Below are 288358 nucleotides of genomic sequence, written 5' to 3' on the forward strand. Positions count from 1 at the left end.
CGTGAAAATACTGCCCCCTATCCCAAATAATTAATATTAGACATCACACCCCTCGTCTTACTGGACAAAACTGTTCTGTCCTCCTGATTCACGGAAAACCCAGCCAACTGTATATTATCAGTGTTGACGTTCAGCTACGACTCTGTGAAACATAAGATATTACAGTTTTTAATGTCCCGTTGGTAAGGTAAACTCGTACGGAGCTCATCCAGTTTATTCTCCGGTGATTGCACGTTGGTTGCACGAATGGAGAGTAGAGGCGGGTTACCCACTCGCTGACGAATTCTCACAAGGTACCCTGATCTGCGCCCCTCGTCTTTCCTTAATTTCTTCATGTGATTGGGGATTTGGGCCTTGTCTGAAAGCAGCATTATATCCTTCACGTCCGACTCATTAAATGAAACATCCTTGTCCAATTCGAGGTGAGTAATCGCTGTTCTGATGTCCAGAAGCACTTTTCAGTCATAAGAGACAGTAGCATCAAAATGATGTACAAAATAAGTTACAAACAATCATAAAAAAACACATAAAATAGCAGAATTCAGGAGTCAGTAAAACGGCAGCCATCCCCTCCGGCACCATTCTTCTAATATTACATAATACACACACATTAAATACACCATAATACACACACTAATACAACACAATCCACACACATTAAATACAACCTAATACACACACTAATACAACATATTACACATATTAATACAACATAATACACACATATTAATACAACATAATACACACATATTAATACAACATAATACACACACATTAAATACAACCTAATACACACACTAATACAACATATTACACATATTAATACAACATAATACACATATTAATACAACATATTACACATATTAATACAACATAATACACACATTAAATACACCATAATACACACATTAAATACACCATAATACACACACTAATACAACATAATACACACATATTAATACAACATAATACACACATATTAATACAACATAATACACACATATTAATACAACATAATACACACATATTAATACAACATAATACACACATATTAATACAACATAATACACACATATTAATACAACATAATACACACATATTAAATACAACCTAATACACACACTAATACAACATATTACACATATTAATACAACATAATACACACATATTAATACAACATAATACACACATATTAAATACAACCTAATACACACACTAATACAACATATTACACATATTAATACAACATAATACACACATATTAATACAACATAATACACACGTATTAAATACAACCTAATACACACACTAATACAACATATTACACATATTAATACAACATAATACACACATATTAATACAACATAATACACAGATATTAATACAACATAATACACACACATTAAATACAACCTAATACACACACTAATACAACATATTACACACATTAAATACAACCTAATACACACACTAATACAACATATTACACATATTAATACAACATAATACACACATATTAATACAACATAATACACACATATTAAATACAACCTAATACACACACTAATACAACATATTACACATATTAATACAACATAATACACACATATTAATACAACATAATACACAGATATTAATACAACATAATACACACACATTAAATACAACCTAATACACACACTAATACAACATATTACACATATTAATACATATTAATACACAGATATTAATACAACATAATACACATATTAATACAACCTAATACACACACTAATACAACATATTACACATATTAATACATATTAATACACAGATATTAATACAACATAATACACATATTAATACAACCTAATACACACACTAATACAACATATTACACATATTAATACATATTAATACACAGATATTAATACAACATAATACACATATTAATACAACCTAATACACACCCTAATACAACATATTACACATATTAATACATATTAATACACAGATATTAATACAACATAATACACATATTAATACAACCTAATACACACACTAATACAACATATTACACATATTAATACATATTAATACACAGATATTAATACAACATAATACACATATTAATACAACCTAATACACACACTAATACAACATATTACACATATTAATACATATTAATACACAGATATTAATACAACATAATACACATATTAATACAACCTAATACACACACTAATACAACATATTACACATATTAATACATATTAATACACAGATATTAATACAACATAATACACATATTAATACAACCTAATACACACACTAATACAACATATTACACATATTAATACATATTAATACACAGATATTAATACAACATAATACACATATTAATACAACCTAATACACACACTAATACAACATATTACACATATTAATACATATTAATACACAGATATTAATACAACATAATACACATATTAATACAACCTAATACACACACTAATACAACATATTACACATATTAATACATATTAATACACAGATATTAATACAACATAATACACATATTAATACAACCTAATACACACACTAATACAACATATTACACATATTAATACATATTAATACACAGATATTAATACAACATAATACACATATTAATACAACCTAATACACACACTAATACAACATATTACACATATTAATACATATTAATACACAGATATTAATACAACATAATACACATATTAATACAACCTAATACACACACTAATACAACATATTACACATATTAATACATATTAATACACAGATATTAATACAACATAATACACATATTAATACAACCTAATACACACACTAATACAACATATTACACATATTAATACATATTAATACACAGATATTAATACAACATAATACATCTTATTGACGGGAAAACAACAGAGCAAACAGTTGGCTTAGGTTTTGGATTGGCTTTTATTAGAGCCTTGTGTAAAAAACGATTGGGAGGCACCTACACCCTTAACAGGAGAATGTCCCACTCCTGTCAATCAAACATGTCAATATTACCAATACTGTCAGTAGTAGCAACTACACAGTACGATCACCATTCCAGACTCCTCCCTATATATTCCAGACTCCTCCCCATATATTCCTGACTCCTCCCTACACATTCCATTTGAATAGCAAAAGACAGAAATTAAGAAAGCAAAAGGTATTTACAAAAAAACAGATCAGAAAGAGAGGTGTTTATTCAGCCCCTTTGGCTCAAATCAATTCAACTCAAGCACCTCCTCCCAGCTGCCCACTGCACTGAGGCTAGGAAACACTGTCACCACCAGCAATCGAGAATTTCAATAAGCATTTCTCTACGGCTGGCCAAGCTTTCCACCTGGCTACCCCAACCCTGGCCGAAAGCTCCGCACCCCCCGCAGCTACTCGCCCAATCCTCCCCAGCTTCTCCTTCACCCAAATCCAGATAGCAGATGTTCTGAAACAACTGCCAAAACCCGTACAAATCAGCTGGCTAGACAATCTGGACCCTCTCTTTCTAAAATTATCAGCCGCCATTTTTGCAACTCCTGTTACCAGTCTGTTCAACCTCTCTTTCATATCGTCCGAGATCCCTAAAGATTGGAAAGCTGCCGCGGTCATCCCCCTCTTCAAAGGGGGAGACACTCTAGACCCAAACTGTTACAGACCTATATCCATCCTGCCCTGCCTTTCTAAAGTCTTTGAAAGCCAAGTTAAGAAACAGATCACTGACCATTTCGAATCCCACCGTACCTTCTCCAAATTGCAATCCGATTTCCGAGCTGGTCACGGGTGCTCCTCTGCCATGCTCAAGGTCCTAAACGATATCATAACTGCCATCGATAAAAGACAGTACTGTGCAGCCGTCTTCATTGACCTGGCCAAGGATTTTGACTCTGTCAATCACTGCATTCTTATTGGCAGACTCAACAGCCTTGGTTTCTCAAATGACTGCCTAGCTTGGTTCAGCAAGTACTTCTCAGAGTTCAGTGTGTTAAATCGGAGGGCCTGTTGTCCGGACCTCTGGCAGTCTATATGGGGGTGGCACAGGGTTCAATTCTCGGGCCGACTCTTTTCTCTGTATATAACAACGATGTCACTCTTGCTGGTGGTGATTCAGAGATGACATCGCAGATGACATCATTCTGTATACATCTGGCCCTTCTTATGACACTGTGTTAACAAATCTCCAAACAAGCTTCAATGCCATACAACACTCCTTCTGTGGCCTCCAACTGCTCTTAAACGCAAGTAAAACTAAATGCTGCCCACACCTGCCCGCCCGACTAGCATCACTACTCTGGACGGTTCTGACTTAGAATATGTGGACAACTACAAATACCTGGGTGTCTGGCTAGACTGTAAACTCTCCTTCCAGACTCATATTGAACATCTCCAATCCAAAATTAAATCTAGAATCGGCTTCCTACTTCGCAACAAAGCCTCCTTCACTCACGCTGCCAAACATACCCTCGTAAAACTGACTTTCCTACCGATCCTCGACTTCGGCGATGTCCTTTACCAGATAGCCTCCAACACTCTACTCAGCAAACTGGATGCAGTCTATCACAATGCCATCCGTTTTGTCACCAAAGCCCCATATACCACCTACCACTGCGACCTGTATGCTCTCGCTACATATTCGTCGCCAAACCCACTGTCTCCAGGTCATCTATAAGTCTTTGCTAGGTAAAGCCCCGCCTTATCTCAGCTCACTGGTCACCATAACAACACCCACCCGTAGCACGCGCTCAACAGGTATATCTCACTGATCATCCTAAAAGCCAGCACCTACATTGGCTTCCTTTCCTTTCAGTTCTCTGCTGCCAATGACTGGAACGAAATGCAAAAATCACTGAAGTTGGAGACTTATATCTCCCTCACTAACTTTAAGCATCAGCTATCTGAGCAGCTTACACAGTCCATCTGTAAATAGCCCATCCAGTCTATCTACCTCATCCCCATATTGTTTGTATTTACTTTTTTGCTCTTTTGCACACCAGTATTTCCACTTGCACATCATCATCTGCACATCTATCACTCCAGTGTTAATTTGCTAAATTATAATTACTTCGCCACTATGGTCTATTTATGGCCTTACCTCCTTACTCCATTTGCACACACTGTATATAGATTTTTCTATTGTATTATTGACTGTACGTTTGTTTATCCCATGTGCAACTCTGTGCTGTTGTTTTTTGTCGCACTGCTTTGCTTTATCTTGGCCAGGTCGCAGTTGTAAATGAGAACTTGTTCTCAACTAGCCTACCTGGTTAAATAAAGGTGTTCTCAACTAGCGTACCTGGTTAAATAAAGGTGTTCTCAACTAGCCTACCTGGTTAAATAAAGATGTTCTCAACTAGCCTACCTGGTTAAATAAAGATGTTCTCAACTGGCCTACCTGGTTAAATAAAGGTGTTCTCAACTAGCCTACCTGGTTAAATAAAGATGTTCTCAACTGGCCTACCTGGTTAAATAAAGGTGTTCTCAACTAGCCTACCTGGTTAAATAAAGGTGTTCTCAACTAGCCTACCTGGTTAAATAAAGATGTTCTCAACTGGCCTACCTGGTTAAATAAAGGTGTTCTCAACTAGCCTACCTGGTTAAATAAAGGTGTTCTCAACTAGCCTACCTGGTTAAATAAAGGTGTTCTCAACTAGCCTACCTGGTTAAATAAAGATGTTCTCAACTGGCCTACCTGGTTAAATAAAGGTGTTCTCAACTAGCCTACCTGGTTAAATAAAGGTGTTCTCAACTAGCCTACCTGGTTAAATAAAGATGTTCTCTACTAGCCTACCTGGTTAAATAAAGGTGTTCTCAACTAGCCTACCTGGTTAAATAAAGATGTTCTCTACTAGCCTACCTGGTTAAATAAAGGTGTTCTCAACTGGCCTACCTGGTTAAATAAAGGTGTTCTCAACTAGCCTACCTGGTTAAATAAAGGTGTTCTCAACTAGCCTACCTGGTTAAATAAAGGTGTTCTCAACTAGCCTACCTGGTTAAATAAAGGTGTTCTCAACTAACCTACCTGGTTAAATAAAGGTGTTCTCAACTAGCCTACCTGGTTAAATAAAGGTGTTCTCAACTAGCCTACCTGGTTAAATAAAGGTGTTCTCAACTTGCCTACCTGGTTAAATAAAGGTGTTCTCAACTAGCCTACCTGGTTAAATAAAGGTGTTCTCAACTAGCCTACCTGGTTAAATAAAGGTGTTCTCAACTAGCCTACCTGGTTAAATAAAGGTGTTCTCAACTAGCCTACCTGGTTAAATAAAGGTGTTCTCAACTAGCCTACCTGGTTAAATAAAGGTGTTCTCAACTAGCCTACCTGGTTAAATAAAGGTGTTCTCAACTAGCCTACCTGGTTAAATAAAGATGTTCTCTACTAGCCTACCTGGTTAAATAAAGGTGTTCTCAACTGGCCTACCTGGTTAAATAAAGGTGTTCTCAACTGGCCTACCTGGTTAAATAAAGGTGTTCTCAACTAGCCTACCTGGTTAAATAAAGGTGTTCTCAACTAGCCTACCTGGTTAAATAAAGGTGTTCTCAACTAACCTACCTGGTTAAATAAAGGTGTTCTCAACTAGCCTACCTGGTTAAATAAAGGTGTTCTCAACTAGCCTACCTGGTTAAATAAAGGTGTTCTCAACTAGCCTACCTGGTTAAATAAAGGTGTTCTCAACTGGCCTACCTGGTTAAATAAAGGTGTTCTCAACTGGCCTACCTGGTTAAATAAAGGTGTTCTCTACTAGCCTCCCTGGTTAAATAAAGGTGTTCTCAACTAGCCTACCTGGTTAAATAAAGGTGTTCTCAACTAGCCTACCTGGTTAAATAAAGGTGTTCTCTACTAGCCTACCTGGTTAAATAAAGGTGTTCTCAACTAGCCTACCTGGTTAAATAAAGGTGTTCTCAACTAGCCTACCTGGTTAAATAAAGGTGTTCTCAACTAGCCTACCTGGTTAAATAAAGGTGTTCTCAACTAGCCTACCTGGTTAAATAAAGATGTTCTCTACTAGCCTACCTGGTTAAATAAAGGTGTTCTCAACTGGCCTACCTGGTTAAATAAAGGTGTTCTCAACTGGCCTACCTGGTTAAATAAAGGTGTTCTCAACTAGCCTACCTGGTTAAATAAAGGTGTTCTCAACTAGCCTACCTGGTTAAATAAAGGTGTTCTCAACTAACCTACCTGGTTAAATAAAGGTGTTCTCAACTAGCCTACCTGGTTAAATAAAGGTGTTCTCAACTAGCCTACCTGGTTAAATAAAGGTGTTCTCAACTAGCCTACCTGGTTAAATAAAGGTGTTCTCAACTGGCCTACCTGGTTAAATAAAGGTGTTCTCAACTGGCCTACCTGGTTAAATAAAGGTGTTCTCTACTAGCCTCCCTGGTTAAATAAAGGTGTTCTCAACTAGCCTACCTGGTTAAATAAAGGTGTTCTCAACTAGCCTACCTGGTTAAATAAAGGTGTTCTCTACTAGCCTACCTGGTTAAATAAAGGTGTTCTCAACTAGCCTACCTGGTTAAATAAAGGTGTTCTCAACTAGCCTACCTGGTTAAATAAAGGTGTTCTCAACTAGCCTACCTGGTTAAATAAAGGTGTTCTCAACTAGCCTACCTGGTTAAATAAAGGTGTTCTCAACTAGCCTACCTGGTTAAATAAAGGTGTTCTCAACTAGCCTACCTGGTTAAATAAAGGTGTTCTCAACTAGCCTACCTGGTTAAATAAAGGTGTTCTCAACTAGCCTACCTGGTTAAATAAAGGTGTTCTCAACTGGCCTACCTGGTTAAATAAAGGTGTTCTCAACTAGCCTACCTGGTTAAATAAAGGTGTTCTCAACTAGCCTACCTGGTTAAATAAAGGTGTTCTCAACTAGCCTACCTGGTTAAATAAAGGTGTTCTCAACTAGCCTACCTGGTTAAATAAAGGTGTTCTCAACTGGCCTACCTGGTTAAATAAAGGTGATCTAGCCTACCTGGTTAAATAAAGGTGTTCTCAACTAGCCTACCTGGTTAAATAAAGGTGTTCTCAACTAGCCTACCTGGTTAAATAAAGGTGTTCTCAACTAGCCTACCTGGTTAAATAAAGGTGTTCTCAACTAGCCTACCTGGTTAAATAAAGGTGTTCTCAACTAGCCTACCTGGTTAAATAAAGGTGTTCTCAACTAGCCTACCTGGTTAAATAAAGGTGTTCTCAACTAGCCTACCTGGTTAAATAAAGGTGTTCTCAACTAGCCTACCTGGTTAAATAAAGGTGTTCTCAACTAGCCTACCTGGTTAAATAAAGGTGTTCTCAACTAGCCTACCTGGTTAAATAAAGGTGTTCTCAACTAGCCTACCTGGTTAAATAAAGGTGTTCTCAACTGGCCTACCTGGTTAAATAAAGGTGTTCTCAACTAGCCTACCTGGTTAAATAAAGGTGTTCTCAACTGGCCTACCTGGTTAAATAAAGGTGTTCTCAACTAGCCTACCTGGTTAAATAAAGGTGTTCTCAACTAGCCTACCTGGTTAAATAAAGATGTTCTCAACTGGCCTACCTGGTTAAATAAAGGTGTTCTCAACTAGCCTACCTGGTTAAATAAAGGTGTTCTCAACTAGCCTACCTGGTTAAATAAAGGTGTTCTCAACTGGCCTACCTGGTTAAATAAAGGTGTTCTCAACTAGCCTACCTGGTTAAATAAAGGTGTTCTCAACTGGCCTACCTGGTTAAATAAAGGTGTTCTCAACTAGCCTACCTGGTTAAATAAAGGTGTTCTCAACTAGCCTACCTGGTTAAATAAAGATGTTCTCAACTGGCCTACCTGGTTAAATAAAGGTGTTCTCAACTAGCCTACCTGGTTAAATAAAGGTGTTCTCAACTAGCCTACCTGGTTAAATAAAGGTGTTCTCAACTGGCCTACCTGGTTAAATAAAGGTGTTCTCAACTAGCCTACCTGGTTAAATAAAGATGTTCTCAACTAGCCTACCTGGTTAAATAAAGGTGTTCTCAACTAGCCTACCTGGTTAAATAAAGGTGTTCTCAACTGGCCTACCTGGTTAAATAAAGGTGTTCTCAACTAGCCTACCTGGTTAAATAAAGGTGTTCTCAACTGGCCTACCTGGTTAAATAAAGGTGTTCTCAACTAGCCTACCTGGTTAAATAAAGGTGTTCTCAACTAGCCTACCTGGTTAAATAAAGGTGTTCTCAACTGGCCTACCTGGTTAAATAAAGGTGTTCTCAACTAGCCTACCTGGTTAAATAAAGGTGTTCTCAACTAGCCTACCTGGTTAAATAAAGATGTTCTCAACTGGCCTACCTGGTTAAATAAAGGTGTTCTCAACTGGCCTACCTGGTTAAATAAAGGTGTTCTCAACTGGCCTACCTGGTTAAATAAAGGTGTTCTCAACTGGCCTACCTGGTTAAATAAAGGTGTTCTCAACTAGCCTACCTGGTTAAATAAAGGTGTTCTCAACTGGCCTACCTGGTTAAATAAAGGTGTTCTCAACTAGCCTACCTGGTTAAATAAAGGTGTTCTCAACTAGCCTACCTGGTTAAATAAAGGTGTTCTCTACTAGCCTACCTGGTTAAATAAAGGTGTTCTCAACTAGCCTACCTGGTTAAATAAAGGTGTTCTCAACTGGCCTACCTGGTTAAATAAAGGTGTTCTCAACTAGCCTACCTGGTTAAATAAAGGTGTTCTCAACTGACCTACCTGGTTAAATAAAGGTGTTCTCAACTGGCCTACCTGGTTAAATAAAGGTGTTCTCAACTAGCCTACCTGGTTAAATAAAGGTGTTCTCAACTGGCCTACCTGGTTAAATAAAGGTGTTCTCAACTAGCCTACCTGGTTAAATAAAGGTGTTCTCAACTGGCCTACCTGGTTAAATAAAGGTGTTCTCAACTAGCCTACCTGGTTAAATAAAGGTGTTCTCAACTAGCCTACCTGGTTAAATAAAGGTGTTCTCAACTAGCCTACCTGGTTAAATAAAGGTGTTCTCAACTAGCCTACCTGGTTAAATAAAGGTGTTCTCAACTAGCCTACCTGGTTAAATAAAGGTGTTCTCAACTAGCCTACCTGGTTAAATAAAGGTGTTCTCAACTAGCCTACCTGGTTAAATAAAGGTGTTCTCAACTAGCCTACCTGGTTAAATAAAGGTGTTCTCAACTAGCCTACCTGGTTAAATAAAGGTGTTCTCAACTGGCCTACCTGGTTAAATAAAGGTGTTCTCAACTAGCCTACCTGGTTAAATAAAGGTGTTCTCAACTGGCCTACCTGGTTAAATAAAGGTGTTCTCAACTAGCCTACCTGGTTAAATAAAGGTGTTCTCAACTAGCCTACCTGGTTAAATAAAGATGTTCTCAACTGGCCTACCTGGTTAAATAAAGGTGTTCTCAACTAGCCTACCTGGTTAAATAAAGGTGTTCTCAACTAGCCTACCTGGTTAAATAAAGGTGTTCTCAACTGGCCTACCTGGTTAAATAAAGGTGTTCTCAACTAGCCTACCTGGTTAAATAAAGGTGTTCTCAACTGGCCTACCTGGTTAAATAAAGGTGTTCTCAACTAGCCTACCTGGTTAAATAAAGGTGTTCTCAACTAGCCTACCTGGTTAAATAAAGATGTTCTCAACTGGCCTACCTGGTTAAATAAAGGTGTTCTCAACTAGCCTACCTGGTTAAATAAAGGTGTTCTCAACTAGCCTACCTGGTTAAATAAAGGTGTTCTCAACTGGCCTACCTGGTTAAATAAAGGTGTTCTCAACTAGCCTACCTGGTTAAATAAAGATGTTCTCAACTAGCCTACCTGGTTAAATAAAGGTGTTCTCAACTAGCCTACCTGGTTAAATAAAGGTGTTCTCAACTGGCCTACCTGGTTAAATAAAGGTGTTCTCAACTAGCCTACCTGGTTAAATAAAGGTGTTCTCAACTGGCCTACCTGGTTAAATAAAGGTGTTCTCAACTAGCCTACCTGGTTAAATAAAGGTGTTCTCAACTAGCCTACCTGGTTAAATAAAGGTGTTCTCAACTGGCCTACCTGGTTAAATAAAGGTGTTCTCAACTAGCCTACCTGGTTAAATAAAGGTGTTCTCAACTAGCCTACCTGGTTAAATAAAGATGTTCTCAACTGGCCTACCTGGTTAAATAAAGGTGTTCTCAACTAGCCTACCTGGTTAAATAAAGGTGTTCTCAACTAGCCTACCTGGTTAAATAAAGGTGTTCTCTACTAGCCTACCTGGTTAAATAAAGGTGTTCTCAACTAGCCTACCTGGTTAAATAAAGGTGTTCTCAACTGGCCTACCTGGTTAAATAAAGGTGTTCTCAACTAGCCTACCTGGTTAAATAAAGGTGTTCTCAACTAGCCTACCTGGTTAAATAAAGGTGTTCTCAACTAGCCTACCTGGTTAAATAAAGGTGTTCTCAACTAGCCTACCTGGTTAAATAAAGGTGTTCTCAACTAGCCTACCTGGTTAAATAAAGGTGTTCTCAACTAGCCTACCTGGTTAAATAAAGGTGTTCTCAACTAGCCTACCTGGTTAAATAAAGGTGTTCTCAACTAGCCTACCTGGTTAAATAAAGGTGTTCTCAACTAGCCTACCTGGTTAAATAAAGGTGTTCTCAACTAGCCTCCCTGGTTAAATAAAGGTGTTCTCAACTAGCCTACCTGGTTAAATAAAGGTGTTCTCAACTAGCCTACCTGGTTAAATAAAGGTGTTCTCAACTAGCCTACCTGGTTAAATAAAGGTGTTCTCAACTAGCCTACCTGGTTAAATAAAGGTGTTCTCAACTAGCCTCCCTGGTTAAATAAAGGTGTTCTCAACTAGCCTACCTGGTTAAATAAAGGTGTTCTCAACTAGCCTACCTGGTTAAATAAAGGTGTTCTCAACTAGCCTACCTGGTTAAATAAAGGTGTTCTCAACTAGCCTACCTGGTTAAATAAAGGTGTTCTCAACTAGCCTCCCTGGTTAAATAAAGGTGTTCTCAACTAGCCTACCTGGTTAAATAAAGGTGTTCTCAACTAGCCTACCTGGTTAAATAAAGGTGTTCTCAACTAGCCTACCTGGTTAAATAAAGGTGTTCTCAACTAGCCTACCTGGTTAAATAAAGGTGTTCTCAACTAGCCTCCCTGGTTAAATAAAGGTGTTCTCAACTAGCCTACCTGGTTAAATAAAGGTGTTCTCAACTAGCCTACCTGGTTAAATAAAGGTGTTCTCAACTAGCCTACCTGGTTAAATAAAGGTGTTCTCAACTAGCCTACCTGGTTAAATAAAGGTGTTCTCAACTAGCCTACCTGGTTAAATAAAGGTGTTCTCAACTAGCCTACCTGGTTAAATAAAGGTGAAGTAAAAAATAAAACATTTATAACAATCTAAGCAGTCGATCCAAAGTGCTTCTCTGTAACAATTTCCTCACTATATGACCACTACATGTCCCCATCTGGAGGAAATATAACACTATATGTCCCCCTCTGGAGGAAATATAACACTATATGTCCCCCTCTGGAGGAAAGAGAACACTACATGTCCCCCTCTGGAGGAAAGAGAACACTACATGTCCCCCTCTGGAGGAAAGAGAACACTACATGTCCCCCTCTGGAGGAAAGAGAGCACTATATGGCCCCTCTGGAGGAAAGAGAACACTACATGGCCTCTCTGGAGGAAAGAGAACACTATATGTCCCCTCTGGAGGAAAGAGAACACTATATGGCCCCTCTGGAGGAAAGAGAACACTACATGTCCCCTCTGGAGGAAAGATAACATTATATGGCCCCTCTGGAGGAAAGAGAACACTATATGTCCCCCTCTGGAGGAAAGAGAACACTATATGTCACCCTCTGGAGGAAAGAGAACATTACATGGCCCCTCTGGAGGAAAGAGAACACTATATGTCCCCCTCTGGAGGAAAGAGAACACTATATGGCCCCTCTGGAGGAAAGAGAACACTATATGTCCCCTCTGGAGGAAAGAGAGCACTATATGGCCCCCTCTGGAGGAAAGAGAACACTATATGTCCCCTCTGGAGGAAAGAGAACACTATATGGACCCCTCTGGAGGAAAGAGAACACTATATGTCCCCTCTGGAGGAAATAGAACACTATATGGCCCCTCTGGAGGAAAGAGAACACTACATGGCCCCTCTGGAGGAAAGAGAAACGTTCTCTACTGCCCAGAATTTCGAGACATCAGTTTACAGTATCTCTGCTGTAAAGTAAAAATACATTCTTAAGCTGGCAACTGTGTTGCCTGTATAATGCTGTAAATTTACAGGGAAAATTTCTACAGTGTAGAAGAGCAGTAGAAAGAATGACAGACAGACAGACAGACAGACAGACAGACAGACAGACAGACAGACAGACAGACAGAGCTCAACCCAACATCTCCAGGAGAGTCTCCTTGTTGATCTCCAGCCTCCTGAAGGGATGCTTCTCCTTGATGAGCTTCTTACACAGGTTATTCAAGCAGGGGAAGTCATTACTGGACAATCCCCTGGAAGGAGGAAGTGGGAGGGAGGGAGGGAGGGAGGGAGGGAGGGAGGGAGGGAGGGAGGGAGGGAGGGAGGGAGGGAGGGAGGGAGGGAGGGAGGGAGAAGGTCATGTGAAAAAGGAAGAAATATGATAAACTGAAATGATCTTTGAGTGCTGGCTGGCAGAGCTGGAGTTTGTAATAGTAATTTCCTCCAACCTAATATCCTTCCAGCTGGGTTTAGTCATTAATATAATATTCATGTTATATTATCGTCTCTATGGTAATGCCATCGTCTGAAAGTCATACCGCCAGCCAGGAGAATGGATGCAATGCCAAACCAAGAAACGAATCAATTCCCACAGTAATATGAGGGGGGATAGGAGGAGAGGAATAGGGGATAGGAGGAGTGGAGGAGGAGGATAGGTGGAGGGCATAGGAGGAGAGGGGGATAGGAAGAGAGTAGGAGGGGATAGGAGTAGAGGAGGAGAGGATAGGAGGAGAGGAGGAGGGGATAGGAGGAGAGGAGGAGAGGAGAAGGGGGGATGAGGAGGGAATAGGGGGATGGGAAAGGAGGATGGGAGGTGAGGAGGAAGGGAGGAGGGGATTGGAGGAAACAAGGAGGAGAGGAGGAAGGGATAGGAGGAGGGGAGGAGAGGAGTAGGGGATAGGAGGAGATGTGTAGGGGATAAGAGGAGGGGAGGAGGAGGGGAGGAAGGGAGTAGGGGATAGGAGTAGGGGAGGATGGGAGTAGGGGATAGGAGGAGGGGAGGAGAGGAGAGAAGGAGGGGAGGAAGGGAGTAGGGGATAGGAGGAGATGTGTAGGGGATAAGAGGAGGGGAGGAGGGGAGGAAGGGAGTAGGGGATAGGAGTAGGGGAGGATGGGAGTAGGGGATAGGAGGAGGGGAGGAAGGGAGGAAGGGAGTAGGGGATAGGAGGAGGGGATAGGAGGAGAGGAGGAGGAGATGGTAGGAGGGGATAGGAGGAGGGGAGGAGATGGTAGGATGGATAGGAGGAGAGGAGGAGGGGATAGGAGGAGAGGAGGAGGGGATAGGAGGAGATGGTAGGAGGGGATAGGAGGAGGGGAGGAGAGGAGTAGGGGATAGGAGGAGATGTGTAGGGGATAGGAGGAGGGGAGGAAGGGAGTAGGGGATAGGAGTAGGGGAGGATGGGAGTAGGGGATAGGAGGAGGGGAGGAGAGGAGGGGAGGAAGGGAGGAAGGGAGTAGGGGATAGGAGGAGGGGATAGGAGGAGAGGAGGAGGGGATAGGAGGAGAGGAGGAGGAGATGGTAGGAGGGGATAGGAGGAGGGGAGGAGATGGTAGGATGGATAGGAGGAGTGGATGAGGGGATAGGAGGGGAGGAGGAGGGGATAGGAGGAGATGGTAGGAGGGGAGGAGAGGAGTAGGGGATAGGAGGAGATGTGTAGGGGATAAGAGGAGGGGAGGAGGAGGGGAGGAAGGGAGTAGGGGATAGGAGTAGGGGAGGATGGGAGTAGGGGATAGGAGGAGGGGAGGAGAGGAGGGGAGGAAGGGAGGAAGGGAGTAGGGGATAGGAGGAGGGGATAGGAGGAGAGGAGGAGGGGATAGGAGGAGAGGAGGAGGAGATGGTAGGAGGGGATAGGAGGAGGGGAGGAGATGGTAGAATGGATAGGAGGAGAGGAGGAGGGGATAGGAGGAGATGGTAGGAGGGGATAGGAGGAGGGGAGGAGAGGAGTAGGGGATAGGAGGAGATGTGTAGGGGATAAGAGGAGGGGAGGAGGAGGGGAGGAAGGGAGTAGGGGATAGGAGTAGGGGAGGATGGGAGTAGGGGATAGGAGGAGGGGAGGAGAGGAGGGGAGGAAGGGAGGAGGGAGTAGGGGATAGGAGGAGGGGATAGGAGGAGAGGAGGAGGGGATAGGAGGAGAGGAGGAGGAGATGGTAGGAGGGGATAGGAGGAGGGGAGGAGATGGTAGGATGGATAGGAGGAGAGGAGGAGGGGATAGGAGGAGATGGTAGGAGGGGATAGGAGGAGGGGAGGAGAGGAGAGGAGTAGGGGATAGGAGGAGATGTGTAGGGGATAAGAGGAGGGGAGGAGGAGGGGAGGAAGGGAGTAGGGGATAGGAGTAGGGGAGGAGGGGATAGGAGGAGATGGTAGGAGGGCAGGGGAGGAGGGGAGGAGGGGATAGGAGGGGAGGAGGGGATAGGAGGGGAGGAGGGGAGGGGAGGAGGGGATAGGAGGAGATGGTAGGAGGGGTTGCAACAGCAGAGACCTCATGGTGTACAGTCTGCTTCTGAATCCTGCACCCTCTACCTGCCTCCCAGGTCCCCCTGTTCTGTTCACCCTCTACCTGGCTCCCAGGTCCCCCTGTTCTGTTCACCCTCTACCTGGCTCTCAGGTCCCACTGTTCTGTTCACCCTCTACCTGGCTCCCAGGTCCCACTGTTCTGTTCACCCTCTACCTGGCTCCCAGGTCCCACTGTTCTGTTCACCCTCTACCTGGCTCCCAGGTCCCCCTGTTCTGTTCACCCTCTACCTGGCTCCCAGGTCCCCCTGTTCTGTTCACCCTCTACCTGCCTCCCAGGTCCCCCAGTTCTGTTCACCCTCTACCTGGCTCCCAGGTCCCCCTGTCCTGTTCACCCTCTACCTGGCTCCCAGGTCCCCCTGTTCTGTTCACCCTCTACCTGGCTCCCAGGTCCCCCTGTTCTGTTCACCCTCTACCTGGCTCCCAGGTCCTCCTGTTCTGTTCACCCTCTACCTGGCTCCCAGGTCCCCCTGTTCTGTTCACCCTCTACCTGGCTCCCAGGTCCCCCTGTTCTGTTCACCCTCTACCTGGCTCCCAGGTCCCACTGTTCTGTTCACCCTCTACCTGGCTCCCAGGTCCCCATGTCCTGTTCACCCTCTACCTGGCTCCCAGGTCCCCCTGTTCTGTTCACCCTCTACCTGGCTCCCAGGTCCCCCTGTTCTGTTCACCCTCTACCTGCCTCCCAGGTCCCCCTGTTCTGTTCATCCTCTACCTGGCTCCCAGGTCACCTGACAGCGTGACGCTGGTTTAGTCACATCGGTTGTGCAGCCAGACTTACTTGACATTCCGTTTGCTTCATCCCTCTCAAACATAACATTTTTCAATTCCTCATCAAACAAAGGGGATTTAATCGTTTTTACAGTCATGTTTTTAATGGGTGCTTATTAGTAACTGGGATAAACAATTTTGTAAATGTGTCAAGTGCAACACATATTCTACACATCAACAACAAAACTTTGGTCTCTTATACACTATATTAGGCCCAGTCTTTGGAACTCTGGTTTTGGTAGATATGGCTACCATATTGTGATGACTTGTGAGTTGTGAGGCGTCTGCCCCTGTAAGCCTATGGAGCTATGTGTTACCTTACTTTCCAGCTCACACTCTCAAACACATGGATCCCCTGAACGTAGTTCACTCTCCAGATCCCAATCACCTGAATTATAATCACCTGTTCACATACCTGTATGTCATTATCACAATCTATTTAGTTCAGTTCTTTGCACCCCATCATTGTGAGGTATTGTTTGTTTTGTGACACACTTCTATTCGTAGCTGTCGGTTCCCGTAATCTAAATCCTACAGTGTTTGATAGTTTTCGCTTGCCTCACTAACAACACCTTTTACCTATTCCCTGCCTGTACTTTAGCCTATTGGATTTCCTGTTATCAACCTATTGCCTGATCTCCCGGACGACGTTACTAGCCTTTTCCCTGCCTGTACTGTTGCCTTTTTGGACCCCCTGTGTATGACCTTCTGCCTGCCCCTGGACCCAGCTACCTGCCTCCTCCTGTGTATGAGCTTCTGCCTGCCCCTGGACCCAGCTACCTGCCTCCTCCTGTGTATGACCTTCTGCCTGCCCCTGGACCCAGCTACCTGCCCCCTCCTGTGTATGACCTTCTGCCTGCCCCTGGACCCAGCTACCTGCCTCCTCCTGTGTAGGACCTTCTGCCTGCCCCTGGACCCAGCTACCTGCCTCCTCCTGTGGTCCTTCAGAAATAAACACCTGTTGCGCCTTGCGCTTGAAACCAGCTCTCTGTCTCCCATCGTGTTCATTAGAATATTCCATAAAAAATCTGCCATTTTCAGCTACAATAGTCATTTACAACATGAACAATGTCTACACTGTATTTCTGAGCAATTTGATGTTATGTTAATGGCTTTTTAAAATTGATTATAAAAAGCAAATTAATTACTTAAATCATAAAATGTGATTTTCTGGATTTTTGTTTTAGATACCGTCTTTCACAGTTGAAGTGTACCTATGATAAAAATACAGACCTTTACATGCTTTGTAAGTAGGAAAACCTGCAAAATTGGCAGTGTATCAAATACTTGTTCTCCCCACTGTATATAGATTTGCAACAATTTCTAAAAACCTGTTTTCGCTTTGTCATTATGGTGTATTGTGTGAAGATGTCACGCCCTGGTCTTAGTATTTTGTGTTTTCTTTATTATTTTGTTCAGGCCAGGGTGTGACATGGGTTTATTATGTGGTGTGTTTTGTCTTGGGGTTTTTGTAGGTTATGGGATTGTGGTATAGTAGAGTAGTCTAGGAGAGTCTATGGTTGTCTGGAGTGGTTCTCAATCAGAGGCAGGTGTTTATCATTGTCTCTGATTGGGAACCATATTTAGGCAGCCATATTCTTTGAGTGTTTCGTGGGTGATTGTTCCTGTCTCTGTGTTTGTTGCACCAGATAGGCTCAGTCACTTTGTTTTTTTCTTTTTTCCTTGTTTTGGAAGAGAAGAGAACGAGCGCCATTCTCCTTGCGGAGATGGTGCAAAATACATCAACACGGTCGGTCCCTGGGATTGGGCTGGCCAACACGATTCGGTTTGCTTGGAAGGAAAAGGAGATGGAGCCTTTAGGACGAGAATCTTTTGGAAGGATAATATTGATGGGGATTCTAAAGCTGACGGTGAAGGACGTGTTTTGTTTCCAAGGCAACTCGTTGGAGGGAGCATACGACGTGGCACTATATACAGAGGTAAAACACGATGATATCCTGAGAAGGGCAAGAGCAGTGGGAGGTGAGAGGCCGATGTGCCACTACGAAATAACAAGTCTGGCGAAGAATAATTTTAGGGTTGTAACTGTCAACATTTACAACCCTTACGTTAAGGACGAAGAGGTGAGGGCTTTTCTGGGGAGATATATGGATAACGTCTCCTCAGCAAGGCACCTCAAAGACTCCCTTGGGTTTTGGAATAGGAGGAGAGGTTTCCAGGCCCTCCTCAGAGAGGACCCAAAGGGACATGGTGGCTACCTCCATCCTCCTGCTATGTTCTCCCTAGGGGCTGACAGGGGGACGTTGTTTTATGCACGTCAGCCCCCATTTTGCAGACGCTGTATGGCCTACGGTCACATATTCGCCTCATGCAGTACAAGAAAATGCAGATTTTGTGCATCTGAGGATCACGAGGCGAGGGATTGTGACAAGCCTAAGACGTGCCATGGGTGTGGCTCGTCAGCACACCTGTGGCGGGGGTGCCCGGCCCGTCAGCGGTCATATGCGTCTGCGGCTGGGGGGGGAGCAGGGGCGGGGGATGGGGGAAGAAGAGGAGGGGAAGGAAGCACGCCTCATGATCAGAGTACAGGTCCAGAGGGGAAGGCCACAAGGAAGGAGGAGGAGCAAGAAGCGGCGGAAGGAAGAGAGAAGGAAACGGAAGGCACGGGAGTAGGAGAACCAGGAAAAGCGGCGGAAGAAGGCAATCGAGTGAAGGAGCATGAGAGAGAAGAAAGCGATGGAGGAGTGGTGGAGAAGGAGACGGTGGAAGAGCAAGTGGACTGGGGGGAATGTGCCCTGGTGGAAGAGATGAGGGTTATGGTGGAGGAGCTGGCGGGGGGGGGGGGTGGTATCTCTCCACTGCCGTCATTACCAAAGAAGAGAATGAAGAGGAGGGAGCGATTGGCCGACAGTGAGAGGGAGGGGATGGCCAAGAGAGTGATGGGGGTGGGAGAAACCTCTGGGTTGCTGCTGGTTTCCACAGGCTCTCAATATCTGTTGGGTGGGGACACACCTAACAAGACTCAGGACTGGGTACAGGAGGAGGTGGGGAGTTTTTTGTTTGGGGACTCAGCCTCCCCAAATTTTTTCCAATCCAGCTGCAGCACTGGGGAGGGGGAGGATTGTGGGGGTAGACTCAGGGTGCAGGGCACCCCGGAGCCAAACACTATTCCTGCATCCTGGGTTGGTGAGATGGAGGAAGAGGAGGGGATGTTGGGAGTACAGATGGTGTTATCACCGGTAAATATGGAGCAGGGGAGCATCGGGTGAGTCTCCTGTTTTTGTTTTTTTCTGTCTGGGTTTAGAATTTGAGTGTATTACATGTTTTTATTTTATTCTTTCATGGGGTCTAATTTTACTTTTGTTAGTTTAAATGTAAGGGGTTTAAGGGATTGTGTTAAGAGGAGGGCGGTTTTTAGTTATTTGGAGGGTGTGGGGTTTGATTTTTGTTTTTTACAGGAGGTTCACCTGAGGGATGGAGGGGATGTTAATAGGTTTAAGAGGGAGTGGGACAAGGGGGAGTCGGTTTGGGGTGTTGGGGGGGTGCACTCATCGGGGGTAGGGATTTTGTGTGGGCACAGGGAGGTTAAAGTGGAGGATTCTTTTGTGGTAATGCAGGGGAGGGTTATAGGGGTGGATGTCACGATAAGGGATTGTAATTTTAGATTAGTGGTGGTGTATGGACCACAGGTGGTGGCAGACAGGAGGGAGATGGTGGACTGTCTGACGCCCCTGTGTGTCACAAATAGGAAATTAGTGATAGGGGGGGATTTTAATACAGATTTAGGAAGAGGGGGGGATAGCAGTGCAGGCGCCATTGCCAGGCTAATGGCTTGCCATGGTCTGGTAGATGGTGGTCTGCACACTACTCCGAAAATGGACGGTCCTACATGGCGCAACTCCAGGGGGGTTGAGCGGAGGCTCGACTATATTTTTGTACCCAGGTCTTTGGGTAAGTTGTCTGGGCGGCTGTTGCCTGTTTCCTTTTCGGATCACGACGGGGTGCTCCTGCAGGTGGGGTCGCCAGTCTGCCTCTTTGGTAGGGGGTACTGGAAGCTAGATCGGGATGTGCTGGAGGAGCAGGCTTTTGTTGACAGGTTTTATGGTTTCTTTTGGAGGCTTGAGGGTCTCCGGTCCATGTGCGAGGGGGTGTTAGAGTGGTGGGAATTAGTTAAGGTGAGGATAAGGGCTTTTATAATAGGGTATTGTAAGAGGAAAAAAAGGGAGGAGAGGAGGGAGGTGGATCGTATCCAAAGGTTAATTGAACTCGAGTACGAGGCAGGCAACCTCGGCGGGTCGTTTGACTGGGAGAGATCCGCAACCCTAAAGGCGCAGCTCAGGGAGTTGCAGGAGCGGAAGGCTCGAGCTTTCCTGGAGCGTGCGCATAGTGGCTTTCTAGAACACAATGAGACTTGTTCTGCTATGTTCTTTAAGTCGGTTAGGGCCAGACAGAGTAGGAAGGTAATGCATGGCGTTAGGGAAGAAAATGGTAGTATAGTTAGAGAACCAGAGGATATGGTCAGGGTGACAACTGATCATTTCCAAGGTTTATTTAAGGAAAGGGAAATAGATGTAGAGCAGGGAAATGTGTTTTTAGAACACTTGTCCAGGCGGTTGCCGGAGGACATTAGAGAAGTGATGGAGGCCCAGATCTCACTAGAAGAGGTTGAGAGCGCTCTTAGGAGGATGGGAAAAGGGAAGGTGCCTGGGATAGATGGGCTGCCGGCTGAGTTTTATCTCATGTTTTGGGGTATACTTGGACCAGTGGTCCTCGAAGTCTTGAAGGCCATCCTTGAGACGGGGGTCCCGGGGGGATCAATGGCTGTTGGTGTGCTGTCACTTTTATATAAGAAGGGGGAAGTAACAGACCTTGGCAACTGGCGGCCGTTGACCATGCTGTGTGTAGATTACAAGCTACTTGCAAAGGTTTTAGCAGACCGGTTGCGCACAGCCCTTCCCTACGTCGTCCATGAGGATCAGACGTGCGGGGTAGAGGGCCGCTCTATTAGATGGAACCTACAGTTAATCAGGGACTCCATCGCTTGGGTTGAAGATAGAGGACTGCCTTTAATGGTAGCAGCGCTAGATCAGGCGAAAGCCTTTGATCGCGTGAATAGATCATTTTTATTCAGAGTGTTAGGTCGATTAGGATTTGGGGAGAAGTTCATAGGATGGATTCGTACATTATATGTCGGAGCGGGGTGCCGAGTTAGTGTAAATAGTCACTTGGGTGACGTTTTTGACCTCTCGTCTGGGGTCAGGCAGGGGTGCCCACTCTCGGCTCTCCTCTTTGTTCTGTACATGGAGCCTCTGGGGGCTGCCATTAGGGCAGACACAGGGGTGGAAGGCTTGTTGATCCCTGGAAGTGGTGGGCTGCGTGTTAAGATGACGCAGTACGCCGACGACACTCCCTTGCTGCTGTGCAAGGACTCGTGCCTGACAAGGTCCCTTGCCATCTTTGGGGATTTCACCCGAGCGTCGGGAGCAGTTCTGAACCATGCAAAGTCTTCCGTCAAGTTTTTCGGAAGATGGCGCGGTAGAACGGATGTGCCCGGGGGGTTATCTCTCTGTGAGGGGGCCCTGAGGATTCTCGGGGTCCATTTTGAGACCTCCGGCTCAGCGACGCTAAACTGGAACATTCGTATCGCAGTGGTACAGAGGAAGCTAGCAATGTGGAAGGCTAGGTATTTGTCTTTTATGGGCAAAGTCCTGGTTCTAAAGGTGGATGTGTTGCCGTCTCTTTTGTATTTGGCGTACATCTACCCATTGCCGGCTAGTCTGAGGAGGCCTCTAGTGAGGCTTGTGTTTCAGTTCATGTGGAGTGGCAGGTGCGAGTGGGTCGCCAGGGCACGCATGCTTTGTCCCATCGGGGAGGGAGGTAGGGGGGTACCACATTTCCCCCTCAAGCTGGACGCAATTTTTGTTTCTTTCTTGTTAACGGAGCTTGCTCATCCAGTGATACACCCGTCCGGTTACCTCCTGCGGGTGTTCTTCTCGTATCAGGCGAGAAGCGTAATGGTGTGGTCTAACACGGGTCCTCGGGCGGAACAGCTGCCGTGGCACTTTGGTCATGCGGCCAAGTGGCTGCGTGAGCACTCTGAGGTTGAAGTTGCCCGAGTAGGTTTAGATAACAGGCACCTGTACGAGGAGGTCAGAAAGGCAGGGAGTCCGGCGCCTGTAGTGGGCATCTCGGAAGTGGTCTGGGAGGGAGTGCAGGCTGGACAACAGGCTCAAGGACCTGAATTGGTTGAGCCTCCATAAGTGCTTGCCGGTACGTTCCATCATGTACCGGTATAGTTTGGTGCAATCCCCCACCTGTCCAAGATCTTCTTGTGGCAGGGAGGAGACTGTGCGCCATGTCTTTTGGGACTGTGCCTTTGCCGGAGTAGTATGGGCTAGGGCACGGGTGTTGTTAGGTTTGCTAAGGGGGGATTTTGTATTGACGTGGGCCAGGTTAGAGAGAGGTGTAGGGAGAGCGAGAGGGACGGATAGGGACAGGTTTCTGCTCTGGCTTCTCATGAGTCTCTTTAAACGGGGGCTGTGGGAAGCCAGGCAGAACATGGTGAAGACAGGGAGAGATTGGGGGGTGGAAGGGATAGTGAGGAGGGTGGAAGGAGATTTGAGGGGGAGGATGAAGAGGGAGGAGAGGAAGTGGGGGCAGCATGCTGCCCGGGAGAGGTGGAAGGGGGGTTTAGGGCTGGGTGTCATTTAGATTTGTAAGGGGATAGATTAGGGACGGGGAGATAGGGAAAGGTAGTTTGTAGGATGACGGGGAGGGAAGATGCTCCCCTGAGGTTTTGTTTGGGGTTTTTGTTTTGTACCACTATTTGAGTTTGTATGGAAATTATGAGTTGTACAGAATGAATGGTATTGATGATAATAAATTATTTTGATAAAAAAAAAATAGGCTCAGTCACTTTGTTTTTTTCTTTTTTCCTTGTTTTGGAAGAGAAGAGAACGAGCGCCATTCTCCTTGCGGAGATGGTGCAAAATACATCAACACGGTCGGTCCCTGGGATTGGGCTGGCCAACACGATTCGGTTTGCTTGGAAGGAAAAGGAGATGGAGCCTTTAGGACGAGAATCTTTTGGAAGGATAATATTGATGGGGATTCTAAAGCTGACGGTGAAGGACGTGTTTTGTTTCCAAGGCAACTCGTTGGAGGGAGCATACGACGTGGCACTATATACAGAGGTAAAACACGATGATATCCTGAGAAGGGCAAGAGCAGTGGGAGGTGAGAGGCCGATGTGCCACTACGAAATAACAAGTCTGGCGAAGAATAATTTTAGGGTTGTAACTGTCAACATTTACAACCCTTACGTTAAGGACGAAGAGGTGAGGGCTTTTCTGGGGAGATATATGGATAACGTCTCCTCAGCAAGGCACCTCAAAGACTCCCTTGGGTTTTGGAATGGGAGGAGAGGTTTCCAGGCCCTCCTCAGAGAGGACCCAAAGGGACATGGTGGCTACCTCCATCCTCCTGCTATGTTCTCCCTAGGGGCTGACAGGGGGACGTTGTTTTATGCACGTCAGCCCCCATTTTGCAGACGCTGTATGGCCTACGGTCACATATTCGCCTCATGCAGTACAAGAAAATGCAGATTTTGTGCATCTGAGGATCACGAGGCGAGGGATTGTGACAAGCCTAAGACGTGCCATGGGTGTGGCTCGTCAGCACACCTGTGGCGGGGGTGCCCGGCCCGTCAGCGGTCATATGCGTCTGCGGCTGGGGGGGGAGCAGGGGCGGGGGATGGGGGAAGAAGAGGAGGGGAAGGAAGCACGCCTGATGATCAGAGTACAGGTCCAGAGGGGAAGGCCACAAGGAAGGAGGAGGAGCAAGAAGCGGCGGAAGGAAGAGAGAAGGAAACGGAAGGCACGGGAGTAGGAGAACCAGGAAAAGCGGCGGAAGAAGGCAACCGAGTGGAGGAGCATGAGAGAGAAGAAAGCGATGGAGGAGTGGTGGAGAAGGAGACGGTGGAAGAGCAAGTGGACTGGGGGGAATGTGCCCTGGTGGAAGAGATGAGGGGTATGGTGGAGGAGCTGGCGGGGGGGTGGTATCTCTCCACTGCCGTCATTACCAAAGAAGAGAATGAAGAGGAGGGAGCGATTGGCCGACAGTGAGAGGGAGGGGATGGCCAAGAGAGTGATGGGGGTGGGAGAAACCTCTGGGTTGCTGCTGGTTTCCACAGGCTCTCAATATCTGTTGGGTGGGGACACACCTAACAAGACTCAGGACTGGGTACAGGAGGAGGTGGGGATTTTTTTGTTTGGGGACTCAGCCTCCCCAAATTTTTTCCAATCCAGCTGCAGCACTGGGGAGGGGGAGGATTGTGGGGGTAGACTCAGGGTGCAGGGCACCCCGGAGCCAAACACTATTCCTGCATCCTGGGTTGGTGAGATGGAGGAAGAGGAGGGGATGTTGGGAGTACAGATGGTGTTATCACCGGTAAATATGGAGCAGGGGAGCATCGGGTGAGTCTCCTGTTTTTGTTTTTTTCTGTCTGGGTTTAGAATTTGAGTGTATTACATGTTTTTATTTTATTCTTTCATGGGGTCTGATTTTACTTTTGTTAGTTTAAATGTAAGGGGTTTAAGGGATTGTGTTAAGAGGAGGGCGGTTTTTAGTTATTTGGAGGGTGTGGGGTTTGATTTTTGTTTTTTACAGGAGGTTCACCTGAGGGATGGAGGGGATGTTAATAGGTTTAAGAGGGAGTGGGACAAGGGGGAGTCGGTTTGGGGTGTTGGGGGGGTGCACTCATCGGGGGTAGGGATTTTGTGTGGGCACAGGGAGGTTAAAGTGGAGGATTCTTTTGTGGTAATGCAGGGGAGGGTTATAGGGGTGGATGTCACGATAAGGGATTGTAATTTTAGATTAGTGGTGGTGTATGGACCACAGGTGGTGGCAGACAGGAGGGAGATGGTGGACTGTCTGACGCCCCTGTGTGTCACAAATAGGAAATTAGTGATAGGGGGGGATTTTAATACAGATTTAGGAAGAGGGGGGGATAGCAGTGCAGGCGCCATTGCCAGGCTAATGGCTTGCCATGGTCTGGTAGATGGTGGTCTGCACACTACTCCGAAAATGGACGGTCCTACATGGCGCAACTCCAGGGGGGTTGAGCGGAGGCTCGACTATATTTTTGTACCCAGGTCTTTGGGTAAGTTGTCTGGGCGGCTGTTGCCTGTTTCCTTTTCGGATCACGACGGGGTGCTCCTGCAGGTGGGGTCGCCAGTCTGCCTCTTTGGTAGGGGGTACTGGAAGCTAGATCGGGATGTGCTGGAGGAGCAGGCTTTTGTTGACAGGTTTTATGGTTTCTTTTGGAGGCTTGAGGGTCTCCGGTCCATGTGCGAGGGGGTGTTAGAGTGGTGGGAATTAGTTAAGGTGAGGATTAGGGCTTTTATAATAGGGTATTGCAAGAGGAAAAAAAGGGAGAAGAGGAGGGAGGTGGATCGTATCCAAATGTTAATTGAACTCGAGTACGAGGCAGGCAACCTCGGCGGGTCATTTGACTGGGAGAGATCCGCAACCCTAAAGGCGCAGCTCAGGGAGTTGCAGGAGCGGAAGGCTCGAGCTTTCCTGGAGCGTGCGCATAGTGGCTTCTAGAACACAATGAGACTTGTTCTGCTATGTTCTTTAAGTCGGATAGGGCCAGACAGAGTAGGAAGGTAATGCATGGCGTTAGGGAAGAAAATGGTTGTATAGTTAGAGAACCAGAGGATATGGTCAGGGTGACAACTGATCATTTCCAAGGTTTATTTAAGGAAAGGGAAATAGATGTAGAGCAGGGAAATGTGTTTTTAGAACACTTGTCCAGGCGGTTGCCGGAGGACATTAGAGAAGTGATGGAGGCCCAGATCTCACTAGAAGAGGTTGAGAGCGCTCTTAGGAGGATGGGAAAAGGGAAGGTGCCTGGGATAGATGGGCTGCCGGCTGAGTTTTATCTCAAGTTTTGGGGTATACTTGGACCAGTGGTCCTCGAAGTCTTGAAGGCCATCCTTGAGACGGGGGTCCCGGGGGGATCAATGGCTGTTGGTGTGCTGTCACTTTTATATAAGAAGGGGGAAGTAACAGACCTTGGCAACTGGCGGCCGTTGACCATGCTGTGTGTAGATTACAAGCTACTTGCAAAGGTCTTAGCAGACCGGTTGCGCACAGCCCTTCCCTACGTCGTCCATGAGGATCAGACGTGCGGGGTAGAGGGCCGCTCTATTAGATGGAACCTACAGTTAATCAGGGACTCCATCGCTTGGGTTGAAGATAGAGGACTGCCTTTAATGGTAGCAGCGCTAGATCAGGCGAAAGCCTTTGATCGCGTGAATAGATCATTTTTATTCAGAGTGTTAGGTCGATTAGGATTTGGGGAGAAGTTCATAGGATGGATTCGTACATTATATGTCGGAGCGGGGTGCCGAGTTAGTGTAAATAGTCACTTGGGTGACGTTTTTGACCTCTCGTCTGGGGTCAGGCAGGGGTGCCCACTCTCGGCTCTCCTCTTCGTTCTGTACATGGAGCCTCTGGGGGCTGCCATTAGGGCAGACACAGGGGTGGAAGGCTTGTTGATCCCTGGAAGTGGTGGGCTGCGTGTTAAGATGACGCAGTACGCCGACGACACTTCCTTGCTGCTGTGCAAGGACTCGTGCCTGACAAGGTCCCTTGCCATCTTTGGGGATTTCATCCGAGCGTCGGGAGCAGTTCTGAACCATGCAAAGTCTTCCGTCAAGTTTTTCGGAAGATGGCGCGGTAGAACGGATGTGCCCGGGGGGTTATCTCTCTGTGAGGGGGCCCTGAGGATTCTCGGGGTCCATTTTGAGACCTCCGGCTCAGCGACGCTAAACTGGAACATGCGTATCGCAGTGGTACAGAGGAAGCTAGCAATGTGGAAGGCTAGGTATTTGTCTTTTATGGGCAAAGTCCTGGTTCTAAAGGTGGATGTGTTGCCGTCTCTTTTGTATTTGGCGTACATCTACCCATTGCCGGCTAGTCTGAGGAGGCCTCTAGTGAGGCTTGTGTTTCAGTTCATGTGGAGTGGCAGGTGCGAGTGGGTCGCCAGGGCACGCATGCTTTGTCCCATCGGGGAGGGAGGTAGGGGGGTACCACATTTCCCCCTCAAGCTGGACGCAATTTTTGTTTCTTTCTTGTTAACGGAGCTTGCTCATCCAGTGATACACCCGTCCGGTTACCTCCTGCGGGTGTTCTTCTCGTATCAGGCGAGAAGCGTAATGGTGTGGTCTAACACGGGTCCTCGGGCGGAACAGCTGCCGTGGCACTTTGGTCATGCGGCCAAGTGGCTGCGTGCGCACCCTGAGGTTGAAGTTGCCCGAGTAGGTTTAGATCACAGGCACCTGTACGAGGAGGTCAGAAAGGCCATCATGTACCGGTATAGTTTGGTGCAATCCCCCACCTGTCCAAGATCTTCTTGTGGCAGGGAGGAGACTGTGCGCCATGTCTTTTGGGACTGTGCCTTTGCCGGAGTAGTATGGGCTAGGGCACGGGTGTTGTTAGGTTTGGTAAGGGGGGATTTTGTATTGACGTGGGCCAGGTTAGAGAGAGGTGTAGGGAGAGCGAGAGGGACGGATAGGGACAGGTTTCTGCTCTGGCTTCTCATGAGTCTCTTTAAACGGGGGCTGTGGGAAGCCAGGCAGAACATGGTGAAGACAGGGAGAGATTGGGGGGTGGAAGGGATAGTGAGGAGGGTGGAAGGAGATTTGAGGGGGAGGATGAAGAGGGAGGAGAGGAAGTGGGGGCAGCATGCTGCCCGGGAGAGGTGGAAGGGGGGTTTAGGGCTGGGTGTCATTTAGATTTGTAAGGGGATAGATTAGGGACGGGGAGATAGGGAAAGGTAGTTTGTAGGATGACGGGGAGGGAAGATGCTCCCCTTAGGTTTTGTTTGGGGTTTTTGTTTAGTTTAAATTAAAATACCACTATTTGAGTTTGTATGGAAATTATGAGTTGTAAAGAATGAATGGTATTGATGATAATAAATTATTTTTTATAAAAAATAAAAAAAAAGGCTGTTTTAGGTTTTCACGTTACGTTTCTTGTTTTGTATTGTATCTTCATCTTTATTAAAGATGTATGGAAATAACCACGCTGCATTTTGGTCCGATCCCTGCTACACCTCTTCAGAGGAGGAAGAAATCCTTAACAGTAGAATGCTGAGGATATTTTTAGTTATTTAATCCATTTTCTAATAAGTCTGTAATGTAACAAAATATGGAAAAAGTCAAGTGGTCTGAATACTTTATGAATGTATATCAGTTATTCTGTTAGAGTTTTGTGCCGAATCTACTGCGATGTTTCAGATGCCACGTTTATCTTATTCCAAGATGTGGGAAGTGTGCCAGTGTGTAGTTTCGGTGGATAGAGTTGTGTGTGAACTCTAGGGGAGTGCTGAAAGCCTGTCAGTCCTGCTGAAAGCCTGTCAGTCCTGCTGAAAGCCTGTCAGTCCTGCTGAAAGCCTGTCAGTCCTGCCGAAAGCCTGTCAGTCCTGCTGAAAGCATATCAGTCCTGCTGAGGTTTGAGAAGGTTAAGTCTGGAAAAGTACAGAGAGGATTCCTTAGTTTTAAAGTCAGATAACGAGTCCCAACCCCACTGCAGTGTTTTAAATGCCAAAACAAAATGTGACATGTAGCTGTTCAGTGTAAAGAAAGGAGATGTGACACGTGTGGAGGGGAACATGATTACGTTGAATGTGGGAGCAATATGAAAGTTTAGTGTTTTAATCGTATGCAGAGAGCGTAAGACAGACTGGTGGAACTACAGTGAGGACTGAAGGAGTTTCCATGGCTGCTCCTGGACTAAGTGGACCTGCTGTCGGGGTTAGTGTTTCTGATGGTCCTGGCTTGGTTTGGAGGCGTGGTTTGGAGGCATGGTTTGTAGGCGTGATTTGGAGGTGTGGTTTGGAGGCTTGTTCAGAAATCTGGTGCTCATGAATGTAGGCTGTCAAAGGACACTTTGATAATGAATCAAGTTGACTTCATAGCTTTTATTGGTAAGGTTATCAATACGACTCGGTTGTGGAAAGCAGAAACGCCAGTTTGAAGGTTATTGTGGAGACGGCAAAAGAGATATTTGGTGTAACAGATGTTACTGTTGAAATGGTTGTTGATATGCTGAACAATCCTAAGGGTGGAGTGTTACAGAATAATATAGATAGAGGTTAATGGGGTTGGGGGAGTTGGCAGGGTGTGGTAGAAGTTAGTAGGGATTTATTTGGGTTTTATTTTATTTTCATGGCAGTACATGTACATTTTGGGCCGCCGAGTGGTGCAGATGTCTAAGGTACTGCATCTACAGACCCTGGTTCGATTCCAGGCTGTTTCACAGCGGTCTAAGGCACTGCATCTCAGTGCTAGAGGCATCACTACAGACCCTGGTTCGATTCCAGGCTGTATCACAGCGGTCTAAGGCACTGCATCTCAGTGCTAGATGTGTCTCTACAGACCCTGGTTCGATTCCAGGCTGTATCGCAACCGGCTGTGATTGGGAGTCCCATAGGGCGCGCACAATTGGCCAAGCCTCGTCCGGGTTAGGGTTTGGATGGGGTAGGCCGTCATTGTAATTAAGAATTTGTTCTTAACTGACTTGTTAAATAAAGGTAAAATAATAAAACATTTATAACTTTTTCACCTGAGATTCTTGAATCAAAGATGAGTCTATCAAGAGACTCTTCCTGTAATTCAAGCTTGAAGATTCAGGCAGAAGTCAATGGAAAATGATAAACAACAAACTAAATCGCTAAAGAAAATTTTTGGCCTGTTCAGCGTAAATTGATCAATAGTATGGCCAGTTTGATACATCTTGTATTGAAAACGTGATGATGTTAGGCATCTGTCTTATCTCTGTCTTAGGGCTGGCTAAGGCCTATCTCTGTCTTAGGGCTGGCTAAGGCCTATCTCTGTCTTAGGGCTGGCTAAGGTCTATCTCTGTCTTAGGGCTGGCTAAGGCCTATCTCTGTCTTAGGGCTGGCTAAGGCCTATCTCTGTCTTAGGGCTGGCTAAGGCCTATCTCTGTCTTAGGGCTGGCTAAGGTCTATCTCTGTCTTAGGGCTGGCTAAGGCCTATCTCTGTCTTAGGGCTGGCTAAGGCCTATCTCTGTCTTAGGGCTGGCTAAGGTCTATCTCTGTCTTAGGGCTGGCTAAGGTCTATCTCTGTCTTAGGGCTGGCTAAGGCCTATCTCTGTCTTAGGGCTGGCTAAGGTCTATCTCTGTCTTAGGGCTGGCTAAGGTCTATCTCTGTCTTAGGGCTGGCTAAGGCCTATCTCTGTCTTAGGGCTGGCTAAGGCCTATCTCTGTCTTAGGGCTGGCTAAGGTCTATCTCTGTCTTAGGGCTGGCTAAGGCCTATCTCTGTCTTAGGGCTGGCTAAGGCCTATCTCTGTCTTAGGGCTGGCTAAGGTCTATCTCTGTCTTAGGGCTGGCTAAGGCCTATCTCTGTCTTAGGGCTGGCTAAGGCCTATCTCTGTCTTAGGGCTGGCTAAGGTCTATCTCTGTCTTAGGGCTGGCTAAGGTCTATCTCTGTCTTAGGGCTGGCTAAGGCCTATCTCTGTCTTAGGGCTGGCTAAGGTCTATCTCTGTCTTAGGGCTGGCTAAGGCCTATCTCTGTCTTAGGGCTGGCTAAGGTCTATCTCTGTCTTAGGGCTGGCTAAGGTCTATCTCTGTCTTAGGGCTGGCTAAGGCCTATCTCTGTCTTAGGGCTGGCTAAGGCCTATCTCTGTCTTAGGGCTGGCTAAGGCCTATCTCTGTCTTAGGGCTGGCTAAGGTCTATCTCTGTCTTAGGGCTGGCTAAGGCCTACTACCTCTGTCTTATCTACCACACATTCATTGACGTTACCCTGCACATATTGTGCAGACCTGATTTATTGACTCATTTTTTATTTTGTAATAATTATTTTTGTATATTTTACTTCAGGAATGATGTTGAATCCCTGCTCGGGTGAAACCTCTCTCCTGGATGAAACAATTGATAAATCACTCTCCCCCATCCTCATCTACAGGTAATCCTGTCTGGCTGAGTTCGTGCTGGCTGAGTTTGTGCTGGCTGTTAGTGCTGGCTGAGTTACTGCTGGCTGAGTTCGTGCTGGCTGTTAGTGCTGGCTGAGTTACTGCTGGCTGAGTTACTGCTGGCTGTTAGTGCTGGCTGAGTTACTGCTGGCTGAGTTCGTGCTGGCTATTAGTGCTGGCTGAGTTCGTGCTGGCTGTTAGTGCTGGCTGAGTTACTGCTGGCTGAGTTACTGCTGGCTGTTAGTGCTGGCTGAGTTACTGCTGGCTGAGTTCGTGCTGGCTATTAGTGCTGGCTGATTTCGTGCTGGCTGTTAGTGCAGGCTGAGTTCGTGCTGGCTGTTAGTGCTGGCTGTTAGTGCTGAATGAGTTTGTGCTGGCTGTTAGTGCTTGCTGTTAGTGCTGGCTGAGATACTGCTGGCTGAGTTACTGCTGGCTGAGTTACTGCTGGCTGAGTTCGTGCTGGCTGAGTTACTGCTGGCTGAGTTCGTGCTGGCTGTTAGTGCTGGCTGAGTTACTGCTGGCTGAGTTTGTGCTGGCTGTTAGTGCTGGCTGTTAGTGCTGGCTAAATTACTGCTGGCTGAGTTCGTGCTGGCTGTTAGTGTTGGCTTAGTTACTGCTGGCTGAGTTACTGCTGGCTGTTAGTGCTGGCTGAGTTACTGCTGGCTGAGTTACTGCTGGCTGTTAGTGCTGGCTGAGTTACTGCTGGCTGAGTTCGTGCTGGCTGTTAGTGCTGGCTGAGTTACTGCTGGCTGAGTTACAGCTGTTTAACCAATTCAAACACACCACTTATTTCTCTCAAATGTTGTTTTTTTTACATCCCTGTTAGTGTAGAGATAATCCATCCGCTTGACAGGTGTGGCATATAAAGAAGCTGATCAACAGATCCATATCTGTATTCCCAGTTATGTTAAATGAATAGATTAGGGTCTATTTAATGTTTTTCAATTGACGGATTTCGTTATGATCTGTAACTCAGTCAAATCTTTCAAACTGATGCATATTGGGTTTTATATTTACTTTGCCTCTCTGCTCCTCTCAAATTCCTCTCTGCTCCTCTCGAATTCCTCTCTGCTCCTCTCTAATCCCTCTCTGCTCCTCTCTAATTCCTCTCTGCTCCTCTATGCTCCTCTCAAATTACTCTCTGCTCCTCTCTAATTCCTCTCTGCTCCTCTCTAATCCCTCTCTGCTCCTCTCTAATTCCTCTCTGTTCCTCTCTAATTCCTCTCTGCTCCCCTCTGCTCCTCACTAATTCCCCTCTGCTCCTCTCTGCTACCCTCTGCTCACCTCTAATTCCCCTCTGTTCCTCTCTAATTCCTCTCTAATTCCCCTCTGCTCCTCACTGCTCTTCTCTAATGCCCCTCTGCACCTCTCTAATTCCCCTCTGCTCCTCTCTAATTCCCCTCTGCTCCTCTCTAATTCCCCTCTGCTCTGTTCTAATTCCCCACTGCTCCACTCTAATGCCTCTCTGCTCCTCTCTAATTCCACTCTGCTCCTCTCTAATTATTCTCTGCTCCTCTCTAATTCCCCACTGTTCCTCTCTAATTACTCTCTGCTCCTGTCTAATTCCTCTCTTCTGCTCTCTAATTCCTCTATGGTCCTCTCTAATTCCTCTATTGTCCTCTCTAATTCCCCTCTGTTCCTCTCTATTTCCCCTCTGCTCCTCTCTAATCCCTCTCTGCTCCTCTCTAATGTCTCTCTGCTCCTCTAATTCCTCTCTGTTCGTCTCTAATTCCTCTCTGCTCCTTTCTTATTCCTCTCTAATTCCTCTCTGCTCCTCTCTAATTTCTCTCTGCTCCTCTGTAATGCCCCTCTGCTCCCCTCTAATTCCTCTCTGCTACTCTCTAATTCCTCTCTGCTCCTCTCTAATTCCTCTATGCTCCTCTCTAATTCCTCTCTGTTCATCTCTAATTCTTCTCTGCTCCACTCTAATTTCTCTCTGCTCCTCTCTAATCCCTCTCTGCTCCTCTCTGCTTCTCTCTAATCCCTCTCTGCTCCTCTCTGCTCCTCTCTAAATACTCCCTGCTCTTCTCTAATTCCCCTCTGCTCCTCTCTAATTCCCATCTGCTCCTTTCTAATTCCTCTCTGCTCCTCTCTAGCTCCTCTCTAATTCCTCTCTGTTCATCTCTAATTCCTCTCTGCTCCACTCTAATTACTCTATGCTCCTCTATAATTCCTCTCTGCTCCTCTCTAATTCCCCTCTGCTCCTTTCTGCTCCTCTCTAATTCCTCTCTGCTCCTCTCTAATTCCTATCTGTTCATCTCTAATTCCTCTCTGCTCCTCTCTAATTCCTCTCTGCTCCTCTCTAATTCCCCTCTGCTCCTCCATGCTCATCTCTAATCCCTCTCTGCTCCTCTCTAATGTATCTCTGCTCCGCTCTAATTCCTCTCTGCTCCTCTCTAATTCCCATCTGCTCCTCTCTAACTCCCCTCTGCTCTTCTCTAATTCCCCTCTGCTCCTCTCTAATCCATTTCTGCTCCCCTCTAATGACTCTCTGCTCTTCTCTAATTCCTCTCTGCTCCTCTCTAATTCCTCTCCGCTCATCTCTAATTCCTCTCTACTCATCTCTAATTCCCCTCTGCTCTCTAATTCTTCTCTGCTCCTCTCTAATTCCCCTCTGCTCTCTAATTCTTCTCTGCTCCTCTCTAATGCTCCACTCTAATTCCCCTCTGCTCCTCTCTAATTCCCCTCTGCTCCTCTCTAATTCCTCTCTGCTCCTCTCTAATTCCCATCTGCTCCTCTCTAATTCCCATCTGCTCCTTTCTAATTCCTCTCTGCTCCTTTCTAATTCCTCTCTAAAACCTCTCTTCTCCTCTCTAATTCCTCTCTGCTCCTCTCGAATTCCCCTCTGCTCCTCTCTAATTCCCCTCTGCTCCTCTCTAATTCCCCTCTGCTCCTCCCTGCTCCTCTCTAATTCCCCTATTCTCCTCTCTAATTCATCTCTTCTCCTCTCTAATTCCTCCCTGCTCCTCTCTAATTCCTCCCTGCTCCTCTCTAATTCCCATCTGCTCCTTTCTAATTCCTCTCTGCTCCTCTCTAATTCCTCTCTAAATCCTCTCTTCTCCTCTCTAATTCCTCTCTAATTCCTCTCTAATTCCCCTATTCTCCTCTCTAATTCCTCTCTTCTCCTCTCTAATTCCTCCCTGCTCCTCTCTAATTCCTCCCTGCTCCTCTCTAATTCCCATCTGCTCCTTTCTAATTCCTCTCTACTCCTCTCTAATTCCTCTCTAAATCCTCTCTTCTCCTCTCTAATTTCTCTCTAATTCCTCTCTAATTCCCCTCTGCTCCTCTCTAATTCCCCTCTGCTCCTCTCTAATTCCCCTCTGCTCCTCCCTGCTCCTCTCTAATTCCCCTATTCTCCTCTCTAATTCCTCTCTGCTCCTCTCTAATTCCCCTCTGCTCCTCCCTGCTCCTCTCCATCTAGCTACCAATTCGCGTCAACTTCCCCTTTGTCAGGTAAGACCATTTCTGAAAGCCTTCTGAAGTGTGGGTTTATCAACTGCCAGAAATGCAGACAGACAGTGCCACCGTGTGGTGCAACTAGAGAAGAGCGTCTTTAGGACTTATTTGTTCAAATTGGCTGAACATGGGAAACAAATATCTGACAGTTTAGGTTCAGGGCTTCCCTTCCAGCACCCCTCTTGTTGGTGGAGAGGATGTTGCAGGTTTAAAGTATAGTTCCTGTAATTGTATACATTTTCGCATGTCTAATGTATATTCATGTGATATTTGAGTGACAAAAAATTACAACAATATCTATGGGCTAAATCTTTTAAAACAACAAAATGTTTAGCTGACATGTTGATCTGGACATACAAGTGATAAACAGCTCTCTAAGGTGACTGACAAGAGGAACTGATGAAGCACGACCCAACACTGCACCTTGTGCATTCAACTATTACAACTTTCAAGAGTAAGTTCAAAACCGAGTTCCTCATAAAAATAATATCTTTCCTGTGGTGGTCCTCATGAGAGCCAGTTTCATCATAGCGCTTGATGGTTTTTGCAACTGCATATGAAGAAACTTTCAAAGTTCTTGAAATATATATATATATATATATATATATACACACTACCGTTCAAAAGTTTGGGGTCAGTTAAAAATGTCCTTGTTTTTGAAAGAAAAACTTTTTTTTTGTCCATTAAAATGACATCAAAGTGATCAGAAATACAGTGTAGACATTGTTAATGTTGTAAATGACTATTGTAGCTTGAAACGGCTGATTTTTAATGGAATATCTACATAGGCATACATAGGCCCATTATCAGCAACCATCACTCCTGTGTTCCAATGGCACGTTGTGTTAGCTAATCCAAGTTTATAATTTTTAAAGGCTAATTGATCATTAGAAAACCCTTTTGCAATTATGTTAGCACAGCTGAAAACTGTCCTGATTAAAGAAGCAATAAAACTGTCCTTCTTTAGACTAGTTGAGTATCTGGAGCGTCAGCATTTGTGGGTTCAATTATCAAATCAAATATATTTATATAGCCCTTCGTACATCAGCAGATGTCACTAAGTGCTGTACAGAAACCCAACCTAAAACCCCAAACAGCAAGCAATTCAGGTGTAGAAGCACGGGCTCAATTACAGGCTCAAAATGGCCAAAAGCACTTTCAAAAGAACTTTCTTCTGAAACTCGTCAGTCTATTCTTGTTCTGAGAAATGAAGGCTATTACATGCAATAAATTGCCAAGAAAGTAAAGATCTCGTACAACGCTGTGTACTACTCCCTTCACAGAACAGCGCAAACTGGCCCTAACCAGAATAGAAAGAGGAGTGGGAGGCCCCGGTGCACAACTGAGCATAAGTACATTCGTGTCTAGTTTGAGAAACAGACGCTTCACAAGTCCTCAACTGGCAGCTTCATTAAATAGTACCCACAAAACACCAGTCTCAACGTCAACAGTGAAGAGGCGACTCCGGGATGCTGGCCTTCTAGGTAGAGTTCCTCTGTCCACTCTCAACGTCAACAGTGAAGAGGCGACTCCGGGATGCTGGCCTTCTCCCGGATGCTGTCTGTGTTCTTTTGCCCATCTTAATCATTTATTTTTATTGGCCAGTCTGAGATATGGCTTTTTCTTTGCAACTCTGCCTAGAAGGCCAGCATCTATAATTTTGTCTTGTTTTAGTCAACTGAAATGGAAAACCATTTTTGCAAGTTATAGTTTCTTCTGGGTCTCTTTAGTCAGTTATAGTCTCGTCAATTGCCACTGAAAAATGTGTTTGACAAATACTTCAGTCACTGTTTTGTTGCCAAATTAACAAATCAAATGTATTTATACAGCCCTTCGTACATCAGCTGATATCTCAAAGTGCTGTACAGAAACCCAGCCTAAAACCCCAAACAGCAAGCAATGCAGGTGTAGAAGCACGGTGGCTAGGAAAAACTCCCTAGAAAGGCCTGAACCTAGGAAGAAACCTAGAGAGGAACCAGGAACCAGGGGGGAGAGAGGAACATTGCCCTCCCCCCCATGAGGAGACCGTGGTGAATGTGACACGAAGTTGATGATTGTATCGATTTTTTCCAACAGGCCTCTCATAGGCACATGCTAACCCGCCCGGCCGACACCTGAACCGCATCTCAAAGAGTTGAGGGTTGGGAGATACCAGAGATACCAGAGACACCAGAGACACCAGAGACACCAGAGATACCAGAGACACCAGAGGTACCAGAGGTACCAGAGATACCAGAGACACCAGAGACACCAGAGGTACCAGAGGTACCAGAGATACCAGAGACACCAGAGGTACCAGAGTCTGGCCTTGTCTTATGTGCTCCTGTGTCTCTATTTCTTCAACTGTATTTGTTCCCCCTTCTCTGAAATCACATCTTAATTCTGTTTACATCTTTTAGTAAAAGATGATACTATTGGTTAGATAACAATTATTGGCTGTCCTCCTGTCAATGGAACATATCACGTCCTCTCTGGTCAGAATGTGAAACGCATGATGATACTGTCGATTGTCTGTCGATTATCTGCATGTAGAAATGTTACAGGTGATGACCTCTGCTTATACCATGTTGCCTTTATCTCCTCATTGGTTTACAGTAGATAGGGCAACAGAAGAAAGGATTTAACATGATCAAATTGGAGCAGGTTGAATTCACTGCTAAACAGTTGGAGGCTGTTTTATTGACATTAAATAACTGTTAATAATATTAATAGCTTTCTAAATGTTAATAAAATATGAACTCTTACATTGTCTATTTTATGCATTGGATGTAAATAAAAAGAAATGCTGTGGTATTGATACCATACCACACTCTGGTCAATACAAAATATCACTGTCTGGCACGTGGTTAAGAACAGGTGATTTACAAGAACACATTATGTAAAATAGACTACCTTGGCTGCCCCCTCCGGTCACTAGATAGAAAACACAGTTGTCTTTTTCTAGAGCCAGTAAACGATACTTTCCTCGAAATAATGGTCCGTTATTGAATTGTGCTGTGCAGCACTGATATGGTTGGGAAGAATTGTCATTTAACAGAAACACATCCATTTATGTGCATGTGTGACTTTCTCTTGCCTTAGTGCCACTTTGTAGACAAGGTGCAGTTGTCAACACACAGACAGATCCAGTAGACTAATCAGCTGGCATTTACTTTTACTTTCATTTGTTGTCTCTTACTACAACAACAACGGAGCTATTTCGCACGAGCCGCACCCCTGTTGCTAACCTTTTTTTCGTTTGCAAAAGATGCGATTTTTGTTTATTCTCAAACAGTTTATTGCTTCGATAATGTGCCTCCGCGATTGAAAGAAAAGTGTTTAGAAGTCATCTGTTCGATGTTGATGTGTAATATCCCCGGTAATATCCCCGGTTCGAACGAGCTTCGTTCAATCAGGCAAGTGATTTGTTTTCTGCAACAATTAAATGTTATTGACTGATCTCGATTTGCCGTTCAGTTCTAACAATATATTTAGTATTGCGATTGCAAAAAAAAAAAAGCCCATTTAACAGTTATGTGCAATATTCTGTGCTATGCTATTAGCTAAAACAATAGCATAGTTTCGTTTTTGCAAATCGTTATCCGAAATGGTGCTGCTGTCATGTTATGTATCCCATTACTCTAATGTATGTGTTTTTTCCCGATTCCAGTCCCGCAATGGATTTTACCGATGAGGAGGAAGTGTGGTTGGAAAGAATATCTTCAGAGGTGGGTTTCTAAATCAAAGTCCAGCGTTCATTTATATTGAATTACAAGCTCAATAATTGTACATGAATGCAGTTTAGATTAAGATAATCCTATGCATACTTGGTAAAATGCTTGTTATCCTAATACTAGTAGTGTATTACAGTTTATGAACATAATGTATGTTATCCTAATACTAGTAGTGTATTACAGTTTATGAACATAATGTATGTTATCCTAATACTAGTAGTGTATTACAGTTTATGAACATAATGTATGTTATCCTAATACTAGTAGTGTATTACAGTTTATGAACATAATGTATGTTATCCTAATACTAGTAGTGTATTACAGTTTATGAACATAATGTATGTTATCCTAATACTAGTAGTGTATTACAGTTTATGAACATAATGTATGCAATCACAATCAGATTCCTCCACTTGTTAGATAAAACCAGATACTGTTACAAGGCATTATGGGTACTGCAGTAAAACCAGATACAGTTACAAGTCATTATGGGTACTGTAGTAAAACCAGATACGGTCACAAGGCATTATGGGTACTGTAGTAAAACCAGATACGGTTACAAGGCGACAGATTTTTACCTTGTCAGCTCTGGGATTTGATCTAGCAACCTTTCAGTTACTAGTCCAACGCTCTAACCACTAGGCTACCTACTGGTTACTAGTCCAACTCTCTAACCCCTAGGCTACCTGCTGGTTACTAGTCCAACACTCTAACCACTAGGCTACGTACTGGTTACTAGTCCAACTCTCTAATCCCTAGGCTACCTGCTGGTTACTAGTCCAACACTCTAACCACTAGGCTACCAGCTGGTTACTAGTCCAACACTAACCACTAGGCTACCTGCTGGTTACTAGTTCAACACTCTAACCCCTAGACTACCTGCTGGTTACTGGCCCAACACTCTAACCATTAGGCTACCTGCTGGTTACTAGTCCAACACTCTAACCACTAGGCTACCTGCTGGTCACTAGTCCAACACTCTAACCACTAGGCTACCTGCTGGTTACTAGTCCAACACTCCAACCACTAGACTACCTGCTGGTTACTGGCCCAACACTCTAACCACTAGGCTACCTGCTGGTTACTAGTCCAACACTCTAACCACTAGGCTACCTGCTGGTTACTAGTCCAACACGCTAACCACTAGGCTACCTGCTGGTTACTAGTCCAGCACTCTAACCACTAGGCTACCTGCTGGTTACTAGTCCAACACTCTAACCACTAGGCTACCTACTGGTTACTAGTCCAACACTCTAACCACTAGGCTACCAGCTGGTTACTAGTCCAACACTAACCACTAGGCTACCAGCTGGTTACTAGTCCAACACTAACCACTAGGCTACCTGCTGGTTACTAGTCCAACACTCTAACCACTAGACTACCTGCTGGTTACTGGCCCAACACTCTAACCATTAGGCTACCTGCTGGTTACTAGTCCAACACTCTAACCACTAGGCTACCTGCTGGTTACTAGTCCAACACTCTAACCACTAGGCTACCTGCTGGTTACTAGTCCAACACTCCAACCACTAGACTACCTGCTGGTTACTGGCCCAACACTCTAACCACTAGGCTACCTGCTGGTTACTAGTCCAACACTCTAACCACTAGGCTACCTGCTGGTTACTAGTCCAACACTCTAACCACTAGGCTACCTGCTGGTTACTAGTCCAACACGCTAACCACTAGGCTACCTGCTGGTTACTAGTCCAGCACTCTAACCACTAGGCTACCTGCTGGTTACTAGTCCAACACTCTAACCACTAGGCTACCTGCTGGTTACTAGTCCAACACACTAACCACTAGGCTACCTGCTGGTTACTAGTCCAACACTCTAACCACTAGGCTACCTGCTGGTTACTAGTCCAACGCTCTAACCACTAGGATACCTGCTGGTTATAGTCCAACGCTCTAACCACTAGGATATCTGCTGGTTACTGGCCCAACGCTCTAACCACTAGTCTACCTGCTGGTTACTAGTCCAACACGCTAACCACTAGGCTACCTGCTGGTTACTAGTCCAACACTCTAACCACTAGGCTACCTGCTGGTTACTAGTCCAACACTCTAACCACTAGGCTACCTGCTGGTTACTAGTCCAACTATCTAATCCCTAGGCTACCTGCTGGTTACTAGTCCAACTCTCTAACCACTAGGCTACCTACTGGTTACTAGTCCAACACTCTAACCACTAGGCTACCAGCTGGTTACTAGTCCAACACTAACCACTAGGCTACCTGCTGGTTACTAGTCCAACACTCTAACCACTAGGCTACCTGCTGGTTATTAGTCCAACACTCTAACCACTAGACTACCTGCTGGTTACTAGTCCAACTCTCTAATCCCTAGGCTACCTGCTGGTTACTAGTCCAACTCTCTAACCCTTAGGCTACCTACTGGTTACTAGTCCAACACTCTAACCACTAGGCTACCAGCTGGTTACTAGTCCAACACTCTAACCACTAGGCTACCTGCTGGTTACTAGTCCAACACTCCAACCACTAGACTACCTGCTGGTTACTGGCCCAACACTCTAACCACTAGGCTACCTGCTGGTTACTAGTCCAACACTCTAACCACTAGGCTACCTGCTGGTTACTAGTCCAACACGCTAACCACTAGGCTACCTGCTGGTTACTAGTCCAGCACTCTAACCACTAGGCTACCTGCTGGTTACTAGTCCAACACTCTAACCACTAGGCTACCTACTGGTTACTAGTCCAACACTCTAACCACTAGGCTACCAGCTGGTTACTAGTCCAACACTAACCACTAGGCTACCAGCTGGTTACTAGTCCAACACTAACCACTAGGCTACCTGCTGGTTACTAGTCCAACACTCTAACCACTAGACTACCTGCTGGTTACTGGCCCAACACTCTAACCATTAGGCTACCTGCTGGTTACTAGTCCAACACTCTAACCACTAGGCTACCTGCTGGTTACTAGTCCAACACTCTAACCACTAGGCTACCTGCTGGTTACTAGTCCAACACTCCAACCACTAGACTACCTGCTGGTTACTGGCCCAACACTCTAACCACTAGGCTACCTGCTGGTTACTAGTCCAACACTCTAACCACTAGGCTACCTGCTGGTTACTAGTCCAACACTCTAACCACTAGGCTACCTGCTGGTTACTAGTCCAACACGCTAACCACTAGGCTACCTGCTGGTTACTAGTCCAGCACTCTAACCACTAGGCTACCTGCTGGTTACTAGTCCAACACTCTAACCACTAGGCTACCTGCTGGTTACTAGTCCAACACACTAACCACTAGGCTACCTGCTGGTTACTAGTCCAACACTCTAACCACTAGGCTACCTGCTGGTTACTAGTCCAACGCTCTAACCACTAGGATACCTGCTGGTTATAGTCCAACGCTCTAACCACTAGGATATCTGCTGGTTACTGGCCCAACGCTCTAACCACTAGTCTACCTGCTGGTTACTAGTCCAACACGCTAACCACTAGGCTACCTGCTGGTTACTAGTCCAACACTCTAACCACTAGGCTACCTGCTGGTTACTAGTCCAACACTCTAACCACTAGGCTACCTGCTGGTTACTAGTCCAACTATCTAATCCCTAGGCTACCTGCTGGTTACTAGTCCAACTCTCTAACCACTAGGCTACCTACTGGTTACTAGTCCAACACTCTAACCACTAGGCTACCAGCTGGTTACTAGTCCAACACTAACCACTAGGCTACCTGCTGGTTACTAGTCCAACACTCTAACCACTAGGCTACCTGCTGGTTATTAGTCCAACACTCTAACCACTAGACTACCTGCTGGTTACTAGTCCAACTCTCTAATCCCTAGGCTACCTGCTGGTTACTAGTCCAACTCTCTAACCCTTAGGCTACCTACTGGTTACTAGTCCAACACTCTAACCACTAGGCTACCAGCTGGTTACTAGTCCAACACTCTAACCACTAGGCTACCTGCTGGTTACTAGTCCAACACTCTAACCACTAGGCTACCTGCTGGTTATTAGTCCAACACTCTAACCACTAGACTACCTGCTGGTTACTAGTCCAACACTCTAACCACTAGGCTACCTACTGGTTACTAGTCCAACTCTCTAATCCCTAGGCTACCTGCTGGTTACTAGTCCAACTCTCTAACCCCTAGGCTACCTACTGTTTACTAGTCCAACACTCTAACCACTAGGCTACGTACTGGTTACTAGTCCAACTCTCTAATCCCTAGGCTACCTGCTGGTTACTAGTCCAACACTCTAACCACTAGGCTACCAGCTGGTTACTAGTCCAACACTAACCACTAGGCTACCTGCTGGTTACTAGTTCAACACTCTAACCCCTAGACTACCTGCTGGTTACTGGCCCAACACTCTAACCACTAGGCTACCTGCTGGTTACTAGTCCAACACTCCAACCACTAGACTACCTGCTGGTTACTGGCCCAACACTCTAACCACTAGGCTACCTGCTGGTTACTAGTCCAACACTCTAACCACTAGGCTACCTGCTGATTACTAGTCCAACACGCTAACCACTAGGCTACCTGCTGGTTACTAGTCCAACACTCTAACCACTAGGCTACCTACTGGTTACTAGTCCAACACTCTAACCACTAGGCTACCAGCTGGTTACTAGTCCAACACTAACCACTAGGCTACCAGCTGGTTACTAGTCCAACACTAACCACTAGGCTACCTGCTGGTTACTAGTCCAACACTCTAACCACTAGACTACCTGCTGGTTACTGGCCCAACACTCTAACCATTAGGCTACCTGCTGGTTACTAGTCCAACACTCTAACCACTAGGCTACCTGCTGGTTACTAGTCCAACACTCTAACCACTAGGCTACCTGCTGGTTACTAGTCCAACACTCCAACCACTAGACTACCTGCTGGTTACTGGCCCAACACTCTAACCACTAGGCTACCTGCTGGTTACTAGTCCAACACTCTAACCACTAGGCTACCTGCTGGTTACTAGTCCAACACTCTAACCACTAGGCTACCTGCTGGTTACTAGTCCAACACGCTAACCACTAGGCTACCTGCTGGTTACTAGTCCAGCACTCTAACCACTAGGCTACCTGCTGGTTACTAGTCCAACACTCTAACCACTAGGCTACCTGCTGGTTACTAGTCCAACACACTAACCACTAGGCTACCTGCTGGTTACTAGTCCAACACTCTAACCACTAGGCTACCTGCTGGTTACTAGTCCAACGCTCTAACCACTAGGATACCTGCTGGTTATAGTCCAACGCTCTAACCACTAGGATATCTGCTGGTTACTGGCCCAACGCTCTAACCACTAGTCTACCTGCTGGTTACTAGTCCAACACGCTAACCACTAGGCTACCTGCTGGTTACTAGTCCAACACTCTAACCACTAGGCTACCTGCTGGTTACTAGTCCAACACTCTAACCACTAGGCTACCTGCTGGTTACTAGTCCAACTATCTAATCCCTAGGCTACCTGCTGGTTACTAGTCCAACTCTCTAACCACTAGGCTACCTACTGGTTACTAGTCCAACACTCTAACCACTAGGCTACCAGCTGGTTACTAGTCCAACACTAACCACTAGGCTACCTGCTGGTTACTAGTCCAACACTCTAACCACTAGGCTACCTGCTGGTTATTAGTCCAACACTCTAACCACTAGACTACCTGCTGGTTACTAGTCCAACTCTCTAATCCCTAGGCTACCTGCTGGTTACTAGTCCAACTCTCTAACCCTTAGGCTACCTACTGGTTACTAGTCCAACACTCTAACCACTAGGCTACCAGCTGGTTACTAGTCCAACACTCTAACCACTAGGCTACCTGCTGGTTACTAGTCCAACACTCCAACCACTAGACTACCTGCTGGTTACTGGCCCAACACTCTAACCACTAGGCTACCTGCTGGTTACTAGTCCAACACTCTAACCACTAGGCTACCTGCTGGTTACTAGTCCAACACGCTAACCACTAGGCTACCTGCTGGTTACTAGTCCAGCACTCTAACCACTAGGCTACCTGCTGGTTACTAGTCCAACACTCTAACCACTAGGCTACCTACTGGTTACTAGTCCAACACTCTAACCACTAGGCTACCAGCTGGTTACTAGTCCAACACTAACCACTAGGCTACCAGCTGGTTACTAGTCCAACACTAACCACTAGGCTACCTGCTGGTTACTAGTCCAACACTCTAACCACTAGACTACCTGCTGGTTACTGGCCCAACACTCTAACCATTAGGCTACCTGCTGGTTACTAGTCCAACACTCTAACCACTAGGCTACCTGCTGGTTACTAGTCCAACACTCTAACCACTAGGCTACCTGCTGGTTACTAGTCCAACACTCCAACCACTAGACTACCTGCTGGTTACTGGCCCAACACTCTAACCACTAGGCTACCTGCTGGTTACTAGTCCAACACTCTAACCACTAGGCTACCTGCTGGTTACTAGTCCAACACTCTAACCACTAGGCTACCTGCTGGTTACTAGTCCAACACGCTAACCACTAGGCTACCTGCTGGTTACTAGTCCAGCACTCTAACCACTAGGCTACCTGCTGGTTACTAGTCCAACACTCTAACCACTAGGCTACCTGCTGGTTACTAGTCCAACACACTAACCACTAGGCTACCTGCTGGTTACTAGTCCAACACTCTAACCACTAGGCTACCTGCTGGTTACTAGTCCAACGCTCTAACCACTAGGATACCTGCTGGTTATAGTCCAACGCTCTAACCACTAGGATATCTGCTGGTTACTGGCCCAACGCTCTAACCACTAGTCTACCTGCTGGTTACTAGTCCAACACGCTAACCACTAGGCTACCTGCTGGTTACTAGTCCAACACTCTAACCACTAGGCTACCTGCTGGTTACTAGTCCAACACTCTAACCACTAGGCTACCTGCTGGTTACTAGTCCAACTATCTAATCCCTAGGCTACCTGCTGGTTACTAGTCCAACTCTCTAACCACTAGGCTACCTACTGGTTACTAGTCCAACACTCTAACCACTAGGCTACCAGCTGGTTACTAGTCCAACACTAACCACTAGGCTACCTGCTGGTTACTAGTCCAACACTCTAACCACTAGGCTACCTGCTGGTTATTAGTCCAACACTCTAACCACTAGACTACCTGCTGGTTACTAGTCCAACTCTCTAATCCCTAGGCTACCTGCTGGTTACTAGTCCAACTCTCTAACCCTTAGGCTACCTACTGGTTACTAGTCCAACACTCTAACCACTAGGCTACCAGCTGGTTACTAGTCCAACACTCTAACCACTAGGCTACCTGCTGGTTACTAGTCCAACACTCTAACCACTAGGCTACCTGCTGGTTATTAGTCCAACACTCTAACCACTAGACTACCTGCTGGTTACTAGTCCAACACTCTAACCACTAGGCTACCTACTGGTTACTAGTCCAACTCTCTAATCCCTAGGCTACCTGCTGGTTACTAGTCCAACTCTCTAACCCCTAGGCTACCTACTGTTTACTAGTCCAACACTCTAACCACTAGGCTACGTACTGGTTACTAGTCCAACTCTCTAATCCCTAGGCTACCTGCTGGTTACTAGTCCAACACTCTAACCACTAGGCTACCAGCTGGTTACTAGTCCAACACTAACCACTAGGCTACCTGCTGGTTACTAGTTCAACACTCTAACCCCTAGACTACCTGCTGGTTACTGGCCCAACACTCTAACCACTAGGCTACCTGCTGGTTACTAGTCCAACACTCCAACCACTAGACTACCTGCTGGTTACTGGCCCAACACTCTAACCACTAGGCTACCTGCTGGTTACTAGTCCAACACTCTAACCACTAGGCTACCTGCTGATTACTAGTCCAACACGCTAACCACTAGGCTACCTGCTGGTTACTAGTCCAGCACTCTAACCACTAGGCTACCTGCTGGTTACTAGTCCAACACTCTAACCACTAGGCTACCTACTGGTTACTAGTCCAACACTCTAACCACTAGGCTACCAGCTGGTTACTTGTCCAACACTAACCACTAGGCTACCTGCTGGTTACTAGTCCAACACTCTAACCACTAGACTACCTGCTGGTTACTGGCCCAACACTCTAACCATTAGGCTACCTGCTGGTTACTAGTCCAACACTCTAACCACTAGGCTACCTGCTGGTTACTAGTCCAACACTCTAACCACTAGGCTACCTGCTGGTTACTAGTCCAACACTCCAACCACTAGACTACCTGCTGGTTACTGGCCCAACACTCTAACCACTAGGCTACCTGCTGGTTACTAGTCCAACACTCTAACCACTAGGCTACCTGCTGGTTACTAGTCCAACACTCTAACCACTAGGCTACCTGCTGGTTACTAGTCCAACACGCTAACCACTAGGCTACCTGCTGGTTACTAGTCCAGCACTCTAACCACTAGGCTACCTGCTGGTTACTAGTCCAACACTCTAACCACTAGGCTACCTGCTGGTTACTAGTCCAACACGCTAACCACTAGGCTACCTGCTGGTTACTAGTCCAACACTCTAACCACCAGGCTACCTGCTGGTTACTAGTCCAACGCTCTAACCACTAGGATACCTGCTGGTTATAGTCCAACGCTCTAACCACTAGGATATCTGCTGGTTACTGGCCCAACGCTCTAACCACTAGTCTACCTGCTGGTTACTAGTCCAACACGCTAACCACTAGGCTACCTGCTGGTTACTAGTCCAACACTCTAACCACTAGGCTACCTGCTGGTTACTAGTCCAACACTCTAACCACTAGGCTACCTGCTGGTTACTAGTCCAACTCTCTAATCCCTAGGCTACCTGCTGGTTACTAGTCCAACTCTCTAACCACTAGGCTACCTACTGGTTACTAGTCCAACACTCTAACCACTAGGCTACCAGCTGGTTACTAGTCCAACACTAACCACTAGGCTACCTGCTGGTTACTAGTCCAACACTCTAACCACTAGGCTACCTGCTGGTTATTAGTCCAACACTCTAACCACTAGACTACCTGCTGGTTACTAGTCCAACACTCTAACCACTAGGCTACCTACTGGTTACTAGTCCAACTCTCTAATCCCTAGGCTACCTGCTGGTTACTAGTCCAACTCTCTAACCCTTAGGCTACCTACTGGTTACTAGTCCAACACTCTAACCACTAGGCTACCAGCTGGTTACTAGTCCAACACTCTAACCACTAGGCTACCTGCTGGTTACTAGTCCAACACTCTAACCACTAGGCTACCTGCTGGTTATTAGTCCAACACTCTAACCACTAGACTACCTGCTGGTTACTAGTCCAACACTCTAACCACTAGGCTACCTACTGGTTACTAGTCCAACTCTCTAATCCCTAGGCTACCTGCTGGTTACTAGTCCAACTCTCTAACCCCTAGGCTACCTACTGTTTACTAGTCCAACACTCTAACCACTAGGCTACGTACTGGTTACTAGTCCAACTCTCTAATCCCTAGGCTACCTGCTGGTTACTAGTCCAACACTCTAACCACTAGGCTACCAGCTGGTTACTAGTCCATCACTAACCACTAGGCTACCTGCTGGTTACTAGTTCAACACTCTAACCCCTAGACTACCTGCTGGTTACTGGCCCAACACTCTAACCATTAGGCTACCTGCTGGTTACTAGTCCAACACTCTAACCACTAGGCTACCTGCTGGTTACTAGTCCAACACTCTAACCACTAGGCTACCTGCTGGTTACTAGTCCAACACTCTAACCACTAGGCTACCTGCTGGTTACTAGTCCAACACTCTAACCACTAGGCTACCTGCTGGTTACTAGTCCAACACGCTAACCACTAGGCTACCTGCTAGTTACTAGTCCAGCACTCTAACCACTAGGCTACCTGCTGGTTACTAGTCCAGCACTCTAACCACTAGGCTACCTGCTGGTTACTAGTCCAACACTCTAACCACTAGGCTACCTGCTGGTTACTAGTCCAACACTCTAACCACTAGGCTACCTGCTGGTTACTAGTCCAACACTCTAACCACTAGGCTACCTGCTGGTTACTAGTCCAACACTCCAACCACTAGACTACCTGCTGGTTACTGGCCCAACACTCTAACCACTAGGCTACCTGCTGGTTACTAGTCCAACACTCTAACCACTAGGCTACCTGCTGGTTACTAGTCCAACACTCTAACCACTAGGCTACCTGCTGGTTACTAGTCCAACACGCTAACCACTAGGCTACCTGCTAGTTACTAGTCCAGCACTCTAACCACTAGGCTACCTGCTGGTTACTAGTCCAACACTCTAACCACTAGGCTACCTGCTGGTTACTAGTCCAACACGCTAACCACTAGGCTACCTGCTGGTTACTAGTCCAACACTCTAACCACTAGGCTACCTGCTGGTTACTAGTCCAACGCTCTAACCACTAGGATACCTGCTGGTTATAGTCCAACGCTCTAACCACTAGGATATCTGCTGGTTACTGGCCCAACGCTCTGACCACTAGTCTACCTGCTGGTTACTAGTCCAACACGCTAACCACTAGGCTACCTGCTGGTTACTAGTCCAACACTCTAACCACTAGGCTACCTGCTGGTTACTAGTCCAACACTCTAACCACTAGGCTACCTGCTGGTTACTAGTCCAACTCTCTAATCCCTAGGCTACCTGCTGGTTACTAGTCCAACTCTCTAACCACTAGGCTACCTACTGGTTACTAGTCCAACACTCTAACCACTAGGCTACCAGCTGGTTACTAGTCCACCACTAACCACTAGGCTACCTGCTGGTTACTAGTCCAACACTCTAACCACTAGGCTACCTGCTGGTTATTAGTCCAACACTCTAACCACTAGACTACCTGCTGGTTACTAGTCCAACACTCTAACCACTAGGCAACCTACTGGTTACTAGTCCAACTCTCTAATCCCTAGGCTACCTGCTGGTTACTAATCCAACTCTCTAACCCTTAGGCTACCTACTGGTTACTAGTCCAACACTCTAACCACTAGGCTACCAGCTGGTTACTAGTCCAACACTCTAACCACTAGGCTACCTGCTGGTTACTAGTCCAACACTCTAACCACTAGGCTACCTGCTGGTTATTAGTCCAACACTCTAACCACTAGACTACCTGCTGGTTACTAGTCCAACACTCTAACCACTAGGCTACCTACTGGTTACTAGTCCAACTCTCTAATCCCTAGGCTACCTGCTGGTTACTAGTCCAACTCTCTAACCCCTAGGCTACCTACTGTTTACTAGTCCAACACTCTAACCACTAGGCTACCTGCTGGTTACTAGTCCAACACTAACCACTAGGCTACCTACTGGTTACTAGTCCAACACTCTAACCACTAGGCTACCTGCTGGTTACTAGTCCAACACTAACCACTAGGCTACCTGCTGGTTACTAGTCCAACACTCCAACCATTAGGCTACCTGCTGGTTACTAGTCCAACACTCTAACCACTAGGCTACCTGCTGGTTACTAGTCCAACAATAACCACTAGGCTACCTGCTGGTTACTAGTCCAACACTCCAACCACTAGGCTACCTGCTGGTTACTAGTCCAACACTCTAACCACTAGGCTACCTGCTGGTTACTAGTCCAACACTCTAACCACTAGGCTACCTGCTGGTTACTAGTCCAACACTCTAACCACTAGGCTACCTGCTGGTTACTAGTCCAACACTCTAACCACTAGGCTACCTGCTGGTTACTAGTCCAACACTCTAACCACTAGGCTACCTGCTGGTTACTAGTCCAACACTCTAACCACTAGGCTACCTGCTGGTTACTAGTCCAACACTAACCACTAGGCTACCTGCTGGTTACTAGTCCAACACTCTAACCACTAGGCTACCTGGTGGTTACTAGTCCAACAATAACCACTAGGCTACCTGCTGGTTACTAGTCCAACACTCCAACCACTAGGCTACCTGCTGGTTACTAGTCCAACACTCTAACCACTAGACTACCTGCTGGTTACTGGCCCAACACTCTAACCACTAGGCTACCTGCTGGTTACTAGTCCAACACTAACCACTAGGCTACCTGCTGGTTACTAGTCCAACACTCTAACCACTAGGCTACCTGCTGGTTACTAGTCCAACACGCTAACCACTAGGCTACCTGCTGGTTACTAGTCCAACACTCTAACCACTAGGCTACCTGCTGGTTACTAGTCCAACACTCTAACCACTAGGCTACCTGCTGGTTACTAGTCCAACACGCTAACCACTAGGCTACCTGCTGGTTACTAGTCCAACACTCTAACCACTAGGCTACCTGCTGGTTACTAGTCCAACAATAACCACTAGGCTACCTGCTGGTTACTAGTCCAACACTCCAACCACTAGGCTACCTGCTGGTTACTAGTCCAACACTAACCACTAGGCTACCTGCTGGTTACTAGTCCAACACTCTAACCACTAGGCTACCTGCTGGTTACTAGTCCAACACGCTAACCACTAGGCTACCTGCTGGTTACTAGTCCAACACTCTAACCACTAGGCTACCTGCTGGTTACTAGTCCAACACGCTAACCACTAGGCTACCTGCTGGTTACTAGTCCAACACTCTAACCACTAGGCTACCTGCTGGTTACTAGTCCAACGCTCTAACCACTAGGCTACCTACTGGTTACTAGTCCAACACTCTAACCACTAGGCTACCAGCTGGTTACTAGTCCAACACTAACCACTAGGCTACCTGCTGGTTACTAGTCCAACACTCTAACCACTAGGCTACCTGCTGGTTATTAGTCCAACACTCTAACCACTAGACTACCTGCTGGTTACTAGTCCAACACTCTAACCACTAGGCTACCTACTGGTTACTAGTCCAACTCTCTAATCCCTAGGCTACCTGCTGGTTACTAGTCCAACTCTCTAACCCTTAGGCTACCTACTGGTTACTAGTCCAACACTCTAACCACTAGGCTACCAGCTGGTTACTAGTCCAACACTCTAACCACTAGGCTACCTGCTGGTTACTAGTCCAACACTCGAACCACTAGGCTACCTGCTGGTTATTAGTCCAACACTCTAACCACTAGACTACCTGCTGGTTACTAGTCCAACACTCTAACCACTAGGCTACCTACTGGTTACTAGTCCAACTCTCTAATCCCTAGGCTACCTGCTGGTTACTAGTCCAACTCTCTAACCCCTAGGCTACCTACTGTTTACTAGTCCAACACTCTAACCACTAGGCTACCTGCCGGTTACTAGTCCAACACTAACCACTAGGCTACCTACTGGTTACTAGTCCAACACTCTAACCACTAGGCTACCTGCTGGTTACTAGTCCAACACTAACCACTAGGCTACCTGCTGGTTACTAGTCCAACACTCCAACCATTAGGCTACCTGCTGGTTACTAGTCCAACACTCTAACCACTAGGCTACCTGCTGGTTACTAGTCCAACAATAACCACTAGGCTACCTGCTGGTTACTAGTCCAACACTCCAACCACTAGACTACCTGCTGGTTACTAGTCCAACACTCTAACCACTAGGCTACCTACTAGTTACTAGTCCAACTCTCTAATCCCTAGGCTACCTGCTGGTTACTAGTCCAACTCTCTAACCCTTAGGCTACCTACTGGTTACTAGTCCAACACTCTAACCACTAGGCTACCAGCTGGTTACTAGTCCAACACTCTAACCACTAGGCTACCTGCTGGTTACTAGTCCAACACTCTAACCACTAGGCTACCTGCTGGTTATTAGTCCAACACTCTAACCACTAGACTACCTGCTGGTTACTAGTCCAACACTCTAACCACTAGGCTACCTACTGGTTACTAGTCCAACTCTCTAATCCCTAGGCTACCTGCTGGTTACTAGTCCAACTCTCTAACCCCTAGGCTACCTACTGTTTACTAGTCCAACACTCTAACCACTAGGCTACCTGCCGGTTACTAGTCCAACACTAACCACTAGGCTACCTACTGGTTACTAGTCCAACACTCTAACCACTAGGCTACCTGCTGGTTACTAGTCCAACACTAACCACTAGGCTACCTGCTGGTTACTAGTCCAACACTCCAACCATTAGGCTACCTGCTGGTTACTAGTCCAACACTCTAACCACTAGGCTACCTGCTGGTTACTAGTCCAACAATAACCACTAGGCTACCTGCTGGTTACTAGTCCAACACTCCAACCACTAGGCTACCTGCTGGTTACTAGTCCAACACTCTAACCACTAGACTACCTGCTGGTTACTGGCCCAACACTCTAACCACTAGGCTACCTGCTGGTTACTAGTCCAACACTAACCACTAGGCTACCTGCTGGTTACTAGTCCAACACTCTAACCACTAGGCTACCTGCTGGTTACTAGTCCAACACGCTAACCACTAGGCTACCTGCTGGTTACTAGTCCAACACTCTAACCACTAGGCTACCTGCTGGTTACTAGTCCAACACTCTAACCACTAGGCTACCTGCTGGTTACTAGTCCAACACGCTAACCACTAGGCTACCTGCTGGTTACTAGTCCAACACTCTAACCACTAGGCTACCTGCTGGTTACTAGTCCAACAATAACCACTAGGCTACCTGCTGGTTACTAGTCCAACACTCCAACCACTAGGCTACCTGCTGGTTACTAGTCCAACACTAACCACTAGGCTACCTGCTGGTTACTAGTCCAACACTCTAACCACTAGGCTACCTGCTGGTTACTAGTCCAACACGCTAACCACTAGGCTACCTGCTGGTTACTAGTCCAACACTCTAACCACTAGGCTACCTGCTGGTTACTAGTCCAACACGCTAACCACTAGGCTACCTGCTGGTTACTAGTCCAACACTCTAACCACTAGGCTACCTGCTGGTTACTAGTCCAACGCTCTAACCACTAGGCTACCTACTGGTTACTAGTCCAACACTCTAACCACTAGGCTACCAGCTGGTTACTAGTCCAACACTCTAACCACTAGGCTACCTGCCGGTTACTAGTCCAACACTAACCACTAGGCTACCTACTGGTTACTAGTCCAACACTCTAACCACTAGGCTACCTGCTGGTTACTAGTCCAACACTAACCACTAGGCTACCTGCTGGTTACTAGTCCAACACTCCAACCATTAGGCTACCTGCTGGTTACTAGTCCAACACTCTAACCACTAGACTACCTGCTGGTTACTAGTCCAACACTCCAACCACTAGGCTACCTGCTGGTTACTAGTCCAACACTCTAACCACTAGACTACCTGCTGGTTACTGGCCCAACACTCTAACCACTAGGCTACCTGCTGGTTACTAGTCCAACACTAACCACTAGGCTACCTGCTGGTTACTAGTCCAACACTCTAACCACTAGGCTACCTGCTGGTTACTAGTCCAACACGCTAACCACTAGGCTACCTGCTGGTTACTAGTCCAACACTCTAACCACTAGGCTACCTGCTGGTTACTAGTCCAACACTCTAACCACTAGGCTACCTGCTGGTTACTAGTCCAACACGCTAACCACTAGGCTACCTGCTGGTTACTAGTCCAACACTCTAACCACTAGGCTACCTGCTGGTTACTAGTCCAACGCTCTAACCACTAGGCTACCTGCTGGTTACTAGTCCAACGCTCTAACCACTAGGATACCTGCTGGTTACTGGCCCAACGCTCTAACCACTAGGCTACCTGCTGGTTACTAGTCCAACACTCTAACCACTAGGCTACCTGCTGGTTACTAGTCCAACACTCTAACCACTAGGCTACCTGCTGGTTACCAGTTCAACACTCTAACCACTAGGCTACCTTCTGGTTACTGGCCCAACACTCTAACCACTAGGCTACCTGCTGGTTACTAGTCCAACACTCTAACCACTAGGCTAACTGCTGGTTACAACGCTCTAACCACTAGGCTACCTGCTGCCGGCTACTGTAGTAAAACCAGATATGGTTACAGGGTATTATGGGTACTGTAGTAAAACCAGATATGGTCACAGGGCATTATGGGTACTGTAGTAAAACCAGATATGGTTACATGGCATTATGGGTACTGTAGTAAAACCAGATATGGTTACAGGGCATTATGGGTACTGTAGTAAAACCAGATATGGTTACAGGGCATTATGGGTACTGCAATGCATCATGCTACACTCCACCCTATCTGAGATACTGTATCACTGTCTGTGAGATTATGAAGATCCTGCCATCATATCATCAGTTTCCTCCACCACTTTCTCCACCCCCTCCATAGTTACTACAATAATACATGTGTCTGATGTTAATGAAGTGTTTCATAGCCGTCATACTCTTCCTTCATAGGTCCCAGACTGCAGTGAGCTGACAGCCCAGGAGGAACTACTGCGTCAGATGGCTGAACCAAGCAGCCTGTTTGAAGCCCTGATATTCCAGATTTCAGCTTCTGTCCAATTTGGACTGACCAGCCTGCACAGCACTGTACCTCTGGCCCCAGTCACCAAGCACAGCCACAAGAGGGCCTTTGTCTCCTCTCAGTGTAGATGAACCATTCATCGAGAAGGTCTGCCTCCAAAATTGGCACCCTATTTCCTATGGGCCCGTTTCATGATAGTGCACTATATAGGGAATAGGGTGCCCTATGGAACGCACCCGAGAAAATATGTAGAAAGAATGACATTGGTAAAGAGCTGGAACTGAACTGATTCATGAAGCTACTGATCAATCAACTGATTCATGAAGCTACTGATCAATCAATGGATTCATGAAGCTACTGATCAATCAACTGATTCATTAAGCTACTGATCAATCAACTGATTCATGAAGCTACTGATCAATCAAATGATTCATGAAGCTACTGATCAATCAACTGATTCATGAAGCTACTGATCAATCAACTGATTCTACAATGTCAAGATTAAACAAGAATAGGGCCTGATTCAGACTTAAGATAACCGGACTTAACATGGAACTGAAGTCCATGTTAAGTCTATGAATGTTAAGTTTGAATCAGTTCCACAAAGCACCACGGGGACTGTTCTGGATACACAAGGATAGCCTGGGTTAGGAGAATGGACAGCAACACAAAGACTGGAAAAACATTGGTAGCGAATAAAGACTCTATTCTAAACCAACACAATATGAGCCAACAGACATGGGCACAGATACACACACCTGGATACCTCTGTTCTAAAATACTGTAGAGGATTCATTATGTCTTGATGTCTTTTGTAAATTCTCAAGATCATTTGTCTACTTAATTTCTTTACAATTAGCATTTTTCTACATGTTAATCTATACATTTCATGGTGTTTGAAATACGTTTTCAGTTTGCCATCAGCCGTGCACAATAGCCTACGTAACAGCAAGCTCAGGTAACATATTATTAAAGCACTGTGTTGAAAATGTTCTCAGACAGTGTGGGATTAATCCTGAAGCTGATCGACAACTGCCAAAGCAAGATGAATTTTAAATAATGTTTACATTCTTTTTATGACGAAATAGAGCATAGATTATTTAGATATCTTAAACTACAGTGCCTAAACTTTCTAAACTACAGTGCCTAAACTTTCTAAACTACAGTGCCTAAACTTTCTAAACTACAGTGCCTAAACTTTCTAAACTACAGTGCCTAAACGTCTTCACATTTTGTTGTTTTTAAAATTCAATTAAAAAAAATGGATTACATTTGACTTTCTTCCTAACGAGGTACCCAGTAAACATTTTCAAAGTGAAAGAAACATTTTAGAAAATTGTGCTAATTAATACAAAATATGTCGTATTTGCGTGTGCATGTTGATTCTATCAACTTTGCACAGCTCAACTTTGCACAGCTAAACTTTGCACAGCTCAACTTTGCACAGCTCAACTTTGCACAGCTCAACTTTGCACAGCTAAACGTTGCACAGCTCAACTTTGCACAGCTCAACTTTGCACAGCTCAACTTTGCACAGCTCAACGTTGCACAGCTCAACTTTGCACAGCTCAACTTTGCACAGCTCAACTTTGCACAGCTAAACGTTGCGCAGCTCAACTTTGCGCAGCTCAACTTTGCGCAGCTCAACTTTGCGCAGCTCAACGTTGCACAGCTAAACGTTGCACAGCTAAACGTTGCACAGCTAAACGTTGCACAGCTCAACTTTGCACAGCTCAACTTTGCACAGCTCAACGTTGCACAGCTAAACGTTGCACAGCTAAACGTTGCACAGCTAAACGTTGCACAGCTAAACATTGCACAGCTAAACTTTGCACAGCTCAACGTTGCACAGCTAAACGTTGCACAGCTCAACGTTGCACAGCTCGTCTGGCAACATACTGTATCTCCATAGTTTTTGTCAAAATTGTCCCAGTAAATTTGTTTGGGAGTCACTGATGGAAAGCAATATTCAAACCGTGTCCTAAATCTGGCTTGCCTACTACTTGCTTACACTGCATACTGTGTATTATGTACTATTTAGTCAAAAGTATGCAGTATGCCATGACCTAAACGTTATACTTTTGGTGTTTTCAAACAACTGGGAATTTGGAAACAAAACAAAAATCGTGAAATCGGCGATCTTCAGGTCGGAGAAGTCAGAGCTCCAGGATGATGCCTGAGTTTCTGACTAGTAATTCCGAGTTGTTCCAAAATTATACAGAAAAAAAAATAAAAGCAACATGCAATACTTTCAAAGATTTTACTGAGTTACAGTTCAGGAAGGAAATCAGTCCGTTGAAATAAATTCCTGGGCTTGCGTGGTTACATGTGGTCTGCGCTTGTGAGGCCGGTTGGATGTACTGACAAATTGTCTAAAATGACATTGGAGGTGGCTTATGGTAGAGGAATTAACATTCAGTTCTCTGGCAACAGCTCTGGTGAACATTCCTGCAGTCAGCATGCCAATTGTTTGCTCACTCAAAACTTGATACATCTGTAGCATTGTGTTGTGTGACAAAACTGCACATTTTAGAGTGGCTTTTTATTGTCCCCAGTACAAGGTGCACCTGTGTAATGATCATGCTGTTTAATCAGCTTCTTGATATTCTACTCCAGGTGGATGGATTATCTTGGCAAAGGAAAAATATTTTTTTCCCCCGAGTTCCCTGTTGTCTTGAACAACAGTTCAACAGATCAGTTATGTCGCAAAGTTTCTAAACCTGGAGGCACAAAATGGCGCAACTTTCGGGAACGCTTGTGAAACAGTCTATGCAGACAGGCTGGGGTTTGGGCCAATGAGAGAAGTGAAAAATTCTTCCTCGGTTGTTAATTTTCTCAAAATCTAAAGGCACAATCTAGATTACAGACAATATCTTCAGTAGTTTAACATGTTATTACTACACTAGATTAGAGACAATGTCTTCAGTAGTGGAACATGTTATTACTCCACTAGATTAGAGACAATGTCTTCAGTAGTGGAACATGTTATTACTCCACTAGATTAGAGACAATGTCTTCAGTAGTGGAACATGTTATTACTACACTAGATTAGAGACAATGTCTTCAGTAGTGGAACATGTTATTACTACACTAGATTAGAGACAATGTCTTCAGTAGTGGAACATGTTATTACTCCACTAGATTAGAGACAATGTCTTCAGTAGTGGAACATGTTATTACTCCACTAGATTAGAGACAATGTCTTCAGTAGTGGAACATGTTATTACTCCACTAGATTAGAGACAATGTCTTCAGTAGTGGAACATGTTATTACTACACTAGATTAGAGACAATGTCTTCAGTAGTGGAACATGTTATTACTACACTAGATTAGAGCCAATATCTTCAGTAGTGGAACATGTTATTACTGCACTAGATTAGAGACAATGTCTTCAGTAGTGGAACATGTTATTACTCCACTAGATTAGAGACAATGTCTTCAGTAGTGGAACATGTTATTACTACACTAGATTAGAGACAATGTCTTCAGTAGTAGAACATGTTATTACTCCACTAGATTAGAGACAATGTCTTCAGTAGTGGAACATGTTATTACTCCACTAGATTAGAGACAATGTCTTCAGTAGTGGAACATGTTATTACTCCACTAGATTAGAGACAATGTCTTCAGTAGTAGAACATGTTATTACTCCACTAGATTAGAGACAATGTCTTCAGTAGTGGAACATGTTATTACTACACTAGATTAGAGACAATATCTTCAGTAGTTTAACATGTTATTACTACACTAGATTAGAGCCAATATCTTCAGTAGTGGAACATGTTATTACTACACTAGATTAGAGACAATGTCTTCAGTAGTGGAACATGTTATTACTCCACTAGATTAGAGACAATGTCTTCAGTAGTGGAACATGTTATTACTCCACTAGATTAGAGACAATGTCTTCAGTAGTGGAACATGTTATTACTACACTAGATTAGAGACAATGTCTTCAGTAGTGGAACATGTTATTACTACACTAGATTAGAGCCAATATCTTCAGTAGTGGAACATGTTATTACTCCACTAGATTAGAGACAATGTCTTCAGTAGTGGAACATGTTATTACTACACTAGATTAGAGACAATATCTTCAGTAGTTTAACATGTTATTACTACACTAGATTAGAGCCAATATCTTCAGTAGTGGAACATGTTATTACTACACTAGATTAGAGACAATGTCTTCAGTAGTGGAACATGTTATTACTCCACTAGATTAGAGACAATGTCTTCAGTAGTGGAACATGTTATTACTCCACTAGATTAGAGACAATGTCTTCAGTAGTGGAACATGTTATTACTACACTAGATTAGAGACAATGTCTTCAGTAGTGGAACATGTTATTACTACACTAGATTAGAGCCAATATCTTCAGTAGTGGAACATGTTATTACTGCACTAGATTAGAGACAATGTCTTCAGTAGTGGAACATGTTATTACTCCACTAGATTAGAGACAATGTCTTCAGTAGTGGAACATGTTATTACTACACTAGATTAGAGACAATGTCTTCAGTAGTAGAACATGTTATTACTCCACTAGATTAGAGACAATGTCTTCAGTAGTGGAACATGTTATTACTCCACTAGATTAGAGACAATGTCTTCAGTAGTGGAACATGTTATTACTCCACTAGATTAGAGACAATGTCTTCAGTAGTAGAACATGTTATTACTCCACTAGATTAGAGCCAATATCTTCAGTAGTGGAACATGTTATTACTCCACTAGATTAGAGCCAATATCTTCAGTAGTGGAACATGTTATTACTGCACTAGATTAGAGACAATGTCTTCAGTAGTGGAACATGTTATTACTCCACTAGATTAGAGACAATGTCTTCAGTAGTGGAACATGTTATTACTACACTAGATTAGAGACAATGTCTTCAGTAGTAGAACATGTTATTACTCCACTAGATTAGAGACAATGTCTTCAGTAGTGGAACATGTTATTACTCCACTAGATTAGAGACAATGTCTTCAGTAGTGGAACATGTTATTACTACACTAGATTAGAGACAATGTCTTCAGTAGTGGAACATGTTATTACTACACTAGATTAGAGCCAATATCTTCAGTAGTGGAACATGTTATTACTGCACTAGATTAGAGACAATGTCTTCAGTAGTGGAACATGTTATTACTCCACTAGATTAGAGACAATGTCTTCAGTAGTGGAACATGTTATTACTACACTAGATTAGAGACAATGTCTTCAGTAGTAGAACATGTTATTACTCCACTAGATTAGAGACAATGTCTTCAGTAGTGGAACATGTTATTACTCCACTAGATTAGAGACAATGTCTTCAGTAGTGGAACATGTTATTACTCCACTAGATTAGAGACAATGTCTTCAGTAGTAGAACATGTTATTACTCCACTAGATTAGAGCCAATATCTTCAGTAGTGGAACATGTTATTACTCCACTAGATTAGAGCCAATATCTTCAGTAGTGGAACATGTTATTACTGCACTAGATTAGAGACAATGTCTTCAGTAGTGGAACATGTTATTACTCCACTAGATTAGAGACAATGTCTTCAGTAGTGGAACATGTTATTACTACACTAGATTAGAGACAATGTCTTCAGTAGTAGAACATGTTATTACTCCACTAGATTAGAGACAATGTCTTCAGTAGTGGAACATGTTATTACTCCACTAGATTAGAGACAATGTCTTCAGTAGTGGAACATGTTATTACTCCACTAGATTAGAGACAATGTCTTCAGTAGTGGAACATGTTATTACTACACTAGATTAGAGACAATGTCTTCAGTAGTAGAACATGTTATTACTCCACTAGATTAGAGACAATGTCTTCAGTAGTGGAACATGTTATTACTCCACTAGATTAGAGACAATGTCTTCAGTAGTGGAACATGTTATTACTCCACTAGATTAGAGACAATGTCTTCAGTAGTGGAACATGTTATTACTCCACTAGATTAGAGACAATGTCTTCAGTAGTGGAACATGTTATTACTCCACTAGATTAGAGACAATGTCTTCAGTAGTTTAACATGGTATTACTCCACTAGATTAGAGACAATATCTTCAGTAGTGGAACATGTTATTACTCCACTAGATTAGAGACAATGTCTTCAGTAGTGGAACATGTTATTACTACACTAGATTAGAGACAATGTCTTCAGTAGTGGAACATGTTATTACTCCACTAGATTAGAGACAATGTCTTCAGTATTAGAACATGTTATTACTCCACTAGATTAGAGACAATGTCTTCAGTAGTGGAACATGTTATTACTCCACTAGATTAGAGACAATGTCTTCAGTAGTGGAACATGTTATTACTCCACTAGATTAGAGACAATGTCTTCAGTAGTTTAACATGGTATTACTCCAACCTTGTGAAAGTGACAAACTGACACATTTTCATTTTTGCCAAAAACAAATATTTTCGAAGGAGTTCGGCTTGAGACGACCGTTAAACATGAGCTTAGCTAGCCGACGTCACCATGTCCTCACCTACAAGTGTGATCATGTATTTTTATTGGAGAAGTTTCTGCCTATCTTCATAATGTACTGTCTTTGGTTCATATGAACCAGAAATGATAGTCTGTAACCCCCACCCAGTGACATTTTGTGTTGTTGATTTGAGCTAAGTAATGCCTGCTAAGTAGCATTTGGAGGCATTTGGATCAACGTATTTGGAGTAACCCTGCTTGTACTGTAGGCCTAAGCATGTATCAACTGAAGAGTCACCTGCAGCTTGAGTGTAACGGGAGATGCAGTAGAGGAATGCAGTGCTGAGGCAGAGGGCTCATATTGAGGACGACTGGCTACTACTCTGAACTCTGTGTGGTTAGATTTCTGGAGCCCAGAGCTGCAGAGGCATCACCCAAGTGGGTGCCAGACATTGTGAAGGAGGAGAGGTCCAGCAGCTACATGACTCAGGCTGGTTCCCAGAGTAGCCCTCTACATGACTCAGGCTGGTTCCCAGTGTAGCCCTCTACATGACTCAGGCTGGTTCCCAGAGTAGCCCTCTACATAACTCAAGCTGGTTCCCAGTGTAGCCCTCTACATGACTCAGGCTGGTTCCCAGAGTAGCCCTCTACATGACTCATGCTGGTTCCCAGTGTAGCCCTCTACATGACTCATGCGCTGGTTCCCAGATTAGCTCTCCACATGATCATTACCAGTCTCTTCATGAACAATCTCCCTGACCACCTTCCTCTGATCAAGCCATGAACTGTCCCTCTTCAATTCTCGAGAATACATACACTCAGACTTGGCCTCTATTGGTGGACCAACTATAACTAGGCTACTCATGATGTGTTGCTTAGCTACGCAACTCATGATGTGTTGCTTAGCTACGCAACTCATGATGTGTTGCTTAGCTACGCTACTCATGATGTGTTGCTTAGCTACGCTACTCATGATGTGTTGCTTAGCTACGCTACTCAGGATGTGTTGCTTAGCTGCGCTACTCACGATGTGTTGCTTAGCTACGCTACTCATGATGTGTTGCTTAGCTACGCTACTCATGATGTCTTGATTAGCTACGCTACTCATGATGTGTTGCTTAGTTATGCTACTCATGATGTGTTGCTTAGCTATGCTACTCATGATGTGTTGCAGTAGAATGTCCAGATAACATGCAGTAGGATGTCTAGATAACATGCAGTAGAATGTCTACTCATGATGTGTTGCTTAGCTACGCTACTCATGATGTGTTGCTTAGCTACGCTACTCATGATTTGTTGCTCATCACAAAGAGAGACCTAAGACAACAACATAGCAAGGCTGCAACACAACATGACAAGAGAGACAACACTACATGAAGAGAGACCTAAGACAACAACATAGCATGGCAGCAACACAACATGACAAGAGAGACAACACTACACAAAGAGAGACCCAAGACAACAACACAGCATGGCAGCAACACATCATGACAAGAGAGACAACACTACATAAAGAGAGACCCAAGACAACAACATAGCAAGGCTAAACCAGATTGCATACCACACGTCTTAAGGTGCATGGCTGTACGGAGATATTCAATTTTTTTGTGGCCGGTCCACAGGAATGGCTGTTCTGCTCCTTCCAGCCAGTGCCCCCACTCTTCCAGCTCCATCTTCACTGCCAGGTGTTCTCGGTTGCCAACATCGTAGTTCCTCTCGGCAGGATTGAGATGATGGGACAGAAAGGCACAGGGATGAAGCTTTTGGTCCTGGGCAGATCGCTGGGACAGGAAGCCACAGGGATGAGGCAGATCGCTGGGACAGAAAGGCACAGGGATGAAGCTTTTGGTCCTGGGCAGATCACTGGGACAGGAAGGCACAGGGATGAAGCTTTTGGTCCTGGGCAGATCACTGGGACAGGAAGGCACAGGGATGAAGCTTTTGGTCCTGGGCAGATCGCTGGGACAGGATGGCCCCAACTCCAACATCAGAAGCATCAACCTCTGCCACAAATTGACGGGCCAGATCCAGATGGAGGTGTGGTGAACCAATGCTTCAGTTCCACAAAGGTTCTGTAGACCGCTGGAGACCATGTGAACGGTACTTTGGGAGAGGTGAGTGCAGAGAGGGCGGCCGCCAGGGTGATGTAACCCCAACTGAAAGGCAGTAGAAGTTAGCAAAACCCAGGAAACGTTTCAACTGCACCTTGGACGTAGGTTGAGGGCCCACTCGTGTGAGGCAGCACCTCGTTCACTCGTGGGAGGCACCGCCTGGCCCACTCGTGGGAGGCACCGCCTGGCCCACTCGCGGGAGGCACCGCCTGGCCCACTCGCGGGAGGCACCGCCTGGCCCACTCGCGGGAGGCACCGCCTGGCCCACTCGCGGGAGACAGCGCCTGGCCCACTCGCGGGAGACAGCGCCTGGCCCACTCGCGGGAGGCAGCGCCTGGCCCACTCGCGGGAGGCAGCGCCTGGCCCACTCGCGGGAGGCAGCGCCTGACCCACTCGTCGGAGGCAGTGCCTGGCCCACTCGCGGGAGGCAGAGCCTGTCCCACTCGCCGGAGGCAGCGCCTGGCCCACTCGTGGGAGACAGCACCTGGCTCACTCGTGGGAGGCAGCACCTGGCCCACTCGTGGGAGACATCACCTGGCCCACTCGTGGGAGACAGCACCTGGCCCACTCGTAAGAGGCTTCACCTGGCCCACTTGAGGGAGACAGCACCTGGCCCATTTGTGGGACAAAGCACCTGGCTCACTCGTGGGAGACAGCACCTGGCTAACTCATGGGAGTCATCACCTGGCCCACTCGTGGGAGACAGCACCTGGCTCACTCGTGGGAGGCAGCACCTGGCCCATTCATGGGAGGCAGCACCTGGGCCACTCGTGGGAGACAGCACCTGGCTCACTCGTGGGAGGCATCACCTGGCCCATTCGTGGGAGGCAGCACCTGGGCCACTCGTGGGAGATAGCACCTGGCTCACTCGTGGGAGGCATCACCTGGCCCATTCGTGGGAGGCAGCACCTGGCCACTCGTGGGAGATAGCACCTGGCCTACTCGTGGGAGGCAGCACCTGGCTCACTCGTGGGAGGCAGCACCTGGCCCACTCGTGGGAGGCAGCACCCGGTTCCAAACCTAATGCACTCAACTTTCGCCAGGTGAAAAACACGACTACCCAGGCGCCCGGCCAGATTAATCTAACACGACTACCCAGGCGCCGGGCCAGATAAATCCAACACGACTACCTGGGCACCCGGCCAGATTCATCTAACACGACTACCCAGGCGCCAGGCCAGATTAATCTAACACGACTACCCAGGCGCCCTGCCAGATTAATCTAACACGACTACCCAGGCGCCGGGCCAGATTAATCCAACACGACTACCCAGGTGCCCGGCCAGATTAATCTAACACGACTACCCAGGCGCCAGGCCAGATTAATCCAACACGACTACCCAGGCACCCAGCCAGATTCATCTAACACGACTACCCAGGCGCCCGGCCAGATGAATCTAACACGACTACCCAGGCACCCTGCCAGATTAATCTAACACGACTACCCAGCCGCCCAGCCAGATTAATCTAACACGACTACCCAGGCACCCGGCGAGATTAATCTAACACGACTTCCCAGGCACCCGGCCAGATTAATCTAACACGACTACCCAGGCGCCCGGCCAGATTAATCTAACACGACTACCCGGGCACCCGGCCAGATTAATCTAACACGACCACCTGGGCGCCCGGCCAGATTAATCTAACACGACTACCCGGGCGCCGGGACAGATTAATCTAACACGACTACCCAGGCGCCCGGCCAGATTAATCTAACACGACTACCTAAGAGCCCGGACAGATTAATCTAACACGACTACCCAGAAGCCGGGCCAGATTAATCTAACACGACTACCTAAGCACCCGGACAGATTCATCTAACACGACGACCAAGGAACAGGGCCAGATTCATCTAACACGACTACCTGGGCGCCCGTTCAGATTAATCTAACACGACTATCCAGGCGCCCACCCAGATTAATCTAACACGACTACCTTGGTGCCCTTTCAGATTCATCTAACACGACTACCTGGGCGCCCGGCCAGATTCATCTAACACGACTACCCAGGCGCCAGGCCAGATTAATCTAACACGACTACCCAGGCGCCAGGCCAGATTAATCTAGCACGACTACCCAGGCACCCGGCCAGATTAATCTAACACGACTACCCAGGCACCCGGCCAGATTAATCTAACACGACTACCCAGGCGCCAGGCCAGATTAATCTAACACGACTACCCAGGTACCCGGCCAGATTAATCTAACACGACTACCCAGGTGCCCGGCCAGATAAATCTAACACGACTACCCAGGCGCCGGGCCAGATTAATCTAACATGACTACCTGGGCGCCGGGCCAGATTAATCTAACATGACTACCTGGGCGCCGGGACAGATTAATCTAACACGACTACCCAGGCACCGGGCCAGATTCATCTGACACGACTACCCAGGCACCGGGCCAGATTCATCTGACACGACTACCTGGGCGCCGGGCCAGATTTATCTAACACGACTACCTGGGTGCCCTTTCAGATTCATCTAACACGACTACCCAGGCGCCCGGCCAGATTAATCTAACACGACTACCCAGGCGCCGGGCCAGATTAATCCAACACGACTACCTGGGCACCCGGCCAGATTCATCTAACACGACTACCCAGGCGCCAGGCCAGATTAATCTAACACAACTACCCAGGCGCCCTGCCAGATTAATCTAACACGACTACCCAGGCGCCGAGCCAGATTAATCCAACACGACTACCCAGGCGCCCGGCCAGATTAATCTAACACGACTACCCAGGCGCCAGGCTAGATTAATCCAACACGACTACCCAGGCACCCAGCCAGATTCATCTAACACGACTACCCAGGCGCCCGGACAGATGAATCTAACACGACTACCCAGGCACCCTGCCAGATTAATCTAACACGACTACCCAGGCGCTCAGCCAGATAAATCTAACACGACTACCCAGGCACCCGTCGAGATTAATCTAAAACGACTTCCCAGGCACCCGGTCAGATTAATCTAACACGACTACCCAGGCGCCAGGCCAGATTAATCTAACACGACTACCCAGGTACCCGGCCAGATTCATCTAACACGACTACCTGGGCGCCCGTTCAGATTAATCTAACACGACTACCCAGTCGCCCACCCAGATTAATCTAACACGACTACCTGGGTGCCCTTTCAGATTCATCTAACACGACTACCCAGGCGCCCGGCCAGATTCATCTAACACGACTACCCAGGCGCCGGGCCAGATTAATCCAACACGACTACCCAGGCGCCCGGCCAGATTAATCTAACACGACTACCCAGGCGCCAGGCCAGATTAATCCAACACGACTACCCAGGCACCCAGCCAGATTCATCTAACACGACTACCCAGGCGCCCGGCCAGATGAATCTAACACGACTACCCAGGCACCCTGCCAGATTAATCTAACACGAATACCCAGGCGCCCAGCCAGATTAATCTAACACGACTACCCAGGCACCCGGCGAGATTAATCTAACACGACTTCCCAGGCACCCGGCCAGATTAATCTAACACGACTACCCAGGCGCCCGGCCAGATTAATCTAACACCACTACCCAGGCGCCCACCTAGATTAATCTAACACGACTACCTGGGTGCCCTTTCAGATTCATCTAACACGACTACCTGGGCGCCCGGCCAGATTCATCTAACACGACTACCCAGGCGCCAGGCCAGATTAATCTAACACGACTACCCAGGCGCCAGGCCAGATTAATCTAACACGACTACCCAGGCACCCGGCCAGATTAATCTAACACGACTACCCAGGCGCCAGGCCAGATTAATCTAACACGACTACCCAGGTACCCGGCCAGATTAATCTAACACGACTACCCAGGTGCCCGGCCAGATAAATCTAACACGACTACCCAGGCGCCGGGCCAGATTAATCTAACATGACTACCTGGGCGCCGGGCCAGATTAATCTAACATGACTACCTGGGCGCCGGGCCAGATTAATCTAACATGACTACCTGGGCGCCGGGACAGATTAATCTAACACGACTACCTGGGCGCCGGTTCAGATTCATCTAAGACGACTACCCAGGCGCCCGGCCAGATAAATCTAACACGACTACCCAGGCGCCCGTCCAGATTAATCTAACACGACTAGCCAGGCACCGGGCCAGATTCATCTGACACGACTACCTGGGCGCCGGGCCAGATTTATCTAACACGACTACCTGGGTGCCCTTTCAGATTCATCTAACACGACTACCCAGGCGCCCGGCCAGATTAATCTAACACGACTACCCAGGCGCCCTGCCAGATTAATCTAACACGACTACCTGGGTGCCCTTTCAGATTCATCTAACACGACTACCCAGGCGCCCGGCCAGATTAATCTAACACGACTACCCAGGCGCCGGGCCAGATTAATCCAACACGACTACCTGGGCACCCGGCCAGATTCATCTAACACGACTACCCAGGCGCCAGGCCAGATTAATCTAACACGACTACCCAGGCGCCCTGCCAGATTAATCTAACACGACTACCCAGGCGCCGGGCCAGATTAATCCAACACGACTACCCAGGCGCCCGGCCAGATTAATCTAACACGACTACCCAGGCGCCAGGCCAGATTAATCCAACACGACTACCCAGGCACCCAGCCAGATTCATCTAACACGACTACCCAGGCGCCCGGCCAGATGAATCTAACACGACTACCCAGGCACCCTGCCAGATTAATCTAACACGACTACCCAGGCGCCCGGCCAGATTAATCTAACACGACTACCCAGGCACCCGGCGAGATTAATCTAACACGACTTCCCAGGCACCCGGCCAGATTAATCTAACACGACTACCCAGGCACCCGGCCAGATTAATCTAACACGACTACCCAGGCGCCAGGCCAGATTAATCTAACACGACTACCCAGGTACCCGGCCAGATTCATCTAACACGACTACCTGGGCGCCCGTTCAGATTAATCTAACACGACTACCCAGTCGCCCACCCAGATTAATCTAACACGACTACCTGGGTGCCCTTTCAGATTCATCTAACACGACTACCCAGGCGCCGGGCCAGATTCATCTAACACGACTACCCAGGCGCCGGGCCAGATTAATCCAACACGACTACCCAGGCACCCAGCCAGATTCATCTAACACGACTACCCAGGCGCCCGGCCAGATGAATCTAACACGACTACCCAGGCACCCTGCCAGATTAATCTAACACGACTACCCAGGCACCCGGACAGATTAATCTAACACCACTACCCAGGCGCCCACCCAGATTAATCTAACACGACTACCTGGGCGCCCGGCCAGATTCATCTAACAGGACTACCCAGGCGCCAGGCCAGATTAATCTAACACGACTACCCAGGCGCCAGGCCAGATTAATCTAACACGACTACCTAGGCGCCAGGCCAGATTAATCTAACACGACTACCCAGGCGCCCACCCAGATTCATCTAACACGACTACCTGGGCGCCCGGCCAGATTCATCTAACACGACTACCCAGGCGCCAGGCCAGATTAATCTAACACGACTACCCAGGCGCCAGGCCAGATTAATCTAACACGACTACCCAGGCACCCGGCCAGATTAATCTAACACGACTACCCAGGCGCCAGGCCAGATTAATCTAACACGACTACCCAGGCGCCCGGCCAGATTAATCTAACACCACTACCCAGACGCCCACCCAGATTAATATAACACGACTACCTGGGTGCCCTTTCAGATTCATCTAACACGACTACCTGGGCTCCCGGCCAGATTCATCTAACACGACTACCCAGGCGCCAGGCCAGATTAATCTAACACGACTACCCAGGCACCCGGCCAGATTAATCTAACACGACTACCCAGGCGCCAGGCCAGATTAATCTAACACGACTACCCAGGCGCCCGGCCAGATTAATCTAACACCACTACCCAGACGCCCACCCAGATTAATATAACACGACTACCTGGGTGCCCTTTCAGATTCATCTAACACGACTACCTGGGCGCCCGGCCAGATTCATCTAACACGACTACCCAGGCGCCAGGCCAGATTAATCTAACACGACTACCCAGGCGCCGGGCCAGATTAATCTAACACGACTACCCAGGCACCCGGCCAGATTAATCTAACACGACTACCCAGGCGCCAGGCCAGATTAATCTAACACGACTACCGAGGTACCCGGCCAGATTAATCTAACACGACTACCCAGGTGCCCGGCCAGATAAATCTAACACGACTACCCAGGCGCCGGGCCAGATTAATCTAACATGACTACCTGCGCGCCGGGCCAGATTAATCTAACATGACTACCTGGGCGCCGGGACAGATTAATCTAACACGACTACCTGGGCGCCGGTTCAGATTCATCTAACACGACTACCCAGGCGCCCGTCCAGATTAATCTAACATGACTACCTGGGCGCCGGGACAGATTAATCTAACACGACTACCTGGACGCCGGTTCAGATTCATCTAACACGACTACTTAGGTACCTGGCCAGATTAATCTAACACGACTACCCAGGCGCCCGTCCAGATTAATCTAACACGACTACCCAGGCACCGGGCCAGATTCTTCTAACACGACTACCCAGGCGCCCGGCAAGATTAATCTAACACGACTACCCAGGCACCCGGCCAGATTATTCTAACACGACTGCCCAGTCGCCCGGCCAGATTAATCTAATACAACATCCCAGGCACCCGGCAAGATTAATCTAATACAACATCCCAGGGACCCGGACAGATTATTCTAACACGACTACCCAGGTGCCCGGCCAGATAAATCTAACACGACTACCCAGGCGCCGGGCCAGATTAATCTAACATGACTACCTGGGCGCCGGGCCAGATTAATCTAACATGACTACCTGGGCGCCGGGCCAGATTAATCTAACACGACTACCTGGGCGCCGGTTCAGATTCATCTAACACGACTACCCAGGCGCCCGGCCAGATTAATCTAACACGACTACCCAGGCGCCCGTCCAGATTAATCTAACACGACTACCCAGGCGCCGGGCCAGATTCATCTGACACGACTACCTGGGCGCCGGGCCAGATTTATCTAACACGACTACCGGGACGCCGGTTCAGATTCATCTAACACCACTACCCAGGCGCCCGGCAAGATTAATCTAACACGACTACCCAGGCACCCGGCCAGATTATTCTAACACGACTACCCAGTCGCCCGGCCAGATTAATCTAATACAACATCCCAGGCACCCGGCAAGATTATTCTAATACAACATCCCAGGGACCCGGACAGATTATTCTAACACGACTACCCAGTCGCCCGGCAAGATTAATCTAACACGACTACCCAGGTGCCCGGCCAGATAAATCTAACACGACTACCCAGGCGCCGGGCCAGATTAATCTAACATGACTACCTGGGCGCCGGGCCAGATTAATCTAACATGACTACCTGGGCGCCGTGCAAGATTAATCTAACACGACTACCCAGGCGCCCGGCCAGATGAATCTAACACGACTACCCAGGCGCCCGTCCAGATTAATCTAACACGACTACCCAGGCGCCGGGCCAGATTCATCTGACACGACTACCTGGGCGTCGGGCCAGATTTATCTAACACGACTACCTGGACGCCGGTTCAGATTCATCTAACAGGACTACTTAGGTACCTGGCCAGATTAATCTAACACGACTACCCAGGCACCCAGCCAGATTAATCTAACACGACTACCCAGGCGCCCAGCCAGATTTATTTATTAATGTCCTCTCAGAAGGGCCACACTGATGTGTACTTCCCTTTGATGCTAATAACACGTGCTGCCAACAGTATTCTATATAGTGCACTAAGATCAACCAGAGCTCTGTGGGCCTGTCCTCTATGGACTCTGCTCTCAGCTCCCAGATGTTGTCATGACGTGGCTCCCAGCTGGTGGAGCAGACCCAGTTACAGACCCCAGACAAGCCTTGTGTTGTTGACGTATGGGAAAGAACAACTTGTTGTTATAAGGAGTTATTGAAGAAGTCAAGAGTGATAGAGAGAACAGTAGAGAGAAAATAATGAAAGATATAATACAGGGAGAGAGAGAGAGAACAGGGGAGTGAATAGGGGGAGAGAGACAGAAAACAGGGAAGAGAGAGATACAGAAAACAGGGAATAGAGAGAGAGAGAGAGAACAGGGGAGTGAAAATAATGAAATATAGAATAGTGGGAGAGAGAGAGAACAGGGGAGTGAATAGAGAGAGGACAGATGAGGGAATAGGGAGAGAGAGAGAGAACAGGGGAGGGAATAGAGAGAGAGAACAGGGGAGGGAATAGAGAGAGAGAACAGGGGAGGGAATAGAGAAAGAACAGGGAGGGAATAGAGAGAAAGAACAGGGAGGGAATAGAGAGAGAGAACAGGGGAGGGAATAGAGAGAGAGAACAGGGGAGGGAATAGAGAGAGAGAACAGGGGAGGGAATAGAGAGAGAGAACAGGGGAGGGAATAGAGAGAACAGGGAGGGAATAGAGAGAGAGAGAGAACAGGGGAGGGAATAGAGAGAGAGAACAGGGGAGGGAATAGAGAGAGAGAACAGGGGAGGGAATAGAGATAGAACAGGGGAGGGAATAGAGAGAGAGAGAGAACAGGGGAGGGAATAGAGAGAGAGAGAGAACAGGGGAGGGAATAGAGAGAGAACAGGGGAGGGAGTAGAGAGAGAGTACAGGGGAGGTAATAGAGAGAGAGAACAGGGGAGGGAATAGAGAGAGAGAGAGAACAGGGGAGGGAATAGAGAGAGAACAGGGGAGGGAATAGAGAGAGAGAGAGAGAACAGGGGAGGGAATAGAGAGAGAGAGAGAACAGGGGAGGGAATAGAGAGAGAGAGAACAGGGGAGGGAATAGAGCGAGAGAACAGGGAGGGAATAGAGAGAGAGAACATCTAAACCTACCATCCTTATTCTAAACACCCCCCCCACACTAAACCTACCATCCTTACTCTAACCACCCCCCCCCCTCACACTAAACCTACCATCCTTACTCTAAACACCCCCCCCCCACACACTAAACCTACCATCCTTACTCTAAAATCCCCCCCCAAACACTAAACCTACCATCCTTACTCTAACCACCCCCCCTTCACACTAAACCTACCATCCTTACTCTAACCACCCCCCCCCCTCACACTAAACCTACCATCCTTACTCTAACCACCCCCCTCACACTAAACCTACCATCCTTATTCTAACCCCCCCCTCACACTAAACCTACCATCCTTACTCTAACCCCCCCCTCACACTAAACCTACCATCCTTACTCTAACCCCCCCTCACACTAAACCTACCATCCTTACTCTAACCACCCCCCCTTCACACTAAACCTACCATCCTTACTCTAACCACCCCTTCACACTAAACCTACCATCCTTACTCTAACCCCCCCCTCACACTAAACCTACCATCCTTACTCTAACCCCCCCTCACACTAAACCTACCATCCTTACTCTAACCACCCCCCCTTCACACTAAACCTACCATCCTTACTCTAACCACCCCCCTCACACTAAACCTACCATCCTTACTCTAACCACCCCCCTCACACTAAACCTACCATCCTTACTCTAACCACCCCCCCCTCACACTAAACCTACCATCCTTACTCTAACCCCCCCCCTTACACTAAACCTACCATCCTTACTCTACCCCCCCCTCACACTAAACCTACCATCCTTACTCTAACCACCCCCCTCACACTAAACCTACCATCCTTACTCTAACCCACCCCCTCACACTAAACCTACCATCCTTACTCTAACCCCCCCTCACACTAAACCTACCATCCTTACTCTAACCACCACCCCTTCACACTAAACCTACCATCCTTACTCTAACCCCCCCCCCTCACACTAAACCTACCATCCTTACTCTAACCACCCCCCCTCACACTAAACCTACCATCCTTACTCTAACCACCACCCCTTCACACTAAACCTACCATCCTTACTCTAACCACCCCCCCTCACACTAAACCTACCATCCTTACTCTAACCACCACCCCTTCACACTAGACCTACCATCCTTACTCCAACCACCCCCCCCCACACACTAAACCTACCATCCTTACTCTAACCACCCCCCCCTTCACACTAAACCTACAATCCTTACTCTAACCACCCCCCCTCACACTAAACCTACCATCCTTACTCTAAACACCCCCCCACACACTAAACCTACCATCCTTACTCTAACCACCCCCCTTCACACTAAACCTACCATCCTTACTCTAACCCCCCCTCACACTAAACCTACCATCCTTACTCTAACCCCCCCCCCCCCCCCCCCCCCATAGCCCCTCATGCTAAACCTACCAACCATTTTCTCCTCTACAGCTTTAGATCCACACGTACACACACACAACCACATGTACACACACACACACACACACACACAACCACACACACACACACAACCACACATACACAGACACAACCACACGCACACACACTCACACACACATATATACACACACACACACAAACACACACAACTGCAGCAGAACCCCAAATTATGGTTAGCCACTCATGAAGTTAGTTTTGCTTGTGGAAACCGAGCTGCCATCTTTAATGGCATAATGTTTGGTAAATTATATGTTTCTAATTATGAAGCGTTTGATCCCACTTCCATTCATCTGGAGACCGAACATGTGTGTGTAGCGCGGTAGTGTGTGTGTGTGTGACTTCAGGGGGTGAAAACCTTTTCTCGAGTGTCTCTGACACTGTATAAATTACACCAACTGTTATAAACAGAAGAAGGGTTGGCATCTCATCATAGACTGATTAATATGTAGTTGGCCTATGATGACGTAGTTTTGGGATCTTAACGGTTTTGTCTGTGATTTAGGTCTAAACCTTTCTGCAAATGCATAATAAAAAAATAAAAAAACATCTTTATTACCAGACCACATTATATTCTAAATGGCTTTGCAATATGTATCTGAAGGAGTTCTCTAAAAGCATACTGTGAGATGTACCATGAATCCATACTACACTGAGTGTACAAACCATTAAGTTTGAGTTTCACCCTATCATTTTGCCCTCAGAACAGCCTGAATTCGTCGGGGCTCTACAAGGGGTCGAAAGCGAAAGGGATGACCCATGTTGTATCAAGTTGGCTGGATGTCAGAAATGACAGGAAAAGATTCAGCTGGCTGGCCTCCCAAGTGGCTCAGCGGTCTAAGGCGTCACTACAGACCCGGGTTCGATCCCAGGCTGTATCACAAGCGGCCGTGACCCGGGAGTCTTAGGGTGGCGCACAATTGGCCCAGCGTCGTCCGGGTTAGGGGAGGGTTTGACCGAGGGGGCTTTACTTGGCTCATGGCGCTCTAGCGACTCCTTGTGGCGGGCCGGGTGCCTGCAGGCTGAACTCGGTCGTCAGTTGAGCAATGTTTCCTCCGACACATTGGTGCAGCTGGCTTCCGGGTTAGGCGGGCGGGTGTTAAGAAACACGGTATGGCGGGTCATGTTTTGGAGGACGCATAACTTGATCTTCTCCTCCCGAGCCCGTTGGGGAGTTGCAACGAAGAAACAAGATCGAAAAAGGGGGAGACATGCAAAACAAAAACAAAGAATAAAAGATTCAGCTTGCTGCTCCAATGGTGTGTATTGTACTATCACCCAGTGGATGTAAACGCTATTACATCACCTAATTACATATGTGTGCCTGCTACATTTTCATTGGCTGAGAGAGGCTTGTTAACAGGCTTTAAACTGACTTCCGTGTAAGCTAAAGGGAAACGCAACACGTCTTGACGAGTCTTTCCAGCCAGACAGCTTCCTTCTAAAGGGAAATGCAAAACGTCTTGACGAGTCTTTCCAGCCAGACAGCTTCCTTCTAAAGGGAAATGCAACACGTCTGGACGAGTCTTTCCAGCCAGACAGCTTCCTTCTAAAGGGAAATGCAACACGTCTTGACGAGTCTTTCCAGCCAGACAGCTTCCTTCTAAAGGGTAATGCAACACGTCTTGACCAGTCTTTACAGCCAGACAGATTCCTTCCTCAATCTTTGAATGCTACAGTCTGTACAAGTTCGGGTGTGGGGATGAGTCAGAAATAGGAAGCGCGTCACTGGTAACATCACTGCTGTATCCCCTTGCTACCCTAGCTAAACATGAGTACAATTCCCTCAAGCATTTTCAGCCCCGCCTACCCAAACTTGTTATTTGTTGAGGAGCTGACATTTTTCCCAGACCTTGTACCGTAGTCTACAGGCTTACGTTGCTCCAAGATCTAGGAGACTACGTCTTCACAAGGGCAAAACAACAACAGTCCACTGTATTCTACAGCTCTTCAGCCCTCTATATATTTCTTGTATGCAGGCATAGCAAATATAGGAGAAAATTGCTCCAAGGCTGTCAGCTCAAGCAATGTTAAAAATGTAAATCGTGCTACGAAGCGCAGTCAGATTGAATCCCAGCCAAAACTTCCTTATTTCCATTTTCTCCATGAAAAAATGCTTTTCATATTTGTTCTTGCTCATTTGCCTGTAGCTGTGAGGAATACCTCAGAATGGTAAAATCCAGTTAGCATTCAGAGAGGGAGAATGAGTGACTAGTGAGAACCAGCGACAGCACCTGGGTCCGAGAGTTCTGTCCCATGGGAGCATTCATATGCTTTTTGAGCCCATTACAGTCACATCCATTTCCATCATGATTCACACGGCCCTATACACATCTGGACAAGAGGAACACCTATCTGAGAATGCTGTTCATTGACTACAGTTCGACATTCAACACTATTGTTCCCTCCAAGCTCAACACCAAGCTCAGAGCCCTGGACACGAAGCTCAGAGCCCTGGGTCTGGACACCAAGCTCAGAGCCCTGGGTCTGGACACCAAGCTCAGAGCCCTGGGTCTGGACACCAAGCTCAGAGCCCTGGGTCTGGACACCAAGCTCAGAGCCCCGGGTCTGGACACCAAGCTCAGAGCCCCGGGTCTGGACACCAAGCTCAGAACCCCGGGTCTGGACACCAAGCTCAGAGCCCCGGGTCTGGACACCTAGCTCAGAGCCCCGGGTCTGGACACCAAGCTCAGAGTCCTGGGTCTGGACACCAAGCTCAGAGCCCCGGGTCTGGACACCAAGCTCAGAGCTCAACACCAAGCTCAGAGCCCTGGGTCTGGACACCAAGCTCAGAGCTCAACACCAAGCTCAGAGCCCCGGGTCTGGACACCAAGCTCAGAGCCCCGGGTCTGGACACCAAGCTCAGAGCCTCGGGTCTGGACACCAAGCTCAGAGCTCAACACCAAGCTCAGAGCCCCGGGTCTGGACACCAAGCGCAGAGCCCCGGGTCTGGAAACCAAGCTCAGAGCCCTGGGTCTGGACACCAAGCTCAGAGCCCCGGGTCTGAACACCAAGCTCAGAGCTCAACACCAAGCTTAGAGCCCTGGGTCTGGACACCAAGCGCAGAGCCCCGGGTCTGGAAACCAAGCTCAGAGCCCTGGGTCTGGACACCATCCTCTGCAACTGGATACAGGGCTTCCTGACGGGCAGAACACAGGCTGCGAGCATTGGAAACCGCACCTCCTCCACACTGATTCTTAACACAGGGGGCCCCCAGGGATGTGTCCTCAGTCCTCTGCTGTACTCTCTGTTCACCCACAACTGAGTGGCTTTGCACGACACCTACTCAGCAAAAACAAAGGAATTGATTGTTGACTTCAGAAAGCAGAGGAGGGAACATTCCCGAATCAACGTGACTGCAGTAGAGCGTCAGCAGTTTTAAGTTCCTCAGCATCCACATCACTGAGGACTTGACATGGACCAACAACGCCACCACTCTTGTCAAATAAAATAAAATTTTATTTGTCACATGCGCCGAATACAACCTTACAGTGAAATGCCTACTTACAAGCCCTTGACCAACAATGCAGTTTTAAGAAAATATCTAAACAAGTAAAAAATGTAAGTAACAAATCATTAGAGCAGCAGTAAAATAACAATAGCAAGGCTATATACAGGGGGGGGGGGGGGGGGGGGGGGGGGGGGGTGGTACCGGTACAGAGTCAATGTGCAGGGAGCATTGGTTAGTCGAGGTAACTGAGGTAATATGTACATGTAGGTAGAGTTATTAAAGTTACTATGCATAATAATAATAACAGAGAGTAGCAGCAGCGTAGAAGGGGGGGTGCAATGCTAATAGTCTGGGTAGCCATATGGCTTGGGGGTAGAAGTTGTTTAGAAGCCTCTTGGACCTAGACTTGGTGCTTTGGTCCCGCTTGCCGTGCAGTAGTTGAGAGAACAGTCCATGACTAGGGTAGCTGGAGTCTTTGACAAATTCCTCTGACACCGCCTGGTTTAGAGGTCCTGGATGGCAGGAAGCTTGGCCATGGTGATGCACGGGGCCATACGAACTACCCTCTGTAGTGGCTTGCGGTCGGGGGCCGAGCAGTTGCCATGCCAGGCAGTGATGCAACCCGTCAGGATGCTCTCGATGGTGCAGCTGTAGAACCTTTTGAGGATCTGAGGACCCATGTCAAAAATGTTCCGTCTCCTGAGGGGGAATAGGTTTTGTCTTGCCCTCTTCACGACAGTCTTGGTGTGCTTGGACCATGTTAGTTTGTTGGTGATGTGGACGCCAAAGCTCTCAACCTGCTCCACTACAGCCCCGTCGATGAGAATGGGGGCATGCTCGGTCTTCCATTTCCTGTAGTCCGCAATCATCTCCTTTGTCTTGATCACGTTGAGGGAGAGGTTGTTGGCCTCCCTGACCAAGGCCCTTCCCCCCCGATTTCTCAGTTTGCTCGGGCAGCCAGCTTTAGGAAAGGTCTTGGTGGTTCCAAACTTCCAATAAATCGTTTGGAGGCCATTGTGTTCTTGGGGACCTTCAATGCTGCAGAACTTTTTTGGTACCCTTCCCCAGGTCTGTGCCTCGACATAATCCTGTCCTGGAGCTCTACAGAGAATTCCTTCGGCATCATGGCTTCGTTTTGTTCTGACATGCACTGTCAACTGTGGCACCGTATATAGACAGGTGTGTGTCTTTCCAAATCATGTCCAATCAGTTGAATTTACCACAGATGGACTCCAATCAAGGATGATTATTCATCTAATCTACATTAGAATAAGGCTGTAACATAATTTTTTTGGGGGGGGAAAGTCAAAGGGTCTGAATACTTTCCAAATGCACTGTAAATGTCCCAAAGCAAAAAATATACATTAACTTATGAAATGAATTTAGAAAGGGGTACAAGCCCCCTTTCCCCCCCTCCTGTTTGACCTGGTAATTGAACCGCTTGCAGAAGGAATTAGACAGGGCCCAGGGCCCAGACAGGTATCATTATTGGTAAACTAAACTTATTTGCAGATGATCTCCTAATATACCTGACCAATATTGAAAACTCAAAATTGCCAATTTGCTTGTTAATTGCCAATTATTGTTATTCCATGGTATACATAGTGGTCTTAGCTCCCCAGTATGCATGTAGGAGTCAAACTGTTATGGTTGTGACGGTCACTCACCCTCTCCACTTTAGCATCTAAAACCTCTCCACTTTAGCATCTAAAATCTCTCCACTTTAACGTCTAAAATCTCTCCACTTTAACATCTAAAATCTCTCCACTTTTAACATCTAAAATCTCTCCACTTTAGCATCTAAAACCTCTCCACTTTAGCATCTAAAACCTCTCCACTTTAGCATCTAAAACCTCTCCACTTTAGCATCTAAAACCTCTCCACTTTAGCATCTAAAACCTCTCCACTTTAACATCTAAAACCTCTCCATTTTAACATCTAAAACCTCTCCATTTTATCATCTAAAACCTCTCCACTTTAGCATCTAAAACCTCTCCATTTTAACATCTAAAACCTCTCCATTTTAACATCTAAAACCTCTAAACTTTAACGTCTACAACCTCTCCACTTGAACATCTAAAATCTCTCCACTTTAACGTCCAAGGACCAGAGAAGATGAAGCTGAAATGAACTAACCAATCAGCAGGGAAACGCTTGACCCTCTGTGGCCCCTCTGTCCAATCTGAAACACATAAACTTTTACATAACAAGGAACACATACCACTCCATCTAGTGCAGAGGTATTATACACAGATCATATATATTGGGCTTATGCCACAAAACTTACTATTAAGCTGTTGGTAATACAGTATGTCAATAAAATATTGGAATAACCTTTACTCTCAAAAACAGATTTAATTTTGCTTAAACATACAACACACTACAAAAACTATCTACCTGTTCAAACATGAAAAGGACACAGATAATTCCCCAGTTCTCTCCTTTGACGAGGCCATGAAACCAAACTACACAATGCAGAATGTAGAATGTAGAATAGCATTCATTGAACACGGAGTTGGAATCACAATATTTCAGTTCAACCACATGACAACACACTGAAAAACAATAAAATACCACATATGTAATTAAAGTGCAGACATGTGGCTAAACTAGGATCACATATGTTACAACATCAACATAAATAAAAAGAACACACCCTTGTACACAAAAGTGAACATTGTGTGCTTCGCATGACACATACCTTAATAAATTGGGTTAAAAGCCTCTTAAAATAAGCCTATGTCTTTGAGATTAAGAATCAATAGGGATACAAGGAAATGAAGGTCAAGGCTCCAGCTAACTCACTGAACCTCCTTCCCAGCATCAGGTCAAGGCTCCAGCTAACTGAATGAACCTCCTTCTCAGCATCAGGTCAAGGCTCCAGCTAACTGAATGAACCTCCTTCCCAGCATCAGGTCAAGTCTCCAGTTAACTGAATGAGCCACACAACTACTGGACCACAACTACTGGACCACAACTACTGGACCACAACTACTGACCACCACTACTGACCACACAACCACTATTGTTTGTACAGATGAACGTGGTACCATCAGGCATTTGGAAATTCTCCCAAAGATGAACCAGACTTGTGGAGGTCTACAATTTTTTTTCTGAGGTCTTGGCTGATTTCTTTTGATTTTCCCATGATGTGAAGCAAAGAGGCACTGAGTTTGAAGGTAGGCCTTGAAATACATCCACAGGTACACCTCCTACTGACTCAAATTATGTCAATAAGCCTATCAGAAGCCATGACATAATTTTCTGGAATTTTCCAAGCTGTTTAAAGGCACAGTCAACTTAGTGTATGTTAACTTCTGACCCACTGGAATTGTGATACAGTGAATTATAAGTGAAATAATCTGTCTGTAAACAATTGTTGGAAAAATTACTTGTGTCATGCACAAAGTAGATGACTTAAACGACTTGCCAAAACTGTAGTTTGTTAACAAGAAATGTGTGGTTGAAAAACGAGTTTTAATGACTCCAACCTGAGTGTATGTAAACTTCCAACTTCAACTGTAAGGACTAATGTAACCTGTATAGTGCATAACCCTAATAGAAGAATAACAGTGTCCTCTTCTACGGTTCCTAACGCTAACCGTTTCCTCTTCCTTTCATCAAACAGCGAACCCTTTATTTGAGTGTATCTCAGTCTTCTCATCTCAGTTTATTTAGTCCCGTTATTACTGTAAAACCACCTCATCAACTATTATCACCTCTCAAAGCCCAGCGCTGATGGATCTACAAGTCAAACTCCTCAAACCACATTCTGATTTGATTTGTAGAAATGATTAAGGCACAGGGATAACCTCTCTTTGTTTTCTCATAACAGAGTGGGAGAAAGGATAACCTCTATTTGTTTTCTCATAACAGAGTGGGAGAAAGGATAACCTCTCTTTGTTTTCTCATAACAGAGTGGGAGAAAGGATAACCTCTTTGTTTTCTCATAACAGAGCTAGAGAAAGGATAACCTCTATTTGTTTTCTCATAACAGAGTGGGAGAAAGGATAACCTCTCTTTGTCTTCTCATAACAGAGCTAGAGAAAGGATAACCTCTCTTTGTCTTCTCATAACAGAGGTAGAGAAAGGATAACCTCTTTATTTTCTCATAACAGAGTGGGAGAAAGGATAACCTATCTTTGTTTTCTCATAACAGAGGTAGAGAAAGGATAACCTCTCTTTGTCTTCTCATAACAGAGGTAGAGAAAGGATAACCTCTTTATTTTCTCATAACAGAGCTAGAGAAAGGATAACCTATCTTTGTTTTCTCATAACAGAGCTAGAGAAAGGATAACCTCTCTTTGTCTTCTCATAACAGAGCTAGAGAAAGGATAACCTCTTTGTTTTCTCATAACAGAGCTAGAGAAAGGATAACCTCTCTTTGTCTTCTCATAACAGAGGTAGAGAAAGGATAGCCTCTCTTTGCTTTCTCATAACAGAGCTAGAGAAAGGATAACCTCTCTTTGTCTTCTCATAACAGAGGTAGAGAAAGGATAACCTCTTTATTTTCTCATAACAGAGCTAGAGAAAGGATAACCTATCTTTGTTTTCTCATAACAGAGCTAGAGAAAGGATAACCTCTCTTTGTCTTCTCATAACAGAGCTAGAGAAAGGATAACCTCTTTGTTTTCTCATAACAGAGCTAGAGAAAGGATAACCTCTCTTTGTCTTCTCATAACAGAGCTAGAGAAAGGATAACCTCTCTTTGTCTTCTCATAACAGAGCTAGAGAAAGGGCTCTTGAGAGGCAGGCAGGCAGAGAATGCCCTCTGTTTTCAACAGTCATTCACAAAACAAAGAGCAGCTGAAAGTTCAGCAAAGCAGAGAGGAATGGAGAAAGAGAGGAGTTTGACTGGATGAGTAGAGGAGACCAGGAGAAAAGTGGAGAAATAGAGGCGAGAAGGAGTGAGTGGAGGAGTTTGCTTTCCCTGCAGTTGATTCTTTGTCAAAGACCAAGAGAGACAGAGAGAGCTGCTTCAGTTTCTCTGTGAGAGACATAAGTCCAATCTCCTCTGTTTGCTGCTTTAAATAATTTAGCTGTTGGAGAGGGAAAAACACATACTAAAAATTGATCTCAAACTGGGAAACCTCTAGTTGTGATTGAGCTTAAACAGCTAGAGAAAAACTGGGATGACAGAGAGTGAGAGAGAGAATGAGAAATAAATAGACAGACGGATAGATCATCACATTTACTTAAGTTAGCTTTCCCGTGAGTTCACTTTTCCCCCAGCGACTGGACTGACGGGCTGATTGAGGGAGAGAAAGGAATGTTCTTTTCCCTACACTCCGTTCCGTCTCCTCGACCAGTCAGTCCCTCCTGCCAGGACGTGTCGCGAGCCGACGCTGCCTGACAGGTTAATATTTATGCTGTCAATTAGGAGACGATAACCTGGTCGTTAGGAGGTGAGGCTGACAGATGTGGGTGAGAGAGGAGAGAATGGTTGACTGGATTCAGTCACCTCAAGGCCGGTTCCAGGACTAAGGGACATAAACGGCCGCTAGGGGGCCCTCCATCCAAAACATTATAATATGCGGTCGGGGTCGGGGTCTCAGCAAGAATAGTAGAATACAACAGGAGACGTTTAAACAAGTGGTTGTGTATCAGCAGTTTCTCTTGTCATGTCACTGACAGTCCCTCAAAGAGACATGTCAACTAACACTTTTTAGATCGATAGTTAGTCTAGCCGGCTTTCTAAACTTGTAGTAATCATGGCTGACTACTGAGCGGGCATTCTTGGTACGTGCCCAGTGGCCCTGACCTCCAGGGGTCACCCATTGATTTGTGTTAGTCATTCTCACTCAGACGTCATATTAAAAGGCCTAGTACAGAAAAACAAATGTGATTTTCCTGTGTTTATTGTGGTCCACAATGAGGTTGGAGTAATACTGTGAAAATAAATGTGATTTTCCTGTGTTTATTGTGGTCCACTATGAGGTTGGAGTAATACTGTGAAAATAAATGTGATTTTCCTGTGTTTATTGTGGTCCACTATGAGGTTGGAGTAATACTGTGAAAATACATGTGATTTTCCTGTGTTTTATGTGGTCCACTATGAGGTTGGAGTAATACTGTGAAAATAAATGTGATTTTAGTGTAAGAGCTGTTTAAATAGACCTTCTGAAATTTCAGCTAGTTTTTGGTGGGATGGATTTTTGGCCTAACTGTTGACTTCACCAATAAGAAAGAGTTCCATAACTCTCTGCTATTAACAGCTCATTTTCAGTTTGCCCCTCCCAATTTAGGCCACTCCCAGAGATTCCTAGCAGAAATTGCTCTTTGCTAAGAAGCTAATTTTGTTAAGTGCTGACCATTTTAACTGAAAACAATCACAGTAAGGTACTTAATGGTTACCCAGAAATGATTTGATATTGAGATAAAAATGGACCTTTAACAAGGCATTAGCCATTACAAGATGTGTAGAATTGTTGGAAATTAACTTACATTTCACTGTCCATCGTCAAGAGGGGGGCCACTAAAATGTTTTGCCCGGGAGGTGGGGGGCCCCCCAAACCAAATCGTCCTTAGGGCCCCGTAAAGGCTAGAGCCGGCCCCGACTCTCCCATGACAGCATATGCACTAGCACAAACACACACACACACCTAAGGTAACCAACTGGCCGTCAGTTTGTCTCTGCTGTTCCTGAAATGATGTCATTCGGTAGATGAAGTCAAAAGAGTTGTTGATAAAAAGTCCTGTCGTAATTTATTAAGGAACAGGTTGGCAAAACAAACTGTAAGGACTGAAGAGTTTCGCAAATCTGGAGTGTTGAATGTCATGACACATCGTCTGTCAAAGTGTAGTTGACGCCAAAAATAAAGTTATTTTTTCCATGTTGTTTCAGACAAATCGTTGAAGTTTCTTAGGGCTCAATTCAATCCGTATACCTTCATTGCAGTGTGGTTAACATTTAAAGGGCATTTCCAATTGAGCCAACATGTGCAGCTTTTACAATGAATACAGTCTCTGTGACTATGGGAACATTGCCTTTAATTGTCAATCGCGTTATAAAGCTGATATGTAATGCTATGGATTGAATTGTGCAATAGGGGTATTTATTGGACAATAAATGCCAATCTAACTTCCACTGCTAACATTAGAGCCATACTATATCAGAAGAAGTGTAGCTGATACTACGCCAACACTGTTTGCTAAGAACACCATAAACAATTATAACTTCCGGTATATAATTAGATACTTTTTACAATCTTGCAACCTGGTTCATATAAAGAGTTGATTCTGGAATAATTTATTTCAGATAATGTCTCTTTTAAAATGGTACCAAGTATTCAAAGGTGAAGGAAAACTAATGAAATAATGAAAATACACAGAAAAACAGCAAGTACTTGTTGACGCTCCCATGGTGTGTAATGTAGTAATGTAATGTAGGCCAGTTGATGTACACTGGGAGTGGGGCGTGGCCAGAGTTCAGAGCTCTAGGAGATCAAATCAAATCAAATACAATTGTATCTGTCACATGAGTTGAATACAACCAGTGTATTTTTTATTGTGAAATGCTTACTTACAAGCTCAAAAAAAGGCTGGGTTTCTGTTTAGCACTTTGTGACATCTGCTGATGTAAAAAGGGCTTTATAAATACATTTGATTGATTGATTAACTGTTTAGCAGTATTATGTCTTGGTCGTAGAAGCTGTTAAGGAGCCTTTTGGACCTAGACTTGGTGCTCTGGTGCCGCTTGCCGTGCGGTAGCAGAGAGAACAGTCTATGACTAGGGTGGCTGGAGTCTATGACAATTTGTAGGGCCTTCCTCTGACACCACCTGGTATAGAGGTCCTGGATGGCAGGACGCTTGGCCCCTGTGATGTACTGGGCCGTTTGCACTACCCTCTGTAGTGATGCTCTCGATGGTGCAGCTGTAGAACTTCGAGGATCTGAGGACTCATTCAAAATCTTTTTTTCCTGAGCGGGAATAAGCGTTGTTGTACCCTCTTGAAGCTCTCGATCAGTAAAATCCACATAAGGACTGCAAGACTGATGTCAATAGGATGCCATACAGTCACAGCAAAACTCTAGTTTGTCTGGTCTAAATGTCTCCCTGCAACCCCCCAGCTCTACAACAATACAATAAACCAGCAACTCAACTACCCAGCTCTACAACAACACAGTAAACCAGCAACTCAACCCCCCAGCTCTACAACAACACAGTAAACCAGCAACTCAACCCCCCAGCTCTACAACAACACAGTAAACCAGCAACTCAACCCCCAGCTCTACAACAACACAGTAAACCAGCAACTCAACCCCCAGCTCTACAACAACACAGTAAACCAGCAGCTCAACCCCCAGCTCTACAACAACACAGTAAACCAGCAACTCAACGCCCAGCTCTACAACAACACAGTAAACCAGCAACTCAACCCCCAGCTCTACAACAACACAGTAAACCAGCAACTCAACCCACCAGCTCTACAACAACACAGTAAACCAGCAGCTCAACCCCCAGCTCTACAACAACACAGTAAATCTTGTGGTCTCATCCCCTCTTCACTTTACGTTGTTTAGGACAAGTTTAGGACAAGCCTCATTTATCAAAGGTGCATTAACACAAAGACTTCATCTCTCATGCTCCTCTTTTCACGGAAACGTTGACATTTATTCAATTTGAACTTGAGAGAATTGTGCATTACGCAAATATCAGACCATGCGTACGCAAAACTTCTAGTGGTTGAAGAATTCTATTTCAAGCAAACATTGTTATTTTGAGGGAAATGTAGGTGTCTGATCTATGGGAATTATAATATTGGTACGTTAATAAAAACACTGAAATGTAGGCTAATGATAAAACATATATATTTACCGTTGGAGATCGCATAGCAGCATGTTTCCTTGCCTTTTATGGTATGGGACTAAATCATAATAATATTTTATGACAAGACTGCTGTATTTCTGCTACACAACAAATATTACGCTACCATTTATCCATGGCTCATTCAATAGCCAACCGTGCTACCATTTATCCATGGCTCATTCAATAGCCAACCATGCTACCATTTATCCATCACTCACTCAATAGCCAACCATTCTACCATTAATCCATGTCTCATTCAATAGCCAACCACGTTACCATTTATCCATCACTCACTCAATAGCCAACAATCCTACCATTTTTCCATGGCTCATTCAATAGCCAACCATGCTACCATTAATCCATGACTCATGCAATAGTCAATAATCCTACCATTTATCCATGGCTCATTCAATAGCCAACCACGTTACCATTTATCCATGGCTCATTCAATAGCCAACCATGCTTGAAAGTAAATAGACCGGTAGCCTAGACAGTATGGGCAGGCTGCAGTATCGAGTGAAACATTATAGCTTGTCAACATCATAGTCTATCAACATCATAGCCCATACACATCATAGTCTATCAACATCATAGTCTATCAACATCATAGCCTATCAACATCATAGTCTATCAACATCATAGTCTATCAACATCATAGTCTATCAACATCATAGTCTATCAACATCATAGCCTATCAACATCATAGTCTATCAACATCATAGTCTATCAACATCATAGTCTATCAACATCATAGCCTATCAACATCACAGTCTATCAACATCATAGCCTATCAACATCATAGTCTATCAACATCATAGCCTATCAACATCATAGTCTATCAACATCATAGTCTATCAACATCATAGCCTATAAACATCATAGTCTATCAAACTCAGAGCCTATCAACATCATAGCCTATCAAACTCAGAGCCTATACCCGTATTGTCAGCAGTAATCATGTGCCTATGAACCAGAGTTATACTGTTAGCACTGAGACAGCTTGCCCTAGTACGACGACCACTGTAAGCAGTTCAGCCTATACTGTTAGCACTGAGACAGCTTGCCCTTGTACGACAACCACTGTAAGCAGTTCAGCACAATCAGCTCAGATATACATATCACTATCATGTCTACTTCTGAAAAGCCTCTCTTTAAAGAAATAAAACAATCAAGCAACCTGTAAAAGCACCAAAAAATTGCCCATATTAACATATGAAGCCTAAGAAACGAGGTTCAGGAAATCGATAACTTGATAGCAACACATAACATTCATATACTGGCTATCTCTGAAACTCATTTAAATAATGCCTTTCATGATAGTGGTAGCAATACATGGTTATAACATCTACAGAAGAGACGGGAATGCCAATGGGGGAAGTAATGCTGTTTATATTCAGAGTCATATTCCTGTGAAGAGCATCTCATGTCAAATTCTGTTGAATTAATATGGCTAAAGGTTCACCTGGCTCATGTAATGCCTATTCTTGTGGGAAGTTGCTATAGGCCACCAAGTGCTACCAGTCAGTGTCTGGATAATATGTGTGAAATGCTTGATAATCTATGTGATATCGGTAACCTGTCTAACAGAAAACAGAGGGTGTTCTTTAAACCTCTTGAAGCTAGGGAGCACTATTTTTATGTTTGGAAAAATAACGTTCCCAAAGTAAACAGCCTATTTCTCAGGACCAGATGCTAGAATATGCATATAATTGACAGATTAGGATAGAACACACTCTAAAGTTTCCAAAACTGTCAACATATTGTCTGTGAGTATAACAGAACTGATATTGCAGGCGAAACCCTGAGAAAAATCAAACCAGAAAGTGGCTTCTATTTTGAAAACTCAATGTTCCATAGCCTCCCATTGCTCCATTTAAAGGGATATCAACCAGATTCCTTTTCCTATCGCTTCCTGAAGGTGTCAGTCTTCAGACATAGTTTCAGGCTTTTTTTTTTAAGAATGATTGTGAACGACCACATTGCATAAGTGGATAAGTGTGGGCGCAAAAGAGAAAGGCGGCCATTATTACTCCCGGTCCTAGTGAAAAACCAACTGTCCAGGTTGATATATTATCGAATAGATATTTAAAAAACATCTAGAGGATTGATTATAAAAAACATTTGACATGTTTATGTGGACATTATGGATATAATTTGGAATTTTTGTCTGCGTTGTCGTGAACGCTCTTTCCGGTGGATTCCTGGGCATAACGCACCAAACTAACGGAGGTATTTGGATATTAAAAATATCTTTATGGAACAAAAGGAACTTTTGCTGTCTAATTGGGAGTCTCGTGAGTGAAAACATCCGAAGATCATCAAAGGTTAATTTGATTGCTTTTCTGATTTTCGTGACCAAGTTACCTGATGCTAAGTGTACTTATTGTTTTGTCGAGCGATCGATAAACTTACACAAACGCTTGTATTGCTTTCGCTGTAGAGCATCATTTCAAGATCTGAGATGACAGGTGGATTAACAAAAGGCTAAGCTGTATTTTGCAATATTGCACTTGTGATTTCATGAATATGAATATTTTCTAGTAATATTATTTGACTGTGGCGCTATGCTATTCAGTGTTGCTGATGACAATTATCCCGGATCCGGTATGGGTGGTTCAGAGAGGTTAAAGAACCCATGAGCACCAGCATATAAAGGACCCATGAACACCAACATGTAAAGGACTCATGAGCACCAACATGTAAAGGACCCATGAGCACCAACATGTAAAGGACCCATGAGCACCAACATGTTAAAAACCCATGAGCACCAACATGTAAAGGACCCATGAGCACCAACATGTAAAGGACCCATGAGCACCAACATGTAAAGGACCCATGAGCACCAACATGTTAAATAACCCATGAGCACCAGCATATAAAGGACCCATGAGCACCAACATGTAAAGGACCCATGAGCACCAACATGTTAAATAACCCATGAGCACCAGCATATAAAGGACCCATGAGCACCAACATGTAAAGGACCCATGAGCACCAACATGTTAAATAACCCATGAGCACCAGCATATAAAGGACCCATGAACACCAACATGTAAAGGACCCATGAGCACCAACATGTGAAGGACTCATGAGCACCAACATGTTAAATAACACATGAGCACCAACATGTAAAGGACCCATGAGCACCAACATGTTAAATAACCCATGAGCACCAACATGTAAAGGACCCATGAGCACCAACATGTAAAGGACTCATGAGCACCAACATGTAAAGGACCCATGAGCACCAACATGTAAAGGACCCATGAGCACCAACATGTAAAGGACCCATGAGCACCAACATGTGAAGGACTCATGAGCACCAACATGTTAAATAACCTATGAGCACCAACATGTAAAGGACCTATGAGCACCAACATGTAAAGGACCCATGAGCACCAACATGTAAAGGACCCATGAGCACCAACATGTAAAGGACCCATGAGCACCAACATGTAAAGGACTCATGAGCACCAACATGTGAAGGACCCATGAGCACCAACATGTTAAATAACCCATGAGCACCAACATGTAAAGGACCCATGAGCACCAACATGTAAAGGACCCATGAACACCAACATGTAAAGGACCCATGAGCACCAACATGTAAAGGACCCATGAGCACCAACATGTAAAGGATCCATGAGCACCAACATGTAAAGGACTCATGAGCACCAACATGTAAATAACCCATGAACACCAACATGTAAAGGACCCATGAGCACCAACATGTAAAGGACCCATGAGCACCAACATGTAAAGGACCCATGAGCACCAACATGTAAAGGACCCATGAGCACCAACATGTTAAATAACCCATGAGCACCAACATGTTAAATGACCCATGAGCACCAACATGTAAAGGACCCATGAGCACCAACATGTAAAGGACCCATGAGCACCAACATGTAAAGGACCCATGAGCACCAACATGTTAAATAACCCATGAGCACCAACATGTAAAGGACCCATGAGCACCAACATGTTAAATAACCCATGAGCACCAACATGTAAAGGACCCATGAGCACCAACATGTAAAGGACCCATGAGCACCAACATGTTAAATAACTCATGAGCACCAACATGTGAAGGACCCATGAGCACCAACATGTTAAATAACCCATGAGCACCAACATGTAAAGGACCCATGAGCACCAACATGTAAAGGACCCATGAGCACCAACATGTAAAGGACCCATGAGCACCAACATGTTAAATAACCCATGAGCACCAACATGTAAAGGACCCATGAGCACCAACATGTAAAGGACCCATGAGCACCAACATGTTAAATAACTCATGAGCACCAACATGTGAAGGACCCATGAGCACCAACATGTTAAATAACCCATGAGCACCAACATGTAAAGGACCCATGAGCACCAACATGTAAAGGACCCATGAGCACCAACATGTAAAGGACCCATGAACACCAACATGTAAAGGACCCATGAGCACCAACATGTAAAGGACCCATGAGCACCAACATGTAAAGGACCCATGAGCACCAACATGTAAAGGACTCATGAGCACCAACATGTAAATAACCCATGAACACCAACATGTAAAGGACCCATGAGCACCAACATGTAAAGGACCCATGAGCACCAACATGTAAAGGACCCATGAGCACCAACATGTAAAGGACCCATGAGCACCAACATGTTAAATAACCCATGAGCACCAACATGTAAAGGACCCATGAGCACCAACATGTAAAGGACCCATGAGCACCAACATGTGAAGGACTCATGAGCACCAACATGTTAAATAACCCATGAGCACCAACATGTAAAGAACCCATGAGCACCAACATGTAAAGGACCCATGAGCACCAACATGTAAATGACCCATGAGCACCAACATGTTAAATAACCCATGAGCACCAACATGTTAAATAACCCATGAACACCAACATGGTAAAGGACCCATGAACACCAACATGTAAAGGACCCATGAGCACCAACATGTAAAGGACTCATGAGCACCAACATGTAAATAACCCATGAACACCAAAATGTAAAGGACCCATGAGCACCAACATGTAAAGGACCCATGAGCACCAACATGTAAAGGACCCATGAGCACCAACATGTAAATGACCCATGAGCACCAACATGTTAAATAACCCATGAGCACCAGCATGTTAAATAACCCATGAACACCAACATGGTAAAGGACCCATGAACACCAACATGTAAAGGACCCATGAACACCAACATGTAAATAACCCATGAGCACCAACATGTAAAGGACCCATGAGCACCAACATGTAAAGGACCCATGAGCACCAACATGTAAAGGACCCATGAGCACCAACATGTTAAATAACCCATGAGCACCAACATGTAAAGGACCCATGAGCACCAACATGTAAAGGACCCATGAGCACCAACATGTAAAGGACCCATGAGCACCAACATGTAAAGGACCCATGAACACCAACATGTAAAGGACCCATGAGCACCAACATGTAAAGGACCCATGAGCACCAACATGTAAAGGACCCATGAGCACCAACATGTAAAGGACCCATGAGCACCAACATGTTAAATAACCCATGAGCACCAGCATATAAAGGACCCATGAACACCAACATGTAAAGGACTCATGAGCACCAACATGTAAAGGACCCATGAGCACCAACATGTTAAATAACCCATGAGCACCAACATGTAAAGGACCCATGAGCACCAACATGTAAAGGACCCATGAGCACCAACATGTGAAGGACTCATGAGCACCAACATGTTAAATAACCCATGAGCACCAACATGTTAAATAACCCATGAGCACCAACATGTTAAATAACCCATGAGCACCAACATGTAAAGGACCCATGAGCACCAACATGTAAAGGACCCATGAACACCAACATGTAAAGGACCCATGAGCACCAACATGTAAAGGAACCATGAGCACCAACATGTAAAGGATCCATGAGCACCAACATGTAAAGGACTCATGAGCACCAACATGTAAATAACCCATGAACACCAACATGTAAAGGACCCATGAGCACCAACATGTAAAGGACCCATGAGCACCAACATGTAAAGGACCCATGAGCACCAACATGTAAAGGACCCATGAGCACCAACATGTTAAATAACCCATGAGCACCAACATGTTAAATGACCCATGAGCACCAACATGTAAAGGACCCATGAGCACCAACATGTAAAGGACCCATGAGCACCAACATGTAAAGGACCCATGAGCACCAACATGTTAAATAACCCATGAGCACCAACATGTAAAGGACCCATGAGCACCAACATGTTAAATAACCCATGAGCACCAACATGTAAAGGACCCATGAGCACCAACATGTAAAGGACCCATGAGCACCAACATGTTAAATAACTCATGAGCACCAACATGTGAAGGACCCATGAGCACCAACATGTTAAATAACCCATGAGCACCAACATGTAAAGGACCCATGAGCACCAACATGTAAAGGACCCATGAGCACCAACATGTAAAGGACCCATGAGCACCAACATGTTAAATAACCCATGAGCACCAACATGTAAAGGACCCATGAGCACCAACATGTAAAGGACCCATGAGCACCAACATGTTAAATAACTCATGAGCACCAACATGTGAAGGACCCATGAGCACCAACATGTTAAATAACCCATGAGCACCAACATGTAAAGGACCCATGAGCACCAACATGTAAAGGACCCATGAGCACCAACATGTAAAGGACCCATGAACACCAACATGTAAAGGACCCATGAGCACCAACATGTAAAGGACCCATGAGCACCAACATGTAAAGGACCCATGAGCACCAACATGTAAAGGACTCATGAGCACCAACATGTAAATAACCCATGAACACCAACATGTAAAGGACCCATGAGCACCAACATGTAAAGGACCCATGAGCACCAACATGTAAAGGACCCATGAGCACCAACATGTAAAGGACCCATGAGCACCAACATGTTAAATAACCCATGAGCACCAGCATATAAAGGACCCATGAGCACCAACATGTAAAGGACCCATGAGCACCAACATGTAAAGGACCCATGAGCACCAACATGTTAAATAACCCATGAGCACCAACATGTAAAGGACCCATGAGCACCAACATGTAAAGGACCCATGAGCACCAACATGTGAAGGACTCATGAGCACCAACATGTTAAATAACCCATGAGCACCAACATGTAAAGAACCCATGAGCACCAACATGTAAAGGACCCATGAGCACCAACATGTAAATGACCCATGAGCACCAACATGTTAAATAACCCATGAGCACCAACATGTTAAATAACCCATGAACACCAACATGGTAAAGGACCCATGAACACCAACATGTAAAGGACCCATGAGCACCAACATGTAAAGGACTCATGAGCACCAACATGTAAATAACCCATGAACACCAACATGTAAAGGACCCATGAGCACCAACATGTAAAGGACCCATGAGCACCAACATGTAAAGGACCCATGAGCACCAACATGTTAAATAACCCATGAGCACCAATATGTTAAATAACCCATGAACACCAACATGGTAAAGGACCCATGAACACCAACATGTAAAGGACCCATGAACACCAACATGTAAATAACCCATGAGCACCAACATGTAAAGGACCCATGAGCACCAACATGTAAAGGACCCATGAGCACCAACATGTAAAGGACCCATGAGCACCAACATGTAAAGAACCCATGAGCACCAACATGTTAAATAACCCATGAGCACCAACATGTAAAGGACCCATGAGCACCAACATGTAAAGGACCCATGAGCACCAACATGTAAAGGACCCATGAGCACCAACATGTAAAGGACCCATGAACACCAACATGTAAAGGACCCATGAGCACCAACATGTAAAGGACCCATGAGCACCAACATGTAAAGGACCCATGAGCACCAACATGTTAAATAACCCATTAGCACCAGCATATAAAGGACCCATGAACACCAACATGTAAAGGACTCATGAGCACCAACATGTAAAGGACCCATGAGCACCAACATGTTAAATAACCCATGAGCACCAACATGTAAAGGACCCATGAGCACCAACATGTAAAGGACCCATGAGCACCAACATGTGAAGGACTCATGAGCACCAACATGTTAAATAACCCATGAGCACCAACATGTAAAGAACACATGAGCACCAACATGTAAAGGACCCATGAGCACCAACATGTAAAGGACCCATGAGCACCAACATGTAAAGGACTCATGAGCACCAACATGTGAAGGACCCATGAGCACCAACATGTTAAATAACCCATGAGCACCAACATGTAAAGGACCCATGAGCACCAACATGTAAAGGACCCATGAGCACCAACATGTAAAGGACCCATGAGCACCAACATGTAAAGGACCCATGAGCACCAACATGTAAAGGACCCATGAGCACCAACATGTAAAGGACTCATGAGCACCAACATGTAAATAACCCATGAACACCAACATGTAAAGGACCCATGAGCACCAACATGTAAAGGACCCATGAGCACCAACATGTAAATGACCCATGAGCACCAACATGTTAAATAACCCATGAGCACCAACATGTTAAATAACCCATGAACACCAACATGGTAAAGGACCCATGAACACCAACATGTAAAGGACCCATGAACACCAACATGTAAATAACCCATGAGCACCAACATGTAAAGGACCCATGAGCACCAACATGTAAAGGACCCATGAGCACCAACATGTAAAGGACCCATGAGCACCAACATGTAAAGGACCCATGAGCACCAACATGTTAAATAACCCATGAGCACCAACATGTAAAGGACCCATGAGCACCAACATGTAAAGGACCCATGAGCACCAACATGTAAAGGACTCATGAGCACCAACATGTAAAGGACCCATGAGCACCAACATGTAAAGGACTTAATTCTGATAACATGGCAGGATCTAACACGTCCTCCACCGGAACCCAGCATCTCTCCTCCGGCCCGTAACCCTCCCAGTCCACGAGGTACTGAAGGCCCCTCGCCCGACGTCTCGAATCCAAAATGGATCGAACAGAGTACGCCGGGACCCCCTCGATGTCTAGCGAAGGTGGAGGAACATCACGCCCTTCAGCCTCCTGGAGCGGGCCAGCCACCACCGGCCTGAGGAGAGACACATGGAACGAGGGGTTAATACGGTAATTAGTGGGCAGTTGTAACCCATAACCTCGTTCACTCTCCTCAGGACTTTAAACGGCCCCACAAACTTCGGACCCAGCTTCCGGCAGAGCAGGCGGAGGGGCAGGTTTCGGGTCGAGAGCCAGACCCTGTCCCCTTGTGCGAACACTGGGGCCTCACTGCGGCGACTGTCTGCGGATCGTGGTGTAACCCTGTGAAGGTGGAAGATCAGTCAAAAAATCCACCGACAGGTGCGTCCACGGCCGTTGAGGAACGGGTAGAGGTTGTAGCTTACCTCTGGGCAGGTGTCTAGGAGCCTTGCACTGGGCGCACACCGAGCAGGAAGAAACATAAATCCTCATGTCCTTAGCTAAAGTGGGCCACCAGTACCTCCCATCAAGACAGAGCATCGTCCGACCTATCCCAGGATGACCAGAGGAGGGTGACGTGTGAGCCCAATAGATCAATCGGTCGCGGACAGCAGACGGAACGTACAGACGACCAGCTGGACACTCAGGGGGAGAGGGCTCTGCACGTGACGCCCGCTCAATGTCCACGTCCAGCTCCCACACTACAGGCGCCACCAGACACGAAGCTGGGAGTATGGGAGTGGGATCCATGGATCGCTCCTCCGTGTCATACAGCCGAGACAATGCGTCTGCCTTAACGTTCTGGGAGCCTGGTCTGTAAGAAAGAGTAAACACAAAACGAGTGAAAAACATGGCCCACCTTGCCTGGCGAGGATTCAGTCTCTTCGCCTGCCGGATGTACTCCAGATTGCGGTGGTCAGTCCAGATGAGAAAAGGGTGTTTAGCCCCCTAAAGCCAATGCCTCCACATCATAGTTTCGCTCCGCCGGGCTGAGCTTCTTCGAAAAGAAAGCACAGGGGCGAAGCTTCAGACTGCTCCAATCCCAGCTTCGGATGCATACACCTCCACTATGAATGGCAAAGAGGGATCCGGATGAGCCAACACAGGCAGGTAAACAGAGTCTTCAGGTGCCCAAAAGCCCTGTTCGCCTCAGCCGACCACTGCAAGCGCACCGGGCCCCCCTTTAGCAGTGAGGTAATGGGAGCAGCCACCTGACCAAAACCTCCGGTAGTAATTGGCAAACCCCAAAAAACGCTGCACCTCCTTTACCGTGGTTGGAGTCGGCCAATTACGCATGGCTGTAATGCGGTCGCTCTCCATCTCCACTCCTGAAGTGGAAATCCGATGCCCTAGGAAGGAGATGGATTGTTGGAAGAACAAGCATTTCTCAGCCTTGACATACAGATCATGCTCCAACAGGCAACCAAGCACCCTGCGCACCAGGGACACATGCTCGGCGCGTGTAGCGGAGTATATCAGAATATCATCGATATACACCATTACTCCCTGAAGATCCCATCTACAAATTAAAACTGATGGAGCATTCATCAACCCATATGGCATGACAAGGTACTCATAATGACCTGAGGTGGTGCTAAATGCCGTCTTCCACTCATCACCCTTCCTAATACGCACCAGATTGTACGCACTCCTGAGATCCAATTTTGTGAAAAAACGTGCCCCGTGCATTAACTCAATAACCGTATTGATCAGAGGTAGCGGGTAACTATATTTCACTGTGATTTTATTAAGACCTCGATAATCAATGCACGGGCGTAAACCGCCATCATTTTTTTTTCACAAACAAGAAACTCAAAGAGACAGGTGAAATGGATGGCTGAATGAACCCCTGATGCAGGGATTCAGAGACATATGTCTCCATAGCCTCCGTCTTCGCTTGCGACAGGGGATACACGTGACTCTTGGGATATGCAGCGTCTACCAGGAGATCTATCGCACAATCCCCCCGTCGATGGGGGGGTAATTGATTCGCCTTCTTTTAACAGAAGGCGAGAGCCAAATCGGCATATTCGAGGGGAATGCGCACGGTGGAGACCTGGTCTGGACTTTCCACTGTAGTAGCACCAACGGAATCCGCTAAACACCTACCTGAGCACTCTCGCGACCACCCCGTGAGAGCCCTCTGTGGCCAAGAAACAGTGGGGTTATAGCAAGCTAACCAGGGTAGGCCTAGCACCACAGAATACGCAGGAGAATCAATAAGGAAAAGACTAATCTTCTCCTTGTGACCCTCCTGCGTTATCATACACAAAGGTGCGGTTACCTCCCTGATAAACCCTGACCCTAATGGTCGACTATCTAAGGCATGAATAGGGAAAGGCATATCCACAGGAACAATAGGGATCCCTAAACTATGAGCTAAACTTTTATTAACGAAATTCCCAGCCGCACCTGAATCTACTAGCGCCTTATACTGGGAATGCAGGGAAAAATCAGGAAAAGAGACCAAGACAAACAGTAGTGCAACAGAGGGCTCTGGATGAGAATGGTGCCTACTCACCTGGGGTGATGCCAGAATGCCCTGCCTGCCTTCTCTATTCCCAGAGGAACCAACCCGGCACCGACCAGCAGTGTGCCCTCTGCGACCATGAATGGTGCTCAAGCGGGAACCCCCTCCGGTCTCCCGGCTCCATCCAGCGCCGGCAGCCAAGGTCCTAAACTCCAAAGCAAACTCCTGTGCACTCCTCGTCTCCTGTCTCAGATGATAGAGGAGCTCACCCGCTGCTTTGCCTTCAGGTGGATGGTCGAATACTATCCGGAATTGGCGGGTGAACTCCTCAAAATGGTCCAACGCCGCATCCTCCTTTCTACACACAGCGCTGGCCCATTCCAGGGCTTTCCCGGTGAGGCATGAGACGAGGGCGTAACTCTTCTCACGGTCAGATGGTACTGGGGAGACCGTGGCCAGATACAAGTTCAGTTTAAGGAGGAAACCCTGGCAGCCGGCAGTATCTCCGTTGTATCCCGTGGGTAGGGATAAATGGATCTTCGGTTCCGTAGGGGAAAAAGCGTTCAAGGGAGATTCCGGTTGTGGTGGTGGTGGTGGCGCTGGAGAAAACTCCCTGTCTCTCCCAGCGATCAAAATTCTGGACAATGCGATCCATGACGGAGCTTAAACAGTCAATCTCCTCCGCTTGTTCCCGAACGCGTTCCTCCACCTCCATGAGCGTAGTGTCCTCTCCTGCTGACTTCATATATATTGGTCAGAGATTCTGTCAGATATATGTGTATAGGTGGCAGGGAAGTCAGGCGCAGGAGAGTCAAACGGAAAATGGAGTCTTTTAATAAATATTCAAAGTAAGCTCAAAAAAAAAGCTCCATAACACTAAATAGAAAAAATTGATATAAACAAATATGGGTACGAAGACCCGTTGCGCACCTATACAAACAACACTACACTGACAATAAACAATCTCTGACAAAGACATGAGTGGAAACAGAGGGTTAAATACACAACAGGTAATGAATGGGATTGAAAACAGGTGTGTGCGAAGACAAGACAAAACCAATGGAAAATGAAAATGGATCAATGATGGCTAGAAGACCGGTGACGTCGAACGCCGAGCACCGCCCGAACAAGGAGAGGCAACAACTTCGGCAGAAGTCGTGACAGGAGGCATTGCAAAGAAGTACATTGATTGGTATAAAAATTCATCCGAAACTGAACATCCCAATAAATAATAATTTATAATTTTGCACACCCAATTTTTCAGTTTTTGATTTGTTAAAAAAGTTTGAAATATCCAATAATTGTCGTTCCACTTCATGATTGTGTCCCGCTTGTTGTTGATTCTTCACAAAAAAATACAGTTTTATATCTTTATGTTTGAAGCCTGAAATGTGGCAAAAGGTCGCAAAGTTCAAGGGGGCCGAATACTTTCGCAAGGCACTGTATACGAAACGCTTCAGTCTGGTTTCAGACCCATTCATAGCACGGTGACTGCACGTGTGAAGGTGGTAAATGACCTTTTAATGGCGTCAGACCGAGGCTCTGCATCTGTCCTCATGCTTCTAGACCTTAGTGCTGCTGTTGATACCATCGATCACCACAATCTTTTGGAGAGATTGGAAACCCAAATTGGTCTACACGGACAAGTTCTGGCCTGGTTTAGATCTTATCTGTCAGAAAGATATCAGTTTGTCTCTGTGGATGGTTTGTCCTCTGACAAATACACGGTCAATTTCGGTGTTTCTCAAGGCTCCGTTTTAGGACCACTATTGTTTTCACTATATATTTTATCTCTTGGTGATGTCATTTGGAAACATAATGTTAACTTTCACTGCTATTCGGATTACACACAGCTTTACATTTCGATGAAACATGGTGAAGCCCCAAAATTGCCCTCGCTGGAAGCCTGTGTTTCAGACATAAGGAAGTGAATTTGACAATTAATCTTGATGGTTGTGCAGTCGTCTCAAATAAAACTGAAGGACCTCGGCGTTACTCTTTTCCATTCTGCATAACATTGTAAAAATCAGAAACTTTCTGTCCATAAATGATGCAGAAAAATGTATCCATGCTTTTGTCACTTCTACGTTAGACTACTGCAATGCTCTACTTTCCGGCTACCCGGATAAAGCACTAAATAAACTTCAGTTCGCACTAAACACGGCTGCTAGAATCTTGTCTAGAACCAAAACATTTGATCATATTACTCCAGCAATAGCCTCTCTACACTGGCTTCCTGTTAAGGCAAGGGTTGATTTCAAGGTTTTACTGCTAACCTACAAAGCATTACATGGGCTTGCTCCTACCTATCTTTCCGATTTGGTCCTACCATACATACCTACACGTACACTACGGTCACAAGACACAGGCCTCCTAATTGTCCCTAGAATTTCTAAGCAAACAGCTTTAAGTCTTTACTGAAGACTCATCTCTTCAGTAGGTCATATGATTGAGTGTAGTCTGGCCCAGGAGTGTGAAGGTGAACGGAAAGGCACTGGAGCAATGAACCGTCCTTGCTGTCTCTGCCTGGCCGGTTCCCCTCTGGGATTATCTGCCTCTAACCCTATTACAGGGGCTGAGTCACTGACTTACTGGTGCTCTTCCATGCCGTCCCTAGGAAGGGTGCGTCACTTGAGTGGGTTGAGTCACTGACGTGATCTTCCTGTCTGGGTTAGCGCCCCTCCTGGGGTTGTGCCGTGGCGGAGATCTTTGTGGGCTATACTCTGCCTTGTCTCAGGATGGTAAGTTGGTGGTTGAAGATATCCCTCTAGGGGTGTGGGGTCTGTGCTTTGGCAAAGTGGGTGGGGTTATATCCAGCCTGTTTGGCCCTGTCCGGGGGTATCATCGGATGGGGCCAAAGTGTCTCCCGACCCCTCCTGTCTCAGCCTCCAGTATTTATGCTGCAGTAGTTCATGTGTCGGGGGGCTAGAGTCAGTCTGTTATATCTGGAGTATTTCTCCTGTCTTAACCGGTGTCCTGTGTGGATTTAAGTATGCTCTCTAATTCTCTTTCTATCTTTCTCTCGGAGGACCTGAGTCATTGGACCATGCTTCAGGACTTCCTGGCCTGATGACTCCTTTCCGTTCACCTGGCCATGCTGCTGCTCCAGTTTCAACTGTTCTGCCTGCGGCTATGGAACCCTGACCTGTTCACTGGACGTGCTACCTGTCCCAGACCTGCTGTTTTCAACTCTATAGAGACAGCAGGAGCGGTAGAGATACTCTTAATGATCGGCTATGAAAAGCCAACTGACATTTACTACTGAGGTGCACATTCATACAGACTCATAGCTGACACCCCATTGTTTCTGACACATAGCTGACACCCCATTGTTTCTGACTCATCGCTGACACCCCATTCATTCTGACTCAATCGCTGACACCCCATTGTTTCTTACACATTGCTGGCACCCCATTCTTTCTGACACACAGCTGACACGCCATTCTTTCTGACACAATGCTGACACCCCATTCTTTCTGACACATTGTTGACACCACATTCTTTCTGACACCTAGCTGACACTCCAATTTCTCTGACACATAGCTGACACCCCATTCTTTCTGACACATGGCTGACACCCCATTCTTTCTGACACATGGCTGACAACATCATTCTCTTTGACACCTAGCTGACACCCCATTACTTCTGACTCATCATTGACAAACCATTATTTCTGACCCATCATTGACACCCTATTCTTTCTGACACAAAGCTGACACCCCATTCTCTCTGACACATGACTCAATTACATATGACACATAGCTGACACCCCATTCTTTCTGACACGCAGCTGACACCACATTCTTTCTGACACATAGCTGACACCACATTCTTTCTGACACGTCGCTGAATCCTAATTCAGAGTTGGTGTTTAAATGAGCTACGGGAGAAGTTGACACGTACAAACCAGCGGTAGATTTTACCCAAATTCTGTTACCAAACTTTGCATCTGCAATTCTTCCAGTAAATGTGTTTTTGTAAAATGTTCAGTGTAAAATGTTCAGTGTAAAATGTTCAGTGTAAAATGTTCAGTGTAAAATGTTCAGTGTAAAATGTTCAGTGTAAAATGTTAAAAGTAGTCTTTAAGCGTAAAGTTTGTTAAATTTTGAAATCAATGGTTTTTGTTTGAAACACAGTTTAAGTGAAAAATCGGACTGTCAGTGCAATTCCGTTACCGTGGAAATGCCATCTATTCAATCAGGCAAAATTAAGATTGGGCGTGGCCAACACACCTGAACACACTTAACAAGATAAAGGATAGAGAGAGTTTTGTTGATGCTGAGAAAAGAATATGCAGGACATTCGAAAATGATTTAGACCTCTCGACTCTTTCCACATTTTGTTAGGTTACAAACTTATACTGAAATTGATTAAATAGTTTTTTTCCCTCACCAATCTATACACAATACCCCATAATAACCAAGCAAAAACAGTTTTTTTTAAACAATTTTGCAAATGTAAAAATAAATGAAAAGCTGAAACAATGAGGACAAGACTTTAAATAGAACCAAGAGGAAACCTGTAGGAAACGTTATATAACATTTCCACAGAATAACGTTGTTTCTTAACGTTCTCTGAAATATTGGAGAACATTCCCAAAGTCAAACCAGTTGGACAATGTTCCTAGAACATCACCGAAAATTAAATTAAATGTAGACATATTTGAACTTTTAGGAAACGTTCTGTTAAAGTAATGAAATACCAAGAAAATATATATATTTTTTTGTCAAGTTCCTTAAATGTGCTGAGAAAAGCCAAGCAATTATCCTACGCCATTCTCAAAAAGTTGTGGGAAGGTTGTCTGCAAAATAACCATAGGATAACCAATGCTCTCACCAAGCTCTTAGAAACATATGGTTCTCAGAACGTTATGTGCAAACTGGGCTCTCTCTCGCTCTCTTTCCTTCTGACTCTAGCTCTCTCCTCAACAATAACTGCTAGTGATTAAGCAGAGTGAGGGAGAGGGGGGAGGGAACACTGGGAAAGGAAGTGAGAGAGGAAGTGAGAGAGGAGGGAAAATGGGAGGAGAGGTGGTTGTAGTGGTTACTTACTTGTCAGTGTAGCCTGAGTAAAAGTCTCAGCAAACCCTTTTCCCATTGTTCTACAGGCTGCAGCTGTCACCAGCAGAAACACTGAGGACCACTTCCTGTGGTTAGGGAACAGAGACGACTAAGTCTCAGAGTAGGAGTGCTAATCTAGGATCAGTTTAAATCAGAATATTAAAGGTGATATAGACAGAGGGGACCTGATCCTAAATCAGCACTCTAAAAGTCTTTATGAATATGACCCCTAGACTCCACCACGTGTAATATAATGTATGGGCAACGTAATGATTACGCCATCTGTCTGCATGCTTAACACACATCTCAAATAACACTCACATCGGTTGACAGACCAGACAGAGAACGGAGAACATCAGCTATCTTCATAATGCTGTTCTCCTCTGTGGCAGGGCCACGTCTTCTTGTTGTGGCATTTTCTCGCTTCTGTTTCTACACTTTGTTCCTGTTTCCCCCTTAAACCTCTCAACATGCATTAGGGGTGTGTGTGTCTGTGTGAGTGTGTGTGTGTGTGTGTGTGTGTGTGTGTGTGTGTGTGTGTGTGTGTGTGTGTGTGTGTGTGTGTGTGTGTGTGTGTGTGTCTGTCTATGTGTGTCTATGTTTCTGTCTGTCTGTCTGTGTCTGTCTGTCTGTCTGTCTGTCTGTCTGTGTGTGTGTGTGTGTGTGTCTGTGTAGCCCGAGGACAGAGGCAGGTCCAGGTCTTAGTCAAGGTCCAGGTTTCCTGTACAGAGAGACTCATCATACTGAACAGACAGACACACACATAGCAGGATGGTGGGCACTAACATGTGTTTATACATGTAATCAAACACACACACACACACACACACACACACACACACACACACACACACACACACACACACACACACACACACACACACACACACACACACACACACACACACACACACACACACACACACACACACACACACCTCACATGCACCATAAGAGACATGCACCACCTTTCCAAAATGTTGAGGCCAACACTTTTTTGTGTTTTTTTTTGTGTTTTTTTTTGTGTGTGTTCGGGGGGGGTATATTGAAGGGTATAATGAGGGGTATGTTGAAGGGCATATGGTGGGGTATATTGAAGGCTATATGGAGGGGTATATGGAGGGGTATATTGAAGGGTATATTGAAGGGTATATGGAGGGGTATATTGAAGGGTATATTGAAGGGTATATGGAGGGGTATATTGGAGGGTATATGGAGGGGTATATTATAGGGGTATATAGAGGGGTATATGGAGGGGTATATTATAGGGGTATATGGAGGGGTATATGGAGGGGTATATTGATGGGTATATTGAATGGTATATGGAGGGGTATATGGAGGGGTAAATGGAGGGGTATATTGAAGGGTATATGGAGGGGTATATAGAGGGGTATATTGGAGGGGTATATGGAGGGGTATATTGAAGGGTATATGGAGGGGTATATGGAGGGGTATATGGAGGGTATATGGAGGTGTATATGGAGGGGTATATTGAAGGGTATAGGTAGGGGTATATGGAGGTGTATATGGAGGGGTATATTGAATGGTATATGGAGGGGTAAATGTAGGGGTAAATGGAGGGGTATATGGAGGGGTATATGGAGGGGTATATTAAAGGGTATATGAGGGGTATATGGAGGGGTACATGGAGGGGTATATTGAAGGGTATATTGAAGGCTATATGGAGGGGTATATGGAGGGTATATGGAGGGTATATGGAGGTGTATATTGAAGGGTATATGTAGGGGTATATTATAGGGGTATATTGAATGGTATATGGAGGGGTATATTATAGGGGTATATGAGGGGTATATGGAGGGCTATATTGGAGGGGTATATTGGAGGGCATATGGAGGGTATATAGAGGGGTATATGGGGGGGTATATCGAAGGGTATAATGAGGGGTATGTTGAAGGGCATATGGTGGGGTATGTTGAGGGGTATGTGGTGGGGTATATGGTTGGGTATATTGAGAGGTCAAGTATATGGAGGGCTATGTGGAGGGGTATATGGAGGGTTGTGTTGAGGGGTATATGGAGGGGTATATGGAGGGGTATTTTGGAGGGGTATATGAAAGGGTATATGGAGGGGTATATGGAGGGGTATATTGGAGGGGTATATGGAGGGGTATATTGAAGGGGTGTGTTGAGGAGTTTACGGAGATGTTTATTAATGGGTATGTTGGGTGGTATATTATTGGGGTGTATGGAGTGGTATATTATGGGGGTGTATGGAGGGGTATATTGAAGGGTATATGGAGGGGTATATGGAGGGGTATATTGAGGGGTATATTGGAGGGTATATGGAGGGGTATATGGAGGGGTATATTGGAGGGGTATATTGGAGGGTATATGGAGGGGTATATGGAGTGGTATATTGAAGGGTATATGGAGGGGTATATGGAGGGGTATGTGGAGGGGTAAATCGATGGGTATATTGAATGGTATATGGAGGGGTATATGGAGGGGTATATGGAGGGGTATATTGAAAGGTATATGGAGCGGTATATTGAAGGGTATATGGAAGGGTATATGGAGGGGTAAATTATAGGGGTATATGGAGGGGTATATTGAAAGGTATATGGAGCGGTATATAGAGGGGTATATTATAGGGGTATATGGAGGGGTATATGGAGGGGTATGTGGAGGGGTAAATCGATGGGTATATTGAATGGTATATGGATGGGTATATGGAGGGGTATATGGAGGAGTATATTGAAAGGTATATGGAGCGGTATATTGAAGGGTATATGGAAGGGTATATGGAGGGGTATATAGAGGGGTATACGGAGGGGTGTATTGAAGGGTATATGGAGGTGTATATGGAGGGGTATATTGAATGGTATATGAGGGGTATATGGAGGGGTATATGGAGGGGTATATTAAAGGGCATATTGAAGGGTATATGGAGGGGTATATGGAGGGGTATATGGAGGGGTATATTGAAGGGTATATTGAAGGGTATATGGAGGGGTATATGGAGGGGTATATTGAAGGGTATATAGAGGGGTATACGGAGGGGTGTATTGAAGGGTATATGGAGGTGTATATGGAGGGGTATATGGAGGGGTATATTGAATGGTATATGAGGGGTATATGGAGGGGTATATGGAGGGGTATATTGAAGGGCATATTGAAGGGTATATGGAGGGGTATATGGAGGGGTATATTGAAGGGTATATTGAAGGGGATATGGAGGGGGATATGGAGGGGTATATAGAAGGGTATATGGAGGGGTATAAGGAGGGGTTTATGGGGGGTATATTGAAGGGTATATGGAGGGGTATATTGAAGGGTATATGGAGGGGTATATTGGAGGGTATATGGAGGGTATATAGAGGGGTATATGGGGGGTTATATCGAAGGGTATAATGAGGGGTATGTTGAAGGGGAGGGGGAGGGGTATTTGGTTGGGTATATTGAGAGGTCAAATATATGGAGGGCTATATGGAGGGGTATATGGAGGGGTGTGTTGAGGGGTATAAGGAGGGGTATATGGAGGGGTATTTTGGAGGGGTATATGGAGGGATATATTGAAGGGGTGTGTTGAGGGGTATACGGAGGGGTATATTAATGGGTATGTTGGGTGGTATATTATAGGGGTGTATGGAGGGGTATATTATTGGGGTGTATGGAGGGGTATGTTGAGGGGTATATTATAGGGGTATATGGAGAGGTATGTTGAGGGGTATATTATAGGGGTATATGGAGGGGTATATTATAGGGGTATATGGAGGGGTATGTTGAGGGGTATATTATAGAGGTATGTTGAGGGGTATGTTGAGGGTATGTTGAGGGTATATTATACGGGTACATGGAGGGGTATTTTGAAGGGTATTTGGGGGGTATATGGAGGGGTATATGGAGGGGTATATTGAAGGGTATATGGAGGGGTATATGGAGGGGTATATTGAAGGGTATATAGAGGGGTGTATGGAGGGGTTTATGGGGGGTATATTGAAGGGTATATGGAGGGGTATATTGAAGGGTATATGGAGGGGTATATTGAAGGGTATAATTAGGGGTATCTTGAAGGGCATATGGCGGGGTATATTGAGGGGTATGTTGAGGGGTATGTGGTGGGGTATATGGTTGGGTATATTGAGAGGTCAAGTATATGGAGGGCTATATGGAGGGGTATATGGAGGGGTATTTTGGAGGGGTATATGGAGTGGTATATTGAAGGGTATATGGAGGGGTAAATTATTGGGGTATATAGAGGGTTTTATGGAGGGGTACATGGAGGGGTATATTGATGGGTATATTGGAGGGTATATGGAGGGTTATATGGAGGGGTATATGGAGGGGTATATTGATGGGTATATTGGAGGGTATATGGAGGGGTATATGTAGGGGTATATGGAGGGGTATATTGAAGGGTATATGGAGGGGTATATGGAGGGGTATATGGAGGGGTATATTGAAGGGTATATGGAGGGGTATATGGAGGGGTATACTGAATGGTATATGGAGGGGTATATGGAGGGGTATATTGAAGGGTATATGGTGGGTATATGGAGGGGTATATGGAGGGGTATATTGGAGGGTATATGGAGGGGTATATTGGAGGGTATATGGAGGGGTATATGGAGTGGTATATGGTGGGGTATATTGAAGGGTATATGGAGGGGTATATGGAGGGATATATTGAATGGTATATGGATGGGTATATGGAGGGGTATATTGAAGGGTATATTGAAGGGTATATGGAGGGGTATATTGGAGGGTATATGGAGGGGTATATGGAGTTGTATATTGAAGGGTATATGGAGGGGTAAATTATAGGGGTATATAGAGGGTTTTATGGAGGGGTACATGGAGGGTTAGATTATAGGGGTTTATGGAGGGTTATATGGAGCGGTATATGGAGGGGTATATTGATGGGTATATTGAATGGTATATGGAGGGGTATATGGAGGGGTAAATGGAGGGGTATATTGAAGGGTATATGGAGGGGTATATGGAGGGGTATATGGAGGGGTATATTGAAGGGTATATGGAGGGGTATATGGAGGGGTATACTGAATGGTATATGGAGGGGTATATGGAGGGGTATATTGAAGGGTATATTGAAGGGTATATTGAATGGTATACGGAGGGGTGTATTGAAGGGTATATGAGGGGTATATGGAGGGGTATATGGAGGGGTATATTGATGATTATATTGAAGGGTATATGGAGGGGTATATGGAGGGGTATATTGAAGGGTATATTGAAGGGTATATGGAGAGGTATATGGAGGGGTATATTGGAGGGTATATGGAGGGGTATATTGGAGGGTATATGGAGGGGTATATGGAGTGGTATATGGAGGGGTATATTGAAGGGTATATGGAGGGGTATATGGAGGGTTATATTGAATGGTATATGGAGGGGTATATGGAGGGGTATATTGAATGGTATATTGAAGGGTATATGGAGGGGTATATGGAGTGGTATATTGAAGGGTATATGGAGGGGTAAATTATAGGGGAATATAGAGGGTTTTATGGAGGGGTACATGGAGGGGTATATTGATGGGTATATTGAATGGTATATGGAGGGGTAAATGGAGGGGTATATTGAAGGGTATATTGAGGGGTATATAGAGGGGTATACGGAGGGGTGTATTGAAGGGTATATGAGGGGTATATGGAGGGGTATATGGAGGGGTATATGGAGGGTATATGGAGGGGTATATTGAAGGGTATATGGAGGGGTATATTGAAGGGGTATATGAGGGGTATATGGAGGGCTATATTATAGGGGGATATTGAAGGGGTATATTGAGGGGTATATGGAGGGGTATTTTGGAGGGGTATATTGGAGGGCATATGGAGGGTATATAGAGGGGTATACGGGGGGGTATATCGAAGGGTATAATGAGGGGTATGTTGAAGGGCATATGGCGGGGTATGTTGAGGGGTATATGGAGGGGTATATGGGGGGTATATGGGGGGTATATGGAGGGGTATATGGAGGGGTATATTGAAGGGTATATGGAGGGGTATATTGAAGGGTATATGGAGGGGTGTAAGGAGGGGTATATGGGGGGTATATTGAAGGGTATATGGAGGGGTATATTGAAGGGTATATGGAGGGCTATATTACAGGAGAATATTGAAGGGGTATATGGAGGGGCATATGGAGGGGTATATGGAGGTGTATATTGAAGGGTATATTTAGGGGTATATTATAGGGGTATATTGAAGGGTATAGGTAGGGGTATATGGAGGGGTATATTGAAGGGTATATGGGGGGTATATGGAGGGGTATATTGAAGGGTATATGGAGGGGTGTAAGGAGGGGTTTATGGGGGGTATATTGGAGGGGTATATTGAAGGGTATATGGAGGGGTATATGGAGGGGTATATTGAAGGGGTATATGGAGGGGTATATGGAGGGGTATATTGGAGGGTATATGGAGGGGTATATGGAGTGGTATATGGAGGGGTATATTGAAGGGTATATGGAGGGGTATATGGAGGGTTATATTGAATGGTATATGGAGGGGTATATGGAGGGGTATATTGAATGGTATATTGAAGGGTATATGGAGGGGTATATGGAGTGGTATATTGAAGGGTATATGGAGGGGTAAATTATAGGGGAATATAGAGGGTTTTATGGAGGGGTACATGGAGTGGTATATTGATGGGTATATTGAATGGTATATGGAGGGGTAAATGGAGGGGTATATTGAAGGGTATATTGAAGGGTATATTGAGGGGTATACGGAGGGGTGTATTGAAGGGTATATGAGGGGTATATGGAGGGGTATATGGAGGGGTATATGGAGGGTATATGGAGGGGTATATTGAAGGGTATATGGAGGGGTATATTGAAGGGGTATATGAGGGGTATATGGAGGGGTATATTGGAGGGGTATATTGGAGGGCATATGGAGGGTATATAGAGGGGTATATGGGGGGGTATATCGAAGGGTATAATGAGGGGTATGTTGAAGGGCATATTTAGGGGTATATTATAGGTGTATATTGAAGGGTATAGGTAGGGGTATATGGAGGGGTACATTGAAGGGTATATGGGGGGTATATGGAGGGGTTATTGGAGGGGTATATTGAAGGGTATATGGAGGGGGATATGGATGAGTATATTGAAGGGTATATGGAGGGATGTAAGGAGGGGTATATGGGGGGTATATTGAAGGGTATATGGAGGGGTATATTGAAGGGTATATGGAGGGCTATATTACAGGAGAATATTGAAGGGGTATATGGAGGGGCATATGGAGGGGTATATGGAGTTGTATATTGAAGGGTATATTTAGGGGTATATTATAGGGGTATATTGAAGGGTATAGGTAGGGGTATATGGAGGGGTATATTGAAGGGTATATGGGGGGTACATGGAGGGGTATATGGAGGGGTATATTGAAGGGTATATGGAGGGGTATATTGAAGGGGTATATGAGGGGTATATGGAGGGTATATTGGAGGGGTATATTGAAGGGTATATGGAGGGGTATATTATAGGGGTATATGAGGGGTATATGGAGGGTATATTGGAGGGGTATATTGGAGGGCATATGGAGGGTATATAGAGGGGTATATGGGGGGGTATATCGAAGGGTATAATGAGGGGTATGTTGAAGGGCATATGGCGGGGTATATTAAGGGGTATGTTGAGGGGTATGTGGAGGGGTATATGGTTGGGTATATTGAGAGGTCAAATATATGGAGGGGTATATGGAGGCGTATATGGAGGGGTATATTATAGGGGTATATGGAGGGGTATGTTGAGGGGTATATTACAGGGGTATATAGAGGGGTATGTGGAGGGTTAAATGAAGGGGTATATTGAAGGGTATATGGAGGGTATATGGAGGGGTATATTGATGGGTATATGGAGGGTATATGGAGGGGTATATTGAAGGGTATATGGAGGGGTGTAAGGAGGGGTTTATGGGGGGTATATTGAAGGGTATATGGAGAGGTATGTGGAGGTGTATATTATAGGGGTATATGGAGGGGTATATTAAAGGGGTATATGGAGGGGTATGTTGAGGGGTATATTATAGGGGTATATGGAGGGGTATATTATAGGGGTATGTGGAGGGGTATCTGGAGGGGTATATTGATGGGTATATTGAAGGGTATATGGAGGGGTATATTGAAGGGTATATTGAAGGGTATATGGAGGGGTATATTGGAGGGTATATGGAGGGGTATATGGAGTGGTATATGGAGGGGTATATTGAAGGGTATATGGAGGGGTATATGGAGGGGTATATTGAAAGGTATATGGAGGGGTATATGGAGGGGTATATTGAAGGGTATATTGAAGGGTATGCGGAGGGGTATATGGAGTGGTTTATTGAAGGGTATATGGAGGGGTAAATTATAGGGGTATGTAGAGGGTTTTATGGAGGGGTACATGGAGGGGTATATTGATGGGCATATTGAATGGTATATGGAGGGGTATATGGAGGGTAAATGGAGGGGTATATTGAAGGGTATATTGAGGGGTATATAGAGGGGTATACGGAGGGGTGTATTGAAGGGTATATGAGGGGTATATGGAGTGGTACATGGAGGGGTATATTGATGGGTATATTGAAGGGTATATGGAGGGGTATATGGAGGGGTATATGGAGGGGTACATGGAGAGGTATATTGAAGGGTATATTGAAGGCTATATGGAGGGGTATATGGAGGGTATATGGAGGGGTATATGGACGGTATATGGAGGGTATATGGAGGGGTTTATTGAAGGGTATATGGAGGGGTATATTATAGGGGTATACTGAAGGGTATAGGTAGGGGTACATGGAGGTGTATATGGAGGGCTATATTACAGGGGAATATTGAAGGGGTATATTGAGGGGTATATGGAGGGGTATATTGGAGGGGTATATTGGAGGGCATATGGAGGGTATATAGAGGGGTATATGGGGGGGGTATATCGAAGGGTATAATGAGGGGTATGTTGAAGGGCATATGGTGGGGGATATGGAGGGGTATATTGAAGGGTATATGGAGGGGTGTAAGGAGGGGTATATGGAGGGGTATATTGATGGGTATATGGAGGGGGATATGGAGGGGTATATTGAAGGGTATATGGAGGGGTGTAAGGAGGGGTATATGGGGGGTATATTGAAGGGTATATGGAGGGGTCTATTGAAGGGTATATGGAGGGCTATATTACAGGAGAATATTGAAGGGGTATATGGAGGGGTTTATGGAGGGGTTTATGGGGGGTATATTGAAGGGTATATGGAGGGGTATATTGAAGGGTATATTGAAGGGTATATTTAGGGGTATATTAGAGGGGTATATTGAAGAGTATAGGTAGGGGTATATGGAGGGTTATATTGAAGGGTATATGGGGGGTATATGGAGGGGTTTATGGGGGGTATATTGAAGGGTATATGGAGGGGTATATTGAAGGGTATATGGAGGGGTATATGGAGGGGTATATTGAAGGGTATATGGAGGGGTATATTATAGGGGTATATGAGGGGTATATGGAGGGCTATATTGGAGGGGTATATTATAGGGGTATATTGAGGGGTATATGGAGGGGTATATTGGAGGGGTATATTGGAGGGCATATGGAGGGTATATAGAGGGGTAGATGGGGGGGTATATCGAAGGGTATATTGAGGGGTATGTTGAGGGGTATATGGTTGGGTATATTGAGAGGTCAAATATATGGAGGGGTATATGGAGGCGTATATGGAGGGGTATATTATAGGGGTATATGGAGGGGTATGTGGAGGGGTATATTACAGGGGTATATAGAGGGATATGTGGAGGGTTAAATGAAGGGGTATATTGAAGGGTATATGGAGGGGTATATGGAGGGGTATATTGAAGGGTATATGAGGGGTATATGGAGGGGTATATTGAAGGGTATATAGAGGGGTATATTACAGGGGTATATAGAGGGATGTGTGGAGGGTTAAATGAAGGGGTATATTGAAGGGTATATGGAGGGGTATATGGAGGGGTATATTGAAGGGTATATTGAAGGGTATATGGAGGGGTATATGGAGGGTATATGGAGGGGTATATTATAGGGGTATACTGAAGGGTATAGGTAGGGGTATATGGAGGTGTATATGGAGGGGTATATGGAGGGGTATGTTGAGGGGTATATGGAGAGGTATGTGGAGGTGTATATTATAGGGGTACGTTGAGGTGTTTGTTGAGGGGTATATTATAGGGGTATATGGAGGGGTATATTAAAGGGGTATATGGAGGGGTATGTTGAGGGGTATATTATAGGGGTATATGGAGGGGTATATTATAGGGGTATATGGAGGGGTATGTGGGGGGGTATCTGGAGGGGTATATTATGAAAGGTATGTTGAGGGGTCTTTTGAGGCGTACATTATAGGGGTATCTATAAGGGACTCCCCTTTTTTCTACTGTGTTATTGACTTGTTAATTGTTTACTCCATGTGTAACTCTGTGTTGTCTGTTCACACTGCTATGCCTTATCTTGGCCAGGTCGCAGTTGCAAATGAGAACTTGTTCTCAACTAGCCTACCTGGTTAAATAAAGGTGAAATAAAAAAATAAAAAAAAAGTATATGGAGGGGTATGTTGAGAGATATAATATGGGTATATGGAGGGGTATGTTTAGAGGTATATTATAGGGGTGTGGAGGGGTATGTTGAGGGGTATGTTGAGGGGTTTGTTGAGGGGTATATGGAGGGGCATGTTGAGGGGTATTATGGATCAAGTTCGTATTTACAGTGACGGCCTACCAAAATGGCAAAATGCCTCCCTGCGTGTTCATATCCTGGGATTAAAAAGAAAATAAAAAATATTGTTCAAAACAGGCATCACGACAAGAGAGTTGAGCTGTTCTTGTCTAATAATGTTCTGTGTTATGTCATTCTGTATTATGTTTCATGTTCTGTGTGGACCCCAGGAAGAGTAGCTGCTGCTTTTGCAACAGCTAATGGGGATCCTAATAAAATACCAAATACCAAGTATAACACCACATAAAGAGAGAACTAAGACAACAACACAGCATGGATTCAATACATGACAACACAGCATGGTAGCAACACAACATGACAACAACATGGTAGCGACACAACATGGCAGCAGCACAACATGGTAGCAACACAAAACATGGTACAAACATTATTGGACACAGACAACAGGACAAAGGGCAAGAAGGTAGAGACAACAATACATCACACAAAGCAGCCACAACTGTCAGTAAGAGTGTCCATGATGGAGATAAAACTGTCCAATTTGAGTGTTTGCTGCAGCTCGTTTCAGGCACTAGCTGCAGCGAACTAAAAAGAGGAGCGGCCCAGGGACGTGTGGGGTTTGGGGACCTTTAACAGAATGTGACTGGTAGAATGGGTGTTGTATGTGGAGGTTGAGGGCTGCAGTAGATATCTCAGATAGGGGGGAGTGAGGCCTAAGAGGGATTTATAAATAAGCATCAACCAGTGGGTCTTGCGACTGGTATACAGAGATGACCAGTTTACAGAGGAGTATAGAGTGCAGTGATGTGTCCTATAACGAGCATTGGTGGCAAGTCTGATGGCCGAATGGTAAAGAACATCTAGCCACTCGACACTACCCTTACCTGCCGATCTATAATCTCCATAATCTAGCATGGGTTGGATGGTCATCTGAACCAGGGTTAGTTTGGCAGCTGGGGTGAAAGAGGAGTGATTACGATAGAGGAAACCAAGTCTAAATGTAACCTTAGCCTGCAGCTTTGAAATATTCTGAGGGATGAACAGTGTACTGTCTAGCCATACTCGCAAGTACTTGTATGAGGTATGTTGAGGGGCATGTTGAGGGGTATATGGAGGGTAATCACACTGGTGCAGAAAGGGGCATTCTTCTTACCAAACCACATGTCCTTTGTTTTGGAGGTGTTCAGAACAAGGTTAAGGGTAGAGAAAGCTTGTTGTAGAGCATTTAAGACAAAATCCTGGGAGGTGCCAGCTGAGTATAAGACTGTATCATCTACATATAAATGGATGAGAGAGCTTCCTACTGCTTGAGCTATGTTGTTGATGTAAATTGAGAAGAGCATGGGGCCTAGGATTGAGCCTTGGGGTACTCCCTTGGTGACAGGCAGTAGGTGAGACAGCAGATGTTCTGACTTTATACACTGCACTCTTTGAAAGAGGTAGGTAGTAAACCAGACCAACGACCCCTCAGAGACAACAATACTCCTTAGCCAGCACACAGGAATGGAATGGTCTACTGTATCAAAAGCTTTGGCCAAGTCAATAAAAATAGCAGCACAACATTGCTTAGAATCAAGGGCAATGGTGACAGCATTTAGGACCTTTAATTAAGGTTGCAGTGACACATCCATAACCTGAGCGGAAACCAGATTGCATACTAGAGAGAATACTATAGACAGCAAGAAAGCCAGTCGGTTGATTATTGACAAGTTTTTCCAACACTTTTGATAAACAGGGCAAAAATAGATATTGGCCTATAACAGTTAGGATCAGCTTGATCTCCCCTTTAAATAAAGTATGTACTGTGGCTGCCTTCCAAGCAATGGGAACCTCCCCAGAGAGGAGAGACATGTTAATAATGTCAGAGATAGGCTTTGCGATGATAGGGGTGGGAGATGAGGAAATGTTGGACGGTTAAGGAGGCATGGCTGAGTCAAATAGGAATCCTGACTGAATGAAGTGGTGATTAAAGAGCTCAGCCATGTGCTCCTTGTCAGTAACAACCACATCATCAACATTAAGGGACATGGGCAGCTGAAGTGGTATTTTGGGCAGCTGTAGGGGTAGGTTGAGAGGTATATGGAGGGCTATTTCGAGGGGTATATGGAGTTTTTTTTAGGGGGGTATTTTGAAAATACTGGAAAGTAGAAGGCCCCAACACCCCAAAAATGGAACCATTATTTTGGTGGAGAAAACCGATTTATTTGAGGAAAACAGCTTCCTGTATTTCAATGTGTTTTGCCATGGGGCAGAGAGAAACAGTTGCAGTTGTATAATACTATTCTATACATTTAGAGTTTTAAAGCCAATGTCCTGCTACTCTACACATTTTGACATGTAACTGAGAGAACATTTTGTAGTTTTTAAGTAACTGTCAAGTGAAAATCTAACTTTTAAAAGTTAACATTCTGTTAACTCACAGCCAAATTATTTTGTTAATTCAGCCTATACTTGTGCTTGTGGCCAGAGCATAAATTGTGCTTGTGGCCAGAGCATAAATTGGAGAAAAAAATTAATTGCTTTAGAAATGCTTGCTATTTCTTCATAGGGGATGATGCTGGCTAATTAGCGGTCTACTCTATTCAACATGGCTGTCACTGCCCCAAGCCTTTCAACATGGCTGTTACTGCCCATAGCCTTTCAACATGGCTGTTACTGCCCCAAGCCTTTCAACATGGCTGTCACTGCCCCAAGCCTTTCAACATGGCTGTCACTGCCCCAAGCCTTTCAACATGGCTGTAGCTGCCCCAAGCCTTTCAACATGGCTGCCACTGCCCCAAGCCTTTCAACATGGCTGTAGCTGCTCCAAACTCTTACCCTCCATTAACAATTTATGTGATTTTCTGTTTGTTTACGGAGGTTTGCTAGTTATAACAATAAAATCAGCGGAGGGCCTGTTCTCTCTCTTTTCTTTCCTCCCTCTTCTCCTTGTCTTTCTCTTTTTCTCTCCCTTCCTACTTTCCCTCCTTCTCAATCTCCCTCCCTCTCTGTCCCTCCTTCGCTTCCTCTCTCCTTCCCTCTCTTTATATCCCTCTCTCTCTCTCCCTACCTTGCTCTTGTTCTCTCTCCCGCACTCCCTCTTGTTGTCCCTACATCCCTACTCTCTCGCTCTGTTTTTCTCTCTCCCTCTCCCGCACTCCCTCTTGTTGTCCCTACATCCCTACTCTCTCGCTCTGTTTTTCTCTCTCCCTCTCCCGCACTCCCTCTTGTTGTCCCTACATCCCTACTCTCTCGCTCTGTTTTTCTCTCTCCCTCTCCCGCACTCCCTCTTGTTGTCCCTACATCCCTACTCTCTCGCTCTGTTTTTCTCTCTCCCTCTCCCGCACTCCCTCTTGTTGTCCCTACATCCCTACTCTCTCGCTCTGTTTTTCTCTCTCCCTCTCCCGCACTCCCTCTTGTTGTCCCTACATCCCTACTCTCTCGCTCTGTTTTTCTCTCTCCCTCTCCCGCACTCCCTCTTGTTGTCCCTACATCCCTACTCTCTCGCTCTGTTTTTCTCTCTCCCTCTCCCGCACTCCCTCTTGTTGTCCTTACATCCCTACTCTCTCGCTCTGTTTTTCTCTCTCCCTCTCCCGCACTCCCTCTTGTTGTCCCTACATCCCTACTCTCTCGCTCTTGGCCAATTACCAAATCTTGCGGCTCTGTGTTGGAATTAATTGCTGAGTATAGAGCAGCCTAGCAACCAGTCTACCCAGCAACACATAGCAACAGGTTGTCACCCCAGTTTTCCTTGTACGGATCCTCCTCTCTCGCTCTTTCTCTCGCTGTCTCTCTCTCTCTCTCCATCCCTCTTTCCTCCTCCCTTACATGAAAAGCGCTGACGCTAGCTAATGATACAACGACAGAGGAATACCGATGACATCATATTCCATTTCTTAGAGCTTAATGAAAAACATTCAACGGCTCCTTGTTTCCTTCAGTTAGAAAATGGAGTCTGGGGCTGAAGAAGGAATAACTTGGTTTAGATGCCTTGGCTCCCACGTGGAAACAAAAGGAAAAGATGTCACTGTGCTAAAGAATCAGAAAACATACAAACATATAAGAGCACGTACATCAGGTGAGACAATATTTGATGAACTATTCTGTCGCAATTATCCAAATTTGACAGCTTCTCTCCATCTCTCACATGTTAATAAAACTCTAGTATATCTTTACAGACCTATGAAAGGCCTGTAGACCCTGGTCCCTGCAGCTCGGGTTAGTCTGGCTCTGGTCCAGCAGTGTAAAAGCAGTGAGTTATATATTGCTCTGGAATGTGGAGGGAAATTGAAAATAGAGTTAGAGGTACAAACAGGGAGGAGGATATTAAAAATAATGAAATAAAAGTAAGGCTGAGACGCTGCAGGGGTTGTTAGGAAACCTGGAACTCTTTGGTCTGAGATAGAGACGTTATGAAACCAAGCTGGAGAACAGGACCCCAGGCTAGTGAAGGGCTAGAATGCACTGGAACCCAGGTATCTAGATGTTTAGAACAGACTGGAACTCAGGCTACTAGATGGTTAGAACAGACCAAAACCCAGGCTACTAGATGGTTAGAACAGACCAGAACCCAGGCTACTAGATGGTTAGAACAGACCAGAACCCAGGCTACTAGATGGTTAGCACAGACCAGAACCCAGGCTACTAGATGGTTAGAACAGACCAGAACCCAGGCTACTAGATCGTTAGAACAGACCAGAACCCAGGCTACTAGATGGTTAGAACAGACCAGAACCCAGGCTACTAGATGGTTAGAACAGACCAGAACCCAGGCTACTAGATCGTTAGAACAGACCAAAACCCAGGCTACTAGATGGTTAGAACAGACCAGAACCCAGGCTACTAGATGGTTAGAACAGACCAGAACCCAGGCTACTAGATGGTTAGAACAGACCAGAACCCAGGCTACTAGATGGTTAGAACAGACCAAAACCCAGGCTACTAGATGGTTAGAACAGACCAGAACCCAGGCTACTAGATGGTTAGAACACAGTTGAGCGTTAAGGGAGGGTGTGGTGTTGTTAGGGGAGGGAGTGGTATGGTTAGGGTTAGGGTTAGGGTTAAGGTTAGGGTTAGTGGAGGGAGTGGTATGGTTAGGGTTAGGGGAGGGAGTGGTATGGTAGGGTTAGGGTTAGGGAGGGTGTGGTTAGCGTTAGGGTAAGGGAGGGTATGATTAGGGTTAGGGTTAGGGTTAGGGGAGGGTATGATTAGGGTTAGGGTTAGGGTTAGGGGAGGGAGTGGTATAGTGTGGTATGGTTAGGGTTAGGGTTAGGGAGGGTGTGGTTAGAGTTAGGGTTAGGGAGGGTGTGGTTAGCGTTAGGGGTAGTGTTAGGGAGGGTGTGGTTAGGGTTAGGGGAGGGTGTGGTGTGGTTAGGGTTAGGGTTAGGGTGTGGTGTGGTTAGTTAGGGTTAGGGAGGGTGTGGTGTGGTGTGGTTAGGGTTAGGGTTAGGGTGTGGTGTGGTTAGCGTTAGGGGAGGGTATGGTTAGGGTTAGGGGAGGGTGTGGTGTGGTTAGCGTTAGGGTGTGGTGTGGTTAGGGTGAGTCAGGAGATAAGAGGGCTCTCTAAGAGCAGGAGGCACCCTAATAGAGGGGAGATTTCTCTGCCTTTCCTTCCCACCACTCTAACTGCTAGCAGCTGCTCTGGCAGGAACAGACCCGGGCCGGGTTCACTCTTCCTTTGCCCAAATGGCACCCTATGCCCTAGTAAGCCCCTAGGGCCCTCGTCCAAAGTAGTGCGTCATGTAAGGGATATAGTGCCATTTGGGACAAAACCTATGAATATACTTAATGTCCACTCCTCCATAACCTTATACCCCAGCCAGCCCACAGAGAGGCAGGCAGGGAGAACAAAGAACGATTGTTCCACAGAACTGATGTCCATCCAGACTTTGAAGTACATCAAAGCTATGCAGAGATTGCCTCTGGCAAGTGACAAGTCATTTTCTATCAGACAATGTAATGCAGATCTCTGTCTCTTTCTCTTTCTGTGTTCTCCATCCGTTCATCTATCCACACTGAAACAAACGTCTAATAGTTGGAGAGATGTGTGCTGTTCTCACTGGCTGTTCTCACTGGCTGTTCTCACTGGCTGTTCTCACCGGCTGTTCTCACCGGCTGTTCTCACCGGCTGTTCTCACTGGCTGTTCTCACCGGCTGTTCTCACTGGCTGTTCTCACCGGCTGTTCTCACCGGCTGTTCTCACCGGCTGTTCTCACCGGCTGTTCTCACTGGCTGTTCTCACCGGCTGTTCTCACTGGCTGTTCTCACTGGCTGTTCTCAATGGCTGTTCTCGCCAGCTGTTCTCAATGGCTGTTCTCACCGACTGTTGTCATTGGCTGTTCTCACTGGCTGTTCTCACTGGCTGTTGTCACTGGCTGTTTTCATTGGCTGTTCTCATTGGCTGTTGTCACTGGCTGTTCTCACTGGCTGTTCTCACTGGCTGTTCTCACTGGCTGTTCTCACCGGCTGTTCTCACCGGCTGTTCTCACTGGCTGTTCTCACCGGCTGTTCTCACTGGCTGTTCTCACTGGCTGTTGTCACTGGCTGTTGTCACTGGCTGTTTTCATTGGCTGTTCTCACTGGCTATTTTCACTGGCTGTTCTCATTGGCTGTTGTCACCGGCTGTTCTCATTGGCTGTTGTCACTGGTTGTTCTCACTGGCTCAGGCTGTATGAGAAACATATGGTAGGAACACACTCACATGTTGGCTGAGACAGCCAATAAGAGTTGCACATTTCCGGTATCTTACCTAACATTCCCATGTTTTCCAGAAATCCTGGTTGGAGGAGTCCAGATTTACTGCTTATTCCCTCCTGGTTCAGGAAACGTGGACATTTTGGTGAAGATTCTCGAATGTTGCAACCCTAGTAATAACGTGATATATTATTATGGCAGTTTCACACATTAATGTAGAAATGGAACTGTCAGGTTTTTTTATGCATTTGGCAGAACATTAAGTTAAACTACAAATAATAGATATCCAATAACCAATCCTGAGGAATCAAATCAAATCAAATGTATTTATATAGCCCTTCTTACATCAGCTGATATCTCAAAGTGCTGTACAGAAACCCAGCCTAAAACCCCAAACAGCAAGCAATGCAGATGTAGAAGCAGGGTGGCTAGAAAAAACTCCCTAGAAAGGCCAGAACCTAGGAAGAAACCTAGAGAGGAACCAGGCTATGTGGGGTGGCCAGTCCTCGTCTGGCTGTGCCGGGTGGAGATTAAAACAGAATATGGCCAAGATGTTCAAATGTTCATAAATGACCAGCATGGTCGAATAATAATAATCACAGCAGTAGTAGAGGGTGCAACAGGTCAGAATTAAATGTCAGCTGGATTTTCATAGCCGATCATTAAGAGTATCTCTATCGCTCCTGCTGTCTCTAGAGAGTTGAAAACAGCAGGTCTGGGACAGGTAGCACGTCTGGTGAACCGGTCAGGGTTCCATAGCCGCAGGCAGAAGAGTTGAAACTGGAGCAGCACGGCCAGGTGGACTGGGGACAGACTGACCCTAGCCCCCTGAAACATAAACTACTGCAGCAACTGGATGCTGAGACAGGAGGGGTCAGGAGACACTGTGGCACCATCCGAGGACACCCCCGGACAGGGCCAAACAGGCATAATATAACCCCACCCACTTTGCCAAAGCACAGCCCCCACACCACTAGAAGGATATCTTCAACCACCAACTTACCATCCTGAGACAAGGCCGAGTATAGCCCACAAAGATCTCCGCCACGGCACAACCCAAGGTGGGGTGCCAACCCAGACAGGAAGATCACGTCAGTGACTCAACCCATTCAAGTGACGCACCCCTCCTAGGGACGGCATGAAAGAGAACCAGAAAGCCAGTGACTCAGCCCCTGTAATAGGGTTAGAGGCAGAGAATCCCAGTGGAAAGAGGAGAACCGGCCAGGCAGAGACAGCAAGGGCGGTTCGTTGCTCCAGAGACTTTCCGTTCACCTTCACACTCCTGGGCCAGACTACACTCAATCATATGACCCACTGAAGAGATGAGTCTTCAGTAAAGACTTAAGGTTGAGACCGAGTCTGCGTCTCTCACATGGGTAGGCAGACCACTCCATAAAAATGGAGCTCTAGGAAGTGGTTTATTAGGAAACCGTTTCACCATTTCAAATCACGACTACACTTCCTCTCAGCTGATCTGAGACAGACAGAGAGCACTAACAGAAAACAGTTGAGTTATTGTAATTGTACATTTGTAATCCGGTTCTACCCTCAGAATCATTATATACTTGTGAAAGCATCGAAATACAACTTCATATCATGCAATTAAATTGAAATGAGAATATGCAACGACAACAAAAATGGCACCGACTGGGCTGCTGTGCTGGCCTTCCGGGCTCAGCCAACCGTGGAACATTCTGTCAGAGCGACGGATTGCCCAAACCATTTTCATTTTCTGCCTGGTCATTGGTCAGACAGATAGCTCCATTAAGAAGGCCTCTGCACAGTCAGGCTTCCTTACTGACTGACTGATGACTGACTGTCTGACTGATGACTGACTGACTGACTGATGACTGACTGTCTGATGACTGACTGACTGACTGACTGACTGACTAACTGATGACTGTCTGATGAATGACTGACTGACTGACTCTGACTGACTGACTGACTGTCTGATGACTGACTGTCTGATGACTGACTGTCTGACTGATGACTGACTGTCTGGCTGATAACTGACTGTCTGATGACTGACTGACTGACTGACTGACTGACTGACTGATGACTGACTGACTGATGACGACTGAATGACTGACTTTCTGATGACTGACTGTCTGATGACTGACTGTCTGATGAATGACTGAATGACTGACTGACTGTCTGATGACTGACTGTCTGACTGATGACTGACTGTCTGATGACTGACTGTCTGATGACTACCTGTCTGATGAATGACTGACTGACTGACTGACTGACTGACTGACTGATGACGACTGAATGACTGACTGTCTGATGACTGATTGACTGATGACTGATTGTCTGATGACTGACTGCATGACTGACTGACTGGCTGACTGATGACTGACTTTCTGATGACTGACTGACGGTCTAATGACTGACTGCCTGACTGATGACTGACTGACTGATGACTGACTATCTGATAACTGACTGACTAATGACTGACTGTCTGACTGATGACTGACTGTCTTTTGACTGACTGACTGACTGACTGGCTGACTGATGACTGACTGACTGATTGATGACTGACTGTCTGATGACTGACTGTCTGATGGACTGATGACTGACTTTCTGATGACTGACTGACAGACTGATGACTGACTGAATGATGACTGACTGACTGATGACTGACTGTCTGATGACTGACTGACTGACTGTTTGATGACTGACTGTCTGAATGATGACTGACTGTCTGACTGATGATTGACTGTCTGACTGACGACTGACTGTCTGATGACTGACTGTCTGATGACTGACTGTCTGATGACTGACTTTCTGACTAATGACTGACTGTCTGATGAATGACTGACTGACTGACTCTGACTGACTGACTGACTGTCTGATGACTGACTGTCTGACTGATGACTGACTGTCTGACTGATGATTGACTGTCTGACTGATGACTGACTGTCTGATGACTGACTGATGACTGACTGACTGACTGTCTGATGACTGACTGTCTGACTGACTGATGACTGACTGTCTTGCTCACACCTGTCTCTACTTCTTACTTTCTCTCTCTGTTATCTCTATTTCTCATTCTACATTTTTTTCTCTCATTCCCTTTCCTCTATCACTCCCTCTCTCTTCCCTCTTCTCTCTCTCTTCCCTCTTCTCTCTCTCTTCCCTCCCCCCTCTCTCTTCCCTCTTCTCTCTTTCTTCCCTCCTCCCTCTCTCTTCCCTCCTCCCTCTCTCTTCCCTCCTCCTTCTCTCTTCCCCCCTCCATCTCTCTTCCCATCTCTCTCTCTTCCCTCCTCACGCTCTCTTCCCTCTTCTCTCTCTCTTCCTTCCTCTCTCTCTTCCCTCTTCTCTCTCTCTTCCTTCCTCTCTCGTCCCTCCCCTCTCTCTTCCCTCTTCTCTCTCTCTTCCTTCCTCTCTCGTCCCTCCTCTCTCTCTTCCCTCCTCTCTCTCTCTCTTCCCTCCTCTCTCTCTTCCCTCCTCACTCTCTCTTCCCTCCTCCCTCTCTCTTCCCTCTTCTCTCTCTCCTCCCTCTTCTCTCTCTCTTCCCTCCTCTCTCTCTTCCTTCCTCTCTCTCTCTCTTCCCTCTTATCTCTCTCTTCCCTCCTCTCTCTCTCTTCCCTCCTCTCTCTCTTCACTCCTCCCTCTCTCTTCCCTCCTCCCTCTCTCTTCCCTCCTCTCTCCCTCTCTTCCCTCCTCTCTCTCTTCCCTCCTCACCTCTCTTCCTTCCTCTCTCTCTCTCTCTCTCTTCCCTCTTCTCTCTCTCTTCCCTCCTCTCTCTCTCTTCCCTCCTCTCTCTCTTCACTCCTCCCTCTCTCTTCCCTCCTCCCTCTCTCTTCCCTCTTCTCTCTCTCTTCTTCCCTCTTCTCTCTCTCTTCCCTCCCCTCTCTCTTCCTTCCTCTCTCTCTCTCTCTTCCCTCTTCACTCTCTCTTCCCTCCCCTCTCTCTTCCCTCTTCTCTCTCTCTTCCCTCCCCTCTCTCTTCCTTCCTCTCTCTCTCTCTCTTCCCTCTTCACTCTCTCTTCCCTTCTCTCTCTCTTCTTCCCTCTTCTCTCTCTCTTCCCTCCCCTCTTTCTTCCTTCCTCTCTCTCTCTCTCTTCCCTCTTCACTCTCTCTTCCCTTCTCTCTCTCTTCTTCCCTCTCTCTACTTCTTATTTTCTCTTCCTTTCCCTCCCCTTCTCTCTATGTCCGTGGTGAGGTTAATATGCCTAGTGAATATAATCAGTAGTATGTGTGCCTTTCCAACCCTCAGCTGGCCTAAAGCAAACAGGCTCGCTGGTAGACCCACCAATAGACTTTTCATTATCAGCTTTATGAAGATTAATGGTCTGTTAAATAAATGTTAAGTACTTCTGTAAGCAGCCATCATCAGAGGAAAACCATGTTTGACAGTTGTCAAGCCAAAAGCAAACATATCATTCGCTACTGTAATGACCATCATAGCTAATCAATAGACAACATGGCAAGCTAAAAGCTATGCTAACATAGCAAGCCACTGTAAACAGCCCATCTGTAAACAGCCCATCTGTAAACAACCCATCTGTAAACAGCCCATCTGTAAATAGCCCATCTGTAAATAGCCCATCTGTAAATAGCCCATCTGTAAATAGCCCATCTGTAAATAGCCCATCTGTAAATAGCCCATCTGTAAATAGCCCATCTGTAAATAGCCCATCTGTACACAGCCCATCTGTAAATAGCCCATCTGTAAATAGCCCATCTGTAAATAGCCCATCTGTAAATAGCCCATCTGTAAATAGCCCATCTGTAAATAGCCCATCTGTAAATAGCCCATCTGTAAATAGCCCAACTGTAAATAGCCCATCTGTACACAGCCCATCTGTAAATAGCCCATCTGTAAATAGCCCATCTGTAAATAGCCCATCTGTAAATAGCCCATCTGTAAATAGCCCATCTGTAAACAGCCCATCTGTAAACAACCCATCTGTAAACAGCCCATCTGTAAATAGCCCATCTGTAAATAGCCCATCTGTAAATAGCCCATCTGTAAATAGCCCATCTGTAAATAGCCCATCTGTAAATAGCCCATCTGTAAATAGCCCATCTGTAAATAGCCCATCTGTAAACAGCCCATCTGTAAATAGCCCATCTGTAAATAGCCCATCTGTAAACAGCCCATCTGTAAATAGCCCATCTGTAAATAGCCCATCTGTAAATAGCCCATCTGTAAACAGCCCATCTGTACACAGCCCATCTGTAAATAGCCCATCTGTAAATAGCCCATCTGTATACAGCCCATCTGTAAATAGCCCATCTGTAAACAGCCCATCTGTACACAGCCCATCTGTAAATAGCCCATCTGTAAACAGCCCATCTGTACACAGCCCATCTGTAAATAGCCCATCTGTAAACAGCCCATCTGTACACAGCCCATCTGTAAATAGCCCATCTGTAAATAGTCCATCCAACTACCTACCTCATCCTCATATTTGTTTTTGATTTTCTGCTCTTTTGCACACCAGTATCTCTACTTGCACATCCTCATCTGCACATATTCAGTCTCCAGTGTTAATTTGGTAAATTGTAATTACTTCGCCACTATTGGCCTATTTATTGCCTTACCACCTTACGTCATTTGCACACACTGTATATAGATGTTTCCATTGTGTTATTGACTATACGTTTGTTTATCCCATGTGTGTTGTTGTTTTTTCGCACTGCTTTGCTTTATCTTGGCCAGGTCGCAGTTCTCAACTGGCCTACCTGGTTAAATAAAGGTGAAATCAAATATAAAATAGCCAGCATAGTTAGCCGATACCCACCATAGCTAGCCGATAGCAATCATAGTTAGCCGATACCCAACATAGTTAGCCGATAGCAATCATAGTTAGCCGATACCCAACATAGTTAGCCGATACCCACCATAGCTAGCCGATAGCAATCATAGTTAGCCGATACCCAACATAGTTAGCCGATAGCAATCATAGTTAGCCGATACCCAACATAGCTAGCCGATAGCAATCATAGCTGGTAGTTAGCCTAGCATGTAAGCTATGAGAAGTGGCTCCAATACCTCCTAAGGCAGTGGTCACCAACCTTTCCTGAGTCAAAATGCAAGCCGAGGTTTATCGCTCAGGTTTGTTTTTTATCTTGACTTCAAAAAATGCAAGCCTATGAGATAATAATCTATTAAAAACAGTACTGTAGCAATGGGGTTTGTGCAGTAGGCTATATGTCCAATGTATTATCACTGCATATTGTCTTTGATTGAATTGCCCTGTAAATGCATTGTTGTTTTGACCATTTCCAAAATTAGCCATCGATGGAGTTACGGACTTGTGGTTTTACATAAATTATCCATATTGGCCAATGATTATAATGGCGATTTTGATCGAACCACAAATCCATACATTACATCCATACATTGCCCCTGGCCTGAGACGATATAAGTTCAACATGTAGCTAGAGGCAGTAGGCTAATGTTAACTAGCTGGCCTGGGGAATCGTGGCGCACGAAAGGAAGTTAAGCTAGCGATCAAGAATTCTACTGGGTAGTAGCTGAGATGGAGGCTGTATTCAGTCTGTCAGTCTACTGGGTTAGAGGTTGAGATGGAGGCTGTATTCAGTCTACTGGGTTAGAGGTTGAGATGGAGGCTGTATTCAGTCTACTGGGTTAGAGGCTGAGATGGAGGCTGTATTCAGTCTGTCAGTCTACTGGGTTAGAGGTTGAGATGGAGGCTGTATTCAGTCTGTCAGTCTACTGGGTAAGAGGTTGAGATGGAGGCTGTATTCAGTCTACTGGGTTAGAGGTTGAGATGGAGGCTGTATTCAGTCTGTCAGTCTACTGGGTTAGAGGTTGAGATGGAGGCTGTATTCAGTCTGTCAGTCTACTGCATTAGAGGTTGAGATGGAGGCTGTATTCAGTCTGTTAGTCTACTGGGTTAGAGGTTGAGATGGAGGCTGTATTCAGTCTGTCAGTCTACTGGGTTAGAGGTTGAGATGGAGGCTGTATTCAGTCTACTGGGTAAGAGGTTGAGATGGAGGCTGTATTCAGGCTACTGGGTTAGAGGTTGAGATGGAGGCTGTATTCAGTCTGTCAGTTTACTGGGTTAGAGGTGAGATGGAGGCTGTATTCAGTCTGTCAGTCTACTGGGTTAGAGGTTGAGATGGAGGCTGTATTCAGTCTGTTAGTCTACTGGGTTAGAGGTTGAGATGGAGGCTGTATTCACTCTGCCAGTCTACTGTGTTAGAAGTTGAGATGGAGGCTGTATTCAGTCTACTGGGTTAGAGGTTGAGATGGAGTCTGTATTCAGTCTGTCAGTCTAAAGGGTTAGAGGTTGAGATGGAGGATGTATTCAGTGTACTGGGTTAGAGGTTGAGATGGAGGCTGTATTCAGTCTGTCAGTCTACTGGGTAGTAGCTGAGATGGAGGCTGTATTCAGTCTGTCAGTCTACTGGGTTAGAGGTTGAGATGGAGGCTGTATTCAGTCTACTGGGTTAGAGGTTGAGATGGAGGCTGTATTCAGTCTACTGGGTTAGAGGCTGAGATGGAGGCTGTATTCAGTCTGTCAGTCTACTGGGTTAGAGGTTGAGATGGAGGCTGTATTCAGTCTGTCAGTCTACTGGGTAAGAGGTTGAGATGGAGGCTGTATTCAGTCTACTGGGTTAGAGGTTGAGATGGAGGCTGTATTCAGTCTGTCAGTCTACTGGGTTAGAGGTTGAGATGGAGGCTGTATTCAGTCTGTCAGTCTACTGCATTAGAGGTTGAGATGGAGGCTGTATTCAGTCTGTTAGTCTACTGGGTTAGAGGTTGAGATGGAGGCTGTATTCAGTCTGTCAGTCTACTGGGTTAGAGGTTGAGATGGAGGCTGTATTCAGTCTACTGGGTAAGAGGTTGAGATGGAGGCTGTATTCAGGCTACTGGGTTAGAGGTTGAGATGGAGGCTGTATTCAGTCTGTCAGTTTACTGGGTTAGAGGTGAGATGGAGGCTGTATTCGGTCTGTCAGTCTACTGGGTTAGAGGTTGAGATGGAGGCTGTATTCAGTCTGTTAGTCTACTGGGTTAGAGGTTGAGATGGAGGCTGTATTCACTCTGCCAGTCTACTGTGTTAGAAGTTGAGATGGAGTCTGTATTCAGTCTGTCAGTCTAAAGGGTTAGAGGTTGAGATGGAGGATGTATTCAGTGTACTGGGTTAGAGGTTGAGATGGAGGCTGTATTCAGTCTGTCAGTCTACTGGGTTAGAGGTTGAGATGGAGGCTGTATTCAGTATGTCAGTCTACTGGGTTAGAGGTTGAGATGGAGGCTGTATTAAGTCTGTCAGTCTACTGGGTTAGAGGTTGAGATGGAGGATGTATTCAGTCTACTGGGTTAGAGGTTGAGAATGAGGCTGTATTCAGTCTGTGTCAGTCTACTGGGTTAGAGGTTGAGATGGAGGCTGTATTCAGTCTGTCAGTCTACTGGATTAGAGGTGGAGATGGAGGCTGTATTCAGTCTGTCAGTCTACTGGGTTAGAGGTTGAGATGGAGGCTGTATTCAGTCTGTCAGTCTACTGTGTTAGAAGTTGAGATGGAGGCTGTATTCAGTCTGTCAGTCTACTGGGTTAGAGGTTGAGATGGAGGCTGTATTCAGTCTGTCAGTCTACTGGGTTAGAGGTTGAGATGGAGGCTGTATTCAGTCTGTCAGTCTACTGGGTTAGAGGTGGAGATGGAGGCTGTATTCAGTCTGTCAGTCTACTGGGTTAGAGGTTGAGATGGAGGCTGTATTCAGTCTGTCAGTCTACTGTGTTAGAAGTTGAGATGGAGGCTGTATTCAGTCTGTCAGTCTACTGGGTTAGAGGTTGAGATGGAGGCTGTATTCAGTCTGTCAGTCTACTGGGTTAGAGGTTGAGATGGAGGCTGTATTCAGTCTACTGGGTTAGAGGTTGAGAATGAGGCTGTATTCAGTCTGTCAGTCTACTGGGTTAGAGGTTGAGATGGAGGATGTATTCAGTCTACTGGGTAAGAGGTTGAGATGGAGTCTGTATTCAGTCTGTCAGTCTACTGGGTTAGAGGTTGAGATGGAGGATGTATTCAGTCTACTGGGTTAGAGGTTGAGATGGAGTCTGTATTCAGTCTGTCAGTCTAAAGGGTTAGAGGTTGAGATGGAGGATGTATTCAGTGTACTGGGTTTGAGGTTGAGATGGAGGCTGTATTCAGTCTGTCAGTCTACTGGGTTAGAGGTTGAGATGGAGGCTGTATTCAGTATGTCAGTCTACTGGGTTAGAGGTTGAGATGGAGGCTGTATTCAGTCTGTCAGTCTACTGGGTTAGAGGTTGAGATGGAGGCTGTATTCAGTATGTCAGTCTACTGGGTTAGAGGTGGAGATGGAGGCTGTATTCAGTCTGTCAGTCTACTGGGTTAGAGGTTGAGATGGAGGCTGTATTCAGTCTGTCAGTCTACTGTGTTAGAAGTTGAGATGGAGGCTGTATTCAGTCTGTCAGTCTACTGGTTTAGAGGTTGAGATGGAGGCTGTATTCAGTCTACTGGGTTAGAGGTTGAGATGGAGGATGTATTCAGTCTACTGGGTAAGAGGTTGAGATGGAGACTGTATTCAGTCTACTGGGTTAGAGGTTGAGATGGAGGCTGTATTCAGTCTGTTAGTCTACTGGGTTAGAGGTTGAGATGGAGGCTGTATTCACTCTGCCAGTCTACTGTGTTAGAAGTTGAGATGGAGGCTGTATTCAGTCTGTCAGTCTAAAGGGTTAGAGGTTGAGATGGAGGATGTATTCAGTGTACTGGGTTAGAAGTTGAGATGGAGGCTGTATTCAGTCTGTCAGTCTACTGGGTTAGAGGTTGAGATGGAGGCTGTATTCAGTATGTCAGTCTACTGGGTTAGAGGTTGAGATGGAGGCTGTATTCAGTCTGTCAGTCTACTGGGTTAGAGGTTGAGATGGAGGCTGTATTCAGTCTACTGGGTTAGAGGTTGAGAATGAGGCTGTATTCAGTCTGTCAGTCTACTGGGTTAGAGGTTGAGATGGAGGCTGTATTCAGTCTGTCAGTCTACTGGGTAAGAGGTGGAGATGGAGGCTGTATTCAGTATGTCAGTCTACTGGGTTAGAGGTTGAGATGGAGGCTGTATTCAGTCTGTCAGTCTACTGGGTTAGAGGTTGAGAAAGAGGCTGTATTCAGTCTACTGGGTTAGAGGTTGAGAATGAGGCTGTATTCAGTCTGTCAGTCTACTGGGTTAGAGGTTGAGATGGAGGCTGTATTCAGTCTGTCAGTCTACTGGGTTAGAGGTGGAGATGGAGGCTGTATTCAGTCTGTCAGTCTACTGGGTTAGAGGTTGAGATGGAGGCTGTATTCAGTCTGTCAGTCTACTGGGTTAGAGGTTGAGATGGAGACTGTATTCAGTCTACTGGGTAAGAGGTTGAGATGGAGGCTGTATTCAGTCTACTGGGTTAGAGGTTGAGATGGAGGCTGTATTCAGTCTACTGGGTTAGAGGTTGAGATGGAGGCTGTATTCAGTCTACTGGGTTAGAGGTTGAGATGGAGGCTGTATTCAGTCTACTGGGTTAGAGGTTGAGATGGAGGCTGTATTCAGTCTACTGGGTTAGAGGTTGAGATGGAGGCTGTATTCAGTCTACTGGGTTAGAGGTTGAGATGGAGTCTGTATTCAGTCTGTCAGTCTAAAGGGTTAGAGGTTGAGATGGAGGATGTATTCAGTGTACTGGGTTAGAGGTTGAGATGGAGGCTGTATTCAGTCTGTCAGTCTACTGGGTTAGAGGTTGAGATGGAGGCTGTATTCAGTCTGTCAGTCTACTGGGTTAGAGGTTGAGAAGGAGGCTGTATTCAGTCTACTGGGTTAGAGGTTGAGAATGAGGCTGTATTCAGTCTGTCAGTCTACTGGGTTAGAGGTTGAGATGCAGGCTGTATTCAGTCTGTCAGTCTACTGGGTTAGAGGTTGAGATGGAGGCTGTATTCAGTCTACTGGGTTAGAGATTGAGAATGAGGCTGTATTCAGTCTGTCAGTCTACTGGGTTAGAGGTTGAGATGGAGGCTGTATTCAGTCTGTCAGTCTACTGGGTTAGAGGTGGAGATGGAGGCTGTATTCAGTCTGTCAGTCTACTGGGTTAGAGGTTGAGATGGAGACTGTATTCAGTCTACTGGGTTAGAGGTTGGGATGGAGGATGTATTCAGTCTACTGGGTAAGAGGTTGAGATGGAGGCTGTATTCAGTCTACTGGGTTAGAGGTTGAGATGGAGGCTGTATTCAGTCTACTGGGTTAGAGGTTGAGATGGAGGCTGTATTCAGTCTACTGGGTTAGAGGTTGAGATGTAGGCTGTATTCAGTCTACTGGGTTAGAGGTTGAGATGGAGGCTGTATTCAGTCTGTCAGTCTACTGGGTAAGAGGTTGAGATGGACGCTGTATTCAGTCTACTGGGTTAGAGGTTGAGATGGAGGCTGTATTCAGTCTGTCAGTCTACTGGGTTAGAGGTTGAGATGGAAGCTGTATTCAGTCTGTCAGTCTACTGCATTAGAGGTTGAGATGGAGGCTGTATTCAGTCTGTTAGTCTACTGGGTTAGAGGTTGAGATGGAGGCTGTATTCAGTCTGTCAGTCTACTGGGTTAGAGGTTGAGATGGAGGCTGTATTCAGTCTACTGGGTAAGAGGTTGAGATGGAGGCTGTATTCAGGCTACTGGGTTAGAGGTTGAGATGGAGGCTGTATTCAGTCTGTCAGTCTACTGGGTTAGAGGTGGAGATGGAGGCTGTATTCAGTCTGTCAGTCTACTGGGTTAGAGGTTGAGATGGAGGCTGTATTCAGTCTGTTAGTCTACTGGGTTAGAGGTTGAGATGGAGGCTGTATTCACTCTGCCAGTCTACTGTGTTAGAAGTTGAGATGGAGGCTGTATTCAGTCTACTGGGTTAGAGGTTGAGATGGAGTCTGTATTCAGTCTGTCAGTCTAAAGGGTTAGAGGTTGAGATGGAGGATGTATTCAGTGTACTGGGTTAGAGGTTGAGATGGAGGCTGTATTCAGTCTGTCAGTCTACTGGGTTAGAGGTTGAGATGGAGGCTGTATTCAGTATGTCAGTCTACTGGGTTAGAGGTTGAGATGGAGGCTGTATTCAGTCTGTCAGTCTACTGGGTTAGAGGTTGAGATGGAGGCTGTATTCAGTCTACTGGGTTAGAGGTTGAGAATGAGGCTGTATTCAGTCTGTCAGTCTACTGGGTTAGAGGTTGAGATGGAGGCTGTATTCAGTCTGTCAGTCTACTGGGTTAGAGGTGGAGATGGAGGCTGTATTCAGACTGTCAGTCTACTGGGTTAGAGGTTGAGATGGAGGCTGTATTCAGTCTGTCAGTCTACTGTGTTAGAAGTTGAGATGGAGGCTGTATTCAGTCTGTCAGTCTACTGGGTTAGAGGTTGAGATGGAAGCTGTATTCAGTCTGTCAGTCTACTGCATTAGAGGTTGAGATGGAGGCTGTATTCAGTCTGTTAGTCTACTGGGTTAGAGGTTGAGATGGAGGCTGTATTCAGTCTGTCAGTCTACTGGGTTAGAGGTTGAGATGGAGGCTGTATTCAGTCTACTGGGTAAGAGGTTGAGATGGAGGCTGTATTCAGGCTACTGGGTTAGAGGTTGAGATGGAGGCTGTATTCAGTCTGTCAGTCTACTGGGTTAGAGGTGGAGATGGAGGCTGTATTCAGTCTGTCAGTCTACTGGGTTAGAGGTTGAGATGGAGACTGTATTCAGTCTACTGGGTTAGAGGTTGAGATGGAGGATGTATTCAGTCTACTGGGTAAGAGGTTGAGATGGAGGCTGTATTCAGTCTACTGGGTTAGAGGTTGAGATGGAGGCTGTATTCAGTCTACTGGGTTAGAGGTTGAGATGGAGGCTGTATTCAGTCTACTGGGTTAGAGGTTGAGATGGAGTCTGTATTCAGTCTGTCAGTCTAAAGGGTTAGAGGTTGAGATGGAGGATGTATTCAGTGTACTGGGTTAGAGGTTGAGATGGAGGCTGTATTCAGTCTGTCAGTCTACTGGGTTAGAGGTTGAGATGGAGGCTGTATTCAGTCTGTCAGTCTACTGGGTTAGAGGTTGAGAAGGAGGCTGTATTCAGTCTACTGGGTTAGAGGTTGAGAATGAGGCTGTATTCAGTCTGTCAGTCTACTGGGTTAGAGGTTGAGATGCAGGCTGTATTCAGTCTGTCAGTCTACTGGGTTAGAGGTTGAGATGGAGGCTGTATTCAGTCTACTGGGTTAGAGGTTGAGAATGAGGCTGTATTCAGTCTGTCAGTCTACTGGGTTAGAGGTTGAGATGGAGGCTGTATTCAGTCTGTCAGTCTACTGGGTTAGAGGTGGAGATGGAGGCTGTATTCAGTCTGTCAGTCTACTGGGTTAGAGGTTGAGATGGAGACTGTATTCAGTCTACTGGGTTAGAGGTTGGGATGGAGGATGTATTCAGTCTACTGGGTAAGAGGTTGAGATGGAGGCTGTATTCAGTCTACTGGGTTAGAGGTTGAGATGGAGGCTGTATTCAGTCTACTGGGTTAGAGGTTGAGATGGAGGCTGTATTCAGTCTACTGGGTAAGAGGTTGAGATGGACGCTGTATTCAGTCTACTGGGTTAGAGGTTGAGATGGAGGCTGTATTCAGTCTGTCAGTCTACTGGGTTAGAGGTTGAGATGGAAGCTGTATTCAGTCTGTCAGTCTACTGCATTAGAGGTTGAGATGGAGGCTGTATTCAGTCTGTTAGTCTACTGGGTTAGAGGTTGAGATGGAGGCTGTATTCAGTCTGTCAGTCTACTGGGTTAGAGGTTGAGATGGAGGCTGTATTCAGTCTACTGGGTAAGAGGTTGAGATGGAGGCTGTATTCAGGCTACTGGGTTAGAGGTTGAGATGGAGGCTGTATTCAGTCTGTCAGTCTACTGGGTTAGAGGTGGAGATGGAGGCTGTATTCAGTCTGTCAGTCTACTGGGTTAGAGGTTGAGATGGAGGCTGTATTCAGTCTGTTAGTCTACTGGGTTAGAGGTTGAGATGGAGGCTGTATTCACTCTGCCAGTCTACTGTGTTAGAAGTTGAGATGGAGGCTGTATTCAGTCTACTGGGTTAGAGGTTGAGATGGAGTCTGTATTCAGTCTGTCAGTCTAAAGGGTTAGAGGTTGAGATGGAGGATGTATTCAGTGTACTGGGTTAGAGGTTGAGATGGAGGCTGTATTCAGTCTGTCAGTCTACTGGGTTAGAGGTTGAGATGGAGGCTGTATTCAGTATGTCAGTCTACTGGGTTAGAGGTTGAGATGGAGGCTGTATTCAGTCTGTCAGTCTACTGGGTTAGAGGTTGAGATGGAGGCTGTATTCAGTCTACTGGGTTAGAGGTTGAGAATGAGGCTGTATTCAGTCTGTCAGTCTACTGGGTTAGAGGTTGAGATGGAGGCTGTATTCAGTCTGTCAGTCTACTGGGTTAGAGGTGGAGATGGAGGCTGTATTCAGACTGTCAGTCTACTGGGTTAGAGGTTGAGATGGAGGCTGTATTCAGTCTGTCAGTCTACTGTGTTAGAAGTTGAGATGGAGGCTGTATTCAGTCTGTCAGTCTACTGGGTTAGAGGTTGAGATGGAAGCTGTATTCAGTCTGTCAGTCTACTGCATTAGAGGTTGAGATGGAGGCTGTATTCAGTCTGTTAGTCTACTGGGTTAGAGGTTGAGATGGAGGCTGTATTCAGTCTGTCAGTCTACTGGGTTAGAGGTTGAGATGGAGGCTGTATTCAGTCTACTGGGTAAGAGGTTGAGATGGAGGCTGTATTCAGGCTACTGGGTTAGAGGTTGAGATGGAGGCTGTATTCAGTCTGTCAGTCTACTGGGTTAGAGGTGGAGATGGAGGCTGTATTCAGTCTGTCAGTCTACTGGGTTAGAGGTTGAGATGGAGGCTGTATTCAGTCTGTTAGTCTACTGGGTTAGAGGTTGAGATGGAGGCTGTATTCACTCTGCCAGTCTACTGTGTTAGAAGTTGAGATGGAGGCTGTATTCAGTCTACTGGGTTAGAGGTTGAGATGGAGTCTGTATTCAGTCTGTCAGTCTAAAGGGTTAGAGGTTGAGATGGAGGATGTATTCAGTGTACTGGGTTAGAGGTTGAGATGGAGGCTGTATTCAGTCTGTCAGTCTACTGGGTTAGAGGTTGAGATGGAGGCTGTATTCAGTATGTCAGTCTACTGGGTTAGAGGTTGAGATGGAGGCTGTATTCAGTCTGTCAGTCTACTGGGTTAGAGGTTGAGATGGAGGCTGTATTCAGTCTACTGGGTTAGAGGTTGAGAATGAGGCTGTATTCAGTCTGTCAGTCTACTGGGTTTAGAGGTTGAGATGGAGGCTGTATTCAGTCTGTCAGTCTACTGGGTTAGAGGTGGAGATGGAGGCTGTATTCAGACTGTCAGTCTACTGGGTTAGAGGTTGAGATGGAGGCTGTATTCAGTCTGTCAGTCTACTGTGTTAGAAGTTGAGATGGAGGCTGTATTCAGTCTGTCAGTCTACTGGGTTAGAGGTTGAGATGGAGGCTGTATTCAGTCTACTGGGTTAGAGGTTGAGATGGAGGATGTATTCAGTCTACTGGGTAAGAGGTTGAGATGGAGACTGTATTCAGTCTACTGGGTTAGAGGTTGAGATGGAGGCTGTATTCAGTCTGTTAGTCTACTGGGTTAGAGGTTGAGATGGAGGCTGTATTCACTCTGCCAGTCTACTGTGTTAGAAGTTGAGATGTAGGCTGTATTCAGTCTACTGGGTTAGAGGTTGAGATGGAGTCTGTATTCAGTCTGTCAGTCTAAAGGGTTAGAGGTTGAGATGGAGGATGTATTCAGTGTACTGGGTTAGAGGTTGAGATGGAGGCTGTATTCAGTCTGTCAGTCTACTGGGTTAGATGTTGAGATGGAGGCTGTATTCAGTCTGTCAGTCTACTGGGTTAGAGGTTGAGATGGAGGCTGTATTCAGTCTACTGGGTTAGAGGTTGAGATGGAGGATGTATTCAGTCTACTGGGTAAGAGGTTGAGATGGAGACTGTATTCAGTCTACTGGGTTAGAGGTTGAGATGGAGGCTGTATTCAGTCTGTTAGTCTACTGGGTTAGAGGATGAGATGGAGGCTGTATTCACTCTGCCAGTCTACTGTGTTAGAAGTTGAGATGTAGGCTGTATTCAGTCTACTGGGTTAGAGGTTGAGATGGAGTCTGTATTCAGTCTGTCAGTCTAAAGGGTTAGAGGTTGAGATGGAGGATGTATTCAGTGTACTGGGTTAGAGGTTGAGATGGAGGCTGTATTCAGTCTGTCAGTCTACTGGGTTAGAAGTTGAGATGGAGGCGGTATTCAGTCTAATGGGTTAGAGGTTGAGATGGAGTCTGTATTCAGTCTGTCAGTCTAAAGGGTTAGAGGTTGAGATGGAGGATGTATTCAGTGTACTGGGTTAGAGGTTGAGAATGAGGCTGTATTCAGTCTGTCAGTCTACTGGGTTAGAGGTGGAGATGGAGGCTGTATTCAGTCTGTCAGTCTACTGGGTTAGAGGTTGAGATGGAGGCTGTATTCAGTCTGTCAGTCTACTGGGTTAGAGGTGGAGATGGAGGCTGTATTCAGTCTGTCAGTCTACTGGGTTAGAGGTTGAGATGGAGGCTGTATTCAGTCTGTCAGTCTACTGTGTTAGAAGTTGAGATGGAGGCTGTATTCAGTCTGTCAGTCTACTGGGTTAGAGGTTGAGATGGAGACTGTATTCAGTCTACTGGGTTAGAGGTTGAGATGGAGGATGTATTCAGTCTACTGGGTAAGAGGTTGAGATGGAGGCTGTATTCAGTCTACTGGGTTAGAGGTTGAGATGGAGGCTGTATTCAGTCTACTGGGTTTGAGGTTGAGATGTAGGCTGTATTCAGTCTACTGGGTTAGAGGTTGAGATGGAGGCTGTATTCAGTCTGTCAGTCTACTGGGTAAGAGGTTGAGATGGAGGCTGTATTCAGTCTACTGGGTTAGAGGTTGAGATGGAGACTGTATTCAGTCTGTCAGTCTACTGGGTTAGAGGTTGAGATGGAGGCTGTATTCAGTCTGTCAGTCTACTGCATTAGAGGTTGAGATGGAGGCTGTATTCAGTCTGTTAGTCTACTGGGTTAGAGGTTGAGATGGAGGCTGTATTCAGTCTGTCAGTCTACTGGGTTAGAGGTTGAGATGGAGGCTGTATTCAGTCTACTGGGTAAGAGGTTGAGATGGAGGCTGTATTCAGGCTACTGGGTTAGAGGTTGAGATGGAGGCTGTATTCAGTCTGTCAGTCTACTGGGTTAGAGGTGGAGATGGAGGCTGTATTCAGTCTGTCAGTCTACTGGGTTAGAGGTTGAGATGGAGGCTGTATTCAGTCTGTTAGTCTACTGGGTTAGAGGTTGAGATGGAGGCTGTATTCACTCTGCCAGTCTACTGTGTTAGAAGTTGAGATGGAGGCTGTATTCAGTCTACTGGGTTAGAGGTTGAGATGGATTCTGTATTCAGTCTGTCAGTCTAAAGGGTTAGAGGTTGAGATGGAGGATGTATTCAGTGTACTGGGTTAGAGGTTGAGATGGAGGCTGTATTCAGTCTGTCAGTCTACTGGGTAAGATGTTGAGATGGAGGCTGTATTCAGTCTACTTGGTTAGAGGTTGAGATGGAGGATGTATTCAGTCTACTGGGTTAGAGGTTGAGATGGAGGCTGTATTCAGTTTACTGGGTTAGAGGTTGAGATGGAGGCTGTATTCAGTCTACTGGGTTAGAGGTTGAGATGGAGGCTGTATTCAGTCTGTCAATCTACTGGGTTAGAGGTTGAGATGGAGGCTGTATTCAGTCTACTGTGTTATAGGTTGAGATGGAGGCTGTATTCAGTCTACTGGGTAAGACTGACAGAGCCCCCCCCATCCCCCAGCTGGCTGTTCTGCTAAAGAAACAAACACAGGCCTTGCTCTCTAAGCTTCTGAATGATAACAATAACAAACCACAATCACTCAGTTACAACCACATCCCAAATGGCTCCCTATTCCCTATATAGTGCACTACTTAGACCAGAGCCCTATGGAACCCTATTCCCTATATAGTACACTACTTTAGACCAGAGCCCTATGGAACCCTATTCCCTATATAGTATATAACCTGGACACTTATAAGAAATTCCGCTATGGCCTCCAACGAACCATCAAACAGGCAAACATCAATACAGGACTAACATTGAATCGTACTACACCGGCTCCAATGCTGGTTGGATGTGGCAGGGCTTGCATACTATTATGGTACAAGGGGAAGCACAGCCGTGAGCTGCCCAGTGACACGTGCCTACCAGATGAGCAAAATTACTTCTGTGCACACTTCGAGGCAAGTAACACTGAAACATGCAGCTGTTCCAGACGACTGTGTGATCACTCTCTCCGTAGCCGATGTGAGTAAGACCGTTAAACAGGTCAACATACACAAGGCTGCGGGGCCAGACGGATTACCAGGATGTGTACTCCGAGCATGTGCTGACCAACTGGCAGGTGTCTTCACTGACATTTTTAACCTGTCCCTGACCGAGTCTGTAATACCACCATGTTTCAAGCTGACCACCACATAGTCCCTGTGCCCAAGAACACTAAGGTAACCTGCCTAAATGACTACAGACCCGTAGCACTCACGTCCGTAGCCATGGAATGCTTTGAAAGGCTGGTCATGAATCACATCAAAACCATTATCCCAGAAACCCTAGACCCACTCCAATTTGCCCAAACAGATCCACAGATTACTCAATCTCTATTGCACTCCACACTGCCCTTTCCCACCTGGACAAAAGGAACATCTATGTGAGAATGTTATTCATTGACTACAGCTCAGCGTTCAACACCATAGTACCCTCAAAGCTCATCACCAAGCTAAGGACCCTGGGACTAAACACCTCCATCTGCAACTGGATCCTGGACTTCCTAACGGGCCGCCCCCTGGTGGAAAGGGATAACAACACATCTTCCAAGCTGACCCTCAACACGGGGGCCACTCAGGGATGCGTGCTCAGTCCCCTCCTGTGCTCCCTGTTCATCCACGACTGCGTTGCAAAGCACGACTCCAACGTTATCATTAGGTTTGCAGATGACACAACAGTGATGTGTTACTTGCCTCGAAGCGTGCATAGAAGTAATTTAGCTCACCTGATAGGCACGTGTCACTGGGCAGCTCACGGCTGTGCTTCCCCTTGTACCATAATAGTTTGCAAGCCCTGCCACATCCAACCAGCATCGGAGCCGGTGTAGTACGATTCAATGTTAGTCCTGTATTGATGTTTGCCTGTTCACCAACAACAATGAGACAGCCTATAGGGAGGAGTGTGGTGCCAGGACAACAACCTCTACCTCAATGTGATCAAGACAAAGGAGATGATTGTGGACTACAGGAAAAGGAGGACCGAACAGGCCCCCATTCTCATCGACGGGGCTGTAGTATAGCAGGTTGAGGGCTTCAAGTTCCTTGGTGTCCACATAACCAAAGAACTGTCATGGTGCATGACAATGCCTATTCCCCTTCAGGACACTGAAAAGATTTGGCATGGGTCCTCAGATCCTCAAAAAGTTCTACAGCTGCGCTATCGAGAGCATCCTGACTGGTTCCATTACAGCCTGGTATGGCAACTGCTCGGCCTCCGACCGTAAGGCGCTACAGAGAGTAGGGTGTACTGCCCATTACATCACTGAGGCCAAGCTTCCTGCCATCCAGGACCACTCTACCAGGCGGTGTCAGAGGAAGGCTCTAAAAAATGCCAAAGACTCCAGCCACACTAGTCATAGACTGTTCTCTCTGCAACCACATGGCAAATCTAGGTCCAAAATGATTCTTAACAGCTTCTACCCCCAAGCCATAAGACTCCTAAACAGCTCATCAAATGGCTACCCATACTATTTGCATTTGCATTTTTATGCTGCTGCTACTATTATCTATGCATAGTCACTTTACCTCTACCTGTATGTATGTACATATTACCTTAATTACCTTAACTAACCTGTGCCACCACACATTGACTTTGTACCGGTACCCCCTGTATATATCCTCATTGCTGTTATTTTATGGTATAATTGAAAGAATGCCAAGAGTGTGCAAAGCTGTCATCAAGGCAAAGGGTTGATACCTCGAAGAATCTAAAATTCTAAAATATATTTAGTTTTGGTTTCTATTTGATTCCATATGTGTCATTTCATAGTTTCGATGCCCTTAGGGTTAAGGGCCTTTCTCAGGGGGCACATCAAGAGCTTTTTCACCTAGTCGACTCAGTTTTTCAAACCAGAAACCTTTTGGTTACTGACCCAATGCTCTTAACCTCTAGGTTACCTGAACACCAGGATCATTATGTAACAGATTCTTAACCTCTAGGTTACCTGAACACCAGGATCATGATGTAACAGATTCTTAACCTCTAGGCTACCTGAACACCAAGATCATTATGTAACAGATTCTTAACCTCTAGGCTACCTGAACACCAAGATCATTATGTAACAGATTCTTAACCTCTAGGCTACCTGAACACCAAGATCATTATGTAACAGATTCTTAACCTCTAGGCGACCTGAACACCAGGATCATGATGTAACAGATTCTTAACCTCTAGGCGACCTGAACACCCGGATCATGCTGTAACAGATTCTTAACCACTAGGCGACCTGAACACAAAGATCATTATGTAACAGTTTACGATTTACCATTATTGTTCTTGTTGTTTTTTCTCCCAAACACTGCACACAACGCCTCAAGTTAGTAACGTCTTTAACCAAAGAAAATAAGATCAAAATAAAAAATTGTCCTCAGGCCCAGGATCATCAGTCTTTAAAGACAATTTCATCTGAATACTTAGAAATGACAAACAAAAACAAATAAATCCCAATTTAGATTTCTCACCTTGAGAGTGTGAAGGCAGTTATCTATCGATCTAGTGGATGAGTCAGAGTGTGAAGACAGTTATCTATCGATCTAGTGGATGAGTCAGAGTGTGAAGACAGTTATCTATCGATCTAGTGGATGAGTCAGAGTGTGAAGGCAGTTATCTATCGATCTAGTGGATGAGTCCGAGTGTGAAGACAGTTATCTATCGATCTAGTGGATGAGTCCGAGTGTGAAGACAGTTATCTATCGATCTAGTGGATGAGTCCGAGTGTAAAGACAGTTATCTATCGATCTAGTGGATGAGTCCGAGTGTGAAGACAGTTATCTATCGATCTAGTGGATGAGTCCGAGTGTGAAGACAGTTATCTATCGATCTAGTGGATGAGTCCGAGTGTGAAGACAGTTATCTATCGATCTAGTGGATGAGTCCGAGTGTAAAGACAGTTATCTATCGATCTAGTGGATGAGTCAGAGTGTGAAGACAGTTATCTATCGATCTAGTGGATGAGTCAGAGTGTAAAGACAGTTATCTATCGATCTAGTGGATGAGTCAGAGTGTAAAGACAGTTATCTATCGATCTAGTGGATGAGTCAGAGTGTGAAGACAGTTATCTATCGATCTAGTGGATGAGTCAGAGTGTGAAGGCAGTTATCTATCGATCTAGTGGATGAATCAGAGTGTGAAGACAGTTATCTATCGATCTAGTGGATGAGTCAGAGTGTGAAGACAGTTATCTATCGATCTAGTGGATGAGTCAGAGTGTGAAGGCAGTTATCTATCGATCTAGTGGATGAGTCAGAGTGTGAAGGCAGTTATCTATCGATCTAGTGGATGAGTCAGAGTGTGAAGACAGTTATCTATCGATCTAGTGGATGAGTCAGAGTGTAAAGACAGTTATCTATCGATCTAGTGGATGAGTCCGAGTGTAAAGACAGTTATCTATCGATCTAGTGGATGAGTCAGAGTGTAAAGACAGTTATCTATCGATCTAGTGGATGAGTCAGAGTGTAAAGACAGTTATCTATCGATCTAGTGGATGAGTCAGAGTGTAAAGACAGTTATCTATCGATCTAGTGGATGAGTCAGAGTGTGAAGACAGTTATCTATCGATCTAGTGGATGAGTCAGAGTGTGAAGGCAGTTATCTATCGATCTAGTGGATGAGTCAGAGTGTGAAGGCAGTTATCTATCGATCTAGTGGATGAGTCCGAGTGTGAAGACAGTTATCTATCGATCTAGTGGATGAGTCCGAGTGTGAAGACAGTTATCTATCGATCTAGTGGATGAGTCAGAGTGTAAAGACAGTTATCTATCGATCTAGTGGATGAGTCCGAGTGTGAAGACAGTTATCTATCGATCTAGTGGATGAGTCCGAGTGTGAAGACAGTTATCTATCGATCTAGTGGATGAGTCCGAGTGTGAAGACAGTTATCTATCGATCTAGTGGATGAGTCCGAGTGTAAAGACAGTTATCTATCGATCTAGTGGATGAGTCAGAGTGTGAAGACAGTTATCTATCGATCTAGTGGATGAGTCAGAGTGTAAAGACAGTTATCTATCGATCTAGTGGATGAGTCAGAGTGTAAAGACAGTTATCTATCGATCTAGTGGATGAGTCAGAGTGTGAAGACAGTTATCTATCGATCTAGTGGATGAGTCAGAGTGTGAAGGCAGTTATCTATCGATCTAGTGGATGAATCAGAGTGTGAAGACAGTTATCTATCGATCTAGTGGATGAGTCAGAGTGTGAAGACAGTTATCTATCGATCTAGTGGATGAGTCAGAGTGTGAAGGCAGTTATCTATCGATCTAGTGGATGAGTCAGAGTGTAAAGACAGTTATCTATCGATCTAGTGGATGAGTCCGAGTGTGAAGACAGTTATCTATCGATCTAGTGGATGAGTCAGAGTGTGAAGACAGTTATCTATCGATCTAGTGGATGAGTCAGAGTGTGAAGGCAGTTATCTATCGATCTAGTGGATGAGTCAGAGTGTGAAGACAGTTATCTATCGATCTAGTGGATGAGTCAGAGTGTAAAGACAGTTATCTATCGATCTAGTGGATGAGTCAGAGTGTAAAGACAGTTATCTATCGATCTAGTGGATGAGTCAGAGTGTAAAGACAGTTATCTATCGATCTAGTGGATGAGTCAGAGTGTAAAGACAGTTATCTATCGATCTAGTGGATGAGTCAGAGTGTAAAGACAGTTATCTATCGATCTAGTGGATGAGTCAGAGTGTGAAGACAGTTATCTATCGATCTAGTGGATGAGTCAGAGTGTGAAGGCAGTTATCTATCGATCTAGTGGATGAGTCAGAGTGTGAAGGCAGTTATCTATCGATCTAGTGGATGAGTCAGAGTGTGAAGACAGTTATCTATCGATCTAGTGGATGAGTCCGAGTGTGAAGACAGTTATCTATCGATCTAGTGGATGAGTCAGAGTGTAAAGACAGTTATCTATCGATCTAGTGGATGAGTCAGAGTGTGAAGACAGTTATCTATCGATCTAGTGGATGAATCAGAGTGTGAAGACAGTTATCTATCGATCTAGTGGATGAGTCAGAGTGTGAAGACAGTTATCTATCGATCTAGTGGATGAGTCAGAGTGTAAAGACAGTTATCTATCGATCTAGTGGATGAGTCAGAGTGTGAAGACAGTTATCTATCGATCTAGTGGATGAGTCCGAGTGTGAAGACAGTTATCTATCGATCTAGTGGATGAGTCCGAGTGTGAAGACAGTTATCTATCGATCTAGTGGATGAATCAGAGTGTGAAGACAGTTATCTATCGATCTAGTGGATGAGTCAGAGTCTAAAGACAGTTATCTATCGATCTAGTGGATGAGTCAGAGTGTGAAGACAGTTATCTATCGATCTAGTGGATGAATCAGAGTGTGAAGACAGTTATCTATCGATCTAGTGGATGAGTCAGAGTGTGAAGACAGTTATCTATCGATCTAGTGGATGAGTCCGAGTGTGAAGACAGTTATCTATCGATCTAGTGGATGAGTCAGAGTGTGAAGGCAGTTATCTATCGATCTAGTGGATGAGTCCGAGTGTGAAGACAGTTATCTATCGATCTAGTGGATGAGTCCGAGTGTGAAGACAGTTATCTATCGATCTAGTGGATGAGTCAGAGTGTAAAGACAGTTATCTATCGATCTAGTGGATGAGTCAGAGTGTAAAGACAGTTATCTATCGATCTAGTGGATGAGTCAGAGTGTAAAGACAGTTATCTATCGATCTAGTGGATGAGTCAGAGTGTGAAGACAGTTATCTATCGATCTAGTGGATGAGTCAGAGTGTGAAGGCAGTTATCTATCGATCTAGTGGATGAGTCAGAGTGTGAAGGCAGTTATCTATCGATCTAGTGGATGAGTCAGAGTGTGAAGACAGTTATCTATCGATCTAGTGGATGAGTCAGAGTGTGAAGACAGTTATCTATCGATCTAGTGGATGAGTCCGAGTGTGAAGACAGTTATCTATCGATCTAGTGGATGAGTCCGAGTGTGAAGACAGTTATCTATCGATCTAGTGGATGAGTCCGAGTGTGAAGACAGTTATCTATCGATCTAGTGGATGAATCAGAGTGTGAAGACAGTTATCTATCGATCTAGTGGATGAGTCAGAGTGTAAAGACAGTTATCTATCGATCTAGTGGATGAGTCAGAGTGTGAAGACAGTTATCTATCGATCTAGTGGATGAATCAGAGTGTGAAGACAGTTATCTATCGATCTAGTGGATGAGTCAGAGTGTGAAGACAGTTATCTATCGATCTAGTGGATGAGTCAGAGTGTAAAGACAGTTATCTATCGATCTAGTGGATGAGTCAGAGTGTGAAGACAGTTATCTATCGATCTAGTGGATGAGTCCGAGTGTGAAGACAGTTATCTATCGATCTAGTGGATGAGTCCGAGTGTGAAGACAGTTATCTATCGATCTAGTGGATGAATCAGAGTGTGAAGACAGTTATCTATCGATCTAGTGGATGAGTCAGAGTGTAAAGACAGTTATCTATCGATCTAGTGGATGAGTCAGAGTGTGAAGACAGTTATCTATCGATCTAGTGGATGAATCAGAGTGTGAAGACAGTTATCTATCGATCTAGTGGATGAGTCAGAGTGTGAAGACAGTTATCTATCGATCTAGTGGATGAGTCCGAGTGTGAAGACAGTTATCTATCGATCTAGTGGATGAGTCAGAGTGTGAAGACAGTTATCTATCGATCTAGTGGATGAGTCCGAGTGTAAAGACAGTTATCTATCGATCTAGTGGATGAATCAGAGTGTGAAGACAGTTATCTATCGATCTAGTGGATGAGTCAGAGTGTAAAGACAGTTATCTATCGATCTAGTGGATGAGTCAGAGTGTGAAGACAGTTATCTATCGATCTAGTGGATGAATCAGAGTGTGAAGACAGTTATCTATCGATCTAGTGGATGAGTCAGAGTGTGAAGACAGTTATCTATCGATCTAGTGGATGAGTCCGAGTGTGAAGACAGTTATCTATCGATCTAGTGGATGAGTCAGAGTGTGAAGACAGTTATCTATCGATCTAGTGGATGAGTCCGAGTGTAAAGACAGTTATCTATCGATCTAGTGGATGAGTCAGAGTGTGAAGACAGTTATCTATCGATCTAGTGGATGAGTCAGAGTGTGAAGACAGTTATCTATCGATCTAGTGGATGAATCAGAGTGTGAAGACAGTTATCTATCGATCTAGTGGATGAGTCAGAGTGTAAAGACAGTTATCTATCGATCTAGTGGATGAATCAGAGTGTGAAGACAGTTATCAATCGATCTAGTGGATGAGTCAGAGTGTGAAGACAGTTATCTATCGATCTAGTGGATGAGTCAGAGTGTGAAGACAGTTATCTATCGATCTAGTGGATGAGTCAGAGTGTGAAGACAGTTATCTATCGATCTAGTGGATGAATCAGAGTGTGAAGACAGTTATCTATCGATCTAGTGGATGAGTCAGAGTGTAAAGACAGTTATCTATCGATCTAGTGGATGAGTCCGAGTGTGAAGACAGTTATCTATCGATCTAGTGGATGAATCAGAGTGTGAAGACAGTTATCTATCGATCTAGTGGATGAGTCCGAGTGTAAAGACAGTTATCTATCGATCTAGTGGATGAGTCCGAGTGTGAAGACAGTTATCTATCGATCTAGTGGATGAGTCAGAGTGTGAAGACAGTTATCTATCGATCTAGTGGATGAATCATAGTGTGAAGACAGTTATCTATCGATCTAGTGGATGAGTCAGAGTGTGAAGACAGTTATCTATCGATCTAGTGGATGAGTCAGAGTGTGAAGGCAGTTATCTATCGATCTAGTGGATGAGTCAGAGTGTGAAGACAGTTATCTATCGATCTAGTGGATGAATCAGAGTGTGAAGACAGTTATCTATCGATCTAGTGGATGAGTCAGAGTGTGAAGACAGTTATCTATCGATCTAGTGGATGAGTCAGAGTGTGAAGACAGTTATCTATCGATCTAGTAGATGAGTCCGAGTGTAAAGACAGTTATCTATCGATCTAGTGGATGAGTCAGAGTGTGAAGACAGTTATCTATCGATCTAGTGGATGAGTCAGAGTGTAAAGACAGTTATCTATCGATCTAGTGGATGAGTCAGAGTGTGAAGACAGTTATCTATCGATCTAGTGGATGAGTCAGAGTGTAAAGACAGTTATCTATCGATCTAGTGGATGAGTCCGAGTGTGAAGACAGTTATCTATCGATCTAGTGGATGAGTCAGAGTGTGAAGACAGTTATCTATCGATCTAGTGGATGAGTCAGAGTGTGAAGACAGTTATCTATCGATCTAGTGGATGAGTCCGAGTGTGAAGACAGTTATCTATCGATCTAGTGGATGAGTCAGAGTGTGAAGACAGTTATCTATCGATCTAGTGGATGAGTCAGAGTGTGAAGACAGTTATCTATCGATCTAGTGGATGAGTCAGAGTGTGAAGACAGTTATCTATCGATCTAGTGGATGAGTCAGAGTGTGAAGGCAGTTATCTATCGATCTAGTGGATGAGTCAGAGTGTGAAGACAGTTATCTATCGATCTAGTGGATGAGTCCGAGTGTGAAGACAGTTATCTATCGATCTAGTGGATGAGTCAGAGTGTGAAGGCAGTTATCTATCGATCTAGTGGATGAGTCAGAGTGTGAAGACAGTTATCTATCGATCTAGTGAATGAGTCAGAGTGTGAAGACAGTTATCTATCGATCTAGTGGATGAGTCAGAGTGTGAAGACAGTTATCTATCGATCTAGTGAATGAGTCAGAGTGTGAAGACAGTTATCTATCGATCTAGTGGATGAGTCCGAGTGTGAAGACAGTTATCTATCGATCTAGTGGATGAGTCAGAGTGTGAAGACAGTTATCTATCGATCTAGTGAATGAGTCAGAGTGTGAAGACAGTTATCTATCGATCTAGTGGATGAGTCCGAGTGTGAAGACAGTTATCTATCAATCTAGTGGATGAGTCAGAGTGTGAAGAGGGCAGAACAGAACTTTGACCTGCCTGTTTTAGCTCTGTTTGGTTAGGAACATTAGACCCTGCTGAGCGTAGAACAGGCTGACGATCCCTCTGTTCAGATCTGTTATCAAGACTAACTCTCCTCTCTCTCTCTCTACGGGCTAAAGGATGACTGTTACCAAGCATTTGTTAGTGTTAGTTTAAAGGTGCACTATGTCCCATTTTCTAGGCCATTTAGATTCCAAAGAGTACATTTAACAAATGAAGAATGCACGTAGAAAACAACCTGAAAAAACCCAGTAATTCTTTCCTTTTTCCCCCTTACCCACAAAATACTGAACATTGTTGTTGTCTTGGATTGGAATGCTCCCATGGTTCCTCCTATTCATGTCAACAGTAAATACATTTATGAAGTAAACAAGACAGAAATGACTCAAAGTCTTCCATAAACCTGAGGGAGAACTCTCTCCACCTCATCACTCCTACACGTTGTTCTCCTCCCTCCTCACAACCTCCACCTCCTCCTTCCTCCCTCCCCTTCCTCCTCCGCATCCTCCTCCCTCCCCCTCTTCCTCCACCTCCTCCTTCCTCCCTCCCCTTCCTCCTCCACATCCTCTTCCTCCTCCCTCCCTCCCCCTCTTCCTCCTCCTCTTCCTCCTCCTCCTCCCTCCCCCTCCTCCTCCTCATCCTCCCTCCACCTCTTCCCCCTCTTCCTCCTCCTCCCTCCACCTCTTCCCCCTTCCTCCTCCTCCTCCTCTTCCCTCCCCTTCTTCCTCCCCCTCCTCCTCCTCCTCCTCCCTCCGCCTCTTCCCCCTCCTCTGTTGAAGTTGGCTTGATCCTCCCCTTGGCAGCAGAAGGCCTATAGCAGCCTTATCAGAATAGCAGCTGATTAACAAGACATTACTGAAGTCGGCTGAAGGAGAGGGGGACACCACACCCTGCTCCGTATCATAACAGACCAGCGCCCGGTTTCCCCAAAGCATCCTAATAAGGCTCAGTTGGATCCTATGATTATAAGAGGAACTTAGTCTTCAGATGCTTTTGGGAAACTGGGCCCTGGTCCTCTAAGAGAGTGGAGAACAGAAAGAGGCATGATCTGCATCCATGTGCCTGTCACAAATTCCCAATAAGGAATTTGTGTCTATTTCACAATAATCTGTGATAGTGGGTTTGCATCCAAAATGGCACCAGCCGACATCTTGGCCATGTTCTGTTATAATCTCCACCCGGCACAGCCAGAAGAGGACTGGTCACCCCTCATAGCCTGATTCCTCTCTAGGTTTCTTCCTAGGTTTTGGCCTTTCTAGGGAGTTTTTCCTAGCCACCGTGCTTCTACACCTGCATTGCTTGCTGTTTGGGGTTTTAGGCTGGGTTTACACTTTGAAATATCAGCTCATGTAAAAAGGGCTACAAAAATAAATTTGATTTGATTTGATTTAAGAGGGTGTATGAGGATGTATGAGGATGAAGGCGGATGTATGAGGGTGTAGGGCGGTGTAGGAGGGTGTATGAAGGTTTAGGAGTGTGTATGAACTGTAGGAGGGTGTATTGGGGTGTAGGAGGGTGTATGAGGGTGTAGGGCGGTGTTGGAGGGTGTAGGGAGGTGTATGAGTGTATAGGGTGGTTTAGGAGTGTGTAGGAGGGTTTAGGAGGGTGTATGAGGGAGCAGGGCTGTGTAGGATGGTGTAGGGGGGTGTAGGAGGGTATATGTGGCTGTTGGAGGGTGTATGGGACAGTAGGAGGGTATAGGAGGGTATAGGAGGGTGTAGGAGAGTGTAGGAGGGTGTATGGGGCTGTAGGGGGTATAGAAGGGTGTAGGAGGGTAGAGGAGGGTGTATGAGAGGGTAGGAGGATGTATGGGGCTGTAGGGGGGTATAGGAGGGTGTTTGAGGGTGTAGGGTGAGGTAGGAGGGTGTAGGAGGGTTTGGGAGGGTATATGTGGCTGTTGGAGGGTGTTTGAGGGTGTATGAGGGTGTAGAGTTGTGTAAGAGGATTTAGGATACAGTGGTTGGGGCTGTTAGAGGGTGTATGGGGCTGTAGGAGGGTATAGGAGGGTGTAGGAGGGTATATGAGAGTGTAGGAGAGTGTAGGAGGGTGTATGGGGCTGTAGGGGGGTATAGGAGGGTGTTTGAGGGTGTAGGGTGAGGTAGAAGGGTGTAGGAGGGTTTAGGAGGGTATATGTGGCTGTTGGAGGGTGTTTGATGGTGTATGAGGGTGTAGAGTGTGTAGGAGGATGTAGGATACAGTGGTTGGGGCTGTAAGGGGTGTATGGGGCTGTAGAAGGATGTATGGGGATTTAGGAGGGTGTATGAGGGTGTTTGGGGCTGTAGGGTGGTGTAGGTGGGTGTTTGGGGCTGTAGGAGGGTGTAACAGGATGTATGGGGCTGTAGGGGGTGTAAGGCAGTGTAGGAGGGTGTATGAAGGTTTTGGAGGGTGTGTGAGGCTGTAGGAGGATGTAGGAGGAAGTATGAGGGTGTAGGAGCTTTTGTGGGGGTGTAGGAGGGTGTATGGGGCTGTAGTGGGGTGTAAGAGTTTTTATGAGAGTGTATGAGTGTTGGTAGGGTGTATGAGGGTGTAAGGCTGTGTAGGAGGGGGTTGGAGGGTTTAGAAGGGTGTATGGGGCTGTAGGAGGGTGTATGGGTTGATAGGAGGGTGTGGGAGGGTGAATAGGGCTGTAGGAGGGTGTTTGGAGGGTGTATGGGGCTGTAGTGGGGTGTAGAAGTGTGTATGAGGGTTGGTAAGGTGTATGGGGGTGTAGGGCGGTGTAGGAGGGTGTACGGAGGGTTTAGTATGGTGTATGGGGCTGTAGGAGGGTGTAAGGGCCTGTAGTGGGGTGCAAGAGGGTGTATGGAGCTGTAGAAGGGTGTATAGGGCTGTAGGAGGGTGTATGGGGCTGTAGGGGGGTGCAAGAGGTTGTATGGGCTGTAGGAGTGTGTATGGGGCTGTAGGGAGGTGTAGGAGGGTGTATGAGGGTTGGTAGGGTGTATGAGGGTGTAGGGCGGTGTAGGAGTGTGTATGGATGTTTTAGGAGGGTGTATGGGCTGTAAGAGGATGTATGGGGGTGTAGGAGTATGTTTGGGGCAGTAACAGGGTGTATGATGGTGTATGAGGGTATAGGATGGGGTAGGAGGGTGTATGGGCTGCAGGAGTGTGTAGGAGGGTGTATGAGTGTGTAGGGTGATGGACGAGGGTGTAGGAGGGTTTAGGGTACAGTGGTTGGGCTGTAAGAGGGTGTGTCGGGGTGTAGGAGGGTTTATGGGACTGTAGGAGGGTGCATGGGGGTGTAGGAGTGTGTATGAGGCTGATTATAGGCCCTGGTCTGGCCTGCTTTGTAATTATAGGCCCTGGTCTGGCCTGCTTTGTGACTACAGTCCCTGGTCTGGCCTGTTTTGTGACTACAGTCCCTGGTCTGGCCTGCTTTGTGATTACAGGTCCTGGTCTGGCCTGCTTTGTGATTACAGGCCCTGGTCTGGCCTGCTTTGTGATTACAGGCCCTGGTCTGGCCTGCTTTGTGATTACAGGCCCTGGACTTCATCAGTTGATAAAGAGTCTTATGTTACCAAGACAACACCCTTTGACCCAACTCCCCTTCTCCTGGGTCAGTGTCATGTTTCAGACTGGAGTGGTCTGGGGGTAGGGGTGAAGGAGTGTCACGTCTGCCTCCCTTTCTCAGTTCGCTTTCCCTCTTCCCCTTCTTTCCTCCTCCTACCTCATTATGGGTTTCGATGAAGGACGGCGTCAGAATCCAGCTCAATTATTCTGCCTCTCCATCTCCTCGCCATTGCATCTCCCAGCCTCTACCCCTCTCCCTACTCCTGTCTCCCCCTCCCTCCCTGCTACCCCCAGCACACCTGATGAGAGACCAGAGGATTTAGCCCTGCAATGGAATTTTAAATCAAAGAACCCTGTCGAGAAAATAATAATTTCGCCGGAGGGGAACGGCTGCCGTTTTATGGGCTCCTAAGCAACTATGTTTTTTCGCATTGTTTGTAACTTTTGTACATAATGTAAAAATAACAACTGTGGGCCGTCATTGTAAATAAGAATTTGTTCTTAAAAAGGTTAAAAAAATATAATACATGAAAAAAATTATATAAAAATTGTACAAAACATTTTATATAATTAGAACTGAAAAAAGCTTCTGGATATCAGAACAGGTTCTTCGTAATGATGAGACCAAGGCGCAGTGTGAATAGAGTTCCACATATTTTTTTAATACTTCGAAACTCACTGAAACAAATACAAGCAAACGACACGTGAAGCTACTAGTATGCACACAGGCACCTAACTGTAGACAAGATCCCACACCAGAAAGTGGGAAAAAGGGCTGCCTAAATATCATCCCCAATCAGAGACAACGATAAACAGCTGTCTCTGATTGGGAATCATATCAGACCAACATAGACATACATAACCCCTAGACATACAAAACTAATATTTTTTCTTTAATGAGTCCGATGTGAAGGATATACTTCTTCTCTGAGTCCAGGCCCAAATCCCCATCATTCACATGAGGAAAAGAGGGAAATACAGGGGGCGGAGATCTACCAGCATGTCACATGTGCAACCACTCAATTCATCCAATGGCATTGAGGAGTATACAACCTCAGTCACCGGCTTCATCAATAAGTGCATCGACGACGTCGTCCCCACAGTGACCGTACGTACATATCCCAATCAGAATCCATGGATTACAGGCAACATCCGCACCGAGCCAAAGGCTAGAGCTGCCGCGTTCAAGGAGCAGGACAGTAATCCGGACGCTTATAAGAAATCCCGCTATGCCCTCAGACGAACCATCAAACAGGCAAATCGTGATTATAGGACTAAGATGAAATCCTACTACATCAGCTTTGACGCACGTCAGATGTGGCAGGTCTTGCAAACTATTACGGACTACAAAGAGAAACACAGCAGCGAGTTGCCTTAGTGACGCGAGCCTACCAGACAAACTAAATGCCTTTTATGCTCGCTATGAGGCAAGCAACACTGAAGCATACATGAGAACACCAGCTGTTCCGGACGACTATGTGTACCGATGTGAGCAAGACCTTTAAACAGGTCAACATTCAAGGACTCCAGGACATGTGCACAGACCAAGCATCTGTAAAACCTACATGTTTCAACCTGTACTCCCATGACTGCGTGGCCAAATATTCTGACCCCTTGACTTTTTCCAAATTTTTTACTTTACAAACTTATTCTAAAATTGAGTAAATTGTTTTTTCCCCCTCATCAATCTACACACAATATCGCATAACGACAAAGCAAAAACCTATATTTTTTTAAACGTTTCCAAATCTATAAAAAAACACTGACACTGAAATATCACACTCGCATAAGTTTTCAGACCCTTGACTCAGTACTTTGTTGAAGCACCTTTGCCAGTGATTACAGCCTTGAGTCTTCTTGGGTATGACGCTACAAGCTTGGAACACCTGTATTTGGGGAGTTTCTTCCATTCTTCTCTGCAGATCCTCTCAAGCTCTGTCAGGTTGGATAGGGAGCGTTTCTGCACAGCTATTTTCAGGTATCTCGAGATGTTCAATCGGGTTCAAGTCCGGGCTCTGGCTGGGCCTCTCAAGGATATTCAATTGTGCACCACCCTATGGGACTCCCAATCACGGCCGGTTGTGATACAGCCTGGAATCGAACCAGGGTTTGTATTGACACCTGAGATGCAGTGCCTTAGACCGCTACGCCACTCTGGAGCAAGGATCTGTCTGTTCTTTGCTCTGTTCATCTTTGCCTAGATCCTGACTAGTCTCCCAGTGTGCCCAAGCACGACTCCAACAACATCATTTAGTTTGCTGATGACACAACAGTGGTAGGCCTGATCACTGACAACAATGACGCAGCCTATAGGGAGGTCAGAGACCTGGCAGTGTGGTGCCAGGACAACAACCTCTCCCTCAACGTGAGCAAGACAAAGGAGCTGATTGTGGACTACAGGAAAAGAAGGGCCAAACACGCCTCCACTCACATTTACAGGGCTGTAGTGGTACAGGTTGAGAGTTTCAAGTTCCTTGGTGTCCACATCACCAACAAACTAGCATGGTCTAAACACACCAAGACAGTTGTGAAGAGGGCACGACAAAACCTATTCCCCCTCAGGAGACTGAAAATATTTGGCATGTGTCCTGGGATTCTCAAAAGGTTCTTCAGCTGCACCATCGAGAGCATCCTGACCGGTTGCACCTGCTAGGTATCCTGTAGAGGGTAGGGCGTAAGGCCCAGTGCACCAGTGGGGCCAAGCTTCCTGCTATCCAGGATCTCTATACTAGGCAGTGTTAGAGGAAGGCCCCAAAAAATGGTCAAATACTCCAGTAACCCAAGTCATAGACTGTTCTTTCTGATACCGCATGGCAGGCGGTACTGGAGTGCTAAATTTAGGTCCAGAAGGCTCCTTAACTTCTACCCCTAAGCCATAAGACTACTGAACAATTAATCAAATGACCAACCAAACTATTTACCCCCTCCTTTTATTTTACACGGCTGCTACTTACTGTTTATTATCTATGCATTATCACTTTACCCCTACTTACATGTACAAATGGCCTTGACTAACCTGTACCCCCGCACACTGACTCCGTACTGGTACCCCCTGTATATAGCCTCCACATTGACTCTGTACCGTAATACCCTGTATATATCCTCCACATTGACTCTGTACCGTAATACCCTGTATATATCCTCCACATTGACTCTGTACCAGTACCCCCCTGTATATAGCCTCCACATTGACTCCGTACTGCTACCCCCTGTATATAGCCTCCACATTGACTCTGTACCGTAATACCCTGTATATAGCCTCCACATTGACTCTGTACCGTAATACCCTGTATATAGCCTCCACATTGACTCTGTACCGTAATACCCTGTATATAGCCTCCACATTGACTCCGTACTGGTACCCCCTGTATATAGCCTCCACATTGACTCTGTACCGTAATACCCTGTATATAGCCTCCACATTGACTCCGTACTGGTACCCCCTGTATATAGCCTCCACATTGACTCCGTACTGGTACCCCCTGTATATAGCCTCCACATTGACTCTGTACCGTAATACCCTGTATATAGCCTCCACATTGACTCCGTACTGGTACCCCCTGTATATAGCCTCCACATTGACTCCGTACTGGTACCCCCTGTATATAGCCTCCACATTGACTCCGTACTGGTACCCCCTGTATATAGCCTCCACATTGACTCTGTACTGGTACCCCCTGTATATAGCCTCCACATTGACTCTGTACCAGAACCCCCTGTATATAGCCTCCACATTGACTCTGTACCGGTACCCCCTGTATATAGCCTCCACATTGACTCTGTACTGGTACCCCCTGTATATAGCCTCCACATTGACTCCGTACTGGTACCCCCTGTATATAGCCTCCACATTGACTCCGTACTGGTACCCCCTGTATATAGCCTCCACATTGACTCCGTACTGGTACCCCCTGTATATAGCCTCCACATTGACTCCGTACTGGTACCCCCTGTATATAGCCTCCACATTGACTCCGTACTGGTACCCCCTGTATATAGCCTCCACATTGACTCCGTACTGGTACCCCCTGTATATAGCCTCCACATTGACTCTGTACCAGTACCCCCTGTATATAGCCTCCACATTGACTCTGTACCGGTACCCCCTGTATATAGCCTCCACATTGACTCCGTACTGGTACCCCCTGTATATAGCCTCCACATTGACTCCGTACTGGTACCCCCTGTATATAGCCTCCACATTGACTCTGTACCGGTACACCCTGTATATAGCCTCCACATTGACTCCGTACTGGTATCCCCTGTATATAGCCTCCACATTGACTCCGTACTGGTATCCCCTGTATATAGCCTCCACATTGACTCCGTACTGGTATCCCCTGTATATAGCCTCCACATTGACTCCGTACTGGTATCCCCTGTATATAGCCTCCACATTGACTCTGTACCGGTACCCCCTGTATATAGCCTCCACATTGACTCCGTACTGGTACCCCCTGTATATAGCCTCCACATTGACTCCGTACTGGTACCCCCTGTATATAGCCTCCACATTGACTCTGTACTGGTACCCCCTGTATATAGCCTCCACATTGACTCTGTACCAGAACCCCCTGTATATAGCCTCCACATTGACTCTGTACCGGTACCCCCTGTATATAGCCTCCACATTGACTCTGTACTGGTACCCCCTGTATATAGCCTCCACATTGACTCCGTACTGGTACCCCCTGTATATAGCCTCCACATTGACTCCGTACTGGTACCCCCTGTATATAGCCTCCACATTGACTCCGTACTGGTACCCCCTGTATATAGCCTCCACATTGACTCCGTACTGGTACCCCCTGTATATAGCCTCCACATTGACTCCGTACTGGTACCCCCTGTATATAGCCTCCACATTGACTCCGTACTGGTACCCCCTGTATATAGCCTCCACATTGACTCTGTACCAGTACCCCCTGTATATAGCCTCCACATTGACTCTGTACCGGTACCCCCTGTATATAGCCTCCACATTGACTCCGTACTGGTACCCCCTGTATATAGCCTCCACATTGACTCCGTACTGGTACCCCCTGTATATAGCCTCCACATTGACTCTGTACCGGTACACCCTGTATATAGCCTCCACATTGACTCCGTACTGGTATCCCCTGTATATAGCCTCCACATTGACTCCGTACTGGTATCCCCTGTATATAGCCTCCACATTGACTCCGTACTGGTATCCCCTGTATATAGCCTCCACATTGACTCCGTACTGGTATCCCCTGTATATAGCCTCCACATTGACTCCGTACTGGTATCCCCTGTATATAGCCTCCACATTGACTCTGTACCGGTACCCCCTGTATATAGCCTCCACATTGACTCTGTACCGGTACCCCCTGTATATAGCCTCCACATTGACTCTGTACCAGTACCCCCTGTATATAGCCTCCACATTGACTCTGTACCGGTACCCCCTGTATATAGCCTCCACATTGACTCTGTACCAGTACCCCCTGTATATAGCCTCCACATTGACTCTGTACCAGTACCCCCTGTATATAGCCTCCACATTGACTCTGTACCGGTACCCCCTGTATATAGCCTCCACATTGACTCTGTACCAGTACCCCCTGTATATAGCCTCCACATTGACTCTGTACCAGTACCCCCTGTATATAGCCTCCACATTGACTCTGTACCAGTACCCACTGTATATAGCCTCCACATTGACTCTGTACCGGTACCCCCTGTATATAGCCTCCACATTGACTCTGTACCGGTACCCCCTGTATATAGCCTCCACATTGACTCTGTACCAGTACCCACTGTATATAGCCTCCACATTGACTCTGTACCGGTACCCCCTGTATATAGCCTCCACATTGACTCTGTACCAGTACCCCCTGTATATAGCCTCCACATTGACTCTGTACCGGTACCCCCTGTATATAGCCTCCACATTGACTCTGTACCAATACCCCCTGTATATAGCCTCCACATTGACTCTGTACCGGTACCCCCTGTATATAGCCTCCACATTGACTCTGTACCAGTACCCCCTGTATATAGCCTCCACATTGACTCCGTACTGGTACCCCCTGTATATAGCCTCCACATTGACTCTGTACCGGTACCCCCTGTATATAGCCTCCACATTGACTCTGTACCAGTACCCCCTGTATATAGCCTCCACATTGACTCTGTACCAGTACCCCCTGTATATAGCCTCCACATTGACTCTGTACCAGTACCCCCTGTATATAGCCTCCACATTGACTCCGTACTGGTACCCCCTGTATATAGCCTCCACATTGACTCTGTACCGGTACCCCCTGTATATAGCCTCCACATTGACTCTGTACCAGTACCCCCTGTATATAGCCTCCACATTGACTCTGTACCAGTACCCCCTGTATATAGCCTCCACATTGACTCTGTACCAGTACCCCCTGTATATAGCCTCCACATTGACTCTGTACCCCCTGTATATAGCCTCCACATTGACTCTGTACCGGTACCCCCTGTATATAGTCTCCACATTGACTCTGTACCGGTACCCCCTGTATATAGCCTCCACATTGACTCTGTACCAGTACCCCCTGTATATAGCCTCCACATTGACTCTGTACCGGTACCCCCTGTATATAGCCTCCACATTGACTCTGTACCAGTACCCCCTGTATATAGCCTCCACATTGACTCTGTACCAGTACACCCTGTATATAGCCTCCACATTGACTATGTACAGGTACCCCCTGTATATAGTCTCCACATTGACTCTGTACCGGTACCCCCTGTATATAGCCTCCACATTGACTCTGTACCGGTACCCCCTGTATATAGCCTCCACATTGACTCTGTACCGGTACCCCCTGTATATAGCCTCCACATTGACTCTGTACCAGTACCCCCTGTATATAGCCTCCACATTGACTCTGTACCGGTACCCCCTGTATATAGCCTCCACATTGACTCTGTACCGGTACCCCCTGTATATAGTCTCCACATTGACTCTGTACCGGTACCCCCTGTATATAGCCTCCACATTGACTCTGTACCAGTACCCCCTGTATATAGCCTCCACATTGACTCTGTACCGGTACCCCCTGTATATAGCCTCCACATTGACTCTGTACCAGTACCCCCTGTATATAGCCTCCACATTGACTCTGTACCAGTACACCCTGTATATAGCCTCCACATTGACTATGTACAGGTACCCCCTGTATATAGTCTCCACATTGACTCTGTACCGGTACCCCCTGTATATAGCCTCCACATTGACTCTGTACCGGTACCCCCTGTATATAGCCTCCACATTGACTCTGTACCGGTACCCCCTGTATATAGCCTCCACATTGACTCTGTACCAGTACCCCCTGTATATAGCCTCCACATTGACTCTGTACCGGTACCCCCTGTATATAGCCTCCACATTGACTCTGTACCAGTACACCCTGTATATAGCCTCCACATTGACTATGTACAGGTACCCCCTGTATATAGCCTCCACATTGACTCTGTACCGGTACCCCCTGTATATAGCCTCCACATTGACTCTGTACCAGTACCCCCTGTATATAGCCTCCACATTGACTCTGTACCGGTACCCCCTGTATATAGCCTCCACATTGACTCTGTACCGGTACCCCCTGTATATAGCCTCCACATTGACTCTGTACCAGTACCCACTGTATATAGCCTCCACATTGACTCTGTACCAGTACCCCCTGTATATAGCCTCCACATTGACTCTGTACCAGTACCCACTGTATATAGCCTCCACATTGACTCTGTACCAGTACCCACTGTATATAGCCTCCACATTGACTCTGTACCAGTACCCACTGTATATAGCCTCCACATTGACTCTGTACCGGTACCCCCTGTATATAGCCTCCACATTGACTCTGTACCAGTACCCACTGTATATAGCCTCCACATTGACTCTGTACCGGTACCCCCTGTATATAGCCTCCACATTGACTCTGTACCGGTACCCCCTGTATATAGCCTCCACATTGACTCTGTACCGGTACCCCCTGTATATAGCCTCCACATTGACTCTGTACCAGTACCCACTGTATATAGCCTCCACATTGACTCTGTACCAGTACCCCCTGTATATAGCCTCCACATTGACTCTGTACCAGTACCCACTGTATATAGCCTCCACATTGACTCTGTACCAGTACCCACTGTATATAGCCTCCACATTGACTCTGTACCAGTACCCACTGTATATAGCCTCCACATTGACTCTGTACCGGTACCCCCTGTATATAGCCTCCACATTGACTCTGTACCAGTACCCACTGTATATAGCCTCCACATTGACTCTGTACCGGTACCCCCTGTATATAGCCTCCACATTGACTCTGTACCAGTACCCCCTGTATATAGCCTCCACATTGACTCTGTACCGTAACACCCTGTATATAGCCTCCACATTGACTCTGTACCAGTACCCACTGTATATAGCCTCCACATTGACTCTGTACCGGTACCCCCTGTATATGTCCTCCACATTGACTCTGTACCGGTACCCCCTGTATATAGCCTCCACATTGACTCTGTACCAGTACCCCCTGTATATAGCCTCCACATTGACTCTGTACCGGTACCCCCTGTATATAGCCTCCACATTGACTCTGTACCGGTACCCCCTGTATATAGCCTCCACATTGACTCTGTACCAGTACCCACTGTATATAGCCTCCACATTGACTCTGTACCAGTACCCCCTGTATATAGCCTCCACATTGACTCTGTACCAGTACCCACTGTATATAGCCTCCACATTGACTCTGTACCAGTACCCCCTGTATATAGCCTCCACATTGACTCTGTACCAGTACCCACTGTATATAGCCTCCACATTGACTCTGTACCAGTACCCACTGTATATAGCCTCCACATTGACTCTGTACCAGTACCCACTGTATATAGCCTCCACATTGACTCTGTACCGGTACCCCCTGTATATAGCCTCCACATTGACTCTGTACCAGTACCCACTGTATATAGCCTCCACATTGACTCTGTACCGGTACCCCCTGTATATAGCCTCCACATTGACTCTGTACCAGTACCCCCTGTATATAGCCTCCACATTGACTCTGTACCGTAACACCCTGTATATAGCCTCCACATTGACTCTGTACCAGTACCCACTGTATATAGCCTCCACATTGACTCTGTACCGGTACCCCCTGTATATGTCCTCCACATTGACTCTGTACCGGTACCCCCTGTATATAGCCTCCACATTGACTCTGTACCAGTACCCCCTGTATATAGCCTCCACATTGACTCCGTACTGGTACCCCCTGTATATAGCCTCCACATTGACTCTGTACTGGTACCCCCTGTATATAGCCTCCACATTGACTCTGTACCAGTACCACCTGTATATAGCCTCGCTTTTTTATTGTGTTACTTTTTATTTCATTTTTAATAAAACATTTTACTGTAGTTTATGATTATAATTATTCTTTAGTTACTTTAGTTAATTTAGTAAATATTTAGTTAACTCTATTTCTTGAACTGCATTATTGGTTAAGGGCTTGTAACTAAGCATTTCACGGTAAAGTCCACACCTGTTGTTTTCGGCGCATGTGACAAATACAAGTTGATTTGATTTGATTTATGCAATGTAAGCATAGTTTTCAATTCAGCCGATATATGCAGAGTTTACTTTGAATGCAGTCTCCGTGAAAGCGGGAACATTGCCTTTAAATTTCAATGACAATACGATGAAAATCTTCCCTGTTATGGAATAAATCTTCTCTTTCCACTATTTCCCTTTCATGTGTAATATAGCTGACTGTTATATCTCAGACACACCAGTAGGCTTGTGTGCTCTACCACCCACAACTTAGCACCTGTGAACAGAGTGTCGGCTCTTTTGTCTTCACACAGCAAAGACCTTTAAGTTGTCAGCCACTCAGCCTCGTTAAAATGCTCCAAACCAGAAGGTGGCAGTAGCGTTGTTGGGCATTGCATGTCCATGTGTGTTGCTAAGGTCATGATCTAGATTACAATGTTAGCTAGTTAGCTAGCTTCGCTAATGTTGCTATTTTGCACACTGACTCAAGATGACAAGATGGTGCCGACAAACACGTCTTTACTGATTTTTCTTTACATTATTTGCTCAGAACATTTCTAGTAATTTATTGTTCTTTTTGTTTTCTCTTTTGGATAGCGTGTGTATTGTTATTGTATTGCTAGATATTTCTGCACTGTTGGACCTAAAAACATAAGCATTTCACTGCACCTGTCGATAACATCTGCAAAAACTGTGTACGTGACCAAAAAACCTTGATTTGATTTAAGACAGGAGGAAGGGGGAAGGAGGAGGGGGAGATGCAATGGGGAGGAGAGAGGCTGGTAGAGGCAGAATAATTTAGTTGAATTCCGACTTCGTCCTTCATCGGTACCCATAATGAGGTAGGAGGAGGAGGGGAAGAGGAAAGGGAAGTGGGAGAGCAAAGAGAAGAGAGTGGGGGAGGCAGACCTGACGCAACCCCCTCCCCATATCACACCAGCCCCTCCCCACTTCTGAAACATAACACTGACCCAAGAGAAAGGGGGAGTTTGGGGAGGGAGGGAGAAGGGGAGTTGGGTGTGCTTGGTAAAAGGGTTGTTGTCTGGGCAACAAAGGCTCTTTATCAACTGAGATGCACTGTGAAGACCTCTACAAAGCCCTCTAACTGAAGAGCTGGTTTACATAGTGGATGTTTCCTCTGCTTAGGCAAATCCACAGCAGCCTGGAGAACCTTATTCCATTCAATACACCGGATGACTGAGGGCTTCTGAGACACTCCATGTTGTTGGGTTGTGTCCTAAACAGTACCCTTATCCCCAATATGAAGCACTACTTGGGCTATGTTTTGGCCTGTATTACACCGGTCAAAATAAGTGCATTAATATAGGGGATAGGGTGCCATTCGGGATGCAGTTGTGGATCTCTGCAAAGAAGACTCTTCTGGGTGCAGTTGTGGATCTCTGTCAAGAAGACTCTTCGGGATGCAGTTGTGGAACTCTGCAAAGAAGACTCTTCGGGGTGCAGTTGAGGATCTCTGCAAAGAAGACTCTCTCCGTCTGAGAAGAATATTCCAGATATCTGTGTCATTTCTCAAAACAAACTAAATACATTCTGTATAATCAAGATGTTGAAATTATTCAGTTATTTGACTGGCATGACGAGAAAGTTGTATTTGATAAAGCACAGCCACAGAAACAGCAAGAACACTTTCTCCAGATGTGTTTAAGACATGATGAGTAATGATGTTAGGGAGGAATATATCGTTATGGAGACAGGCTCTATTTTGAATTACTAACTATTTATATTCAGCAATACTGGGTTTTGTAAATCTGGAACTGATTCTGTTTTTAAAGTTAATTGTGAGAGTAGGAAGAAAAATAAGAGAGAAATAAGAGAGAAAGAGAAAGAGAATTAGGGAAAGAGATATATATTGTGGACTCAACATAAAATCCACAAAAGTGGAGACAAATTTGACCCCAATAACTACCGGAGATGAATGATGAATCAATGAATCAACAGTAACCTTGGGAAAATCCTCTGCATTATCATTAACAGCGGACTCGTAAATTACCTCAGTGAAAACAATGTACTGAGAAAATTGGCTTTTTACCAAATTACTGTACAACAGACCACGTATTCAACCTGCATACCCTCATTGACAAATAAACAAACCAAAACAAAGGCAAAGCCTTCTCATGCTTTTTTGATTTCACATTAGGCTTTTAACTGAATTTGGCATGAGGGTGTGCTAATCAAATTGATGACCAGGTGAGAATAAGTTGTTGTTTACAACTGCGACCTGGCCAAGTTAAAGCAAAGCAGTGTGACACAAACAACACAGAGTTACATATGGAATAAACAAAAGTACAGTCAATAACACAATAGAAAAAGCTATATACAGTGTGTGCAAATGGAGTAAGGAAGTAAGGCAATAAATAGGCCATAGTAGCGAAGTAATTACAATTTACCGACTTCTTATGGCTGCATCCCTTGTTCTCAATTTTCTGCCTGAAGACATACCTTAATCTAACTGCCTGTAGCTCAGCCCCAGAGGCAAGGATATACATATTCTTGGTATCATTTGAATGGAAACATTCGGCAGTTTGTGGAAAAGTTAATTGAATGTGGGAGAATATAACACAATAGTTCTGGTGGAAGAAAAGAGAAAGAAAGAGCATACGTTTTCTGTTTTTTATTGTTGTAGCATCATCTTTCATATGTACTAGAATTGCCACACAGTCAGATAGGATGCTGGAGATAATTTTGATGGATAACACAAGAGGGCGACTGTAGGTGTGCAAAGTTTCAGACTGATAACTTCAGGAATGGGTGAGTTACATGACATTTAGCATGAAGTCACCCAGGTGTCCCACACAAGTTGCCCAAATGTGGCCGAAAAGTGGCCGAATTGGTGAAATGACCTATGACTATATACAACAGTGCAAATAACTATATACAATAAATCAAAAAGCAATTCTAACACACCAAAAAAATATGTAAACATTTTTTTAAAAATATTAGATAAAAAGTATTTTAAAAAACAGTAGACCCTTTGGAAGTCCTCTACACAATATGTTGCTGCCTGTGCCATGTCCCATAGCAGTCTCTTTCTGATGTAAAGCAGAGGCAAACTGAACAAGTGGTGCAGGTCATGCGACACAGAACACAACGACGCCTCCATGCTGTGCAGAGGTAGAGCGGGCAGCTTGGCACCGGGGGCTCCCAGTCGGAGTCGCTATCACTGTGAAAGAAAACATTAGCAAACATATTTGTATTGTATGAGCCTTTTATCATCACATAAAATAAACAGATATGAATTGTATAGAGCAGAGGGAACAGTCACTAAGGTGAAGTGCTGTTCCGTTCAACTCCGGCCATTGTTGTGGGCCTCCCCTGAACAGCACCCAATGGCTATTTCATATGGAAATGGAGAGGAGTAGCAGGCGCAGTGGCCATGTGTGTGTTTGCTGTTCTACTCCATTCCATTTGAATAAAAAATGGAAAATATATATATCTGACATGGAATATTCTGTATACAGTGGGGAGAACAAGTATTTGATACACTGCCAATTTTGCAGGTTTTCCTACTTACAAAGCATGTAGAGGTCTGTAATTTTTATCATAGGTACACTTCAACTGTGAGAGACGAAATCTAAAACAAAAATCCATAAAATCACATTGTATGATTTTTAAGTAAATAATTTGCATTTTATTGCATGACATAAGTATTTATGAGAAAAAATGGCTGCTTTACTCTGTAGCGCAAAACTCACTCTGAGAGCCCCTACCTATCCACTTCCGCAATGTGATCTTTCTCGCTTATTTTTCAAAATAAAAGCCTGAAACAATGTCTAAGGCCTGTTGACACCTTACGGAAGCCATAGAAAAAGAAATCTGGTTGATATCCCTTTAAATGGAGGATAGGCATGCATAGGAACAGAGAGGTTTCAAAATAAGAGGCACTTCCTGATTGGATTTTCCTTTGGTTTTCGCCTGCAGTATCAGTTCTGTTAAACTCACAGACAATATTTTGACAGTTATGGAAACATTAAAGTGTTTCCTATCCTAATCTGACAATTATATGCATATTCTAGTTTCTGGGGCTGAGAAAATAGGCAGTTTCAAATGGGTACGTTTTTTAGCCAAAAACTAAAATACTGCCCCCTACACACAAAACGTTAACACAGTGTCCAAAAAAGGGCCAGAAGTATACAGAATGGTGTCGTGTGCATAGAGGTGTATCAAGGAATCACCAGCATCAAGAGCAACATCGTTGATATATACAGAGAAAAGAGTTGGCCCGAGAATTGAACCATTTGGTACCCCCATAGAGACTGCCAGAGGTCTGGACAACAGGCCCTCCGATTTGACACACTGAACTCTGAGAAGAAGTTGGTGAACCAAGCGAGGCAGTCATTTGAGAAACCAATGCTGTTGAGTACGCCGATAAGAATGTGGTGATTGACAGAGTCGAAAGCCTTGGCCAGGTCGATGAAGACGGCTGCAGTGGTAAAGGCTGCTAGCAGTGGCTAACAATGACTATGTATATAGCTAGTAGCTAAATAGCTAGTAGCTAATAGCTAGCCTCTGATGGCTAGCTGCTGATTTAGGTTCTGGGTATAAGGTCTAAAAATAGCAGCTCCGTATCACACTGGGTGAGGCGGGTTGCCGTAAGGTATATTTAACTTAGAAATGGAAAAAAGCGATTGAAATACATTGAAAAATATACAAAAAAAAATGAAAAAAACTCAATTTACACAGGAGAACGACAAACAACGTCTGCACTGCTACGCCATCTTGGAAACCTAGTTAACCGAAAGGTTGTAAGATCGAATCCCTGAGTTAACATGGTAAGAATATGTCTTTCTGCCCCTGAACAAGGCAGTTAACCCACTGTACCTGGGCATTGAAAATAAGAATTTGTTCTTCAACTGACTTGCCTAGTTAAATAAAGGTAAAATAAATAAAGAGCCCGCAGTACCTTGATCTTCTGACATATTTTGTCAGACTGAGATAACTCTACATGGGCATGACAGTAAATCACAGACAAAATAATGGAGTTCCAAAAAAGGTCCAGTCGCCAGGACCACAAATACAAATTCCATCTAGACACCGTTGCCCTAGAGCACACAAAAACTATACATACCCCGGCCTAAACATCAGCGCTACAGGTAACTTCCACAAAGCTGTGAACGATCTGCGAGACAATGCAAGAAGGGCCTTCTATGCCATCAAAAGGAACATAAAATTCAACATACCAATTAGGATCTGGCTAAAAATACTTGAATCAGTTATAGAACTCATTGCCATTTATGGTTGTGAGGTCTGGGGTCCGCTCCCATCCACAAATTCTCAAAATAGGACAAACATCAAATTGATGTTCTGCATGCAGAAGCAAGCTGGTCCTGGGGCTCTATTCACAAACGTAAACAGACCCCACAGAGCCCCAGGACAGCAATACAATTTGACCCAAACAAATCATGAGAAAACAAAAAGATAATTACTTGACACATTGGAAAGAATTAACAAAAAAACTGAGCAAACTAGAATGCTATTTGGCCCTAAACAGAGAGTACACAGCGGCAGAATACCTGACCACTGTGACTGACCCAAAATTAAGAAAGGCTTTGACTATGTACAGACTCAGTGAGCATAGCCTTGTTATTGAGAAAAGCCACCGTAGGCACTCCTGGCTCTCAAGAGAAGACAGGCCTTGTGCACACTGCTCACAAAATTAGGTGGAAACTGAGCTTCACTTCCTAACCTCCTGCCAAATTTATGACCATATTAGAGACACATATTTCCCTCAGACTACACAGACCCACAAAGAATTCAAAAACAAACCCAGTTCTATTGGGTGAAATACCACAGTGTGCCATCACAGCAGCAAGATTTGTGACCTGTTGCCACAAGAAAAGGGCAAACGGTGAAGAACAAACACCATTGTAAACACAACCCATATTTACGTTAATTTATTTTCCCTTTTGTAATTTAACATTTATCGTTACAACACCAGCACATCTTCCGGATCCATGGACTCCCGGTGGACATGGTCTCCGTCCGGGGTCCTCAGTTCTCGTCCCGGTTCTGGAAGACGTTCTGCAACACAGGTGGGTTGAATACGCCCACTACACCCTCCCCTGCTCTGCCATAATATGACATTTTAAATGCCTCTACTCCTTTGGAACTTTTGTGAGTTTAATGTTGACTGTTCACTTTTTATTTCACTTTTGTTCATTATCTATTTCACTTGCTTTGGGAATGTTTCCCATGCCAATAAAGTCCATTGTATTGAATTACATTTAATTGAATTGAGAAAAAAAGAGAGGGAGATAGAAGAGGTGGGGGAAGGGTGTGTTAGAAGTCATAACATTTTCCTTCCCAATCAGGCCTGTCTGTGGGGAATGCAGTTTGAAGCACAAATGGTACATTATTATGATGGCCAGTGAATGAGGGGAGCAAGGGGAGAATGGGTGAGGAGGGTTTGGTCTAGAGTAGACATGTGACCCAGGGCTGGTGGAGTCCAGGGGGATTGTGACCCAGAGCTGGTGGAGTCCAGGGGGATTGTGACCCAGGGATGGGACCCAGGGCTGGTGGAGACCACAGGGATTTGGGTCTGATTCAGAGCAGCTGAAGAGAGAAAGGGAGAGAAGGAGAACTTCTCTGTCTGTGTTTTGGGCACTGGCTTGGCTCCAGGGGTGCCTCAGGCATGATGGTACACAGCCAACTTCTCTCTCTGAGAAGTGTTATTTTAGGTTGTTTTGGGTGTAGGAGCAACCCAAGGAGATAACTCTACCCTGATGTCTAGCAGCAGCCCAAGGAGATAACTCTACCCTGATGTCTAGGAGCAGTCCAAGGAGATAACTCTACCCTGATGTCTAGGAGCAGTCCAATGAGATAACTCTACCCTGATGTCTAGGAGCAGTCCAAGGAGATAACTCTACCCTGATGTCTTGGAGCAGTCCAAGGAGATAACTCTACCCTGATGTCTACGAGCAGTCCAAGGAGATAACTCTACCCTGATGTCTAGCAGCAGCCCAAGGAGATAACTCTACCCTGATGTCTAGGAGCAGTCCAAGGAGATAACTCTACCCTGATGTCTAGGAGCAGTCCAATGAGATAACTCTACCCTGATGTCTAGGAGCAGTCCAATGAGATAACTCTACCCTGATGTCTTGGAGCAGTCCAAGGAGATAACTCTACCCTGATGTCTACGAGCAGTCCAAGGAGATAACTCTACCCTGATGTCTAGGAGCAGTCCAAGGAGATAACTCTACCCTGATGTCTAGGAGCAGTCCAATGAGATAACTCTACCCTGATGTCTAGGAGCAGTCCAAGGAGATAACTCTACCCTGATGTCTAGCAGCAGCCCAGGGAGATAACTCTACCCTGATGTCTCTTGCTCTCTTTCAGCAGTAGCCCGGCATGAAAAATACCACAGTTTACTATAGAATACTACAGTATTTGTTTTTTGTTTGTGAGATTTTTTTTCAAACAATATAAACATATACAAACAAAAGACAACAGACAGACGCACACAAACATCAACGACATCACACCTGTCTAAGACCAACATGTAGAATACTAGAGTATTTACTGAAGTATGTTATAGTAAACTGTAGTAAACTGTAGAATACTATACTACACACTGTAGTATACCTCCATCATGTGTGGTACATACAGTAATCTGTAGAATACTATAGTAAATAGTACTGTATTCACTTTTTTTTTTAAATACAGTCCACAAAAACACTCCACTTTTTAATTATTGTAAATACTATAGTTGTAATTTGCATATACCTTGTCCATTCCCCTTCCCTGTATCACAATTTGTGCCACCCATAAGTGGGAAACCTACATGCCATGTATAGACCATATATTGTGTTCCCTATTATTTATAGGAAAGAGCAGAAGCTCTGAACTATCTGTTCCCACCTAGCTAGCTAGCTAACTACCTACCTACCTACCTATCTACCTATGTACCTACCTACCTACCTATCTACAGGTTATGGAAAATGGCCTATTTTTGTATATCTCCAGTAGATATCCTGAAGGAGATATCCTCTACTTCTATGTCTAAGTTAATACAACAAAAACACTATATTAAATAATAGAGTATACTACAATCCTCAAAAACACTATATTAAATAATAAAGTATACTACAATCCTCAAAAACACTATATTAAATAATAGAGTATACTACAATCCTCAAAAACAATTAGGGTGTGCAGGGTGATTACGTGGTCGGTTGTACGGAAATTTGGTAAAAAGCGAATTTGACATTTGCTCATTACATTGTTTTCACTGAGGGTATGTACAAGTCTGCTGTTAATGATAATGCAGAGTATTTTCCCAACGTTACCCTGGTATGTTCTGACCTTAGTTCTGTTATTATATCTTTGTTTTAGTATGGTCAGGGCGTGAGTTGGGTGGGTTGTCTATGTTAGTTTTTCTATAATTTGGGATTTCTGTGTTCGGCCTGGTATGGTTCTCAATCAGAGGCAGCTGTCAATCGTTGTCCCTGATTGAGAATCATACTTAGGTAGCCTGGTTTCACTTTTGAGTTGTGGGTGTTTATTTTCCGTGTCAGTGTTTGTGCCAAACGGGACTGTTTCGTTTGTGTTGTTGATTCACGTTTATTGTTTCGTATTTCAGTGTTCATTTTGATTAAACATTATGGACACTTACCACGCTGCGCATTGGTCCTCTGATCCTTCTCGCTACTCCTCTTCAGAAGAGGACGAGACCCATTACATACCGCAGTAGTTACTGGGGTCAAATCCACTTTTGTGGATTGGGGTGATGAGTCCTTGGTTCCAAATATTGGGGAAGATACCAGAGCTAAGGATGATGTTAAAGAGTTTAAGTATAGCCAATTTAAATTTGTGGTTTGTATATTTGATCATTTTATGTAGGATACCATCAACACCACAGGCCTTTTGGGGCTGGAGGGTTTGTATTTTGTGTAATTGTAGAATCCAGTGGGTTCTGCTTGTCTTTAATACTTGATTTTAAGATTTTGTATTTGATCATGTATATGTTTTTGCTGTTGTTCTTTGTTATAGGGTCAAAAAGATTGGAGAAGTGGTTTAACCATACATCTCCGTTTTGGATACAGAACTCTTTGTGTTGTTTGTTTAGTGTTTTCCTATTTTCCCAGAAGTTGTTAGTCTATGGATTCTTCAATCACAATGAGCTGTGGGGGAGGGAATGTGGGGGAGGGAATGTTGTCCCTCCAGGTAGGTGTTTGTCCCCCTGTGTGCTGAGAGTGTCAGGTTCTTGTCCAGTTCTGGAATTTAGGTCACTACAGAATAGTACATGTTCCTGGGTCTGGAAATGATTGATTTCCCCCTCCAGGATGGAGAAGCTGTCTTCATTAAAGTATGGGGGTTCTAGTGGGGGGATATAGGTAGCACACAGGAGGACATCTTTCTCTGTTCAGATCATTTCCTTTTGAATTTCTAGCCAAATGTTTTGATTAATTTAATAGAGGGAGTTAGGTCTGCTCTACACCAAATTAGCATACCCCCTGAGTCCCTTCCCTGATTCACACCTGGTAGTTTGGTGGATGGGACTACCAGCTCTCTGTAACCTAGAGGGCAACCAGTGGGTCCGTCTCCTCTATACCAGGTTTCTTGTAGGATGACCATGTCTGTATTTCCGATTTCTTTGAATAAGTCCGGGTTCCTGCTCTTTAGGCCAAAGGCAGATGAGATCGCTTTGTGTTCCATAAAGTGTCCAATGTTGTTAGTCGTGTGGTTTGGCCTCAGGCCAGTAAGTGTGACCAGAGCCTGCTGAGCATCTGGTACATTTCTTTGGCTTGGGCTAGTGTAAGAGTGGGGGTTGAGCCTGTTTGCCTGCTCACAGCCTGGGAGTATGTTGAGGTCCTCTTTGCGGGAGTAGGGGGCATGGGGTGGGCAGGAGTGGCATAGGTCTGATCTGAGGGCGCCTAAATGGGGTGTAGGCATGGTTGACTTGGGGGGGGGGGGGGGGGGGTGGATGTGGCTGGTGATGCTGTAGTCTAGATGTAGGACTGTGTGGAAGATTAAGTTGCTTATTTTCCCATTTTTATAATAGTCAGCAAAAAGTGTCTCTTGATATTGCATAAGGAGTTATTTTCGTGCCTTATATATTTTTTACATCTAGAGGGTACTGCATTGTAATTACCTCATAACAGCAGGAGGGGGCTTCAAAGGCCTCTGCAATTGGGTGGGGTCGGCTGTGAGACTCTCCTTCCATTGTTGGGCTCAAGGGCTTTGACACCTCTCACTTCACACCTCAGTGCCAGTTTAAGATGTATCTGTTCTGTCCTAGCAAGCTTGGCAGCCTTAAATTAGCATTCAGTCCTTATCGATAAAGTATATAATTGTAAATTTATTTTTCTTCTTGGCTTTAAAAATAAAAAACAGCTTCAGACTAAACATTGCTCACTCAGTTCCAGGTTGGATGGTGTTTTCAGGTTACTGTTGTTTTTTTAGTCAGAGGACTTGCTGTATAGCTTGGAAATAAGAATGTTTGGAAGTAGGAATTCTTACAGGTAATTTTGTTCGAAATCAGGTTGTAGTTTTGGAGATTTAATTTGGAGTGAAGGTAATGTTGTGGAGGGTAATATCCTGTATATGTCCTGGTGACATAGTGTTGTGGAGGGTATTATCCTGTATATGTCCTGGTGACATAGTGTTGTGGAGGGTATTATGCTGTATATGTCCTGGTGACATAGTGTTGTGGAGGGTAGTATCCTGTACATGTCCTGGTGACATAGTGAAGGTAACGTTTTGGAGGGTAATATCCTGTATATGTCCTGGTGACATAGTGTTGTGGAGGGTATTATCCTGTATTTGTCCTGGTGACATAGTGTTGTGGAGGGTATTATCCTGTATATGTCCTGGTGACATAGTGTTGTGGAGGGTATTATCCTGTATATGTCCTGGTGACATAGTGTTGTGGAGGGTATTATCCTGTATTTGTCCTGGTGACATAGTGTTGTGTAGGGTAATATCCTGTATATGTCCTGGTGACATAGTGTTGTGGAGGGAGGGTAGCATACTGTATATGTCCTGGGGACATAGTGTTGTAGAGGGTAGTATCCTGTATATGTCCTGGTGACATAGTGTTGTAGAGGGTAGCATCCTGTATATGTCCTGGTGACATAGTGTTGTGGAGGGTAGTATCCTGTATATGTCCTGGTGACATAGTTTTCTGGACGGTAATATCCTGTATATGTCCTGGCGACATAGTGAAGGTGACATAGTGTTGTAGAGGGTAGTATCCTGTATATGTCCTGGTGACATAGTGTTGTAGGGGTAATATTCTGTATATGTCCTGGTGTATCTCTCTCTCTCTCTCTCTCTCTCTCTCCCTCTCTCTCTCTGTCCCTTTATCTCTCTCTCGCTCTCACAGTCTGTCTCTCACAGTCTCTGTCTCTCACGTTCTCTCTCTGGCTCTTTATCACTGCCCCTCTCTCTCTCGCTCTCTCTCTCTCTCGCTCTCTCTGTCTCTCACAGTCTCTGTCTCTCACAGTCTCTGTCTCTCACAGTCTCTGTCTCTCACAGTCTCTGTCTCTCACAGTCTTTTTCTCTCACAGTCTCTGTCTCTCACAGTCTCTGTCTCTCACAGTCTCTGTCTCTCACAGTCTCTGTCTCTCACAGTCTCTGTCTCTCACAGTCTCTGTCTCTCACAGTCTTTTTCTCTCACAGTCTCTGTCTCTCACCTTCTCTCTCTGTCTCTTTATCACTGCCCCTCTCGCTCTCTCCTCGGTCTCGTTCTCTCGGTCTCGCTTTCTCGGTCTCTCTCGGTCTCTCTCTGTCTCTCTCTCTATATAGATATATATGCCGGGACTAACTGTGTATTACAACAACATACAGAGAGTTTGCATAGTGTTATTCATTCTAAGTAGCGTTATTCATACTAAATCTGTTCTCTTCAGTAGGACTACTGAATGTCAATGATCTAGGTAACAGGAATGATTTGTTTGAATTAATCAGGTGTGAAACGAGCACAATGGAGTGGAAGCTAGCTAATGAAGGAAACATTAATTACTTATTATTTTTAATTTTCAAATGGAAAAATCTACATTCATAATAACCTGTTTATCTGAACGCCCTAAATAGTATTTAGAAAACAATTAATGTGGTCCTTTATTCTGTTTAAGCTTTTCTGCAGCGATACACCATCCTATCTGGTTTGCATTTCGTGGGACCATCATTGTTTTTTCAACAAGACAATGACCCAACACACCTCCAGGCTGTATAAGGGCTATTGGATCAATGAATGATCAGATGACCTGGTCTCCACAATCACCCTACTTTAACCCATTTGAGATTGTTTGGGAACTCCTTCAAGACTGTTGGAAATGCATTTCAGGTTAAGCTGGTTGAGAAAATGCCAAGAGTGTGCAAAGCTGTCATCAAGGCAAAAGGTTGGAAGACTGTAAAAAATAAAATATATTTAGTTTTGTTTAAAAGAAAAATGGGTTACTAAATGATTCCATGTGTTACTTCATCATGTTGATGTCTTCAGTATTATTCTACAATGTAGAAAAAAGTACAAATTAAGAAAACCCTTGAAAAAGTAGGTATGTCCAAACTTTTGACTGGTACTCATCATCCGCACAACTGAACAGTTTTTGTTTATGCATTTCCAAACTATTTAGAAACCTTTCTTTGGTCACAACACCAAAGCTATTGGCCGTGACTACAGCCCAAATTGCAGAATTCAGACTGTATGTGCTTGTGTTAACTGTTAATACACAGCAAATTTGTTTTTAGAAGCTAGTGATCCTCTTTGGGTCTCTGGTGTTCAGACGGAAGTCAAATCAATTAATAAGAGGGTGCTGCAGCACAGCCTTTCCTGGACACTGCCTCCCCTACCTCCCAAATGGCACCCTTACATAGTGCACTACTGTTGACCAGGGCCCATAGGGAATAGGGTACCGTTTCGTAGACAAAATAACTTTCTGTTTCGTATGGGCCCCATATGGCTCTGGTCAATAGGGTGCCGTTTGGGCCGATGAAGGCTCGAGTCACAGCAGCTATTGAAGTTTTAATGGAGTGCCGTGGCCGATTACAACACACAGCTGTCCCCGCACCGTGGTAATTAACATATGATCCATGTCAGCAAGTTCTGTTGGGCTTTTCCTCTCCGTCTCCTTCCATGTCTCTTTCTCTCTCACCCATTTAACTCTTATTCTCTTCAGCCTCTCTTCTGGAGAGTCAAAGAGATGAGAGGCATCTGAGAAGAGAACAGCCAGAATCACTAAAACAGTACAGAAATACACTAAGACAAAAGGAGGAACAGCATGTCAGAAATCAACTCAATGTACTTTAGAATCGAATCACTTTTTGGAAAATTGGAACACGACCAGAACCCACTGGATTCTCCAATCAGCTGTTAAAGATGACCAGAACACGCTGGATTCTCCAATCAGCTGTTAAAGACGACCAGAACCCACTGGATTCTCCAATCAGCTGTTAAAGATGACCAGAACCCGCTGGATTCTCCAATCAGCTGTTATAGATGACCAGAACCCACTGGATTCTCCAATCAGCTGTTAAAGACGACCAGAACCCACTGGATTCTCCAATCAGCTGTTAAAGACGACCAGAACCCACTGGATTCTCCAATAACACTGGATGAACTACAATACAAAATACATATCCTCCAACACAAAAAGGCCTGTTGTGTTGATTGCATCCTAAATGAAATTATGAAATATACAGACCACAAATTCCATTTGACTGTACCTAAACTCGTTAACATCATCCTCTGCTCTGGCGTCCTGGAGACACATTTGACCCCAATAACTACCATGGGATATGCGTCAACAGCATATATATATATATATATATATATATATATATAATATCATTTACGGTAGATTTCTACATTTCCTCAGAGAAAACAATTTCCTGAGCAAATGTCAAATTGTCTTCTTACCAAAATATTGTACGACAGACCACGTATTCAACCTGCACACCCTAATTGACATACAAACACACCAAAACAAAGTCTTCTCATGCTTTCTTGATTTCAAAAAAACTTCTGACTCAATTTGGCAAAAGGATCTGCTATACAAATTGATGGAAAGCGGTGTTGGGGGGGAAAACATACAACATTATAAAATCTATGAACACAAATATCAAGTGTGCAATTAAAATTGGCAAAAAGCACACACATTTCTTTCCACAGGGCCTTGGGGTAAGACAGATTTGTAGCTTGAGACTTCGGTGATGTCATCTATAAAATAGCTTCCAACACTCTACTCAACAAACAGTTGATGCAGTGGATGCAGTCTATCACAGTGCCATTCATTTTGTCACCAAAGTCCCATACACTACCCACCATTGCGACCTGTACGCTCTCGTTGGTTGGCCCTCGCTTCATACTCATCGCCAAACCCACTGGCTACAGGTTATCTACATGTCTCTGCTAGGTAAAGCCCTGCCTTATCTCAACTCACTGGTCACCATAGCAGCACCCACTTGTAGCATGTGCTCCAGCAGGTGTATCTCACTGGTCACCCCCAAAGCCAATTCCTCCTTTGGTCGTCTTTCCTTCCAGTTCTCTGCTGCCAATGACTGGAACGAACTGCAAAAATCTCTGAAGCTGGAGACTCATATCTCCCTCAGGAGCTTTAAGCACCAGCTGTCAGAGCAGCTTACAGATTACTGCACCTGTAATGCTTTTATTAGCATGATGATTTATGATAGCATTTTTATGGTGAAAATGATCTTCCTTCTTCTTCTTCTTGCGCTGTTTGTTAGGCTCTAAACCCGTTGTCACGCATCAGATTATTCTTGATGTAATCTTGTCTTTACATATACTAAATAATATGTGTGTGAAATTTGTTTTTATTTAGAATGGACCATTATCATGCACCTATCTTGAAATAGGGAAAAAATATATGTAATTTATACACTTAAATAGGGAATGGAGGATGCTTTTCCCGTAATGAATTGTCATGCCAGCCAGGTACTATACTTGTCACTACTCCTACCGAAGGTGGCTCCCCTTCCCGTTCGGGTGGTGCTCGGTGGTCGTCGTCGCCGGCCTACTAGCTGCCACTGATTCTTTTCTCCCCCTCCTTATGTGTTTATTGATTACACCTGTTTTGAGTTGGTTGTATTAGTTGGGCTTATTAGTCAGCCGGCCCGCCCGTTTTTTTGTGCGTGATTGATTATTGTAACCCTGGTGTTTGATACAGACGAACGTGTTGGTGTATGTTCGTATATAGTGCTGGACTATTCCTCGTTCCCCGTGTCTAGGGCATTTTGTTTTGAGCACCCAGTGTTTAGTGGGATGGCCGTGGTTCACCGTGTGTGCATTAAAAGAGCACTATATTGAACTCTCTGTTTTCCTGCGCCTGACTTCACACTCACGACACCCAGTACCTTACAATACTCCTGTTGTAAAGAGAAGCAATGTGCTTAATATTAGGAGAGTTGAGAAATAAATATAGTAGGCTAGCCAATAGAAAGCTGATGGGATCCTCCTCTTTTTAGTAGAGGCCATCACTCTGTTTTCTCAGGTAGTTGTATAGCCTATAGAAATGTTGCTCATGGGCTCTCACGAAGTGTTTGATTTCATTTTCCATTACATTTGCATTGATGTCAGAGTGATTAGAGGGACAATACAGTGCTGATTACCAGACAGTTAGCAAGTTTGGCAGGCTACTAATGACCAGCAGCATCAGAGCTTGGAGAAGCCTAATTACCGTGACTAAACAGTAACATGGAATTTGACTGCCTTCATGACACGGTCACCACAACAGCCCTATCCACCACCCAAAGGACATCAAGCTAACTTGACCCAACTCTGGGAAGAATTGGCGTCAACATGGGCCAGCATCCCTGTGGAAAGCTTTCAAACAACTTGTTGAGTCCATGTCCAGATGAATTGTGTTCTGAGGACAACAGAGCAACTCAATATTAGGAAGGTGTTCTTAATATTTTGTACACTCAGCGTATATATCAATGAATTGCTGAAGGTACTAGAACAGTCTGCAGCACCCAGCCTCACCCTACTAGAATCTGAAGTCAAATGTCTACTGTTTGCAGATGATCTGGTGCTTCTGTCACCGAACCAAGGAGGGCCTACAGCAGCACATAGATCTTCTACACAGATTCTGTCAGACCTGGGGCCCTGACAGTAAATCTCAGTAAGACCAAAATAATGGTGTTTCATAAAAGGTCCAGTTTCCAGGACCATAAATACAAATTCCATCTAGACACCGTTGCCCTAGACCACACACAAAACTATAAGTACCTCGACCTAAACATCAGCGCCACAGGTAACTTCCACAGGTCTGTGAATGGTCTAAGAGACAAGGCAAGAAGAGCCTTCTATGCCATCAAAAGGAACATGCAATTTGACATCCCAATAAGGATCTGGCTAAAAATAACTAAAAGTTCTAGAACCCTTTTATATCCCTCTATGGTTGTGAGGTCTGCGGTCCGCTCACCAACCAACAATCCACTAAAAATATCCTCCAAAGGAAAACACCAAATAATGAATTCAAAGCATAATTAGGACGATTGCCATTAATGATCAAAATCCAGAAAATAGCTATTACAAATCTACAACCATCTAAAAATCAGTGATTCTCAAACCTTCCATAACAAAGCCCTCACCTACAGAGAGATGGTTAACCGGAAGGTTGCAAGTTCAAACCCCCGAGCTGAAAAGGTACAAATCTGTCGATCTGCCTCCGAACAGGCCCCTGTTCCTAGACCGTCATTGAAAATAAGAATTTGTTCTTAACTGACTTGCCTAGTTAAATAAAGGTACAAAAAAATGAACCTGGAGAAGAGTCCCCTAAGCAAGCTGGTCCTGGGGCTCTGTTCACAAACACAAACAGACCCCACAGAGCCCCAGGACAGCAACACTGTTAGACCCAACCAAATCATGAGAAAACAAAAATAGAATTACTTGACACATTGGAAAGAATTAACAAAACAAACTGGAATGCTATTTGGCCCTAAACAGAGTACACAGTGGCAGAATACCTGACCCCTGTGACTAAACCCAAAATTAAGCAAAGCTTTGACTATGTACATGTAACAGTATAACTTCCGTCCCTCTCCTCGCCCTAACCTGGGCTCAAACCAGGGACCCTCTGCACACATCAACCACAGTCACTCACAAAGCATCGTTACCCATCTCTAACTAGCTAGCCATTTCACATCAGCCACATACAGACTCAGTGAGCATAGCCTTGCTATTGAGAAAGGCTGCTGTCGGCAGACCTGGCTCTCAAGAGAAGACAGGCTATGTGCACACTGCCCACAAAATGAGGTGGAAACTGAGCTGCACTTCCTAACCCCATGCCAAATGTATGACCATATTAGAGACACATATTTCTCTCAGACTTCAAAGACCCACAAAGAATTAGAAAACAAACCCAATTTTGATTAACTCCATATACAGTGGGGAGAACAAGTATTTGATACACTGCCGATTTTGCATGTTTTCCTACTTACAAAGCATGTAGAGGTCTGTAATTTGTAATATCCTGAAAGAAAGATCTTGCTACCGTGGGAATGAAAATGCCTTTCTATTCGTGGAAAACTCACCCTGATTAACTCTTTAGTCATATCACAGTTTATCTATTTACTTATGGACCTGCCTACACCTATCGAATTGTTTTTGAAAATTATGTGAAAAAAAAACATTTGATTTTATTTGGAATGGCAAGCCAGACATAATTCAACTGGTGTATTTATATAATGAATATGAATTCAGAACTGATTAAATATTAAAGCATTAGACATCTCACTAAAGGCTTCAGTCATACAAATGTTATACTTAATTCTGAACTGGTTCTCTAACATATTCTTAAGAATGTCTCAAGAAGGGCCTTTTTCCCTTTATTCAGATTACAACCTCTCACTTTTGGTTATTTGAAAATGAAATAATCTCCAAAATATTTATATTTTTTTAAAACATAGAAGTTTGATTGTAATTTCAGTTTAATCCACCAGAAAAGCCAGAACAAATATTACAACACCGTTAAAGAGTTTGGGGTCACTTAGAAATGTCGATGTTTTTGAAAGAAAAGCATTAAAATAACATCAAATTGATCAGAAATACAGTGTAGACATTAGTCATGTTGTAAGTGACTATTGTAGCTGGAAACGACTTTGATGATTTTTAATGGAATATCTACATAGATGTACAGAGGCCCATTATCAGCAACCATCACTCCTATGTTCCAATGGCACGTTGTGTTAGCTAATCCAAGTTTATCCTTTTAAAAGGCTAATTGATCATCAGAAAAGAGGAGTGGGAGGCCCCGCTGCACAACTGAGCAAGAGGACAAGTACATTAGAGTGTCTAGTTTGAGAAACAGACGCCTCACAAGTCCTCAACAGGCAGCTTCATTAAATAGTACACGCAATACACCAGTCGCAACGTCAACAGTGAAGAAGCAACTCCGGGATGCTGGCCTTCTAGGCAGAGTTTGGTGAGGGATGGTAGGGTTAGGGGAGGGGTGGTAAGGTTTGGGGAGTGGTGGTAAGGTTTGGGGAGTGGTTGTAAGGTTTGGGGAGTGGTGGTAAGGTTTGGGGAGGGGTGGTAAGCTTTGGGGAGGGGTGGTAAGGTTTGGGGAGGGGTGGTAAGGTTTGGGGAGGGGTGGTAAGCTTTGGGGAGGGGTGGTAAGGTTTGGGGAGCGGTGGTAGGGTTAGGGGAGCGGTGGTAGGGTTAGGGGTGGGATGGTAGGGTTAGGGGAGGGGTGGTAAGGTTTGGGGAGTGGTGGTAGGGTTAGGGGAGGGGTGGTAAGGTTTGGGGAGTGGTGGTAGGGTTAGGGGAGGGGTGATAGGGTTTGGGGAGTGGTGGTAGGGTTAGGGGAGGGGTGGTAAGGTTTGGGGAGGGGTGGTAAGGTTTGGGGAATGGTGGTAAGGTTTGGGGAGGGGTGGTAAGGTTTGGGGATTGGTGGTAAGGTTTGGGGAGGGGAGGTAAGGTTTGGGGAGTGGTGGTAGGGTTAGGGGAGGGGTGGTAAGGTTTGGGGAGGGGTGGTAGGGTTAGGGGAGGGGTGGTAAGGTTTGGGGAGTGGTGGTAGGGTTAGGGGAGGGGTGGTAGGATTTGGGGAGTGGTGGTAGGGTTAGGGGAGGGGTGGTAAGGTTTGGGGAGGGGTGGTAAGGTTTGGGGAGGGGTGGTAAGGTTTGGGGAGGGGTGGTAGGGAAAATAATGAAGGAAATATAATAAAACATTTAAACAAATCTAAATATATTTTATATTTGAGGTTCTTCAAATTAGCCATCATTTGCCTTGATGACAGCTTTGCACACTCTTGGCATTCTCTCAACCAGCTTCATGAGGAATGCTTTTCCAACAGTCTTGAAGGATTTTCCACATATGTGACCCGTTTCAGGAAACTAGGCATATGTTGCGGGTATCTACTTCATAGAAGAGCCGTTGGAACGTGAACTTTTCTAAAATCAGAATGCTTTCGCGAACATGTGCATTTTTAATGTGCCTTAATAGCAAACGTGTATATGTAAATACGAATACAACTGTTAAATTACGAGCCTAGTTTGTTAAGCCACAGAAAAAGTCAGCAACCTTCCCGCTAGTCATGATCGGCTGAAATCATGAGCGGGCTGGACATGCCGAGAGATTAGTTTGGATTGGTCTGCCGTATAGCATGCTTCTGTCTATTTGATCTGGTCAGTATGTAGTCCTGTCTAACACGGCTTTAAAAAAAAAATGAATCACCTATTAGAACTGAACTAAAGACTAAACTATGCAAGTATCTATTTCAATAGAACGTCACTGCAACAACTGTTTCAGAGCACTCTCGTCTGAGTGCAGAATGACTGATGAATTTTCAAACTCTCAACTCCGGTTGAATATGGTCGGTGTCAGTAAACGTCAGCAAAAAAAGTGTAAATTGCGCCAGCAGCACAGTTACAGTCACCAACGCTCTGGATAACATGAAAACAGCCTAACCAGCTCTGCTAGGGGGAGTAAAATGGTCAGAGTGGGTGGGGGCTACAGCTTCATAAGATGATTTTTATGGCATTGTACACGGTCAGTGTGAATCAGAGAGACTTGACACAACAACGGGCCAAGCAACGGAAACGACACAGGATGTCTTATTTAATGAAAGGGTCTGCCTGTGAAGTTTTCATCCATGTATACGGTAAGTGTCTAGCTACAGTTTCAGATATTATACGTTCCTAATTTCAGAAAGTTGCTTACATTGCAAGTTAAAGCGTACTGTTAGCTAGCTAGCTGAAGTTAGAGGTCTGGCTCGCTAGCTAACATTATGTTTGTGATCTGTGTGTAGTAATGTTATCTCAGAATGCCATTTCGCATTGCTATGTGTAGCCTAGTGTTAGCTAGCTAACTAGCTAATATCGAACTTATTTGGATAACTTTAGCTAGTTATGACAATCTGTTTGTATTGTTAGTTCTTTACGGATTATGATTATGGTTGATTGTTTAGCTAGCATGTCTAAACAAAAGACTCCACTTCGCCAGATGATTACATGACCCATCAAGTTAGCCAGGTGTGTCTGGGGGTGAATATGGCTATCTACTGTATAATAATGCCAAAATATTAGTATCTGGAATTTGTCTTTCAGCATGAGTAGAGCACACCTGTCTCTCCTCATCAGTCAAACAAGGAGAATGGTCTAATGCCTCCCATCAGAAAGACCTGTAGAACACACCTGACTCTCCTCATACAAGGAGAATGGTCTAATGTCTCCCATCACAAAGACCTGTAGAACACACCTGACTCTCCTCATACAAGGAGAATGGTCTAATGTCTCCCATCAGAAAGACCTGTAGAACACACCTGACTCTCCTCATACAAGGAGAATGGTCTAATGTCTCCCATCAGAAATACCTGTATATCACACCTGTCTCTCCTCATACAAGGAGAATGGTCTAATGCCTCCCATCAGAAAGACCTGTAGAACACACCTGTCTCTCCTCATACAAGGAGAATGGTCTAATGCCTCCCATCAGAAAGAGAGCTGGTCCGAGCACAGGTTACACCTGAAGCATGAGGACTTGCAGAAAGTGGTGAACTTCATCAACAACTACGCAGAGGATAATGCCATAGTGTTACCAGGACGCCACCCAGGACAGCAACACTTTGGAGGAAAGCTGCTGCCGTCCCATGTGACAAAAGCAGCAGTGTGGCATCTCTACAAGGAATCGATGACAACACTTGGTGTGTAAAGCATAAACAACATGTTTTGATTATCTAATTGACCTCCAACATGATTGGCACTACATTTATTGATCTCACATTATTTCTGTATTTTCCAGAGGTACGTGTCGTCAGGCTGTGTGTTATATTATATTAACTTCCAGTTTACAACATGATGTTTCTGTATGCAGTGCTGCTGCTCTGCACATTTGTCAGCAATGGGAACTTACCTGATAATGATGCATTAAAAAACGATATGTTTAACGCTACATTTTCTTTTCATTAACTTATCTTAATGTTTTTTTTGTTGTTTGCCGGTGCACCATTCTTCTGACCCTATGTACCCAGGTCCCATCTACTATCCTCCTGACCCTATGTAACCAGGTCCCATCTACTATCCTCCTGACCCTATGTAACCAGGTCCCATTTACTCTCCTTGTGACCCTATGTAGCCAGGTCCCATCTACTATCCTTCTGACCCTATGTAGCCAGGTCCCATCTACTATCCTTCTGACCCTATGTAGCCAGGTCCCATCTACTCTCCTTGTGACCCTATGTACCCAGGTCCCATCTACTATCCTCCTGACCCTATGTAGCCAGGTCCCATCTACTATCCTTCTGACACTATGTAGCCAGGTCCCATTTACTCTCCTTGTGACCCTATGTAGCCAGGTCCCATCTACTATCCTTCTGACCCTATGTAGCCAGGTCCCATCTACTCTCCTTGTGACCCTATGTAGCCAGGTCCCATCTACTATCCTTCTGACCCTATGTAGCCCGGTCCCATCTACTATCCTTCTGACCCAGGTCCCATCTACTACCCTTCTGACCCTATGTAACCAGGTCCCATCTACTATCCTTCTGACCATATGTAGCCAGGTCCCATCTACTATCCTTCTGACCCAGGTCCATCTATTATCCTTCTGACCCTATGTAGCCAGGTCCCATCTACTGTCCTTCTGACCCTATGTAGCCAGGTCCCATCTACTATCCTTCTGACCCAGGTCCCATGTACTATCCTTCTGAACCTATGTAACCAGGTCCCATCTACTATCTTTCTGACCATATGTAGCCAGGCCCCATCTACTATCCTTCTGACCCAGGTTCCATCTACTATCCTTCTGACCCTATGTAGCCAGGTCCCATCTACAATCCTTCTGAGCCTATGTAGCCTGGTCCCATCTACAATCCTTCTGACCCTATGTAGCCAGGTCCCATCTACTATTCTTCTGACCCTATGTAGCCAGGTCCCATCTACTATCCTTTTGATCCTATGTAGCCAGGTCCCATCTACTATCCCTCTGACCCTATGTAGCCAGATCCCATCTACTATCCTTCTGACCCTATGTTGCCAGGTCCCATCTACTCTCCTTCTGACCCTATGTAGCCAGGTCCCATCTACTATCCTTCTGACCCTATGTAGCTAGGTCCCATCTACTCTCCTTGTGACCCTATGTAGCCAGGTCCCATCTACTATCCTTCTGACCCTATGTAGCCAGGTCCCATCTACTATCCTTCTGACCCTATGTAGCCAGGTCCCATCTACTATCCTTCTGACCCTATGTAGCCAGGTCCCATCTACTATCCTTCTGACCCAGGTCCCATCTACTATCCTTCTGACCCAGGTTCCATCTACTATCCTTCTGACCCTATGTAGCCAGGTCCCATCTACTATCCTTCTGACCCTATGTAGCCAGGCCCCATCTACTATCCTTCTGACCCAGGTCCCATCTACTATCCTTCTGACCCTATGTAGCCAGATCCCATCTACTATCCTTCTGACCCTATGTAGCCAGGCCCCATCTACTATCCTTCTGGCCCAGGTCCATCTACTATCCTTCTGACCCTATGTAGGCAGGTCCCATCTACTATCCTTCTGGCCCAGGTCCATCTACTATTCTTCTGACCCTATGTAGCCAGGTCCCATCTACTGTCCTTCTGACCCTATGTAGCCATGTCCCATCTACTATCCTTCTTCCCCAGGTCCCATCTACTATCCTTCTGACCCAGGTCCATCTATTATCCTTCTGACCCTATGTAGCCAGGTCCCATCTACTGTCCTTCTGACCCTATGTAGCCAGGTCCCATCTACTATCCTTCTGACCCAGGTCCCATGTACTATCCTTCTGAACCTATGTAACCAGGTCCCATCTACTATCTTTCTGACCATATGTAGCCAGGCCCCATCTACTATCCTTCTGACCCAGGTTCCATCTACTATCCTTCTGACCCTATGTAGCCAGGTCCCATCTACAATCCTTCTGAGCCTATGTAGCCTGGTCCCATCTACTATTCTTCTGACCCTATGTAGCCAGGTCCCATCTACTATCCTTTTGATCCTATGTAGCCAGGTCCCATCTACTATCCCTCTGACCCTATGTAGCCAGATCCCATCTACTATCCTTCTGACCCTATGTTGCCAGGTCCCATCTACTCTCCTTCTGACCCTATGTAGCCAGGTCCCATCTACTATCCTTCTGACCCTATGTAGCTAGGTCCCATCTACTCTCCTTGTGACCCTATGTAGCCAGGTCCCATCTACTATCCTTCTGACCCTATGTAGCCAGGTCCCATCTACTATCCTTCTGACCCTATGTAGCCAGGTCCCATCTACTATCCTTCTGACCCTATGTAGCCAGGTCCCATCTACTATCCTTCTGACCCAGGTCCCATCTACTATCCTTCTGACCCAGGTTCCATCTACTATCCTTCTGACCCTATGTAGCCAGGTCCCATCTACTATCCTTCTGACCCTATGTAGCCAGGCCCCATCTACTATCCTTCTGACCCAGGTCCCATCTACTATCCTTCTGACCCTGGCCATGCCTTCCGCCTGGCTACTCCAACCTCGTCCAACAGCTCCCCCCCCCCCGCAGCTACTCGCCCAAGCCTCTCCAGGTTCTCCTTTACCCACATCCAGATAGCAGATGTTCTGAAAGAGCTGCAAAACCTGGACCCGTACAAATCAGCTGGGCTTGACAATCTGGACCCTCTATTCCTGAAACTATCCGCCGCCATTGTCGCAACCCCTATTACCAGCCTGTTCAACCTCTCTTTCATATCGTCTGAGATCCCCAAGGATTGGAAAGCTGCCGCAGTCATCCCCCTCTTCAAAGGGGGCGACACCCTGGACCCAAACTGTTACAGACCAATATCCATCCTGCCCTGCCTATCTAAGGTCTTCGAAAGCCAAGTCAACAAACAGATCACTGACCATCTTGAATCCCACCGTACCTTCTCCGCTGTGCAATCTGGTTTCCGAGCTGGTCACGGGTGTACCTCAGCCACGCTCAAGGTGCTAAACGATATCATAACCGCCATCGATAAAAGACAGTACTGTGCAGCCGTCTTCATAGACCTTGCCAAGGCTTTCGACTCTGTCAATCACCGTATTCTTATTGGCAGACTCAGTAGCCTCGGTTTTTCGGATGACTGCCTTGCCTGGTTCACCAATTACTTTGCAGACAGAGTTCAGTGTGTCAAATCGGAGGGCATGCTGTCCGGTCCTCTGGCAGTCTCTATGGGGGTGCCACAGGGTTCAATTCTCGGGCCGACTCTTTTCTCTGTATATATCAATGATGTTTCTCATGCTGCGGGCGATTCCCTGATCCACCTCTACGCAGACGACACCATTCTATATACTTCCGGCCCGTCCTTGGACACTGTGCTATCTAACCTCCAAACGAGCTTCAATGCCATACAGCACTCCTTCCGTGGCCTCCAACTGCTCTTAAACGCTAGTAAAACCAAATGCATGCTTTTCAACCGTTCGCTGCCTGCACCCGCACGCCTGACCAGCATCACCACCCTGGATGGTTCCGACCTTGAATATGTGGACATCTATAAGTACCTAGGTGTCTGGCTAGACTCTAAACTCTCCTTCCAGACCCATATCAAACATCTCCAATCGAAAATCAAATCAAGAGTCGGCTTTCTATTCCGCAACAAAGCCTCCTTCACTCACGCCGCCAAACTTACCCTAGTAAAACTGACTATCCTACCGATCCTCGACTTCGGCGATGTCATCTACAAAATTGCTTCCAACACTCTACTCAGCAAACTGGATGCAGTTTATCACAGTGCCATCCGTCTTGTCACTAAAGCACCTTATACCACCCACCACTGCGACTTGTATGCTCTAATCGGCTGGCCCTCGCTACATATTCGTCGCCAGACCCACTGGCTCCAGCTCATCTACAAGTCCATGCTAGGTAAAGCTCCGCCTTATCTCAGTTCACTGGTTACGATGGCAACACCCATCCGTAGCACGCGCTCCAGCAGGTGTATCTCACTGATCATCCCTAAAGCCAACACCTCATTTGGCCGCCTTTCGTTCCAGTTCTCTGCTGCCTGTGATTGGAACGAATTGCAAAAATCACTGAAGTTGGAGACTTTTATCTCCCTCACCAACTTCAAACATCTGCTATCTGAGCAGCTAACCGATCGCTGCAGCTGTACATAGTCTATTGGTAAATAGCCCACCCATTTTCACCTACCTCATCCCCATACTGTTTTTATTTATTTATTTTTCTGCTCTTTTGCACACCAATATCTCTACCTTTACATCTGCATAATTGTAATTATTTGCCTACCTTCTCATGCCTTTCGCACACAATGTATATATAGACTCCCCTTTTTTTCTACTGTGTTATTGACTTGTTAATTGTTTACTCCATGTGTAACTCTGTGTTGTCTGTTCACACTGCTATGCCTTATCTTGGCCAGGTCGCAGTTGCAAATGAGAACTTGTTCTCAACTAGCCTACCTGGTTAAATAAAGGTGAAATAAAAATAAAATAAAAAAAGTAGCCAGATCCCATCTACTATCCTTCTGACCCTATGTAGCCAGGCCCCATCTACTATCCTTCTGGCCCAGGTCCATCTACTATCCTTCTGACCCTATGTAGCCATGTCCCATCTACTATCCTTCTTCCCCAGGTCCCATCTACCATGCTTCTGACCCTATGTAGCCAGGTCCATCTACTATCCCTCTGACCCAGTTCACATCTACTATCTTTCTGACCCTATGTAGCCAGGTCCCATCTACTATCCTTCTGACCCAGGTCCCATCTACTATCCTTCTGACCAAGGTCCCATCTACTATCCTTCTGACCCTATGTAGCCAGGTCCCATCTACTATCCTTCTGACCAAGGTCCCATCTACTATCCTTCTGACCCTATGTAGCCAGGTCCCATCTACCATCCTCCTCACCCTATGTAGCCAGGTCCCATCTACTATCCTCCTGACCCTATGTAGCCAGGTCCCATCTACTATCCTTCTGACCCTGTGTAGCCAGGTCCATCTACTATCCTCCTGACCCTATGTAGCCAGGTCCCATCTACTCTCCTTCTGACCCAAGTCCCATCTACTATCTTTCTGACCCTATGTAGCCAGGTCCATCTACTATCCTTCTGACCCAGGTCCCATCTACTACCCTTCTGACCCAATGTAGCCAGGTCCCATCTACTATCCACCTGACCCTATGTAGCCAGGCCCCATCTACTATCCTTCTGACCCAGGTCCCATCTACTATCCTTCTGACCCTATGTAACCAGGTCCCATCAACTGTCTTTCTGACCCTATGTAGCCATGTCCCATCTACTATCCTTCTTCCCCAGGTCCCATCTACTATGCGTCTGACCCTATATAACCAGGTCCATCTACTATCCTTCTGACCCAGTTCACATCTACTATCCTTCTGACCCTATGTAGCCAGGTCCATCTACTATCCTTCTGACCCAGGTCCATCTACTATCCTTCTGACCCTATGTAGCCAGGTCCCATTTACTACCTTTCTGACCATATGTAGCCAGGCCCCATCTACTATCCTTCTGACCCAGGTCCCATCTACTATCCTTCTGACCCAGGTTCCATCTACTATCCTTCTGACCCTATGTAGCCAGGTCCCATCTACTATCCTTCTGACCCTATGTAGCCAGGCCCCATCTACTATCCTTCTGAACCAGGTCCCATCTACTGTCCTACTGACCCTATGTAGCCAGGTCCCATCTACTATCCTTCTGACCCTATGTAACCAGGACCCATCTACTATCCTTCTGACCCTATGTAGGCAGGTCCCATCTACTATCCTTCTGGCCCAGGTCCATCTACTATTCTTCTGACCCTATGTAGCCAGGTCCCATCTACTATCCTTCTGACCCTATGTAGCCAGGTCCCATCTACTATCCTTCTGACCAAGGTCCCATCTACTATCCTTCTGACCCTCGTTAGCCAGGTCCCATCTAATATCCTTCTGACAATATGTAGCCAGGTCCCATCTACTATCCTCCTGACCCTATGTAGCCAGGTCCCATCTACTATCCTCCTGACTCTATGTAGCCAGGTCCCATCTACTATCCTTCTGACCCTATGTAGAAAGGTCCATCTACTATCCTCCTGACCCTACTTAGCCAGGTCCCATCTACTCTCCTTCTGACCCAGGTCCCATCTACTATCTTTCTGACCCTATGTAGCCAGGTCCATCTACTATCCTTCTGACCCAGGTCCCATCTACTACCCTTCTGACCCTATGTAGCCAGGTCCCATCTACTATCCATCTGACCCTATGTAGCCAGGCCCCATCTACTATCCTTCTGAACCAGGTCCAATCTACTATCCTTCTGACCCTATGTAGCCAGGTCCCATCTACTGTCCTTCTGACCCTATGTAGCCATGTCCCATCTACTATCCTTCTTACCCAGGTCCCATCTACTATGCTTCTGACCCTATGTAGCCAGGTCCATCTACTATCCTTCTGACCCAGTTCACATCTACTATCCTTCTGACCCTATGTAGCCAGGTCCATCTACTATCCTTCTGACCCAGGTCCATCTACTATCCTTCTGACCCTATGTAGCCAGGTCCCATCTACTATCCTTCTGACCCAGGTCCCATCTACTATCCTTCTGACACTATGTAGCCAGGTCCAATCTACTATCCTTCTGACCCAGGTCCCATCTACTATCCTTCTGACCCAGGTCCCATCTACTATCCTTCTGACACTATGTAGCCATTTCCCATCTACTATCCTTCTGACCCCATGTAACCAGGTCCCATCTACTATCCTTCAGACCCTATGTAGCCAGGTCCATCTACTATCCTCCTGACCCTATGTAACCAGGTTCCATCTACTCTTCTTCTGACCCAGATCCCATCTACTATCCTTCTGACCCTATGTAGCCAAGTCCCATCTACTATCCTTCTGACCCTATGTAGCCAGGTCCATCTACTATCCTTCTGACCCTATGTAGCCTGGACACATCTACTATCCTTCTGACCCTATGTAGCCAGGTCCATCTACTATCCTCCTGACCCTATGTAGCCAGGTCCCATCTACTCTCCTTCTGACCCAGGTCCCATCTACTATCCTTCTGACCCTATGTAGCCAGGCCCCATCTACTATCCTTCTGACCCTATGTAGCCAGGTCCCATCTACTATCCTTCTGACCCTATGTAACCAGGTCCCATCTACAATCTTTCTGACCCTATGTAGCCAGGCCCCATCCAGTTTCCTTCTGACCCAGGTCCCATCTACTCTCCTTCTGACCCTATGTAGCCAGGTCCCATCTACTATCCTTCTGACCATATGTAGCCAGGTCCCATCTACTATCCTTCAGACCCAGGTCCCATCTACTATCCTTCTGACCCCATGTAGCCAGGTCCCATCTACTATCCTTCTGACCCTATGTAGCCAGGTCCCATCTACTATCCTTCTGACGCTATGTAGCCAGGTCCCATCTACTGTCCTGCTGACCCTATGTAGCCAGTTCCCATCTACTATTCTTCTGACCCTATGTAGCCAGGTCCCATCTACTTTCCTTCTGACCCTATGTAGCCAGGTCCAATCTACTATAATTCTGACGCTATGTAGCCAGGTCCCATCAACTTTTCTTCTGACCCTATGTAGACAGTTCCCATCTACTGTCCTTCTGACCCTATGTAGCCAGGTCCCATCTACTATCCTTCTGACCCTATGTAGCCAGGTCCCATCTACTATCCTCGTGACCCTATGTAGCCAGGTCCCATCTACTATCCTTCTGACCCAGGTCCCATCTACTATCCTTCTTACCCTATGTAGTCAGGTCCCATCTACTATCCTTCTGACACTATGTAGCCAGGTCCAATCTACTATCCTTCTGACCCAGGTCCCATCTACTATCCTTCTGACCCTATGTAGCCAGTTCCCATCTACTATCCTTCTGACTCTATGTAGCCAGGTCCATCTAATATCCTCCTGGCCCTATGTAGACAGGTCCCATCTACTATCATTCTGACCTTATGTATCCAGTTCCCATCTTCTATCCTTCCGACCCAGGTCCCATCTACTATCCTTCTGACCCTATGTAGCCAGGTCCCATCTACTATCCTTCTGACCCTATGTAGCCAGGTCCCATCTACTATCCTTCTGACCCTATGTAGCCAGGTCCAATCTACTATCCTTCTGACCCTATGTAGCCAGGCCACATCTACTATCCTTCTGACCCATGTCCCACTATCCTTCTGACCCTATGGAGTCAGGTCCCATCTACTATCCTTCTGACCCTATGTAGCCAGGTCCATCTACTCTCCTTCTGACCCCATGTAGCCAGGTCCCATCTACTATCCTTCTGACCCTATGTAGCCAGGTCCCATCTACTATCCTTCTGACGCTATGTAGCCAGGTCCCATCTACTGTCCTGCTGACCCTATGTAGCCAGTTCCCATCTACTATTCTTCTGACCCTATGTAGCCAGGTCCCATCTACTATCATTCTGACGCTATGTAGCCAGGTCCCATCTACTATCCTCCTGACCCTATGTAGCCAGGTCCCATCTACTATCCTTCTGACCCAGGTCCCATCTACTATCCTTCTGACTCTATGTAGCCAGGTCCCATCTACTATCCTTCTGACCCTATGTTGCCAGGTCCATCTACTGTCCTTCTGACCCTATGTAGCCAGGTCCCATCTACTATAATTCTGACGCTATGTAGCCAGGTCCCATCTACTATCCTCCTGACCCTATGTAGCCAGGTCCCATCTACTATCCTTCTGACCCAGGTCCCATCTACTATCCTTCTGACTCTATGTAGCCAGGTCCCATCTACTATCCTTCTGACCCTATGTTGCCAGGTCCATCTACTATAATTCTGACGCTATGTAGCCAGGTCCCATCTACTATCCTCCTGACCCTATGTAGCCAGGTCCCATCTACTATCCTTCTGACCCAGGTCCCATCTACTATCCTTCTGACTCTATGTAGCCAGGTCCCATCTACTATCCTTCTGACCCTATGTTGCCAGGTCCATCTACTGTCCTTCTGACCCTATGTAGCCAGGTCCCATCTACTATCCTTCTGACCCTATGTAGCCAGGTCCCATCTACTTTTCTTCTGACCCTATGTAGACAGTTCCCATCTACTGTCCTTCTGACCCTATGTAGCCAGGTCCCATCTACTATCCTTCTGACCCTATGTAGCCAGGTCCCATCTACTATCCTCGTGACCCTATGTAGCCAGGTCCCATCTACTATCCTTCTGACCCAGGTCCCATCTACTATCCTTCTTACCCTATGTAGTCAGGTCCCATCTACTATCCTTCTGACCCTATGTAGCCAGGTCCCATCTGCTATCCTTCTGACCCAGGTCCCATCTACAATCCTTCTGACCCAGGTCCCATCTACTATCCTTCTGACACTATGTAGCCAGGTCCAATCTACTATCCTTCTGACCCAGGTCCCATCTACTATCCTTCTGACCCTATGTAGCCAGTTCCCATCTACTATCCTTCTGACTCTATGTAGCCAGGTCCATCTAATATCCTCCTGGCCCTATGTAGACAGGTCCCATCTACTATCATTCTGACCTTATGTATCCAGTTCCCATCTTCTATCCTTCCGACCCAGGTCCCATCTACTATCCTTCTGACCCTATGTAGCCAGGTCCCATCTACTATCCTTCTGACCCTATGTAGCCAGGTCCCATCTACTATCCTTCTGACCCTATGTAGCCAGGTCCAATCTACTATCCTTCTGACCCTATGTAGCCAGGCCACATCTACTATCCTTCTGACCCATGTCCCACTATCCTTCTGACCCTATGGAGTCAGGTCCCATCTACTATCATTCTGACCCTATGTAGCCAGGTCCATCTACTCTCCTTCTGACCCCATGTAGCCAGGTCCCATCTACTATCCTTCTGACCCTATGTAGCCAGGTCCCATCTACTATCCTTCTGACGCTATGTAGCCAGGTCCCATCTACTGTCCTGCTGACCCTATGTAGCCAGTTCCCATCTACTATCCTTCTGACTCTATGTAGCCAGGTCCATCTAATATCCTCCTGGCCCTATGTAGCCAGGTCCCATCTACTATCCTCCTGACCCTATGTAGCCAGGTCCCATCTACAATCCTTCTGACCCAGGTCCCATCTACTATCCTTCTGACACTATGTAGCCAGGTCCAATCTACTATCCTTCTGACCCAGGTCCCATCTACTATCCTTCTGACCCTATGTAGCCAGTTCCCATCTACTATCCTTCTGACTCTATGTAGCCAGGTCCATCTAATATCCTCCTGGCCCTATGTAGACAGGTCCCATCTACTATCATTCTGACCTTATGTATCCAGTTCCCATCTTCTATCCTTCCGACCCAGGTCCCATCTACTATCCTTCTGACCCTATGTAGCCAGGTCCAATCTACTATCCTTCTGACCCTATGTAGCCAGGCCACATCTACTATCCTTCTGACCCATGTCCCACTATCCTTCTGACCCTATGGAGTCAGGTCCCATCTACTATCCTTCTGACCCTATGTAGCCAGGTCCATCTACTCTCCTTCTGACCCTATGTAGCCAGGTCCCATCTACTATTCTCATGACCCTATGTAGCCAGATCCCATCTACTATCCTTCTGACCCTATGTAGCCAGGTCCATCTACTATCCTTCTGACCCTTAGTAGCCAGGTCCATCTATTATTTTTCTGACCCTATGTAGCCTGGTCCCATCTACTATCCTTCTGACCCTATGTAGCATGGTCCATCTACTATCCTCGTGACCCTATGTAGCCAGGTCCCATCTACTATCCTTCTGACCCAGGTCCCATCTACTATCCTTCTGACCCTACGTAGCTAGGTTCCATCTACTATCCTTCTGACCCTATGTAGCTAGGCACCATCTACTATCCTTCTGACCCAGGTCCCATCTACTATCCTTCTGACCCTATGTAGCCAGGTCCCATCTACTATCCTTCTTACCCAGGTCCCATCTACTATCCTTCTGACCCTATGTAGCCAGGTCCCATCTACTTTTCTTCTGACCCTATGTAGACAGTTCCCATCTACTGTCCTTCTGACCCTATGTAGCCAGGTCCCATCTACTATCCTTCTGACCCTATGTAGCCAGGTCCCATCTACTATCCTCGTGACCCTATGTAGCCAGGTCCCATCTACTATCCTTCTGACCCAGGTCCCATCTACTATCCTTCTTACCCTATGTAGTCAGGTCCCATCTACTATCCTTCTGACCCTATGTAGCCAGGTTCCATCTGCTATCCTTCTGACCCAGGTCCCATCTACAATCCTTCTGACCCAGGTCCCATCTACTATCCTTCTGACACTATGTAGCCAGGTCCAATCTACTATCCTTCTGACCCAGGTCCCATCTACTATCCTTCTGACCGTATGTAGCCAGGTCCCATCTACTATCCTTCTGACTCTATGTAGCCAGGTCCATCTAATATCCTCCTGGCCCTATGTAGACAGGTCCCATCTACTATCATTCTGACCTTATGTATCCAGTTCCCATCTTCTATCCTTCCGACCCAGGTCCCATCTACTATCCTTCTGACCCTATGTAGCCAGGTCCCATCTACTATCCTTCTGACCCTATGTAGCCAGGTCCCATCTACTATCCTTCTGACCCTATGTAGCCAGGTCCAATCTACTATCCTTCTGACCCTATGTAGCCAGGCCACATCTACTATCCTTCTGACCCATGTCCCACTATCCTTCTGACCCTATGGAGTCAGGTCCCATCTACTATCCTTCTGACCCTATGTAGCCAGGTCCATCTACTCTCCTTCTGACCCCATGTAGCCAGGTCCCATCTACTATCCTTCTGACCCTATGTAGCCAGGTCCCATCTACTATCCTTCTGACGCTATGTAGCCAGGTCCCATCTACTGTCCTGCTGACCCTATGTAGCCAGTTCCCATCTACTATTCTTCTGACCCTATGTAGCCAGGTCCCATCTACTATCATTCTGACGCTATGTAGCCAGGTCCCATCTACTATCCTCCTGACCCTATGTAGCCAGGTCCCATCTACTATCCTTCTGACCCAGGTCCCATCTACTATCCTTCTGACTCTATGTAGCCAGGTCCCATCTACTATCCTTCTGACCCTATGTTGCCAGGTCCATCTACTGTCCTTCTGACCCTATGTAGCCAGGTCCCATCTACTATCCTTCTGACCCTATGTAGCCAGGTCCCATCTACTTTTCTTCTGACCCTATGTAGCCAGTTCCCATCTACTGTCCTTCTGACCCTATGTAGCCAGGTCCCATCTACTATCCTTCTGACCCTATGTAGCCAGGTCCCATCTACTATCCTCGTGACCCTATGTAGCCAGGTCCCATCTACTATCCTTCTGACCCAGGTCCCATCTACTATCCTTCTTACCCTATGTAGTCAGGTCCCATCTACTATCCTTCTGACCCTATGTAGCCAGGTCCCATCTGCTATCCTTCTGACCCAGGTCCCATCTACAATCCTTCTGACCCAGGTCCCATCTACTATCCTTCTGACACTATGTAGCCAGGTCCAATCTACTATCCTTCTGACCCAGGTCCCATCTACTATCCTTCTGACCCTATGTAGCCAGTTCCCATCTACTATCCTTCTGACTCTATGTAGCCAGGTCCATCTAATATCCTCCTGGCCCTATGTAGACAGGTCCCATCTACTATCATTCTGACCTTATGTATCCAGTTCCCATCTTCTATCCTTCCGACCCAGGTCCCATCTACTATCCTTCTGACCCTATGTAGCCAGGTCCAATCTACTATCCTTCTGACCCTATGTAGCCAGGCCACATCTACTATCCTTCTGACCCATGTCCCACTATCCTTCTGACCCTATGGAGTCAGGTCCCATCTACTATCCTTCTGACCCTATGTAGCCAGGTCCATCTACTCTCCTTCTGACCCTATGTAGCCAGGTCCCATCTACTATTCTCATGACCCTATGTAGCCAGATCCCATCTACTATCCTTCTGACCCTATGTAGCCAGGTCCATCTACTATCCTTCTGACCCTTAGTAGCCAGGTCCATCTATTATTTTTCTGACCCTATGTAGCCTGGTCCCATCTACTATCCTTCTGACCCTATGTAGCATGGTCCATCTACTATCCTCGTGACCCTATGTAGCCAGGTCCCATCTACTATCCTTCTGACCCAGGTCCCATCTACTATCCTTCTGACCCTACGTAGCTAGGTTCCATCTACTATCCTTCTGACCCTATGTAGCTAGGCACCATCTACTATCCTTCTGACCCAGGTCCCATCTACTATCCTTCTGACCCTATGTAGCCAGGTCCCATCTACTATCCTTCTTACCCAGGTCCCATCTACTATCCTCGTGACCCTATGTAGCCAGGTCCCATCTACTATCCTTCTGACCCAGGTCCCATCTACTATCCTTCTGACCCTACGTAGCTAGGTTCCATCTACTATCCTTCTGACCCTATGTAGCTAGGCACCATCTACTATCCTTCTGACCCAGGTCCCATCTACTGTCCTTCTGACCCTATGTAGCCAGGTCCCATCTACTATCCTTCTGACCCTATGTAGCCAGGTCCCATCTACTATCCTCGTGACCCTATGTAGCCAGGTCCCATCTACTATCCTTCTGACCCAGGTCCCATCTACTATCCTTCTTACCCTATGTAGTCAGGTCCCATCTACTATCCTTCTGACCCTATGTAGCCAGGTTCCATCTGCTATCCTTCTGACCCAAGTCCCATCTACAATCCTTCTGACCCAGGTCCCATCTACTATCCTTCTGACACTATGTAGCCAGGTCCAATCTACTATCCTTCTGACCCAGGTCCCATCTACTATCCTTCTGACCGTATGTAGCCAGGTCCCATCTACTATCCTTCTGACTCTATGTAGCCAGGTCCATCTAATATCCTCCTGGCCCTATGTAGACAGGTCCCATCTACTATCATTCTGACCTTATGTATCCAGTTCCCATCTTCTATCCTTCCGACCCAGGTCCCATCTACTATCCTTCTGACCCTATGTAGCCAGGTCCCATCTACTATCCTTCTGACCCTATGTAGCCAGGTCCCATCTACTATCCTTCTGACCCTATGTAGCCAGGTCCAATCTACTATCCTTCTGACCCTATGTAGCCAGGCCACATCTACTATACTTCTGACCCATGTCCCACTATCCTTCTGACCCTATGGAGTCAGGTCCCATCTACTATCCTTCTGACCCTATGTAGCCAGGTCCATCTACTCTCCTTCTGACCCCATGTAGCCAGGTCCCATCTACTATCCTTCTGACCCTATGTAGCCAGGTCCCATCTACTATCCTTCTGACGCTATGTAGCCAGGTCCCATCTACTGTCCTGCTGACCCTATGTAGCCAGTTCCCATCTACTATTCTTCTGACCCTATGTAGCCAGGTCCCATCTACTATCATTCTGACGCTATGTAGCCAGGTCCCATCTACTATCCTCCTGACCCTATGTAGCCAGGTCCCATCTACTATCCTTCTGACCCAGGTCCCATCTACTATCCTTCTGACTCTATGTAGCCAGGTCCCATCTACTATCCTTCTGACCCTATGTTGCCAGGTCCATCTACTGTCCTTCTGACCCTATGTAGCCAGGTCCATCTACTCTCCTTCTGACCCCATGTAGCCAGGTCCCATCTACTATCCTTCTGACCCTATGTAGACAGTTCCCATCTACTGTCCTTCTGACCCTATGTAGCCAGGTCCCATCTACTATCCTTCTGACCCTATGTAGCCAGGTCCCATCTACTATCCTCGTGACCCTATGTAGCCAGGTCCCATCTACTATCCTTCTGGCCCAGGTCCCATCTACTATCCTTCTTACCCTATGTAGTCAGGTCCCATCTACTATCCTTCTGACCCTATGTAGCCAGGTCCCATCTGCTATCCTTCTGACCCAGGTCCCATCTACAATCCTTCTGACCCAGGTCCCATCTACTATCCTTCTGACACTATGTAGCCAGGTCCAATCTACTATCCTTCTGACCCAGGTCCCATCTACTATCCTTCTGACCCTATGTAGCCAGTTCCCATCTACTATCCTTCTGACTCTATGTAGCCAGGTCCATCTAATATCCTCCTGGCCCTATGTAGACAGGTCCCATCTACTATCATTCTGACCTTATGTATCCAGTTCCCATCTTCTATCCTTCCGACCCAGGTCCCCTCTACTATCCTTCTGACCCTATGTAGCCAGGTCCCATCTACTATCCTTCTGACCCTATGTAGCCAGGTCCCATCTACTATCCTTCTGACCCTATGTAGCCAGGTCCAATCTACTATCCTTCTGACCCTATGTAGCCAGGCCACATCTACTATCCTTCTGACCCATGTCCCACTATCCTTCTGACCCTATGGAGTCAGGTCCCATCTACTATCCTTCTGACCCTATGTAGCCAGGTCCATCTACTCTCCTTCTGACCCTATGTAGCCAGGTCCCATCTACTATTCTCATGACCCTATGTAGCCAGATCCCATCTACTATCCTTCTGACCCTATGTAGCCAGGTCCATCTACTATCCTTCTGACCCTTAGTAGCCAGGTCCATCTATTATTTTTCTGACCCTATGTAGCCTGGTCCCATCTACTATCCTTCTGACCCTATGTAGCATGGTCCATCTACTATCCTCGTGACCCTATGTAGCCAGGTCCCATCTACTATCCTTCTGACCCAGGTCCCATCTACTATCCTTCTGACCCTACGTAGCTAGGTTCCATCTACTATCCTTCTGACCCTATGTAGCCAGGCACCATCTACTATCCTTCTGACCCTATGTAGCTAGGCCCAATCTACTATCCTTCTGACCCAGGTCCCATCTACTATCCTTCTGACCCTATGTAGCCAGGTCCCATCTACTATTCTTCTTACCCAGGGCCCATCTACTATCCTTCTGACCCTATGTATCCAGGTCCATCTACTATCCTCGTGACCCTATGTAGCCAGGCCCCATCTACTATCCTTCTGACCCTATGTAGCCAGGTCTCATCTACTGTCCTGCTGACCCTATGTTGCCAGGTCCCATCTACTATTCTTCTGACCCTATGTAGCCAGGTCCCATCTACTATCCTTCTGACCCTATGTAGCCAGGTCCATATACTATCCATCTGACCCTATGTAGCCATTGCCCATCAACTATCCTTCTGACCCAGGTCCCATCTACTATCCTCCTGACCCTATGTAGCCTGGTCCATCTACTATCCTCCTGACCCTATGTAGCCAGGTCCCATCTACTCTCCTTCTGACCCAGGTCCCATCTACTATCCTTCTGACCCTATGTAGCCAGGTCCATCTACTATCCTTCTGACCCTATGTAGCCAGGTCCCATCTACTATCCTTCTGACCCTATGTAACCAGGTCCCATCTACTATCCTTCTGACCCTATGTAGCCAGGCTCCATCTACTATCCTTCTGACCCAGGTCCCATCTACTATCCTTCTGACCCTATGTAACCATTTCCCATCTACTATCCTTCTGACCCTTTGTAGCCAGGCCCCATCTACTATCCTTCTGACCCTATGTAGTCAGGTCCCATCTACTATCCTTCTGGCCCTATGTAGCCAGGTCCCATCTGCTATCCTTCTGACCCAGGTCCCATCTACAATCCTTCTGACCCAGGTCCCATCTACTATCCTTCTGACCCTATGTAGCCAGGTCCATCTACTATCCTTCTGACCCTATGTAGCCAGGTCCCATCTACTATCCTTCTTACCCAGGTCCCATCTACAATCCTTCTGACCACGGTACCATCTACTATCCTTCTGACACTATGTAGCCAGGTCCAATCTACTATCCTTCTGACCCAGGTCCCATCTACTATCCTTCTGACCCTATGTAGCCAGGTCCCATCTACTATCCTTCTGACCCTATGTAGCCATGTCCATCTACTATCCTTCTGACCCCATGTAACCAGGTCCCATCTATTATCCTTCTGACCCTATGTAGCCAGGTCCATCTACTATTCTCCTGGCCCTATGTTGCCAGGTCCCATCTACTATCATGCTGACCCTATGTATCCAGTTCCCATCTACTATCCTTCTGACCCATGCCCCAACTACTATCCTTCTGATCCTATTTAGCCAGGTCCCATCCACTATCCTTCTGACCCTATGTAGCCATGTCCCATCTACTATCCTTCTGACCCTATGTTGCCAGGTCCATCTACTCTCCTTCTGACCCTATGTAGCCAGGTCCCTTCTACTATCCTCATGACCCTATGTAGCCAGGTCCCATCTACTATCCTCCTGACCCTATGTAGCCAGGTCCCATCTACTATCCTTCTGACCCTATGTAGCCAGGTCCCATCTACTATCCTTCTTACCCAGGTCCCATCTACAATCCTTCTGACCCAGGTACCATCTACTATCCTTCTGACACTATGTAGCCAGGTCCAATCTACTATCCTTCTGACCCAGGTCCCATCTACTATCCTTCTGACCCTATGTAGCCAGGTCCCATCTACTATCCTTCTGACCCTATGTAGCCAGGTCCATCTACTATTCTCCTGGCCCTATGTAGCCAAGTCCCATCTACTATCCTGCTGACCCTATGTAGCCAGGTCCCATCTACTATCCTTCTGACCCTATGTAGCCAGGTCCCATCTACTATCCTTCTGACCCTGTGTAGCAAGGTCCCATCTACTATCCTTCTGACCCTATGTAGCCAGGTCCCATCTACTATCCTTCTGAACCAGGTCCCATCTATTATCCTCCTAACCCTATGTAGCCAGGTCCCATCTACTATCCTTCTGACCCAGGTCCCATCTACTATCCTTCTGACCATATGTAGCCAGGTCCCATCTACTATCCTTCTGACCCAGGTCCCATCTACTATCCTTCTGACCCTATGTAGCCAGGTCCCATTTACTATCCTTCTGACCCTATTTAGCCAGGCCACATCTACTATCCTTCTGACCCATGTCCCATCTACTATCCTTCTGACCATATGTAGCCAGGTCCCATCTACTATCCTTCTGACCCTATGTAGCCATGTCCATATACTATCCATCTGACCCTATGTAGCCATTGCCCATCAACTATCCTTCTGACCCAGGTCCCATCTACTATCCTCCTGACCCTATGTAGCCTGGTCCATCTACTATCCTCCTGACCCTATGTAGCCAGGTCCCATCTACTCTCCTTCTGACCCAGGTCCCATCTACTATCCTTCTGACCCTATGTAGCCAGGTCCATCTACTATCCTTCGGACCCTATGTAGCCAGGTCCCATCTACTATCCTTCTGACCCTATGTAACCAGGTCCCATCTACTATCCTTCTGACCCTATGTAGCCAGGCTCCATCTACTATCCTTCTGACCCAGGTCCCATCTACTATCCTTCTGACCCTATGTAACCATTTCCCATCTACTATCCTTCTGACCCTTTGTAGCCAGGCCCCATCTACTATCCTTCTGACCCAGGTCCCATCTACTATCCTTCTGACCCTATGTAGCCAGGTCCCATCTACTATCCTTCTGACCCTATGTAGCCAGGTCCCATCTACTATCCTTCTGACCCAGTTCCCATCTACTATCCTTCTGACCCTATGTAGCCAGGTCCCATCTACTGTCTTGCTGACCCTATGTAGCCAGGTCCCATCTACTATTCTTCTGTCCCTATGTAGCCAGGTCCCATCTACTGTCCTTGTGACCCTATGTAGCCAGGTCCCATCTACTATCCTTCTGACCCTATGTAGCCAGGTCCCATCTACTATCCTCCTGACGCTATGTAGCCAGGTCCCATCTACTATCCTTCTGACCCAGGTCCCATCTACTATCCTTCTGACCCTATGTAGCCAGGTCCATCTACTATCCTTCTGACCCAGGTCCCATCTACAATCCTTCTGACCCAGGTCCCATCTACTATCCTTCTTACCCAGGTCCCATCTACAATCCTTCTGACCACGGTACCATCTACTATCCTTCTGACACTATGTAGCCAGGTCCAATCTACTATCCTTCTGACCCAGGTCCCATCTACTATCCTTCTGACCCTATGTAGCCAGGTCCCATCTACTATCCTTCTGACCCTATGTAGCCATGTCCATCTACTATCCTTCTGACCCCATGTAACCAGGTCCCATCTATTATCCTTCTGACCCTATGTAGCCAGGTCCATCTACTATTCTCCTGGCCCTATGTTGCCAGGTCCCATCTACTATCATGCTGACCCTATGTATCCAGTTCCCATCTACTATCCTTCTGACCCATGCCCCAACTACTATCCTTCTGATCCTATTTAGCCAGGTCCCATCCACTATCCTTCTGACCCTATGTAGCCATGTCCCATCTACTATCCTTCTGACCCTATGTTGCCAGGTCCATCTACTCTCCTTCTGACCCTATGTAGCCAGGTCCCATCTACTATCCTCATGACCCTATGTAGCCAGGTCCCATCTACTATCCTCCTGACCCTATGTAGCCAGGTCCCATCTACTATCCTTCTGACCCTATGTAGCCAGGTCCCATCTACTATCCTTCTTACCCAGGTCCCATCTACAATCCTTCTGACCCAGGTACCATCTACTATCCTTCTGACACTATGTAGCCAGGTCCAATCTACTATCCTTCTGACCCAGGTCCCATCTACTATCCTTCTGACCCTATGTAGCCAGGTCCCATCTACTATCCTTCTGACCCTATGTAGCCAGGTCCATCTACTATTCTCCTGGCCCTATGTAGCCAAGTCCCATCTACTATCCTGCTGACCCTATGTAGCCAGGTCCCATCTACTATCCTTCTGACCCTATGTAGCCAGGTCCCATCTACTATCCTTCTGACCCTGTGTAGCAAGGTCCCATCTACTATCCTTCTGACCCTATGTAGCCAGGTCCCATCTACTATCCTTCTGACCCAGGTCCCATCTATTATCCTCCTAACCCTATGTAGCCAGGTCCCATCTACTATCCTTCTGACCCAGGTCCCATCTACTATCCTTCTGACCATATGTAGCCAGGTCCCATCTACTATCCTTCTGACCCAGGTCCCATCTACTATCCTTCTGACCCTATGTAGCCAGGTCCCATTTACTATCCTTCTGACCCTATTTAGCCAGGCCACATCTACTATCCTTCTGACCCATGTCCCATCTACTATCCTTCTGACCATATGTAGCCAGGTCCCATCTACTATCCTTCTGACCCTATGTAGCCATGTCCATATACTATCCATCTGACCCTATGTAGCCATTGCCCATCAACTATCCTTCTGACCCAGGTCCCATCTACTATCCTCCTGACCCTATGTAGCCTGGTCCATCTACTATCCTCCTGACCCTATGTAGCCAGGTCCCATCTACTCTCCTTCTGACCCAGGTCCCATCTACTATCCTTCTGACCCTATGTAGCCAGGTCCATCTACTATCCTTCGGACCCTATGTAGCCAGGTCCCATCTACTATCCTTCTGACCCTATGTAACCAGGTCCCATCTACTATCCTTCCGACCCTATGTAGCCAGGCTCCATCTACTATCCTTCTGACCCAGGTCCCATCTACTATCCTTCTGACCCTATGTAACCATTTCCCATCTACTATCCTTCTGACCCTTTGTAGCCAGGCCCCATCTACTATCCTTCTGACCCAGGTCCCATCTACTATCCTTCTGACCCTATGTAGCCAGGTCCCATCTACTATCCTTCTGACCCTATGTAGCCAGGTCCCATCTACTATCCTTCTGACCCAGTTCCCATCTACTATCCTTCTGACCCTATGTAGCCAGGTCCCATCTACTGTCTTGCTGACCCTATGTAGCCAGGTCCCATCTACTATTCTTCTGTCCCTATGTAGCCAGGTCCCATCTACTGTCCTTGTGACCCTATGTAGCCAGGTCCCATCTACTATCCTTCTGACCCTATGTAGCCAGGTCCCATCTACTATCCTCCTGACGCTATGTAGCCAGGTCCCATCTACTATCCTTCTGACCCAGGTCCCATCTACTATCCTTCTGACCCTATGTAGCCAGGTCCATCTACTATCCTTCTGACCCAGGTCCCATCTACAATCCTTCTGACCCAGGTACCATCTACTATCCTTCTGACACTATGTAGCCAGGTCCAATCTACTATCCTTCTGACCCAGGTCCCATCTACTATTCTTCTGACCCTATGTAGCCAGGTCCCATCTACTATCCTTCTGACCCTATGTAGCCAGGTCCATCTACTATCCTTCTGACCCCATGTAACCAGGTCCCATCTATTATCCTTCTGACCCTATGTAACCAGGTCCCATCTACTATCCTTCTGACCCTATGTAGCCAGGCCCCATCTACTATCCTTCTGACCCAGTTCCCATCTACTATCCTTCTGACCCTATGTAGCCAGGTCCCATCTACTGTCTTGCTGACCCTATGTAGCCAGGTCCCATCTACTATTCTTCTGACCCTATGTAGCCTGGTCCCGTCTACTATCCTTCTGACCCTATGTAGCCAGGTTCCACCTACTATCCTTCTGACCCAGGTCCCATCTACTATCCTTCTGACCCTATGTAGCCAGGTCCCATCTACTGTCTTGCTGACCCTATGTAGCCAGGTCCCATCTACTATTCTTCTGACCCTATGTAGCCAGGCCCCATCTACTGTCCTTCTGACCCTATGTAGCCAGGTCCCATCTACTATCCTCCTGACCCTATGTAGCCTGGTCCCATCTACTATCCTTCTGACACTATGTTACCAGGTCCCATCTACTATCCTGACCCTATGTTGCCAGGCACCATCTACTATCCTTCTGACCCAGGTCCCATCTACTATCCTTCTGACCCTATGTAGCCAGGTCCATCTACTATCCTCCTGACCCTATGTAGCCAGGTCCCATCTACTCTCCTTCTGACCCAGGTCCCATCTACTATCCTTCTGACCCTATGTAGCCAGGTCAATCTACTATCCTTGTGACCCCATGTAACCAGGTCCCATCTATTTTCCTTCTGACCCTATGTAACCAGGTCCCATCTACTATCCTTCTGACCCTATGTAGCCAGGCCCCATCTACTATCCTTCTGACCAAGGTCCCATCTACTATCCTTCTGACCCTATGTAGCCAGGTCCATCTACTATCCTTCTGACCCAGGTCCCATCTACAATCCTTCTGACCCAGGTACCATCTACTATCCTTCTGACACTATGTAGCCAGGTCCAATCTACTATCCTTCTGACCCAGGTCCCATCTACTATCCTTCTGACCCTATGTAGCCAGGTCCATCTACTATCCTTCTGACCCCATGTAACCAGGTCCCATCTATTATCCTTCTGACCCTATGTAACCAGGTCCCATCTACTATCCTTCTGACCCTATGTAGCCAGGCCCCATCTACTATCCTTCTGACCCAGTTCCCATCTACTATCCTTCTGACCCTATGTAGCCAGGTCCCATCTACTGTCTTGCTGACCCTATGTAGCCAGGTCCCATCTACTATTCTTCTGTCCCTATGTAGCCAGGTCCCATCTACTGTCCTTGTGACCCTATGTAGCCAGGTCCCATCTACTATCCTTCTGACCCTATGTAGCCAGGTCCCATCTACTATCCTCCTGACGCTATGTAGCCAGGTCCCATCTACTATCCTTCTGACCCAGGTCCCATCTACTATCCTTCTGACCCTATGTAGCCAGGTCCATCTACTATCCTTCTGACCCAGGTCCCATCTACAATCCTACTGACCCATGTACCATCTACTATCCTTCTGACACTATGTAGCCAGGTCCAATCTACTATCCTTCTGACCCAGGTCCCATCTACTATCCTTCTGACCCTATGTAGCCAGGTCCCATCTACTATCCTTCTGACCCTATGTAGCCAGGTCCATCTACTATCCTTCTGACCCCATGTAACCAGGTCCCATCTATTATCCTTCTGACCCTATGTAACCAGGTCCCATCTACTATCCTTCTGACCCTATGTAGCCAGGCCCCATCTACTATCCTTCTGACCCAGTTCCCATCTACTATCCTTCTGACCCTATGTAGCCAGGTCCCATCTACTGTCTTGCTGACCCTATGTAGCCAGGTCCCATCTACTATTCTTCTGACCCTATGTAGCCTGGTCCCGTCTACTATCCTTCTGACCCTATGTAGCCAGGTTCCACCTACTATCCTTCTGACCCAGGTCCCATCTACTATCCTTCTGACCCTATGTAGCCAGGTCCCATCTACTGTCTTGCTGACCCTATGTAGCCAGGTCCCATCTACTATTCTTCTGACCCTATGTAGCCAGGTCCCATCTACTGTCCTTCTGACCCTATGTAGCCAGGTCCCATCTACTATCCTCCTGACCCTATGTAGCCTGGTCCCATCTACTATCCTTCTGACACTATGTTACCAGGTCCCATCTACTATCCTGACCCTATGTTGCCAGGCACCATCTACTATCCTTCTGACCCAGGTCCCATCTACTATCCTTCTGACCCTATGTAGCCAGGTCCATCTACTATCCTCCTGACCCTATGTAGCCAGGTCCCATCTACTCTCCTTCTGACCCAGGACCCATCTACTATCCTTCTGACCCTATGTAGCCAGGTCAATCTACTATCCTTGTGACCCCATGTAACCAGGTCCCATCTATTTTCCTTCTGACCCTATGTAACCAGGTCCCATCTACTATCCTTCTGACCCTATGTAGCCAGGCCCCATCTACTATCCTTCTGACCAAGGTCCCATCTACTATCCTTCTGACCCTATGTAGCCAGGTCCATCTACTATCCTTCTGACCCAGGTCCCATCTACAATCCTTCTGACCCAGGTACCATCTACTATCCTTCTGACACTATGTAGCCAGGTCCAATCTACTATCCTTCTGACCCAGGTCCCATCTACTATCCTTCTGACCCTATGTAGCCAGGTCCCATCTACTATCCTTCTGACCCTATGTAGCCAGGTCCATCTACTATCCTTCTGACCCCATGTAACCAGGTCCCATCTATTATCCTTCTGACCCTATGTAACCAGGTCCCATCTACTATCCTTCTGACCCTATGTAGCCAGGCCCCATCTACTATCCTTCTGACCCAGTTCCCATCTACTATCCTTCTGACCCTATGTAGCCAGGTCCCATCTACTGTCTTGCTGACCCTATGTAGCCAGGTCCCATATACTATATTTCTGACCCTATGTAGCCTGGTCCCGTCTACTATCCTTCTGACCCTATGTAGCCAGGTTCCACCTACTATCCTTCTGACCCAGGTCCCATCTACTATCCTTCTGACCCTATGTAGCCAGGTCCCATCTACTGTCTTGCTGACCCTATGTAGCCAGGTCCCATCTACTATTCTTCTGACCCTATGTAGCCAGGTCCCATCTACTGTCCTTCTGACCCTATGTAGCCAGGTCCCATCTACTATCCTCCTGACCCTATGTAGCCTGGTCCCATCTACTATCCTTCTGACACTATGTTACCAGGTCCCATCTACTATCCTGACCCTATGTTGCCAGGCACCATCTACTATCCTTCTGACCCAGGTCCCATCTACTATCCTTCTGACCCTATGTAGCCAGGTCCATCTACTATCCTCCTGACCCTATGTAGCCAGGTCCCATCTACTCTCCTTCTGACCCAGGTCCCATCTACTATCCTTCTGACCCTATGTAGCTAGGTCAATCTACTATCCTTGTGACCCCATGTAACCAGGTCCCATCTATTTTCCTTCTGACCCTATGTAACCAGGTCCCATCTACTATCCTTCTGACCCTATGTAGCCAGGCCCCATCTACTATCCTTCTGACCAAGGTCCCATCTACTATCCTTCTGACCCTATGTAGCCAGGTCCCATCTACTATCCTTCTGACTCTATGTAGCCAGGTCCCATCTACTATCCTTCTGACCCAGTTCCCATCTACTATCCTTCTGACCCTATGTAGCCAGGTCCCATCTACTGTCTTGCTGACCCTATGTAGCCAGGTCCCATCTACTATCCTTCTGACCTTATGTAGCCAGGTCCATCTACTATCCTCCTGACCCTATGTAGCCAGGTCCCATCTACTATCCTTCTGACCCAGGTCCCATCTACTATCCTTCTGACCCTATGTAGCCAGGTCCCATCTACTGTCTTGCTGACCCTATGTATCCAGGTCCCATCTACTATTCTTCTGACCCTATGTAGCCTGGTCCCATCTACTATCCTTCTGACCCTATGTAACCAGGTCCCATCTACTATCCTGACCCTATGTTGCCAGGCCCCATCTACTATCCTTCTGACCCAGGTCCCATCTACTATCCTTCTGACCCTATGTAGCCAGGTCCTATCTACTATCCTTCTTACCCTATGTAGCCAGGTCCCATCTACTATCCTTCTGACCCAGTTCCCATCTACTATCCTTCTGACCCTATGTAGCCAGGTCCCATCTACTGTCTTGCTGACCCTATGTAGCCAGGTCCCATATACTATTCTTCTGACCCTATGTAGCCTGGTCCCGTCTACTATCCTACTGACCCTATGTAGCCAGGTCCATCTACTATCCTCCTGAACCTATGTATCCAGGTCCCATCTACTCTCCTTCTGACCCAGGTCCCATCTACTATCCTTCTGACCCTATGTAGCAAGGTCCATCTACTATCCTCCTGACCCTATGTAGCCAGGTCCCATCTACTATCCTTCTGACCCTACGTAGCCAGGTTCCACCTACTATCCTTCTGACCCAGGTCCCATCTACTATCCTTCTGACCCTATGTAGCCAGGTCCCATCTACTGTCTTGCTGACCCTATGTAGCCAGGTCCCATCTACTATTCTTCTGACCCTATGTAGCCAGGTCCCATCTACTGTCCTTCTGACCCTATGTAGCCAGGTCCCATCTACTATCCTCCTGACCCTATGTAGCCTGGTCCCATCTACTATCCTTCTGACCCTTTGTAGCCAGGTCCATCTACTATCCTTCTGACCCAGGTCCCATCTACAATCCTTCTGACCCAGGTACCATCTACTATCCTTCTGACACTATGTAGCCAGGTCCAATCTACTATCCTTCTGACCCAGGTCCCATCTACTATCCTTCTGACCCTATGTAGCCAGGTCCCATCTACTATCCTTCTGACCCTATGTAGCCAGGTCCATCTACTATCCTTCTGACCCCATGTAACCAGGTCCCATCTATTATCCTTCTGACCCTATGTAACCAGGTCCCATCTACTATCCTTCTGACCCTATGTAGCCAGGCCCCATCTACTATCCTTCTGACCCAGTTCCCATCTACTATCCTTCTGACCCTATGTAGCCAGGTCCCATCTACTGTCTTGCTGACCCTATGTAGCCAGGTCCCATCTACTATTCTTCTGACCCTATGTAGCCAGGTCCCATCTACTGTCCTTCTGACCCTATGTAGCCAGGTCCCATCTACTATCCTCCTGACCCTATGTAGCCTGGTCCCATCTACTGTCCTTCTGACACTATGTTACCAGGTCCCATCTACTATCCTGACCCTATGTTGCCAGGCACCATCTACTATCCTTCTGACCCAGGTCCCATCTACTATCCTTCTGACCCTATGTAGCCAGGTCCATCTACTATCCTCCTGACCCTATGTAGCCAGGTCCCATCTACTCTCCTTCTGACCCAGGTCCCATCTACTATCCTTCTGACCCTATGTAGCCAGGTCAATCTACTATCCTTGTGACCCCATGTAACCAGGTCCCATCTATTTTCCTTCTGACCCTATGTAACCAGGTCCCATCTACTATCCTTCTGACCCTATGTAGCCAGGCCCCATCTACTATCCTTCTGACCAAGGTCCCATCTACTATCCTTCTGACCCTATGTTGCCAGGCACCATCTACTATCCTTCTGACCCAGGTCCCATCTACTATCCTTCTGACCCTATGTAGCAAGGTCCATCTACTATCCTCCTGACCCTATGTAGCCAGGTCCCATCTACTCTCCTTCTGACCCAGGTCCCATCTACTATCCTTCTGACCCTATGTAGCCAGGTCAATCTACTATCCTTGTGACCCCATGTAACCAGGTCCCAGCTATTTTCCTTCTGACCCTATGTAACCAGGTCCCATCTACTATCCTTCTGACCCTATGTAGCCAGGCCCCATCTACTATCCTTCTGACCAAGGTCCCATCTACTATCCTTCTGACCCTATGTAGCCAGGTCCCATCTACTATCCTTCTGACTCTATGTAGCCAGGTCCCATCTACTATCCTTCTGACCCAGTTCCCATCTACTATCCTTCTGACCCTATGTAGCCAGTTCCCATCTACTGTCTTGCTGACCCTATGTAGCCAGGTCCCATCTACTATCCTTCTGACCTTATGTAGCCAGGTCCATCTACTATCCTCCTGACCCTATGTAGCCAGGTCCCATCTACTATCCTTCTGACCCAGGTCCCATCTACTATCCTTCTGACCCTATGTAGCCAGGTCCCATCTACTGTCTTGCTGACCCTATGTAGCCAGGTCCCATCTACTCTTCTTCTGACCCTATGTAGCCTGGTCCCATCTACTATCCTTCTGACCCTATGTAACCAGGTCCCATCTACTATCCTGACCCTATGTTGCCAGGCCCCATCTACTATCCTTCTGACCCAGGTCCCATCTACTATCCTTCTGACCCTATGTAGCCAGGTCCTATCTACTATCCTTCTGACCCTATGTAGCCAGGTCCCATCTACTATCCTTCTGACCCAGTTCCCATCTACTATCCTTCTGACCCTATGTAGCCAGGTCCCATCTACTGTCTTGCTGACCCTATGTAGCCAGGTCCCATATACTATTCTTCTGACCCTATGTAGCCTGGTCCCGTCTACTATCCTACTGACCCTATGTAGCCAGGTCCATCTACTATCCTCCTGAACCTATGTATCCAGGTCCCATCTACTCTCCTTCTGACCCAGGTCCCATCTACTATCCTTCTGACCCTATGTAGCAAGGTCCATCTACTATCCTCCTGACCCTATGTAGCCAGGTCCCATCTACTATCCTTCTGACCCTACGTAGCCAGGTTCCACCTACTATCCTTCTGACCCAGGTCCCATCTACTATCCTTCTGACCCTATGTAGCCAGGTCCCATCTACTGTCTTGCTGACCCTATGTAGCCAGGTCCCATCTACTATTCTTCTGACCCTATGTAGCCAGGTCCCATCTACTGTCCTTCTGACCCTATGTAGCCAGGTCCCATCTACTATCCTCCTGACCCTATGTAGCCTGGTCCCATCTACTATCCTTCTGACCCTATGTAACCAGGTCCCATCTACTATCCTGACCCTATGTTGCCAGGCCCCATCTACTATCCTTCTGACCCAGGTCCCATCTACTATCCTTCTGACCCTATGTAGCCAGGTCCCATCTACAATCCTTCTGACCCTATGTAGCCAGGTCCCATCTACTATCCTTCTGACCCTATGTAGCCAGGTCGCATCTACTGTCTTGCTGACCCTATGTAGCCAGGTCCCATCTACCATTCTTCTGACCCTATGTAGCCAGGTACCATTTACTGTCCTTGTGACCCTATGTAGCCAGGTCCCATCTACTATCCTTCTGACCCTATGTAGCCAGGTCCCATCTACTATCCTCCTGAAGCTATGTAGCCAGGTCCCATCTACTATCCTTCTGACCCAGGTCCCATCTACTATCCTTCTGACCCTATGGAGTCAGGTCCCATCTACTATCCTTCTGACCCTATGTAGCCAGGTACCATCTACTATCCTTCTGACACTATGTAGCCAGGTCCAATCTACTATCCTTCTGACCCAGGTCCCATCTACTATCCTTCTGACCCTATGTAGCCAGGTCCATCTACTATCCTCCTGACCCTATGTAGCCAGGTCCCATCTACTATCCTTCTGACCCAGGTCCCATCTACTATCCTTCTGACCCTATGTAGCCAGGTCCCATCTACTGTCTTGCTGACCCTATGTATCCAGGTCCCATCTACTATTCTTCTGACCCTATGTAGCCTGGTCCCATCTACTATCCTTCTGACCCTATGTAACCAGGTCCCATCTACTATCCTGACCCTATGTTGCCAGGCCCCATCTACTATCCTTCTGACCCAGGTCCCATCTACTATCCTTCTGACCCTATGTAGCCAGGTCCTATCTACTATCCTTCTTACCCTATGTAGCCAGGTCCCATCTACTATCCTTCTGACCCAGTTCCCATCTACTATCCTTCTGACCCTATGTAGCCAGGTCCCATCTACTGTCTTGCTGACCCTATGTAGCCAGGTCCCATATACTATTCTTCTGACCCTATGTAGCCTGGTCCCGTCTACTATCCTACTGACCCTATGTAGCCAGGTCCATCTACTATCCTCCTGAACCTATGTATCCAGGTCCCATCTACTCTCCTTCTGACCCAGGTCCCATCTACTATCCTTCTGACCCTATGTAGCAAGGTCCATCTACTATCCTCCTGACCCTATGTAGCCAGGTCCCATCTACTATCCTTCTGACCCTACGTAGCCAGGTTCCACCTACTATCCTTCTGACCCAGGTCCCATCTACTATCCTTCTGACCCTATGTAGCCAGGTCCCATCTACTGTCTTGCTGACCCTATGTAGCCAGGTCCCATCTACTATTCTTCTGACCCTATGTAGCCAGGTCCCATCTACTGTCCTTCTGACCCTATGTAGCCAGGTCCCATCTACTATCCTCCTGACCCTATGTAGCCTGGTCCCATCTACTATCCTTCTGACCCTATGTAGCCAGGTCCATCTACTATCCTTCTGACCCAGGTCCCATCTACAATCCTTCTGACCCAGGTACCATCTACTATCCTTCTGACACTATGTAGCCAGGTCCAATCTACTATCCTTCTGACCCAGGTCCCATCTACTATCCTTCTGACCCTATGTAGCCAGGTCCCATCTACTATCCTTCTGACCCTATGTAGCCAGGTCCATCTACTATCCTTCTGACCCCATGTAACCAGGTCCCATCTATTATCCTTCTGACCCTATGTAACCAGGTCCCATCTACTATCCTTCTGACCCTATGTAGCCAGGCCCCATCTACTATCCTTCTGACCCAGTTCCCATCTACTATCCTTCTGACCCTATGTAGCCAGGTCCCATCTACTGTCTTGCTGACCCTATGTAGCCAGGTCCCATCTACTATTCTTCTGACCCTATGTAGCCAGGTCCCATCTACTGTCCTTCTGACCCTATGTAGCCAGGTCCCATCTACTATCCTCCTGACCCTATGTAGCCTGGTCCCATCTACTGTCCTTCTGACACTATGTTACCAGGTCCCATCTACTATCCTGACCCTATGTTGCCAGGCACCATCTACTATCCTTCTGACCCAGGTCCCATCTACTATCCTTCTGACCCTATGTAGCCAGGTCCATCTACTATCCTCCTGACCCTATGTAGCCAGGTCCCATCTACTCTCCTTCTGACCCAGGTCCCATCTACTATCCTTCTGACCCTATGTAGCCAGGTCAATCTACTATCCTTGTGACCCCATGTAACCAGGTCCCATCTATTTTCCTTCTGACCCTATGTAACCAGGTCCCATCTACTATCCTTCTGACCCTATGTAGCCAGGCCCCATCTACTATCCTTCTGACCAAGGTCCCATCTACTATCCTTCTGACCCTATGTTGCCAGGCACCATCTACTATCCTTCTGACCCAGGTCCCATCTACTATCCTTCTGACCCTATGTAGCAAGGTCCATCTACTATCCTCCTGACCCTATGTAGCCAGGTCCCATCTACTCTCCTTCTGACCCAGGTCCCATCTACTATCCTTCTGACCCTATGTAGCCAGTTCAATCTACTATCCTTGTGACCCCATGTAACCAGGTCCCAGCTATTTTCCTTCTGACCCTATGTAACCAGGTCCCATCTACTATCCTTCTGACCCTATGTAGCCAGGCCCCATCTACTATCCTTCTGACCAAGGTCCCATCTACTATCCTTCTGACCCTATGTAGCCAGGTCCCATCTACTATCCTTCTGACTCTATGTAGCCAGGTCCCATCTACTATCCTTCTGACCCAGTTCCCATCTACTATCCTTCTGACCCTATGTAGCCAGTTCCCATCTACTGTCTTGCTGACCCTATGTAGCCAGGTCCCATCTACTATCCTTCTGACCTTATGTAGCCAGGTCCATCTACTATCCTCCTGACCCTATGTAGCCAGGTCCCATCTACTATCCTTCTGACCCAGGTCCCATCTACTATCCTTCTGACCCTATGTAGCCAGGTCCCATCTACTGTCTTGCTGACCCTATGTAGCCAGGTCCCATCTACTCTTCTTCTGACCCTATGTAGCCTGGTCCCATCTACTATCCTTCTGACCCTATGTAACCAGGTCCCATCTAATATCCTGACCCTATGTTGCCAGGCCCCATCTACTATCCTTCTGACCCAGGTCCCATCTACTATCCTTCTGACCCTATGTAGCCAGGTCCTATCTACTATCCTTCTGACCCTATGTAGCCAGGTCCCATCTACTATCCTTCTGACCCAGTTCCCATCTACTATCCTTCTGACCCTATGTAGCCAGGTCCCATCTACTGTCTTGCTGACCCTATGTAGCCAGGTCCCATATACTATTCTTCTGACCCTATGTAGCCTGGTCCCGTCTACTATCCTACTGACCCTATGTAGCCAGGTCCATCTACTATCCTCCTGAACCTATGTATCCAGGTCCCATCTACTATCCTTCTGACCCAGGTCCCATCTACTATCCTTCTGACCCTATGTAGCCAGGTCCATCTACTATCCTCCTGACCCTATGTAGCCAGGTCCCATCTACTCTCCTTCTGACCCAGGTCCCATCTACTATCCTTCTGACCCTATGTAGCCAGGTCAATCTACTATCCTTGTGACCCCATGTAACCAGGTCCCATCTATTTTCCTTCTGACCCTATGTAACCAGGTCCCATCTACTATCCTTCTGACCCTATGTAGCCAGGCCCCATCTACTATCCTTCTGACCAAGGTCCCATCTACTATCCTTCTGACCCTATGTTGCCAGGCACCATCTACTATCCTTCTGACCCAGGTCCCATCTACTATCCTTCTGACCCTATGTAGCAAGGTCCATCTACTATCCTCCTGACCCTATGTAGCCAGGTCCCATCTACTCTCCTTCTGACCCAGGTCCCATCTACTATCCTTCTGACCCTATGTAGCCAGTTCAATCTACTATCCTTGTGACCCCATGTAACCAGGTCCCAGCTATTTTCCTTCTGACCCTATGTAACCAGGTCCCATCTACTATCCTTCTGACCCTATGTAGCCAGGCCCCATCTACTATCCTTCTGACCAAGGTCCCATCTACTATCCTTCTGACCCTATGTAGCCAGGTCCCATCTACTATCCTTCTGACTCTATGTAGCCAGGTCCCATCTACTATCCTTCTGACCCAGTTCCCATCTACTATCCTTCTGACCCTATGTAGCCAGTTCCCATCTACTGTCTTGCTGACCCTATGTAGCCAGGTCCCATCTACTATCCTTCTGACCTTATGTAGCCAGGTCCATCTACTATCCTCCTGACCCTATGTAGCCAGGTCCCATCTACTATCCTTCTGACCCAGGTCCCATCTACTATCCTTCTGACCCTATGTAGCCAGGTCCCATCTACTGTCTTGCTGACCCTATGTAGCCAGGTCCCATCTACTCTTCTTCTGACCCTATGTAGCCTGGTCCCATCTACTATCCTTCTGACCCTATGTAACCAGGTCCCATCTAATATCCTGACCCTATGTTGCCAGGCCCCATCTACTATCCTTCTGACCCAGGTCCCATCTACTATCCTTCTGACCCTATGTAGCCAGGTCCTATCTACTATCCTTCTGACCCTATGTAGCCAGGTCCCATCTACTATCCTTCTGACCCAGTTCCCATCTACTATCCTTCTGACCCTATGTAGCCAGGTCCCATCTACTGTCTTGCTGACCCTATGTAGCCAGGTCCCATATACTATTCTTCTGACCCTATGTAGCCTGGTCCCGTCTACTATCCTACTGACCCTATGTAGCCAGGTCCATCTACTATCCTCCTGAACCTATGTATCCAGGTCCCATCTACTCTCCTTCTGACCCAGGTCCCATCTACTATCCTTCTGACCCTATGTAGCAAGGTCCATCTACTATCCTCCTGACCCTATGTAGCCAGGTCCCATCTACTATCCTTCTGACCCTACGTAGCCAGGTTCCACCTACTATCCTTCTGACCCAGGTCCCATCTACTATCCTTCTGACCCTATGTAGCCAGGTCCCATCTACTGTCTTGCTGACCCTATGTAGCCAGGTCCCATCTACTATTCTTCTGACCCTATGTAGCCAGGTCCCATCTACTGTCCTTCTGACCCTATGTAGCCAGGTCCCATCTACTATCCTCCTGACCCTATGTAGCCTGGTCCCATCTACTATCCTTCTGACCCTATGTAACCAGGTCCCATCTACTATCCTGACCCTATGTTGCCAGGCCCCATCTACTATCCTTCTGACCCAGGTCCCATCTACTATCCTTCTGACCCTATGTAGCCAGGTCCCATCTACAATCCTTCTGACCCTATGTAGCCAGGTCCCATCTACTATCCTTCTGACCCTATGTAGCCAGGTCGCATCTACTGTCTTGCTGACCCTATGTAGCCAGGTCCCATCTACCATTCTTCTGACCCTATGTAGCCAGGTACCATTTACTGTCCTTGTGACCCTATGTAGCCAGGTCCCATCTACTATCCTTCTGACCCTATGTAGCCAGGTCCCATCTACTATCCTCCTGAAGCTATGTAGCCAGGTCCCATCTACTATCCTTCTGACCCAGGTCCCATCTACTATCCTTCTGACCCTATGGAGTCAGGTCCCATCTACTATCCTTCTGACCCTATGTAGCCAGGTACCATCTACTATCCTTCTGACACTATGTAGCCAGGTCCAATCTACTATCCTTCTGACCCAGGTCCCATCTACTATCCTTCTGACCCTATGTAGCCAGGTCCCATCTACTATCCTTCTGACCCTATGTAGCCAGGTCCATCTACTATCCTTCTGACCCCATGTAACCAGGTCCCATCTATTATCCTTCTGACCCTATGTAGCCAGGTCCATCTACTATCCTCCTGGCCCTATGTAGCCAGGTCCCATCTACTATCCTTCTGACACTATGTAGCCAGGTCCAATCTACTCTCCTCCTGACCCAGGTCCCATCTACTATCCTTCTGACCCTATGTATCCAGGTCCATCTACTATCCTTGTGACCCTATGTAGCCAGGTCCCATCTACTATCCTTCTGACCCAGGTCCCATCTACTATCCTTCTGACCCTACGTAGCCAGGTTCCATCTACTATCCTTCTGACCCTATGTAGCCAGGCCCAATCTACTATCCTTCTGACCCAGGTCCCATCTACTATCCTTCTGACCCTATGTAGCCAGGCCCCATCTACTATCCTTCTGACCCTATGTAGCCAAGTACCATCTACTATCCTTCTGACCATATGTAGCCAGGTCCCATCTACTATCCTTCTGACCCAGGTCCCATCTACTATCATTCTGACCCTATGTAGCCGGGTCCCATCTACTGTCTTGCTGACCCTATGTAGCCAGGTCCCATCTACTATTCTTCTGACCCTATGTAGCCAGGTCCCATTTACTGTCCTTCTGACCCTATGTAGCCAGGTCCAATCTACTATCCTTCTGACCTAGGTCCCATCTACTATCCTTCTGACCCTATGTAGCGAGGTCCCATCTACTATTCTTCTGACCCTATGTAGCCAGGTCCCATCTACAGTCCTTCTGACCCTATGTAGCCAGGTCCCATCTACTATCCTTCTCACCCTATGTAGCCAGGTCCCATCTACTATCTTTCTCACCCTATGTAGCCAGGTCCCATCTACTATCCGACTGACCCAGGTCCCATCTACTATCCTTCTGACCCTATGTAGCCAGGTCCCATCTTACTATCCTTCTGACCCAGGTCCCATCTACTATCCTTCTGAAGCTATGTAGCCAGGTCCCATCTATTATCCCTCTGACCCTATGTAGCCAGGTCCCATCTATTATCCTTCTGACCCATGTAGCCAGGCCACATCTACTATCCTTCTGACCCAGTTCCCATCTACTATCCTTCTGACCCTATGTAGCCAGGTCCCAACTACTATCCTTCTGATCCTATGTAGCCAGGTCCCATCCACTATCCTTCTGACCCTATGTAGCCAGGTCCCATCTACTCTCCTTCTGACCCTATGTAACTCCCTATGTAAACAGGTCCATCTACTATCCTCCAGGTCCCATCTACTATCCTTCTGACCCTATGTAGCCAGGTCCCATCTACTATCCTTCTGATCCTATGTAGCCAGGTCCCATCCACTATCCTTCTGACCCTATTTAGCCAGGTCCCATCTACTATCCTTCTGACCCTATGTAGCCAGGTCCCATCTACTTTCCTTCAGACCCAGGTCCCATCTACTATCCTTCTGACCCTATGTAGACAGGTCCCAACTACTATCCTTCTGACCCAGGTCCCATCTACTATCCTTCTGACCCTATGTAGCCATGTCCCATCTACTATCCTACTGACCCTATGTAGCCACGTCCATCTACTATCCTTCTGACCCTATGTATCCAGGTCCATCTACTATCCTCGTGACCCTATGTAGCCAGGTCCCATCTACTATCCTTCTGACCCTTCGTAGCCAGGTTCCATCTACTATCCTTCTGACCCTATGTAGCCAGGCCCAATCTACTATCCTTCTGACCCTATGTAGACAGGCCCAATCTACTATCCTTCTGACCCAGATCCCATCTACTATCCTTCTGACCCTATGTAGCCAGGCCCCATCTATTATCCTTCTGACCCTATGTAGCCAAGTCCCATCTACTATCCTTCTGACCATATGTAGCCAGGTCCCATCTACTATCCTTCTGACCCAGGTCCCATCTACTATCCTTCTGACCGTATGTAGCCAGGTCCCATCTACTATCCTTCTGACCCTATGTAGCCAGGTCCCATCTACTATCCTTCTGACCCAGTTCCCATCTAGTATCCTTCTGACCCTATGTAGCCAGGCCACATCTACTATCCTTCTGACCCAGTTCCCATCTACTATCCTTCTGACCCTATGTAGCCAGTTCCATCTACTATCATTCTGACCCTATGTATCCTGGTCCCATCTACTATTCTTCTGACACTATGTAGCCAGGCCCATCTACAGTCCTTCTGACCCTATGTAGCCAGGTCCCATCTACTATCCTTCTCACCCTATGTAACCAGGTCCCATCTACTATCTTTCTCACCCTATGTAGCCAGGTCCCATCTACTATCCTTCTGACCCAGGTCCCATCTACTATCCTTCTGACCCTATGTAGCCAGGTCCCATTTTACTATCCTTCTGACCCAGATCCCATCTACTATCCTTCTGACCCTATGTAGCCAGGTCCCATCTATTATCCTTCTGACCTTATGTAGCCAGGTCCCATCTATTATCCTTCTGACCCTATGTAGCCAGGCCACATCTACTATCCTTCTGACCCAGTTCCCATCTACTATCCTTCTGACCCTATGTAGCCAGGTCCCATCTATTATCCTTCTGACTCTATGTAGCCAGGTCCCATCTATTGTCCTTCTGACCCTATGTAGCCATGTCCCATCTTACTATCCTTCTGACTCAGGTCCCATCTACTATCCTTCTGACCCTATGTAGCCAGGTCCCATCTATTATCCTTCTGACCCTATGTAGCCAGGTCCCATCTATTATCCTTCTGACCCTATGTAGCCAGGCCACATCTACTATCCTTCTGACCCAGTTCCCATCTACTATCCTTCTGACCCTATGTAGCCAGGTCTCATCTATTATCCTTCTGACCCTATGTAGCCAGGCTACATCTACTATCCTTCTGACCCAGTTCCCATCTACTATCCTTCTGACCCTATGTAGCCAGGCCACATCTACTATCCTTCTGACCCAGTTCCCATCTACTATCCTTCTGACCCTATGTAGCCAGGTCCCACCTACTATCCTTCTGACCCTATGTAGCGAGGTCCATCTACTATCCTTCTGACCCTATGTAGCCAGTTCCATCTACTATCATTCTGACCCTATGTATCCTGGTCCCATCTACTATCCTTCTGACCCTATGTAGCATGGTCCATGTACTATCCTCCTGACCCTATGTAGCCAGGTCCCACCTACTATCCTTCTGACCCTATGTAGCCAGGTCCATCTACTATCCTTCTGACCCTATGTATCCAGGTCCATCTACTATCCTCCTGACCCTATATGTAGCCAGGTCCCATCTACTATCCTTCTGACCCAGGTCCCATCTACTATCCTTTTGACCCTACGTAGCCAGGTCCCATCTACTATCCTTCTGACCCAGGTCCCATCTACTATCCTTCTGACCCTATGAAGCCAGGCCCCATCTACTATCCGTCTGACCTTATGTAGCCAGGCCCAATCTACTATCCTTCTGACCCAGGTCCCATCTACTATCCTTCTGACCCTATGTAGCCAGGTCCCATCTACTATCCATCTGACCCAGGTCCCATCTACTATCCTTCTGACCCTATGTAGCCAGGCCACATCTACTATCCTTCTGACCCAGGTCCCATCTACTATCCTTCTGACCCTATGTAAACAGGTTCCATCTACTATCCTTCTGACCCTATGTAGCCAGGTCCCATCTACTATCCTTCTGACCCAGGTCCATCTACTATCCTCCCTATGTAAATAGGTCCATCTACTATCCTCCAAGTCCCATCTACTATCCTTCTGACCCTATGTAGCCAGGTCCCATCTACTATCCTTCTGACCCTATGTCTCCAGGTCCATCTACTATCCTCGTGACCCTATGTAGCCAGGTCCCATCTACTATCCTTCTGACCCTTCGTAGCCATGTTCCATCTACTATCCTTCTGACCCTATGTAGCCAGGCCCCATCTACTATCCTTCTGACCCTATGTAGCCAGGCCCAATCTACTATCCTTCTGACCCAGGTCCCATCTACTATCCTTCTGGCCCTATGTAGCCAGGTCCCATCTACTCTCCTTCTGACCCTATGTAACCAGGTACCATCTACTATCCTTCTGACCCTATGTAGCCAGGCCCCATCTACTATCCTTCTGACCCAGATCCCATCTACTATCCTTCTGACCCTATGTAGCCATGCCCCATCTACTATCCTTCTGACCCTATGTAGCCAAGTCCCATCTACTATCCTTCTAACCATATGTAGCCAGGTCCCATCTACTATCCTTCTGACCCAGGTCCCATCTACTATCCTTCTGACCCTATGTAGCCAGGTCCCATCTACTATCCTTCTGACCCTATGTAGCCAGGTCCCATCTATTATCCTTCTGACCCTATGTAGCCAGGTCCCATCTATTATCCTTCTGACCCTATGTAGCCAGGCCACATCTACTATCCTTCTGACACAGTTCCCATCTACTATCCTTCTGACCCTATGTAGCCAGGTCCCATCTATTATCCTTCTGACCCTATGTAGCCAGGCCACATCTACTATCCTTCTGACCCAGTTCCCATCTACTATCCTTCTGACACTATGTAGCAAGGCCACATCTACTATCCTTCTGACCCAGTTCCCATCTACTATCCTTCTGACCCTATGCAGCCAGGTCCCACCTACTATCCTTCTGACCCTATGTAGCGAGGTCCATCTACTATCCTTCTGACCCTAAGTAGCCAGTTCCATCTACTATCATTCTGACCCTATGTTTCCTGGTCCCATCTACTATCCTTCTGACCCTATGTAGCATGGTCCATCTACTATCCTCCTGACCCTATGTAGCCAGGTCCCACCTACTATCCTTCTGACCCTATGTAGCCGGGTCCATCTACTATCCTTCTGACCCTATGTATCCAGGTCCATCTACTATCCTCCTGACCCTATATGTAGCCAGGTCCCATCTACTATCCTTCTGACCCAGGTCCCATCTACTATCCTTTTGACCCTACGTAGCCAGGTTCCATCTACTATCCTTCTGACCCTATGAAGCCAGGCCCCATCTACTATCCGTCTTACCCTATGTAGCCAGGCCCAATCTACTATCCTTCTGACCCAGGTCACATCTACTATCCTTCTGACCCTATGTAGCCAGGTCCCATCTACTATTCTTCTGACCCTATGTAACCAGGTCCCATCTACTATCCTTCTGACCCTATGTAGCCAGGCCCCATCTACTATCCTTCTGACCCAGGTCCCATCTACTATCCTTCTGACCCTATGTAGCCAGGTCCCATCTACTATCCTTCTGATCCTATGTAGCCAGGTCCCATCTACTATCCTTCTGACCCTATGTAGCCAGGTCCATCTACTATCCATCTGACCCTATGTAGCCAGGTCCATCTACTATCCTTCTGACCCTATGTAGCCAGGTCCATCTACTATCCATCTGACCCTATGTAGCCAGGTCCATCTACTATCCCTTCTGACCCTATGTAGACAGGTCCCAACTACTATCCTTCTGACCCAGGTCCCATCTACTATCCTTCTGACCCTATGTATCCAGGGGCATCTACTATCCTCCTGACCCTATGTAGCCAGGTCCCATCTACTATCCTTCTGACCCAGGTCCCATCTACTATCATTCTGACCCTAAGTAGCCAGGTCCCATCTACTATCCTTCTGACCCAGGTCCCATCTACTATCCTTCTGACCCTATGTAGCCAAGTCCCATCTACTATCCGTCTGACCCTATGTAGCCAGGCCCAATCTACTATCCTTCTGACCCAGGTCCCATCTACTATCCTTCTGACCCTATGTAGCCAGGTCCCATCTACTATCCTTCTGACCCATGTCCCATCTACTATCCTTCTGACCCTATGTAGCCAGGTCCAATCTACTATCCTTCTGACCCTATGTAGCCAGGTCCCATCTACTGTCCTGCTGACCCTATCTAGCCAGGTCCCAACTACTATTCTTCTGACCCTATGTAGCCAGGTCCCATCTACAGTCCTTCTGACCCTATGTAGCCAGGTCCCATCTACTATTCTTCTGACCCAGGTCCCATCTACTATCCTTCTGACCCTATGTAGCCAGGTCCCATCTACTATCCTTCTGACCCAGGTCCCATCTACTATCCTTTTGACCCTATGTAGCCAGGTCCCATCTACTATCCTTCTGACCCTATGTAGCTCCCTATGTAAAAAGGTCCATCTACTATCCTCCAGGTCCCATCTACTATCCTTCTGACCCTATGACCCAGGTCCATCTCCTGTCCTCCCTATGTAAACAGGTCCATCTACTATCCTCCAAGTCCCATCTACTATCCTTCTGACCCTATGTAGCCAGGACCCATCTACTATCCTTCTGACCCTATGTAGCCAGGTCCCATCTACTATCCTTCTGATCCTATGTAGCCAGGTCCCATCCACTATCCTTCTGACCCTATGTAGCCAGGTCCCATCTACTATTCTTCTGACCCAGGTCCCATCTACTATCCTTCTGACCCTATGTAGCCAGGTCCCATCAACTATCCTTCTGACCCAGGTCCCATCTACTATCCTTTTGACCCTATGTAGCCAGGTCCCATCTACTATCCTTCTGACCCTATGTAGCTCCCTATGTAAAAAGGTCCATCTACTATCCTCCAGGTCCCATCTACTATCCCTCTGACCCTATGACCCAGGTCCATCTCCTATCCTCCCCATGTAAACAGGTCCATCTACTATCCTCCAAGTCCCATCTACTATCCTTCTGACCCTATGTAGCCAGGACCCATCTACTATCCTTCTGACCCTATGTAGCCAGGTCCCATCTACTATCCTTCTGATCCTATGTAGCCAGGTCCCATCCACTATCCTTCTGACCCTATGTAGCCAGGTCCCATCTACTATCCTTCTGACCCTATGTAGCCAGGTCCATCTACTATCCATCTGACCCTATGTAGCCAGGTCCATCTACTATCCCTTCTGACCCTATGTAGACAGGTCCCAACTACTATCCTTCTGACCCAGGTCCCATCTACAATCCTTCTAACCCTATGGAGCCATGTCCCATCTACTATCCTACTGACCCTATGTAGCCATTTCCATCTACTATCCTTCTGACCCTATGTAGCCAGGTCCCATCTACTATCCTTCTGACCCTATGTAGACAGGTCCCAACTACTATCCTTCTGACCCAGGTCCCATCTACAATCCTTCTAACCCTATGGAGCCATGTCCCATCTACTATCCTACTGACCCTATGTAGCCATTTCCATCTACTATCCTTCTGACCCTATGACCCAGATCCATCTCCTATCCTCCCTATGTAAACAGGTCCATCTACTATCCTCCAAGTCCCATCTACTATCCTTCTGACCCTATGTAGCCAGGACCCATCTACTATCCTTCTGACCCTATGTAGCCAGGTCCCATCTACTATCCTTCTCACCCTATGTAACCAGGTCCCATCTACTATCCTTCTGACCCAGGTCCCATCTACTATCCTTCTGACCCTATGTAGCCAGGTCCCATTTTACTATCCTTCTGACCCAGGTCCCATCTACTATCCTTCTGACCCTATGTAGCCAGGTCCCATCTATTATCCTTCTGACCTTATGTAGCCAGGTCCCATCTATTATCCTTCTGACCCTATGTAGCCAGGCCACATCTACTATCCTTCTGACCCAGGTCCCATCTACTATCCTTCTGACCCTATGTAGCCAGGTCCCATCTATTATCCTTCTGACTCTATGTAGCCAGGTCCCATCTATTGTCCTTCTGACCCTATGTAGCCATGTCCCATCTTACTATCCTTCTGACTCAGGTCCCATCTACTATCCTTCTGACCCTATGTAGCCAGGTCCCATCTATTATCCTTCTGACCCTATGTAGCCAGGTCCCATCTATTATCCTTCTGACCCTATGTAGCCAGGCCACATCTACTATCCTTCTGACCCAGTTCCCATCTACTATCCTTCTGACCCTATGTAGCCAGGTCCCATCTATTATCCTTCTGACCCTATGTAGCCAGGCTACATCTACTATCCTTCTGACCCAGTTCCCATCTACTATCCTTCTGACCCTATGTAGCCAGGCCACATCTACTATCCTTCTGACCCAGTTCCCATCTACTATCCTTCTGACCCTATGTAGCCAGGTCCCACCTACTATCCTTCTGACCCTATGTAGCGAGGTCCATCTACTATCCTTCTGACCCTATGTAGCCAGTTCCATCTACTATCATTCTGACCCTATGTATCCTGGTCCCATCTACTATCCTTCTGACCCTATGTAGCATGGTCCATGTACTATCCTCCTGACCCTATGTAGCCAGGTCCCACCTACTATCCTTCTGACCCTATGTAGCCAGGTCCATCTACTATCCTTCTGACCCTATGTATCCAGGTCCATCTACTATCCTCCTGACCCTATATGTAGCCAGGTCCCATCTACTATCCTTCTGACCCAGGTCCCATCTACTATCCTTTTGACCCTACGTAGCCAGGTTCCATCTACTATCCTTCTGACCCTATGAAGCCAGGCCCCATCTACTATCCGTCTGACCCTATGTAGCCAGGCCCAATCTACTATCCTTCTGACCCAGGTCCCATCTACTATCCTTCTGACCCTATGTAGCCAGGTCCCATCTACTATCCATCTGACCCAGGTCCCATCTACTATCCTTCTGACCCTATGTAGCCAGGCCACATCTACTATCCTTCTGACCCAGGTCCCATCTACTATCCTTCTGACCCTATGTAAACAGGTTCCATCTACTATCCTTCTGACCCTATGTAGCCAGGTCCCATCTACTATCCTTCTGACCCAGGTCCATCTACTATCCTCCCTATGTAAATAGGTCCATCTACTATCCTCCAAGTCCCATCTACTATCCTTCTGACCCTATGTAGCCAGGTCCCATCTACTATCCTTCTGACCCTATGTCTCCAGGTCCATCTACTATCCTCGTGACCCTATGTAGCCAGGTCCCATCTACTATCCTTCAGACCCTTCGTAGCCAGGTTCCATCTACTATCCTTCTGACCCTATGTAGCCAGGCCCCATCTACTATCCTTCTGACCCTATGTAGCCAGGCCCAATCTACTATCCTTCTGACCCAGGTCCCATCTACTATCCTTCTGGCCCTATGTAGCCAGGTCCCATCTACTATCCTTCTGACCCTATGTAGCCCGGCCCCATCTACTATCCTTCTGACCCAGATCCCATCTACTATCCTTCTGACCCTATGTAGCCAGGCCCCATCTACTATCCTTCTGACCCTATGTAGCCAAGTCCCATCTACTATCCTTCTAACCATATGTAGCCAGGTCCCATCTACTATCCTTCTGACCCAGGTCCCATCTACTATCCTTCTGACCCTATGTAGCCAGGTCCCATCTACTATCCTTCTGACCCTATGTAGCCAGGTCCCATCTATTATCCTTCTGACCCTATGTAGCCAGGTCCCATCTATTATCCTTCTGACCCTATGTAGCCAGGCCACATCTACTATCCTTCTGACCCAGTTCCCATCTACTATCCTTCTGACCCTATGTAGCCAGGTCCCATCTATTATCCTTCTGACCCTATGTAGCCAGGCCACATCTACTATCCTTCTGACCCAGTTCCCATCTACTATCCTTCTGACACTATGTAGCAAGGCCACATCTACTATCCTTCTGACCCTATGCAGCCAGGTCCCACCTACTATCCTTCTGACCCTATGTAGCGAGGTCCATCTACTATCCTTCTGACCCTATGTAGCCAGTTCCATCTACTATCATTCTGACCCTATGTATCCTGGTCCCATCTACTATCCTTCTGACCCTATGTAGCATGGTCCATCTACTATCCTCCTGACCCTATGTAGCCAGGTCCCACCTACTATCCTTCTGACCCTATGTAGCCGGGTCCATCTACTATCCTTCTGACCCTATGTATCCAGGTCCATCTACTATCCTCCTGACCCTATATGTAGCCAGGTCCCATCTACTATCCTTCTGACCCAGGTCCCATCTACTATCCTTTTGACCCTATGTAGCCAGGTTCCATCTACTATCCTTCTGACCCTATGAAGCCAGGCCCCATCTACTATCCGTCTTACCCTATGTAGCCAGGCCCAATCTACTATCCTTCTGACCCAGGTCACATCTACTATCCTTCTGACCCTATGTAGCCAGGTCCCATCTACTATTCTTCTGACCCTATGTAACCAGGTCCCATCTACTATCCTTCTGACCCTATGTAGCCAGGCCCCATCTACTATCCTTCTGACCCAGGTCCCATCTACTATCTTTCTGACCCTATGTAGCCAAGTCCCATCTACTATCCTTCTGACCCTATGTAGCCAGGTCCCATCTACTATCCTTCTGACCCTATGTAGCCAGGTCCCATCTACTATCCTTCTGATCCTATGTAGCCAGGTCCCATCTACTATCCTTCTGACCCTATGTAGCCAGGTCCATCTACTATCCATCTGACCCTATGTAGCCAGGTCCATCTACTATCCTTCTGACCCTATGTAGCCAGGTCCATCTACTATCCATCTGACCCTATGTAGCCAGGTCCATCTACTATCCCTTCTGACCCTATGTAGACAGGTCCCAACTACTAACCTTCTGACCCAGGTCCCATCTACTATCCTTCTGACCCTATGTATCCAGGGTCATCTACTATCCTCCTGACCCTATGTAGCCAGGTCCCATCTACTATCCTTCTGACCCAGGTCCCATCTACTATCATTCTGACCCTAAGTAGCCAGGTCCCATCTACTATCCTTCTGACCCAGGTCCCATCTACTATCCTTCTGACCCTATGTAGCCAAGTCCCATCTACTATCCGTCTGACCCTATGTAGCCAGGCCCAATCTACTATCCTTCTGACCCAGGTCCCATCTACTATCCTTCTGACCCTATGTAGCCAGGTCCCATCTACTATCCTTCTGACCCATGTCCCATCTACTATCCTTCTGACCCTATGTAGCCAAGTCCCATCTACTATCCGTCTGACCCTATGTAGCCAGGCCCAATCTACTATCCTTCTGACCCAGGTCCCATCTACTATCCTTCTGATCCTATGTAGCCAGGTCCCATCTACTATCCTTCTGACCCTATGTAGCCAGGTCCATCTACTATCCATCTGACCCTATGTAGCCAGGTCCATCTACTATCCTTCTGACCCTATGTAGCCAGGTCCATCTACTATCCATCTGACCCTATGTAGCCAGGTCCATCTACTATCCCTTCTGACCCTATGTAGACAGGTCCCAACTACTAACCTTCTGACCCAGGTCCCATCTACTATCCTTCTGACCCTATGTATCCAGGGTCATCTACTATCCTCCTGACCCTATGTAGCCAGGTCCCATCTACTATCCTTCTGACCCAGGTCCCATCTACTATCATTCTGACCCTAAGTAGCCAGGTCCCATCTACTATCCTTCTGACCCAGGTCCCATCTACTATCCTTCTGACCCTATGTAGCCAAGTCCCATCTACTATCCGTCTGACCCTATGTAGCCAGGCCCAATCTACTATCCTTCTGACCCAGGTCCCATCTACTATCCTTCTGACCCTATGTAGCCAGGTCCCATCTACTATCCTTCTGACCCATGTCCCATCTACTATCCTTCTGACCCTATGTAGCCAGGTCCAATCTACTATCCTTCTGACCCTATGTAGCCAGGTCCCATCTACTATTCTTCTGACCCAGGTCCCATCTACTATCCTTCTGACCCTATGTAGCCAGGTCCCATCTACTATCCTTCTGACCCAGGTCCCATCTACTATCCTTTTGACCCTATGTAGCCAGGTCCCATCTACTATCCTTCTGACCCTATGTAGCTCCCTATGTAAAAAGGTCCATCTACTATCCTTCTGACCCTATGACCCAGGTCCATCTCCTATCCTCCCTATGTAAACAGGTCCATCTACTATCCTCCAAGTCCCATCTACTATCCTTCTGACCCTATGTAGCCAGGACCCATCTACTATCCTTCTGACCCTATGTAGCCAGGTCCCATCTACTATCCTTCTGATCCTATGTAGCCAGGTCCCATCCACTATCCTTCTGACCCTATGTAGCCAGGTCCCATCTACTATTCTTCTGACCCAGGTCCCATCTACTATCCTTCTGACCCTATGTAGCCAGGTCCCATCTACTATCCTTCTGACCCAGGTCCCATCTACTATCCTTTTGACCATATGTAGCCAGGTCCCATCTACTATCCTTCTGACCCTATGTAGCTCCCTATGTAAAAAGGTCCATCTACTATCCTCCAGGTCCCATCTACTATCCTTCTGACCCTATGACCCAGTTCCATCTCCTATCCTCCCTATGTAAACAGGTCCATCTACTATCCTCCAAGTCCCATCTACTATCCTTCTGACCCTATGTAGCCAGGACCCATCTACTATCCTTCTGACCCTATGTAGCCAGGTCCCATCTACTATCCTTCTGATCCTATGTAGAAAGGTCCCATCCACTATCCTTCTGACCCTATGTAGCCAGGTCCCATCTACTATCCTTCTGACCCTATGTAGCCAGGTCCATCTAATATCCATCTGACCCTATGTAGCCAGGTCCATCTACTATCCCTTCTGACCCTATGTAGACAGGTCCCAACTACTATCCTTCTGACCCAGGTCCCATCTACAATCCTTCTAACCCTATGGAGCCATGTCCCATCTACTATCCTACTGACCCTATGTAGCCATTTCCATCTACTATCCTTCTGACCCTATGTAGCCAGGTCCCATCTACTATCCTTCTGACCCTATGTAGACAGGTCCCAACTACTATCCTTCTGACCCAGGTCCCATCTACAATCCTTCTAACCCTATGGAGCCATGTCCCATCTACTATCCTACTGACCCTATGTAGCCATTTCCATCTACTATCCTTCTGACCCTATGACCCAGGTCCATCTCCTATCCTCCCTATGTAAACAGGTCCATCTACTATCCTCCAAGTCCCATCTACTATCCTTCTGACCCTATGTAGCCAGGTCCCATCTACTATCCTTCTGACCCTATGTAAACAGGTCCCATCTACTATCCTTCTGACCCAGGTCCCATCTACTATCCTTTTGACCCTATGTAGCCAGGTCCCATCTACTATCCTTCTGACCCTATGTAGCTCCCTATGTAAAAAGGTCCATCTACTATCCTCCAGGTCCCATCTACTATCCTTCTGACCCGATGACCCAGGTCCATCTCCTATCCTCCCTATGTAAACAGGTCCATCTACTATCCTCCAAGTCCCATCTACTATCCTTCTGACCCTATGTAGCCAGGACCCATCTACTATCCTTCTGACCCTATGTAGCCAGGTCCCATCTACTATCCTTCTGATCCTATGTAGCCAGGTCCCATCCACTATCCTTCTGACCCTATGTAGCCAGGTCCCATCTACTATTCTTCTGACCCAGGTCCCATCTACTATCCTTCTGACCCTATGTAGCCAGGTCCCATCTACTATCCTTCTGACCCAGGTCCCATCTACTATCCTTTTGACCCTATGTAGCCAGGTCCCATCTACTATCCTTCTGACCCTATGTAGCTCCCTATGTAAAAAGGTCCATCTACTATCCTCCAGGTCCCATCTACTATCCTTCTGACCCTATGACCCAGGTCCATCTCCTATCCTCCCTATGTAAACAGGTCCATCTACTATCCTCCAAGTCCCATCTACTATCCTTCTGACCCTATGTAGCCAGCACCCATCTACTATCCTTCTGACCCTATGTAGCCAGGTCCCATCTACTATCCTTCTGATCCTATGTAGCCAGGTCCCATCCACTATCCTTCTGACCCTATGTAGCCAGGTCCCATCTACTATCCTTCTGACCCTATGTAGCCAGGTCCATCTACTATCCATCTGACCCTATGTAGCCAGGTCCATCTACTATCCCTTCTGACCCTATGTAGACAGGTCCCAACTACTATCCTTCTGACCCAGGTCCCATCTACAATCCTTCTAACCCTATGGAGCCATGTCCCATCTACTATCCTACTGACCCTATGTAGCCATTTCCATCTACTATCCTTCTGACCCAATGTAAACAGGTTCCATCTACTATCCTTCTGACCCAGGTCCCATCTTCTATCCTTCTGACCCTTTGTAGCCAGGACCCATCTACTATCCTTCTGACCCTATGTAGACTGGTCACATCTACTATCCTTCTGACCCAGGTCCCATCTATTATCCTTCTGACCTATGTAGCCAGGTCCCATCTACTATACTTCTGACACTATGTAGCCAGGTTCCATCTACTATCCTTCTGACCCTATGTAGCCAGGTCCCATCTACTATCCTTCTGACCCAGGTCCCATCTACTATCCTTCTGACCCTATGTAGCCAGGTCCAATCTACTATCCTTCTGACCCTATGTAAACAGGTTCCATCTACTATCCTTCTGACCCTATGTAGCCAGGTCCCATCTACTATCCTTCTGACCCAGGTCCATCTACTATCCTCCCTATGTAAACAGGTCCATCTACTATCCTCCAAGTCCCATCTACTATCCTTCTGACCCAGGTCCATCTACTATCCTTCTGACCCTATGTAGCCAGGTCCCATCTACTATCCTTCTGATCCTATGTAGCCAGGTCCCATCCACTATCCTTCTGACCCTATGTAGCCAGGTCCCATCTACTATCCTTCTGACCCTATGTAGCCAGGTCCATCTACTATCCATCTGACCCTATGTAGCCAGGTCCATCTACTATCCTTCTGACCCTATGTAGCCAGGTCCCATCTACTATCCTTCTGACCCAGGTCCCATCTACTTTCCTTCTGACCCAAGTCCCATCTACTGTCCTTCTGACCCAGGTCCCATCTACTATCCTTCTGACCCAGGTCCATCTACTATCCTTCTGACCCTATGTAGCCAGGTACATCTACTATCCATCTGAACCTATGTAGCCAGGTCCATCTACTATCCCTTCTGACCCTATGTAGACAGGTCCCAACTACTATCCTACTGACCCTATGTAGCCATTTCCATCTACTATCCTTCTGACCCTATGTAGCCAGGTCCCATCTACTATCCTTCTGACCCTATGTAAACAGGTTCCATCTACTATCCTTCTGACCCAGGTCCCATCTTCTAACCTTCTGACCCTATGTAGCCAGGACCCATCTACTATCCTTCTGGCCCTATGTAGACTGGTCCCATCTACTATCCTTCTGACCCAGGTCCCATCTATTATCCTTCTGACCTATGTAGCCATGTCCCATCTACTATACTTCTAACACTATGTAGCCAGGTTCCATCTACTATCATTCTGACCCTATGTAGCCAGTTCCCATCTACTATTCTTCTGACCCTATGTAGCCAGGTCCCATCTACTATCCTTCTGACCCTATGTTGCCACGTCCCATCTACTAACCTTCTGACCCAGGTCCCATCTACTATCCTTCTGACCCAGGTCCCATCTACTATCCTTCTGACCCTATGTAGCCACGTCCCATCTACTATCCTTCTGACCCAGGTCCCATCTACTATCCTTCTGTCCCTATGTAGCCACGTACCATCTACTATCCTTCTGACCCAGGTCCCATCTACTATCCTTCTGACCCTATATAGCCAGGTCCCATCTACTATCCTTCTGACCCTATGTAGCCAGGTCCCATCTACTATCCTTCTGACCCTATGTAGCCAGGTCCAATCTACTATCCTTCTGACCCAGGTCCATCTACTATCCTTCTGACCCTATGTAGCCAGGTCCAATCTACTATCCTTCTGTCCCAGGTCCCATCTACTATCCTTCTGACCCTATGTAGCCAGGTCCATCTACTCTCCTTCTGACCCAGGTCCAATCTACTATCCTTCTGAGCCAGGTTCAATCTACTATCCTTCTGACCCTATGTAGCCAGGTCCCATCTACTATGGGACTATTCTACTATTCTTCTGACCCTATGTAGCCAGGTCCCATCTTCTATCCTTCTGACCCTATGTAGCCAGGACCCATCTACTATCCTTCTGGCCCTATGTAGACTGGTCCCATCTACTATCCTTCTGACCCAGGTCCCATCTATTATCCCTCTGACCTATGTAGCCATGTCCCATCTACTATACTTCTAACACTATGTAGCCAGGTTCCATCTACTATCATTCTGACCCTATGTAGCCAGGTCCCATCTACTATTCTTCTGACCCTATGTAGCCAGGTCCCATCTACTATCCTTCTGACCCTATGTTGCCACGTCCCATCTACTATCCTTCTGACCCAGGTCCCATCTACTATCCTTCTGACCCTATGTAGCCAGGTCCCATCTACTATCCTTCTCACCCTATGTAGCCAGGTCCCATCTACTATCCTCCTGACCCTATGTAGCCAGGTCCCATCTACTATCCTTCTGACCCAGGTCCCATCTACTATCCTTCTGACCCTATGTAGCCAGGTCCCATCTACTATCCTTCTGACCCAGGTCCCATCTACTATCCTTCTGACCCTATGTAGCCAGGTCCCATCTACTATCCTTCTGACCCTATGTAGCTCCCTATGTAAACAGGTCCATCTACTATCCTCCAGGTCCCATCTACTATCCTTCTGACCCTATGTAGCCAGGTCCCATCTACTATCCTTCTGATCCTATGTAGCCAGGTCCCATTCACTATCCTTCTGACCCTATGTAGCCAGGTCCCATCTACTATCCATCTGACCCTATGTAGCCAGGTCCATCTACTATCCTTCTGACCCAGGTCCCATCTACTTTCCTTCTGACCCAAGTCCCATCTACTATCCTTTTGACCCAGGTCCCATCTACTATCCTTCTGACCCAGGTCCATCTACTATCCTTCTGACCCTATGTAGCCAGGTCCATCTAATATCCATCTGACCCTATGTAGCCAGGTCCATCTACTATCCCTACTGACCCTATGTAGACAGGTCCCAACTACTATTCTTTTGACCCATGTCCCATCTACAATCCTTCTGACCCTATGTAGCCATGTCCCATCTACTATCCTACTGACCCTATGTAGCCAGGTCCCATCTACTATCCTTCTGACCCAGGTCCCATCTTCTATCCTTCTGACCCTATGTAGCCAGGACCCATCTACTATCCTTCTGGCCCTATGTAGACTGGTCCCATCTACTATCCTTCTGACCCAGGTCCCATCTATTATCCCTCTGACCTATGTAGCCATGTCCCATCTACTATACTTCTAACACTATGTAGCCAGGTTCCATCTACTATCCTTCTGACCCTATGTAGCCAGGTCCCATCTACTATTCTTCTGACCCTATGTAGCCAGGTCCCATCTACTATCCTTCTGACCCTATGTTGCCACGTCCCATCTACTATCCTTCTGACCCAGGTCCCATCTACTATCCTTCTGACCCAGGTCCCATCTACTATCCTTCTGACCCTATGTAGCCACGTCCCATCTACTATCCTTCTGACCCAGGTCCCATCTACTATCCTTCTGTCCCTATGTAGCCACGTACCATCTACTATCCTTCTGACCCAGGTCCCATCTACTATCCTTCTGACCCTATATAGCCAGGTCCCATCTACTATCCTTCTGACCCTATGTAGCCAGGTCCCATCTACTATCCTTCTGACCCTATGTAGCCAGGTCCAATCTACTATCCTTCTGTCCCAGGTCCCATCTACTATCCTTCTGACCCTATGTAGCCAGGTCCATCTACTCTCCTTCTGACCCAGGTCCAATCTGCTATCCTTCTGAGCCAGGTTCAATCTACTATCCTTCTGACCCTATGTAGCCAGGTCCCATCTACTATCCTTCTGACCCTATGTATCCAGGTCCATCTACTATCCTCCTGACCCTATGTAGCCAGGTCCCATCTACTATCCTTTTGACCCAGGTCCCATCTACTATCCTTCTGACCCTACTTAGCCAGGTTCCATCTACTATCCTTCTGACCCTATGTAGCCAGGCAACATCTACTATCCGTCTGACCCTATGTAGCCAGGCCCAATCTACTATCCTTCTGACCCAGGTCCCATCTACTATCCTTCTGACCCTATGTAGCCAGGTCCAATCTACTATCCTTCTGACCCTATGTAGCCAGGTCCCATCTACTATCCTTCTGACCCAGGTCCCATCTACTATCCTTCTGACCCTATGTAGCCAGATCCCATCTACTGTCCTGCTGACCCTATGTAGCCAGGTCCCAACTACGATTCTTCTGACCCTATGTAGCCAGGTCACATCTACAGTCCTTCTGACCCTATGTAGCCAGGTCCCATCTACTATCCTATTCACCCTATGTAGCCACGTCCCATCTACTATCCTTCTGACCCAGGTCCCATCTACTATCCTTCTGACCCTATGTAGCCAGGTCCCATCTACAGTCCTTCTGACCCTATGTAGCCAGGTCCCATCTACTATCCTTCTCACCCTATGTAGCCAGGTCCCATCTACTATCCTCCTGACCCTATGTAGCCAGGTCCCATCTACTATCCTTCTGACCCAGGTCCCATCTACTATCCTTCTGACCCTATGTAGCCAGGTCCATCTAATATCCATCTGACCCTATGTAGCCAGGTCCATCTACTATCCTTCTGACCCTATGTAGCCAGGTCCATCTACTATCCATCTGACCCCATGTAGCCAGGTCCATCTACTATCCCTTCTGACCCTATGTAGACAGGTCCCATCTACTATCCTTCTGACCCAGGTCCCATCTACTATCCTTCTGACCCTATGTAAACAGGTTCCATCTACTATCCTTCTGACCCTATGTAGCCAGGTCCAATCTACTATCCTTCTGTCCCAGGTCCCATCTACTATCCTTCTGACCCAGGTCCCATCTACTATCCTTCTGACCCTATGTAGCCAGGTCCATCTAATATCCATCTGACCCTATGTAGTAAGGTCCATCTACTATCCTTCTGACCCTATGTAGCCAGGTCCATCTACTATCCATCTGACCCCATGTAGCCAGGTCCATCTACTATCCCTTCTGACCCTATGTAGACAGGTCCCATCTACTATCCTTCTGACCCAGGTCCCATCTACTATCCTTCTGACCCTATGTAAACAGGTTCCATCTACTATCCTTCTGACCCTATGTAGCCAGGTCCATCTACTCTCCTTCTGACCCAGGTCCAATCTACTATCCTTCTGAGCCAGGTTCAATCTACTATCCTTCTGACCCTATGTAGCCAGGTCCCATCTACTATCCTTCTGACCCTATGTATCCAGGTCCATCTACTATCCTCCTGACCCTATGTATCCAGGTCCCATCTACTATCCTTTTGACCCAGGTCCCATCTACTATCCTTCTGACCCTACGTAGCCAGGTTCCAACTACTATCCTTCTGACCCTATGTAGCCAGGCCCCATCTACCATCCGTCTGACCCTATGTAGCCAGGCCCAATCTACTATCCTTCTGACCCAGGTCCCATCTACTATCCTTCTGACCCTATGTAGCCAGGTCCAATCTACTATCCTTCTGACCCTATGTAGCCAGGTCCCATCTACTATCCTTCTGACCCAGGTCCCATCTACTATCCTTCTGACCCTATGTTTCCAGGTCCCATCTACTGTCCTGCTGACCCTATGTAGCCAGGTCCCAACTACTATTCTTCTGACCCTATGTAGCCAGGTCCCATCTACAGTCCTTCTGACCCTATGTAGCCAGGTCCCATCTACTATCCTTCTCACCCTATGTAGCCAGGTCCCATCTACTATCCTCCTGACCCTATGTAGCCAGGTCCCATCTACTATCCTTCTGACCCAGGTCCCATCTACTATCCTTCTGACCCTATGTAGCCAGGTCCCATCTACTGTCCTGCTGACCCTATGTAGCCAGGTCCCAACTACTATTCTTCTGACCCTATGTAGCCAGGTCCCATCTACAGTCCTTCTGACCCTATGTAGCCAGGTACCATCTACTATCCTTCTCACCCTATGTAGCCAGGTCCCATCTACTATCCTCCTGACCCTATGTAGCCAGGTCCCATCTACTATCCTTCTGACCCTATGTAGCTAGGTCCCATCTACTATCCATCTGACCCTATTTAGCCAGGTCCCATCTACTATCCTTCTGACCCAGGATCCCATCTACTATCCTTCTGACCCTATGTAGCCAGGTCCCATCTACTATCCTTCTGACCCTATGTAGCCAGGTACCATCTACTATCCTTCTGACCCTATGTAAACAGGTCCCATCTACTATCCTTCTGACCCTATGTATCCAGGTCCATCTACTATCCTCCTGACCCTATGTAGCCAGGTCCCATCTACAATCCTTCTGACCCAGGTCCCATCTACTATCCTTCTGACCCTACGTAGCCAGGTTCCATCTACTATCCTTCTGACCCTATGTAGCCAGGTCCCATCTACTATCCGTCTGACCCTATGTAGCCAGGCCCAATCTACTATCCTTCTGACCCAGGTCCCATCTACTATCCTTCTGACCCTATGTAGCCAGGTCCCATCTACTATCCTTCTGACCCAGGTCCCATCTACTATCCTTCTGACCCTATGTAGCCAGGTCCAATCTACTATCCTTCTGACCCAGGTCCATCTACTATCCTCCCTATGTAAACAGGTCGATCTACTATCCTCCAAGTCCCATCTACTATCCTTCTGACCCAGGTCCATCTACTATCCTTCTGACCCTATGTAGCCAGGTCCCATCTACTATCCTTCTGATCCTATGTAGCCAGGTCCCATCCACTATCCTTCTGACCCTATGTAGCCAGGTCCCATCTACTATCCTTCTGACCCTATGTAGCCAGGTCCATCTACTATCCATCTGACCCTATGTAGCCAGGTCCATCTACTATCCTTCTGACCCTATGTAGCCAGGTCCCATCTACTATCCTTCTGACCCAGGTCCCATCTACTTTCCTTCTGACCCAAGTCCCATCTACTATCCTTCTGACCCAGGTCCCATCTACTATCCTTCTGACCTCGGTCCATCTACTATCCTTCTGACCCTATGTAGCCAGGTCCATCTACTATCCATCTGACCCTATGTAGCCAGGTCCATCTACTATCCCTTCTGACCCTATGTAGCCAGGTCCCAACTACTATCCTTCTGACCCAGGTCCCATCTACAATCCTTCTGACCCTATGTAGCCATGTCCCATCTACTATCCTACTGACCCTATGTAGCCATTTCCATCTACTATCCTTCTGACCCTATGTAGCCAGGTCCCATCTACTATCCTTCTGACCCAGGTCCCATCTTCTATCCTTCTGACCCTATGTAGCAAGGACCCATCTACTATCCTTCTGGCCCTATGTAGACTGGTCCCATCTACTATCCTTCTGACCCAGGTCCCATCTATTATCCTTCTGACCTATGTAGCCATGTCCCATCTACTATACTTCTAACACTATGTAGCCAGGTTCCATCTACTATCCTTCTGACCCTATGTAGCCAGGTCCCATCTACAATTCTTCTGACCCTATGTAGCCAGGTCCCATCTACTATCCTTCTGACCCTATGTTGCCACGTCCCATCTACTAACCTTCTGACCCAGTTCCCATCTACTATCCTTCTGACCCAGGTCCCATCTACTTTCCTTCTGACCCTATGTAGCCACGTCCCATCTACTATCCTTCTGACCCAGGTCCCATCTACTATCCTTCTGACCCTATATAGCCAGGTCCCATCTACTATCCTTCTGACCCTATGTATCCAGGTCCCATCTACTATCCTTCTGACCCTATGTAGCCAGGTCCAATCTACTATCCTTCTGACCCAGGTCCATCTATTATCCTTCTGACCCTATGTAGCCAGGTCCAATCTACTATCCTTCTGTCCCAGGTCCCATCTACTATCCTTCTGACCCTATGTAGCCAGGTCCATCTACTATCCTTCTGAGCCAGGTTCAATCTACTATCCTTCTGACCCTATGTAGCCAGGTCCCATCTACTATCCTTCTGACCCTATGTATCCAGGTCCATCTACTATCCTCCTGACCCTATGTAGCCAGGTTCCATCGACTATCCTTTTGACCCAGGTCCCATCTACTATCCTTCTGACCCTACGTAGCCAGGTTCCATCTACTATCCTTCTGACCCTATGTAGCCAGGCCCCATCTACTATCCGTCTGACCCTATGTAGCCAGGCCCAATCTACTATCCTTCTGACCCAGGTCCCATCTACTATCCTTCTGACCCTATGTAGCCAGGTCCCATCTACTATCCTTCTGACCCAGGTCCCATCTACTATCCTTCTGACCCTATGTAGCCAGGTCCAATCTACTATCCTTCTAACCCTATGTAGCCAGGTCCCATCTACTATCCTTCTGATCCTATGTAGCCAGGTCCCATCCACTATCCTTCTGACCCTATGTAGCCAGGTCCCATCTACTATCCTTCTGACCCTATGTAGCCAGGTCCATCTACTATCCATCTGACCCTATGTAGCCAGGTCCATCTACTATCCTTCTGACCCTATGTAGCCAGGTCCCATCTACTATCTTTCTGACCCAGGTCCCATCTACTTTCCTTCTGACCCAAGTCCCATCTACTATCCTTCTGACCCAGGTCCCATCTACTATCCTTCTGACCTCGGTCCATCTACTATCCTTCTGACCCTATGTAGCCAGGTCCATCTACTATCCATCTGACCCTATGTAGCCAGGTCCATCTACTATCCCTTCTGACCCTATGTAGACAGGTCCCAACTACTATCCTTCTGACCCAGGTCCCATCTACAATCCTTCTGACCCTATGTAGCCATGTCCCATCTACTATCCTACTGACCCTATGTAGCCATTTCCATCTACTATCCTTCTGACCCTATGTAGCCAGGTCCCATCTACTATCCTTCTGACCCTATGTAAACAGGTTCCATCTACTATCCTTCTGACCCAGGTCCCATCTTCTATCCTTCTGACCCTATGTAGCAAGGACCCATCTACTATCCTTCTGGCCCTATGTAGACTGGTCCCATCTACTATCCTTCTGACCCAGGTCCCATCTATTATCCTTCTGACCTATGTAGCCATGTCCCATCTACTATTCTCCTGACCCTATGTAGCCAGGTTCCATCTACTATCCTTCTGACCCTATGTAGCCAGGTCCCATCTACTATTCTTCTGACCCTATGTAGCCAGGTCCCATCTACTATCCTTCTGAACCAGGTCCAATCTACTATCCTTCTGAGCCAGGTTCAATCTACTATCCTTCTGACCCTATGTTGCCACGTCCCATCTACTAACCTTCTGACCCAGTTCCCATCTACTATCCTTCTGACCCAGGTCCCATCTACTATCCTTCTGACCCTATGTAGCCACGTCCCATCTACTATCCTTCTGACCCAGGTCCCATCTACTATCCTTCTGACCCTATATAGCCAGGTCCCATCTACTATCCTTCTGACCCTATGTATCCAGGTCCCATCTACTATCCTTCTGACCCTATGTAGCCAGGTCCAATCTACTATCCTTCTGACCCAGGTCCATCTACTATCCTTCTGACCCTATGTAGCCAGGTCCAATCTACTATCCTTCTGTCCCAGGTCCCATCTACTATCCTTCTGACCCTATGTAGCCAGGTCCATCTACTCTCCTTCTGAACCAGGTCCAATCTACTATCCTTCTGAGCCAGGTTCAATCTACTATCCTTCTGACCCTATGTAGCCAGGTCCCATCTACTATCCTTCTGACCCTATCTATCCAGGTCCATCTACTATCCTCCTGACCCTATGTATCCAGGTCCCATCTACTATCCTTTTGACCCAGGTCCCATCTACTATCCTTCTGACCCTACGTAGCCAGGTTCCAACTACTATCCTTCTGACCCTATGTAGCCAGGCCCCATCTACCATCCGTCTGACCCTATGTAGCCAGGCCCAATCTACTATCCTTCTGACCCAGGTCCCATCTACTATCCTTCTGACCCTATGTAGCCAGGTCCAATCTACTATCCTTCTGACCCTATGTAGCCAGGTCCCATCTACTATCCTTCTGACCCTATGTTTCCAGGTCCCATCTACTGTCCTGCTGACCCTATGTAGCCAGGTCCCATCTACTATCCTTCTGACCCTATGTATCCAGGTCCCATCTACTATCCTTCTGACCCTATGTAGCCAGGTCCAATCTACTATCCTTCTGACCCAGGTCCATCTACTATCCTTCTGACCCTATGTAGCCAGGTCCAATCTACTATCCTTCTGTCCCAGGTCCCATCTACTATCCTTCTGACCCTATGTAGCCAGGTCCATCTACTCTCCTTCTGAACCAGGTCCGATCTACTATCCTTCTGAGCCAGGTTCAATCTACTATCCTTCTGACCCTATGTAGCCAGGTCCCATCTACTATCCTTCTGACCCTATCTATCCAGGTCCATCTACTATCCTCCTGACCCTATGTATCCAGGTCCCATCTACTATCCTTTTGACCCAGGTCCCATCTACTATCCTTCTGACCCTACGTAGCCAGGTTCCAACTACTATCCTTCTGACCCTATGTAGCCAGGCCCCATCTACCATCCGTCTGACCCTATGTAGCCACGCCCAATCTACTATCCTTCTGACCCAGGTCCCATCTACTATCCTTCTGACCCTGTGTAGCCAGGTCCAATCTACTATCCTTCTGACCCTATGTAGCCAGGTCCCATCTACTATCCTTCTGACCCAGGTCCCATCTACTATCCTTCTGACCCTATGTTTCCAGGTCCCATCTACTGTCCTGCTGACCCTATGTAGCCAGGTCCCATCTACAGTCCTTCTGACCCTATGTAGCCAGGTCCCATCTACTATCCTTCTCACCCTATGTAGCCAGGTCCCATCTACTATCCTCCTGACCCTATGTAGCCAGGTCCCATCTACTATCCTTCTGACCCAGGTCCCATCTACTATCCTTCTGACCCTATGTAGCCAGGTCCCATCTACTGTCCTGCTGACCCTATGTAGCCAGGTCCCAACTACTATTCTTCTGACCCTATGTTGCCAGGTCCCATCTACAGTCCTTCTGACCCTATGTAGCCAGGTCCCATCTACTATCCTTCTCACCCTATGTAGCCAGGTCCCATCTACTATCCTCCTGACCCTATGTAGCCAGGTCCCATCTACTATCCTTCTGACCCAGGTCCCATCTACTATCCTTCTGACCCTATGTAGCCAGGTCCCATCTACTATCCTTCTGACCCAGGTCCCATTTACTATCCTTCTGACCCTATGTAGCCAGGTCCCATCTACTATCCTTCTGACCCTATGTAGCTCCCTATGTAAACAGGTCCATCTACTATCCTCCAGGTCCCATCTACTATCCTTCTGACCCTATGTAGCCAGGTCCCATCTACTATCCTTCTGATCCTATGTAGCCAGGTCCCATTCACTATCCTTCTGACCCTATGTAGCCAGGTCCATCTAATATCCATCTGACCCTATGTAACCAGGTTCATCTACTATCCTTCTGACCCTATGTAGCCAGGTCCCATCTACTATCCTTCTGACCAAGGTCCCATCTACTATCCTTCTGACCCTATGTAAACAGGTTCCATCTACTATCCTTCTGACCCTATGTAGCCAGGTCCCATCTACTATCCTTCTGACCAAGGTCCCATCTACTATCCTTCTGATCCTATGTATCCAGGTCCCATCCACGATCCTTCTGACCCTATGTAGCCAGGTCCCATCTACTATCCTTCTGACCCTATGTAGCCAGGTCCATCTACTATCCATCTGACCCTATGTAGCCAGGTCCATCTACTATCCTTCTGACCCTATGTAGCCAGGTCCCATCTACTATCCTTCTGACCCAGGTCCCATCTACTTTCCTTCTGACCCAAGTCCCATCTACTATCCTTCTGACCCAGGTCCCATCTATTATCCTTCTGACCCAGGTCCATCTACTATCCTTCTGACCCTATTAAGCCAGGTCCCATCTACTATCCTTCTGACCCTATGTAGCCAGGTACCATCTACTATCCTTCTGACCCTATGTAGACAGGTCCCAACTACTATCCTTCTGACCCAGGTCCCATCTACAATCCTTCTGACCCTATGTAGCCATGTCCCATCTACTGTCCTACTGACCCTATGTAGCCATTTCCATCTACTATCCTTCTGACCCTATGTAGCCAGGTCCCATCTACTATCCTTCTGACCCTATGTAAACAGGTCCCATCTACTATCCTTCTGACCCAGGTCCCATCTATTATCCTTCTGACCTATGTAGCCAGGTCCCATCTACTATACTTCTGACACTATGTAGCCAGGTTCCATCTACTATCCTTCTGACCCTATGTAGCCAGGTCCCATCTACTATTCTTCTGACCCTATGTAGCCAGGTCCCATCTACTATCCTTCTGACCCTATATTGCCACGTCCCATCTACTATCCGTCTGACCCAGGTCCCATCTACTATCCTTCTGACCCAGGTCCCATCTACTATCCTTCTGACCCTATGTAGCCACGTCCCATCTACTATCCTTCTGACCCAGGTCCCATCTACTATCCTTCTGTCCCTATGTAGCCACGTACCATCTACTTTCCTTCTGACCCAGCTCCCATCTACTATCCTTCTGACCCTATATAGCCAGGTCCCATCTACTATCCTTCTGATCCTATGTAGCCAGGTCCCACCTACAATCCTTCTGACCCTATGTAGCCAGGTCCAATCTACTATCCTTCTGACCCAGGTCCATCTACTATCCTTCTGACCCTATGTAGCCAGGTCCAATCTACTATCCTTCTGTCCCAGGTCCCATCTACTATCCTTCTGACCCTATGTAGCCAGGTCCATCTACTCTCCTTCTGACCCAGGTCCAATCTATTATCCTTCTGAGCCAGGTTCAATCTACTATCCTTCTGACCCTATGTAGCCAGGTCCCATCTGCTATCCTTCTGAACCTATGTAGCCAGGTCCCATCTACTATCCTTCTGACCCAGGTCCCATCTACTATCCTCCTGACCCTATGTAGCCAGGTCCCATCTACTATCCTTCTGACCCTAAGTAGCCAGGTCCCATCTACTATCCGTCTGACCCAGGTCCCCATCTACTATCCTCCTGACCCTATGTAGCCAGGTCCCATCTACTATCCTTCTGACCCTATGTAGCCAGGTCCCATCTACTATCCATCTGACCCTATGTAGCCAGGTCCCATCTACTATCCTTCTGACCCAGGATCCCATCTACTATCCTTCTGAACCTATGTAGCCAGGTCCCATCTACTGTCCTTCTGATCCTATGTAGCCAGGTCCCATCCACTATCCTTCTGACCCTATGTAGCCAGGTCCCATCTACTATCCTTCTGACCCTATGTAGCCAGGCCACATCTACTATCCTTCTGACCAAGGTCCCATCTATTATCCTTCTGACCCTATGTAGCCAGGTCCCATGTACTATCCTTCTGATCCTATGTAACCAGGTCCCATTCACTATCCTTCTGACCCTATGTAGCCAGGCCACATCTACTATCCTTCTGACCCAATGTAGCCACGTCCATCTACTATCCATCTTACCCTATGTAGCCAGGTCCATCTACTATCCTTCTGACCCTATGTAAACAGGTCCCATCTACTATCCTTCTGACCCAGGTCCCATCTACTTTCCTTCTGACCCAGGTCCCATCTACTATCCTTCTGACCCAGGTCCATCTACTATCCTTCTGACCCTATGTAGCCAGGTCCCATCTACTATCCTTCTGACCCTATGTAGCCAGGTCCCATCTACTATCCTTCTGACCCTATGTAGCCAGGTCCCATCTACTATCCTTCTGACCCTATGTATCCAGGTACCATCTACTATCCTTCTGACCCTATGTAGCCAGGTTCCATCTACTATCCTCCTGACCCTATGTAGCCAGGTCCCATCTACTCTCCTTCTGACCCAGGTCCCATCTTCTATCCTTCTGACCCTATGTAGCCAGGTCCCATCTACTATCCTTCTGACCCTATGTAGCCTGGTCCCATCTACTATCCTTCTGACCCAGGTCCCATCTATTATCCTTCTGACCTATGCAGCCGGGTCCCGTCTACTATACTTCTGACCCTATGTAGCCATGTCCCATCTACTATCCTTCTGACCCAGGTCCCATCTATTATCCTTCTGACCCTATGTAGCCACGTCCCATCTACTATCCTTCTGACCCAGGTCCCATCTATTATCCTTCTGACCCTATGTAGCCACGTACCATCTACTATCCTTCTGACCCAGGTCCCATCTACTATCCTTCTGACCCTATGTAGCCAGGTCCCATCTACTATCCTTCTGACCCAGGTCCCATCTACTATCCTTCCGACACTTTGTAGCCAGGTCCCATCTACTATTCTTCTGACCCTATGTAGCCAGGTCCAATCTACTATTCTTCTGACCCTATGTAGCCAGGTCCAATCTACTATCCTTCTGACCCTATGTAGCCAGGTCCCATCTACTATCCTCCTGACCCAGGTCCCATCTACTATCCTTCTGACCCTATGTAGCCAGGTCCATCCACTCTCCTTCTGACCCAGGTCCAATCTACTATCCTTCTGAGCCAGGTTCCATCTACTATCCTTCTGACCCTATGTAGCCAGGTCCCATCTGCTATCCTTCTGACCCTATGTAGCCAGGTCCCATCTACTATCCTTCTGACCCTATGTAGCCAGGTCCCATCTACTATCCTTCTGACCCTATGTAGCCAGGTCCCATCTACTATCCTTCTCACCCAGGTCCCATCTGCTATCCTCCTGACCCAGGTCCATCTACTATCCTCCTGACCCTATGTAGCCAGGTCCCATCTACTATCCTTCTGACCCAGGTCCCATCTGCTATCCTCCTGACCCAGGTCCATCTACTATCCTCCTGACCGTATGTAGCCAGGTTCCATCTACTCTCCTTTTGACCCAGGTCCCATCTACTATCCTTCTGAGCCAGGTTCCATCTACTATCCTTCTGACCCTATGTAGCCAGGTCCATCTACTATCCTTCTGACCCAGGTCCCATCTACTATCCTTCTGACCCTATGTAGCCAGGTCCCATCTACTGTCCTGCTGACCCTATGTAGCCAGGTCCCAACTACTATTCTTCTGACCCTATGTAGCCAGGTCCCATCTACAGTCCTTCTGACCCTATGTATCCAGGTCCCATCTACTATCCTTTTCACCCTATGTAGCCAGGTCCCATCTACTATCCTCCTGACCCTATGTAGCCAGGTCCCATCTACTATCCTTCTGACCCAGGTCCCATCTACTATCCTTCTGACCCTATGTAGCCAGGTCCCATCTACTGTCCTGCTGACCCTATGTAGCCAGGTTCCAACTACTATTCTTCTGACCCTATGTAGCCAGGTCCCATCTACAGTTCTTCTGACCCTATGTAGCCAGGTCCCATCTACTATCCTCCTGACCCTATGTAGCCAGGTCCCATCTACGATCCTTCTGACCCAGGTCCCATCTACTATCCTTCTGACCCTATGTAGCCAGGTCCCATCTACTATCCTTCTGACCCAGGTCCCATCTACTATCCTTCTGACCCTATGTAGCCAGGTCCCATCTACTATCCTTCTGACCCTATGTAGCTCCCTATGTAAACAGGTCCATCTACTATCCTCCAGGTCCCATCTACAATCCTTCTGACCCTATGTAGCCAGGTCCCATCTACTATCCTTCTGATCCTATGTTGCCAGGTCCCATTCGCTATCCTTCTGACCCTATGTAGCCAGGTCCCATCTACTATCCTTCTGACCCTATGTAGCCAGTTCCATCTAATATCCATCTGACCCTATGTAGCCAGGTCCATCTACTATCCTTCTGACCCTATGTAGCCAGGTCCCATCTACTATCCTTCTGACCCAGGTCCCATCTACTATCCTTCTGACCCTATGTAAACAGGTTCCATCTACTATCCTTCTGACCCTATGTAGCCAGGTCCCATCTACTATCCTTCTGACCCAGGTCCATCTACTATCCTCCCTATGTAAACAGGTCCATCTACTATCCTCCAAGTCCCATCTACTATCCTTCTGATCCTATGTAGCCAGGTCCCATCCACTATCCTTCTGACCCTATGTAGCCAGGTCCCATCTACTATCCTTCTGACCCTATGTAGCCAGGTCCATCTACTATCCATCTGACCCTATGTAGCCAGGTCCATCTACTATCCTTCTGACCCTATGTAGCCAGGTCCCATCTACTATCCTTCTGACCCAGGTCCCATCTACTTTCCTTCTGACCCAAGTCCCATCTACTATCCTTCTGACCCAGGTCCATCTACTATCCTTCTGACCCTATTTAGCCAGGTTCCATCTACTATCCTTCTGACCCTATGTAGCCAGGTCCCATCTGCTATCCTTCTGACCCTATGTAGCCAGGTCCCATCTACTATCCTTCTGACCCTATGTAGCCAGGTCCCATCTACTATCCTTCTGACCCTATGTAGCCAGGTCCCATCTACTATCCTTCTCACCCAGGTCCCATCTGCTATCCTCCTGACCCAGGTCCATCTACTATCCTCCTGACCCTATGTAGCCAGGTCCCATCTACTATCCTTCTGACCCAGGTCCCATCTGCTATCCTCCTGACCCAGGTCCATCTACTATCCTCCTGACCGTATGCAGCCAGGTTCCATCTACTCTCCTTTTGACCCAGGTCCCATCTACTATCCTTCTGAGCCAGGTTCCATCTACTATCCTTCTGACCCTATGTAGCCAGGTCCATCTACTATCCTTCTGACCCAGGTCCCATCTACTATCCTTCTGACCCTATGTAGCCAGGTCCCATCTACTGTCCTGCTGACCCTATGTAGCCAGGTCCCAACTACTATTCTTCTGACCCTATGTAGCCAGGTCCCATCTACAGTCCTTCTGACCCTATGTATCCAGGTCCCATCTACTATCCTTTTCACCCTATGTAGCCAGGTCCCATCTACTATCCTCCTGACCCTATGTAGCCAGGTCCCATCTACTATCCTTCTGACCCAGGTCCCATCTACTATCCTTCTGACCCTATGTAGCCAGGTCCCATCTACTGTCCTGCTGACCCTATGTAGCCAGGTTCCAACTACTATTCTTCTGACCCTATGTAGCCAGGTCCCATCTACAGTTCTTCTGACCCTATGTAGCCAGGTCCCATCTACTATCCTCCTGACCCTATGTAGCCAGGTCCCATCTACGATCCTTCTGACCCAGGTCCCATCTACTATCCTTCTGACCCTATGTAGCCAGGTCCCATCTACTATCCTTCTGACCCAGGTCCCATTTACTATCCTTCTGACCCTATGTAGCCAGGTCCCATCTACTATCCTTCTGACCCTATGTAGCTCCCTATGTAAACAGGTCCATCTACTATCCTCCAGGTCCCATCTACAATCCTTCTGACCCTATGTAGCCAGGTCCCATCTACTATCCTTCTGACCCTATGTAGCCAGTTCCATCTAATATCCATCTGACCCTATGTAGCCAGGTCCATCTACTATCCTTCTGACCCTATGTAGCCAGGTCCCATCTACTATCCTTCTGACCCAGGTCCCATCTACTATCCTTCTGACCCTATGTAAACAGGTTCCATCTACTATCCTTCTGACCCTATGTAGCCAGGTCCCATCTACTATCCTTCTGACCCAGGTCCATCTACTATCCTCCCTATGTAAACAGGTCCATCTACTATCCTCCAAGTCCCATCTACTATCCTTCTGATCCTATGTAGCCAGGTCCCATCCACTATCCTTCTGACCCTATGTAGCCAGGTCCCATCTACTATCCTTCTGACCCTATGTAGCCAGGTCCATCTACTATCCATCTGACCCTATGTAGCCAGGTCCATCTACTATCCTTCTGACCCTATGTAGCCAGGTCCCATCTACTATCCTTCTGACCCAGGTCCCATCTACTTTCCTTCTGACCCAAGTCCCATCTACTATCCTTCTGACCCAGGTCCCATCTACTATCCTTCTGACCCAGGTCCATCTACTATCCTTCTGACCCTATTTAGCCAGGTCCCATCTACTATCCTTCTGACCCTATGTAGCCAGGTACCATCTACTATCCTTCTGACCCTATGTAGACAGGTCCCAACTACTATCCTTCTGACCCAGGTCCCATCTACAATCCTTCTGACCCTATGTAGCCATGTCCCATCTACTGTCCTACTGACCCTATGTAGCCATTTCCGTCTACTATCCTTCTGACCCTATGTAGCCAGGTCCCATCTACTATCCTTCTGACCCTATGTAAACAGGTTCCATCTACTATCCTTCTGACCCAGGTCCCATCTTCTATCCTTCTGACCCTATGTAGCCAGGACCCATCTACTATCCTTCTGGCCCTATGTAGACTGGTCCCATCTACTATCCTTCTGACCCAGGTCCCATCTATTATCCTTCTGACCTATGTAGCCAGGTCCCATCTACTATACTTCTGACACTATGTAGCCAGGTTCCATCTACTATCCTTCTGACCCTATGTAGCCAGGTCCCATCTACTATCCTTCTGACCCTATGGTGCCACGTCCCATCTACTATCCTTCTGACCCAGGTCCCATCTACTATCCTTCTGACCCCGGTCCCATCTACTATCCTTCTGACCCTATGTAGCCACGTCCCATCTACTATCCTTCTGACCCAGGTCCCATCTACTATCCTTCTGACCCAATATAGCCAGGTCCCATCTACTATCCTTCTGATCCTATGTAGCCAGGTCCCACCTACAATCCTTCTGACCCTATGTAGCCAGGTCCAATCTACTATCCTTCTGACCCAGGTCCCCATCTACTATCCTCCTGATCCTATGTAGCCAGGTCCCACCTACAATCCTTCTGACCCTATGTAGCCAGGTCCAATCTACTATCCGTCTGACCCAGGTCCCCATCTACTATCCTCCTGACCCTATGTAGCCAGGTCCCATCTACTATCCTTCTGACCCTATGTAGCCAGGTCCCATCTACTATCCATCTGACCCTATGTAGCCAGGTCCCATCTACTATCCTTCTGACCAAGGATCCCATCTACTATCCTTCTGACCCTATGTAGCCAGGTCCCATCTACTATCCTTCTGATCCTATGTAGCCAGGTCCCATCCACTATCCTTCTGACCCTATGTAGCCAGGTCCCATCTACTATCCTTCTGACCCTATGTAGCCAGGCCACATCTACTATCCTTCTGACCAAGGTCCCATCTATTATCCTTCTGACCCTATGTAGCCAGGTCCCATGTACTATCCTTCTGATCCTATGTAGCCAGGCCACATCTACTATCCTTCTGACCCAATGTAGCCACGTCCATCTACTATCCATCTTACCCTATGTAGCCAGGTCCATCTACTATCCTTCTGACCCTATGTAAACAGGTCCCATCTACTATCCTTCTGACCCAGGTCCCATCTACTTTCCTTCTGACCCAGGTCCCATCTACTATCCTTCTGACCCAGGTCCATCTACTATCCTTCGGACCCTATGTAGCCAGGTCCCATCAACTATCCTTCTGACCCTATGTAGCCAGGTCCCATCTACTATCCTTCTGACAATATGTAGCCAGGTCCCATCTACTATCCTTCTGACCCTATGTATCCAGGTACCATCTACTATCCTTCTGACCCTATGTAGCCAGGTTCCATCTACTATCCTCCTGACCCTATGTAGCCAGGTCCCATCTACTCTCCTTCTGACCCAGGTCCCATCTTCTATCCTTCTGACCCTATGTAGCCAGGTCCCATCTACTATCCTTCTGACCCTATGTAGCCAGGTCCCATCTACTATCCTTCTGACCCAGGTCCCATCTATTATCCTTCTGACCTATGCAGCCGGGTCCCATCTACTATACTTCTGACCCTATGTAGCCATGTCCCATCTACTATCCTTCTGACCCTATGTAGCCACGTACCATCTACTATCCTTCTGACCCAGGTCCCATCTACTATCCTTCTGACCCTATGTAGCCAGGTCCCATCTACTATCCTTCTCACCCTATGTAGCCAGGTCCAATCTACTATTCTTCTGACCCTATGTAGCCAGGTCCAATCTACTATCCTCCTGACCCAGGTCCCATCTACTATCCTTCTGACCCTATGTAGCCAGGTCCATCCACTCTCCTTCTGACCCAGGTCCAATCTACTATCCTTCTGAGCCAGGTTCCATCTACTATCCTTCTGACCCTATGTAGCCAGGTCCCATCTGCTATCCTTCTGACCCTATGTAGCCAGGTCCCATCTACTATCCTTCTGACCCTATGTAGCCAGGTCCCATCTACTATCCTTCTGACCCTATGTAGCCAGGTCCCATCTACTATCCTTCTGACCCAGGTCCCATCTGCTATCCTCCTGACCCAGGTCCATCTACTATCCTCCTGACCCTATGTAGCCAGGTCCCATCTACTATCCTTCTGACCCAGGTCCCATCTGCCATCCTTCTGACCCAGGTCCATCTACTATCCTCCTGACCCTATGTAGCCAGGTCCCATCTACTCTCCTTTTGACCCAGGTCCAATCTACTATCCTTCTGAGCCAGGTTCCATCTACTATCCTTCTGACCCTATGTAGCCAGGTCCCATCTGCTATCCTTCTGACCCTATGTAGCCAGGTCCCATCTACTATCCTTCTGACCCTATGTAGCCAGGTCCCATCTACTATCCTTCTGACCCTGTGTAGCCAGGTCCCATCTACTATCCTTCTGACCCAGGTCCCATCTGCTATCCTCCTGACCCAGGTCCATCTACTATCCTCCTGACCCTATGTAGCCAGGTCCCATCTACTATCCTTCTGACCCAGGTCCCATCTGCCATCCTTCTGACCCAGGTCCATCTACTATCCTCCTGACCCTATGTAGCCAGGTCCCATCTACTATCCTTCTGACCCTATGTAGCCAGGTCCATCTACTATCCATCTGACCCTATGTAGCCAGGTCCATCTACTATCCTTCTGACCCTATGTAGCCAGGTCCCATCTACTATCCTTCTGACCCAGGTCCCATCTACTTTCCTTCTGACCCAAGTCCTATCTACTATCCTTCTGACCCAGGTCCCATCTACTATCCTTCTGACCCAGGTCCATCTACTATCCTTCTGACCCTATTTAGCCAGGTCCCATCTACTATCCTTCTGACCCTATGTAGCCAGGTACCATCTACTATCCTTCTGACCCTATGTAGACAGGTCCCAACTACTATCCTTCTGACCCAGGTCCCATCTACAATCCTTCTGACCCTATGTAGCCATGTCCCATCTACTGTCCTATTGACCCTATGTAGCCATTTCCGTCTACTATCCTTCTGACCCTATGTAGCCAGGTCCCATCTACTATCCTTCTGACCCTATGTAAACAGGTTCCATCTACTATCCTTCTGACCCAGGTCCCATCTTCTATCCTTCTGACCCTATGTAGCCAGGACCCATCTACTATCCTTCTGGCCCTATGTAGACTGGTCCCATCTACTATCCTTCTGACCCAGGTCCCATCTATTATCCTTCTGACCTATGTAGCCAGGTCCCATCTACTATACTTCTGACACTATGTAGCCAGGTTCCATCTACTATCCTTCTGACCCTATGTAGCCAGGTCCCATCTACTATCCTTCTGACCCTATGGTGCCACGTCCCATCTACTATCCTTCTGACCCAGGTCCCATCTACTATCCTTCTGACCCCGGTCCCATCTACTATCCTTCTGACCCTATGTAGCCACGTCCCATCTACTATCCTTCTGACCCAGGTCCCATCTACTATCCTTCTGTCCCTATGTAGCCACGTACCATCTACTATCCTTCTGACCCAGGTCCCATCTACTATCCTTCTGACCCAATATAGCCAGGTCCCATCTACTATCCTTCTGATCCTATGTAGCCAGGTCCCACCTACAATCCTTCTGACCCTATGTAGCCAGGTCCAATCTACTATCCTTCTGACCCAGGTCCCCATCTACTATCCTCCTGATCCTATGTAGCCAGGTCCCACCTACAATCCTTCTGACCCTATGTAGCCAGGTCCAATCTACTATCCGTCTGACCCAGGTCCCCATCTACTATCCTCCTGACCCTATGTAGCCAGGTCCCATCTACTATCCTTCTGACCCTATGTAGCCAGGTCCCATCTACTATCCATCTGACCCTATGTAGCCAGGTCCCATCTACTATCCTTCTGACCAAGGATCCCATCTACTATCCTTCTGACCCTATGTAGCCAGGTCCCATCTACTATCCTTCTGATCCTATGTAGCCAGGTCCCATCCACTATCCTTCTGACCCTATGTAGCCAGGTCCCATCTACTATCCTTCTGACCCTATGTAGCCAGGCCACATCTACTATCCTTCTGACCAAGGTCCCATCTATTATCCTTCTGACCCTATGTAGCCAGGTCCCATGTACAATCCTTCTGATCCTATGTAGCCAGGCCACATCTACTATCCTTCTGACCCAATGTAGCCACGTCCATCTACTATCCATCTTACCCTATGTAGCCAGGTCCATCTACTATCCTTCTGACCCTATGTAAACAGGTCCCATCTACTATCCTTCTGACCCAGGTCCCATCTACTTTCCTTCTGACCCAGGTCCCATCTACTATCCTTCTGACCCAGGTCCATCTACTATCCTTCGGACCCTATGTAGCCAGGTCCCATCAACTATCCTTCTGACCCTATGTAGCCAGGTCCCATCTACTATCCTTCTGACCCTATGTAGCCAGGTCCCATCTACTATCCTTCTGACCCTATGTATCCAGGTACCATCTACTATCCTTCTGACCCTATGTAGCCAGGTTCCATCTACTATCCTCCTGACCCTATGTAGCCAGGTCCCATCTACTCTCCTTCTGACCCAGGTCCCATCTTCTATCCTTCTGACCCTATGTAGCCAGGTCCCATCTACTATCCTTCTGACCCTATGTAGCCAGGTCCCATCTACTATCCTTCTGACCCAGGTCCCATCTATTATCCTTCTGACCTATGCAGCCGGGTCCCATCTACTATACTTCTGACCCTATGTAGCCATGTCCCATCTACTATCCTTCTGACCCTATGTAGCCACGTACCATCTACTATCCTTCTGACCCAGGTCCCATCTACTATCCTTCTGACCCTATGTAGCCAGGTCCCATCTACTATCCTTCTGACCCAGGTCCATCATATACTATCCTTCCGACCCTATGTAGCCAGGTCCCATCTACTATCCTTCTCACCCTATGTAGCCAGGTCCAATCTACTATTCTTCTGACCCTATGTAGCCAGGTCCAATCTACTATCCTCCTGACCCAGGTCCCATCTACTATCCTTCTGACCCTATGTAGCCAGGTCCATCCACTCTCCTTCTGACCCAGGTCCAATCTACTATCCTTCTGAGCCAGGTTCCATCTACTATCCTTCTGACCCTATGTAGCCAGGTCCCATCTGCTATCCTTCTGACCCTATGTAGCCAGGTCCCATCTACTATCCTTCTGACCCTATGTAGCCAGGTCCCATCTACTATCCTTCTGAGCCTATGTAGCCAGGTCCCATCTACTATCCTTCTGACCCAGGTCCCATCTGCTATCCTCCTGACCCAGGTCCATCTACTATCCTCCTGACCCTATGTAGCCAGGTTCTATCTACTATCCTTCTGACCCAGGTCCCATCTTCTATCCTTCTGACCCTATGTAGCCAGGACCCATCTACTATCCTTCTGGCCCTATGTAGACTGGTCCCATCTACTATCCTTCTGACCCAGGTCCCATCTATTATCCTTCTGACCTATGTAGCCAGGTCCCATCTACTATACTTCTGACACTATGTAGCCAGGTTCCATCTACTATCCTTCTGACCCTATGTAGCCAGGTCCCATCTACTATCCTTCTGACCCTATGGTGCCACGTCCCATCTACTATCCTTCTGACCCAGGTCCCATCTACTATCCTTCTGACCCCGGTCCCATCTACTATCCTTCTGACCCTATGTAGCCACGTCCCATCTACTATCCTTCTGACCCAGGTCCCATCTACTATCCTTCTGTCCCTATGTAGCCACGTACCATCTACTATCCTTCTGACCCAGGTCCCATCTACTATCCTTCTGACCCAATATAGCCAGGTCCCATCTACTATCCTTCTGATCCTATGTAGCCAGGTCCCACCTACAATCCTTCTGACCCTATGTAGCCAGGTCCAATCTACTATCCTTCTGACCCAGGTCCCCATCTACTATCCTCCTGATCCTATGTAGCCAGGTCCCACCTACAATCCTTCTGACCCTATGTAGCCAGGTCCAATCTACTATCCGTCTGACCCAGGTCCCCATCTACTATCCTCCTGACCCTATGTAGCCAGGTCCCATCTACTATCCTTCTGACCCTATGTAGCCAGGTCCCATCTACTATCCATCTGACCCTATGTAGCCAGGTACCATCTACTATCCTTCTGACCAAGGATCCCATCTACTATCCTTCTGACCCTATGTAGCCAGGTCCCATCTACTATCCTTCTGATCCTATGTAGCCAGGTCCCATCTACTATCCTTCTGACCCTATGTAGCCAGGCCACATCTACTATCCTTCTGACCAAGGTCCCATCTATTATCCTTCTGACCCTATGTAGCCAGGTCCCATGTACTATCCTTCTGATCCTATGTAGCCAGGCCACATCTACTATCCTTCTGACCCAATGTAGCCACGTCCATCTACTATCCATCTTACCCTATGTAGCCAGGTCCATCTACTATCCTTCTGACCCTATGTAGCCAGGTCCCATCTACTATCCTTCTGACCCAGGTCCCATCTACTTTCCTTCTGACCCAGGTCCCATCTACTATCCTTCTGACCCAGGTCCATCTACTATCCTTCGGACCCTATGTAGCCAGGTCCCATCAACTATCCTTCTGACCCTATGTAGCCAGGTCCCATCTACTATCCTTCTGACCCTATGTAGCCAGGTCCCATCTACTATCCTTCTGACCCTTTGTATCCAGGTACCATCTACTATCCTTCTGACCCTATGTAGCCAGGTTCCATCTACTATCCTCCTGACCCTATGTAGCCAGGTCCCATCTACTCTCCTTCTGACCCAGGTCCCATCTTCTATCCTTCTGACCCTATGTAGCCAGGTCCCATCTACTATCCTTCTGACCCTATGTAGCCAGGTCCCATCTACTATCCTTCTGACCCAGGTCCCATCTATTATCCTTCTGACCTATGCAGCCGGGTCCCATCTACTATACTTCTGACCCTATGTAGCCATGTCCCATCTACTATCCTTCTGACCCTATGTAGCCACGTACCATCTACTATCCTTCTGACCCAGGTCCCATCTACTATCCTTCTGACCCTATGTAGCCAGGTCCCATCTACTATCCTTCTGACCCAGGTCCATCATATACTATCCTTCCGACCCTATGTAGCCAGGTCCCATCTACTATCCTTCTCACCCTATGTAGCCAGGTCCAATCTACTATTCTTCTGACCCTATGTAGCCAGGTCCAATCTACTATCCTCCTGACCCAGGTCCCATCTACTATCCTTCTGACCCTATGTAGCCAGGTCCATCCACTCTCCTTCTGACCCAGGTCCAATCTACTATCCTTCTGAGCCAGGTTCCATCTACTATCCTTCTGACCCTATGTAGCCAGGTCCCATCTGCTATCCTTCTGACCCTATGTAGCCAGGTCCCATCTACTATCCTTCTGACCCTATGTAGCCAGGTCCCATCTACTATCCTTCTGACCCTATGTAGCCAGGTCCCATCTACTATCCTTCTGACCCAGGTCCCATCTGCTATCCTCCTGACCCAGGTCCATCTACTATCCTCCTGACCCTATGTAGCCAGGTCCCATCTACTATCCTTCTGACCCAGGTCCCATCTGCCATCCTTCTGACCCAGGTCCATCTACTATCCTTCTGACCCTATGTAGCCAGGTCCCATCTACTCTCCTTTTGACCCAGGTCCCATCTACTATCCTTCTGAGCCAGGTTCCATCTACTATCCTTCCGACCCTATGTAGCCAGGTCCCATCTAATATCCTTCTGACCCTATGTAGCCAGGTCCATCTACTATCCTTCTGACCCAGGTCCCATCTACTATCCTTCTGACCCTATGTAGCCAGGTCCCAATTACTATCCTTCTGTCCCAGGTCCCATCTACTATCCTTCTGACCCTATGTAGCCAGGTCCCATCTAATATCCTTCTGACCCTATGTAGCCAGGTCCATCTACTATCCTTCTGACCCAGGTCCCATCTACTATCCTTCTGACCCTATGTAGCCAGGTCCCAATTACTATCCTTCTGTCCCAGGTCCCATCTACTATCCTTCTGACCCTATGTAGCCAAGTCCCATCTACTATCCTCCTGACCCTATGTAGCCAGGTCCCATCTACAATCCTCCTGACCCTATGTAGCCAGGTCCCATCTACTATCCTCCTGACCCTATGTAGCCAGGTCCCATCTACTATCCTCCTTACCCTATGTAGCCAGGTCCCATCTACTATCCTCCTGACCCTATGTAGCCAGGTCCCATCTACTATACTTCTGACCCTATGCAGCCAGGTCCCATTTACTTTTTTTAACTTGTAGCAAGTGTGGCTTGTTTGGTGTCTGCTGTGAAGGAATACCACAACAAGTCAACTACTTGATCGATGAAGGCGTGTCATTCTGCAAAGGCAGCAGCTCAGTCATCAACTAAATGCACCATTTCTTCACCAGCTATGGAGTTGGGGAAACACCTGTGGACCTGCATTTTAATAACTGCTTTGTCCAAAACAAGAACAAGTTTGTGATCTGGTGTTATGCCTGGCGGACCATGCACAAGCTCCACCACAGTCTGGACCTTCACTTCCTGATCACGGGCCACACCAAGTGGTGCTTCAGCCTCATCAAACAGCTCTTCAGAAAGACTAGAGTGAACGTTTTGTCTGATATTGCTGGTGTTGTGAAGGACAGCACTATGACAGGGGTCATCATCCCACAGCTGGTTGGACTGGAAGATGGTACAGTGCTGTGGGAAAGCTATGGGAGGAAACAGCACCTGACTCCCTACTTCAGGCCACTGCCACAGATCAGGCAGTACCAGCACTTCAGGTGAATATAATTTTCATTGCATTGTCTGAGGTTATTCTTATTATCTCAACTTGGGAGGTTAGTTGATGTTGTGCAAGGTTGTAATGTCTTAATTGTTCTTGTTTTTCCTGTTTTACAGCTTCGATTCTCTGGAGCCTGGTGTTCTTGTTGCCAAGGAGCGTTGGGACTCAGTCGGGACCAGGTTTCGGCTGCTGCACAACTCTGACATCCTTCCATCCATAGATGGTCAGCCTGAACAAGCACCACCTGGACTGGACACAGCTAGACAAACGTATATTTTTGAGAAGATATGGGAGTTTTGTGATGAAGAGGCTATGGACATCACATGCCCTGCACCAAAGTCAAGGGCAGGACAGAAACAGACTCTCCGGATATAGATTCCCTTGTTCATGTGTGGTTTGGACGGACCAGTCATCGGCACTATCTACAGTGCCTCTATTCACATGACTCTCTCTTAACACACACGCCATACGTTGCTGCTACTATTGTTATTCCTGCTGCTCAGCCACTTTACCTGTGATTGTATGCAGATAACTACCTCATCTATCACTGATATGGTTATTGATATTGTTCTTGTACATACTGTATATTGTTTTATTTATATTGACACTATCTATTTCTGATATTGCTACTTTGCAAGTAACCATTCATAGGCTGTACTGTTTACACCTTTGTGGAGACACATCAATTTAGATGTTTCTGTGTAATGTAGTGTTTCTGGGTAATGTAGTGTTTCTGGGTAATGTAGTGTTTCTGGGTAATGTAGTGTTTCTGGGTAAGAGTCATCTAATGTTTATAAAATATTTTTATCTGGATACTTTCTGTTTACCTGAAATGTGTCCTTATTGTAGGCTACTAGTTTTACCACTTTTAGTCTACATCTTTATTACACTACTCACTGTTTAGCACATCACCTTGCATGTAAATCCTTAAGGGCTAGGCGTCCCGCTAGCAGGACAACTTCCGGTGAATCAATTCAAATAAATATTCATGAAAATGATGGATATTAAACATTTAGGTACATGTAAGTTTCTTATATCGCTGAAAGATTAAAATCGTGTTAATCTGACTGTACTGTCTGATTTACATTAGCTATTACAGTGAAAACATGCCATGTGATTGTTTGAGGACGGCGCCCCACTTCACAATATTTTTCCACCGGCACAGGTTTCATACATTCACAAATAACGATGAAATATTCAATTACTTTTCGAAACTCTTCCTCTGATTTGTTAACCATATGGTCCCAGCCATAACATGTAGTTTTGTGAGATAAAATCCTTCTTTATATCCCAAAAAGTCTGTTTAGTTGGCGCCATTGATTTGAGTCATCCACTCGTTCAATTTGCAGAGAAAGGAATCCAAAAATCTACCCCTGAACTTTGTTTCAACAAGTCAAAATACATTTCTATCCACTCCTCAGATACCCTAAAATGTAATCAAACTATAATATTTCTTACGGAATGAAGTATGTTCAATAGGAAACTGATTTTAGTCCTGTCTTCATGGCACACGCAAACACACATTTCCAAGACTGTGTCCCTTTACTAAAACTGATATTTCTTATTCGTTTTTTGAAGTTACAAGCCTGAAACCTTGAACATAGACTACTGACACCCTGTGGAAGCCACAGAAACTGCTTTTCTAAGAGGATGGTATCTAAAAAAAAAAACATCCTACCATATCGATTGTGTTATATTCTCCTACATAATTAAACATTTCTACATCTTCAAAGTGTTTTCTTTGCAATGGTACCAATTATATGCATATCCAGGCTTCAGGGCCTGAGCAACTCAAATTTGTAGCTCTTAGTCTCTACATTTATGTGGCCAGGTCATCTGATATCAAAATTAAATCAAATCAAATATATTTATAAATCCCTTCTTACATCAGCTGAAATCTCAAAGTGCTGTCCAGAAACTCAGCCTAAAACCCCAAACAGCAAGCAATGCAGGTGTAGAAGCACGGTGGCTAGGAAAAACTCCCTAGAAAGGCCAGAACCTAGGAAGAAACCTAGAGAGGAACCAGGCTGTGCCGGGTGGAGATTATAACAGAACATGGCCAAGATGTTCAAATGTTCATAGATGACCAGCAGGGTCAAATAATAATAATCACAGTGGTTGTCAAGAGTGCAACAGGTCAGCACCTCAGGAGTAAATGTCAGTTGGCTTTTCATAGCACATCATTCAGAGTATCTCTACCGCTCCTGCTGTCTCTAGAGAGTTGAAAACAGCAGGTCTGGGACAGGTAGCATGTCCGGTGAACAGGTAGCCGTAGGCAGAACAGTTGAAACTGGATCAGCAGCACGGCCAGGTGGACTGGGGACAGCAAGGAGTCATCAGGCCAGGTAGTCCTGAGGCATGATCCTAGGGATCAGGTCCTCCGAGAGAAAGAAAGAGAATTAGAGAGAGCATACTTAAATTCAAACAGGACACCGGATAAGACAGGAGAAATACTCCAGATATAACAGACTGACTCTAGCCCCCCGACACATAAACTACTGCAGCATAAATACTGGAGGCTTAAAACAGGAGGAGTCAGGAGACACTGTGACCCCATCTGATGATACCCCCGGACAGGGCCAAACAGGAAGGATATAACCCCACCCACTTTGCCAAAGCACCGCCCCAACACTACTAGAGGGATATCTTCAACCACCAACTTACCATCCTGAGACAAGGCTGAGTATAGCCCACAAAGATCTCTGCCACGGCACAACCCAAGTGGGGGGGGGACGCGCCAACCCAGACAGGAAGATCACGTCAGTGACTCAACCCACTCAAGTGACGCACCCCTCCGGCATGGAAGAGCACCAATAAGTCAGTGACTCAGCCCCTGTAATAGGGTTAGAGGCAGAGAATCCCAGTGGAGAGATGGGAACCAGCCAGGCAGAGACAGCAAGGGCGGTTCGTTGCTCCAGAGCCTTTCTGTTCACCTTCACACTCCTGGGCCAGACTACACTCAATCATACGACCTACTGAAGAGATGAGTCTTCAGTAAAGACTTAAAGGTTGAGACCGAGTTTGCGTCTCTCACATGGGTAGGCAGACCATGGAGAAAGCCCTGCCTCTAGCTGTTTGCTTAGAAATTCTAGGGACAGTTAGGAAGCCTGCGTCTTGTGACCGTAGTGTACGTGTAGGTATGTACGGCAGGACCAAATCGGAAAGACAGGTAGGAGCAAGCCCATGTAATGCTTTGTAGCTTAGATTTTTCTAAGTAGCCACCCTTTGACTTGATGACAGCTTTGCACACTCTTGGCATTCTCTCAACCAGCTTCACCTGAAAGGCTTTTCCAACCATCTTGAAGGAGTTCCCACATATGCTGAGCACTTGTTGGCTGCTTTTCCTTCACTCTCAATTGGGTTGAGTTTGGGTGATTGTGGAGGCCAGGTCATCTGATGCAGCACTCCATCACTCTCCTTCTTGGTCAAATAACCCTTACACAGCCTGGAGGTGTGTTTTGGTTCAATGTCCTGTTGAAAAACAAATGATAGTCCCACTAAGCACAAACCAGATGGGATGACGTATTGCTGCAGAATGCTGTGGTAGTCATTGCTGGTTAAGTGTGCCTTGAATTCTAAATAAATCCCAGACAGTGTCACCAGCAAAGGACCCCCACACCATCACACCTCCTCCATGCTTCACGGTGGGAACCAACCATGCGGAGATCATCCGTTCTGCATCTCACAAAGACACGGCAGTTGGAACCAAAATGTTCAAATTTGGACATCAGACCAAAGGACAGATTTCCACCGGTCTAACATGATGACCACACCACTCGCATCGCTTGTGTACATACATGTTATTCAAACCTTCAAACGTGGCACCCACATCAATGAGTGTCAGGCGCTAAAATATATGTATTCCATTTATGACACATGATGCGCTGCAAGTCCCACTTCTCCCATCTCCTCATTGGTTTTTAGGAGCACGTGGGTGATTGAAAGTTGAACTGAGATCCACACTCCAGTCCAGTTGGTTGTTGTAATGCACCTTAAAGTTATTTGCCAACCACCATATAAAGTCCATAGAAGAAGAAGCCTGAAGGAGGAGAGATTACTAGAAACTCTTTTACACTTTTACCCTTTTGTCTGTGGATTAATTGTCGGACTAGAGGAACTTGTGCATTTCACGTAAAATAACTACCCAATGTTTATATCCCAGGACAAATTAGCTAGCAACAGCACTTATCCTCAGCAGCAGAGGTAACTCTGGGTCTTCCTTTCCTGTGGCGGTCCTCATGAGAGTTAGTTTCATCATAGCACTTTATGGTTTTTGCGACTGCACTTGAAGAAACTTTCAAAGTTTTTGAAATTTTCCCCATTGACTGATCTTCTTGTCTTAAAGTAGTGGACTGTTGTTTCTCTTTGCTTATTTGAGCTGTTTGTGCTATAATATGGACTTGGTCTTTTTCCAAATAAATATATCTTCTGTATATAACCTTGTCACAACACAACTGATTGGCTCAAATGCATTAAGAAGGAAAGAAATCACACATTAACTTTTGACAAGACTCAACTGTTAATTGAAAAGCATTCCAGGTGACTACCTCATGAAGCTGGTTGAGATAATATCAAGAGTGTGCAAAGCTGTCGTCAAGGCAAAGGGTGGCTACTTTTCAAATATAAAATATATTTTGATTTGATTAACTCTTTTTTGGTTACTACATGATTCCATATGTGTCATTTCACAGTTTTGATGTCAATATTATTCTACAATGTAGAAAATAGTGAAAAGAAAGGAAAACCCTTGAATGAGTAGTAGGTGTGTCCAAACTTGTGACTGGTGCTGTATATATTTACAAAAACATTTATATGGGGGATTGGAAATGATGCAGACAATTACATTGATGGAAGCTACAATCTATCTGCAATATTAAAGCTGATCTACCCCTAAACATAAAAATAAACAAATATGTTCTCTTGTTCGAGATATGAGTGTTTAAAATAGCTTCCAGAGAAGGTCAGGTAAATGTTCTCTTGTTCGAGCTATGAGTGTTTAAAATAGCTTCCAGAGAAGGTCAGGTAACTGTTCTCTTGTTCGAGCTATGAGTGTTTAAAATAGCTTCCAGAGAAGGTCAGGTAACTGTTCTCTTTATGACACGGCGTCCGTCTCCAGGCAAATGAAGTCTCTGGCTCCAGAGGAGTGGTGCAGGACTCCAACCTGAGTGGACTAGCTAACAGGATCTCTTCACATAGAGACCCTAATCTCCCTCTGTCTTCAGCCTCATTAACTCTCAGGTTCCAAAGGGCTGCAGGACCCCAACCTGGCTGGACTAGCTAACAGGACCTCTTCACATAGAGACACTAATCTCCCTCTGTCTTCAGCCTCATTAACTCTCAGGTTCCAAAGGGCTGCAGGACCCCAACCTGGCTGGACTAGCTAACAGGATCTCTTCCCATAGAGACACTAATCTCCCTCTGTCTTCAGCCTCATTAACTCTCAGGTTCCAAAGGGCTGCAGGACCCCAACCTGGCTGGACTAGCTAACAGGATCTCTTCCCATAGAGACACTAATCTCCCTCTGTCTTCAGCCTCATTAACTCTCAGGTTCCAAAGGGCTGCAGGACCCCAACCTGGCTGGACTAGCTAACAGGATCTCTTCCCATAGAGACACTAATCTCCCTCTGTCTTCAGCCTCATTAACTCTCAGGTTCCAAAGGGCTGCAGGACCCCAACCTGGCTGGACTAGCAGGATTAAAGTCCTTGTTCTCATTGCGAAGGGCTGTGATCTCAGCGGAGGTCCTGTGATGGAATCAAAGTGGCAGATCGCTCAGGGGGATGAACAGAATACCAGGACCTGGCAGAGGAAAGAAGGAGAGGTATGACGCATCAGAGGACAGGGATTAGTGTAATGTCCATTTTCAATTTCATTTGACCTTAATGTAACTAAATAAATTAGTCAAATGAGACTCAATTTCTTTTTCAATCAAGTACAGGCTTAACTGAAAGACACCAGAATATAATAAAGATTTTTATTGAATAGTTTGGGGTAGACCTCATCTCCCAAGAATGCTCCTCAGAGCCATATGCTGGACAGCTGGCATCGAAACCCCCATGCTATGGGAAAGGAGTTCCAATCATGGGCTTTGATAGGTCAAGAATTGTAATGTCTTAAAGGAACAGTGTAATGAATAGGTAAAGTACTGTAGCCATGTATTAAAGAACATGTTCTAAAGTGGCCTACCTGGTTAAATGCTTCCTGCCTTTCTAGGGACTTTTTCCTAGCCACCGTGCTTCTACACCTGCATTGCTTGCTGTTTGGGGTTTTAGGCTGGGTTTCTGTACAGCACTTTGAGATATCAGCTGATGTACGAAGGGCTATATAAATAGATTTGATTTGATTTGAAATAAAGGTGACCTGAAACACTAACGCAGACAATCTCACAGACCTTAAACACTAACACACACACAGACCTTTAGCACTAACACACACACAGACCTTAAACACTAACACACACACAGACCTTAAACACTAACAGACCTTAAACACTAACACACACACAGACCTTAAACATTAACCCACACACAGACCTTAAACTTAACATACACACAGACCTGAAACACAAACACACACACACACACACAGACCTTAAACACTAACACACACACAGACCTGAAACACTAACACACACACACACAGAACTGAAACACTAACACACACACAGACCTGAAACACTAACACACACACAGACCTTAAACACTAACACACACACAGACCTTAAACACTAACACACACACACACAGACCTGAAACACTAACACACACAGAACTGAAACACTAACACACACACAGACCTTAAACACTAACACACACACATACCTTAAACACTAACACACACACAGACCTGAAACACTAACACACACACACACAGAACTGAAACACTAACACACACACAGACCTTAAACACTAACACACACAGAACTGAAACACTAACACACACACACACACAGACCTTAAACACTAACACACACACAGACCTTAAACACTAACACACAAACACACACTCACAGACCTGAAACACTAACACACACACACACACACAGAACTGAAACACTAACACACACACAGACCTGAAACACTAACACACACACACACACAGAACTGAAACACTAACACACACACACACACATACTCACAGACCTGGTAACTTATTCAGTTTCTTAAGAACACAGTTATTATTAGGTTTAGGGGGTTATTTATTATTATTATTTTTGTTATTATATAATCACCTGGTACACGCCGGGGACACGATAAGAGTCACTGGCAGGGAATTCGTAACAACTCCTGTGAAGTGTGTGTGTGTGTTGGGGGAGGGTTGTTCCATCCTGTTAAGTACTACAGGAAATGACTAGCTATCCCAGTTAATACTCACATATCAGCGTCTAGTAAAAGTACCATCTATGCAATCAAACGCATTCCTTTCTATAGCGTCCCCTAACCCTAACCCCCTCAGCAGCTACATCAACACAAGGCGCAGAATGACACGGAACCATCTGGAGAAAGTCAGACATTCAATCAAAAAAGTAACTGGAAAATGTTCGGAAATACAATAAAAGACATTGTTATTAAATATTCAGAAAGTTTATCAAAGTTTTGCAATAGCCTCAATACTCATGATGCCGATTTAGATTTAATAAAGCACAATTTAGTAAAGCACAATAACATACCTAGTCTGTTATCACTGACAATGTCCATTAGCCTACTAAATAAATACACAGCATCTATGAAGCATGTTGATATTCAGACCCCTTCACTTTTTCCACATTTTGCCACTTTACAGTTTTATTCTAAAATGGATTCAACAGTGTTCTCCCCCTCATCTAAACACCCCATAATGACATCACAATACCACATAATGACATCACAATACCCCATAATGACAAAACGAAAACAGGTTTTTAGAAATGTTTGCATTTTTAAAAATATAAAACACTGAAATATCACATTTACATAGGTATTCAGACCCTTTACTCAGTACTTTGTTGAAGCAACTTTGGCAGTGATTACAGCCTCTAGTCTTCTTGGGTAGATGCTACAAGCTTGGCACATCTGTATTTGGGGAGTTTCTCCCATTGTTCTCTGTGGATCCTCTCAAGCTCTGTCAGGTTGGATGGGGAGCATCGCTGCACAGCTATTTTCAGGTCTCCCCAGAGATGTTAGATCGCATTCAGATCTGGGCTCTGGGTGGGCCACTCAAGGACATTCAGAGACTTGTCCTGAAGCCACTCCTTTGTTGTCTTGGCTGTGTGCGTAGGGTTGTTGTCCTGTTGGAAGGTGAACCTTCGCCCCCAGGCTGAGGTCCTGAGTACGCTGAGTGAGCTGGAGCTGGATTTCATCAAGGATCTCTCTGTACTTTGCTCCATTCATATTTCCCTCAATCCTGACTAGTCTCCCAGTTCCTGCCGCTTCCATCACCATGCTTCACCATAGGGTTGGTATTGGCCAGGTGATGAGCTGTGCCTGGATTCCTCCAGACGTGACCCTTGGCATTCAGTCCAAAGAGTTCAATCTTGGTTTCATTAGACCAAGGAATCAAATATCGCAAGGTCTGAGAGTCCTTTAGGTGCCTTTTGGCAAACTCCAAGCGGAATGTCATGTTCCTTTTACTGAGGAGTGGCTTCCATCTGGCCACTCTACCATAAATTCCTGATTGGTGGAATGCTGTAGAGATGGTTGTCCTTCTGGAAGGTTCTCCCATCTCCACAGAGGAACTCAGGAGATCTGTCAGATTAACCATTGGGTTCTTGGTCACCTCCTTGACCAATGCCTTTCTTCCACGCTTCAAGATTGCTTCGATCACGTGGACTGGGACATGTTCCGGATAGCCTCAGACAACAACATTGATGTATATGCTGATTCAGTGTGCGAGTTTATTAGCAAGTGCATCGGTGATGTTGTACCCACGGCGACTATTAAAACCTTCCCAAACCAGAAACCATGAATTGATGGCAGCATTCGCACAAAACTTAAAGCGCAAACCACTGCTTTTAAATAGGGCAAGGCAACCGGAAACATGACCGAATACAAACAATGTAGCTATTCCCTCCACAAGGCAATCAAACAAGCTAAGCATCAGAGACAAAGTAGAGTCACAATTCAACGGCTCAGACACGAGAGGAATGTGGTCTACAGTCAATCACGGATTACAAAAAGAAAAAACAGCCCCGTCGCAGACCACGATGTCTTGTTCCCAGACAGACTTAACAACTTCTTTGCTCGCTTTGAGGACAATACGGTGCCACTGACACTGCCCGCTACAAAAACCTGCGGGCTCTCCTTCACTGCAGCAGACGTGAGTAAAACATTTAAACGTGTTAACCCTCGCAGGGCTGCCGGCCCAGATGGCATTCCTAGCCTCATCCTCAGAGCGTGCGCAGACCAGCTGACTGGTGTGTTTACGGACATTTTCAATCAATCCCTATCCCAGTCTGCTGTTCCCACATGCTTCAAGAGGGCCACCATTGTTCCTGTTCCCAAGAAAGCTAAGGTAACTGTGGGGCGGCAGGGTAGCCTAGTGGTTAGAGCGTTGGACTAGTAACTGAAAGGTTGCAAGTTCGAATCCCTGAGCTGACAAGGTACAAATCTGTCGTTCTGCCCCTGAACAGGCAGTTAACCCACTGTTCCTAGGCCGTCATTGAAAATAAGAATTTGTTCTTAACTGACTTGCCTAGTTAAAAAAAAAGGTTTAAAAAAAATAGCACTCACTTCCGTCATCGTGAAGTGCTTTGAGAGACTAGACAAGGATCATATCATATCACCTCCACCCTACCTGACACCCTAGACCCACTCCAATTTGCTTACTGCCCCAAAAGGTTGAAGACAACCTAGACAACTAGACAACGCAATCTCAACCACACTGCACACCCATCAGGACAAGAGGAATACTGATGTAAGTATTTTGACAGCTCAGCATTTAACACATTTAGCACCCTCCAATCTCATCATTAAACTCGAGACCCTGGGTCTCGACCCCGCCCTGTGCAACTTCCTGGACTTTCTGACGGGACGCCCCCAGGTGGTGAGGATAGGAAACAACATCTCCACCCTGCTGATCCTCAACACTGGGGACCCACAAGGCTGCGTTCTCAGCCCTCTCCTGTACTCCCTGTTCACCCATGACTGCGTGGCCAAGCACGCCTCCAATTCAATCATAAAGTTTGCAGACGACACTACAGTGGCTTGATTACCAACAACGACGACACGGCCTACAGGGAGGTGAGGTCAGGAAAATAACCTCACACTCAACATCAACAAAACAAAGGAGATGATTGTGGACTTCAGGAAACAGCAGAGGGAGCACCCCCCTATCCACATCGACGGGACAGTAGTGGAGAGGGTAGTTAATTTTAAGTTGCACATCCCGGACAAACTGAATTGGTCCACACAGACAGCGTGGTGAAGAAGGCGCAACAGCGCCTCAGGAGGCTGAAGCAATTTGTCTTGTCACGAAAAACACTCACAAACTTTTACAGATGCACAATCGAGAGCATCCTGTCGGGCTGTATCACCGCCTGGTACGGCAACTGCTCCACACACAACCGTAAGGCTCTCCAGAGGGTAGTGAGGTCTGCACAATGCATCACAGGGGGCAAACTACCTGCCCTGCAGGACACCTACACCACCCGATGTCACAGGAAGGCCATAAAGATCATCAAGGACAACAGGCAACCGAGCCACTGCCTGTTCACCCCACTATCATCCAGAAGGGGAGGTCAGTACAGCATCAAAGCTGGGACAGAGAGACTGAAAAAGAGTGGCTGCTGCCAACATACTGACTCAAATCTCTAGCCACTTAATAATTAAAAAGTGGATGTAATAAATGTATCACTAGTCACTATAAATAATGCCACTTTATATAATGTTTACATACCCTACATTACTCATCTCATTTGTATATACTGTACTCTATACAATCTATTGCATCTTGCCTATGCCGTTCGGCCATCACTCATCCATATATTTATGTGTACATATTCTTAATCATTCCTTTACACTTGTGTGTATAAGGCAGTTGTTGTGAAATTGTTAGATTACTTTTTAGATATTACTGCACTGTCGGAACTAGAAGCATAAGTATTTCGCTTCACTCGCAATAACATCTGCTAACCATGTGTATGTGACCAATAAAATTAGATTTGATTTGATTCTCCCCGATCGCTAAGTTTGGCCCGGTAGCCAGCTCTCGGAAGAGTCTTGGTGATTCTGAACTTCTGCCATTTATGAATGATGGAGGCAACTGTGTTCTAGGGGACCTTCAATGGAGGCCACTGTGTTCTAGGGGACCTTCAATGGAGGCCACTGTGTTCTAGGGGACCTTCAATGGAGGCCACTGTGTTCTAGGGGACCTTCAATGGAGGCCACTGTGTTCTAGGGGACCTTCAATGCCGCAGAAATGTTTTTCTTCCCTTCCGAAGATCTATGCCTTGACATAATCCCATCTCGGAGCTCTACGTTTCTGTTTTATTTATTTGTCATTTATTTGTAATACATTTGCAAAATGTTCTAAAATCCTGTTTTTCCACATTTTATTACATTACAGCCTCTATAATGTATTACATTTTTTTTTAATCCTTATCAATCTACACACAATACCCCACGATGACATCACAATACCCCACAATGACATCACAATACCCCACAATGACAAAGCGAAAATTTTAAAGGTCTGAATACTTTCCGACTGCACTGTAGTGGTAGGCCTACTGTATTAATCAAATACTTGTTATTCGTTACTCTGTAGGGATGTTTTATGAAAAGTAGTTTAGTGAGAATTTTTGCAACATCCATTGATACAGTCCACATTATAGACCGGCGCATGCTGGACCCTTTCACAGTGTTGTAACTTACTGGATAAATGAAGAGAGAAAGAAAAAGAAAGAGAGAGAGAGGGCCGAGCTGGAGTATTCCCTCCAGCCGTGAGAGGAGAGGAGAGGAGAGGAGAGGAGAGGAGAGGAAGGAGAGGAGAGGAGAGGAGAGGAGAGGAGAGGAGAGGAGAGGAGAGGAGAGGAGAGGAGAGGAGAGGAGAGGAGAGGAGAGGAAGGAGAGGAAGGAGAGGAGAGGAGAGGAGAGGAGAGGAGAGGAGAGGAGAGGAGAGGAGAGGAGAGGAGAGGAGATCCAGCTACAGCAGATCTTTACCACAGCTTCTCTGTGTAGAACCAGGCTGAGAAAATGAAGTGTTGGGGTATTTTGGAGCTGTGCTTAACATTACCATGACAATAGTGACACTCGACTTCTCCTCCATCTAGCTTTCCAGACCAAGGGCCCTTGTCCCATTCGAATAAAACTTTTTGCAGCAATCACTGACGTGACATTCTGTTCTATTTTGTTCCCCCGAGCAGACAGAGGTAATAGGCGTAACACTTTCTTTAAACTGTTCCAAGAGGAGAAATGTATCCTACTCTAGTCAGAGAGATGTTGTGAAATCTATCCTACTCTAGTCAGAGAGATGTTATGAAATCTATCCTACTCTAGTCAGAGAGATGTTATGAAATCTATCCTACTCTAGTCAGAGAGATGTTATGAAATCTATCCTACTCTAGTCAGAGAGATGTTATGAAATCTATCCTACTCTAGTCAGAGAGATGTTATGAAATCTATCCTACTCTAGTCAGAGAGATGTTATGAAATCTATCCTACTCTAGTCAGAGAGATGTTGTGAAATCTATCCTACTCTAGTCAGAGAGAAGTTATGCCAAATGCTAAGAAATAAACAAACAAATAAACAAATTAACTTTGCGTTTTTGCACCATAGGAAAAACATTTAATAAAAATGTAAAGTCCTAATTTGACAAATTGTGCAATCCTCTATAAATTATTATAAATCAATGACAAATGGTGAAGTAATGATAATAATGGTAGTTATAATGTAATCATATGAATATTACTGAACAATAAGCTAGAATAACTTTAGCTAACTTTTGCACCATAAAAAGACTCTGCTGAAGTAGAGAAGAGGGCCGTCCTAAATGCTTTTGTTATTTTGCGGTCAATGAAAGCCTTTCTTTCTACTGTGTTGCCAGAGGCGAGTCGCTGAACTTCCCAGTGAATCTGGTGCTTCGTGTCAACAGGCATCTTTCGAATCCTCAAATCATTTCAATAGAAAATGAAACGGAACGGAATCTACAAAAAATTGATCAATTAGTAATTGAACATCTCCCAAACATGAACATTGACCTCACTGTATTACTAATATTAAAACAAATATTTGCATATATATACACATATATAATATAATATTTAATATTTTGGGGGAAACCATTTTCAAATGTTGAGCATTAATTCAAATAATAATGTAGGCCTACATATTATGAAGAAATGTTTGTGTTTATATTCATCTTAAACTTCAGTCTATATTTGGGGAGGGGTGAGGTGAGGGGTGAGGGGTGAGGTGAGGGGTGAGGTGAGGAGGGGGGTGAGGGGTGAGGTGAGGGGTGAGGGGAGGGGGGTGAGGTGAGTGGTGAGGGGTGAGGTGAGGGGTGAGGTGAGGGGTGAGGTGAGTGGTGAGGGGTGAGGTGTGGGGTGAGGTGAGTGGTGAGGTGAGTGGTGAGGGGTGAGGTGAGGGGTGAGGTGAGGGGTGAGGGGTGAGGTGAGGGGTGAGGTGAGGAGGGGGGTGAGGGGTGAGGTGAGGGGTGAGGGGGGGTGAGGTGAGGGGTGAGGGGTGAGGTGAGGGGTGAGGTGAGTTAAACTGAGTCACTGCTTCATTCAGCCAGTTAAACTGAGTCACTGCTCCATTCAACCAGTTAAACTGAGTCACTGCTTCATTCAGCCAGTTAAACTGAGTCACTGCTTCACTCAACCAGTTAAACTGAGTCACTGCTTCATTCAGCCAGTTAAACTGAGTCACTGCTTCATTCAGCCAGTTAAACTGAGTCACTGCTTCACTCAACCAGTTAAACTGAGTCACTGCTTCATTCAGCCAGTTAAACTGAGTCGCTGCTTCATTCAACCAGTTAAACTGAGTCACTGCTCCATTCAGCCAGTTAAACTGAGTCACTGCTTCATTCAACCAGTTAAACTGAGTCGCTGCTTCATTCAACCAGTTAAACTGAGTCACTGCTCCATTCAGCCAGTTAAATCAATTCACTGCTTCATTCAGTCAGTGAAACTGAGTCACTGCTTCATTCAGCCAGTGAAACTGAGTCACTGCTTCATTTAATCAGTTAAACTGAGTCACTGCTTCATTCAAACAGTGAATTACTGACTTGCAGCATAAAGAAGACCTCTGCAGAAGTCTGACAACACTCCTTTCCCAACTCTGTCAGCCTGAAAACAATTCTACATGACCGGTTGTATTAGACGTAGTGCATTGTAAAGGCCTATAGCTATTCTATATAAAGATAAATTAACCTTGTGTAGATATGAGGGAAAAAAACTGCAACCAGTGAATTGAAACTAAAAGACTATTTCCTGAAAGTGTCGTCTGCAAAACTTGAGTTTGTTCCATATCTGGTTAACTTGGCATGGCCCGCAGCTGGGTTGTTGTTTGGGATGGTCGCGCAGCCCAAGGCCTTTGATTGGAGAGAACGATCAGTAGATAAATAAACAGGTCTATCTGGAAGCAAGTTAAATCTTTAACCCCCAAAACAGGGCAAAACGCTCCTTTTGTGTTGCTTTTTGAAAGACACCCAAATGTCAATGTTTATTCCTTCTGGTAAACAGGACTATTTAGAAAGCGAGAGCAGCAGCAACGCTCCAAGCTCCTCCTGACGTAACAGTAGCCCTGTTTCAATGCTACAAGATACAATCCAGGCTGCAAGGGTTATTTGTGTTTTATATCCAACGGTCAACAAGATTAGTAAATAACTAATAACCCATGTCCATGTTCTCCAAAATAGTGAGTCAATATAACAGAAAAGCAGTTTGTCAACAGTCACATTAGGGTGAATGAACAAACAGAACAACAGTCACATTAGGGTGAATGAACAAACAGAACAACAGTCACGTTAGGGTGAATGAACAAACAGAACAACAGTCACGTTAGGGTGAATGAACAAACAGAACAACAGTCACATTAGGGTGAATGAACAAACAGAACAACAGTCACATTAGGGTGAATGAACAAACAGAACAACAGTCACGTTAGGGTGAATGAACAAACAGAACAACAGTCACGTTAGGGTGAATGAACAAACAGAACAACAGTCACATTATGGTGAATGAACAAACAGAACAACAGTCACATTAGGGTGAATGAACAAACAGAACAACAGTAACGTTAGGGTGAATGAACAAACAGAACAACAGTCACATTAGGGTGAATGAACAAACAGAACAACAGTAACGTTAGGGTGAATGAACAAACAGAACAACAGTCACATTAGGGTGAATGAACAAACAGAACAACAGTAACGTTAGGGTGAATGAACAAACAGAACAACAGTAACGTTAGGGTGAATGAACAAACAGAACAACAGTCACATTAGGGTGAATGAACAAACAGAACAACAGTCACATTAGGGTGAATGAACAAACAGAACAACAGTCACATTAGGGTGAATGAACAAACAGAACAACAGTCACATTAGGGTGAATGAACAAACAGAACAACAGTCACATTAGGGTGAATGAACAAACAGAACAACAGTCACATTAGGGTGAATGAACAAACAGAACAACAGTAACGTTAGGGTGAATGAACAAACAGAACAACAGTCACATTAGGGTGAATGAACAAACAGAACTACAGTCACATTAGGGTGAATGAACAAACAGAACAACAGTCACATTAGGGTGAATGAACAAACAGAACAACAGTCACATTAGGGTGAATGAACAAACAGAACAACAGTCACGTTAGGGTGAATGAACAAACAGAACAACAGTAACGTTAGGGTGAATGAACAAACAGAACAACAGTCACATTAGGGTGAATGAACAAACAGAACAACAGTAACGTTAGGGTGAATGAACAAACAGAACAACAGTCACATTAGGGTGAATGAACAAACAGAACAACAGTAACGTTAGGGTGAATGAACAAACAGAACAACAGTCACATTAGGGTGAATGAACAAACAGAACAACAGTCACATTAGGGTGAATGAACAAACAGAACAACAGTCACATTAGGGTGAATGAACAAACAGAACAACAGTCACATTAGGGTGAATGAACAAACAGAACAACAGTCACATTAGGGTGAATGAACAAACAGAACAACAGTCACATTAGGGTGAATGAACAAACAGAACAACAGTCACATTAGGGTGAATGAACAAACAGAACAACAGTCACATTAGGGTGAATGAACAAACAGAACAACAGTAACGTTAGGGTGAATGAACAAACAGAACAACAGTCACATTAGGGTGAATGAACAAACAGAACAACAGTCACATTAGGGTGAATGAACAAACAGAACAACAGTCACATTAGGGTGAATGAACAAACAGAACAACAGTCACATTAGGGTGAATGAACAAACAGAACAACAGTCACATTAGGGTGAATGAACAAACAGAACAACAGTCACATTAGGGTGAATGAACAAACAGAACAACAGTCACATTAGGGTGAATGAACAAACAGAACAACAGTCACGTTAGGGTGAATGAACAAACAGAACAACAGTCCCATTAGGGTGAATGAACAAACAGAACAACAGTCACATTAGGGTGAATGAACAAACAGAACAACAGTCACATTAGGGTGAATGAACAAACAGAACAACAGTCACATTAGGGTGAATGAACAAACAGAACAACAGTCACATTAGGGTGAATGAACAAACAGAACAACAGTCACATTAGGGTGAATGAACAAACAGAACAACAGTCACATTAGGGTGAATGAACAAACAGAACAACAGTCACATTAGGGTGAATGAACAAACAGAACAACAGTCACGTTAGGGTGAATGAACAAACAGAACAACAGTCCCATTAGGGTGAATGAACAAACAGAACAACAGTCACATTATGGTGAATGAACAAACAGAACAACAGTCACATTAGGGTGAATGAACAAACAGAACAACAGTCACATTAGGGTGAATGAACAAACAGAACAACAGTAACGTTAGGGTGAATGAACAAACAGAACAACAGTCACATTAGGGTGAATGAACAAACAGAACAACAGTCACATTAGGGTGAATGAACAAACAGAACAACAGTAACGTTAGGGTGAATGAACAAACAGAACAACAGTCACATTAGGGTGAATGAACAAACAGAACAACAGTCACATTAGGGTGAATGAACAAACAAAACAACAGTAACGTTCGGGTGAATGAACAAACAGAACAACAGTAACACATGACATAATATGGGTCGCCTACATCACCGAGCCAGTCAGTCTTACAGTGGAATTAGAGGGTTTTTCTAAACAGCGAATACATATTCTTATAACAATCGAATCTTCTCTGGATTGACAGGCTTTAATACACTATTCAGGTGTCTTAAAGAGACAAAACCACACAGCACTTACTTCCTTTAAATCCTGAACTTTTTTCCTTGTGTTTTTGACAGGAATCATATTTATTCAATATTTATATTGAAAGTTTGGATGTGACATTGAAACATCCCACTAGGCTCACACTGGTTGAATCGACATTGTTATAACAACATTGAACCAACGTGGAATAGACGTTGAATTGACGTCTGTCCCCAGGGGGATATGGGATTAATAAATTACTTTAAAAAATGCATTTATTTACCAATATACAATATGTACAAGTCCACCATATAGTTTCATTAAATACATAGAGACGGCCATCTGTCACCCAATATCAATGATGATATGTTAAAATATTAAAATATAGGCAGTGAACTGTTTTTTATAAAAACCTTGCATTGTTTAATCTCTGTGTAACAAAATAGAACCGCATCTGTTGACATGTAGTATAGAAATGGACTACAGCAGGCCTGACGTGACATGTAGTATATAAATGGACTACAGCAGGCCTGATGTGACATGTAGTATATAAATGGACTACAGCAGGCCTGATGTGACATGTAGTATATAAATGGACTACAGCAGGTCTGATGTTACATGTAGTATATACATGGACTACAGCAGGCCTGATGTGACATGTAGTATATAAATGGACTACAGCAGGCCTGATGTGACATGTAGTATATACATGGACTACAGCAGGCCTGATGTGACATGTAGTATATACATGGACTACAGCAGGCCTGGTGTGACATGTACTATATAAATGGACTACAGCAGGCCTGATGTGACATGTAGTATATACATGGACTACAGCAGGCCTGATGTGACATGTAGTATATAAATGGACTACAGCAGGCCTGATGTGAAATGTAGTATATAAATGGACTACAGCAGGCCTGATGTGACATGTAGTATATACATGGACTACAGCAGGCCTGATGTGACATGTAGTATAGAAATGGACTACAGCAGGCCTGATGTGACATGTAGTATAGAAATGGACTACAGCAGGCCTGATGTGACATGTAGTATATAAATGGACTACAGCAGGCCTGATGTGACATGTAGTATAGAAATGGACTACAGCAGGCCTGATGTGACATGTAGTATATAAATGGACTACAGCAGGCCTGATGTGACATGTAGTATATACATGGACTACAGCAGGCCTGATGTGACATGTAGTATATAAATGGACTACAGCAGGTCTGATGTGACATGTAGTATATAAATGGACTACAGCAGGCCTGATGTGACATGTAGTATATACATGGACTACAGCAGGCCTGATGTGACATGTAGTATATACATGGACTACAGCAGGCCTGATGTGACATGTAGTATAGAAATGGACTACAGCAGGCCTGATGTGACATGTAGTATAGAAATGGGCTACAGCAGGCCTGATGTGACATGTAGTATAGAAATGGACTACAGCAGGCCTGATGTGACATGTAGTATATACATGGACTACAGCAGGCCTGATGTGACATGTAGTATATACATGGACTACAGCAGGCCTGATGTGACATGTAGTATATAAATGGACTACAGCAGGCCTGATGTGACATGTAGTACAGAAATGGACTACAGCAGGCCTGATGTGACATGTAGTATATAAATGGACTACAGCAGGCCTGATGTGACATGTAGTATATAAATGGACTACAGCAGGCCTGATGTGACATGTAGTATAGAAATGGACTACAGCAGGCCTGATGTGACATGTAGTATATAAATGGACTACAGCAGGCCTGATGTGACATGTAGTATAGAAATGGACTACAGCAGGCCTGATGTGACATGTAGTATATAAATGGACTACAGCAGGTCTGATGTGACATGTAGTATATACATGGACTACAGCAGGCCTGATGTGACATGTAGTATATAAATGGACTGCAGCAGGCCTGATGTGACATGTAGTATAGAAATGGACTACAGCAGGCCTGATGTGACATGTAGTATATAAATGGACTACAGCAGGTCTGATGTGACATGTAGTATATAAATGGACTACAGCAGGCCTGATGTGACATGTAGTATAGAAATGGACTACAGCAGGCCTGATGTGACATGTAGTATAGAAATGGACTACAGCAGGCCTGATGTGACATGTAGTATATAAATGGACTACAGCAGGCCTGATGTGACATGTAGTATATAAATGGACTACAGCAGGCCTGATGTGACATGTAGTATATACATGGACTACAGCAGGCCTGATGTGACATGTAGTATATAAATGGACTACAGCAGGCCTGATGTGACATGTACTATATAAATGGACTACAGCAGGCCTGATGTGACATGTAGTATGTAGTATATACATGGACTACAGCAGGCCTGATGTGACATGTAGTATAGAAATGGACTACAGCAGGCCTGATGTGACATGTAGTATAGAAATGGACTACAGCAGGCCTGATGTTACATGTAGTATATAAATGGACTACAGCAGGCCTGATGTGACATGTAGTATATAAATGGACTACAGCAGGCCTGATGTGACATGTAGTATATACATGGACTACAGCAGGCCTGATGTGACATGTAGTATATAAATGGACTACAGCAGGCCTGATGTGACATGTACTATATAAATGGACTACAGCAGGCCTGATGTGACATGTAGTATGTAGTATATACATGGACTACAGCAGGCCTGATGTGACATGTAGTATATAAATGGACTACAGCAGGCCTGATGTGACATGTAGTATATACATGGACTACAGCAGGCCTGATGTGACATGTAGTATATAAATGGACTACAGCAGGCCTGGTGTGACATGTAGTATATAAATGGACTACAGCAGGCCTGATGTCTCCATTTCTGATAGTTTTTTAAATAAAGGACATTTTTCTTCAGGCCAGTGATACAACAAGGTTCCATAATGTTATTGAATATAATATCGGCATAGAAAATACTAACTGGATTCGACATCTTTCAGTACAGAAAAAAGTCATACTTTAAAAAAAGCACGTTTGGTTATGTAACAAATATTACAATTGCTGTTCTTCGGAGTAGTAGCTTCTTCCTTCAATAGCATTGGGCCAGACTGACTGGCGTCCGTTTGGAAAGGCAAGAGTTTCAACTTTGTCTGAACAGTCTGAGTTTGTAAGGCCATCAATGTGTTTATCTGAACAACAGTCTGATATATATATATATATATATATATATATATATATATATGTTTTACTATGAGGAGAGTTTAAAGAAGAGGCACTAGTAGAATCAGGACAGATGCAGTCACCGTTGTCACAACACCACAGGTTCCCACAGCAGAGCCACCTGAACCGGTGCTCCTCCCCACGAACTCTGGTTCTGACACCGGGAAGTCCCCATCATCTTCCTCGTAGTCCTCTGACCCGCTGCCGTCCTCCACCGTCACAGGAGCTTCAAAGCACAGGTTCTTCATGCTAATCTTGACATACTCGCAGATGGTCCTCTCGGTACCGTCGCACACGCACGAATCCAACAGCTCCGCTTTGGGTATTTTGCGCATGTCTGCAATCACATTCCGACAAGCATTCGTGCAAGTTGCCCCGCTGAAAAGCTTCCCGCAGTAGATTAAATAGTCTCGCATGGCAGAGCTGCACGGCTGGTCTCTTTCACACTGCATCCGGGCCTCGGTGCAGCCCATGTTGCTAGTCCTGGGGAGGCACGGCTCGATGGCCCGCTTGGTGTTCCGGCAGATGGGGTCCGAAGCACAGCTGCAGTCCTCAAGCGCAGGCCCGTTCTTCGTCAGGTTGAGCTGCACCAGAGAGGAGATGCAGTGACTGGGACACCTCTTCCTGTCCCCTCTCAGAACAGCAGCGCACGCCTGCATGTACTGTCCATATGCGTAATGGCACCCAGGCTCTGTCTGACAGTTCATGATGGCCTGCCAGCAGATTAACCTGCGGCTGTGGGAGGAGGATGCCACCGATAAGCAGCCCAAAAACAAAAACACACAACCGACAGGCCACACCAACATGCGGGAGCTGTGAGCCAAAGCCTCAAAACTGGCCATTTTAGTGATGGCTGTGACTGAAAGGATAAAATTACATCAGCTTCATCCCTACGTATTTCATACTTCCAAAGACTGCACTAGACATAAAATATCAACATTTCAAGATAGGTAGTGTGTAAAGAGCTGAGCAGACTGCTGTACAGATCCCGTTCTGAAGTAGCTTCACTGCTCTGTTTGAAAACTCAGACAAAAGTGGTTGGAAGAAAGTTATCCATAAGTGCCCAAATAAAATGAAAACAAACAGTTTTTGAACAAAAAGCACACAACTGTTGGTTACCCATTGGTTTATTCCATTCCAGTATTTGTAGTGGAACCCCTCGGCTGCCTCAGCTCCTGTGCTTTCCTGTTCTCGTCTTCCACTATTCTAGAAGCCGCTTCCCGTCCCCTCTCTCCTCTCCGTGGACAGAGCTGAGCGCTCAATGAGTCCGTCCATAGGCTATAAGGAGCTATTACTCCGCAGAGACTGTAAGTCCACGAGACAGCGCTAATCACCGGTAATTACGTATACATAGGAACACAAACAAGTATCAGAGGAAAACAGAAACTCTGCTTCTCCCAAAGTGATCTCTCTCTCTCTCTCTCTCTCTCTTGCTCCGTTTGTCTTTCTCTACCCCCCCCCCCCTCCCCCTCCCCTCCCCTCCCCTCCCCTGTTGGCCCTCGCTGCCGAACTTCAGCAGCTCTCTTTTCTATTGGCCAGCCGCCTGTTGTAAATGTCGTCGGGCTATGGGCGGGACTCTGGGGGTGGAGTTTTGGGAACATTGGCTCATTCCTCCTCATTCCCTCTCTCCAAACGATCAACTGCAGAGAGGACAGAGGATCAACGCGTTGAACCAATGAACTCGCTTCGTGCATAATTAACAAGTTATTCTACAGTCACGGATAGGCCGATGCTATAGTATAAGCATAGATAAGAAATAAACATAATAATTGGTGCAAAGTTTTCTTTGTCAAAAAGGAGGGTTGCAGCTGCAGATATGGGGTGCTCTGCATAACATCAAACACACACACAGAAAACAAACAAATAACAATAATTACTGGTAATGTGATGGATTAGTTAGATAACAAGGTCAACGGCAGCTGCGGCAACAGAGCAACACAGCAAAAGCTAAGAAAACAATGCAAAAAGTAAAACATATTTTAACCAAGTTTCAACTACAGTGAGCTATGGGGGACTGAGTCAGTATCAATCTTGGGAACTTCATAGTCAAGTAAACTAAATGGGCCTATTGCAACGGATATTGGCCAATGTACTAACACGAGATAATCTCTGCTTAAAAGATCAATATGCTTAAAATCACTCGCACAGCTGATCTGCAACCATCACTAACCACTGGGATTTATATCATTTACTAGACTAAAGGGGATTTATATCATTTCCTAGACTAAAGGGGATTTAGATTATATACTAGACTAAAGGGGATTTAGATCCTATACTAGACTAATGAGGATTTACATCCAATACTAGACTAATGAGGATTTAGATCCTATATTAGACTAATGGCGATTTAGATCCAATACTAGACTAATGGGGATTTAGATCCAATACTAGACTAATGGGGATTTAGATCCAATACTAGACTAATGGGGATTTAGATCCTTAATTAGACTAAGGCTGGATTTGGATATTTTACTAGACTACCAAGTTAAAGAAGCTATCTTATCTATCTATCTTAGCTTGCATGCCTGCTTGCAAAGTTGGTAGCCTTTGTAAAACAAGCAACAAACTGAATGTACTGAATAAGACTCACATTCCATTCCATCTGTTGCTCAGATTTGAACAGAGAAGCAGAGAAGCAGAGAAGCAGAGAAGCGTGTTTAGTTTCTTTAAAAAAGAACCGCCAGTGAGGAGGTTACAGACAACTCAACTCCTTTATATGCGGAAAATATACAGTACCTGTCAAAAGTTTAGACACACCTACTCATTCAGGTTTTTTTCTTTATTTTATTATTTTTTACATTGTAGAATAATAGTGAAAACGTAACAACAATGAGATAACATATCGTGTAGTAACCAAAAAGTGTTGAACAAATCAACACATATTTTAGATTCTTCAAAGTAGCCACCCTTTCTTTGCCTTGATGACAGCTTTGCACATACTTGATTCCACATGTGTGCCCTCATTTTCGAGCTTCAGCCCTCCTCCTTCCCCTCGGATCGCTCCAAAATAGGGCTCTCACAAAATAGGGCTCTCACCTGGGCTATCTCTGTATCTGAACAGCAGCTGGCCATATGAGCATAGCCTGGAGGGGTTCGTGGGAGAGGTGAGGAAGGTCTTTGATGCCCTGTTCTCTGAAGGAGAAGCTGCCCAGAAGCTAATCTAGCTCTGGCAATACGCCAAAACTGTGGCCGACTGGTGGTGGATTTCCGTACAGCGGAGAGTGTGTGGAATCCGGAAGCACTGTTCAACATGTTCCTGCACAGCGTCTCAGAGGAGGTTAACTTCTTAAGGTATAGGGGGCAGCATTTTCACTTTTGGATAAATAGCGTGCCCAATTTCAACTTACTGCTACTCATGCCAAGAATATAAGATATTCATATTATTAGTAGATTTGGATAGAAAACACTCTGAAGTTTCTAAAACTGTTTGAATCATGTCTGTGAGTATAACAGAACTTATGTAGCAGGCAAAACCCCGAGGACTAAACGTTCAGATTTTTGTTTTTTTAGGTCTGTCTGTTCATTGGGAAACGATATTTCTTAGGCACTTGTTTTCAGTTCCTACCGCTTCCACTGGATGTCACCAGTCTTTGGAATTTGGTTGAGGTTATTCCTTTGTGCAATGAAGAAGTACGGCTATCTAGGAAATGGGTAACACTGCACAGTTGCGCAAGACTTGAAAAGTAGCGTTAGTTTCCTCTCGTCCTCTATTGAAAACAGATAGACCCGTCTTCAATTTGATCGATTATTAACGTTTAAAAATACCTAAAGTTGTATTACAAAAGTAGTTTGAAATGTTGGATATATATGGACGGAATTAATCTAACAAAAGCACCAATTGTGATGTTTATGGGACATATTGGAGTGCCAACAAAAGAAGCTCGTCAAAGGTAAAGCATGTTTTATATTTTATTTCTGCGTTTTGTGTAGCGCCTGCAGGGTTGAAATATGCTACTCTCTTTGTTTACTGCTGTGCTATCAACAGATAATAGCTTCTTATGCTTTCACCGAAAATACTTTTAAAAAATCTGACATGTTGGCTGGATTCCCAGTATCGTCTCGGGCAGAAGGTATGGCTAGCCACCCGGGATCTGGAAGGATAGTCTTAATCGTAGATCATCCAGTTTGTTTTCCAATGATTGTACGTTGGCCAATAAAACAGAGGGTAGCGGTGGTTTACTCACCGACAAATTCTCACAAGGCACCGAGACTTCCGCCCACTGTATTTCCGTCTTTTCATCACTTGAATTATGGAGATTTGGGCCTGGTCTCTGGGAAGCAGTATATCCTTCGCGTCGGACTCATTAAAGAAGAAAAAATCTTCATCCAGTTCGATTTGAGTAATCGCTGTTCTGACATCCAGAAGCTTTTTTCGGTCATGAGAGGCGGTAGCAGCAACATTATGTAGAAAATTAGTTCAATTTTTTTTTTTTTAAGTAACAAAATAGTTGGTTAGGAGATCCTAACATGGCAGCCACCCCTTCTGGAGCCGTTACTATGACCACAGAAGTCAATTTTCCACATTGATTCAACGTTATCAATAGATTTTTTTGTAGTTGAAATGAAGTGGAAACCAAGTTGATTCAACCAGTTTGGGTGGTGTAGAAATCCTATTCTACCTGCATGAGTTGATGATGAATGAGACAAGAGAGAGAGAGACGTTGTTTCCCCTTTGAAACTAAGGTCTATTTGACCAACTGTGTGACATGTTCTAAAGATGTACAACATTTTGATCTGTTGATCTGGGGGGGGGGGGGGGGGGGTTATTTTCGCCAACTTCCTTTATTGAGGCAAATTATGGAAACTGTGTTTTTCAAATGAATGATGATTGACAAATTATTTTAAAGGTACATGGGGTAGTGATGTCACCACATAGCTATAAGGCTCCACTTCACATTACATTTGGTCAACTATAAAAATAAAATAAAAAATTATTTGCAGGTCAAGGATTGGTCCGGACTTTCCACAATGCATGAATTGCTTTTCTTTTCTTGATTGGCTGGATGCAAGTTTCCAATTATCTCAGACCTACAGGAGGGTTCACCCTGCCAGAGCGTGGTGATACGTTGGCACATGAGAATTGTTTGAATATGTTAAATATTTGAAACATTCTTGCTTTCTATCCTTCTGTCTTTTGCAACCTGAGACATGAAACAGATCGGTGTGTGTATAGGCTCTCCCCAATGTATTAATATTTGACTAAAGTAGTAGAAACACACGGTGTGTACAGTGCCTTGCGAAAGTATTCAACCCCCTTGAACTTTGCGACCTTTTGCCACATTTCAGGCTTCAAACATAAAGATATAAAACTGTATTTTTTTGTGAAGAATCAACAACAAGTGGGACACAATCATGAAGTGGAACGACATTTATTGGATATTTCAAACTTTTTAAACAAATCAAAAACTGAAAAATTGGAAAGATTGTTAAATGGAAACGTACCGTCACATCTGTTTTCTATGAAAACTTTCTAAATGTCGACAAAACAAATCACGGGACAAGTTAATGGAAACATAGCAACTACCGGTCTCCTAAATGGGACCATAGGGTTAAAAATAGTGAACAAAGTTAAAATGTATTTACTTTACATAGAGGCTCGTTTGGGACACTAATATGAATCATCATAACCAACCCAGATCAAAGGTGCAGGGGTGTAAAACAACAGCAGCACTACAAATCACTACAGGCATGAAGACTCAAGGAGAGGACAGAGAGGAGAGAGAGGACAGAGGGGACAGAGAGGACAGAGAGGAGAGAGAGGACAGAGAGGAGAAAGAGAGGTATTTTCTTATTGCCTCTGATCTTGCAGGTTTTACTTGCGATAACTTATATGTGGTTATTTTTTACCTAAATGACTAATGTACACATTTAATAAAACAGAGGGGAAGAAGACAGACAATTGAGGAGAGGCGAGGGAGAAGACAGGTAGAGAGGAAGGGGTAGAGGAGAGGAGAGGGAGAAGACAGGTAAAGGGGAAGGGGTAGAGGAGAGGAGAGGGAGAAGACAGGTAGAGGGGAAGGGGTAGAGGAGAGGAGAGGGAGAAGACAGGTAGAGGGGAAGGGGTACAGGAGAGGAGAGGGAGAAGACAGGTAGAGGGGAAGGGGTACAGGAGAGGAGAGGGAGAAGACAGGTAGAGGGGAAGGGGTAGAGGAGAGGAGAGGGAGATGACAGGTAGAGGGGAAGGGGTACAGGAGAGGGAGAAGACAGGTAGAGGGGGGCACAGTACAAAGGGTGTGTTGTGTTTGAGACAGCAGAACAGCTGATTTCTGGAATGTACCTTGAGCAGTGAGAAGCTCTCTCCCTCAGTTCCCTTAGTCTCACAACACAACAATGCTCTCAATGTCAGTTGTGAATGGGCAGAGCTGGAGCAGGCTGCTGGCTGGCCAGAGGCTGGATGAAGGCTGGGGGATGGTCTTAGGTTCTAGCTGTCCAGAGGCTGGGTGCAGGCTGGGGGATGGTCTTAGGTGCTGGTTGACTAGTGTAAATTCAACTGTAAATCTCGGTGTTCCTCAAGGTTCCGTTTTAGGACCACTATTGTTTTCACTTTATATTTTACCTCTTGGGGATGTCAATCGAAAACATAATGTTAACTTTCACTGCTATGCGGATGACACACAGATGTACATTTCAATGAAATATGGTGAAGCCCGAAAATTGCCCTCCCTAGAAGCATGTGTTTCAGACATAAGGAAGTGGATGGCTGCAAACGTTCTACTTTTAAACTCGGACAAAACAGAGATGCTTGTTCTAGGTCCCAAGAAACAAAGAGATCTTCTGTTGAATCTGACAATCAATCTTAATGGTTGTACAGTCGTCTCAAATAAAACTATGAAGGACCTTGGCGTTACTCTGGACCCTGATCTCTCTTTTGAAGAACATATCAAGACTGTTTCAAGGACAGCTTTTTCCATCTACGTAACATTGCAAAAATCTGAAACGTTCTGTTAAAATCGATTTAGAAAAATTAATCCATGCTTTTGTCACTTCTAGGTTAGACTACTGCAATGCTCTACTTTACGGCTACCCGGATAAAGCACTAAATAAACTTCAGTTAGTGCTAAATACGGCTGCTAAAATCCTGACTAGAACCCGAAAAAAATATCATTTTACTCCAGTGCTAGCCTCCCTACACTGGCTTCCTGTCAAGGCAAGGGCTGATTTCAAGGTTTCACTGCTAACCTACAAAGCATTACATGGGCTTGCTCCTACCTATCTCTCTGATTTGGTCCTGCCGTACATACCTACACGTACGCTACGGTCACAAGACGCAGGCCTCCTAATTGTCACTAGAATTTCTAAGCAAACAGCTGTAGGCAGGGCTTTCTCCTATAGAGCTCCATTTTTATGGAATGGTCTGCCTACCCATGTGAGAGACGCAAACTCGGTCTCAACCTTTAAGTCTTTACTGAAGACTCATCTCTTCAGTGGGTCATATGATTGAGTGTAGTCTGGCCCAGGAGTGTGAAGGTGACCGGAAAGGCTCTGGAGCAACGAACCGCCCTTGCTGTCTCTGCCTGGCCGGTTCCCCTCTTTCCACTGGGATTCTCTGCCTCTAACCCTATTACAGGGGCTGAGTCACTGGCTTACTAGGGCTCTTTCATACCGTCCCTAGGAGGGGTGCATCACTTGAGTGGGTTGAGTCACTGATGTGATCTTCCTGTCTGGGTTGGCAGATCTTCATGGGCTATACTCGGCCTTGTCTCAGTAAGTTGGTGGTTGAAGATATCTCTCTAGTGGTGTGGGGTCTGTGCTTTGGCAAAGTGGGTGGGGTTATATCCTTCCTGTTTGGCCCTGTCCTGGGGTGTCATCGGATGGGGCCACAGTGTCTCCTGACCACTCCTGTCTCAGCCTCCAGTATTTATGCTGCAGTAGTTTATGTGTCGGGGGGCTAGGATCAGTTTGTTATATCTGGAGTACTTCTCCTGTCCTATCCGGTGTCCTGTGTGAATTTAAGTATGCTCTCTCTAATTCTCTCTTTCTCTCTTCCTTTCTTTCTCTCTCTCGGAGGACCTGAGCCCTAGGACCATGCCTCAGGACTACCTGACATGATGACTCCTTGCTGTCCCCAGTCCACCTGGCCGTGCTGCTGCTCCAGTTTCAAATGTTCTGCCTGTGATTATTATTATTTGACCATGCTGGTAATTTATGAACATTTGAACATCTTGGCCATGTTCCGTTATAATCTCCACCCGGCACAGCCAGAAGAGGACTGGCCACCCCACATAGCCTGGTTCCTCTCTAGGTTTCTTCCTAGGTTTTGGCCTTTCTAGGGAGTTTTTCCTAGCCACCGTGCTTCTACACCTGCATTGCTTGCTGTTTGGGGTTTTAGGCTGGGTTTCTGTACAGCACTTTGAGATATCAGCTGATGTACGAAGGGCAATATAAATACATATGATTTGATTGGATTTGATTTGATGGCTGCAGGCTGGGGAATGGTCTTAGGTTCTAGCTATCCAGAGGTTGGCTGCAGGCTGGGAGATGGTCTTAGGTTCTAGCTGCCTAGGGGCTGGCTGGGGGATGGTCTTAGGTTCTAGCTGCCTAAGGGCTGGCTGGGGGATGGTCTTAGGTTTTGGCTGGCAGAGGGCTGGTGGGCTGATGGATGAAATATGGGAACTCAATCCCCCTATAGCCATTAGAGCCTCTCTACCCCCATAGAAACACTACATGGCTTTCAACTAGACTCCTTTAACTGGATACCTCTTGTGTTGTCTTTGTGGTTCCAGATACATTAGTGAAGATGTTGTTGTGAAATACCACTGATAATAGTAGGACTACTTTTAGTTCACTTTACAGATGATGACACAAACCTGGATAAATGTTGCTGATTGAGCTTTGTTCAAAGAACTCTCTTCAGTTGAGTGGTCTGGTTAATCTGGTCAGAACAATCTGAGGTATAGGAATAGATTATCCCTCTCTATCTTTCTCTCAACATAACAAGCTTCCTAACATCCTGAAACACTTACACAACGCTTACACAACACTTACACAACGCTTACACAACACTTACAGAAAGAACAGAAACTAATTCAGAAAGCCTAAACTATTTTCCCTGGCAGTTGGAGGCACTATCAGCTAGTACCAGATGTGTGTGTGTGTGTGTGTGTGTGTGTGTGTGTGTGTGTGTGTGTATGTATGTGTGTGCTGTGACTTTGATGCTGCAGTTACAGTAAGTGTGCAATTAGGATACGGTAACAAGCATGGGAGAGGTACACACACACACACACACACACACACACACACACACACACACACACACACACACACACACACACACACACACACACAGAGAAGACCTGATAGAATGATAGAGAAGAATGATGTCATTATTTAACATTAATAATGGTTTTGATGTCATTATTTAACATTAATAATGGTTTTGATGTCATTATTTAACATTAATAATGACGTTGATGTCATTGAGTCACATTATTAATCATTATTACGGACTGGCTTTGTAATAATACCTGCCATTTAGCAGGCACTCTCAACCAAAGATGAGGGATGTGGATTCTCTCCTTTGAACTGACTGTTGTCCAAAACCTTCAACTGAAGCTCTGAATGTGAAAACCAGGAGAGAATCCTGACAAAAAGTCATTATTTTATGAGCGGGGGAGTGGGGCTCTGCAGTGTGTGTGTCTGTGTCTGTGTCTGTGTGTGTGTGTGTGTGTGTGTGTGTGTGTGTGTGTGTGTGTGTGTGTGTGTGTGTGTCTGCAGCGTAGTCTGTAATCTGTAAAAAGGAAATATCAAACAATAGGAAATGAGTGGACACACCAATAAAACAATCTGATAGAATGAGTGATATTTCTAATAGAATCCTATTGGACGATTGTATCATCTCAGAAACCTATTGGAATCCTATTGGACAACGTTTGTTCCTACTAAAAATCTGAAGAAATCCTATTGGATCATATCGTATTCTCGCAATCCTATAGGATGTTGTGTCACCTATATCATAATCCCATTAAAACTTTAATTAATTTTCTTAATTAACCCATTAAAAATTATAGTTTGATATAATTTGTTCCAGTACTATACGACATTAATTACAACATTTTCCGTTGATTGGAAATTGTCATATATTTATTTTGTTTACACTCACCAGACACAATATGGGAGTGATTCAAGGCTGTACATTAATTTGCAGTATTTCAAGTTTATTATTGTACAGGATACACAAGGTACACACCGTCCAACCGACAGTAAGTATGACCACCAGTACAGTACATCTTTTAAAACAAAACACAGTTGAGTTGTTTGATTAGATTCTTATTCATGCAACTTATTGCCTTTGAATTAGACATTACAGTATGAAATACAATACCATATACAATGTTAGAATAACACATGATTTAGGGGGGGGGGGGTTTCCCATTAGAATGCACAGCATCTTTACACTGCTTATAAGCAACAGTAAAAAGTAGAAGGAAAATACATGTTTAGGTACAGTAACACAAACATATGAGAATGTTAATTTAATGTATAAAGTCAGCTATGCATACAAATGAGAGAATGATATGTCTTAATTGCTTGACCTTTTCTTACTTGTATAGTCATATTGATATATATTACTGCACGGGTGGACATAGATACACTGCACCTGCGATAACATCTGCAGAAGTGTGTACGTGACCAATAAACATTGATTTGAGGATGTTCCTTTACTCTCTTTAATACGTTGGGAGAGGAAAATAAAAACCCCTCTCCCCTAACTCCTCCCAGCCCAGGGTTGTACCACCGCCTCTCCCTCCCCCCAGAGCTGCCCCTCACCCTACCTCCCTCCATCTCCAGAAGCTGCACCCTACCCATCTTCCCTCCCTCCCCCCCAGAGCTGCCCCCGCACCATCTCCAGAAGCTGCTCCCTACCCATCTTACCAATCACCATCTCTAGAAGCTGCTCCCTACCAATCTTCCCTATCTCCATCTCTAGAAGCTGCTCACTACCAATCTTCCCTCCCTCCCCCCCAGAGCTGCCCCCGCACCATCTTCAGAAGCTGCTCCCTACCCATCTTCCCTCACTCCATCTCCAGAAGCTGCTCCCTACCCATCTTCCCTCCCTCCATCTCTAGAAGCTGCTCCCTACCCATCTTCCCTATCTCCATCTCCAGAAGCTGCTCCCTACCCATCTTCCCTATCTCCATCTCTAGAAGCTGCTCCCCCTCACCCTCCCTCCCACCAGAGCTGCCCCCCCACCCTCCCTCCATCTCTAGAAGCTGCTCCCCCCCCACCCTCCAACCCCCCAACCTCCCCCCCCCCCACCCTCCGTCCATCTATAGAAGCTGCCCCCCCCCACCCTCCCTCCCTCCAGAGCTGCCCCCGCACCATCTCCAGAAGCTGCTCCCTACCCAT

The 288358-nt window shown here is 46.1% G+C and overlaps 2 protein-coding genes across 2 annotated transcripts; one reads left to right on the top strand and one right to left on the bottom strand.

The window, feature by feature from the left end:
* The first annotated feature begins 56312 nt into the window (after window positions 1-56312).
* LOC139389565 (uncharacterized protein in mobD 3'region-like) lies at window positions 56313-56867 on the top strand. The gene has a single exon (XM_071136383.1). It carries the CDS (start codon window positions 56313-56315, stop codon window positions 56865-56867), a length of 555 nt encoding a protein of 184 aa, XP_070992484.1.
* Window positions 56868-277026: 220159 nt separating this feature from the next.
* LOC139389837 (growth arrest-specific 1a) lies at window positions 277027-278003 on the bottom strand. The gene has a single exon (XM_071136811.1). It carries the CDS (start codon window positions 277852-277854, stop codon window positions 277054-277056), a length of 801 nt encoding a protein of 266 aa, XP_070992912.1. The 5' UTR covers window positions 277855-278003; the 3' UTR covers window positions 277027-277053.
* Between the last annotated feature and the right edge of the window lie 10355 nt (window positions 278004-288358).

This window comes from Oncorhynchus clarkii, chromosome 30 (genome assembly GCF_045791955.1).
Source record: "Oncorhynchus clarkii lewisi isolate Uvic-CL-2024 chromosome 30, UVic_Ocla_1.0, whole genome shotgun sequence".
NCBI classification, from domain to species: Eukaryota; Metazoa; Chordata; class Actinopteri; order Salmoniformes; family Salmonidae; genus Oncorhynchus; species Oncorhynchus clarkii.

What these genes read in the sequence shown, in the direction of transcription:
- LOC139389565 (XM_071136383.1), top strand. Translation starts at nt 56,313, where the DNA reads ATGTCGTATTTGCGTGTGCATGTTGATTCTATCAACTTTGCACAGCTC.
- LOC139389837 (XM_071136811.1), bottom strand. Translation starts at nt 277,854, where the DNA reads ATGGCCAGTTTTGAGGCTTTGGCTCACAGCTCCCGCATGTTGGTGTGG.